The sequence below is a fragment of the Meriones unguiculatus genome, chromosome 20 (genome assembly GCF_030254825.1).
Source record: "Meriones unguiculatus strain TT.TT164.6M chromosome 20, Bangor_MerUng_6.1, whole genome shotgun sequence".
Classification (NCBI taxonomy): domain Eukaryota; kingdom Metazoa; phylum Chordata; class Mammalia; order Rodentia; family Muridae; genus Meriones; species Meriones unguiculatus.
Window position 1 is genome coordinate 57,378,750 of NC_083367.1, and position 288,358 is coordinate 57,667,107.

At 44.6% G+C, this 288,358-nt stretch overlaps 3 protein-coding genes, 2 long non-coding RNA genes and 1 other non-coding gene across 32 annotated transcripts; 2 read left to right on the forward strand and 4 right to left on the reverse strand.

The window, feature by feature from the left end:
* Positions 1 to 213: 213 nt before the first annotated feature.
* Frmd1 (FERM domain containing 1) lies at positions 214 to 19,653 on the forward strand. 2 transcript variants are annotated; one of them, XM_060373302.1, is made up of 13 exons: positions 214 to 486; positions 1,516 to 1,606; positions 6,516 to 6,595; positions 7,029 to 7,105; positions 8,203 to 8,389; positions 9,201 to 9,356; positions 9,914 to 9,979; positions 10,062 to 10,130; positions 10,760 to 10,934; positions 11,766 to 12,071; positions 12,901 to 13,008; positions 13,091 to 13,169; positions 14,529 to 19,653. In XM_060373302.1, exons 1-12 carry the CDS (start codon positions 418 to 420, stop codon positions 13,129 to 13,131), a joined length of 1,425 nt encoding a protein of 474 aa, XP_060229285.1. In that variant the 5' UTR covers positions 214 to 417; the 3' UTR covers positions 13,132 to 13,169; positions 14,529 to 19,653. The 2 variants fall into 2 exon arrangements, with proteins under 2 accessions (XP_060229285.1, XP_060229286.1); XM_060373303.1 differs by having other exon boundaries at positions 13,094 to 13,169.
* A 1,909-nt stretch (positions 19,654 to 21,562) lies between these two features.
* On the reverse strand, positions 21,563 to 49,134 carry Kif25 (kinesin family member 25). 8 transcript variants are annotated; one of them, XM_021644018.2, is made up of 11 exons: positions 48,922 to 49,134; positions 46,006 to 46,094; positions 44,167 to 44,203; positions 34,071 to 34,138; positions 33,242 to 33,316; positions 29,351 to 29,500; positions 25,980 to 26,156; positions 24,105 to 24,256; positions 22,764 to 22,868; positions 22,290 to 22,445; positions 21,563 to 21,810 (listed from the first exon to the last, which is right to left on the reverse strand). In XM_021644018.2, exons 4-11 carry the CDS (start codon positions 34,085 to 34,087, stop codon positions 21,635 to 21,637), a joined length of 1,008 nt encoding a protein of 335 aa, XP_021499693.2. In that variant the 5' UTR covers positions 34,088 to 34,138; positions 44,167 to 44,203; positions 46,006 to 46,094; positions 48,922 to 49,134; the 3' UTR covers positions 21,563 to 21,634. The 8 variants fall into 8 exon arrangements, with proteins under 8 accessions (XP_021499693.2, XP_060229323.1, XP_060229324.1 ...); XM_060373340.1 differs by lacking the exon at positions 48,922 to 49,134 and having other exon boundaries at positions 46,006 to 46,168; XM_060373341.1 differs by lacking the exons at positions 46,006 to 46,094; positions 48,922 to 49,134 and adding an exon at positions 45,763 to 45,936.
* Positions 49,135 to 58,501: 9,367 nt separating this feature from the next.
* Afdn (afadin, adherens junction formation factor) lies at positions 58,502 to 179,232 on the reverse strand. 18 transcript variants are annotated; one of them, XM_060373329.1, is made up of 35 exons: positions 178,956 to 179,231; positions 146,753 to 146,948; positions 143,764 to 143,876; positions 141,897 to 142,060; positions 140,483 to 140,643; positions 134,639 to 134,796; positions 130,639 to 130,750; positions 129,060 to 129,227; positions 126,544 to 126,588; positions 123,449 to 123,543; positions 122,059 to 122,321; positions 119,538 to 119,607; positions 116,465 to 116,583; positions 111,871 to 111,932; positions 111,562 to 111,767; positions 109,807 to 109,827; positions 108,928 to 109,073; positions 108,548 to 108,642; positions 107,246 to 107,511; positions 105,758 to 105,901; positions 103,090 to 103,288; positions 99,295 to 99,398; positions 96,874 to 96,960; positions 82,657 to 82,722; positions 82,434 to 82,507; positions 81,866 to 81,984; positions 80,134 to 80,328; positions 79,559 to 79,650; positions 79,010 to 79,195; positions 76,200 to 77,195; positions 74,179 to 74,214; positions 68,262 to 68,396; positions 65,170 to 65,455; positions 61,746 to 61,830; positions 58,502 to 60,507 (listed from the first exon to the last, which is right to left on the reverse strand). In XM_060373329.1, the coding sequence occupies exons 1-35, from the start codon at positions 179,058 to 179,060 to the stop codon at positions 60,354 to 60,356; spliced, it is 5,523 nt and encodes a 1,840-aa protein (XP_060229312.1). In that variant the 5' UTR covers positions 179,061 to 179,231; the 3' UTR covers positions 58,502 to 60,353. The 18 variants fall into 18 exon arrangements, 16 of the variants coding, with proteins under 16 accessions (XP_060229312.1, XP_060229314.1, XP_060229315.1 ...); XM_060373331.1 differs by having other exon boundaries at positions 74,179 to 74,211; positions 143,764 to 143,879; XM_060373332.1 differs by having other exon boundaries at positions 141,897 to 142,057; positions 178,956 to 179,230.
* A 114-nt stretch (positions 179,233 to 179,346) lies between these two features.
* On the forward strand, positions 179,347 to 187,320 carry LOC110552571 (uncharacterized). The gene is made up of 3 exons (XR_002476653.2): positions 179,347 to 179,861; positions 185,237 to 185,330; positions 186,308 to 187,320. It is a non-coding gene; the product is annotated as an uncharacterized LOC110552571 (long non-coding RNA).
* A 73,483-nt stretch (positions 187,321 to 260,803) lies between these two features.
* LOC132649636 (U6 spliceosomal RNA) lies at positions 260,804 to 260,910 on the reverse strand. Its single transcript, XR_009588119.1, has one exon. It is a non-coding gene; the product is annotated as a U6 spliceosomal RNA (small nuclear RNA).
* Positions 260,911 to 261,038: 128 nt separating this feature from the next.
* LOC132649524 (uncharacterized) lies at positions 261,039 to 264,098 on the reverse strand. 2 transcript variants are annotated; one of them, XR_009588002.1, is made up of 3 exons: positions 263,383 to 264,098; positions 262,398 to 263,008; positions 261,039 to 262,279 (listed from the first exon to the last, which is right to left on the reverse strand). It is a non-coding gene; the product is annotated as an uncharacterized LOC132649524 (long non-coding RNA). The 2 variants fall into 2 exon arrangements; XR_009588001.1 differs by having other exon boundaries at positions 261,039 to 263,008.
* Positions 264,099 to 288,358: the final 24,260 nt, after the last annotated feature.

Below are 288,358 nucleotides of genomic sequence, written 5' to 3' on the forward strand. Positions count from 1 at the left end.
GGACCCCTCCACCCACCCTCTGAGGGACTGAAGGAGCATCTCAATGGGGGCAGGGTCCCACCCCCTCCGGCCTTGCATCCTGCTTGCCTGCATTCCAGCAGTCTCCCTCCACACACCCAGCACTTCAGCCCTGACCCTTGTTCCCTGCTCAGCCACTAAGTTCCAGGTCTTTTCCAGATGCTGTCTGGACAGGGCCAGCACAGACAGTGCAGCTGCCTACGGGAGGTGACAACACTCCCCTGTGCTGCTGGCCGGAGAGGACATGGGAGAACTGGGATTCTGGTGCCGTCCGAGTGGGAGGCTCGGGGCTTTCCAGTCCTTAATTCACTGTTTTCTGTAGGAAGCAGTAGATAAAGACTGGTTCTGAGAGAGCCCTTGTGTGCTGTCTCAACGGAAACCAACACCCAGGACCCTGAGATGAGCTCAGAGCTCAGGGACATCCTAGTCCTGCTGCCCACCTGGGAACAGCTGCGGCTGTCGGTGGAGGTAAGCAGACATCCAGAGGGACAGGGAGGACAAGGAGGGGAGCCATGGGTCCACAGGGACCCAGCTACAGAGGTTTTGCAACCCAAGGAGTGGGAGACAGCAGGAGACGTGTCCAGTGGGCTGGGGTGGACCGTGGAGGCTGTGTCGACAGCAGGGATTGTGTGGAGGAGGCTCCGGGTATGGTGGGGGATGGGACCGTGGCTTCACCGTGAGGTGTACACTGCAGAGTTAGTAAACGTCGACCTTACTGGTCACTAGCAAGCACCTTAGCTTGCCTGGTCCCCACAGGGCTCCCCCCCCCCTCAGTCACGGGCTGCCCTGTTCCTCATGGAGCTTCTGTGGATTGAGTTTGTTATGTGGGACCTTTCCGGATCTCTAAGAAGTACCATATGTTATCTTTAGGTATTTCCTCTGTGGTCCAGACCATTCCTTTGCCCACATACAGTGAGCATGGGATTGTGCTACCCTCAGACACACTTAGGCCGCCTCAGCCCCAGGGACAGGGCCTTGCTAGCTGCAGGAAGGACTTGACTCCACCTGTAAGCCAGCAAATGCCATGGCGAGGTCACTAGTGTTGTGGGGTCCCCTCCGATATCAGGTAGCAGCATTGAGCAGGTACTGATGGTACCTGACATCCCAGAAGGTGACCATAAATTACCAAGATGCTAGCTGCCACCCTCTGCCAACAACTAGGGCCTCTACAGAACCCTTCCAATGTGGATTTTTAAAAACCAAGTTCAGCTGTGCGGGCACATTCTAACAGCTGCAGAGGACCCCAAAGGAAAGAGGGCATCTCCTGCCTGGATTGGAACACATCCCCTCCACTCCCAAGGCTGGTCTTTTTTTTAGGGGGGGGGGCAATGTTTAAATTTGTGCTTTGGAAACAAGTGGGTTGCCCAGGCCCTGGTCCCTGGCTCCAGCCTCTACCTGAGCAGGTGCCATAGCTCCCTTCCTGATCCTTGTCCCTGCCAGTCTGAGGGTCTTATGGGGGGATCTCTGCCTACGGCTAACGCCCTTCCTCTACTCCAGGCCACAGCCACAGGACAAGAGCTCTTCCAGCAAGTGTGTGATATGGCACACATCCGAGACACCCATGTTTTTTGCCTCAGCGTGATCAGAAGTAAGCATCACTTGGCATCCAGAGCACGGGCTGCTCTGAGGCAAGGAATAGGAGTCCCCGGAAACGTATCTCACCATAGACCCTGCCCACAGCTGAACCAGGAAGACTAGCAGGCAGCTGGGTCAGCATGCCTAGAGTCTGCACGCTCCTACGCACACACGCTTGTACACGCGCACCACAAAATGTCCATACTGCTCACTCCGACACAGAGCACAGGTACACACACACACATACATACTCACACACCACAAACATGTTCACGTAAATAGAGACCACACACAGTTATGCGGACCAAATGCAAGACCCACACAGTTAAACCATGCACTCCCTCACAGGCTCACTCACATGCAGCTACCACACACATTCAAACACACGTCCATATTTGCATGTTACACACACGTGTATAACCATACACGTGGCTCATGTCCACACACAGGCACACTCACTTGAAAGCCATGGGTGAAGGAGCCTTCTGGGATCCTGTGCTGCCAAGCTATAGGCAACTGGTATCTAGTGTGCGAGGCCAAAGGTTGTGGTATGACTGAGACCAGGCCAAGTGTTCTCTGACCTTTGACTTCTTAGCCGAGGCTCAATGTCCACGCATGAGGACTTTGACAGCTGGGCAGCCACACCTAGGAAGTGGACTTGGGTAGTCAGGGAGGAGTCACGGGAGGCCACGGGGAGCAAGGCCTGTTCTAGGTCTATTCTAGTTGAGGGGCCTGTAAGGGCCTGCGAGGCAGAGAGGCCTGGGGAGCTGAGCAGCCGCAGCTGGGTACCAGCTGAGGAAGCCAGACAGCACAAAGCAGGCCTGGGAGTAAATGTTTACCCAGTGCCTTCTCCCAGTGTGGGGACATTCCTCATGGGGAAGACTCGGTTCCTGCCAACCAGCCTTACCACCCAAGCCAGATGTCTTACCAAGTCAGGGAGCAAGTGGTCAGGACAGGAGCGAAGAAAGACTCAGCCTTCCCCTCCTCCAAACTGAGCTAAGGGCTGACGGGCTCAGAGCGCACCTGGGGGGCCTGAAGGGAGAAGAAGGCTGCCAGCTGGGCCAATCATGCCAGTGCTTCCAGGTGGGCTCCGAACTGATGTGTACCCTTCCAGTATGTGCCCAGAGCGCTTTAGTGGAGATCTGGACTCTTAATAGTTTTAGTTGTTTCGTGGTCTATAATTTCACACCTTTGAGACTGAGGTACACAGTGAACAGTGAGGCGTGACTAGGCATGGTTGTGCAGGCGTGTGGTCCTGGGACCTGAGAAGATAAAGTGGAAGGGTCATGAGATTGAAGGAATCCTGGAACCCGTGGTGAGTTGCAGACCACCCTGAGCTGTGATGCTCTGCCTCAAAAACAAAAACAAGCAAGGTAAGGAAGGGCCTGCCCTCTGCTTGCAAGGAGTCGAAATAGAGTAACCAGGAGCGAGGCAGAGAGCTGGTGCTGTCCTGCCTGGCCCTGGTTGGTAGCACTTGGAACTTCCGGGGTCAGCCTTACGTCTGCCTCTCCATGTCTTTGGAGCTGGCCTTGAGCTGGCCTTCCCTTCACACTAGGTATGGAAGCCACAGGAGAACAGAGGAGACCTGGGCACTTTACCCAGTCGATAGGCTGTGTGCCAAAGTAACCTTGCCTAGGGCTAAGAGGGTGATTCTAGCCGTGAACTTGGTCAGGCTTCAGAGGTGGGCAGTACCTCCTATTAGGATTGGGAAGCCAGCTAATACGGCCCTCCTAAGGCTAAGCCTGTGCTTTCACAGGGCTCTGCAGAGATGGAGTCAGGAAAAATAGTTCCTTATATGTAGGTGAGGAAGATCAGAGGGAAGTGATGGTGAGAAGGGAGGGTAGGGAGCTCAGGAAACCCAGGCCAGCAAGTCTGGAACCTACAGGCAGGACACCAACGCTGTAGCTAGGGCCTAAAAGTTGTGGGTGGCAGCTGTCCACCCTTCCGTACCCACCTGGGCCCTCTAAGTCTTCAGGAGCCTGGATGAAGCCCATCCGACTAGGGAGGACTATCAGACAGGTAGCCGAAGCACACAGGCACAGCCATGCTCAGGCACACTAACTAACATTCAGACGTGCAGCGGAGTTCAATGTCAGTGTTGATCCTGAGACAATGTGCCGGTCTCAGGAGGCTTTGTTTCCACCATTGTTGCCACAAGGGTTTCTCTTAAGAGTACCTGAGGCTAATCTTGGAGCATTTTCTCAGGATAAGAATTCCATAGGTCCATGGCCAGGCAACCTTGTTGCCTGAATGAGGTCTTTATCTGTCTACTCTGGTATCATCCTCTCACTCATCTCCTCTTATCTTGCTAACTGGATTCTTTCTCTTTCTCAACCTGCCCATCCCAGGCTATTCATTTCTGTACAGGGCAAGGAGTTAAAGTGGCCTCCTGAGGTGCTTTGGAGGCCCCACAATGCCGCTACCCAGAAGGCAGCTGTCAAGGCTGATGGCACAAGGCTAGAGAGATGGCTCAGTGGTTAAGAGCATTGTCTGTTCTTCCAGAGGACCTGGGTTCAATTCCCAGCACCCATATGGCAGCTCACAACTGTCTGTAACTCCAGTTCCAGGGAATCTGACAACCTCACACCTATAAAATAAAATAATAATAATAATAATAATAATAATAATAATAATAATAAAAATAATAAAGGCTGACGGCACTTCCCAGTTTAATGTCTTGGCTGTGAAGTGATGCCAACTTCAGGGTCAGCCCTTGCCTTAGAGGAGCTTCTGGCTACAGAACAAGCTCTATCACCCCCAAGTAACAGCAAGCAACCATCTAGGAATTTTATTAAAGCTGGAATGTAGCCACATTCCTGAGTCAGGCTAGATACAGTGTGCTCGGCCTGCACAGGGCCTGCAAGAGAAACAGTTCTCCCACAGGGATACAGCCATGGCGGGTAGCAGCCCCTGCTTGCGTGGGCTGTGTAGAACCCCTGCTGGTTCTACACAGGGGAGGTCCAGGCCTCCCCTGATGCTGGAATGCAGGGAGTGGGAGAGAAGCAGCAGGCTCCTCCTTTACTGAATCACGCATGGACCTCTGGGCAAGATCCCTTTGAGAACTGCTGTCCACACTGCTTGGTCACATGGAGGCAGACAACATTGTTCTGTGGCAGTACTGGGGATTGAACCTACGGCCTTATGCAAGTGAAGCAAGCACTCTGCCACCGAGCTACAGCCCCAGCCTTAGGGCTCCACATTTTAGAAAAGCTTTAGTATCATAGCAAAACTGAACAGAAAGTATAACATTTTCCATGTAGCAAGAGTCTTTCCACCTACTCCAGTCACATCCTCTAGAAGACAGGAGACTTTTCACAATCCGTGAGTTCACGGGGACCCATCCGTGTCATCTAGCCCATGGTTGACGTGAAGCTCTCTCCTGGGTTTGTCAGGCAGCGTCACTGTGCAAGCGCCTGTGTTCCGTATCCTCATCCCTCTCCCCACCCTGGAAACTCTGACCCATTTTCAGTCTCTACATTCTTATGGTTTTCAGGCTGGCGGTGCACGCCACACATTGTACAACCTTAACAGCCTGTCTCCTAGGGACATTCAGTGTATTTTCCTGACTGGTTAGATCCAGTCTTTTCGACACTCAGTCATCTTCCATTGCATCCTCCTGCAAACTCCTGAGGAGTTTGATTCTGGAGTCCAGACCTAACAATTCCTGAGAGGCCCTAGGCATTGGGTGGCTAACATTCTGATTGGGCCACTGAGTACATTTGTGACCCAAAGTCTTGGGAGCTGGATGTCTCAGTCAAGGTGCTAACAACTGAATCTTCCATGGTCTCTCTGTGGCCTGTGGACAAGCCTCCTTCCTGTGTCTTCTCATTGTCCCTCTCTGTCTGACTTTCCACATCTAAGTCCAAGTTAGGATGGTGCTTATCCTTTGGATTGTCCTGATGAGCTCACTACAGCTTGATTGCTTCATGAAGCTTCATGTCCAACCATACCCTCTGAGGCCCAGGCGGGGAGGGCCAGGGACAGTGCTGACAGGGACAGGTGAGTCTGAGGATCGTCTCAGCACTCTGCCTTTCTGGGTATAGGAAAGGTTGGCTGGGAAGAAACAGGAAGTCTGCCTGTTCTAAGAGATAACCATGCAGGGTGGGCCCCTTCCATTTCCTTAAGCCTGTAGTTGTCTCCTGTGCATTTTCTAAACACCCCCCGCCCAGCCTCCTGTCTATGTGGGTAGCTACTGCCTCAGGATCCAGGACTGTGGGTTGGGTTGTCCTGCTGGTCTTCAGTGTCTGCTGGGCACCAGCTGGGCTGGGAAGTGGTAGCACACCCACCAAATGTGGCTGACCTGATAAGAACAAACTGTGACGCTGGGTCTGGCCACGCAGCTCTAACCAGACTCATGATGCTGAGGCACCTGCTTCTCTGTGCTTCCCAGATGGTCACTTCTCTATGGACAGTCACCTCAGTCCTGGGTATCAAGCCTACGAGCCTCGGGGCTCTTCAGTCTTCTCTGGGGCAGGTGTTTATGCCATTCTAGCATAGACAGGAAAGGCACAGTGGTCCACTCCAGAAGCACAGGAAAGCTTGCTTCAGCATGGAGTGTCTCTGGGAAGCCCTGCTCAGGGCACCCCTGCCAGCAAGCCCTGCCACACTTGTCAGTTTGGTGACAGGTTAGTCTGGGGCTCAAACCTGCAGGTTAGGTGCTCCACAGTGAGAACCAGCCCATGGTGACTCTGCCCCGGGAAGGCGATTGCCACAGTCTGAGATGACCGTGTCTTAACCTGCAGCGTCTGTATGGACTGTGCTTACCGAGGTGCTCAGCCTCTGAGGAGACAGCTGTGTCATGCCAGCTGGCTGCAAAGCTCTGAGTGAAGGGACAGACTTGCTCCTGCTGGGCTGGGCTCTTGTCTGGTGGGATTCCTGGAACAATGAGAGTGCCTTCTCTGATATGGATTTCCCTTCTCTAGACAATGAGTATGTGTTCATGGATCTGAGGCAAAAGCTCAGCAAATACTTCTCGAAGGACTGGAAGACAGAAATGCACAAAGTAAGTGTGGGACAGAGGGAAAAGCTAGGTGCATCCCTGAAGCCAGAGACTATGAAGGGTTCCCTTGACTTGGGATGGGCAGGTTCTAGGTGACATTCACCCTTTGTTACTGCCACGGTCACCAGTCTGTCAAGAGTTGTCCTCTGGCATACTTGCACCAGCACCCAAGGCCTGCCCCTTACATTCTAAGAATTGATGGTGGGTGGATCACCAGCTCCATGTCCCCCTATTTGATGCTTTCAACTGCCTTTGCCAACATTCCACTTGGGTTTTTCCCCTTTAAAAGAAAAATAAGGTAAGCTAGTATAATTAACTATCACAGTCACTGAGGCCTGAATGTAGGCTGTCCCCTGTGGAAGCTGCCCAGCTGTGCATGCCTCACTGGGGTTCATTTCTAGGCTCCTGCCTTTTTCTTCACTCTTCTACCTGACAGAGAGATAAAAGACCCGGGGCCCCCTTTATCGTCTTCTTCAGAGTGCAGTTCTACGTGGAAAACGGGAGGGCAATAAGGTAACTACCCTGAAATCAAAGACACTGCCTGGAAAGTGAAACACATGTCCTAATAGGCAAGTGCCTTCCAAGGTGCCTGGGGGGTGGGGAGAAGGGGGAGAGAGGGGAAGAGTCCAAATATAAAGAGACTCCTGATGTCCGTGGCAGATGTCTCCATCTGGCAGCTGTGGGTGAGTCTCCAATTCAGCTTTAAATGGGAACTGTGCTTCCTGCTGGGCATGTCAAGTTTTAAGTTTACGCGAGCAGGAAGGGTCCTGAGAAGGGTGAGTAGAGAACCAGTAGGTTGCTTTCCAAGAGGTAGATCTGCTGCCCTCACTGGGCTGCCTTAGTGTCTGACAGGAAGTGGTGAGCTCTTTAGAGACCATCCAAGAACCAGATGCTCTCCAAGCAGAACTCTGGGGAGGTGTCAGTGCGGCTCCTGTGTCCTTAGGATGGCCTTTGGCAAGTGCAAGTCTGTTGCTGCTGTCCAGAAAGGGTGAATGGGGATGTGGAAGATTCTTGAGTCAGAGGCAGATGACTATAGAAGGCTCTAGAGAATGAGGTAACACGGGATTAACTGAAGAAGGTTCTGGAGAGTGGGGAAGTGTAGCTATGTGGAAAGCTCTTGAGACATCTTAGCAGGGACAACCAGATGGAGGCTGATGACACAGTTCCCTGTACCAGTGGCCAGCCGGGTTGCTATATTAAAAGATGTAGGAGAGGTTCTCAGAGGTGAAGCCCTGCTTTTGGCCAGATGATGACATTGGATAGGTAGACTGGCTGCCTGGGAGGCAAGTCTGTGGTGTGGGTTTTTGCCTCTGTGCCAGGACTCCAAGCACCCTTATTCTGGAGCTCTCTCAAATGACACCCGTTGTCCCTGGGAACTCAGCTGCTAGAGTGCGTCACCTGTAAAGACAGACCTCATCTTGCTTAAAGCCCCTGACTTCATCCGTGTCTCACTAAGGACCCCGAAACAGGAGACACCCATGTGTATGAACAGATGAGGAAATGACCACCAAGAGTGCTCAGATGCCTGTGGACCAGGAAGGGCAGGGATGCAGGGAGGGCTGCAACGGGAGGACTCGTTCTTCCTCATCCCCCGCCCTGCTGCTTTCCAGTGACAAGACGGCCCGGCGCCTGTACTACTGCCACCTGAAGGAGCAGGTCCTGAGGTCCAAGTGCATGCACAGAGAGGAGACCTACTTCCTGCTGGCCGCCTGTGGGCTACAGGCTGACCTGGGCAACCACCAGGAGTCGGTTCATGTGGGCAGGTACTTCGAGCCACACGCCTACTTCCCACAGTGGGTAAGGCTATGTGGTACCCTCCTTGTGTGTGTGTGGGGGGGGGGTTCTGATGTCTGCTCACCAAGAGCCAACTCTGGAATCCATGAATAAGGGGAAAATGAGGGGATAAAGAAGGATAAGGGCATGGTGACAGAGGGACCTAAGTCCCAGGGTGCTCACCTACCCCCAACACCAACACTGCAAAGGCTAGCAGTGTGGGATAGAAGCGATGGCCAAAGTTGGCCATGCCTTCAGCTCCTGCATAAGCCCAGAAAGCTAAACATCTCTGAGCTACGGTGGCCTGCCCAGCTGCAGAGCGCTAGCCAGCCAGGCTCTGTAAAAGCCAACAATCCCAGGTACCATAGTGCCTCTGTGACTCAGTTTCCTCACCTATATACTGGAAGCAGAGGGGGCAACAGGTGGTTCTCCTTGGTATGCACAGTCCTCGCTTGACTGCCACGCTGAGCAAATGGTTCTGCAGATGGCTCATTGGAGCCTCAGCCCTTTGATTTCAGCCATGGCCTCCTCACTGAGGAGTTTTCCCAAGAGCAGTGGCTGTGGGAGTGAAATGAGCTCCGTGGATCTCTAAAGAGGGCTATTTCTATGGTCCTTGTGGGCACCTGAGTGACACAAGAGAGCAGGCAGGACCAAAGATTTAGGGGCATCACATCCTCACCTTTGGGTCTGAGGCTAACGCAGAAGGCCCAAGGCAGTCCACTGGACATATGCTCTAGTATGATGTTGGCTCTGGCTCCAAAGGTGGGGAGAGGTTGGCACAGAGAAAAGGCGGGGTGGGGGTGGGGGATCTGAGCTAGCTGGTGGCTGTCCTCAGATTATCAACAAGAGAGGAGCTGACTACATCCTCAGGCATGTGCCCGCCATGCACCGTGAACAGCAGGGCCTGAGTCCTAAGGAGGCTGTGCTACGCTTCATCAGAGATGCCTGCCGACTCGAGGATGTCCCTGTCCACTTCTTCAGGCTGCACAAGGTCGGCCCCATGGTGTCACAGGTGGGGAGGGGGGAACCCCGCGAACAGCAAGGGTGGGTAGATTCCCCATGGCTGACAATGTGACCGGGGCTCCAGGGTAGGGTCCGTGGGGCTGTCCTTAGGGCGTGATTGGCACGTGATGAGTTGAAGGGTTACTTGGCAGCTATCCTGGAGGTGGCATGCTGACTTTCTCTGGTGTTTGAGCTCTGTTAAGCCTTCGCGCTGCCTCCGCTCTAACTGGTTTGGTGTAGCACTGATTGGACTGTTATGCCTGGCCCCTCTGGCTGCCCTCCTTCATGGCCGGAGCACAGCATGACCTCTGTTCTCTGGGGACAGCCTCCCACAGCAGGCACTAAAGATGGAACTTTTGTCTACGAGGCTCACGGGGTTCGAATACCTATGGGAATATAGCACACCTGTATCCTGGACAGGTGGCAGGGTGGTCTGGGCATATGTAGGGCAATGAGACGGGCCTAAGCAGAGCTCCCAGTTGGTGGGGCCTCCAGCCTGTTGGACCAACCTCCTTCCACCTGCCCCAGTTATCTGCGTCCTTTTAGGACAAGAAGGAAGACCACCCTACTGTTCTCCTGGGACTCACTCTGAAAGGAGTGCACATCTATCAGGTGAGGACCCCTCCCTTCTCTCTGCCCTCCCCCATCGCCTGCTGTCCTGGCCTCTGGTTTCCACAATACCACTGTCTTTCAGGAGACCGACCACGCTCCACAGCTGCTCTGGAACCTCCCCTGGTCACATATTTCGAAGGTGACATTTCTGGTGGGTGTCTGAAGGGGATGGCATCCACAACACTTGGGAGCCCTAAGGGCCCAGGAACCTGCAACTTTATCCTCAGGATGGATCGGGAGCTCCCTATGGCCTCTCTGCATCCCAGGCATCTCCCAGTCCTGTTGGTCCTCACAGCCATTCCTGGTGGCATAGCCATAGTGGTATCGAGCTCTCTGAGAGATGTATCGCTGTGGCTACCACCAATTTCTGAGCTCCCACTCAGCAACAAAGAGAAAAGACATGGTACCTTAGGGTCATGGTACCTTGCAGCCTCTGTTCGCCTTATTCTGGACCCACAGCCATGACACTGAGGGTCGCTGGACAGCTGGCTGGCCCCAGACAGTGACCAGAGTTCACTGCATATGCTTTATGAAAGACTTGTGTATAGCCTCAAGCAGGGAAGTCCTCCATAGGAGGTTCCTTATACCTCCTCATGACTGCAGACAGATGGGACTGAGTCAGTGACCGCAGACCTGCTTCTACAGGGACACCAATTCTCTAAACTGGAAGCGTGGGCCGGAGTCCAGTTGGGGCTAATGGCTGACATTAAGGTATTTCTCTCCTGCTGCCGGGACAGTTTTCTGGACTGTAAAATCACATTGGCCTCCTCGTCTATCCAGGGGAAGAAGCTTGAAATCCAGCCAGAAGGGCTGTTGGCAACACGGAAGCTGCTGTTCCACACGGGCTATGCCTGGCGCTCCCGTTACCTGCTGCAGCTGCTTCGCACCACGCACCGGGCCCACCTCAGCTTGCGGCCTGTCCTGCAGTGTCTACAGCAGCTGGAGGAGGCGGAAGGTGGGTATGAGATCTACCTAGCTGATGGCCACACACCCTAGAGAGGGCGTGAGGATATGGTGACTCAGCCCTTGAGACCCACTCCCGAGGCCGGCTGGCTCAGGATCCTCATCCAGGCCACATGGTCTGTTGCGCCCATCGCTGCTGGTGGTGAGCCCACCCCACGGGGATTAGGATGGAAAGTGGGTGGCTCTGTCCTTCACTCCGAGATGCACATGATTCTACAGTGTCTTATTCCTCACATCCTTGTCCCTACAAAGAGCCAAAGATGCAACTTGTATGGGGGGGTCAGCCCCAAAAGCCACTGTTCTCTCTTTCCAAGTCCACTGAGAGCCTGACTTCTTCACACTGAAGCCATATTGCACAGGCAGAGGGAGGGGGGGGAGTGTGCCTGAACATATTTGTGAGGCATGAGTGAGTGGACCTCTGTGCCCGTGTTATGTGGCAGGGCCCTGAGGTCGCCGGGTACACATCCCACATCCATGCCTCCTCAGAAGCAGCCAATGGACTCTGTTCTCATCTGGTCCTGTCCTGGGCACCAAGGGTACCAGGGCTGCTCAGGATGGGTCTGTGGCTATGAGACAAAGTGTCACAGCCTGAAGAACCATCACAAAGGGATGCTAGGAGGCTGCTGGGGACAAGTTCCATTCATGGTTGTCTAGATGTCACCATGGGAATGCAGGGCTCATTCTCCAAGGGTGATGCTTTGCTTCACATACCTGGGCTCTGATGCGTCTCAGGCTGGCAGAACTCTGACCACCACTGGCCCTAGGAATGCAGGTGGTACTTCATCTCCCTCCAACACTGGCTCTTGTGTTGTTTCCTACACAGAGAAGAAGCGCTACCGGGAATCCTATATTCATGACCCACTGGACCTGGACCTGGACCCATGTAGGAGGGGCTCCCCAAGCAATGAAGACAATAGGAGCAGTAGCCAGCATCCCCTCCACCACCTCTCACACCACTCCAAAAGCCAGGGCAGCTGCCACACGGCAGGCATCAAGCCTAGCTCCCAGCACGGAGAGTGTGAGATGTCTGTTGATGAGCCCACAGTGACTGAGAGGCTTTGCGGAAGGACGTCATCCAGTAGTTCCTGGGGCAGCTGCAGTAGCCAGGGCATATGGACCAACAGCAGAGGTGAGCTATAGGACCAGGCAGCAAAGAGCCTGACCTGGCTAATGCTAATCTGACTCCCTGGGTACAGGCTGGAATGGCCACTCCGGGCTGTACATTATAGTATCTTACACAAAGCCACTCAGGGTCAAGCAGATATGTCACTAGCACTGTCTGAGGCCACATTCTTAGAGCCCTGCCCAGGTAAGGAGCAGATGGCCTTGACCTCTGAAGCCGAGTCCAAACTCTATGGGCTACAATGCAGCAGCTGGAGGAGGCAGCTGGAGGAGGCAGAAGGTGGGTATGAGATCTACCTAGCTGATGGCCACACACCCTCTCTAGGGTGTGAGGATATAGTGACTCAGCCTTTGAGACCCACTCACAAGGCCAGCTGGCTGTTCAGGATCCTCATCCAGGCCACATGGTCTGTTGTGCCCATGATTGCCTCCTCAGAAGCAGCCAATGGACTCTGTTCTCACCTGGTCCTGTCCTAGGCACCAAGGGCACCAGGGCTTCTCAGGATGGGTCTGTGGTTATGAGACAAAGTGTCACAGCCTGAAGAACCATCACAAGGGGATGCTAGGAGGCTGCTGGGGACAAGTTCCATTCCAACAGTGGAGCCACTATTCCCTGGCCCCAATATAGACGGGCACTGAGAAGGTGCAGACCATTCCCAGGTCTGCAGCAGAGGGCTGGGGGGACAGCTTCCATGAGCAGTGGCCTCTGCTTCTCCTATCCCTGAGCGGAGCCACTCCGGGGAGGAGATGATGTCACATGTCAGATGAGCTCATCTGGGATTCTGCGCTCCTGTGCATGTGATATCACAGACAGCTCCTATCTTTCTTGCTGACAGTTCAGACATGCAGCTGGCCTCATCTCAGACAGTCCTATGAGGAGGGCTATTTGGTTCCTACGGCAGAGTTATGGCAGGAAAGAGCCCAGGGCAGGAAGAGCCACAACAGTGAGTATGGGCGCTGCTCCTGTCTTGGCCCCACTTACTCTTCTCCTCTTCATCTGCTTCTTCTTCCTTCATCTCTTTCCAGCAGCTCCCCAGGGCCCTTTGCAGAAGTATGGGTCATGCTAATCAGGACACGGGGCCAGCGAACTGAGGCCACGCCCCAGGTAAGGTCTCCATATGGCCCTCATGGCTCCTGCACCCTGCCCACCTAGATTTCCAATTTGGGTCCTTGAGGCCCTGGAGGTACGACCAGGCTCTTGGGAACAGTGGGCTTGGCAGCGGCTCTCTGCTTCGGTCTCAGCACCTAAGTGAGCAGGCTTCCTGAGTGGTACACTAGGTCCAGGGCAATGTGGAATCCTCAAGTGGTGTACATGCAGTATATTATTTTTACCTTCCGTCTACCGCTACCATGTGGGTTCTTAAGGGGCTGTTATCAGATCCCCCAGGGACCTTGACTTCCCACCCTCATATGGCACTAGAGAGACTAAGCCAAAAGCCCTGTGAAAGCTAGTCAGAGAACAATGTAGGCTCCATGTTCCTGGACTGGCTCTGGACTTGCATGAAAACTCCTGTTGGACATCTCCTGGAGAAAGGAGGAAATCAGAATATGGTTGACCAGCAGGTATGATGCTGGACTAACAGAGGTTTAAAAAAAAGAAGATAGCAGTAGAGAGCCCAAGAGACTCTCACAGCAGAGTCTAGGCCTGGAGTAGAGCCAGCTCATTTAGTAGAGGAGTTTATGCCCTCCCAAAGGCTCTTAGCTAGAGGAGTTACTCTGAAGAACTGACCAAAAAGAAAAAAATGTGAGAGTCAGCCAACAACATGCCCTGAGCATAGCTCTCCTGCCTCCAGTATGTCAGGATCCTCCAGGCAGCTCCAAAGGTCCGTCATGGCTGAAAAGCCTAAGCTTGGGCCCCACTGCAAAATGGAGGCTGCTCTCAGCTCATGACACTCACACAGTCTGTGGATGAGTGTGCTTGAGGTGAAAGGTGGCTTTCCTTGGAATCTCAGGGGCCTCCATGGCTGGTGTGTGGTGACTACATCCAGAGCCATTCCTGAAAGACACTAAGTAGTGAGGGAGGTTTCATGTTCAGAAAGGCAACAATCGGGGAGAGAACCCTGGGCTGGTCACCAACCCTCAGGCCAGTGTGGATTCCAAAAGGGTCCTACACCATGGCATGGAGGCTCCCGAGAATTCTCTTAGAATGCATCAGAGCAGCACGAGGGCCCCCAGCCCAGCCTAGGGGACCACTAAAGCATCTGAGAGTATCAGGGAAACTAAGGCAGGGCAGGATATGGAGCGGTTGCATGCTGGATGGTCAGAGGAAACAGGATGAGGCAGCCTAAAAGGAAGAACTGCATGAATGCTAGGACCGAGCATACGAACAGGATGGCCTATCAGGACAGATTGCCTCAGCTGGAGTCAGAATGGTCTGGCTGCAGCTGGAGTCATGGAGCTACAACAGCACAGAAGGCACCAGTCACCAGGGTAAGAAGTACCACATCGTTGCTTCTCTCTGTAGGTTGGGGAGTCAGAGGCCGACCCCAGGAGTGACCCAGTACACCCCCAGCCTGGACGTGGGTTTGTTTGTGTCAGTTTTCCCAACACCTCGTGACTACCTCACCCAGCGACACCTGGGGCTGCACACTGGTGAAACTGCTAGTTCCTCAAGAGGCCAGCGCTCTTCTCGATGGCAAGAAGTTCATAAACTACCTCTCCCTGAACTGGCCTGGTGAAGACCCATCCCTGAAGGACTTTGTGGTATGGGCAAGAGCCACTCAGCAGCCTTGAAGGTGGCTTGGTAGCATCCAGCACCACCAGCCTTTGGCCAGCTCTGAGCCTACCATATCAACCGACTCTTCTTTGCCAGCCCACCTGTAAGGCACAGGGGAACCAGCTCCAGCATTAGCCTAGGGGTGGGCTTGGGCTCTATTCTTCCTGTCTCTGGCTCTAAACTCCCAGGATTCTCAGGGGCATTCCTGTGTGAGAGAACCAGGAGACCAGAGACTCACCCCAGCCCTGAAGCAGCTAGGCTCTTGTCTTAGCTGTGAGGGAAGGTGTCATGGTGAGAGCTAGACATTAGAGGGAGCCCTATGACTGCAAAGCCAGCCTAGGCTCTGAAGACTCATAACTGGCTGCTTCAGGGTCTCTTAGATCACAACTCTATTTCTTTGTCCCATGGCTTGCTTGTAAGTGCTGTACCCAACTCAGAGGCCTCCCTTGCAATATGTGGCTCAGTTCCACCCAGAAACCCCACCACTGTCTATGCAAACAAGACACCATTGGATGCAATGGATTATTGTCCTTGAAGCACACCCTTCCCACACACCTTAGGCTGTGGAGGCTCCCTCCACCTGGCCATGACAGTATTGCCCAGGCAGTGGTGTAGGGCTCTTCGGGGTCTCCTCTCCTTACCACAGCCAAGGAGGTCCAGGAGCCATTGAGCAGGTGAAGTTCCTGGGCTCTGGGAAGACCCTGGAGGATGGTAGGCTGTCTACCCGGGGGGCCCTCAGGACTCTTCCTGTCTAGGGTACAAAGAAGCACTTGATGTCCCTTTACTTGAGCAAGTGGAGACTTGTATGTCCGTGCTGGCCACAGGTTCTTGAGGGCCACATCTGGGTCCCCTTCTAACATTTGTCAGAGTAGAGCTTAAGTCTAGCTGGCTGGGGAGGGCAACACTCCATCGTCCAGGCCTACTCCTGTGCATCTGGAGCCCAAGCAGAATGTGTGAAATTGGCCAGGCAGGATGGCGGCTGAGGCATAACTCACACAGGGGAGCTGGCTGGGCTGAGGGCTCCATTTCCTGGACAGTGTGCTACAGAACAGACTGGGAACTGTGGATGGAGGAGGGCATCCAGGCTGCCCCAAGCTGCTTCCCCCCAAAGATCAGTGTTGCCCATTGGTACAAAGTGGGGTTAACCAGCCCCGACTGAGAGGTAAACTATCTCCCATTAGAACACCTCTGGGAACAAAAACCCTAGTGTCAATGGAGGTCTGTGCCAGGTGTGGGTGCCAGGCATGGGGCAGGACTATGTGAGGACATGCCCCCTACCCCTGACTCAGGCACACAAGCACACAAACCCACCACATTCAGGGACATGAATGCAGACGGATAGTGATTATCATGACATAAAGCTATCTCAGGGAGCCAGGAATGTATCCACCCTGCCCTGCCTCAGGTCCCCCTCACCACATATGCCCCTGAAGAGTATGAGGCAGGGTAGTCCCTCCCATCAGTGGCATCTCTACCCCTCAGGCTTCCGTGAGGTCACACTGCTCCTCCACGTCCTTGCCTGACCTCAAGCATGTCACCTGGTCCTGGGGTTCGCAAGTGCCCCCAAGGAAGGAAATAGCCCATGTCTCCGTTTTTACATGGAGCTGGCTCCCACCAGAAGTCAAATGTGGACAGGTACTTGGCAGGGCCTAGGTCCCTGGCTTTCTCAGTGTTTTCATCACCATGGGGTTCCTGTGGAACCAAGGCACTACAGACAGAGTGGTATGTGCTGTGTAGCATGGCGTAGCATGCCTACGGAGAGCAGACAAACCCAGCTCTGTTGTGGTATGTCCTCCCCTAGGCCTGGATGTCCCTGCCTGCCCTTCCCAGCAGTGCATGGGCCATTGTTACAGCTGCTTTCCATTATTTTTGGGAGCAGAGCAGTGAGAGTCCAACAGGGTCCTCCAGTCCTCAGGGAGCTGGCTAGGGCCTTGTGCTCAGTTGTCCCCCGCAAGTCCCCTTGGCCCAGGGACTGTGGTTTTCAATGCTCCCAAGAGGAGCGGAGGCCAGTCCAACTCCCCCTTAGTGTGTGCTCAGCAGCTCAGGATACGTGGAGGTCAGGACCTGTGCCCTGTGTCTTCACAGACTAGAAGGAGCCAAGACCATTGGCCGACCCTGAGAAACCACTTGGGTCCCATAAGGATTCCTATTTCTGTCCTTCCTCTGGGCCTGTGGACAGGCATGGGGAACTTTGCCAAGTTCCTCCGGCTGCCAGGCTGCCCAGAGCTGCAGACTGTGGTCGTGATCCTTAAGGAATGGAGAGGACAATTAGAGGCCAGGCTCTCCCCATGCCTCTGCCTAAGAGGGTGCAATGGGGGCAACATAGGGGCATAAGAAGGGGCTGAGGCAAAGTCCAAGAGTCTCCTTCCTATATTCATCTATGGGACTAGAAAAAAGAAAGCCACCAGTCCCTGTGGTCCCTGAGCAGGGGCTGGAACTCATTATCAGTTCTCTCCTGCAGAACGGACTGCCATCGTGGCTGGTTCCATGGCAGGGCCAGGCTGAAGGTACAGCTAGGTGTCCAGATCTCGGAGTCATGCTCAGCCAGCTACAGCCACCCACCAGGAGTGTTTCTGCAGCACTCGCTGCAGCTAGAGCCCACGAGCCTACTGTTAAGCCCTTGGTACCTAGTGTGGAAAGCGGATGAGGAACTCTGGGTGGCTGTTTGTGGTGCATGGCCAACAGAGAAGAGAAGAGCCTACACCAAAGCTCTCACTCCCCTCCTCAGCAGGTGGAAGCCAGAGCCCTGTTCCACATCCCTCTTCTGGTGGGAGTGCCTTCACCTTATGAGTGTCTCTGACATGGGGTCTCATGGAGGTTATTGCCCAAAAGCCATACAGCAGGGGACAGGCAGGCCAACTATCCCAGCACCAATGGCAACGAAGCTTCAGGCCTTCCACAGTAGAGCGGCATGGTTGTAGTTTTGAAAATGCACAGATGAAGACATCAGCTGCATGTCGCTGGGATCTTATCCTTTCCCACTTCTTATCATCAACCTTCTGGAGATTAGTGGTTCCAAGGGACCATGGCAGGTGGGATCTATCCCAGGGCTTCAAATGGAGATGTCCTAACTCGGGGATATGAGAGATGGCCACCAGCTGGATGTGTTATGGCCCACTGTAGGGCAGCAGGCTTCCTGCAACTTGGAAGTCTGGCTCACTCTATTCTGGAATGCATGACAGAGTGAAGACATCATGTCATGATGCCAGCGTGAGCCAGAACATATGGTATTGGGGCCACATGGGGTCTAAACACAAAGGAACCAGCCTCTAAATCCTAATGCTCCAGTTTCTGAATCTGAAAGGTTCTTCAGCCCTCTAGTAACAAGCTGTGGGGGAGGGGAAGAAGCCCTTGAAATCCTAGAAACAAAATGCATCTGCCACACCAGGAAGAGGACAGGCATTCCAGTCATATGAGGGGGTGATGGTCTAGGGCCCAGCAGACAACATTAAGCCATTGCTTGGTAGCCGCCGGCAGTCTAAAGGGTGTTGTCAGGCTTGAGGAGCAGCTGAGTGGCAGGTATAAGGGTGTTGTCGGGCTTGGGGAGCAGCTGAGAGGCAGTCTCAAGCGTGTTATCAGTGGGGAGTAGCTGAGTGGCAGCATTTGCTCAGGACATGTATGAGTCTGCATCTGGTCCCCAGCGCTGCAAAACAAAAGACACTGCCCTCTGGATTTGGTGTTTATTTGCCGACATTTTAGAGGTTGGGGCTTAGTGGTGTTTAATCTTTCCTTCACTTATCTTCAAGAACATGTCAGAATTTGTCATGTTAATTCTTTATTTCTAAAAAAGCACTACCCTGGGACCATCTGTCAAGGTTTTAGGCCTCAACATCAGGTTGGAGATGGGACACTAATCTTGTTGTCTCAGGAGCCATACAGAGCAGCTGGCTTTCAGGGACATATGACCATGTCCTCTGCACTTGACCCAAGCAGCGTGTAGAGGAGTCTGGCTACCAGGAACAGAGCTATGGGCTGGTGGCTGTCTTCACTCCTGCTCGCCCTCCCTGTGGCCCCTCCGATGCTGCTGGCCTTGGCTCCAAGTCTCTGCCCTGAACTGATCCTGGTGTCTACACTGTGTGAAACTCCAAAATCTTGTGCAAAGCTGGGCATAGCTGCACCCCATTGTTCACCTTGCTGTAATCACCAGAAAATACACTGGGCAGAGAAGGCCAATGGTTCAGGCCTTGAAGCAGAAACAAGAAGTCAGGGATGTAAAGTGTCTAAGGCCTGCTGACAGCACCTTGGTCCAGTGTAATTCCCCAATGCTGGGCCCTTTGTCCTCCAGCCCTCTGGACTTCTGACACTTGGTCTGTGGACAAGGCCTGGGGCAGTAACACTAAGGTGGAAAGGAAAAGGCTCCCACAGAGCAGGATGTGAGTGTCAGTGGGCATAGTGGGGCCAGCTGCTCACTAGCAAAACCTCTGCCTTTTATGAGAGCATCCAGAATTGGGGCATGAATCCTCTAGCATGGCTGGGCCTTAGGAAAGGCCAGGAAAAGATGTGGGGAGGAGGTGGGAGGTCAGGAGCAGTGTCCAGGATTAAGAACGCTCAGCCTTGGATGGAAGTCTAAGGCTTGGGGCATGCTGGCTCATTATGGTGACAGCCCAGGAGGTTAGGGAGGCATTTGAGGGTTTCAGAGCAGCAGGTCTACGCACCCTGATTCTCCTCTCCTTCTACTTGTACTGTTGAGCGCTTGTCCTGTGGACTGTGAGGGCTGTGGGTATGAGAGCACACTGATATGGAAGACTTCACGCAAAAGGGGCATGAAGTATCTAACTGCTCTGTATTGCTTATATATTGACTGCCTGTTGAAACTATATTTTGATACATGGGGTTAGATCAGGTCCACTTACTGATCAGCCTACTGACTGTGTGTCTAGCTATAATTTATGTATTACTGACTGGTGGGTCTGTCTTCTATTATCTTTCCATGATCTAGCTCTTTATTTATCACTCACTTACTGATTGGTTCGTTATCTCTGTATCTCTATTATCTGCCACTTTCACCCCAGGCTCCTGCAGGTACCAGGAGGGGGACAGAAATCCCATGTCGCATACCTCCCCTGATCTACCCATGGAACGCAGGTCTGCATTAATCTCTAGAACATACATCTCCTCTCTCTGGAATAGGATGGGAAGCCAGAACCCTTGTCCTGTAATTCAAACCACATGTTTCCTGAAGCCATCAGCTGTGACTCATCTCAGAAAACTGCTTCTCTGTCTCATTTTTGTTGTTTGTTTTTGAGACAGAGCTTCCCTATGTAGTCCTGGCTGTCCTGGGCTCACCTTGTAGACCGGGCTGGCCTCGAACTCACACTGATCCTAAGGAGTCACCATGCCTGTTTACTCCCACTCTCCACACACACTCTTCTTTCTGTGCCTGAAGCCCTCATTTCCCTTCTCCTGTGACCTAATTCCAAGGTACACGGAAGGCTCACCAATGTAAGCAAGGAGCTCCCAGGGGGCCCCGCTCCACCAGAGCACACTGTGAACCAGCATCACCTTGCATAGCCATGCATGCTGAATCCATGATAGGCTTGATGTTGGGTTTGTGCGCTGTCTGGCCACATGGAGGATTAGAGCACACAGGGCTAGTTGCTGGTCATCTAAGATCCTGCCTCCTAGCCAAGCATTGTCGTTGGAACACAGGGACATGTACCATTGCACAGCTGTGTCCCCCCACGTTTCCAGAAAGGCAAGAAGCGTTCAAGATATGTTCTTCATAAAGCATGAGCCCCTGCTCTTCTTTAACAACCCTCCTATAGCCCCTGCTATAGCATGTTCTTCCTGCCCAAGTCCCTCCTAGCTGACCCGATGGAGGAAGCCAGGGACTTCCTAGGTGCTGTGGCAGCTCTGTTAGACTTTCACTCGGGCAGCCCCATTCCAGATTCCCCTCTCATCTCCAGCTCAGTGCCACTGGCTTCCATTCTGTAAAGATTAACCTGAGCAATGGGGGACGGGGGACAGGTCAAACCCTCATCTGACTATCTAAGTAGCCAGGTCCAGTGACCCCAGGGTACTATGTGTTGTGAATCTGGGCTTCTGTGACAGCCTGGTAAAGCCGAGGCACAGCCCAAACCATCTGAGAACCAAAAAACAGAATTATGGAGCTAAAACTGTGGCCTCTTCAGCTACCATAATGCCAACAGCAGGTAAATCTACTGTCAGGCACATCACTGAGGCCAGCCTGTGCTGTCCCTGGCATCCGTGTTGGAAATGGACTGCACCTGAGGCAGGTGGAGCGCAGACTGTATTCTTTTTTGTTGTCTAAGTTCCCAGAGATGTAACAGCTACGCACCGCTCTACAGAGAAGAGTCTGAGGGTTTGCCACCCTTTCCCTCAAACGGGAGGCTCCTGTCACTCATGCCCAGCCTGGGACTTCACTTCCCTAAGGAGGACAAGGATGATGAACAAACATGTTTTTGGTGCCTGTGGCCCTGGAACCATGCTGACTCTTACAAGCCTCCCATGGCCTGTGTTGGCCCTCTCTGGTCTCCACCTCCATCACAGCTGGAAGGATGGGAATGGGGCTTTAAACTGTCTAGGACAGAGCCGGGAGCAGAAAGAGCCCATGTATGTCTCTGGACCTCACTACATCTCCTGAGGTAACAGGCATCCCTCTCTAGCTGTGCGGCATATGGCCCAGCTCCTTTTCCACTGTGGGCCCAGCCACGCTCCTACTCTATCATTCTAGGTTCAGAGGATCTGGGGCAAGGCTGTGCTGTGGCCTCATCCACACGTCCCACCAGGCCTAGGGAGCAAACAGCCTCTTTGGGACCAAGAGAAACCTGTTTATTTCTGAAGCACTCACACCCCAAAGCAATGACAAGAAGCACATCTCAGGGAAGAGCCAGTTACCATACCAGGCCCATCCCTGGCTTCCGCATCTGGGAGCTGGGTGGTCTCCTTCTGGATGGTCTTCGCTCAACCTGCCGAGCTCGGGCCCCAAATTTTAGGCCTTGTAGAGTCTCTGCCATGTGCTTCTGCCCAGGGGATACACACAGAATCATCAGTAACTTTGCATCACCACCTTTAAAAAAAGAATTAAAGATGCCAGGTGTGAAGCATGAAAATGGCATCAGTAAGCACCAGACCGCTATTTTCATGGAGAGCTTCTGCCCACACTCCAAGCAGGGATTGCATGTGTGGAGAGAGTCTGCCCATACTAGAAGCCATTGAAGGCCACTCATCCCTCAGTGCGGTCCTATCTGCAGAGCTTAGGCATCCATGGACTCTGCCTGCCACCCTGAGGAGCTCTGTAGCGTGCTGGAAAGGCAAGGGGAGAGCCTGTTACCTAGGCCAACCTACAGCACAGTTAGTGTAAGCTGCAGTGACTGAAAGTCCTGAACACACCAAGGACAGAACATGGCAGGGGCCTGGCAGAGCCGTGACTTTGCCAAAGGCTGTACAAATGTGAGGCTCCCTTAGGAAAAGAAACAAGCATGGCTGGGCTAGTCCCCAAAGCTGGGCTAATCCCTTCTGCTTTGGGGGTCTCTTAGGAAGACAAACCAATTGAGTCCTGAAGCAGGTGAGTGAGTTTGCTGTTCCGATACGGGATGTGGTCACAGTGCTCTGACAAGGCTCCGAGGACATCTGCGAGGGCAGCCAGACTCCGGTTGATGAAGGAGGTCTCCTTCAGTGCCAAGCCAGTCACCCCAGACACAGCTGGAGGGTTTGGAGAGCAGCCAGCCGTGAGCATGTTGGCGGGACAGGAACCAGGCAAACAGGGGCGGCTCTTAGGAATTATCATGTGGCCCACCCCGCCATTAAGATGAGTCCTCCAGTGGGTTACCAAGGTCCCTTTAACTGCTGATAACAGTTCCTCTAGGCACAGACCACCAGCAGAAAGAGCTGAGCTTCTGGCCGTCAGAAGGTAACAGGGATCTAACATGGCCTTCTGGGCTAACTCATACCCTACCTCCACTCGGTTGCCCTTTGCTGACATGACATTCATCTGGGACATATCTTCTAGTCCCTGCTCACCTGCGCACTCACTGCCGGCCAAGTCCACAAGCTGCAGCCTGGCCAGCAGCTGGCCAGCACGGTCTGCAGAATCCACTGGAGCAGAGGATTGGCTGGACTGTAGGGCTGGGGCAAGGAGAGCGACGAAAGGAAAAGCCAGAAAGGACTGCTCAGCCTCACGTCAATCAATGTGAGAGCTGAAAGTCCACCCTTAGGACCCTGCTTCTCATTTCACTCGTAAATACAGATAGTGAAGGAGTATTTAAGGAGTAGAGTAACAGTCTTTGCCTCTCTGGGGGAAAACAAAGCATGTTGTGCTAAAGATGGTTCAGCCAATGCCTGATCTGTTCCCCCAAAACTAAATAATGTTGCTGGAAACTGCCAGGGATAGTGTGAACTAAAACCTCACACAGAACAGTTATCTGCCTTCCTGAGAGCAGATCCACTGTCCTTGCTCAAAGAGCTCTCGAAACCTCTGCAAAGGGCTTTTTCATCTTGGGGCATTCATCCATCTTGCTGTGTGTCATGTTCTCAAGTAAACCTCTTAGAGATACTTTTTAAAGCTTAATCAATCTATCCTTGTTATGCAAAACAGAAAACACTCTTCTGTCGAAAAAGAAAACAGAACCCACAGGCAGTTTCACTACATAAAAGGCAGCCTTTCATGCTTCCTGTCCAGAAATCCCTTGGCAGGCAGGTGGGCTCCCTAAGCACCCAGATGCAGGCACTACCAACATGGAGCTTGCTGTGGCCAGCTAGTCTCTTCCCTTGCAGAAGCCAAGTGTCATTGTGACAAGATGAAGAATGTCCATCTACACTGGCCATCCATGTGACTGAGAACCAGCCTTGAGTACGACCTGCCATGCCCAGAGCTCTGCACTCGTGCAGTACCCTGTAAAGATCCAGAGTAGCAGCTGTCCAGCACAGCATGCGGGCCGTGAACTTGCAGCATTTAACTGCTGGGGTGAGTCTCATATGATCAAGCTCTGCATGACTCAGTGGCTGACATCTAAGCTGCTGCCCTCGGCATCGCCAGCTTTTTCCAACATAGCCCTTGTCCTCCTATGTGCGTGGGGCTGTGTTATATACTGATACCCTAGAGCTTGCATTTCATTTAGGATGGATGTGTGTCTTTCCAAGGTATAAGTGCACCCTCCTTTCCAACTTGGGTGCTTCCTTCCCTCTCCTTCCCACCTCTGAAGGGCCCTGTGTCCCAAGGGCCCTCTTGATATGGGCTGTAGACCACCAATGATCACGGCCATGCTCACTTAAGTCCTGAGAGATACCAAGAGAGAGGCCACGCTGGTTCTATGGGGATGGGCTTCTCTACCTTGAACTGACCCAGCACAAGTGTCCACTTACCAGTGCTGTCCAAGGAGGAAGCTGTGGTCAGAGTTGCCGTGACAACTAAGTGAGATCTGGAAGAGTTCTTGTGCACCAGGGTGGGGTGCTGCACTCTGAGATGCACAGCTCTGTGGATGAGCCCCACAAACTCCACGGCACTCGTGACAGCCCTGGCAAAGGACGAGATAGGCCAGAGGAAACCCCCAAGCTGATACAGCAGGGGACAGCTGCTCCACGCTCAGGTTAACCTAAACTCACTCCACTGACAGACAACTCTCATGTGAGCTAAGTGTGCCCAGTTCAAGAAAGTACAGTGGCCAGTCCTAGAGAGAGAGAGGCCTGTAATCCCAGAACTCAAGAAGTACAGGAGGGGAATCACAAGTTCAAGGCTGGCCTGGTCTACCGAGTTCAAGGCCAGCTCAGACAACTGAGTAACACCCTTTATCTAAAAAGGGAGAAGGGCTGAGGATATTAGTTCAATGGTAAAGTGCTTGTGTAGAAATCAAACTGATGAGTTTTGAGGCCCTGCCAACCTTTCACACCTCTTTGTTCACTCTGAAATACTCAACGATTTTAGAGCAGAGTCAAAAGGCCCTGACCTAGCGACTACTACTCTCTTCAGTTGCTACATCCTTAAGGCTCCAAGTTTTAAAAATATTTTGTGCAGCCAATCAAATCTATGAAACAAAACTTAAGCTCCACTCTCATCTTTGTCCGTGTGGCAGGCGGCTGATGAACGCTTGCCTCATCAGGGCCCGCCAGTGAAAAGCTGGCTTCTAGTACTTTCTGCGAGCACATCATAGCTAGCTGTGTGCCTTCCTGTAGGCTTTTCCAGCACTGTGCTTAGCTATGGACCCTACAGTGGGCAGCCTGACTCACATCCTCACAATGGAGCAAGAATCCCCTCGTCAGCTCTAGGCTGGCCAGGCAGGAGCATCTTACATGCTGAGCAAGCCTGGCATAGCGGCATGCACCTTGAGGAATGCCTAATGGTGAGGATATTTAATGAATAAGATGGTTCCCACCTTTCCAAAAGGATTCATTATAGCATCCTATAAAATACTGATATTTCCACATGTGAATAGTTATACTCATCCTTCACTGAGTGTGTTTATGTGTGTGTATTGGGGTGGGCAGTGTGTTTCAATTCTCTAAGCCTCTTCTTCAAGGCTGGGTGGTGTCCACCAACTCTCATGAAGATTTTCTTTAAATTAGAAGTTATTTATATAGGGTGTCTGTCGTGTGTGTGTGTGTGTGTGTGTGTGTGTGTGTGTGTGTGTGTGTGACTAGATGGAGAACTCAGGGTCAGTACATGCCACCACTGAGCTCCCCTACCTCTTTTATCTTTATTTTTAAAATAGTTTTATTAAGTTATCTTTGACATTGGGGGCTGGGCATGGTGTGCTCGCCTTTAATCCCAGCACTCGGGAGACAGAGGCAGGAGGATTTTTGTGAGTTTGAGGCCAGCCTGGTCTACAGAGTGAGTTCCAGGACAGCCAAGGTGACACAGAGAAATCCCATCTCAGAAAGCGATAGATAGATAGATAGATAGATAGATAGATAGATAGATAGATAGATAAGTAGGTAGGTAGGTAGGTAGGTAGGTAGGTAGGTAGGTAGGATATCTTTGACATTTAAAGCCTATATATCTTGGAGGTGAGACCCTGATGTTCTGATTGGCATATGTGCTGTGAGATACTCACAGTATCCCATCTGGCTAAGATCCCTGTTGTCTCTGCAGTTAGCCTTGTTATGCTGGACCCATATGCACACACTAAGCACACTCCATGAGATGCTTCATTGGTTGACAGCACTGGTTCCCTTCCAGGCACAGCTGGGAGTGGGCTGCTGTAAGTACCTGTGTTCAGGGCACTGGGCTCCATGGCAACTCACCTGCAGGTCAGCTTGGCTGCCTCTGAACGTCCCTCTTGGGTTGTCACCGCCTGGCACTTAACCCCAGACATCACTGCAGAACTGTCTTTGGCCAGAAGGTCAAAGATGTTGTTGTTGTAAATTTCTACTATGGAGACATCAACCTTTGGGCTTCTTGAAGGGTTTTCTGAAATGAGCCTGGGAGAAACACAAAAATTCAGGCATCAGGGAAGTTCAGTGGCCCATCACAGAAAGCATCATAAGAATGCCTCTTGAGGGCAGATGGCTGCAGTCGCAGGAAACACAAGTCACACGACCTATGAAGTGGAGTGACTCCACTAGAAGCATGGTCACTGGGGAGAAGAAACCTGGAACCCTGTGGGTGAAAGCTGTCTTGAGAACGAGGCTACCTCCTAGGAGCTGTCTGTCACCAGCTACCATGACAACAGGTGCCCTTGGTACTAGGCACCTACTGCGTGAAGAGTTATGAAGAGTACAGCATAGACACAGAAGCCTACACCTGTTCTTTGTCCCTCACAGATACCCCCAGTGGTGCAGGAAAATGGGCTTCTAAACAGTTTTCCTACCAAGGTTAGTTTACTGAGAGGCCTATTTGGTGAGGGGAATACTGGGGCCAGAGATCCTTCTCTTCTCCCATTCCCTTTCAGAGGCTACCTAAGAACCACCTCAGGCTCACAGACAGAAATTTTGTGTCTTACTTAGAGGGAAAACAACAAAACCCCATATGGCAAAAATGGCCACCAACATTTGTCTTTTGTCTTCCTTCCCCTATGTCTCCTGGCTCCCAGTCCAGGCTGAGATGGAATCTCAGGAGCAGAGATGAAACACAGCTGTTCTTGGTCTTTGGGGGGGGGGGGGGGGAATCCTAGCTGCCACTACACTTGAACAGTAAAGCCAGCTGGCCTTGAAAACTGCATCTTCTCAGGAAGCTGTTCTGGAGGATGGGGCTGAAGTCCCACACAGATTCTACTAGGCCACACTGGCCTGTCCATTCTGATTTGGGGTTGATGGTGCAAAGCTTTACCACAAACATCTATGTATTTCTGTGTTTCTGATCAATGCCTGGCACGCTGGAAAATACAGTATGTTTTGGTTAATAGAGATGACAAGGAAATTTAACCCTGAAGCATCAGTGTCAACATCCAGGGTTAGAAGGGATAAAGGAGGACATAGAATAGAATGACCCCATCCCCCACACTCGCCACGGTTGTCTTGTTTCACTTAAATTGGTGGGTGCTTTCCTTTGGTGACACAATCAGGGACACTTTTTAGGATAATGGTTCAGAAAGGCATTCCCTGACATTCAGGCCTGATGCTACAGTTCTGTATGTTGAGAACTGATAGCTTCCTACACTGCACTTTGGAAGTCACCCACACGCCCTGAACCTGTTACTCTCAAAGTCTGGTCTACAGTGAGTAGGAAATAAAGAGTAAAACATCCTCCGTATTTTGACTGTGATTCTCCTGGAAGGAAATGGGCATGGGGGAAGCTGGGGTCTGGCCCATCTCCCAACTGGAAGAGGAAACTCCAACTCTGTCGGTTCATCCTGACCCAGCATGTCACCGTGGCCCACGGGAAACTTCAGACAGGGCCGGGTGAGAGTTCACATTGGGCTAGAATGTCCCCCATAGGCTCATGAGCTTGAGGAGTTGTTTCTCAGCAGATGGAGATTATGGCCTGGTTGGCAGATGTAGGCTAACAGGGTGGGCCTTGAGAATTGTACTCCAGCCCCTCTCTGGCCTGAGGTCCCTGCTTCCTGACGGGTGCTGTGTGACCAAGTCACATCATCCATCTTCCTGTTGTCCACAAAGCTTTCCCCACCCTGATGGACTAAACCCTCTGGACCATGACCATGATTTTGCATGGACTTCACATGCAAGTTAAGGCTGAGTAACTGACTCTTTAAATACGTTCATGGGTCATGGAGAACTATTTAGGATGTTATGAAGACAGGTTTCTCCATCTATGAAGATTTATTTTCACTATTGCCAGAAGAAAAGCAAGCCAGCAGTGGCAGGGCCTACCCTCCGGGGAGCCTCACTGCTGGCTGTGTAGACAGGGGAGCCTCTAGGAGCCAAGAGCATATATAGGCCCAGGGTCAGTAATGGCAGAGCCAGGGTCCCTCGACCCTCAGTCACTAAGGTCAGTCTTCTGAGTCAGCTTGAGCCCTTCTCACTCGAGCTGCTGTTGTGCCATCTCTAGCTTGCCGGACTGGGAAGAGGAAGGTCAAGGCAAGAGGTCACACAAAGCAATCCATGTGTACTGTTTCCACACGTGGGGAAGCATCTGGCTGTCACAATGCTTAGAAAAGGGCGCCCTCAAACTCTGGTTAAAGACATGGCTCCCTGTGGTCCTGTGAATGTGGGCACATGTCCCGAAGGGCCACCCTCAAAGCTGCTTGTCTCTTGTGCCTGTCTCTAAAGCACAGTGACCCAAGCTGGCAAGTCTTCTGGAAATAACAGCCACGGGCGGTGGAAAATTAGCAAGGGTTTTGCAACTTTTTTTTTTTTTTTCCAGAAGCAGTTAGTACATGCAGATAGAAAAACACATCTGTTCATTTGCACAAATACTTAATGAACAGTGGTTTGAAGAGGCTGAGGTGGGAGTGCTTACATCACTGTCTGGCTCTGGGGGTTAGGATAGGAAAGGTCAACACAACAGGAGGAATCCCAAAAAAACAAAACCGCTCTCAGGGGAGGTAGGCTAGGGGCACTGACCTCACTGCTCTGTGGAGCTGCTGCCTGCTGGGTGTGACCCCAAGAGCCAGCACTTCCACTAGAGATGTGCAATGTCCAGCTTCAGGTACATGTAGACAGAGAGGTGGGAAGCCAGGAAAGTGACCTCCCGAAGGGGCTGTTCCAGTGACAGCCACAGGAACGAGTCACAAGAACCACAGTATCCAGGCCGTGCCACCGAGGCAGTCTACTCAAGACCACCTTTGCTGTCTTCCTCCTGGGATGACTTTTGTTGGTAAGGTGATTAGCAGTAGCAGCAGGCATCCTCTGGGGACATGCTAACGAAACAGGGACCCTTGATGGGCCAAATACACGGCGACCTCTGTGATAGCTGAAGCACAGGCACCCAAGGAGCATTAGGAACAGAGGTGTGTCTGCTCTGCCCTCCCTCTCCAAACACAACCCTAGCCAAACCCTCTACTTCGCGTAGGCTTCTGTGGAGTTCTCGGGAACGCGCATCCTAAGAATAGATGTGCCATATGTTTACAGTCAAGAACACCCAGATACAAGGGGCTGCTGCTAGGATTGGTTGAAGGACCCCTGACAGGGGCACCGGCTCTGTCCATCTCCCAGCCCAGGCTTGTTCTGTCAGGGCTCACGCTGCCTGCCCTGAGTCCTCACCCTCAGGGGCATACCTGAAGAGTTCCTCGGCTGCTCTGGGTATGATCCCCGAGTCTTCATCAGCACCTGAGGGCAGCCCAGATCTCTCTTCAGAGCGAGGACCCAACATGGTGTAGCTTTTCCCACTTCCAGTCTGTCCATATGCCATAATGCATACGTTGTACCTGGAATTCAAAACCTATTTAGTACAGCAAAACCTAAGTGGAGTCTGGAGCACTTGACTCTGGAGGTTTTTACCTGGACACAAAATGTCAGTGTTCTCCTGTATCTCTGTTCCTTGTAAAGCAGGCTTTCATTCACCTATCCTGTCATCCATCCACTGCATAGCAGCCTTGTGCACCCTCTCACTAAGCTAAGCTCACCCAACACACCGCTTGACAGGTTCCCATCTTGGCCCCAGCCTTCTCCAGGAGCCGCTGCTTAGTCCCTCTGCTGGCCTGTGGGTCGCTGTCAGCTCCCACCTTGTTGGCCCTCACTGTGGTTGTGGAGCCCCCCTGTCTGAATTCATTTTCCTAGCTAACGCTTGTAAGATCTGACTGATGGAAAGCTTGCACAGTTTCCTTTGAAGTACGCACGACAGGTCCAGCATGGGCCTATGGTTATACCCATAACAGCCACTTTTTCAATATTTTCCTTCTTCACCTCTATTTTATTCATTCACTTTGTGTTCTGGGAGGGGTTGTTTCATGGCTTGTGTGTCACGGCATACATGCGGAGGTCAGAGGGCACCTTACCGAAGTTGGTTCTCTCCTTCCACCGTGTGGGTTCCAGGGATCACAGTTTACGTTCCCAGAATTATCAGCCAGCATCTTTAGCTACTGGGTCATCTCACCAACCCAACAGTCATTTTTTTAAATATAATTTTTTATCCAAATGTCTGTGGCTTCTTATTCCCTGTGGACACATGGGGACCAAGGCCCACTCTGATAGTCAAGTGTGTGCTCCCTCACAGTCCTACCATTTACTGTTTCATGACAACAGTTTACTTTACATAAGCCCAGAGTTATTGATAGATTCCTATTTTTTTTTCTAGCCATTTTATTTTAAACCAAAACATCAGTGAGAGGCCTGGAAACACCTAAAGGAGTATTTACAATTGTTTATGAATCATAGTTATATTTAAGTTTTAGGAGTTTCTTGGCTGTAAAGAAGCAGGCCTCCTGGCCCTACCACCCAGTACACACCGAAGACTTCCTCATGACCTCTTGGAATCACCTGGTGATGTTCAACAGCCACGTACGCCTCACTTGAGAAATTCTGACTTAGTTACCTCAATCCAGACTTATCCATTTAGCCTTGCAAGTTAAGCAAGTAAGTGTCACTCTTTGATAAGTGGCACTGTGCAAGTGTTCCTATGGGTAGACATCTGTGTCACGTCTGGAGCCACAAGAGGGAAAGCAGAAGCCCTGGGTCCAAGGCTTATCACTCCATTCTGCCGGGGCTCTGAGACCCTGAGGAGAATGGAGCAGGTCTGTCACCCGAGGTGCTTCCCTTCTAGAGCTACAAAGACTCGGTGTGGCCCTCGCTCCACACCTCTGCCACCTTCCTGACGCCCGAGTGTGCACCTGTCCCAAGTGTGGCGCCTTTGATTGCGACCAACAGACAGGCAACTCTCGGGGCTAAGCCACTAGACATGTGGAGCTGGAGGAGGCGCGGCACTTGAAATGATGCCGTGGCTGGGCTTCAGACGGAAAAGCAAGTCCGGTAGGTGGTCTAACCACGATGCCCACTTCACTTGGTTAACGGATGAATGCTGACCAGACAGACCTTCCCTTGTCATTTCTGGTGGAGGGTCTATTTCGGACAGATGCAAAAACAGAACTGAAGCCCTAAATGCATCCCAGATGAAGGGAGGATTGGCCCATAGACAAATGGCAGTGGGGAAGATGTGGGTGTCCCAAAGTGGACCTTCCTCTGCAGATTGCAGGGCTCTGGCCATGCAGCACACTGGCTAAAAACAACAGTGTGGTGACAAAGGTTCAACTTTGCTAGGAAAGCCTTCTTCAGAAAGTTTTAGGAGACTTTCTTTAAAACTGAGCTTCTCAAAATGCCCTCAAGTTCAAAGTCTTGGCTTGGAGTACTGCAATTCAGTCTCTGCCCTACAGCTCTGGCCCTTGCCTATAACTTTCCAAGATTAGAAGTATGGTTCTCAAAGAAGACAACTCCCTATCAGGCACTGTTGTTCTCAATGGTTTTTAAAGTGGTTAAGAATTCAAAAAGAACCTGGGTGGACTATTCTGCCAGGGCCTCTCAGTTTCATCTGTGATGTCATTTAATTGTAATTTTTTTTTGTCCTGCTTTTTCTGTGTTGTGGTTAATCTGAAGCTCTACGATTAACAGCGTTTGTCTGAAGTATTTGTATGAAGCTGGGAATACCCAAGTTTGTTTGTTTTGTATGTCCTCTTAGTGGGCTGTTTTCTTGATCAGAACGCAGCAACCTTTATTTCTTCTGATTGGTTTTTGTTTCTGATATGTCAGGTATTAGAACAGCAGCACTTACTTGTTTCCTGGGTCCATGTGTTTGGAACACTTTTTTCCACCCCTTTACTCTAAACTACTGTCTGTCCTTGAAGGTGAGGTTTACTTCCTGTAAGCAGCAACATCAAAATAAAAACAAACAAACAAAACCGGCTCCTGTTTTCTAACACAATAGGCTAGTCTGAATGCTTTTTTGGATGAGGAATTGAGATCATTACTATTCGAGGCAATTATTAAAAGATGTGTGTTAATTACTGCCCTTTTATTGATTTGTGGTGTTTGTTTTTTTAGGCCTACTTTGCCCAAGAACTATCCAAGCACTGTTTATTGTTCGCATGGGTGTGTCTGTCCTTCTGTTTGGTATGCGGTATTCTTTCCAGGATTCTCTGTGGGATTGGCACGGTGGTCATAAATTCCTTTAGCCTGCTTTTTTATTGTGGAATGTTTTTCTTTCTCCTTCAATTATGACAGGTAGTTTTGCGGGGCATAGTAAGTAGTCTGGGTTGGCATCCATGGGCCCTCAGAACTAGAAGTTCACTGTTTCAAGGCCTTAGGGCTTTTACAGTCTCTATTGAGAAATCAGCTGTAACATTCAGACTTAAACAGGACATTTATACTTTTACCCCCTCTAAGTCTCATGGAGTATCCTGGGAGAGAAGATAGAATGAAAGAATTGAGGATGGGGAGAGCTGGGAACTATCTTCTAAGCATGATGCAGGCATTGCAATCATGAGTTCACAGAAGCTGCAGCTGCCTACAGCGGTCCTACACAAGACTGTGCCTTTTAACCACCCCCAGATAAGGGGGCTGGGTGGACTCACTGGGCCTCATCCTGTCTGCGGAACTGTTGGCTACTAATGGATTCACGAGAGGTCTTCAGTTGCAGGCCCAATGCTGAGCCCACTAGCTCCACTGGCTCATTCCAAACCCACTGTCATATAGATGGTCCTGGTTAAACTTAGCAGGTCACAAACAAAACAAAAGGACATAAACATTAGAGAGAGGAGGGAAGGAGGAGCTGACAGAAGTAGAAGGAAAGTAGGAGACATTGGGGTTCAATATTAATCAGGATGCCCTGTGTGTGTGTGTGTGTGTGTGTGTGTGTGTGTGTGTGTGTGTGTGTGTCACTGTCAAAGAACACCTTTAATTAGTAAAAACAAGATAAGAAAAATCTGAACAATTCTAAGGAGACTCTTGTGGTAGAAAAAGCATCTCCACAGGCTGACAGTGAACATGGTAGCATGCTCACAGCTTGCATCTGATGCTAGTTCTCACACACTCCGCTCTGCTCCAGGAGAAAGTTTCCACCTTCTGCTCTCCTGTCACTCACAGCCCCTGAAGTTCCAGCCATCCTATGACTGGAATAAGGGGCTCTTATATATAAATGTAACGATGGCACTGACCTTGAAAAAAAAAACGGAACTCACCCATCCAAGAGAGATATGAGGAGGGGCCGCACATCTTCAAATACCACTGCCTGGGACTCTGCTGGGCCGTACACTCTGGGCGTCAAGGAGAGGGGTCACATTCATGTAGGAGGCAAAGAACTACTGCTGTATAAATACAGAAACTAGGGATAATACACCCTACAGCTTCCCATACAGAATCCTCACAGACAAGAGTCATACGAGAGCTTTACTGCCTATTGTTGTCCAAGCTGGCAGGGCATGGGAGAGCAGAGACAAGCTGTTAGAGAATGTAAGGAGAGCACAGATGTGGGGAGGAGGGCAGACGCTTGGAAAGAGGGTACCAGAGAGCAGAGATAAGCTCTCACATTTAAGGAGCACAGGGGTGTGGGAGGGGGAGCAGACGCTTGGAAACAGGTGGATCTTCACTGACTTGGACTCTTCTATACTGTGCCCCTGCCTGCTAACTAGAAGGGCTGCCAGGTCCATGGCAGCTCTCTGGTCCTGTTCTCTGGTCGTTAGTGGCAGGCTGGAAGAGCCTCCACATCTCCAGCTAAGGTCCACAAAGCCTCAACTATGGGGAAGGAAGAGTCCTGAGTAGGGCAGTAAGCAGAGCGCAGGCACTCGGGTCCCCTCTCTCATGCTGGGCATTACTGTTGTCCTGACAAGATACTTGCTATGAAAGTTACATGACTAAGCATGAGACTTGTACCTGGAGCATTGGCATGAAGCTCACCTGTGACCACAGCCATGGGAACTGCTGAATGAACCCCACATCTGCCTAAGCCCTACTGAGTTGGTGTCCCTGCCACTGAACCCAGCTCTATGCTTCCCTTTGAGACCTTCTCACCTTTCAAAATTGTACATCTTGTCAGCCGGCGGGCGGCCAGGAAGAGCCCACCTCACCAGGACTGTTTCCTAATAGGAGACAAAACAGAGCAGGCAGATTCAGGCAGGGTTCCATTAACCAAACAGGGTCAAGGCTGGTGAGTGGTGGCCCCAGGCAGCTCCAGCTGCTGCTTGTCTTTGATGGCAACTTCTCCTGGAACACACAGAATGCTCTGATGACAGGTGGGACTTGGCTGCTCAGGGACTCTGCTATGTAATAAAGACAGCAGCCAGATGGCCCTCAGGAAGTGACATTTAATACTTGTCCCTTCAAAGATAGGGTCAGCTGTTCCCTGACTCGAGGGCAAAGCTGCACTTGTGGGGTCCTTAGGAGCCCATCATGATGAGGCACAGGTCCCTTTGAGGCCAGGCAGTCGAATTATATAACCACACCCAGGAGAGGTGAACTGCCTAGTCTTAAGATGTGACAACTTTAGATCCTTTTGAGTGGATGGTTTTTAAGAGAGGGCCTATGTAGCCCAAGCTAGCCCGAAACTTCTGTCAGGCAATCTTCCTGCCTTTGCCTCTTCAAGTTTAGGTCTCACTTAACAGCCTATGAAGAGAAGCAAAGGCATTCTTGTGGGAAAGTGCCAATGGCTTCCTCCATCAAAATGAAAACAAGCCTTGGTTGTTTCCAGCTCTAAAACAAAATGCAAATTCACAAACAGATGGGGGATGGGGAAAAATACACAACAGCGACAGTGTGGTAACCTGTGGACATCTGGGTCCCTGTCTGAACATCAAGAGCCTGGTGGGGAAAATGGATAGAGAAGAATGTATGGTGTGTGATGATAAGAACGCTCTGTGGGGAAAGGGCTGTCGCACAAGACTGGGTCTGAGCTCAATCCCTGGGGCCCACGTGAAGGTGGAAAAGAGAAAACGGACCGAGCCCAGTTGTGTGCACATGCATACTACCCACAAGAAATAAAGTCTTCGAGAAGAAAAGATATAGAGTATCTATGGAGATGTGTGTGTACACCTATGTGAAAAGTGGTGCCTGTTTTGGGAGCAGAGCTACAAACTCCAGGACCAGCGGCTCTTTGCTCCGGGTGTGGTCGTTTGTCTTTATCTACTGCTGAAGACTCAGTAAAGGCAATTGCAGTACAATGTGCACCATGCAGGCTCCCCGGCAACCCCCGCACACTGACATCAGCAGGCACTCAGCGCAGCTTCAACTATTTGTGCAGCCGGGGCAACCCCACAGGCATCCCAGCCAGGTAAGCAGGTGCGGCCGGTTACAAAAGGCTGCCGAACAATGGCCTTTGGCAACTCCTCTGATCGTAGACTAAGCTTCGATTCAGCCTGCAGAGCGCCCGGACTTTGTCTTTCCTAACTGTTGCTGCTCCTCTTCAATGTGGCCAGGTCTCACACTCCCCTGGCTCTCCTCACACCTGATTTGGCACATCACCAGTTAAAGAGGGGGGCATGTAGAGCTACTGATCCCTGAAGGGATGACACAGAGAGCTGCTTCCTAACAAATTACCGAGGCCTTGCTTTGAGTGCTCAGCTGGAGAACCTAGCTCAGGCAGCGACTGCAGCCAAGATTCAGGAGCACAGACGGGGTGGGCCAGGCCTCAGGGCAATAGGCTGTGAGGGAGAGGCAGGACTAGGGTGACAGTCTGTCCTATCACTAAATGCCACAGCAGCCTGCGGAGTCATGTGCAGGCACCATCAGGGAGCGAGCATACTGAGGGTGCCATTTCTGCGAGCCCCTCTCCTCTGCACACTGTCTGGCCACCACTGCCTTGCATCTGTGTCCCTACCTACTGTGCCCTGTCCCTGGGTGGCCCTTTTATTCTCTTCACATTTACTGAAACATCAACAGGAGCAAAAACCCAGATGGACAAGGACGGTGGCATTTCTAAGAGTGGCCACTGATAGCTTCCTGGCAGGCTCTCACTGGCCTTCTGGCCTTGGCCTCACTGTGGTGGGATATTTTTACTGTCAGCCACAAGTGACTCCAGGGCCCCAGCTATCTTCAAATACTTGAGCTTTAACCCTTAAAAGTAAAAAAGTGAAATGCTAAGGTTTACAGTGTCTCACCGAAGCCCCACGGGAAACTACCTAAGGAACACAAAAGCCGTAAAAGCTCACCAGTGCTCCAGGCTCTGAGCATGAGGAATGCTATTCACAAAACTATCCCAAGAACAATGCTTAACCTTTCCCAACACAGTCTACCTGCCTGTGCTCCCAGGCAGCCCCTTATTTCCCGGAGCCGGTCGCTTCTCTTTAGTCCCAGGGTTCATACCCTCCTTTCTCACAGCTCAGTGTTTGTCCAGATGGGAGTTGCACAGTGGGTTCCTTTTACCAACTGGCTCATGGTAGTCTCTGGGAGCACCTGCAGGGACACACACACTCACACACACATGCTTATCATCTATTTCTCTTTTTTCGTCTGTTTTTGTTTGTTTGAGACAGTGTTTCTCTGTGTAGCCCTGGCTCTCCTGGAACTCTCTATAGAGAACAGGCTGGCCCTGAACCTACAGAGATCTGCCTGCCCCTTCCTCCTAGTACTAGGAGTAAAGGCATGCACGTGACCACCTGGCTTATCATGTATTTCTAAGGCATGTTTTGTGGTCTGGGAATCGAGCCCAGGAACTCACAGGTGCTAAGCAAGTGCTCTACACATAACGTGCATTCTCCAATCTTTATGTTCTCATTTGTATCCAGTTCCTAGGATATCTTCAAAAGCATGTAGGGCAAGGAACTACCAGACAATCTCAGAGACGAAGGCACATTTTAATCTGAATCTCACATAGGAGTCCAGTAGGAGGTACATGAGTTTCAGTGCTGTTCAGCCCGAAACCCTCCGATGCATGCTCACCACTCTCACGGCCTCTACCTTAGCCTTGCTCTGGCTTAGATCAAGGTTCCTAGCTGGAGGGTACCCAGTCATCTCACAGAATGGAACGGAGGCTCCATGCTCCAATGGAACAACAGATCTGAGGTGGCGCTGCACTCACAGTGAATACCAGGACCTTCCCCCTACAGCCGGGATGTGGTCCTCTATTCAAGTTAGGGGAGCAATATCGAGATAGTCCCTGAAGGGGGCAGAATCCCCTCATTTTGGCAGACATCCTACATGACACAAGGAATGCTAGGTTCATATGAAATCTCAGGACCTTGCTTCCTTCTGGGGCAGAGACACTTTGCTTGAGAACTTTGGCCAAGGAGTTAACAGCCAGAGATATTGAGGAAAAGACAACCTTGGTGAGGTCTGTGTGGGACCTGTATTGGCCTCCGAGTAGCTATTTATGTTCATCAACAAATTTCAGCAAAATTACAGAGTGTGAAAGAAAAGTCCCCGAGAAGCTCAGCTAAAGCTAACCAAGGTAGAAAAATTATATTATGTGAGTACTGACAACTAAAGCAAGATGTGGTCAGTAAAGTGATAACCTTTTATTAAGGCCCTCAAAATCTGGACACAGAGGTATTTTCTAAGACTGATACTCCAACCAAGGACCATTCATGGAGATAACCTAGAACCCTTGCTCAGTGTAGCCCATGGCAGCTCAGTCGTCAAATGAGTTCCCTAGTAAGGGGAACAGGGACTGTCTCTGACACGAACTCAGTGGCCTGCTCTTTGATCACCTCCCCCTGAGGGGGGTGCAGCCTCACCAGGCCACAGAGGAGGACAATGCAGCCAGTACTAAGTTAGATGGGAGGGGAGGAGGACCTCTACTATCAGTAGACTTGGAGAGGGGCTTGGGAAGAGATGAAGGAGGGAGGGTAGGATTGGGAGGAAATGAGGGAGGGGGCTACAGCTGGGATACAAACTGAATAAACTGTAATAATAATAAAAAAAGACCAACAAAGCAACACAGCACAACTTCCTCACCAGCTGGCAGAAACCTGCCTGAGGATGTATTTTCTCAGAGGACAGTTCCTGAGTGTTGACCAGAAAGACGTTGGCAGGCTGGAAAGACTAGAGTTGGTGCTGTTCAGTCACTGGTACTCTGAGAGCTTACCTGAGGAATGGGAGCTACCTGAGTGGGATATCTTTGTGTGCGTGGAGAGGGGTGTTGTTGATTTGGGGAAGTTGTTGTTACTTTCGGGTTTTGTTCTGTTTTGTTTTTGAGACAGTGTTTCACCATGTAGCTCTGGCTGTTCTGAAACCCACCACGTGGACCATGGCGGTCTGGAATGCACAGGGATCTCCCTCTGTGAGACTAATGGTGTGCACCACTACAACCAGCTGTGAGATGTCTTTAAAGCCCCAATCCTGAAGATTCTGTAAGTCTCCTTTGGCTTGCTTTAGCAATGGTAGTGCCTGAGGAAATACAGAACAAACTATACCTTTGAGGCCTGGTGAGACACATTAGAGGTTAGACACATTAGAGACATTTGACACATTACAGGAGGTCGCAACCTGAGTTCTAGTCCTGGAACCCATGTCAAGGTGGAAGGAGAGAAACAGCTCCTGTAAGATATTGGATCCACTGACATCTGCAAACCTAACATACACAGCATATAACGATAATAAAAATGGCTTTAAAGAAAAAAAAAAAAAATCAAAGCTCTTAAGTGTTTATTTCCAGAGAGGCTCTGTTAATTTTTGAAAACTATAGTCATTTTTTACTCTTTGTAAAAAAGAGTAAGGCCATCAAATCACTGATCAAAACTATTTTCAGTGTTGTTATGATACACAGTCATAAGACTGATTCCCAGGAAACAGGCTTGTGTAGCAGACAGTAATTAACAGCAGCACATCAAAAACCTTCAGATCAGGAGCTAAAGAGATGGTTTGGGGGGTTAAGCACACTGGCTGCCCTTGCAGAGGACCTGAGTCCTTAGGTCTTGAGGACTGAGTCCTCAAGGCTTGAGTCCTCAGACCCATACTGCATCTCTCAGCTGTCTGGAACTCCAGTTCTGGGGTGTCTGACACCCTTCTGACCTTTGCAGGCACGGAGTAATGACTGTGCACATGTACATTGCATAATACACACTGTGCGTATAATATACACTAGGCACATACGCACCGCAAAATACACTCTGTGCACACACACACACACACGCAGATACCCATATACATGAAATAAAAATAAATAAACCTAAAAGCACAGCCAAACAAGACTCATGCCTCCTGAGCGGAAACACGGACTCTTGTTATTACCAGACAGAACGGTCAAACTAACACTTATGACCTGAGAGAGCTGCCACACTGGCCCATATGACTTGAGAGAAGAGCCAGACTGGTTCTTATAACTTGGGAGAGTGGCTGTATTAACTCTCATGACCAGAGAAGAGTAGACATACTACTTCTCATGACCGTATATCCTGAGATTTCGAGTTGAATTCAAAACTGCCAATATTAGCAGTCAGTAGCTTTCTAAATTCATTCTGTGATGCCTGCAGTAAGTCAGAACAAAATATAAACCAGCCCAACCCAACATAGCTTCGTTTTTGGAGACTTGCTAACATGCATACCGACACAGAAGTGAGAGTGCTAGTTCTGTAACCCTGCATCAAACACCCTGTTCAATTTTTTTTATATTTTTTCCCATCATTTTAAAAATTGTTTTTATTTCTTACAATTTATTCACTTTGCATCCCAGTTATAGCCTCTCCCTTGCCCCCTCCCAATCCCACCCTGCCTCAAGTCTACTGATAGGGGAGGGCCTCCTCCCCTTTCATCTGACCCTAGCCTATCAGGTCTCATCAGGACTGGCTGCATTGTCCTCCTCTGGGTAAGGCTGCTCCCCCATCAGGGGGAGATGATCAAAGAGCCAGACACTGAGTTCCTGTCAGAGACAGCCCCTGTTCCCCTTTCTAGGGAACCCACTTGGACACTGAGCTATCTGGGCCACATCTGTGCAGGGGTTCTAGGTTATCTGTATGCATGGCCCTTGAGTGGAGTATCAGTCTCAGAAAACACCCCTGTGCCCAGATTTTTTGGTTCTATTGTTCTCTTTGTGGAGCTCCTGTCCCCTCCAGGTCTTTCTATCTCCCCTTTCTTTCATAAGATTCCCTGCACTCTGCCCAAAGTTTGGCTATGAGTCTCAGCATCTGCTCCAATACCCTACTGGGTAGTCTTTCAGAGGCCCTCTGTGGTAAGCTTCTGTCCTATTCCCTGTTTTCTCCCTCTTCTGATGTCTATCCCATTTATTTGCCTTTCTGAATAAGGATTAAGCATGTTACCAGGGTCCTCCTTGCTTAGCTTCTTTAGGTGTACAGATTTTAGTATGTTTATCCTATATTATATCTCTAATATCCACTTATAAGTGAGAATATATCATGTGTGTCTTTCTGCTTCTGGGATACCTCAGTCAGGATGATCTTTTCTAGTTCCCACCATCTGCCTGCAAATTTCATGATTTCCTTGTTTTTAATTGCTGAGCAGTGTTCCATTGTGTAAATGTTCCACAATATCCTCAGTTGAGGGACATCTGGGTTGTTTCCAGATTCTGGGTATTATGAATAAAGCTGCTATGAACATGGTTGAGCAAGTGTACAACATGTTGTGTACTTGAGCATCATATTTTGGATACATGCCTAGGAATGGTATAGCTCAATCTTGAGGAATCACTATTCCTATTTGTCCTATTGAAAGCGCCAGATTGATTTCCAAAGTGGTTGTATAAGTTTACATTCCCACCAGCAATGGAGGAGGGTTCCGCTTTCTCCACATCCTCTCTAGCATGTGTTGTCACTTGAGTTTTTGATCTTAGCCATTCTGATGGGTGTAAGGTGAAATCCCAGGGTCATTTTGATTTGCATTTTTCCCTGATGACTAAGGACATTGAGCATTTCTTTAAGTGTTTCTCTGTCATTCAGTAGTCCTCAATTGAGAATTCTCTGTTTAGCCCTCTCTGCACACCATTTTTTTAATTAGATTACTCGATGGAATTGAGTAGAAGATCCAAAAAATAAACCCACATACCTATGGATACCTGATTCTTGACAAAGATGCCAAAACCATACAGTGGAAAAAAAAAGATAGCGTCTTCAACAAATAATGCTGGTTTAACTGTAGAAAAATGCAAATAGACCCATACCTATCACCCTGCACAAAACTGAAGTCCAAGTGGATCAAAGACCTTAACATAAAACCAGACACACTAAACCTATTAAAAGAAATAATGGGGAAGAGCCTTGAACTCACTGGCACAGGAGACAACTTCCTGAACAGAACACCAACAAACATAGGCTCTAAGATCAACAATCAATAAATGGGACCTCATGAAACTGAAAATCTTCTATAAAGCAAAGGACACTGTCATCAGAACAAAATGAAAGGCTGTAGGCTGGGAAAGGATTTTCACCAACCCTATATCTGACAGAGGGCTAATATCCAGAATATATAAAGAACTCAAGAAATTAAACAGCTCCCCTGTTCAATTTTTACAGATATTCTTGCATAAATCCAGTTTTCCCTTTTGGCACATTCAAAACTGAAAACTAAAACCATTTCAATCTACCTGCAAAGCCACAGTCTACGCCTTCAACTGACAAGGACTCCTAAAACACAATCAAGATAACATGAATCACACCTTGTGAAATAGGTGTAACTTTAAGAGTGGGTGAGCAAGCCTGCTTTCTGTTGGTAGAACAAAATAACTGAAGCTGAGTAATGCATGGAGAGGTTTGTCTGAGTCAGTTTTGTCATTGGCAATGGGGTGACCTCAATGGCTTAACCTTTGTTATAGTCCTATGTCACATCTTGGTTGGATTGTGCACCTCTAAGAAAGGTCACAGGATAAGAAGTGAGAGCAGATTTGTCTCCTTTCACAGCCTTCAGTTCTTGCTACATGGGCTCCCTCTAGACATGACCTAATTGACTTGCAGTAGGCACCATCATTAGTGTGTGTGTGTGTGTGTGTGTGTGTTGCATGAGTGTATGAGCATAAAGAGACCAAATGAAAACCTTTTTCACCACTCTCCCTTACTACCCTGAGATAGCTCTCTCACTGACACACAAGTATATCATTTCAGCTAGGCTGTGCTGGCCAGTGAGCTCCAAGAATGTGCTTGTGTCCCACTGTCCCCCAATGCTGGGCCTACAAGCATACACAGTCACACATGGTTGGTGCCAAGGTCCTCAGGCCTGCACAGCAAGAGCTCTTAGCCATCTCCCTTGCTCCAGGTCCTATCTCCTAGAGACTCTATTCATTCCCAGTACATCTACCTGACTGGGACAAACTCCCAGTACAAGGCCCTTTGGGGAGGTCCATATTCAAATCATGACAGTGACAAAACTTGCCACCCCAAGCAAGCCAATTTGACAGAAGGATCAGTCCTTGTTAAAGGCACTTGACAGCAGGTACAAGGACACCTGACCTCTCTTCCCAAAATCTGAAGAAGATAAGGGGGGTCTTCTCACTGAGGAGAGGTCAGCCTTGGGTACGCAGCTTTCTTCTATCCTACTGTTCCTCTTGGCTCATGTCATATGAAAGCATTTGGGTTTTCCAAGTAGCCAGGTGCCCCCAACACCCTTCCCAGTTGTGTCTGACAAAGCCACATGAAAACCACTATGTAACTAGAGTCCTACTGAATGGCATGTCCCTCCTCTACTCTCTCTCTCTCTCTCTCTCTCTCTTTCTTTTAATAATCAGATTTGTTAGGGAAATCATATTCTTTGTCTAGTGACACATCCTATACTGTTCAGATGTGGCTGGCTGCTTCTTCCTCCACATGCTCACCTGGAGAATGGCTGGGAGCAGGTACATTGGTAGCAACGTGGATGCATCGCTGGTCACAGGACATAAGCCATTGTATCTCTAGCTCAGTGCATTGCACACCTTTACAAAGAAGGTTCTGTCAGCCCCAAGGGCAGCATATCTATAGGGGACTAATGAGAAGGCCCAAATGGCTACTGGTGATATTCCAGTTTCACCTTTTGTTCTGAGCATTTTAGATGGGATCGTCCATAAAGAAAAACTTCCCAAGGTTGGAGAGATGGCTCAGTGGTTAGGAGCACTGGCTGTTCTTCCAGAAGACCCAGGTTCAATTCCCAGTACCCACAAAGCAGCTCACAGCTGTCTGTAACTCCAGTTCTATGGGATCCAATACCCTCACACAGACATGCAGGCAGGTAAAAACACCAACACACATGAAATAAAATAATTATTACTTTTTGTTTGTTTTTTTCAAGACAGGGTTTCTTTGTGTAGCTTTTCGCTGTTCTAGAACTAGCTCTATAGACCAGGATGGACTTGAACTCACAGAGATCCACCTGCCTCTGCCTCCTGAGTGCTGGGATTAAAGGCATACACCACCAACACTTGGCTAAAATAAATAAAAAAATTTAAAGTTGAATAAAAGAAAAGACTGATATTTAAAAAAGAAAACCTTTCGTCAAAAAACATGTATTTGTCCTGAATTCTATTTCTTATGGGAAGGGGACCATAGATGTATAATTCTTTCCCTCCACACCTCCTAGTATGTACTGAGGCTCCAGTAGCTTTAGAGGTAATCAGTGAAACAGTAGGGGACTTAGGATTTTTAGCATCATCTTGCATTTCAATTGTCTAAAGTCCCTGAGCTCTGAGTTTGTGGATGAGCATCTCTTGCAGTGGGCTCTACATCCTGAGTCAGGATCATTGTCTACAGAACTTCTTTTACTGTGGATACAAGGGGCCCAGAACAATCATCTAGGATTTCCCCTGCCCATGAGCATGATATACACCCAACCACAGTTGGCCCCACTGCTACCACTGGGCCTGTCTGTAGACAGTACTAAGATATCTGAGGAGCTTAAGCAACAGTCAGGCTTATTTCAAAACCAGAATAACAAAGTCCATTTTTCACATAACTGCTTTCATATTTTCTCAATGGTTGAAATCTTAGAACTTCCTAGATGGGATCTTTTGAGCAAGAAAGCGAATCCTGTGAAGCAACTTCTTCACAAAGACATGTTTTCTTGCTATTCTTGTTCACTGTCTGTGGCTCCAGCAGAAGTGGGAAACATTTTATATCCTTATTCAGTGTGAACAAGGCATGAAGAAAGAAGGCAACGTGTGCCTTTTCTACTCCCGAGTGCTTCTCAGTGTAGGGGTCCCCGGCACACTGGGATGTGGCAGAGAAAGGGTCTTTGATGTAACTCACCAGGGACTACTTACATCATCAACGGCTCGGACCACTTCTCCAGGGATGGCACTGCAGAGATAAGGCAGTTGTTAAAACTAAAAGCACCACTGCATGTTACTTCTTTCTGATACTCAAAGGCACTGGCAATCCCTGTATGCCTGCTACTCCGAATTCTTTCCTCCTCTATGCTGTTCCCAAAACTCTGCCACGCACCCTGCTTTCTCCATCTTTACTTTTTGTTTCATAGTCCCACCTCCTGCACATGTTCTGAGAGTGGGTCAGCTGTGGGATCCATGCAACATGTGACTCTCCCCTACACGTATGCCCGTGTTAGGACGAGAGTCATAGAAAAGCAATGGCAGATGTGTGCCTGCAGGAATTAGAAACCTGAAAAAGAGCAAAATAAAAATAAAAATTAAAATAAACTTCAAAATAAAAATTAAAGGAGAAGAAGCAACAAGAGTGTCGATGAAGGTTCTGCCACCTCAGAGGAGCCTTTGAGGGAGATGAGCAGTTTAGTGAATGAATATCCCATCAAACTGGAACTGTCCGCATCTGAACTATTTGGCACCCCACCCAGAATGTGGAATGCTGGGGGAGGGGGTAACTGAGAATCCATTTCTGATGGCCTCTGTTTTCACTCATTTAGCCCAAGTATGGGGGTGTATGACCACTATACCTTACAGATGGGAATAGATTAACAGTGTAAGAGAAGCAAGCCAAGGATCCGAAAGGAATGCTCATTGCTCTTCAGAACAACTAAGTCTCACAGGATACTGTGAGACTGTTCTCCAGTCGTAGCTTTGCACAAATGACCATGGCTGCTGGTGTGAAAACATCTTATGTACTATGGCCAGCAGAACGGAACACTTAAAGATTTGAAAAGAAAATATCTCTGCCACTACCAGAAACATAGGCAATATTTGGGGCGTGGCAATATGGCCCAGTAGTTAAGAGTGCTTCAAGATTTGAGTCTGGGTTGTAGCACTCATAACAAGGCAGACATGGTCTTACACATACTTATAACATGTGTTGAGGTGGAGCTAGAAAGATTAGTAGAGTTCACAGGCAGCTAATCTAGATGAAAAATTCAAGCTCCAGGTTCAGGGAGAAACACTGCCTCAGTAGAATTAGGTAAAGAATGATAGAAAAGGGTAATCAGCACCTTCCTCTAGCCTGCGTGTGTGTGTGTGTGTGTGTGTGTGTGTGTGTGTGTGTGCACCTATAAACAAACATGTACACATGTACCACATACACATACCAAACTCATGTAAACACAAGATGGACAGAGATGGTACATGTCATACTAGGAATGTATAACATAAGGAGAAAATCTCGGGGGTTGGGGGGCTGTTCTGGGATAGAACCGAAAGCATGGAGCGGGCCAAGGAGTCAATACCCACTGCAAATCCCAAGGACACCAGCCTAGACTAGTGGAGGGGAGGTAGAGATGAGAGGATAGGGGCAGACATGAAAGGAAGGAGGCAGAGGCGGGGGGTCAGTGTCTCCTTAGGAGCATGGGACATGTCCTGCTGACATTCCTTAGCCTTGATGAGAGGTCTCGGGAGGAAGAAATGCCCCTTTGCTATGACCTGAAGGGGAAGGCTGGGTGAGACCCTGCTACTTACCCAGGACACAGGCTCAGCCCCACGGACGTGCTTTCGCAGGTACTCTGGCTACCTTCCAGCCTGATCCCAGTGGCCTTGCCCTACGTCCTAAAGGAGCACCACTCAAGAGACAGCTGAGGCACCAGGAGCTAGTCCAGGGTCCAGGGCTGGGAACACTGCAATTCCTGCCACTACCTTAAGGCTTTCTTTTCAAAAATGACCCCACCCCAAGATGTACACAGTCAGAATGTGAAAGTAAATTACCAGCTCTGCGGAGACGAACGATCCAACTCTCTATCAAACGACAAAGGGGGACGAATGCGACAGTGGACTCGAATGCTCCCTTTCAGCTCCTACAACAATAAAGAGCTTTCAACCACTGATAACACAGGAGCCAGCTCGGCAGCAGACCTGCCCTGACCTCTGAAATTTCCCCACAGGGCAGCCAGCTCAGGGCGTCTCTGGTTTTTTATCCAACTTTTAACAGATTTTGTTCACTAAGTGGCAACAACCAAACAACAACAAAAAAAATCCATTTCCTGGTATCCTGAGCTAAATCTCTCAGGCATTTCAGAAGGAATTTCAATAATTTGGCTTATGGCTTGTTATCCTGACCCTTCCTGGGGTCATCTAGATGATGTCATGGTGACTAACTGCCTAGAGGAGAACAAAGAATGAAAGTGAGTCGTGCACACAGAGAGGGCAAGTCTCCTCCAGGGTAGGAGCAGATGAATGGAGGATCCATCTTGTTTTGTGGATACTGTCAGCACAGGATTTATGCTGCTCGGTCCACACCTGTGTCCCAGACCTGGGTGACAAACCCTGTTGAAGAAGCCCATCCATCTTCTACCAGGGTGCCTGAAAGCATCTTGATCTCACCTATGACACCACCGCACACTCCCTCGGCTCAGCCCCACCGCTGTCCGGAGATGGCTGAAGCCTGCTATGGTCTGGTTTCTTCTCTAACCCAGCAAGCCTCCATGCCACACGGCCTGTGGAGCCCTCTCTGGCATACAGCTCTGACACACAGCGGACCTTGGCTCAAGACAATCAGTCAGGCCCCAAATATCTGGTAACCGGGTATCCTGGCCCCAGATGCCCCTGGATGCCTCCCCCTGACAGCCTTGGTCTTAGGAAAGCGTGAGGACTGGTAGCACACTAGCGAACGTGCAGGCGAACTGTGGGAGGGAAGGCTCACATGGGAAAGCAGCCCTGGAATGCCTTCACAAGAGCGGACCGGGATGGGGGCTAGTGAGAAAAACGGGAGGAAGGAGGTGGGACACAACAGGCCCACCTGTGTGCACAGCATTGGTGCTGGCCTTAGAGACAGGCCCTTTGCCACTCCTGTGGATGAGATCTTTGCCATCCTTCAAAGGGGGTAGGGAAGATGGGGATGTCGGCATTTAGGCAGATGAGTCCAGCAGCCAAGATGCTACAACCAAGGCTGAGACTGTTGCCTGCAATTGTCTGGAAACCATCCAGGTGGCCTAGTAATACCAATAGCTATTCAAACGCGGACACTGCTTTCAGGACCTGTCTGGGCTCAGGGTACATCATTGGTGTGGGGACCCTACATTCTTCAGCATCTATCACCCACAACTTTCTGGCTTTATTATTATTATTATTATTATTATTATTATTATTATTATTATTATTTTATCTAAAGCAGGCTCAGCCTTTCAACACTACCTGTTAAAACTCTTGGCCATTGATCCTTTTCCATTTTCTATTGGCTTCAGCTGTGGTAAGATCACCTTTAACATACAAAAGGCACCCAGACAAAGTCACGGTAGAGCCTAGTGGCTGTTGTAAATACCGGGAAGAGAACTCCATGTGCGGCCAGGCTCCTGAAGGCAGAGTTCTCATCTCCTCCCATGAGCCTCCGGATGCTAAGGAGAGCAGCGGGTACACCCAGCCCACCAGCAGTCAGCACATTTGGAACCTGTCTGTTGTTTGTATGGCATGCAATACTTTCTCCAGTGCCTGCAGTTGGGCACCGTGTATATGTCTGCTGCTTTAACACCTGCAAAGACGTGGGCGCGCTTTACTCTCATGAACTCTTAGTGGGTTCTCCAGGGACCGACACTTTCTGCCTTAAGAACCAACTATGCCGTGAAGATTAAGATGTTTTTGTGGCTTTTGTTTTGTTTCTGTTTTTGTTGTTGTTGTTTTGAGACAGGGTTTCTCTGTGTAGCCCTTGCTGTCCTGGAACTCATTCTGTAGTCTAGGCTGGCCTCAAACCCAGAGACCCACCTGCCTGTGCCTCTCAAGGGCTGGGATTAAAGGATGTGCCAACACTGCTGAAAACATTTTTCTCAAAAAAAAAAAAAAAAAAAGGAGGGGGAGGGAATTCCCTGAAATGCTTTAGTAGGTGCTTGTTACACTATAAGCATTCAGAAACTATCTCTAAGGTCAGTTCTGAGCACTGAAACAAGAAATCAGATGTGCTAAAGAGCAGGTGCTTCTCACTGTTGCTAAAGTCTAGTGGAGCTGTGCGCCCACAGACAGACACACAGGCTTTTGGAAATTAGCAACCACGGTTCCAAGATACTAGGCAAAACACACCGATGGAAGCCATGTCTTTGAGAAGTGGGTTGGCCAAATGCGCTGTAGGCCTTGGCGGCTCATGTTTGTGTGTGGAGGTCTGGCCTTCCAGGGAACTTAGGTCTTGCCTTTTGGAAAGGCAAGAGATCCTTGGAGCCTTCTCTATGTTTGAAAAAGTGGTACAAGGCCTTGAGGGAGGAAGCTGCTCACAGGCTTCAGGGACCCCAAGGCTCTGTGTCAGGGAAACTTCTGGGCTTCTTATAGCCTAAAAAAATTCACCCCCTGCTCACCTGTCCCACATTCACATCATCTTAACCACCAGTCTTTGAGGTCTTGATGTGATCACAGTACCTAGAGTGACCAAAGTTACCCCAATACTGTGGTGGACCTCTTCCTCTCCATTACTGTCTCCTGTATGAGTGGCCAGTGGCTTCTGGAGGCTTGATCCTGACAGTCTGTGGCTCGACTCTGACGTTCTCTGCCCTACCTAGGCTTACTCCTGCCACCCCATCCCACCTCCAGCATTTCTATAGGAGTCTAGCCCTTTTCATCGGTTCTCACTGGGCCGTGACCCCACAGTCATCCCTGGCATGTCCTGAGCTGCCGGAGCACCATGCAGGCGATGCAAGCACTCACCACCAGGCTGTTATGGAGGGCTCTTCTCCTCTGCTGCTCCAGGTGGTAGCGAGAAGCCAGTTCCCGCAAGCACTGCTGTAGACGGTCAGCCTCTGCCTGGCAAGCTGCAGGGACAATTCACCCCAGGTCACCTTCCAGTCCTCACGAGGAGACCCTGCGGTTCCCTATGCAAGCAGGACCTAAGTCACGTGGAGGCTGTGGGCCACGGTGGGCTCACCAACTGAGGTGCCAGGTGCTCCGTGCTTGTGGTAACTAATGATTAAAGCCTGCTGAGAGTCAGCACCATCCCCACCCCAAACACAAACCCTCACATCAGAAACAACCTAGCACGCCCTCCTGGCGGTCTTCCCTTGTCACATCATGAACAGCACCGCTGTGGACAGTGAGTCACGGCAGCAGGGTTAGCACATACATCAGCACTTCCTAGGGAAGTGCCACAGCTGCTCTACTGTCCATCCCCCTCTCAGTTTGTTATGATTTGTCCCTGCTCCTCCTGGGAAAGATGACTGACGCTCTTCTCATACAACCTGTACGTGAAGACCATACACACAGGGCACGACTATACACATAGCACACACCACACTATACACACACCACACGCACTACCCCTGCACACAGACCACATGTTCTACATGTACTCATCACACAGAGCAGACACACGTACCACACACATGAGCCTTTGTACAAGTGTACATGTATCACATATAACATCATGTACACAACTACATACACATGAATACGCTATAAACCCAATGCACACACATAATATATGCATGCATACACCACACACGTGCACATGTATACACAACATACAAACATACATGCACATGCTCACACCTACAAAAACCTCAGGAACCCCCAGGAAGTTAGTAAACTGAACTGACCTGTACTATGGGGATGACAGTGAAATCCCAGGTCAACTGTTCTCTAAAATAAATTACTGACCTAACTCCAAAGCAGTAAAAGGCTGTAAGTTTTGATGCACCTTCTTTAAAATACCAGCACGATGACCAGCTTCCCTTAAGGACTTAGGTATGGGTGGCCTGACACTGGAGAATAAATGGGACTTGCACGCATGGTATTGTTGGAGTGGGAGGAGCAGGAGCACCCATCACAGGCGTAAGCCCCGTTTAATCTAACAAGTTCACTCATGTTACACAGCAGGCCAGCTACTAGCAGATTCCTGGGAATGCCGGAACTGAACTGGTAGAACAGAACACTTCACTTCCGGTTTTGGAGGAGATCTGAACCAGAAAGCTCGTGGCTCTGAATGTCAACATCAAGAACACGTTCCATAGGTGTCAGAGGGGAATAGGAGGCCATTCTGCATATGCCAGGAGTAGGAAGCAGCAAGGCTGGAATCCCAGGCTGGCCACTGTTCACAGAGGGTCTCACAAGCCTGTACGAGTGCATGCTCTCACCTTGCAGAGCCTCGCTGCTCAGCTGTGCCCTCTGCACAACAGCCATTATGTCAGAAAGGCAGTTCTGGTACTCCTCCTGACAGCTGCGCAAGAGCACCAGAGAGGAATTGCGAAACTCCTCGACATCCTGTCGAAGTTTCTGTGTGACGAGAACACAGTCAACACAACTGATCATGCCACTATCGGCAGTCACTACAGTGCAACTGTACAAAGAATCACAAAAGCCCCGCTGAGTAAGAAGGTGGCCTACAGTCAGCAATCCTGCATCAACTTGTTATGAATTCAAGGCATTGGAAGCAGTAGTTCTTTGCCAAACGTGCAAGGTGAGTGCTTCCCATGCATGAGCCCAGGTTCCCTTCAGAAATCCTAAATCAACAGTTAGGGTGATTTGAGGGCAGCTCATGATTTCATATACTCCGTATTTTAACATTCTTAGGGAAGCCAGGCTCTACAGCCAGTTTCTGTAGTGTGGACATGGACAGTTTTCTGATTCATGTACCATCCTGGTGATGGTGGCGGTACACTAGGGCTGGGTTAAGTGGCGCAAAACTCTGATAGGCTTTCCAGACCAACTCCTGGAGGCTTCATTACGGTGAACTTATGCCAGTAAGAAGTCATCGCCATGTCCAAGTGCATGACAGAGTTCCAGGAACAGTCGGCATAGCAGTTTTCAGGAACTTTGGGAACAATGCAGCTGATATCCTTTGCGTCAAATATTCTCCCTGTCCAACCCCAGCAATTATTTCAAGGACTTTCAGCTTAATGATCTGACAATGAATAGATGAAAGGATGTGCCATGGTTTAACATTTACTATCAATAACACATCATAACATGTTAGTTGAGCTTTAACATAAGGTTTTTGTCTCTTTAGTTATAAATAATGGAGATTCTTTCACGCTTGAGAAACATGTTAATAAAATGGCAAAGCTAAGCTGAATCAAGCTTTTACTATATAGAACATAGATAGTTACATAGCTTATTCAAAGATAGGCTGATCTTCCTACGGTGGAAGAGAATTTAAAATAAATCTGTTCTGAATGAACATAGTTTAAGCCTTCACATCTGACCATGGAAGGTTAATCCTGTTGGCAGATGGTGCTTACATTGTTATAAGAAGTTTGTTTTTCCTATTTCCCATCCTGGTCACATTGTTTTTAACACAAGGTAAAGCAATATTTTTAATCAATGGTATAAAAACATACACCACAATCTCAGGTGGGAGACTTGCCAAACACACTAAGTGAAATAGCTGTTTTCCTGGCTTTTTCTCTAGAAGACACTGACAGTCTAAGGACTGCTCGAATATGATGCCGGGACATAGGATGCCTACTTCAGCTGACATGTACAAACACTTTCTACCTTTAAACTTTAAAATAACAGCTGTGGGAGCTGGAGAGATGGCTCAGCAGTGAAGAGAGGAAGTCTGGGTTCAATTCAACACTCGTATGGAAGGAAGTTCATAACGGTCTGCAACTCCAGCCCCAGGAGATAGGATGCCCTCTCTGAACTGAAGGCAACTGCACACATATGGTGCATAGACATATGAGCAGGCAAGACACCACACACATGAAAATAGAAACTGTGACTTAAGAGACTACGTTTCTACTGCTGTTATCTCAAGCCATTTCTCTATTGGCCCAAAACTACTGTATCTCATTTTTGGTCATTGCCAATATGTGCTCAGGGACTTTCTTTTATCTAGTGAGCACTGGAAACTAAACCTCTCTTAGTGCCCTGAGACAGATGTCCTCTGGCAGAGCAGGGCGCTCCTAAGCCCTGCACCACTCCACATTCCGCTCATGGATACTGATTGTGGCAGTGCCAGGATCACTTCTACCCTTGTCGTAGCCATGCTGGAGGGAGGTAGGGGGAATGCTTCCCTGATGACACTGCCTTATCCTGGGCAGAGCATCGTGCCAGGCCTCACGGCTGCTCCTCTTCATCCTTTCCTGGTACTGTATAGAAAGAAAGAAAGTATAAAGCTTTGAAACCTTGAAAACCCAGCAGGTACCTGCCCTCCCACCCCCCAAGTAAAGGAGGCTACTGATGGCCCATGATACATACTACCCAGGAAGTGAGATGCCAATGGAGGTTGAATTATAGCGGGGAGAGTCAGGTAAGGAATCCTAGGAGTATGGACAGTTCGAGGTTAGGGGTCTTAGGGCTAGGCCTGAAGGCTAGGTAGAAGGGACAGACAAGGTCTAAGCCAAGGCCAAGGCTATGAATGACAGACCTCAGAAGGAAAGTGACAGGAAAGAAGTACAAAAACTGCAAGGAGGTCAAGGGCCTGAGCATTCCCTGAAGGGCAGTGCCAAGCCTCAGAAGGGCCTTCAAGCTTTTCAACAGACACACATTTTAAGAAGGTCTTTCTGGATCTTTGTTAAGCATGTGGGAGGTAACAGGCAGCACTCCCTGCAGAATGCTAGGGGGAACCATCTGGGACTCAAGGAGGACAGAGAAAACACCCAGGCTCCAGGGCAAGACACGGTGTTGACAGGACAGCAGAGATGCCAGCAGGTCCTGGCCAGAGTTCTGCACTGGTTTCTGTAGGTGTCGGTGCAAAGGCTCTAAGTGGACAAGGTGATGACTGTGGGTTTTGCCTCACTTTGTTGTTTTCCTGTGGTTGGGGTCTATCCTTATTCCACCTTTACAGACAGCGGATGCTGGCAGGCCCAGCCTCTCAGACACCAGCTACACACCTCACAGTGAACCACACTTGTGCCCACCCTAGCCCAGAGCTCACATCACACGGTGCTGAAGAGCTCATAATCATGTGCAATAGCAGATCAGTGCCCAGCTCTCAAGCAGATGTGCTCACTTTCAAGGACAAAGAAGGACACAGGGCCCTGGTCTCTGATGTGCTCTTATGAGAGAACCTGCCCAACACAGGCTTTGAGTTTCTCGCTTAGTCCCTGCTTGACCCTGGGAGCAGATAGAATCCCTCCCAAAGGGCGGGATCGGGCAGAGGCTGCCTGCCCTGAGGATAGCCAGCAGGCTGTTGTAGACAGATGAATGTGATGCAGAGGTAACCACGTGGAAGGGCTGTCTGGGCCAGACTGTCTGCCAGCTCAGTATGGAACTGCTCACAAGCAAAAAGGCTCAAAGGAAAACTGTATTCAGGAGGACCTGGGAATAAGCTTCCCCAGCTTGGTTAGGACTGCTGAACAGTACAGTGCCCCCCCCTGGGTTCATGCGGACAAACAATGCCCACTGTGGTGCTTCTAAGATACAAGTCTCCGAGGACTCTATCCTCATGGAGAGGACATGACTAGAGAACTATTTGCTCATCCACTCCACTGCATGAGGCTATCTAGATGTTACCAATTAGAGAAAAGAGCTGGCCATAGATACCAACCCTGCAGTGCCTTGGTCTCAGGTTCCAAAACTGAAAGAAACAAATGCTTTTTGTAAATTTTAGGGTCTCGGGTATTTCATTATAGCAACGCAAGGAGAGTGTGGCAGCTGTGTATCTCAGATTTACTAAACAGACTGTACAACTTAATATGGATGAATGAGGCATAAAGCATACAACACAGCTGATAAGGAACAGCTGTTGGGTGTATCACGACTGGATTATTCCTTAAACACTTGAGGGCACAAAGATGAATGATTTAGGATTTGTCCCTGTTCCAGTCTAAGATGACATGCAAAGTGTGAACTGTGGAGTCCCTTCCACCTCACTGGACAGGACAAAAGATTCCAGCAAAATCACTGTTCCTTTGCATCGTTTGCAAGTGCAGTAGCTAACTCAAAACAACCATGCACACAAAACATTACCTCTGCCAATTTCAGGTACAGAAGAGCATTTTCTGTTTCCAGTTCAACTATCCTTTCTTCTTTAACCTATAACCAAGGACCCAAAAGGAAAATCCATCAACACAGCACTTATGTGGGCATACTGAAATACTGTGAATGAACACAGAGTACAAGAATGGATAGGAACAGTCTCAGCAATGAGGCGGTCAACTGTCAGTTGCTCAGACGCGTTCACATACTGCAGAGACAACACAAGCCCAACTTAGCAAGGCCTGGCCTGCTAACCCAACCACACCCATGGCTCTGAGCCCTTCCTACCAAGGCCAATACTGATCCTCAGTAGCCACAAAGACTAACTAGGGATGCAAGATTCAGATTTCAGACTCTCTATCCTTTGGTCAGTAAGTGCCAGAGAGCCTTGCTAGAAAGTGAAGAGTTTACAGAAAGTGAAGAAATAGTCCTGCTTAAAAAAAAAAAAAAAAAAAAAAAAGCAGAGCCCCAACTCTGTGTGTGTAGATCCACGAGATGTTGGTAGTTGTGGAAGGTCAAGGAGAGAAAGGATCTTATGTGAGAATGGGAAGGTCTGGAATAGAGGTTGGACTCTAGAAGGGAACTAGAGCATGGACTGCTGGGACTCCACAAGCCAGAAAAGTGAAATGCATGTTTACTCTCACAGACAACTGTCCAGGAGCTGTCTTCCTGCTGAAGGCTCAGTGTAGCCGTGGATTCATTGTTCCTGGAAATCCAGCCCATCGTGCTGAAAATATAGTCTCTCAGACTAAAGATCCAGTTAACAAGAGAATTGGACAACTTGCTGGTTGATGGTGCTCCAGTCCCTTCAGAGATGAAATTACGTCCCTCCTTCTAGGGATCTCATCACTTCTGCAAGGGAGTCAGTCTCTGCTGCAAGTGACGTTTATAGTCTATAGTCATTCTTGCTGGAGATTCAGTCTCTTTTGAAGGAAATTTAGTCTCCCATTAGGGATGCAGTCCCTCCTGTTAGGAACTCACTCTCCAAATCTGCTCATAAAACATCTGTAAGCATCCAGAAATAATATTTTCTGTAATTCTAAATTCTAATTGGTTGTGTAGATCTGATACCTAGGAGTCATATGGCATTAACTGCTAAACTTCTTCAGTTCAGTATGAAAATCTCTGGAATATTTTGATAAAATTTAATTCCCAGATTTCAGACTATAATAGCAGCTGCAGTCATAAGTCTGGTATGTGTTTGGTTAAATTTATTTCAAAATATTTTTAATGGTACTCTACATGGAGTTTTTTTCCTACTTTTACTTTTGTTCATTTCTAAAACACAGAAATGCCATTTATTTCTGTAGCTGGATCCTATAGATGAAACAATCCCTCCCCCAATTTACATAGTAAAGTATCACATCCGGATATTTCAGCAGGTGACATTAGTAGACAGTATCTTCAATGTGGTTGATTCAAGGAAGCCTCGAGGCTGAATTCCTTTGTAATTTCCTTGGTGTTGTTTTGAAAGGAACCCTGGAGATACAGATACTTTAAGGGTACAAAGAGGGAAGACCAGAGTATCATGGAGAAACAGCCACCTGTAAATCAAAGACTTGGGGCCAACCTTCTGGCCCAAGACTTCCAGCCTCAAGCACACAGAGCCCTCTGTCCAGGTCTGGACTTAGGCCTCAAAGATTAAAGTGTACATTCTTGCGGTGCTCTTGAGCCTAGAACTCACTGCTGCAAGCCCAGCTCTATCTTGGGGTGGTGGGGCTGGGGGAGAGGTACTAAGATCTGTCTCTCCTGGTGAGATAAAGTGGTCCTGAGTTAGGTGCTGAGGCACACAGCTCCAGGGTGAAGATTCTGTAGAGCCGAGCTGGGGCTTGGAAACAGACAGAAACATGCTGTCCTCAAGAAATTTAATACTTGTTACCTGAACAAATGTGTTTTTTGTTGTTGTTGTTGTTTGTTTTCCTTCAAAGTGCACTCTAATGCAAACTTGTGGAGATCTGAAATGCTGCCTGTGGTTCTCAGCAGTTTTCCTTGTCTTCTACCCTGGAAGGCAAGCCTTGTCTTACAAGAGGCTGCTCATGCAGTCATCCAGTCTCTCTGGCCAGAAACCTGCTACAAACTCACTTTTAAAAGGGAGATATGAGCACGTCTTACCTCCAGTATGATTACTTTCGGAATGTCTCCAGGTCTGGTAGAGCAAAGTCTTTAGGTGTCCACCATGAGCCTGTGTGGCCTAAGCTCCCATTCCTTCAGACCCAGTTGCTTCCAGCATACCACCAAGCCCTGGCTGGTCACATTGCACTCTCTACAGAGGTCTTTTAAGCCCTCAGGCTCCACTGTGCAACAGGAATTTCCAGTGCCTACAGACCAGTCAGGGGCCTGATTTTAGTTCTAAGGTTCATGATTTCTGCTTGACAGCCATTGCCACACATGGTATTTACATTTTTGTTTACTTTATTATATATTCATTGTTTGTTAACCATTGTACTCCCCAAACTTGCTCAGAACAAAGATGTTCAGTAGAGCTGAGGAAGGTACAAGGAGACCCCAGAAATGTGCTGCTGGGGCAGGTAAGTGGTCAAGGATGCCCCAAGTGGAAGTTGGAGGAAGGAGCCTTAAGGGCAGTACTACTCTTAGATCCTGGGTGCCGAAAACAAAGCAGATTGAGTTGCTCTCCTTTCTGAGGAAGCCCAAGGTGAGATTCACAGCACCGTGTGATTCCCAAGCCAAGCCCAGTTCTCCCAGGTTCCCCAGTCATGAGAGGGGTGGTTTCAAAAACCCCAGACTCCCTTCACACTCACCCGCATTTGATGCTGAAGCTGCCACAACCTCTGTTCTGAGAAGCCCCGCACTGCCCAAAGATTACCTGGCATTTCCCTGCCTCCTCACAGAGAGTGAAGGGCGTGGCTAAGCCGTGGGAGTCACCTCGGCTGACCGCTCCCACGCATGCGCTGTGCTTCCGGCTCTTAGAACTTCAGACGCTGCTCTAGAAATCCCCTTATCATGGCCTTGAAAACCTGTCTCTCCTGCATCTATTCCCATCTTCCCATCCTGCTTCCTGAGCCTCCCTGTGGTGCATCTTCCTTTTTCCCTCTACCGTCTCTAGAGAGCATACCATGTCTTGAAGGATCCCTCAGTAAGCCCTCACAAGTCCTGTGTTCATTTCTTGCACTGTTAACAGTTACGCATACCGTCTGCTTCGGTCTTCTCATCCTCCACCTTCGCTGCACGGGCAGATTGCCTGGGATCCCAACCTGAGAAAGAGCTGGTACTGGCTGTATACTGCTTAACAAGGCACTCTCAAGCCTGGCACTTAGGCTCCCAGTTCTCTGAGTAAAAGGGTTGAAATAACTATAGGAATAAAATCACCTGTCACTTTTGGGGTATAACATTTCTTCTGCCAAGCCAACCAAACTACATTCTGCTTAATCATATCATAAATACATCTGCATCTGAAATCGCCTTATTACCTGGGAGAGCACAGAGAAAGTTTTCTCTAGGGTATGGCAGGTGTTTTTATGAAGTGGCACAGACAACAGGGGACACGGTAGGCCAGAGCCACCACCTGCCTAGCAGGCAAGTGTGCACAGGAGGTTCTGGGAGCAGCACCGATTCTCAGTTTCTAAGTGCTGTCTCTACAGAAGCTAAAAACCACAGCAAATTAAAATGTAATAAACACAAACACTATAACTCAATATATAAATTGATTCTTCCAAGAAAAAGTTCCCTGCAGGTTCCTTCAACCCTCAAGCATACCTTCCGTTCCTTAAAGCTCTTTTGCATTTTGACAGTACACTGCTGATTATACCATCTAGCAGTACCGCTATTCTCCTTCACCTGGAACTTTATATCCTCTGACTAGCAACTCTCCATTCTCTCTCATCCTACTTCACCAAAACCCGGAAATGCGGATGCTGCCCTGCCCCACCGCTAAAACCATAAAGGGCAAACTAGGCACAGAGGATAGGGGAGACACCACTCAGACAGCACTGACGTGAGGGTGGGTGGCCTGACCCTCCCAACCTGCTGGAGTTAGCCAGTGTACCTTGTACTATGACAATGAAGCATACCTTCATCCCAGCAATCTTGAGTGGGTTCTAATGCTCGAAACCTATCACCAGGATACCTTTTATGCAATGTGCTTATCACTGAGTATGTTCAGGGAGTCGAGTGACCAAGATGCGACAGTACAAGGTATGGTCCCGGTGGCCATTTGGGATTGCTGAATGCACAAGCACCAGCCACGAAGACATAGGAAACTGAACCCTCACATAGGACTTTGATGAAAATATCACCCTAGCTTTTAGCTGGTTGCATCATCAGTCACAGGGCACTTCACCAGACAAAAAAAAAACAAAAAAAAACAAAACCAAACAAAAAAAAAAAAAAACAAAAACAACTGAAGGACAAGGAATGACACTCAGCATTGTTTAATGAAGGAGTGACAGATGGAAATAGGGAAGAGGAAGGCTGGCATTACAAATATAAACTTTGTCAGCACTTTGAAAACAATAGCAAATACTTAAATAGATACAAAGTTTATTAAAAATAGGCTGCAACCGAAATACAGTAGAAATGGAAAACAGCAGTTTGGGTGTTTCCCCACAGTAACGCACGCTTTGCAACGTGCTCTTAAACACATATTCACATTCGACCTCACGTCCAGGGATGGCCAAGTCTACTTCACTATGGGTTTCACAAATACACATGCAGAGTTTTCAGATGTTTGCAAGTTCTTGTGTGCATCTGTCTTCCCATGTACAAGCCATAGCAGGTACCTGCTCTTTTCTGGGAGGTATAGATGTGCCACCCAAAGGCTGCCAGTGTGCTCCAGACACAAAGATATTGCACTTCTAGGCAAGGCAAGCGTGCAAATCCTTCATTAACTCTCAGGGCCATTCTATTCTCTTACAGAGGAAACAGCAAAGGCACACTTTCAAATAAGAAGCTTGATAGACATAAAAAATATTTACACTTGTATTTCAACAATTTATCATACAGTTCTTTCTTATTAAAAGTGGTTTTTAGGGTTGCAAATGCCTCTGTTCTTTTGAAAGTACGCTTATTTTCCTGACACACAGATTTGTAAGAGAATAGTATGGTACAGAAAGATCATCTGGACACAAATTCAGGGCTTTGTCAAATAGGAAGTATGCTTGAAATCATAGAGTCAACTTTCACACAAAATAAGCAAACTGAGGTCTGTCTCCCACAACTCAGCTGGAGGAATGACAGCGCAAAATGCACAAATTAAAATAAGATAACTACTATGCTGAGAAAGAGATGTAGACTGAATTTTGCCACAAATTATTACAGTATTTAAGTTACAGGTGGTACAGCAATGGATTCCTTTTCCGACAGTGCATCTAAATATTTTTCTCTACTAAAATTTAAATTTCTGAGATGGTATGTTTGACTGCCACCTATGAGCTCCATTCTTCTCAGACATCTTTCCTCCTACCTATATATATATATATGTTGTTTGGTTAGAGAGCTCTAGATCCTTTGGAATATCTGAAATATTAGGCAACTTCATCATCTTCAATTTCCACCAATGATTAGTCTAATGATAATTTGGTATTTATAAAAATAGAATCTCCTAGGACTAAATCCAGAAAATTTTCTTGAGAATTTTCAAAAATGAATTATTATTAGATATTTAATCTCAAATGTTTAGAATTGATCAGGAGGCTCATGTTAAATGATGCACTGTGCACCTTACTTACAAAAAACTCCATCTAGCCACTTTGTGCATATTATAGAAGGTACATCAGGGCCTTTGCCCTGGGGCTTGGAGGAGGTGGCTCCAGGTGGAGAGTCCAGTCTTCTGCAGGCAGGATCCACTAGAACCCAATAATGGTCTGGGTTGTTCAGCTGTCACATCTGGTAGCCAAATGGAGTTTTGAGAAAGAACAGAAAGATAATTTCTTGGCCTACTGTCCTTGGAATGACGATGGGAGAAGACAGGGTAGAGGATATACCCTGTGACCTTTACAGCCCTTCATTCTGCCTGTGAGTCCAAGACTCCCGAAAGAAGCCAACCAAAAAATTAACTTCATGTGAGTCAGATCACGAAGGACTAGGCAGGATTCTTGGTAAAGTAGAACAAGATTCTTAGAATTGGAACATTTCTAAATTGCAACCATTGAGAAACAGAAATTAGAAGTCACTTAGAAGTAGAACTGCTCCCTCCTCTTCAGGCTCACCCCCACAGAACCACGGCCAAGGGCAGACTTGCGCGAGTACAAGGTGCCCCCTCTCTCTTCTCACTTCGTGTTCAGTTCATTCTCAAGTTCTGTTAATTTACGAGAAGCTTTTACTTTGTCAGACACATCTTGACCTTGTGAAAAGAGGCGCTGACGCTCTTTAAATGTCAGGTTTTCAGGTGCTCCAGAACTGCCAGGTAAGTCTGCATCTTGGCTGAACAAGAAGAAAACAGAAAAGATTATGCATCAAAATCCAAGTAACTAACTGTTAAGTAAGTTTTTGTAAGAATCATAATGTTCTAGTGACAACTGCCCTTTGTTGCACGTCACTGTAATTATATGTATTGCGGCTGAGACAAACTACGTCTTCACTATGAACAGAACGTTAGAAGTCAATACATGCTCAGACAATTAAATTTAGGTCTATGAAGAGGGCAGGGACAGTGGCAGAGCCCTATAATCAACCTGGGCCAAACAGTTAGATTACAACTTCAAAAAATTCCAAAACCAATAATAACCAAGCAAACAATCCCACGTAGAAAAGGGGCAAAATATTCTCTTAACATAGTAACTTTCAAAAACAAGAGGACCAGAGATGGCTCACTGGTGACCAGAAGTCACATAAACACTAGAAGACATGGCAACCAACCTAGCCAATGGGAGACCTTCTCTCAATGTGTAAGGTGAAAGAATAATTTGAGAATAATTTCTGTCAACCTCAGGCCTCCCATGCACCTACATACACAAATGTGTTTGCATGCCTGATGCCACCCATCCACACTAAAAAATGGAAAAAGAAAATAAACCCAATGAGTTCAATTTCAGCATAAACAAGTTTAATTAATGGGCATACAGTTTAAAAATACAGCATTTCCACAAACCTTCCATATACTTGAAAGGCATTAACAGACCTACTCAAGCTAATAATAAGAGACAGAATAGCACCGATTACTCTAACTCAATGTTATTAGATCAGGGAACATCTAGGATGGCCAAATGTCTAGCTAAGCCCAGAGGTCAGTCTGTTGTAACAAGGAACCTACACTGGCAGGCCTGGCCTTTATGCCTCTAGTACTTTAGTCTTATAGCAGGTCTGGTATCACTATCTAAAACAGAGCCATGTTAATAATATCAACTGTAGAAAAGCCTATGTGTACAACTGTGGTAGCTCATACCCATACTCAAAGAACTAGAGAGACGGAGGCTTGGGGACCACAATAATTTGAGACAGCTTGGCTACAAAGTAAGTTCTAGACCTAGAGAGAGGTACAGACAGACAGACAGACAGACACACACACACACACACACACACAAAACGCCTACATCCTCATATGGTTTCATACAGGAAAAAACACCCGAATGCCTGATAAAATCTGACATAATTCAGCAATGACATGAAAGTGAGACTAAGACAGCACAGATTAGACTCAGTTCAGCCCGGCCCTTAAGTACCTTCTAGTGCGCTTCTCTCTTGGGTCTCTAGAAGGGTCATGGGCTCCAGCAGCTGCCCCAGCAGATCCCGTGTAAGAGTGTGGTCCTTTTCCACAAGGGGAAAAAAAAGTCCAAATTAAAGTATTTAATTACCTCTAAAATTCTACTCATGTTAGAATGCAGGAAAAGAAGATTACTTTAATTACTGAAAAAAATGAGAACTCAAAGGCTCTTCATATGCTCAAAGATTCATCAATTTAAAATTCACTATACTTAGTGGCTTAGGTAATCCAATCATTACATTCAATAACCGACATTGGGCCTTTTGTTCTTAGAATGGAAAAACTATAACACATTCTTTAAAAATACAGTCAAAACAAAACAATAAAACACCTGAATTCAGACACAAGGCACAACAACCACAAATATAGAAGACAAACCCACGTAAGACTTACTTAAATGGGAGAGTAAGCAAAAATGTTTAGGCATACTCCTGACAAACTGTAGGAATGTTCTTACCCAATCATTGAGAACAAATATAACCCCCAAATTTAAGAGGTAACCCTATATCTGTAATTAAAATTCCTGTGGGTAAGATAACTACAATATTTCTTTTTCAAGATAATGTAATTATTAAAAGCAAAATAAAGCCTTTGAAACAAATGACCTACCCAAACGAAACTAAAATAAAATTCCTAGAATCCCACATTAGCTCTGCTGATAAAAGATTCCCAGAAAAAACAAAGAGTGAGGGCAGAGTTAAGTTGGCCCTGAGCATACCAGGTCTGTCTTGGCCAAGAAACCACAGCTGAGCTTGACATCCCCCAGATGGTCAATATTTGCCAAGACTTCAGGAGGCAGCAAGAGATGATACAATAAATCTTTACCATGGAGCAGTCTATGATAATGCAGCAATAAATAATATCTCAATACTATTACAGTAACCACTTGTAACATTACAAAAGAAAGTAGGGGTATGTGTGGAAAGGGAGCTCAGAAGCTGAGAGGACATGCTGCACTTGCAGAAGACCAGGGTTCGGGTCTCAGCACCCGTGTGGAAGCTCACAACCATCTCAAGTTCCTAATAACACAGTCACACATGCATATACACAAAAAACTCATAAAATAAAATCAGATTCATATCTGAAAAAACATAACAGAATCGAGTACAAGAGACTCAGAATATCTGGCAAACATAGACAGATTGGACTAAATAGGCCACAAAATTATCACCATGTTTTTATATTAAATCACTCTAGTTTAGATAAGAGACAGAAGAATGAACTTTCTTTCATATAAAGAGCCTGTGGGTAGAATTTTTCGGACTTATCTAGACAGAGCCTAGAGGCCATCAAACTGTAACCTCAAACACTGGAGGTTTAGGCTTCCCAAGTCACCTCAGAGAGTGTCATCTTCAGCAAAGACTCAAAAAATGCAGCAAAAAACAATCTACAGTGAGCCCTTACATGATAATTTGCATAGTTGGTTTGAATTCCCAACTTTATATTTAGTCTGTGAGAACACTGCTTTTTACTCTTGCACTTTGCTGAGAGTGACACTGGCTTCTTCCACCGGGGGAAAAAAATCAGTTCTTCAAAGTTTCCAGGGTATTTAGTTTGCCATAATGTTAAAACTTTGAAATGACTATAGATACATATATATATGTATATGTATATTTATAATTAAAAATCATAATTTCCAAAAAGCTTTAGTAAAACAAAAACATCCCTTTAAAGATACACTATCATTGAAATTCAGTCCAAATCATCCCATAAGCTCTGTGTCCATGTGACCCCTTGGAAGAGGCCAAGCCCCAGCTGCAGAAGCATGCTTCACCAGACAAAGGGCTACACACAGCACAAGCAGGAGACGAGGAAGACAAGGCCAGAGTGCTGCTGCCATGTGCTGCACATGGCTCCAGAGTGGTGCTTTAGGTGTGACATGAAGCGAGGGTTAGTGCTGTAACTAAGGGCCAAAATCTACAGATATGATTCTTAACTATGATGAGACTATCAAATTTGTCCAGACATTTATAAAATATGTGTAATCCTGCTATAAATTCTGATATACAATCAACAGCAATTTGCTTTAAAATTTACTGGCTATTTCATAAATGCCTTGAAAGAGCACCAAATTCTCAACATTTATAACAGAAATTTTACAAAAAGATTGGATCTTGGCTTTTCAGAACGATTGAAGATACTCCTACATACTAATTCTCCAAAATAGATTAAAAGAGTATGATATAGGCAGGAAAAGACATTATTCTAGCAAAACTCCTCTGTCACGTGAGTAAGAAACAAACTCCAAATATGAAGGTTCTTCACGTTTGTGTAAAAATCATATACAATTTTGAAGCCACTAATTAAAACTCAATAAAATTATATTGCTGGATGCTTGACGGCAGAACTGCATTTCATTTATGGCCAGGACCGTTTGAAGCCTCAGTATGAAGTGAACTGAGCTACACCTTCTGCTTCCTACGTCTCTGCGGGCAATGGCCTCTGTGCTGTCATCAGGGGAACCACTGCGCACAGCAGTCAGTCAGAGGGTTCAACTAACAGAAACTACAGGTTGACAAAGGTCTGAGTCCTAGTGTATGAGGTGCAGGAGAGCAGGATAATGAAAGACAACAGGTGAGAGAGACAAAGGAATAACTGCAAGATGAGGGCCTGTGGGCAAGGGCTTGCCTGTGTCAGGCAGTAAGGCCATACTGTTACCTACTGCAGTGGATGTCCCAATACCCAACAAAGCTTCTACAAAGGATATGAGTCACTGCATAGGCCTCAGGAGCAGAACCAAATGTTCTACTCACATTAAACAATGTAAACTTAAACTGCAGCAGATACTCTGGCACTCTGCCTTTAGAGACTCGTGTCTGAGAAGGCACTTGTTTAACCAAATTACTCTTAGAGATACAGAAAAAAAAAAAGCCAAGACCAACAGTACTTCAAATAATTTGGTTACAGTGGAGGACTGACTGTTGTCAGTGGATTAAAGATTAGATGGACTGGAGCACCAAGGCTAAATTATCAGAGGATTAGCACAAACACCACCATCAGAGGTAGAAGGAGATCACAAGCTCAGAGTGATTAGGTAAAACCCAGAGCCAAGGCAGGCATGGTCTCCGTGTACCATACCAAATGGCAGGGTACAGAGATCCAGGCTCAATCATCAAGAAGAAAGAGGTCTGATTTGCCATTCCCTCTTTTACCTCTATCTTTCCAGTGGCCAGGATGGTACAAGCTTGGTTTGCCTGGAGGGGGTGGGGGCTGGCCTGCTTTATAAGCAGTACTGTTGGCTTTAGCCAAGGGTAGCTGGAATGAGTTGGAGAGAAAGATGCCATCCGAGGCTGGGCGTGGCTGGCAGGGGGGCTGCTGCAGCTTAAGGGTGGCAAGAGGAAGGTGCCCATAAGACTTCCTTGTGCTGGGGTACTTATCCTGACCTGCTGGGCCGCAGTCCTCCTCCTCCTCATCATCATACGCAACAAACTTGGCAGTGAACAGCGAGTCTGGGGAGAGGACCTGTGTTTTGAGGTAGGAGGCGTTTCGCTGAGGTGGGGGAGGAGGGGCACTGGATGCTGGGGATGGGGACGGGGGCTCGTAGTCCCGTGGAAGTGGAGGTCGGCTCAGCCCGGGCTCTTCGGGCTCCAGCAGCCTGCGTGCTGCCTCGTCGTGCTGTCTGCGCCTCTCAGCTTCTAGGCGGCTGTAATACCCTTCTTCCTGTCGCCTCTGCAGGCCGGAATAAACAAGAGTGCAAAGGTCAAGGGTCAGGAGGGACCAGTGGACCCTGTGTGCTTTCACAGGGAATGACAGGTACACTGATCATCACTGTCCATCACCACACTGACATGTCCACATGACACACATTTCAGTGCCACAATTACTGTACAGAAGAAGCAGGCCAATTCTGAGCTTGTCCTGTCTCAAGTACACCCACGCTGGCCCACACGAATAGCAACTCCTCAGAAGCATAGGATAAGTCAAATCTTAGGACCTTTCATTTACACTACATTCTTTATTTGTATCTACATTCTTTATTCCTCCTTTTTCCCTGAAACTTTTTCTCTCCTATTTGGACAGGATATTAACTTACCTGCTTCTGCTGTGTTTCAATAGGAAACCATAAACAGTAAGAAATATCACTCATTTTCCCAAAGCCACAATCTAACAAGTATGCTTTCCACAGTTAATGTATGTTTCAAATCTTAAACTCTCTGAAGAACAGAAAATGAGAGCCAAGCATTAATAGTAATAGCAGATATATTCTGACACACACTGTACATTTTTATCCAGGCAAACTACAGTTGACAGTTTTGAAATTCTTTTAACATTTAAAAAGGCAACAACACAGTTTTGTTAAGGATTGACAAGAGTTTTAGAGCACAAGAAGAAAGTAAATATGAAAAGGGATGAAGAGCAAACAAAATCATCTGCCTTGACTTAAGCAAACGTTCGATACTACGAAACGAAGTGCAGCCAGGCTTAAAGTCATTCAGCCATAGAGAACTAACATTAGGGACCATGCTGGTGTGATGTTTTGTGGTCCCTACTATGCTGCATTCTTTCTCTGGTCCCTCTAGAGCTACACACAAACACACACAGTGAACATACAATGCTCCCTGCTTCATAGTCTGAGGGAAAAAAAAAAAAAAAAAAAAGACTTAAGGCCAGCCTCACTCATTATCCTGGCCCTAATTTACAGCCTTATTTCTTGTTCTATGTTGTAAAATCCTAAAAGGAAAGAATCTTTATCTTCTTGACTATACAAAATCAGTACTATCTTAGGTTGGGTAATTAAACTACAATGACTTCCGTGGCTTTTAAGTAGCACTGTCAAGAATGTTAAAATTACATGAAGAACAGTTGTTTGATAACACTGTAGGGAGAGACCAAATAAACCTTTTTCAGTTATATCAAGTGCAGATACAATTAAGTGACCATGGTGACTTTATCCAGAAAATGAATGCACATGTTCCATAATAAATCAAACCCATTAATTGTGGACATTCTGTAGTAAAAATAGTATTTCAGTTTCTTTTTACATTGACTACTCAAATATAGAAACAGTTACTAAAACACAAGTATATTTGACATAATTATGAGTTACGAGAACACACGTTGGAAAAATTAAATAACCAAGTTTCTCAACACAGAAAGCCTGCTTCTCTCTGAGCATACAACTCTGACGCAACAGACCAGGCTGCTTCATACAGGCTCAGGCAAGGCCAAGACTGTTCTAATTATAATTAGGCAGCTGGCCAGTACTGACCTAGGAAATTAGCTCTCTCTGTAGCCTCAAGGCTCTCAGGGCATACATGGCAAATCGAGACCACCACTATAACTGAGAAACCACATGGCTCCAGTGCTGGACACTTCCCGATTCCTGCAGAAATCGTCACCTTCAACTTACATTACACACGTTAAAGACTCCAGGTAAGCTGACCCAAAAAGCTCAGTCTTCCAGAACAGCTCTGCTGTATGATACCAAAGACACTGCTTTAGATGTAAGCCTGTGGTCTCACATCATCCACTCAATTTTCATTTAAATGAGCCAAGATATGTCTATCAATCTTACTCTTAAGATTGTCTTGTGACTAATTCATTGCTTCATTAAAAAGAACTTCCTTAAAATTTCATGTTTTTTTCTTTCAACTTCTTTTGGGGGAAGGGTGTTCCTATTTACATAGTTCACTGGGACTATCAAAGAAATAACTATTAATAAAAACTAAACATTTCTCCATCAGAAGTAGTGACACTCAGAGCTTCTACCTTCACGGAAGGGAAGTAATCGAGAAAAATAGCTTCTCTCAAACCACACAGCAACATGCAATCCCTGGGACAGGGCAGAGCTGACCTGGGCTCAGGGTAGTAGTCTTCTCACCCAAGAGACCCTCAGCCTCAGACACAGATGCAGAGAGATCTGAGAACTAAATCTTAAGCTCCTGCTTTGCAGAATGTCAAAATCGGCTATTATTTTAGAATCCAACTATGGAAATTATCTGAGTTAAAACCCACATAAAGAAATAACCAGAATATTTGTTGGGTTGCATATTAATTTTCCTTGTATGTTTTTTACAAACCACCTACCCTCTTTACCATCAACTAGAATTAAGTCATTTTAGTCTATATGGTTAATGAGAACCGACTGCCTTCTATGCTTTTGTTGCCTCCCATAGAGTTCACGCTCAATTCTCACAATAACTGAACAAGTAACACCTTCATACAAGCCACCTGAACCCTCTCTGGGAAGACCAGAGCACTATCATGCCGCAGACCAACTTTCTCAAGGACATGGTGCCCAAGAGTTTGAGGGAGACCAGCTTAGAAGGCAAGGGAGCCTGAAGACAGTCCAGAAGAGAGGTAGGCAGGCCAGATGGGGCTAGAGTTTTTGGTCCAATAGCAAAAGCTGGAAGATCCGGCCCTGTTCTGTCTTATGCATCCTAGATACACATAATTTCTAGCCCCCTTTGCCCTAGCCAATCATTTGTGTTCAGGTTAATTCGGTAAAAACTAGCTGCCTTTAGAGGACCATAACCTTTTCTTCAGCATCTCTCTTTACTCGCTCCTCCTCCTGATGGCGTCGATCTTCCTCTTGTCTCACCCGATCTTCTGCTTCTCGCTTGCGCATCTCTTCCAGCTGCTGCTGGCGTCTGCGTTCCTCATCCTGCAACTAATAATAAACTGAATTTAACTTTCACTCTGTAAAGCCCACTAGCAGACATTAAAAAGCACATCCTGAGACCAGCAGACACACACAGACAGACAGATAGACACATACACACACCGAGAAAGTCAAGTATAAACCAGGCTAGATCACTGTTGGAGGGTGGTAAAGCTTGTGTATTAACTAGCTCTTACCATTTTAAAGTAAGTTTGTCTAAGAGCTTTGTCTCCACAGTCCCCGTTAGTCATGACTCAAAGAAACACATTATTTCATACATTCATGCATTAATCAAGCAGGATTCTTTTGTTATAATAAATTTGTTAGCCGCCCTCTACAAATCACCAACAGGCTACACTTCAAGAATCACCCCAAATGTTGAGAAATTCCTCTTTCTCCTGGGAAGTGGATAGGACATGCATAGCAGCACAAGGCTGCCTATCCCAAATCCAGCTTCAGGTGGGAGCTGTCAAGAACAGCCAACCTTAACTTGAGAGTGGGGTGAAAGTCTAGGGCTCTTCCTCCTCTAGTAATTCAGCTCCCTTCATATGTCAGCCTGGACTCTAGGAGTCCATTCCTTGCCTGACATGACCTCAGACTTGAAGTTAAGAGTTGGAACCTGGGGCTTGGAATAACCTTATTCTGGTTTGTTTCTGTTTATGCACTCATACGGGAACCACAGCTAACTCCTTAATAGAGGACACTGTGCCTTAAGTAACAGCTAGTTTAAAAGCTCTTATGTTGATTTCTAGTGTTTCTCTACTTTTGGTCATTCAAATTCTACCTTTCTGAAATGACAGAAGATGCAATACCTTCCCTTCCCAGTATCAAACACTCCTGGCCATCTTAAAATGCTTGTGACATGCTTCTCCTTGCTTCTTGTGGCGCCTTCATCCTTTTGACCATATTTCTCTATGCATTACAAGCTCTAAGGCAGGACAGAGACTCCCTTTTATTCATTCTGCTCTACAGCTATGTCTGTAGTTTTGTCACAGGCAGTGGTAATACTGAAGTGGCTGCACACATGTGTGCTATGCAGACACCTAAAGCAGCACTGGCACATCATGAAGATGACTGATTAAAATTCTCCATAACTTAAAAGAATCCCAAAATTATTCTGCTCCTCTCTAGCTACTGCAGAAACTCCTCACATGAGATTCCTGTGAGATGCAGTTCAATTTCCATAAAATCACCAGTTTTCCTATACATTGTTTATAGAAAAACTATTTGAACTTCTGGATTTAGATCGAAAGTGGAGGCTTTCAAAATAAATCTAACAAATTTTATTCTTTATTTTCAAATGGAATAAAATACTGCATCTAGGGCTGAACAGATGTGTCAACAGTTAAGACTGCTGCTCTTTTAAAGGGTCCAAGTTCGATCCCCAGCAAACTCTCAGCCCTCTGTAACTCTACTCCCAGGGGATACACTGCCCACTTCTGGCCTACCAGGGCACTAGGCACATACTCATATGCTCATACACATAAGACTCATACTCATAAATAAAAGTGTTAAAAACACCATTATATCTAGTAAAAAAAAATTAGTCTGTGCTGCTGGGGTTACTGATGTCAGTAATAATAACTCCCCACCCCCAAACTATCTTAAAAAGACAAATGAACTTCATTTTTTTTCTTTTTTAAACATAAGGTAGGTGAAAGTCCAAACAGAGGTTGGGATTTAGGGGGTTAATTTTATAGCAGGCATAGATACTGTTGATGAAGAACCAAATACAAAGAGATTAGGAAGCAAAGGTCTTCCCTGGTCACTACAAAGAGGGACCTACAGCCAATTGTGTACATCCCAGAACAAGAGTCATAGCCAATGTCAAAATAAAAGAGCATGGGCCACTAGCACAAACCAGGAGAAGCCATACCCCACAGAAACAGCACATGGACCAGTAAATGTTCAGAGGAAGAAACGTAAGAGCAAATACGAAGCTGTCCTTCCATTTCTGCAGAACTAAGCTATTCCTGTTGCTGGGGTTGGGGAAACCTTGCAATTGTTTATTTAATTAGTTTAAGCACAATGCTCATAACTGTACATAAATTGCAGTTTCACAAATGTGGCAAGAGACATTTTTCTCTGAAAAACATGGTTCTGCATTCTCCTAGCTAGTAAGGTGGTCAGCAAGGGGTCTTCTCTGTGTATTCAGCTCACAGCTTACTGTTCTTTTTAAAAAGACAAATTAACTAGTGCTATTTTAACTAAAATATTTCTTTTTATTGTTTACTAAACTGTGTCTTTCTTACTTTGAAATGTTTTGTTCCTTAAAATATTTCACCTCACTTTCTCCTTCCCCTCTCCATAAGCACTAGTTGGGGAGGAAGGGGGGGGGGGTCTCTTAATTTCTTCAAAAGTACAATTCCAAACAGGACACTGAACTGTAAGGCTTACAAACATCCAAAAGCAAAGAAAGGGCATCTTCAACATCAGCCTAATTGCTCTATAGCACAGTGACAAGCTGCTTAAGACAGCGAAACTGAGCATCCAGGCATCTCTGGTCCAAACAAGGCAGTCTGGATCAGTGCTAATCTAAACCTCACATGCTGGAATTCAAGGCCATCGGGAAAGCCTGGCAAGCTCTACACCAGTCTGTATTTCTGAAAGGTACTTCCAGGGCAAACAAATAGTGCAGGCTGAGATTTATGTGTTTTTAACTTCATAAAACATACTAACATTATTGTCATTAAAATATCAAACATGTTTAATTATCTTGATCATGATATCCTTTACTTTTGACATCTCAGGTCTAACAGAGCCTTTAAAGGATTTTTAAAAGTCCGTTTCCTGTACAGCTAATTTTTTTTTTTTCTAAAATGCAACCCCAATTTTAAGACAAAAGTATAAAGAAAAACTTTGAAGAGCCAGACTATTACTAGTGATGTCTTTTAACTGTTCATTAACATAGGCAAGCCTGTAGTCAGTCCTCTGGCACTCTAGGACCTGGATTGAGAGACTAGTTCTTCAAAACAAAACAAAACAAAACAAAACAAAAAACTTTGTTAGCGTCAGAGTTGATTAGAAAACAATGTCCCCTCGAGAGGACCATCTACCACAACATATAGTTCACACTGTTTTCTTAAAGAAATATAAATTATTTAAGCTCCAATTCTAAAAGATAGTGGCCTGATGCAGGGCAGAAAGTCTCAGAAGTTCTGTATACATCTGAATGCTTTCTTTAAAGGTTACTACTCTAATCAGGCTTGAAGTACTTAAGACAGCTCTTGATTCAACCCATTAACACCTGTAAGTCTTGTGACTGAGCACTTTCTGTACAAAGGCCAAGACAGCAGTGCAGCCCAAGAGGGGAGGCCTAATAGTGTTTTGACTAATTAGAAGAGGCACTGAAATCTCTGAAACCAACTTTTCACTTGCATCACTCTATGTAGAAGCTCATTCCCATGAGAACTTTTCTTATCTAGGGTATATGACCATTAATATGTGGTGATGGGACAAAGCTGAGACAAACCACTACAGGAGGAACAGGCCCAGTGAGTACATAGCTGATAGTCCAGAATGTCACTTAATGAAAAGGAAGTGCTTTTGATGAAGCAGAAAATACACATAATGTGACAGGAAAATGCTGGCCACAGTGCAAACTCATACTGGCTCTAGGAGACAGAGGAAGGGTTATAGCTCACATGGAAGACTTGTGTCACACAGCTACCACTAGGTGTTCAAGGACTATCCTTTAGAGAGCAATTCGAGAATCCAGCAGAAAATGACAGTGAAGCAGCTAGGGCAAGAAGGTGGACAGGGGCAACAGTTTCTGAACAGAGTGAAATGAGGTCGTGTAAGGCTGTAAAGTGCAAAGAGCAAATAAGTAACAAATATATCTTGCAATGGGGAGGTAGAGGCAGAGTGGGCTGCAGGACGTGGGGCACAGAAGGAAGGATTTAGTTTTACAAAGGCTGAATTTGAAAAGTTGCATCTTGTCACCTGAAGAAGATAAGATATAGGAATGTTGGTAATCAATCTTATTGTACAAAAGGGCTACACTAGAGCCACAAATGCGATGTCACTGGCATAATTATGGTCTTAAAGTTATGGCTCTAGAATGAACAGGGAAAGGCAGGAGGAGGAAGGCTATGGGCCGACAGTGGCATCAGGCCACCCTACCCTACCAAAGGAATCAGTTTAGGCGGTCCTCCAACCTTATGGTTGCTCCTAAGAAACTAAAACCTGCCTCATTTATCCCATGAGTCACCCCAAATCTGTCCTGTGATAATGCTAACAACATGTCTTAAGAGTGCAGGGCAGACTGCCACCAGAGACACATGCTTGCCACTACCCACTCATTCTTTGGAAACGGTTCCCAAGGCAATCTATCAATTCTGACATGTTAAGAGTTCTATGAATAATGCATTGTTGTTGATAATATTAACACTTACTAGGGAACTGGGATAAGAAGTGCTTAGAAACAGACTGGTTAATACCAATATTAATTATCAAAATATTTATCCCTTTAAAATAAGAAAAACTGAGGATTGTTGATTAGAAACAAGAATTTTAGTGCAACCATTATTTATTACGGACAACTCCACAGCAGAAAGCTCTTCTTGGGCCACGAGTTGGCTAACCCTCTGGCTAGTAAGGGATTCTGCTCTGTAAGGGATTCTGATTAGCACTTGCTAAACAGCTGCCCAATACAAGAGTAACTCTAAACTGGCACTATGGGGCACACCTGTAAGCCTGGGAAGACCAGGAGTTTGGGGACATCCTGACTCAGGCAATGACATCCTTTCTCAAAACAAGCAAAATAACAGAACAGCAATTCTGACTAACCTATGTACAACTTAAAGTTTGTGTGGAGGTGAGTGTTTACTATTGTTTCCTATAAAGAAAGGAGATATGAAGTCAGCAAATATTATATTGCTCTGTTCCCCAAGGAGGAGAGATGTTTGTTTAAAAAAAAAAAAAGTTTTTCTGAGTGAGTAACCCATCCTCTAGCTAAACAGAAAAGAGGGTCTAGTATTTGATGAGGTGGCCACTGGAGTTAAACTTTTAATTCAAGGAGTTTTTAAAGAACTGTTGCTTTTGTGTTTTGTTTTGCTTTTTATCATTTAGAAGTTAACCTAAAATAAATTCTGAGTTAAGCGTTTACATATGCCAGAATATAACTGTCTATCAGATAACATAAACATATTACAACATAAAGAACATTAAACGGGCAACCAAATTTCTCTGATACTGACATTAAGCATGTTGAGTAACAGCAAAATATAACTACAAGTGTTTGACGGCACACTATAACACTATAAATGTGTTAACTGAACTAAAATCCACATGGCATTAAGAAAAACAGGATGCAGGGTCTCAGGAAAAGTCTTAATATTACCATAAAGAGTGACACGTTGGCTACATTTTAAATCTGGAATAGTGGCAATGTCCTTTCAACAGAATTTACAGTGGACTTACTTAAAATCTATTTCTAATGCAACATGAATGAAACAATTACCCAATGCAAAACTTATTTCATTTGTTCACATACTTGAGACTAGGTAAGAATACACAGAATCAAATTATGACTAAAACTGTGGGAAAGTCAAACCCATAAACAAACAGTGACATTTAAAGTTAAGGAGGAAGTAGAGTAACTAGTCTAGAAACATTCAGAGGCATGCTTCTAATCACAGAGCTAGTCTCCTGACCCAGGAGGCTCTAGGGAGAACTGACTACTGAGAACACAAAACAGCCATCACCAAAAGAGAAAAGAAAATCAAGACAGAAAAAAAAAAAATTAAAATTAAAAAAAAAAGGTACCAAAGGGAAAGAAACAAGAACATACCAAATCTAGAACAGAGATTGCTGGGAGAGCAGTCTGCTGCAGGTGATAGAGAAGGGAAAAAAAAAGATGAAGTGTGAAAAAAAAGTTAGGGTTAGACCTGTATTCCGCCACCGGCATCTTTGTTGCTGTCATGCTTCATCTGTTTTGGACAACTTGATGAGAAAACTACAGAACCACAGACTAACTTCTAGCATTCAGAAATAGTAAACGTCCACATGGTATTAATATTTTGATCATTTTATCATTTGATCGTTTTATCATTAAGAGACATAAATTAAAAAAAATTTCCCTTAGTGTTTTTATTTGGAGAGCAAGATATTAAACTAAATATAATTATTAAAATAAAATTATTTTACTAAATTATTATCAAAAAATTTCAAGCATCATAATCTAAACTAAAAGGCCTTAAAGGATTCAAAGTAGTAGTAATCTTACAAAATTATCACAAATCTTCAATAAGAATTTCATCCTCACAGAAAAGATTACTGAGCTGTTAGAATGCAGTAGCTAACTGTTCATTATCGCTAGGATCAGCTGTCAAGCGAAACACTGCTGCTGCTGTGTGATGGCGGGCCATCAATACCAGCTGGACATCAGGGTACGAGCTGTAATGCAGGGAAGGTGAAGTCATCTTCTTTGTGCATATTGGGGTGAGGGCAATACAAAGCCACAAATCACTGTATTTATCCCTGGCCAGTAAGGGTAGAGAGGGACATACCCATGTCTGAGAGTTCTGACCACGAGCACAATGAAAACTACTCAGTGTATCCTTATCATGGAAGTCACAGTCATCGGTTGCTCTTTCAGAAAAAGCTGAGTGGCAGATATAGTTATTTTTAAGAACATTTACTAAGGATACTAGAAAAATACTAGCAAAATAATGCAATTGTTAAAAATTACATTCTGGTCTCATTTAAGAAAGCAAGTATCTAAAAGGGACTTAAATTGATCAGAGCAATTTATATACGGAAGTATGTATGTATGAAGAAGTATATGTGTGATAGTCTTCAGGAAAAATTCACGGAGCAAGCTGAAAAAGGAATGATGATACTACTGGACTCTTAGAATATCAACAAGATTAAATTTCATCATGCCCTTGGCATGATTAAATCTCAAGGTTAAATTTCATCATGTCTGACTAGCAGCTACTGTTTTAACAAGCCCTTTTATGCAAAGCATTAAAAAAAGAAAAAGAAATCAGAAAAAAAATTGTATAGATAAAAAGTATCAATAAAACTCACTAACATCATGGACAACAGCACTCTCCACAAGTTAATAAAAAGTGGCCAAATTAGCAATAAATGCCTCTGAATAACTATGCCTGGTAAGTAGCAAGAATCCAGTTTTCACCCAAAATTTGGATATAGCATTTTAAGAACTTATTTGCATTGGGCTAATTTAAATTTGTATTTGTTTATAATATGGAGAGATATAAATTATATCAAAAGTTGTCAGCATCTTTTTGTTACAACTACAATTATTAACTTAACGAACATTTGATATATCAACAGTAAAATGATTACCCAGATCCTCCTCCTGGTATTGACACTGAACTTTAAGACTGGTGCCCTGAAGTCCCCCACTGAATCAGTGTCAGGGCCAGAAGCTTTCTATGTGACTTCCTTGGCACATTAGCAAGGCTCAGTGTTTGTAGGATTACTGTGGCTGTCACAGAAGAGCCAAGGGGCATTGCACTTTACACAGCTCACCAAATCTCAGGCATTTACCATCTTGCCCTGTAAGTGAAATGCTGCCAAGCCCTGATGACAACTGTGAATGGTCATTACCAAGCACTTGTTTTCTCAAATGAAGTCTAGTGAGGAAAACTATGGGGCTGCTAATTAAAACAACAAAGCCCCAGAGGCATAGCTTATTCCTGCAAGGTGTCAGCCAAGAGTGACAGCAAAAACAGGGGCCTTGTAATTCTTCCTTACGATTGTGAAAATAGCTGTTTCCACAGAAACACCCAGAAAATAGCATAGGGAGCACAGATACGCACAACCAAGGCCTTTCCCCTTTACCCTGGCTCTCCGCTCAGCCTCCAGGCGCTGCATGATCAGCATGGTGTCCACATCATCATCTTCCTCTTCCTCGTCATCCTCATCCTTCTGCTTGGACTCCTGTAGTCTCTTCTGGAACTGCCACTCCAGCATGAGCTTCCGCAGGCGGTCACTCTCCTCTGCAGTGCGATCCACCTTGTTTTGCAGGTCGTGGATCTCCTTACTCAGCATGTCCACAATGTGCATCTGCTGTTGCTTCTCCAGCTTCTCCCTGGCATCTCGTTTCCAGGGGTCTGGAGACAGACTGTCACCAGAGGACAGCTCTTCTTTACTGATGGTGATGTACTGCAGGTCCCTGCGCTCAATCGTGCGGGGCTGCTGCTGGGGCTGCAGCTCCCGAATGACTGTTTCTTGGGGCCTCTGCAGTGTGGAAGGCTTTTCCGGCTTGGCCTGTGTGGCCAAGGGAGAAAAGGAAGCCGTGTTCAGGGACTGTGTTCGCATCTGCCCCAACTTCCGCTCCTGTTCCCTGCGCTTCCTCTCTCGTTCCTCCTCCAAGCGAGCCTTCTCTTTCTCATACCACCGCTGATGCTCCTCTCTCTTTTTCCGCTCTGCAGCAGCCACCTGAGCAGACTGGGGTCCTGCCTGGTTGGCAGGAGGAGGTGGGAGGGGCAAATCCATTGGAATGCCATCAAACTCACTGGTGTAGTGAACAGGAGGTGGAGGGGGTGGTGGAGGTAGGTCTGTTCGAATGGGCTGGGAGACAGCCACAGGGGTAGGCAGTACTGCCGCTGGGGTTTTCCAACGGCCAGGACCGCTTTTGGTCAGAGTGGAAGCAGGAGTGACCGACTTGGAGGACTGGTTCAGGTGCTCCTGGCTGGACGTGCTGGATTCCACTGAGGAGCTCTGATTGATCCACATATCGCTGTCACACTTGCGATCCATGCCAGCCTCTACTCGATGACGCTCAAGTTGGTAAACCTTCTCTTCCCGAAGCTCTTCCTGGGAACGGGTAACACGCTAAGAAAGGAAAAAAATGGAACTATCATACTTCAGACACCCCAGAGAAATTACCAAATTTTACATTTAACCTTCATTGAGAAAAAAGACTAAAAAAAAAAACAACTGTGAAATAGACGTATAACCAGAAGCTGACACTACTTTACGGCTCACTGGCCAAATGAAATGGCTAGAATTTGTCTACAAAAAGAATAAAAAGATTTTCTGTCTAGCCAATGATGTGTGCTATTTCTAGCACTGTCACTCTGTCACTGTGCTGGCAGGTGAGGGCATCTACTCAGGCTTCAGGGAGACTAGCCACACCTGACTTTCATAGATGAGTAAGTGGAATATAATCCAAAAAGAACAACAAAAACTTCTGTCATATAATTCTAATTATTACAAAGTACTCATGGCTCAATTCTGAGTGAACTATGAAGTTCAGGAGGACTACCTTCACTCTTTCTTTAAATTAAGCCAAGCATGCAAGGCAAGTTCCATTCATCTAAGATGGTTCAATTCCAATGTTACCAATGAAGAAAGGCAATAGCTTACTTTGATGGGCATAAGTCTTTTGAGTGTATGAGAAAAGAATGAAAGCGAGTATTCTTTTCCCCCACTAGGCTGTTAGGAAGTCTGCAGAGGGGCATGTATAAGAGAGTATATCCTAATAAAAATGACCACTATGATATGTGGATCAAATCCTTATCCCGCCTTGATAGTGAAAAGAAATTGAAGACATAAACCTGAAAAACTATTTCTTTTACCTTTAAGAAATATGAATTATCACTTAAAAAAATAGCAATAACAGACAAAGTTTAACATTAGCTCTTAACACTTAGTACAGCTTAACTCTGAGCAGGTTTCTCATCACAGTGACACACAAGCTACAAATCACACAGAACATCATGAAGTTACATGCTATCTGTGGAACAGAGACCTGGCCCTGCCACACATCAACTCTGTGCCTTAGGGATGGTGTATCCCTGGTTTGCTAAAGAGACATGGCATGAGCAGACCAAAAGGACAACCAACACTCAGAGAACCCAGCTGCTAAGTCATGATTGCAATCCAGGAAAACGCAGACTGGGCCCAGGGAATACACCAGAGGATTACTTCTTTTGCCTAAAGGAAGTTTCCTCTTACCCTGGTACACAGTCTCTTGTGAGAACAACCCTTTCTGCTCTCTGCCTGTTTTCCTCAGTCCTAATCCTGTATCTGCTTAACAAAAAGTCCTTTGTGACCACTCTAATGAGGAATGAGCATTTTTGGAGTTTCTGTATCATTTACTTTCCAGGACACAAATTTGTTTCCTGTGTCCTAGACTTTTTCTTTTTGAAGCACACTACTGGTTTCTTCTCCTGATCATATCTGATAGTGTTTCCCAACTTAATTCCCCAGACTGACATCTCTAGCTTTACTGATTGGGACAAAAATCCAAACTCCTTAGCTAACACCCACAACTCTTCTAATGAGCCCTGCTTGTCTTCAGACTGCAGTGCTGCCTTCTGATGTCAGAACTGCTATTCCACACAGGCACTAGGGATGGAATCTGCAGAGGTTACATTCTTTCCAAGCTGATGGTTCACCAGGGTAAGGTGCTTGCTGTTAAAGCCTGATGATCTGAGTTTGATCCCTAGAACCCACATGATTGAGGGAGAAAACTGACACCTGAAAGTGTCCTATGACCTCTGTCCGTGTGCCCCATACACTCACACACAAAATTAATATTTTTAAAGACAAAGACAGGCAGCCACAACTGTCTTTATCCTGCAAACTAGTTTACAATATTCCTTTGAAGGATGAGAAAAATCTGTAAATTCCTTATTTCTAACCTGGATTGCAATACTGGAGTGATTACTTTCTGTGTGCATATGTGGTTTTTCCTCATAATTTGGCCACTGGTTCTGAGGAGGAGCCATCCGATCCTGGGATTTTGAAGCTGGAAAGGTAAAATACTCTCTGGTGTATGTCTGCGTAGGGATAGGATAGGCTTCGGGTCTAGGTGGAGGGGTCTGCTCCTGTAAGATGTAAAGAAAAGGAAAGAGCTGCTTAAAAGTACATAAAAGGCTAACTTAACACCCAGGGATCTGCTTTATAATCCTTTTAAGAAGCACCTAGATTAAGCGCTGTGTTAAAAATTGAAAGTTTGACCCTATACTGTGAATGAGAAACATTTTAATTTGTCCAGATTTACTCATTTAGACCAATTCTCCTTTTCCCCAGATTCATTAATTTAAAACTAATTTATCTGACTAGTATATTAAAAATAAAAAGGATTAAAGAGCAAAAGTGCAGGAGTTATAGTCAATGTAATTTGAGAACTATAACAGACAACTCAGATATTCCACAAGTGAGAAAGTTTTTCAGCTCATCTCTCAGACCTCAGTGCAGAGGTTTCCAGTAGAGACAGATGTTATCTTAGCTGCTGTTCCAGAGGCATACGGACTCTTCCCTCCAGGGCTAGGAGGCTGATCTGTTGAAAACAGTCAAGAAATCCCAAGTTTCACATTAGATAACAAGTAAGATAAACATAACAGCCTTCCTTTGAATGCAGCAGCATGTCCTATGTATCAGCACACTGCTAGCATGATGTCTAGACAGAGCCAGAGACAAAGCACACAAGAAGCTAGCTCCCCACACCCCACAAGTCTCTGCCACCACAGTCCTGAAAAGGACTTTCTCCAGGACCTTGTTGACATCTTTGGTAAAGAGACAGAAAAAACTCAGCTTAAGCTGGCAACCTGGCACTCTTTTCCAGAGAGATTAACAATGTATTTTGGTCTACAATGTCCACTGAATCAAGGGTTTTCCAAATAAAATCCAAATTTTATTTCTACCAACAAATGACAGCTCTATGAAAACTCTACTCCTTAGAGAACAGGTACAAACAATGACTAGCAAAGGGCAATGTGCTCCTCACTTCCGGCAGCGACAATTAGAAAATGATTCCTCTTACTTGCCACATTGGGGCTGGACCGGTGATCAGCTCTATTTTTCATCAGCCTATCGTCACCAGGCAGTTTCTTTGGCTCACTGTACTCTGTCCAAGGCATCTGAGGACTCTCTGGGGAACCGTTTTGAGCTGAATTATTATAGAGCTCAAAACCTTCACTCTTTGGTCTAGGTTTACCTGAGCCACGACGATCTGAAACTGAAATCAAAGTAGAGTCATTCATTCTCCATTCCTTTCATTGGTTCTAAGAGTCCACTTTGAATGTTCTGAAAAGCTTCAAAGGATGCATCTAAAGTACTTATGCTTATAATTGCTCTCTCAGTATAATATGGTGATTTCCATATATATTCTTTATGTAGCTTAAAAAAGCAAAAACAGAAACAAGGAAGCAAAAACAACAAAACCAAACCCAAGGTCTCACTGGTTAGCTGTGGCTGGCCTGTAATTCAGTATGTAGACCAGGCTAGTCCCAAACTCAAAGAAATCTGCATTCTTCTGCCTCATAAGTGATAGGATTAAAGATGTATGCCATTACCAACAGCTTTACATAAAAAATTTCAAAAGCTTTTAAATATATTCTGACTAGAAAATATTTCATTTAATTGGTATGCATCTGTGTCAGAAATTGATGTTATGTTCTCAACAAATGAACCATAACTTGTAAATAACAAAGTAACTATTTTTTGTGGGGTTTTTTTGTTTGTTTGTTTTTTTGGTAGGGTTTTGTGTTTGTTTGTTTTCCCCCAAAAAGAATTTCTCTGTGTAACCTTGACTGTCCTGGACTTACTTTGTAGACCAGGCTGGCCTTGAACTTACAGTGATCCATCTGTCTCTGCCTCCCTAAGTGATGGAATTAAAAGTGTGCATCACTACGCCCAGCTTTTAGTATAATTTTAAAAAAGCCCTCAAAGGTAAATACACTCCTCTCACTTGATAACACACATATTACTATCCATCAGTGTGATGGCATCACAGGCAACTGTCACCTGTGATGTGATTGCCACCCCTTGCCACAGTTCAGTCTTCTCATCTGCTCACCTGGGACTCATTCCTTATCCACTTCCCTCTCTGCGTTTCTAACTGACCTCTGCTTTGAAATGCCAACATGTGGTCTTGTCAGGATGCCTTGCTGTTTCTCTGCTTTAGTAAACAAGGGATTCTAGGATGTCAAACACCTTTACTGTTGTTGTTGATACTATAGCTACAAAGGTCAAGTGCTGGCTGTGTGGGTTCCAAAGCTGACTCAGGGGAAAAGAAGAGGGCTAACAAGACCACGCTTAGCAGACTGTGCATACATTTAGCAAACTGCATTGTTAATGCTGATCTGAATCCTGACCTAGTAATATTTTCAGCATCTTGCACTCATTCTCAACTTCTTACTTTAAGAACTGGGCAATAAGAATACCAGTAGCTACTACAAGGGACTTTTGATAAGTCCCTTTTTTAAAAAGAATTTATTTTATGTGTGAGTGTTTGCCTGCATGTGTACACTGTTTGCATTTAACTGGTGTAAAAAGAGGTCAGATGAGGGCATCGGATCCCCTGAAATTGCAATTGCAGATAGTTGTGATGCGAGTGACAGGAATTGAACTCAGGTCCTCTGGAAGAGCAGTGGATGCTCTTAAGTACTGAGTCATCCTTCCAGCCCCAGCTTTTGGTAAATCTTAGGAGGACTCATTTCCAAGTGCAGGATCAGTACAGGACAGCTAGCCTGGCTTGAGTCAGTACTTCTTACTTCTCTGCATCATGGGGGATGGCTGGTTAAGGAGGGTGGCCAGGCCGTGATAGATTGCGCCTTGCTTTGCAACTTCAAGTGTAACCACAGAACTGGTTCTTGTCATGAGTTCTGCTGCCCTAGGAAGAAAAATACAGAGTACAAGAAAAATGAGTGCTCACTGTCACAGCAGAGCCTGTGTCCAGAACACATATACTTAGGTTCCTCAGCATGACTGTTGTTTGGAGAAATAAGCCTGGCTCTCAGAAAGAGTACCTCCTATCCTCATCCTTTAAAAACATGTAGATATACCCTATGTTATCAGAGTGATACTAAGATATATTTAGAGATTTTACAAGTTCTAAGTATATATGCATCTCTGTGTGTTAGTATATTCACTTAAAGAAATATTCTAGACTAAAATATGCATTTATGAATGAATAGAAAAATGAGATTCATGTACTGTAAAAATTTTAGAATTAAAAATGTAAGGGTGACTGAGGGCACAGAGCTATTTCAGCACTAGTTTTTGAATCCCAGTTTCAAAATTAAATGCAGAATATCACTTCAATACACTAATTCACCTTACCTTTCCTGAGAAAGTCCAACCAGACTTCGTCCATCTACACTGAGGAGCTGGTCACCAGCAGCTAGACGTCCATCCTGAGCCGCCAGAAGGATGCATGCACAGGGAGAAGGAAAGGCAGTGTCAGTGCTCAGCAGCCTTCTCCACACCACACAGTAGCCACAGATAAACACGTATGCACAGCATTCACAATGCCTTCACGGTTTCCTTTAATAACAATACTGACCACATCTGCAGCACCTCCTTTGACAACAGACTTAACGTAGATTCCCAGTTTATCCTGGCCAGCACCCTATGCAAAACAAGGCCAGAACAACAAAATGAAATCACACAGCAAAAAAATGCACAACAGCCTTCCCATATACATTAATCACATGACAAATTCCCAGACCCCATTTTACACAAAAACTAGAATTATAAAAACTGTCTTGATAAGTGGGGCATGGTGTCACACACCTGTAATCCCAGCACTTAAGGAGGCAGAGGCAAAAGCAGAGGCAGGTGGATCTCTGTGAGTTCGAGGCCAGCCTGGTCTACAAAGTGAGTCCAGGACAGCCAGAGCCACACAGAGAAACCCTGTCTCAAAATAATATGATAATAATAATAATAATAATAATAATAATAACAACAACAATCAACTAACTGACCAACCAACCAAATAAACAAAAAAACTGTATTGGTAGAACACACTTTTTGAGCAAAACTAAAGAAACTAGTTAGGAAAGGTTCTATTTTATGGTTCCAAGTTTAGAAGAAAAATATTCCTGTAAAATAGGACAATTTGATGAGAAAATGCCCAGAGACTTAGAATGTTCAAAATGATTATTTATAAAGTCTAAACAACTACAAACCTAAGTGAATGGGAAACTCTTCAAGTGACTGACCCTTAACCAGGTCAGAAGAAAAAGTTGCTGTGGTACTTTTATATTCCAGTATCTACCTTGTAGGACAGGAAAAAGATGAAAGAGCTGGAGGATGGATATATATATATATATATACATATATATATATGTAAAACAAAAAGATGTATTACATATATGCTTTATATAAATAGATAATTTTTTTAGTTAGAACAAAAAAGTACACAGACACACAGTAGGTACTCAATAATGTCAAATTTTTGAACTTTGACAAGTAACTTGGCAAAAGAGAAATAAATATGCCTTTTACCTGATTTCATCTAAGACAATACCAGTTTCCTTGAGTTAAAAAAAAAAAAAAAGTAACACACATGACAGGAAATGACCTTAAAATCACAGTTCCCCTCAGCAACCATGTGCTAGATTGGGAATTTTTAGTTCTAATTAATCAAGTTGGCACACATTTCCTAACTTAATATATCCTATTAGATAGATTTATTTCTTATAGCTCCATTTAGTTCCATAACTCAGTTTTTAAATGATGATTCAATTCTCCTAGTGAACATCCACGATGCCCCATGCTGCCCTAATCTCTTCGGACATGTGCTCTGGTGAGAATTTGCTTGCGAAAGCCTAACAGCTGCATCCTGCCTTGTTTCCTTCTGAAGAGCTGCAAGACTGATGCCCTTCTGGCTGGGATTCTAGGCTACACTAATACCACCCCCCCCCCACTCACTCATTTCCTGCCCCCAAGTTCAAAAGCTACTTTAGTTTTGTCTGCTTCTTACCTGACTGATCGGAAAGCAGTGCTTGCTGGGTATCAGTGTACTGCTGGTGGTATGAACAGCAGCCTGATTATATTCCCGCATGGCAGTTTTTGGTAATGCAATACAGACCTTACAATTTACTCAACTTTTTATTTTTAATTACATGCATGTGTATATTTTTAGGGTATAAGCTTTATGCACACAATGTAGCACCCATAAAGACCAGGGATCCCTAGAGTTAAGAGTTACAGGCAGGGCTGGAGAGATGGCTCAGAGGTTAAGGTCTGCTCTAACAGAGGTCCTGAGTCCAATTCCCAGCAACAACATGGTAGCTCACAACCATCTATATTGAGATCTGATGCCCTCTTCTGGCATGCAAGTGTACATGCAGAGGAGCACTCATATACGTAAAACAAATAAAACATATATATATATATTAAAAAAAAAAAAGAGTTACAGGTGGCTGTGAGTTTTCCTGTGTGGTGCTGGGAACTGAACTCAGGGCCTCTGCTTCATAACTGCTGAGTCACTATTCCAGGCCCTGACTTTACAATTTAAATGGTTAAGTTTATCCTTTTAATAATAACCAACTACTGTCATCTCTAGCAAGGAAAGCATTTGACAATAACAAGTAATATATTTTAGAAGCACTTCTATAAGCAACATCAAGTATATATACTAGAACAATAAATCAATCATGTGTCATTGCCAGTACATTTTGGAATATTATTAGTAAACCCCCAAACAATCTATCTCTTACTTGAACAATCTATAGTGAAAACACTTCTTAAAATTATGGAACGGACTGGTATGAAATGAAAGCATGTGGTCTCCCTCCCCCTCCCCCCCACGCACACACGCTGCTTCTGTGTGCAGGAGGCTATCAGCGCACAGTCCGCCACCTGGAGGTCACTATCTGGAAGCACTATGGTTGCTTCCTGCAACCATAAGAAATGTCCTAATCACTTAATCACTTCTTTAGTAGTCACACTCCTGAAGTAACTGTTAGGCTTCCTAATTCATACTCTACATTCTAGACACCTGCTACATTAGCTTATGTTGATGACTCAATATGAACTGCAAGCAGTTATTTAAATAATTTCAAATCCTGGCTATTTCAAGTTAGGTGATTTACCACAGATGTGTATATACAATGTGAAATTTTAATAAGCATAAATTTAAATATTCAAGCAAAACTGATGGTATGGTAACTAAGCATTTAATGATACTGTTATGAATCTTAAACTAGTATGAAACACATCTTCAGTTTCAGAAACATTCTGGCAAAATGAGGAAATGATGGTTAGCTGATCTGCTCATATCCACATCCCACCTCTTGAAAAGCATATGTGAATACACCACTACCATACCAGATATCTGTCTGCTGTCTACAAAGCATACATTTTCTCCTTCCTGAGTGCATGCTCAGTATTAACTTCTCAACACACCCTTCTCAACTGCACTTGGGGCTCTGCCACAGGCCTCCATCACTCAGTCTCTAGACTTATCAACCACTATCTGTCCTCTGGTCTCCCTGAAGAGATGCCATCTTTCTTCACTTGTGTTCATACGGTATTCTTCATTTGCTTAAGGAACAGTTATAGTACCCTGCCTTACAGCTTTTGTGTGAGATGGCTCCTCCTTCCAACTACAGGACATGAGGAGTTATCCACCTTTTCCTAGAAAAACTGTCATCTGTTGCACCACAAAATTTCCATACCATTTTGGGAGCTTTCATTCCTTCATCTGACTATAAACAGCAACACATTAATTAGTCTAGGACTTAAAGAAAAACTATATATAATTAAATTCTAGGGACTGGAGAAATGGCTCAGCAGTTAAGAACACTGATTGCTCTTACGGAGAAACCTGGTTTGGTTTCCAGCATCTACATGGTGGCTTACAATAGTCTGTAACTCAAGTCCCAAAGGATGTGATGCCTTCTTCTGACCTCTTTGAGTACACATGTGAAACACATACATACATGTAGAAAAACACTCACACAAATACAATAACTGAAACTTATTTTATGGTAGTTCTACTCGTTTCCTAATTAAGAAAGAAAAACAGAGTCTAGAAGTTATCTCTCTCTCTCTCTCTCTCTCTCTCTCTCTCTTGCTTTTTGAGACAGGGTTTTCCTGTGTAGTCTTGGCTATCCTGAACTCTGTAGACCAGGCTGGCCTTGAATACACATAGATCCGCCTGCCTCTGTCTCCCTGAATATTGTGATTAAAGGCATGTGCCACCATGCCTGCTTTAGAAGTTCTCTCTTAATTGATGCTGCACATCAGTGTATGAAATTATCAGTCCCTGAAGTTTGCAAACACGGCCAATTTAAACACTAACCAGAAGCCAAGAGCAGAGGGCACTGCTGAAATGGTGCTGGAGCACTTACAGCCCTGCTGTCCAACGCACAATCACTACTACACAGCACTCAAAATGAAACAGCTTAACCTCAAAGGCACAGTCCGGAAACAATGAAAAACACCTCCTCAATGTTTTCATGCTAAGTATGTATTGAGGTAACATTTTGAAACTATTAAGTTTACTTTTAAAAAAATATAGCTGGGAGAAATTTTAAGTTACCTGTGTTACAATATCTTTACTAAACAGCGCTGCCTTAAGAATGAAGGAATTTTGTGGTGTGTTTTGTAGTTTATTAGTCACCACCATTAACAATACATTCATAACTATTCACAAAACTGTCAAAATAACATCTTACAGTAACACATATTATATATTCTGATTCCAACTATGAGAAACACAATGAGATATTAAGATAAATTCATAGGGCTAAATAATTTTTTTAAAAACATTTGTCTAAAGGTACCTAAAATGTTGTTTGTTCTACTTAGTTGTGAAATTAAAAAAAAAAATTAAACATAACTAAGAACTGATTTCTCATTTAATAAGTCAATTCCTTAAATGTAAGGGAAAAGATCTTTTAGAAAATAGTATACATTCCCAAGAACACCAGGCAGAGTACCAATTTTGCTAAATATAATTTTGAAATTTGTTTAAGCAAACTTAAAGGCATAAAACACATTTTTTCCATTTTTTCCCTCCTGGAAACACCTGAGATCCATATCCATCGTCAAGATGGGTCAGTTCAGCCTGCGCTCTTCTTAGAGACCACCCAGAAAGCAAGCAGGCAGGTGATGCCCAGTGAAGGCAGGGGTCTGGACACCTAGCTATACCTGCATTCGAATCTTGAAACCAGATCCTACAGGTAGATAGATACTTTTCTTCTGTTTAAGAGGAAAAGTAGGGTAAGGGGAGCTGGGACTAGGAAGGGAAGAAAGAGGATAACTATTTCAACTTTACCTGTAGAAAGTTAGGAAAGAAAAACACAAACAATATCAGAAAACAGAAGGGCACTGCCCCACAAGGTGAAGGAGGGAGGGATGGACAGACAGACAAACCTATTAGCTGCCTCAGCCTCTGGAGAAGTGAAGGTCCAGAAAGAAGGCTGCCTCTGTTCTCTTCTTGGAAGCTGGAAAGGTGCTGGCCAGCTCCCTCTTCAGTAGGGAGGCACTACCACAAAAAGCCTGAGCTCCAGTCAGCTTGGCTGCAAACCGAGTGTGTAGGAGTATGCCTCAGTAACAGCATGAAAAACAACATTAAACACAACCCAAATGGGGTGGGGGGGAGACAGAGGAAGAGGTGTCTGCCAAGCAACATGGGGCTCAGCCCATTGTTCTGGGGTGGAGGCCCAGCCTGGACTCCACAGCTGCAGAACAAAACAATTGTGGGCTGGATGACCTAAGAGCAGGAACAGCCCAAACGAAACTGAGACAGAAAGTCTGTTTGCTCCTTAGCCCTTCCTTTCCTCTCACCTTCAGTTGCTTTTTCAGTGCAACAAACTATCAAAGCCCAAAGATGGGTTTAAAAAATGTTCTAAATATCTTTAACTACCAACTACTTTAATTTTAAAATTGGATCTAAAATGCTTTCTTCACATAAAATTTCACCTGCAGCAAATCTCAAAATAAATAAATAATTGCAACACATGGAGTGGTAAGGTAACTGAGCTTGCTCTTCATAAGCTGAATTCTAACCTCCGCTGTGTTCCTTTACCTTTTATATCAACACAAAACAATAACAACAACAACAACAAAAATACACCAGCCATCTTTTCTGTCTCTCTGAAAGAAATGATAGGGCCAGCTAGGAGATTCTGAATCGAGATCTGCAGAGGAGGACATAGTTGGCTCATAAACCTCTGAAAATGGTATCCAATGTGGGAGGGTTATTTCAACAGAAAGAATTGTCAGAGCATCCTCAGAATCTCAAAGTTGAGAGCCCGGAATCCGCTTAAGGTGTGACTATAGAGTATGCACACACCTGGATCCCTAGGTCTTAAATGAGCTGAGGTATGGGTGGGCCTTGTTTTGTTTCTACATAACCACAGAGCAAAAAATGGTTCTTCAGAGGACTAAATTTATGTTATTAAAACTCCAATGGAATTCAGTATTTCAGTCAATCCCAGCAATAAGTACTTAAGTAATAATAATACTGTGAAAAATTACTCTTTCATGCAATTCACTATTTTGCTTTTAGCAAAAACATACATACTACTGTTCCAAACCAAACCACAGCCACAAGGATACAGTATCATTCCACAGAACTCAAGAAAAAGACACTTTTGGCATCTCTGTGGAAGACACTTTCCAGCCACAAAAGGTACTTTTGAACAAAAAATGTTTTAAATATTTTCATTGTTATTAATGTACACGTTAAGCTATACGTGTGTCTGTGTGAATGTATGCTATATGCATGCCCATGAAATCCTGAAGATAATATAGGGTCTCCTAAACCTTCATTAGAAGCAGCTGTGAGTTGTCTGACCTGGACAGTGGGAGCAGCCTGGGTCCTCTGGGATAGTATCTGTGCTCTTAATCTTAAGCCAGCTTTCCAGCCAGATTTTAAAAGAAACTGAAAATATTGAGTTCACTTTAACCAGGTCTTTCCCACAAAGGGTTATAGGACCATTAAAGAACATAGTAGGAAGGTCTCAGATGCTTCAAAGGCCTAAATTATAGTCTATGTAAGGAACCTGCTCTTCAAGAGAGAAGACAGCATATTAACACACAGTTTGCTCTCACTTTTTAAAAGTACAGGAATCTTATGGTTTAAGCTAAGATTTAAAAACACAAAACTCAGTATTTTAGTAAAAGAATAAAGTATAACATTTTTAAGGTAGAAATTAGCCATTTATTTCTAGATAAAATATTGTAATATGTAGGAAATACTATAAATTAACATTTTTATATTTTAATAAACAACCACAACAAAAGGCTGTGGAGAAAATCTACTCTGAAACTATCAAATATAGCCAGAAGTAACTTTTATGAATATCTATGTGCTCTTGCAAATTATACAGCAGTTATAAAGCCATTTCTACCATATTATAACCAGTAGTGTTAAATCTGGGGGTTTTTTGAATAAAGAAATCTTAAGGACTACACATTTTTTATGAATCTTAAGTATTTGCAACACAAACAGAGAAAAACAACTATATGGGTGTGTAATTACTAGCTACATTACATGGTTCATTCTTCATGAGCAAGTTAATTATGAACAGGTTTAAACAAGTTCGGGTGGAAGACGAAACATTCTTTAAAGATCAGTTTGCGCAAGAACATTAAGGACAACATCCCAAAGAAACTCACCACCGACTCTGTCCTTCCAACAACAGAGACCCACATTCTTAGCTCTAGGACAACAGTCTTGAGCTGGAGAGCAGTTGCTACTTCTCTCAGTTTCAACAGCAACCAACACAGCTGGCTTTTCGAGAGTGGATTGCCACAGTGCTGAGCTGGATGCTGTGACACTGTATGGAATGTATCAACATGCACTGGAACCAATGCAACACTCAGATTCTTATGCAACCAGGCCACTCTGATTTTTATTCCCTTTGTCCTTTACTAAACTTTAAAGGATTATAAAAATGAAAGCGAATTGTTTGTATTTCAAAAATCCAAATTAAACAGGAAGCGTCGGTTTCATGTTGTCCCACAGACGAGTAAGAAGTAGCAATGTTTAAAAAAGTAAACTGCAAACCCACACTGCTTCCAAATCATCTGGATTTCATAATGTTTAACCACCATGTGGAGGGCAAGGAGAAGAACTTAATATCAAAACATGGTTCAGGGTTACAGCAGAGGAGCCAGACACCAATTAAAAAAGGAAAAAGGCCTGTGTTAAACACACAGACTTTCAGCAAAAACAGCAGCACAGACACAGGAAGGCATTCAGGATGGCAGGAAAAAAGAGAAAAGCTGAGTGGAAGAGCTACATGGCCATAAACAGCCACTGCCAGTGTTTTTCATGGCTTCGTACCTCAATCACGAGGGAACATTGTGGAGGTAAGTTACCCCAATGTCACATAATCATCTGTAGCCTTAAAGGTACAGAACAGCCCTGCAGAAGTAGAAAGACCTGCCTCTAGTGACACAGACGGCATGAGTGGGGCAGTACTGCCTGTAGAGCCCACACACCAAGGGCAGCCTGCAAGTGACTCAGCAGGAAGCAGGGCCATCCTAACTTGTAACACAAGTCTGAATACCGCTCTACCTTACATTCAAAATGTATTCTGAAATATTTATGGAAAGCTGACTCCCCACTGTATCTATACAAATATTTATGGAAAGCTGACTTCCCCACTGTATCTATACAAATATTTATGGAAAGCTGACTTCCCCACTGTATCTATACAAATATTTATGGAAAGCTGACTTCCCCACTGTATCTATACAAATATTTATGGAAAGCTGACTTCCCCACTGTATCTGTACAAATATTTATGGAAAGCTGACTTCCCCACTGTATCTATACAAATATTTATGGAAAGCTGACTTCCCCACTGTATCTATACAAATATTTATGGAAAGCTGACTTCCCCACTGTATCTGTACAAATATTTATGGAAAGCTGACTTCCCCACTGTATCTGTACAAATATTTATGGAAAGCTGACTCCCCACTGTATCTATACAAATATTTATGGAAAGCTGACTTCCCCACTGTATCTGTACAAATATTTATGGAAAGCTGACTTCCCCACTGTATCTATACAAATATTTATGGAAAGCTGACTTCCCCACTGTATCTGTACAAATATTTATGGAAAGCTGACTCCCCACTGTATCTATACAAATATTTATGGAAAGCTGACTTCCCCACTGTATCTGTACAAATATTTATGGAAAGCTGACTTCCCCACTGTATCTGTACAAATATTTATGGAAAGCTGACTCCCCACTGTATCTATACAAATATTTATGGAGAGCTGACTCCCCACTGTATCTATACAAATATTTATGGAGAGCTGACTCCCCACTGTATCTATACAAATATTTATGGAGAGCTGACTTCCCACTGTATCTGTACAAATATTTATGGAAAGCTGACTCCCCACTGTATCTATACAAATATTTATGGAGAGCTGACTCCCCACTGTATCTGTACAAATATTTATGGAAAGCTGACTTTCCCACTGTATCTATACAAATATTTATGGAGAGCTGACTCCCCACTGTATCTATACAAATATTTATGGAGAGCTGACTCCCCACTGTATCTGTACAAATATTTATGGAAAGCTGACTTCCCCACTGTATCTATACAAATATTTATGGAGAGCTGACTCCCCACTGTATCTATACAAATATTTATGGAAAGCTGACTTCCCCACTGTATCTATACAAATATTTATGGAGAGCTGACTCCCCACTGTATCTATACAAATATTTATGGAGAGCTGACTTCCCCACTGTATCTATACAAATATTTATGGAGAGCTGACTCCCCACTGTATCTGTACAAATATTTATGGAAAGCTGACTCCCCACTGTATCTATACAAATATTTATGGAGAGCTGACTCCCCACTGTATCTATACAAATATTTATGGAGAGCTGACTCCCCACTGTATCTGTACAAATATTTATGGAAAGCTGACTTCCCCACTGTATCTATACAAATATTTATGGAGAGCTGACTCCCCACTGTATCTATACAAATATTTATGGAGAGCTGACTCCCCACTGTATCTGTACAAATATTTATGGAAAGCTGACTTCCCCACTGTATCTATACAAATATTTATGGAAAGCTGACTCCCCACTGTATCTATACAAATATTTATGGAAAGCTGACTTCCCCACTGTATCTATACAAATATTTATGGAAAGCTGACTCCCCACTGTATCTATACAAATATTTATGGAGAGCTGACTCCCCACTGTATCTGTACAAATATTTATGGAAAGCTGACTTCCCCACTGTATCTGTACAAATATTTATGGAAAGCTGACTCCCCACTGTATCTGTACAAATCTACACACTTCTCATCTGTCTAGTACTGTCCCAGCAGCTTGTGCACCCAAGGTAATGTGTTTTCTTTTGCTGAGCCTTCCTTTCCATGCTATAAACATGACAGACACAATGTGAAGATGGGCACGGTGAACAGATAGTCATCTGTCTCATTCAAAAAATAAGTATTAATATATTATTTATATATTAAAATGGCACACTGTCCAGTTGACAAAGCTCATTATTTCTTTCAGAGCGCCCATATATCAATTCCTAAATTGCATCTCTGTCTCTAGCTTTCTGAGCTCCATTACCAATCCCCTGCTAGAAAACGCATTAGTTTATCTGACTAGGCTCTCAAAATTTCAAGTGTGACCTGTCCAATCCTGCACTCACAATTTCCTTTTCACCAACTTCTGCCTCCTGCAGGTTCTTTTCCTTGACAGGCCTGCCTTCAGGACCCAGTGGCTCAAGTAAGAACCAGCATTCTTTTCTGTATCCCCCACTTTGTCCTATTATACTTAACTCATGCTATCTGAACACTGTCATCCAACAACTATATATCAGCACTGACCATGACCAGAAACCTCCAAGAAGGCAGGAGAGAAAACAAGTTCCCTCACTGGGGTCTGGTCTCAGTACACTTGTATTTCTGTTATTATCTTTTATCATTCCAACTACTAGGACCCTTCAATGGAAAATGAGTACAGAAAACCTGTGAATTAGCTATTTTTCTTCTGCTATAAAAAGAAAAAAGACCTGATAAAAGCACTGTGAAGATTTTTTTTTCTTTGTCTGTATCTCATGGTTCGAGAGGATTAAGCCCATCATGGTTGAGAGGGTATGGCAGTGGAGCATGAGGCGGATGGCCACACTTCAGCCACAGCTGAGAAGTAAATGGAGACAAATGCTGGTGCTCAACTCATTTCTTTTTCCTTTTCCGCTCAGTTTAGAAACCCAGTTAATAGGATGACACAGCCATAAGGTCTTCCTTTCTCAGTTAAATCTCTTTGGATACATCTTCACAGACAACACAAGGGTATCTAGGTGTCTCCTGGTGATTTTAAATCCAGTCATGATGACAGTAAAGACTAACAGTAAAGCCTACAGTCTCCACTCCACACAGCGCGTTATACCTTTAGTCAAACCTCTCAAATACTTCTGTTTAACTTTTAATAAAAAGTACAGTTTTACCAATACCCACCTTCACAAGATTGGATCTCAGGGCTAACTAGTAAGGCAGGACCTATTCTTGTAAATTAAGTTTAAGGAACAAAGGTTTCACTACGACTTTCAGCTTGGTTTGATGTCCTAATTCTACACATGATCCCTGGCAGAGGGTACAAGAGTGGGCAAGGATGCAAGATGGAGCCCAAAACTACAATCACATCATGTTAGGTCCTTTGCATCAGGACACCACAGCAGGGAAATTAAACCCTAAGTCAGAGTAGAGTCTAGAGAAAGCCAGCCATTCTGCACTGCAAAACCCTCTCAACAGGGAAGAGCAGCAACCCTGATAATGGTCACTTTCCAGCAAGACCAGAACCAGGGAAAAAGATTATTTCCACAACAGGAAGTACAGCATGCAAGGCTTCTTAGCTTTGTTTTCCTTTGCAGTGCCCAGTAACCAACCCAGAGCTTCATAAGTGCTAAATAGATACTTCAGCACTGAGCTATACTCCATCCCAGAAGTTAGGTCTTCACTGTGATTCTGAGTGTGGGAGACTGATCTCTGAACTTGTTTCCCTCTACAGATGGGCAGTAATTCAACTGTAACCAAGAAGGATAAGAGGTCCAAATGTTCTGAGCGCGGGTCAAGCATATCACAGCAATCTAGAAGTATATTGTGTGATTTGGGCCACATAGGGTGAACAGGAGTTCTGAACTATGAAGTGGGGTCAGAGACTCAGAATCTTCACTCTGTCCGTCACAGCTATTCTACAGGACTCGAGCTTGAGAGACAACCAGCCCCAGGCCATCTGCTCAGTCATGCCCACCAAGTTGCAGCATCCCTACCTTTTCCTCCTTCTTGCTGCTAAAAAGGCAATACGACTCCTCTACCTGTCAGCCCACAACTGTGTAGCACAGCTCTACCCACGACCTCTAGTCTCCTCACAGATGCAGGCTGCTCAAACATGCTACACACAACACTGGTCTGTTCTTCCCCGCTGCATCTGCACTTTTGCCCATAACACACCTCTCCTGGGTCGATTTTCTAATTTCTTAGTTCCAAGGAGCAGCTGAAATCCCACAAGGCTTGGGTGCCTTCTTTCATGCTCATTAATCTATTTATTTCTTAACTGATAAAAGCTCAAATACAGTTTCACAGTATCCACACTGAATCTTTTATGTTTAACACTATGCATAACAAGCTTTCCTCACAGTAAATTCAGCTAACACTATTCTAGTACAGTTGACAACTTAGTATATTGATAAATTAATTGAGTTAATTACAATCAAATAAATGAAAGGCTCATATACTGGTAAGTTTGTATCAACTTGACACAAACTAAAGTCACTTGGGAAGAGAAAACTTTAATTTAGGAATCGTCTCTGTGAAACTGGCCTGTAGATATGTCTCGACTGATAAGAGGCCACAGACCACTGTGGAGTATTACCACCCCAGGCAGGTGGTCCTAGGTGTCATAAGAAAACAAACTGAGCAAGCACTGAAAAGAAGCCAATAAGCAGCATTCCTCCAATTTCTGGCTCAGTTCCTGCCTTCGAATTCCTGCCAACTCTGCAGGCTAGCATTGGTCAAGGCATTTATCACACAACAGAAAGGAAATTAGGACACTCATACCTTAAAACTAAAAAAGTTCTTATTTTTGTAAGAAACATGTTCTTATTTAAGTATTTTTGTCGATCAGAACCCAGGAGCTGACTTTGGAAATAACAGCACTCGAGAGAAAAATGTTAGTTGTTAACAGACACAATGGAAGCCAACTACTAAGGATGGAATTCCAGTTCTGTGAAGTTCTAGGAAAGAAATCACAGAAGAATCTACCTGTGCTCTTGGACAAGCTCAAAACAGGTGAGGTGGTAGGAAAATGCTGGCAAGGTAAGACATAAACTATGTGTTTTAGGTTTTTTGCTTTTGTTGGTTTGTTTGTTTGTTTTTGATACAGGATTTCACTATATAACCCAGGCTAGTCTAGAACTCTCCATCTTCCTGTCTCTGCCTGCTAAATGCTTGGATTACAGACATGTACCACGTCTAGTTTTGAAAATAAGCATGAAGGGCAAAGAACAAAAGAACACACACACAGGAGTCCCACATTATGAAGGCCCATGTGCTTATAATCTGTTCTCAGTCAAGAGCCATGACTTTGGCAAGTTGCTTATTCTTTTGCATGGTGCAAAGCTGACCTCATGGTCTGCCCCAATACTTCATGCCATGTGTACCATATGTAAATCACAGTAGGCAAGAGTAAGAGACTTAATGTAAACTCTGAAACTACACAGTGGGAATGATGTGGTTTCAAATATCAATTTCCAATTAATATTCAGCACCACAGAATTCTCATGTACAAAACCGGCTATTACCAATTTTAAAACATTTCTCAGAATATACTGGCATCATACAATTTGGAATGCTCTTCTTTCATAATTTTGTGTAGCGTTTGCAAGCTTTTCAAATATTCTATTGATACAGGATAAAGGTAACAATTTCAGCTGATAAAGTAATATTTTAGGGATATTACCAAAGCTCAAGAATGTATCATTAAATATGAACTAAAATTCATATTTGGAAAAGAAGATAGTAACATGAGATATGAAAGCAGAGGAGAGAATATTTGAGGAAGAGAACCAATCAGAGTGGGGTGAAGACACACAAAAAAGTATTAATGTGGGAGGGGAATGACTTAGAACCATGTGCTAACTTAAAATTTTCATTACAAAAATTGTTTGCTCTACTGAAAATACATGACTATGATTGTGGAACCTTTTTTTTTTTCTTTTTTTAAATAATAGCTTCTAGTAGTACTTTTAATTTCTTTTATCTGAAAGAAACAAAACCTTCCTTTAACAGACTAATAGGTGAAAGGATTTAGATACCAAGAGAACAGGGAGGGTGAAGAGTTATCAGCACCTGAGATGGATACACAGCTATATGCTAAGCTCCAATCCATACTCCGGTAGAGAATGTCTAGAAATTAGTTGTGGTATTAGGTCCCCATGACTGTTGACAGGTTAAAAAGACCTGGTATCTGTTATAACAAAGTAACAGATACACCTGTTTCTCTTGTGCCCATATTTGCTTTTTCCACTGTCTTGACCATGCCTTTAAACTGCTTCTCTGAGACTGTCTATTCTATCTCAAGGTACCATTCACTCTACCCACATTCTCAAAGAGCTCATCCTTTAGTGAACAGCTAGGAGAACAGTGTCTGCCTTCAGGCAGCATGTTCCTTTCTTCCAGAAGTGGAGGTGAACAAGGTCCATGCTGACTCATGGTCATGGATGGAAGAAGATGATCCAAGGGCTCCCTCAGTCATACCTTTGCTGCAACAATGCTGAGGCCCATTCCATTCTGCTTTTTTAGGGTCACAGTGATTATCTCAGGTTCTTTCCTCAGAGGCTGGGCCTAAAGATGAGAAAAGAGGCTCATTTTATGACTAAAACAGAAGTGCTTTCACATGGTTAGAAAGCTAGTTAATCAAGGCTACACAGTGAAACCCTGTCAAGGAAGGACAAGGATGGAAGGAAGGAGCGAGCGAGCTAGTTAATCTAGTTAATTTGTTATAAACAGAGAACAAAGAGGGTATAAAGGGTCCACCAGCTCAGGTACTTTTCATTTGCTAAACAAAATATTGAATCATTTGACTAGAGTCTAGAAAATGAATTTGGTTAGAAATGCCATTTTTTACCTTTATGATCTTTTAAAATAAACTGTTAGGCTTTTGTTTTGTTCTCCAAAGAAAAAGTTTAGAATTATTTCACACAGAGCAGCAAATGGCTGTAACAAACATGAGCTAATATCTTTGTCTCTTGGGAAATAGCATGTCATTTTATTTAAAATGATGACCAAAACTTGTCATTCTAAATTCAGTCAGTCCTGAAACTGCAGGGTGCATTGGAACTATTCCCAGCACTCTGTCGAGAAATACATCCAGAGCTGGGCCATCAATGCAAAGGGACTGAGCACAATTTAGTAAAGGAGGCATCCAGAGCTTGGACAGAGTCAAAGTGTGTGTGTGTGTGTTTGTTTTAAAGGAAAGCATTATTTAAGTCACATGTTACACTCATACCCAACTTCAAACCAAAGTGTAAACAGGATTAAAAAACAAAACGAAAATTAAATACATACTGAGAGAAAACTTAACTACTAAGACACACATTGCAAAAAGGCAATTAAAATTGCAAACAGGCAAGTAAAAATAAAGCCTAAAGAAAGACTACTTTGGAGAAAATAAAATTATGTGACAGTAAAACTTCTGTTTTATATAAATCAACACCTGAAATCTACCTCCTGAAAAATCTGAGAATAAATCTGAAAGGTAACCAATCAACGAATCTAAGAAGTGCTTGTTTTCCTACAAAACCTGGCCATCAGCTGTTGCTGCTGTTACTCTGATTTTGACCAAAAACAAAAGAAGTCAATAAAAAGGAATGGTCACTCTTAGCATATAGGCAGCCTGCCTCTAGGTTGCTTAGCAACTTGTGAAGTCATCAGCTGTTGCATGCCAGGGGCACAGCAGAAAAGACAGTCCCCAACAGTCCTCTCTTCTCTCTAACTTCCTTGCCCTCTCTGCTTCCGTTTCTCTCCCCTCCTCTCTCTGATTTTCTCAGGGGGGGAGGGGTCTGTCTCTCTGCTCACTCCCCATCCCACACATTAAATCTCTTCATTCCAGATCTGTTGTGCGTGACATTTTTATCTTTTTTTTTTTTTTAATTATAGGAAAGGGAGGAATGTTAGCATATAAGCAACCTGCTTCTGGGTTGCCTAGCAACCTATGATGTCACCACATGCTGCTGCCAGGTGCTAGCGGTGTGGCAGATTTTAGCTGTGCATCACACATAAAAGGACCAACCTGCCACCTCTTCTCTCTCTTGCACTTTCTGCCTGCTTAGGTTTCTTTCCCCTTCCCTCCTCTTGGACTTTCTCTGGGTGGAGGGAGTGGGCTGGGAGGATGGAAGGAGATGCAGTTAAGAGGGAGGGACTGAGGAGCCACCGTGCTCTTCTTTCTCTTCTCCTAAACTCTCCACTGTCTCTCTTTGTCTATTTCTCTCTTTACCCTCATGGCCCACTCAGGCCCTAACTCCTGTCTCCTTCCTTTCCCCAAATAAGTTTTTTGATATCCAAATCTGTTGGGTGCATGGCATTTTAAAAAAATATATCCTAACAGTCACTGTTAGTAATGAGTCCATATATTTGGTATAATGACAACTATCAAATAATTTCAGGAGACAACCTGAACACATATTTAAAATCTAACATATTCCATGAAGCCAAAATAATTACTCTGAATTAAATATATATATAAAAATATTCATTTTGAAACTCTGTATTTAAAACAAAGTATAACTTTTCTCAAAATGGATGAAACTCTTTACTTTCTCAAAATAGTTATTTAAGATACATTTAAGACAATGAGTAGAAAACAATAAAACATTTTTGCCACTGAAAAATATTTTTCTAGTAATATCTTTGCAAGTTACTATACTAATATGTTTCAAAAATATATATGCAGGCTGCCATAATTGTGAGCATAAATATTCTTTGTTTCTAAAGAACCATTTATTACTGCATATAGCTCAGGGAGGAAACATGCATTTTTACAAATCAAGGTTTCAAAATGTTTGAATCAAACCGTTATTACATAACATTCAGAGCAAGCAAAGAATTAATTATAGCACATCTCTAAGACGTTAGAAACATTGTCTCATATTCTAATCCATTAAAACTTCAAATACTTGCCAGTTCTGTGTTCTCACGCATAAGGTGACTTTCATAATCTGCACCTTCAAAATATATCGTCCAAGTACCTGGTGAACGTGTGTGAGGAACCAACCTGCAAAATCCTAAGAAGAAAATAGTAATGACAAAACAGATAAGAGATAACTAATTCTGCATTATTTTCAAAAAGTAAAACAAGACAGATTATATTTGGGACTGGAGTGGGTTATTCTGTGACAAGGTCTCATGCATCCAAGGCTTGTCTGGTACTATGATCCTGCCTCAGCTCCTCAACCTCTGAGCTTACAGGTCAACACCATGCCCATCCGAAGGCTTAACATCTTAATGAACACTTTTACCTTTCTACACCTTTATTCCCTCTAAAAACTGAACAAATGATTAAAAATCACGTGTCTGTTTTAATCCATCAGGATTTAGGCAACAATAACAACAAAAAGTAAAATTAGGTTTCTCCTCCTGTACACCCAATAACTATTTTTCTTTTTTTTTCGAAAATTAGTGAATTGCTTTGTAAATACACTCTTGCAGAATTTATGTTCCTCCTGAAAGGAAAACCATCAATAACAAACACATTTGTTTAGCAAAAGAAAGGCCCGAAGAACCAGAGAACAAAACAGACATAGGCTACGAGTCTACTACACCATTAAATGTATTAAATGTTTCACACTACAGACCATTTAACTTGCACATCCTGGGGTTTGTAGGTTCTTTCTCACAACACTTTGTCCAAATTTTGCATTTAAGTCACTAACAAATAGTTAAGTTTCAAAAAATTGTTCGTTTTGTTGTTTTCTGAGACAGGGACTTCGAACTTACTTTGTATTCTAGACTGTCTGCAAAGTCAAGATGCTCCTGCCTTAGTTTTCCGTTATAGCTAAGTGCAGAACACTTTACCTAGGATGTGCAAGGCCTTTAGCTGGATTCCTGATACTCCCACCAAAGTATTTCTGATGCCCTAATTAAGAACAGAGAACATATTTTAAAACACCAAGACTTTTACCCAAAGCTATATAATCTTCATTTAGTCAAATTTTATGTTCCTCAGTTCTTTCTGACAAAATCACATTACAAAGGATTTCCATAACTCTGGAGTTTGCTCCAAGTCTACTGTCATCTTCTTGTCGTGAACAGCCCATGCTGCTCAAGATCTCACTACATGTGGTGGGAGCATGTCAGTCTAGCTGCCCTAGTCAGAGTCTTCCCTAGTCTGTCTCACCAATGGGTATAATTCGGATTCCTGTAATCAGACATGTATTTGTGGGACAGAAAAGGGGAAATATAAGGAATACCAGTAACAATAAGAAAATATATAATTTTACTTTAAAAAAAGTTTCAATCTAGTTTCACTGATTATGTAACCAGAATTTGCTTCTTCTTTTTTTGGAGAATTATAATTCCATTAAAATTTTTTGAAATTTCAACAATTATAAACAAAGTTTTATGCTTTTAAATGTCAGATTTCTACAAGAAGCTCTACACTATACTGTTTATGGAAACTGATTTGTCATACCTTGAGGTACTCATCACAACTCAGGCACTAGTCTGGGCTGGTTTTACAGTCTTTCACAAAACTACTTTGTATTGGGGGCAGGGGGGTGATTGAGAGTACACAGTAGTTCTTTAATCAGCTTACAAAGAATAGAGTGCGAACAATTAAGAAACACTGATGTCATAACACTCAACACATTTTATACCTTTAAAGTCATCTGTATGCTAGGCTGCATGAACTATAAACATCCAACATGTATGAAATAATGTATAGATGCCAAGAACAGAATGAAATACCACATGGTCTAAAACTATCCAAGAGAGCCTACGGGAATATGTGAAGGAAAATCTTCATCAAGTTAAGACTTCACTGTCTCCATACTGGCAATATCTATGGCACACATAACAAAACTGGCACACTATAAATTATGTCCATTTGCAAAGTCATAGCAGATTAGTCTCCTGGCTTACTTACTTATAAGACATTAATTAAAATGTTTCTGAGTGCTCAGCATGAAGCATGCCCAGGTGAGTACAGACAGGAGTGAGGAAGCACAGCCAAACCTAAGCTACAGTAACCCAGCACTATGAAGACAGGGTACTCACTCTCACTGTGAAGAGCACACACTCAGACCACCCCTGGGAGAACACTTAGACCCTCCCTGAAAGGTAGTGTATTCACTTTCACTGAGAAGATAACACATACAACACGCACACATGTGGGTGTGACCATGCACACCCCTTCACTGGGAAGGCCAATGCTCAAACCCCTTTATAATGAGCTAGCATCCTAGTCGGTGGCTCTGCTTATAGCCTTGATGGAAAACCCTCTGCAAGTATCTCTAGATATGTGGCCTCTCTCAAGAGCAGCTTGACAGTGTCAACAGAAGTCAGTAATACGTAAAACTCACTCCTGGGGACACTGTGCCTACTGCTTGAAGGCTACCATTTCAACCTGATCTGCTGAGAGGTGAAAAGAGAAAAAGACAGCTTTACGTGGCTCTATAACAAACAGTCAAGTAGCTCTACTGTGTTCCTCATGCTGGGACCAGGGGCAGTGTTTCCACAGGCTGAAGTTCTGCCACTAGAGAGGGATGCTTACAGTGTTCCAAACTACTGCAGCCCAGCTATCTGCACTGTCTGGCCACAGGTTTCCCTGTACCATGAATGAAGGCTCTTCACATCCAAGTCTGTTCACTCTCATTCAAACTTCCCACACAGTTTTCTTAAATGACCTCACCTGTACTTCCCCACTTTGAACTTTGTGTCTCTGAAAAATGTGGGCCTGCAAAGAAAACTAAAGCACAAACTGCTATGCCAACAACAGTTCATGAGAAGAAGGCTTTCAATGTAATGGTCTTTTTTCCCCCACTATACTTTTGAAGATCTAAAACATATTTATTGTGGTGAAGAAGTCACGGAAGGGAAACTATATCTATCTATCTATCTATCTATCTATCTATCTATCTATCTATCTATCTATCTATCTATCATCTATCTATCTATCTATATCTATCTATATATAGTCTATATATATATAGATATATCTATATATATCTATATATATATAGTCTATATATCTATATATCTATATATAGACTAGATAGATAGTCACAGGACCTTTACTCATTTTACTGTTTGTTATTTAATTGAGCTCCTATACGTTTCCTATTCATCTGTTATTCTCCACATCATAAAAAAAAATATAGCAAAATAGAATAAAATTTTGGTTTGTTTTAAAAGCCCAAACTTAAAGAAAAAGCAGTATTATCTTTTAAAATTAATATTCACAAGTAAAACAGTACATCAAAGGTTATAGAAGTAGTCCGGGAAAAGATGGTGCACTGGCCCCAGAATCTAGAGCAGGACACTGGGCACTCACAGAGCTCTCCCAATATAGGCAACCTATACAATCCTCATGCCTCTTGGCCCACTTATAAGGAAAGAACTGAGGCAAGGAGTGACCTGCCCAAGGCAAAACAGCTGTCTGGCAGTGAGCTAGGCTCACTCAGAACCCAGAAAGCCTATGCTGGAGCCACTGCCAGGGGAAAGGTGTAGTCAAAGGTTCTTTGTTATGGCACCATGTGGGAAGACAGCAAGTCTCAGTCAAGGGACACAACACACCCACACAGAGTTTTGTCTGGGCATGTAAGATTTTTCATCTCAGTGAAACTATTCCTGAGTCATAGGAACACAGCCTTCTCAAGAGACCTGGCACAACTCCACAGCCTGATATTCAGAGAGCCAGTTCTAAGCACACTTGAACCCAGCCACAGTTCCAACTGAGGTATGACAAGTGCTATTTACCTCTCTGGCACAGAGGGTCTAAAAATTCTTGCAAACCGTTTGGAATGTTTCTGACGACATCACAAGAATAGCCATCTTCTGGCAAAAGAAAAGGCAGTTGTAGGTCAGGGTCCTCCTCCAGCTGCACATCTCTGCCATCACTGCGGGCAAGCTCATCAGCTGTGTTCTCGGCAACAGCCACGACATTTTCTATGAGATCCTGCAGAAAACAAATGCTGGCTCATCAAGAGATGCTCACTGATAGGAAGTACTTTGTTACCGCATAGACATGACTTTAGGGTAGAGCAACAACAGGGTATATGGAGCCTGCCAACCAGACACATAATACTAAAGGCAGAACAAGAGGTTGATTAACTCCCAACAACTTATAACTTTAAAACATTATTTTACGACAAGATGTTCCTTTTTCCAAAGCAGTTGGTTTATTTGTACAACTCTTTAACACATTGCTATTGTTATGAATAATCATTTTTATAGAACATCTAATACCATAGAGAAAATCTCAAAAAATGAATATGAGAAAAATCACAAAAACAAGCACAAAACACACTGTAAAATATATATGCTTGGAAGTCTATCAATTAGAACTGCTGAACTGGGGTCTATGTATGATTTATATTACAAGATACATTACTAAAACACACACACACACACACACACACACACACACATCAAGGGGTGGGAGTTGTTGAAGAAGAAAACCAAACTGTGTGGCTCACATCTTAATTCTATGATTCATTAAAATGAAGATCCTACGACTTCCATTTTGGAAGAGAGCAGGCCCTCAATGGCAACACTGGGCTCTACCACCAGTTGTTCCACAAAGGGAACAACTCTCTAGGCTCATAATGTCTACTCTTGAAATACTGCACATATTTTGCATATGGTTTCTTTTATAACAATTGTATCACAATATTCACCCACAGTGTCATGGCAACCACAATTCCTTCACTGTAGGAAAGCACTCCTTCACAACACTGTAACATGATTTTTCTGGTGCACTGTACTGCTGAGTGGGTGATTTCCAGTGTTTGGCTGTCTGCCTGTCTTTTGTTGATATAAATTCAATGTGAGCGTCATTTGTCCATTCACTAGCATAGTCTTCTCAACACAGCCGGCTGGGATGGTAGATTAATGGCTTGGCTCTGAAGCACCCTTCTAAAGACTTGTGTGCTGATATAAAGGCTTGCTATCCTATGTTTACAGGTGAGACTTTAAGGAAATGATTAGCCAAAAGGACTCTCATCTTCTTCAATGGATTCATAGTTGGTGAATTCAAAATGTGAATAGGTTATATCATGACGTGGTGGAACTAGAGAAAATTGGGTCTGATTGAAAAGAGGTCACCGGGCAATCTACCTTAAAGATTTTATTTTGCCATGACCCCTCTCCTATCTTTGAATGATTTTTTTTTTCCCACCCTAAGGAGTCCACATACACTCACACCACGGAGCGGATAAAGAACAAAGAAATGATTCCACCCAAGTCTAGCATAGTAAACATTTAAGTGGGATTACTTATCGGAGCACAGGCAACTTAGAAACAGCTATACCACCAAAGAAGAGTTTTTCCAGGCCCCATATTCTCTGATGTTACATTCTTCAGGAGGACAAGAGGTCCTGTGAGTCCTCCCTATATCTCACACAGAATGTTAGTGGGCTCAATCTTGTGTCTTGAAGGACAAGGGTGTTATCAATTGCTCTGATTTTTAAGATGAGCAACACTATGTCATGACCAAAGGACAGAGTGCCCCAATTTCTGTTTCCTGGCTGCAGGAAGGAAACAGCTCTCCTCCGTAGCATTGTTTTTTGCAATGTTGTCAGCCTTTACAGCCCACAATCACGAAACCAGTTGATCGTGGACTGAAACTCAGAAACCCTGAGTCCAAATCTTTCTTCTCCCACACTGTGTCTCAGGTATTGACTTAGGATGAGAGCAGAATAGTGCTCTCTCTATGCATATATATAGATACAATATGTATGTGTGTATGTACATATATACATACATATATATATACACACACATATATATACACACACATATATAAAAACATTATTTTACCATATATATATATATATATATATATATATATATCACATATACATACACACATATATATGTATGTGTGTATAAATACACATACAATGTAGGTGTGTCAATGGGGTACATGATATGGATGGGTCCTTATTACAGAGGGAGATCAGTATTCCCGCAATTTTGGACTCTCTTCTGAATGAGGCTCTGGTTGTTACCAACCAGACACTGATATACAAAATCAAGAAGGCTGCTACATAGTGAAGACTCATGCTCTTGCATGGCAGAGGTGTATGTGGAGTATTAAAAGTATCCTTGTAGCTTCAGTAGCAGCTCTAGTTCTCTGGTATTCAGGCATGGTGGTACGAACTTCAAGTCAACTTCCTTTTTTCTAGTCCTCTCAAAGATTCCCCCCAAGAAGCAGTGCCCTGAATTAAATCATTTCTTGCTTAAAATGCTTATACAGTATCTATTCTTTGTAAGGCTTCAGAGTAAAATGACTTCATATGATAATTTTAGGTAAGTTAACTTACTGCCACATTACTGAAACTTCTTCCCAATTTCCTTTTCTTCATCCCAATTTTCCTGTGCAGACATGCCCACACTTTGTAGTAACGTGAAAATATTCACTTACCGTAGGAATAAAAGGCTCATCAGGTGCACAGTGGTAATTTTGTAATAAGGCTTGAAGTTGCAGAGAATTTAACTTAAAGCATGTGCTATTTATATTTGGAATGTCATCAGGTACATACTTGTCCATGGTAAGCAAAGTAGTAGCCTATTTAAAAGAACAAATATTATGAAGAAAGATAGTAAAAATATTTTTCTTTGAGAAATATCCTTTGAAAAGCTGAGAGTGAATGAAGCTTAGTAGAAGAACTCACACTCAACATCATATATGGAGCCCTGGATTCAAATCCCCAGCACCACAAAACAAAACAAACAAACAAACAAAAAAATCCCTTTGTAACAATTGTAATGCTATTGTAAATCCCTTTGTAACAATAACTTGCTATTTTGGTTTTGAAATACAGGACGCTTTTAAAAAGGCATTAACATTTAGCTACACAAAGTAAACTACAAACATACTTTCGTAGTTCTTAAAAAGCCTCTTGGGTTTACTTTAGTTTCTATGTTTTAATTTGATTCCATTATCAATGTTTATAATGTAATTTTAAAAGTTTCTTTCAAAGTTCGAATTTATACAGCAATCCAGACGACTAATTATAGAAATATGATAGTTTTGCTGATATTTTGATAAAAGTTGAGAACTAACCAGTTTCCTGGGATACTAAATATCTTTAGAGGAGATGAAAGCATAAAACAAAATTTAATATATATATTTTAAAAGTTTTTAATTTCTAAGTTTTGGGGCTGCATGTAACTCATTTCCTTAATTATAAATACTACTTCCTAGACTCTGGTATCTATCTAAAGCTTTCCCTGAGAGCTGTTTAAATAGCAGGCTATGACTTTAGCATCGATAGAGTTAATTACTGCCCATTTTAAAATAATCATTTATCCTTCATTATACGATTTTCTAAAATATATCTTGATGACCTCACGAAAAAGAACACTTCAGTGACATTTCTATCCTACTGTTTATACACCTTGTTGTAGGGTAAACAGTGTCCTTGAGATTCTGATGTTGGAGGCCTGAATACTACAGAGAAGGACCCTGTTCATATACAGTTGGTTAAAAGGAGGCCAGTTTTACTGGTGTACTCGTACAAACCGGACACTTGGACAGGCGCATACCCAAGAATGCCAGGTGAAGACTGTGGCAAAGACCGGCCAAGGAGTGCCTAAGTTGGATGTAAACCCCCAGAGGCTGGAAGAACCGATTTATGCTCTAGTCCCTCAAAAGGCAGTCACCTCAGCCAGCACTTTGATTTCAACCTCCGGTTCCCAGAAGTGGGAGACAGTGACCTTGTGCTAAGACATTTCGTTTCAGCTGCTTTGTCACAGCAGCCCAAAGCATTGCTTGATGGCATGCAAATAAGGAAAATACTGACTTTATCAACCCAAATTCTTTCCCATCATAGAAATCTAGAATTCACCACGAAATAATTAACAGGGAAGAGGAAAAACAAGAAGATTGGGCACAACCAACTGTACACACCTGCACAATCCTGCTTAAGTGACAATCTGCTGCCAGCTCTAGCCCTTGCTTCTCTGCCCAGGCTTCAATATGCCCTAACTGCTGGCGGATAATTGCTCCCCAGTAATGGGAACACAGGCCTGAATCTGGGTCAGTCACCAATCTGTTGAACAGCCACATATTGATAAAATGGAAAAGCTGAGAGAAGAGCTGGATGGTCAAGGCAGCATTGACTCTGCAGCGCCGCAGCAAGGACATGGCTCCTGTGAGTGTATGCAGCACATCATCTGTTCAGGACATGGAATAAAAAGTCAGGGACCAAATTGTAATTGCAGAAACTTCTGAGTTATACCAACTTTAAACAAACGTAGCCACTGCAACTAACAAGGGCTGTCAAACCAGTTATAAATGCCAAATTCAAACAGGAAGCAGTTATGTGGTCTTAAACTGTACAGTTACTAAGTAACCACAATTCACACATAAATTTACCTAAAAGACTTTTACAGAATTATAACCAACATAGCAAAGCAAATGTGAAAATTATTCATAAATCTATAAGACAGTTCCTTAGAAGTTATTTCAAAGACTGCCAAATCCAGTAAGACATTCATTTAAGAAAAAGCCTTGCTGCTCTTCCAGAAGACCCAAGTTCGTTTCCTGGCTGCAAGTATTCCAACTCTAGGTGCTCTGATGCCCTCTTCTGGCCTCTTTGGGTACTGACACCCACAGCATATACTCACACGAACACGTAACATAAAAATAAAAAAACTCTTAAAAAGAGAAACCCACTCGGTACAATATATTCAACATTAAGATAAACTTAAGGGCTGGAAGAGGGGGCTTGCAAAACACCGAGGTTCAGTTCTCAGCACCCTACATGGAGTAAGAGGTATCTATAAGTAGCTCTAGGGAATCCATGACCTCTTGAGTCCTCTGTGGGTACTAGACACACACATACATGTAGCCAAATACATAATAAAATAAAATAAAATAAAACATAGGCCCTTAATAGAGTGGCACAGCAGAAGCTTGCTGGCTTATAACGCAGAGGCTAGTGACAGCAAGTTCAACTCCCAGCACACACATGGCAGCTGACTGACTACAGTCTGTAATTACAGTCCCAAGGATCTGAGACCTTTTTCTGGTCTCTGTGGATCACATATGGTTACACAGACATATATGAAGGCAAAAGAAACACATTAAAAATGAAGGAAGGAAGGAAAGAAGGAAGGAAGGAAGGAAGGAAGGAAGGAAGGAAGGAAGGAAGGAAGGAAGGAAGGAAGACCAAGTGAAATGTTTGGGGAAGACACAGAAGACCCTAACCTATTTTTGGTCTTTGCAGACTGTTCTCCTCAGGATCATCCAGAAAGGCTGGCATGTAGTTATTAAGTTCTGACTGAAGACAGTGAACCAAGTACCTGAAAATACATAAACAATTTTAATAACTTTAGCAAGATGCACAAGTAGTGTTAACACTTGTTACCATGAGACAGTCTGTTTTCTTTAAGAATACTTAACACTAAAAGTAACAAAAATTGTACTCTAGAACACTTGAAACAGTTCCAGAATACAATGCTCTCAAGTCAACACACTCTCCTGTGCTTCACGGTAAACATCTTCAATTAAGTTGAGTAAAAATCTTTAATATTAATTTTGAAAACAGAACATGCAACACATAATTCTTTCTAGAATGTGCCTCTTACTTAAATGCCATCTGAACCAAGTGTGCTAACACATCCTGGGCATCTAGTGTGATCCGACTAAGGTCTCGGTCCTGCTTGATGAAGTTGAGGAGTTCAGATGCATTTGCCATCCAGAAAGCAAGCGCTCCTGCAATGTTCTTTTGTTTCTGTGGACAGAAAACATTTCCATAAACAATGCAAGACATTAGAAAAATTAGAAATAAACAGGAATGCTCCTGAAAAGCTGAAGATAGACCAGTACCTTCCCATCTTCACCAGATATTTACCACAGATACCAGATACTTGCAAAGAAATTTAGGTACATGAGGAGCAATGGGAAACAAATAACCATTGCAATATCTCAGGATTTATGTACATGGACAAATTGGGCTAATTATATATAATTTGCAGACTGAGTAGAGAATGGAGAGGTTGTGTATTCCCAAACCAAATTGTAGATTATGCATTATCTGGTAATCTGTGTAGCAGACACATATGTATCCATGGTTACCCACAGCCACCCTGATACTTGTAGTCACTGGCATCAACACCATGCAACTCAGTATCAAGTACTGATCTATCACGTCCTCTCCCGACCACATTTGCAGGCCAGGCAACCTTAGATGAGATCCAAAGAATAGGAACCAAGGATAAATAATAGAGAAGAAACAGAACTTTTGTCATTTCATATCCACACTGAAGTGCATTAAGCAGAAATTATGAAATGCTGATAAAAGTTGCACAGTTGAAAAGGATTTTAGTACTGCATGTTTCAGTTGCTGAATGAGGGTTATGAACTGCTCAGTCCAGTTTTTGTAGGATTGTATTTGTAATGGAAGCAGCATGAGAAACTCAGCTAAGCCAACACAGCTAGGATCAGCTCCCAGCAGTATGTCCTACCTGATCAACCTGGTCTACTTCCTGGAGAAAAACAGACGAGGGGAAATCAAGCAGAACGAGAGAAAGAAACTTGTAAACAATCATGATAGTTTAAAAAAATCAAAACACTAACATGAAGGTACGACATGAGGTACAACACTTAGTTACTCCCAAATTATTTGACATAAAGGGTTAGTTTCATGTTCTTACCATTGACACAATAACTGATTTTTATAGTTTATAAAGAAGATGCCATAATAAAACACAAATGAATAAAATGATCTCTTTAAAAGATAGGCAAAGGAAGGACTTCTACATACTTTAAAATGACATTGTGAGCTAAGTAAAGGAGTCCATTCCCCTGAATTAATTATGAGAATGAGAGTGAAAAGACCAATAGAAACAATCAAAATAAAAGCCAAAATTTTAAAAATGTATAAAGAATTCATGTCACACCTATACTAAAGGGAATAATGTTTTCGGCAGTAGAATCTAAATTACTACTTATTGTGGTAATTCTTTTCTACCACCAATGAGTTTACACTGAACCTACTCTGAAGTTTAAAGGCAGTAGTCAAAGTCCTCATTAGCAGACAACAATGAGGACAAGTTCTCAAAGGCAGTTTGGTGGTACAAATATCAGTCTAAAACAGGCATCCAAATCCACACATGGCAAGAGACAGACAATGACTTTGAATGACAACTGAAAGGAACACGTATGTTTGTTTATATATAAAGTGATGATACCAGAATAACAAAGTATCCAGATGAAATGGCCTTCCTTTTAATCTATTCTTTAGCTTGAATAAGCCCATCAAACTCCTACTGTACTAATCACTCAAATGTGAAAGAAATACGTGTGGAAAACTTTTGGCTTTTAAAAAAACTCTGAAAGTATTAAGACCATCTCAGTTTCCCTCACACTATACTGCCAGAATTTATTTTTAAATCACCAAACCATTTAACCAAAGTATTTAACACTGTACTTTCAGTTTCTTAGTTCAACAGAGGCACTGGTAAGTTAGCAAAACTTTTTAAAATCTGTAAATTTACTTATAACCTTTACAATTAAATCCTCAAATTACCTGCAAATATAGAAAAATTAGTTGTGCCAATTTTATCAACTGTAGATTGTGAGTAGATAAGAGAAACAAACAATCAGAGATTTCTTACCAGGGCATGAGAGAATTCCACCTTAAGTGAGAGGTTTATCCTCAAGCCCATCAATCTACAGATATACTATCAAAAAGACATACATACACAACCGCTCCCACCCAGCACCTCAGCAGGCTCATTAGAAAGCAAGTGCCTGGCACAACCATTAAAAACCTAAGGAAGTCGACACCAGAGCCTGTGGAAAGAGAAGACGGCTATCCTCTTTGCACTGGAGAAACATTCTCGGGTTGAGATATCCATACACACCATAGTGCAAGAGACTACACACTGTGTGTTTCATTTCAATAATTAAAAAAATATATATATATAAAATGACCATCACCTCAGCACCTTTTCAGATTTACTATGTGAAAAAAGTATAATTTTAAGGGTATTTCTCATGATTACTGTTACAACATATGCAGTATCTTCATTTACTGTACAATTTACAGAAAAAAATTTATGTTCTTAATTTCTTTCAACTTTAAAAACTATACATTTTATTTTAAAAAAGAATCCCAGGCTATAGAGGTGGCAAACTTGTAACCAGACCAGAAATGTCACAGAAACTAACAAGATTGGCCACAACCCTCCCAACAGGCTTGCTAGACTGACACTCACCTGAATGACCCCTTCCATCATGCTCACCATCTTGTTGACAACCGCTATGGCCTTGTGTGTACGCTCTGTAGGACTGATGTCGGGCCTGTGCTGGCTGGACAATACATACCGGCATGCCATGTACAATACATATGTAGGTGACAACTTAAAATGAACTGTAGAGCTATTGGTATAGTTTATAATGGCAGATAAAAAAGAATCTTCAGCTGCAAAAAGATTTGAGAAAAGAAAAAAATGAACAAAAAGTATGAGCCATCTGGAGGAAAACAGAACAAGAACTCACTATCAGCAGCATCTAAAGTCACTTACAGCTTTCCCTGAATTCAATGCTGGCAGGCAGTGTCAGCTCAGGCCCAACAGCATCCTGAGTCCTACGAGAAAAAAAGCTGACATCATTTACATGGCCTTAAAATACAGTCAGTAGCTAACAATTCCACCATGCACACCGTGCACATCTCTAAAACTGGTTTGTGTCCACACTGAGTTTTGAAGTGTAGCAGAGCAAACAGCAGTCTCTAAGCCTCTTCTGCTACCTGTTCAAACATTCAGATGAATGGACACAGGGCTGATTCCTTGAAGTACAGACTTCTTTCGTGAGGGCATTATGACACACAATCTGGATTATTAATGAACACTGCATGCTGAAGACAGCTCAGGTAACAGTGAAAAGATACTGCTGGGAGATACCCAAGAGTCCAATCCACAGTGATCTAGAAACTAAGAAAGCATTTCCTAAGAGGTAGACAGCATTTCATCATTCTCTACAGAGAGTTAAACAACTGGTAGGAAGTGAAGGTAGGGTCCTCTGCAAGAAAGACAGGTAGTCTTAGCCAATTAGCATGTCTCTAGCCCCTCAAGTTTTGTTTTAAATCATGTAGTAGTTCCTTTTCCAAAGCTCAAAATAAAGCATGCCTTAAAAAAAAAAAAAAAAAAAAAAAGTCATTCTGTCTACTCATTTTCCCTTACGGTTACATTAATTCCAAGTACTTTCTATTACTTTACCTAAAATCACACAAATAAGAAACTATCAAAAAATTAAACTAAATAATTGGAAATATTATTTAAATTAAGAGCTAGCTAAGTACAGTACCGTGCTAGTGTTTATATATTCCAGGTATTCAGGAGCAAATAAATTAGAAGGCTAAGGACATTTCTATTTCTTTGACAACATTCTTGAAAAGACAGTTCACTACCCAGTGGTGAGGGAAGAAAGCCAAACACTGTTTTGCCAAATTCTTCCTCAGCTGTAAACCTGTACATATGTCTGTGTATCTCCAACAGGCAGCATATACCTCATGCTGTGACTATGACCATGAAACACTTGAAAGTTACCATAAAATACTTAATAAAACTGTTAAATATTTATAAATCCATTGTAGCTCTCCTTATCTTATGGCTAATATCAAGGTCAAATACCCTTGATATATGATTAGGAACATATTATTCTAAGGTAGTTTGTTACTAAATAAAAATATAACCTTCCTTAATATTTCAACATCTTTATCATTTTAGCTCAACTTTAACAGAGATGATTGGGAGTAATTCTTAAAGCTAGAAAACTTGACAATGCCCTCCACACATACACACACACAAGCCTAGGAACTTGTGTTCTCCCTTTCTGCAAACGTCACTGTGAATCACAGTGATTTACAATAGGTTAGAAACATTAAGTCACATACGGACTTAAGCTGAGATGGAACATCACCAACACAGGCCAATATTTCCAAAGCATAATTACTTGTTAATGGCTTTAAAATGAGACTCACTGTCTTTAAAAATATCTCATTCCACTAAGGACAGGCAGATGGTATTAAACTGCCAGGACACAAGATTACTGGACCACTCATTAGTAAGTTAATACAAATAACCAAATAAATTTTGTTTGGAAGGCTAAGAGGATAATTTAGAATAGATTTCTAAAATTTACAGACCAACTAACTGAAATAATTCTTTTCCAACAGCAAAAAGGTTCCTTCTCCTCATTCTCACCTTTGCCAAGCATGAAAAGATGAATAATAAAAAATACTAAGGGACTGGAAAATTAACAGTCCAGAGAGATCACTGCGCAGCCCTGAGGACCAGAGTTGGATCCCAATACCCACATAACACACATATGTATATACATACACACACATACACAAATAAACCTAACAAAAAAGAACAATGTAAATTAACATTAACAAACTACTATCATTTTAAAAGAGAAATTATTTCAATTAAATTATATTCAATTAAATTATAGTCAAAGTATACTCTACTCTATAATTTAACCATGAGTTTAACTTAAGAATTCAGGAAAATACTATCATTTAAACTCACAATTATTTTTATATGGCTCTTATACTAAGTGTATTTATTTATTTATTTATTTATTTTTGAGGCGGAGTCTCACCATAAAGTTCTGGCTGGCCCTGGAAGTGACCTTGTAGACCAGGCTGTCCTCACACTCAAACTCATAGAGATCTGCCTACATCCAGGACTAAAGGTATACACTATCCTGGCCTGGCTGGCAGCCTCATTTTTTTTTTTTTTCCTTTGTTTGGTTTTTCAAAACAAGGTTTTTCTGTGTAGCCCTGGCTATCCTCAAACTCCCAGAGATCTGCCTGCTTCTGCCTCCCAAGTGCTGGGATTAAAAGTGTGCCCCCACCTCCTGGGTACCTTCAAAGATAAACTGTAAATTATTCATTTCACTGTTAAAACAAATTTAGTAGTGAGTTTATTTTAATTGAAAAACATTGTTGGTGATGATTAAAAAATTACTCGAAAAGATGTTTATACTTGCCTAAAATTTTAATTTTAAGCCTAATTATTAAAATGACTCAGATTTTACACTATACCAATTAAATTAAGCACTGCTAATTTCAGCACTGTCACTCTGAAAACTATAGCAGGAATTAGAAGGTTTATGTTTCCATCCTGTCTTAATAGCAACAAACAACATTACTTAGTGTAATTAAAATGTTTAGTATTTGCAAAACACATTAGACCTACCTTACAAAAATTTTTTCTTAAAGGAAATATTTTTTTTTCTTTTTGTTTTTTTAAGACAGGGTTTCTCTGTGCAGCCTTGGCTGTCCTCAATTCACTTTGTAGACCAGGCTGGCCTTGAACTCACAGAGACCCACCTGCCTCTGCCTCCCAGAGTGCTGGGATAACACATGTATGCTACAGCACCAGCCCAGGAAATAATTTTTAATTATCTAAAAATTTTGAAATAGCCACATCTATATTGATATAACAAGAACATATACTTGTTCATATGTTCTTCCTCTCTTCTTCCCACTGAGACTCAGTCACACTTCTCCATCACTATATAGATACACAGCTGTGTCATTACAGTACCAGCTCTTGTCGGATGTGGACACACATGCCTTTAACCTCAGGACTTGGGAGACAGAGGCAGAGGCAGGAGAATCTCTGTACCAGTTTGGCTCACATACTGAGGTCCAAGGCCAGACAAGGTTATATAAGTGAGGCCATTCTCAAACAAACAAATCAAAAAGAAAACCAATACCAATTCAACCACTTCACCATGACAGATACCATAATCTATTACTCTACACCACCAAAACAAGTGCAAACATAGAAAGAGAACTAACTAAATTTTATGACATCTAATAATCACACAACCAAAAAATAGAAAAGAAAAAAAATCTTACATGAACAGTAAAAAACCAAAATTTAAAAAAACCCTGATATTTGCTGGTAACTACATATTTCATTATTGGACTGAAGTTATTAATAATCTTGCTATACACAGTGCCCTCTGCTGGAGGATGGTAAAGTAATAAATGACTTCTTTTTTTATTTTTACTTTTTAAAAACTTATTTATTAAAGTTTATTCACTTTGTATCCCAGCTGTAGCCCTCTCCCTCACCTCCTCGTAATCCTGCCCTCCCTCTTCTCTTCTCCTGCACCTCCCACAGACCACTAATAGGGGAGGTTCTCCTCCCCTTCCATCTGACCCTAGCCTATCATGTCTCATCAGGATTGGCTGCATTGTCTTCCTCTGCAGCCTGGTCAGGCTGCTCCCTTCCCCTCAAGGGGAGGTGATCAAAGAGCCAGCCACTGAGTTCATGTCAGAGACAGCCCCTGTTCTCCTTACTAGGGAACAATAAATGACTTCTTACGGCCTGACTGAGTTGATAATCAACTGTAACCCTAGGCAAGACATCCATTTCTGCCAACCATCAGTTCTGGAGCTCTGTTAAGAACAGAAAAAAAAATGCCTTCTTTAAAAACAGGTCAATACTCTACGCTACCCGCAAACTGTGCAGTTCACTCAGCATTTTCACTGACCCACTGCAGCCTCCAGGGTTCTAAGAACTACAGTGTCACTTAAGAGTAAGCAAATAGGACACAGTCTGCTATAGCACTTAAAACAGTAAATCAGAAACCATAAGATAAGAGATCCTGATTTATTAAGGAAACATATTAAAAAACATAAAAGAAAACAGAAAGCAGAGAAGCTCCATGTCATAAGAAATGAAGCAACAATATATGTAAACTAATTCACCCTCTATTTGCCTCAACAGGGAAACAAACCACATCAGTGAGGGACAGGGAATGTCCTATGTCTTCACTCACACATTTCAGCTCTTATTAGGATTTTGTCTGTTTACGGAAAAAATATGTGAAGACATTTTTGTCTTTACTTCTGGAAATGAATGCAATAGCTCATGTCCTCTACAAAAGGATCGCATATAAAATGTCGTAAGAACTCCCTTTCTCTATATACTGCATAACCTATCCAACTTAAAAGAGCAAGTGAAACTCAGTAGGCCTGTATCAGCATGGCAACACTGTGACAAGTAAGAAATGGAACCACTAAGCATTCTTTCCTTCTGTGAAAGTTTCTCTGCAGAAGTCTCCCTTCCCTCACAGTTAGTCCAAGCGAGGTACCTGCTTTCTCTTCGGCGGTAATCCTGCTCCTGGTCCAGGCGGATCATTGGCTTTACCATCCCTCTCTCAGCTGTGCTGGAGGCAGAGGGCACCCTGTCACTGTCCAGTCGAGTAGTGCTCTGCATCGAGGGAAGCCACAGTGTTAGAATGCCTCACACAGCAGCCAACCCAGCTTTACACTTAGCACTGCAGCAGAAATCTGATGTGGGGCTGCTATGCAGGGAAGGTGAGGAGGAAACAAACCAGGTGATAATTCAGAAAGACTCAGGATATTGCGCCTAGTGTCTTGCCCAGGAGTTCACAGCAGTGAATGCAACAGCGTGAAAACACAACCATTTTGATTTTCAAAGTGCAAGAAATAAACTTTAGCAACAAAATATAAAAACAAAATGATTTTGAAAGACTAGTCACTTTACTTCCCAAAGTTACTATTCACAAAATAGAAGTGGCCAACAAGATGGCACTATTTTAGAATTTAAAACTTTTTTTAAAAATAACCTTATAAACAAACAGTGAGCAATGGCAATGGAAAATAAATTAGGTTTATTTACTTATATTCTAAAAATTCTTTATGTGCTTATATTCTAAAAAACTGCTTCCAAAGTAACAGTATAATGTAGTACGCAAAGGTATGTAAACAGACAAAAGCCTAATAGAGTTGAAACGTGAGTGAAGACAAAGGCACACATACCTCCCTATGACATAAGTACTCTGGAAAGGGTCCAACAATTTTTAATAAGGCTAATCTACAGACTATGAATAATAGATTTTCATTTTCCTTCAATTTACCAAGCCTTCTGTGTTAAGTATACATTGTTATGAGAAAAGTTCTGCTTCACCTCTGAAGTACTTATTCATTTGTATGTGCCAAAATTCTGTTGCAGGGTGGCACTATTCAAAGCACTAGAGGCACAAGAATAATTCATGAAGCAGGATCCCTGAGCTCACAGGCCACATCATCAATTAGCAAGCACAGACACTAGGTAGAAATTACAGTTACACAAAAGCCTCACGCAGAGTAATATGACTGGATGCTGCTCAAGAATGACCTCATCAGAAGGGTGGGCTAAGACAAAAAGGGCCAATTATGTGAAAACAAAGATTAAGACCAAGTACAAGGTGAAAAGAACCTCAGATGAGAGAAGTGGGGCATATAAGAACAGAGTATAAAGGAGGGGCAGACACTACTTACAACACTCTTGGAGGGTGGGAGGGCGGTCATATTGTCAGGAGTTGTATAGGGTTGAAAAGGTAAGAGAGACTCTGGCAGCAGAGCACCAACAGAATCAACTGCATGTTTCTAAATTTCGAGAGCAATAGCAACCAGCAAGGGCTGACCAGAAGCATCCGAGAGAAGCTATTGCTCACATAAAAAGCTAATGAGTCTGAGGCATCTAGAAACTTCACAGCCAGAGAAACAGGACATGAAAGCCTTCATGTAGGAGTTGTGCAAAGGAAAGAAATCAAAGGTAACTTCAGTTGGGCAGCCATGATTGGTGGTATAACTTACTAAAATAAAAATGAAGAGAAAGAATTAAATTTAAGAAAAGAAAAAATAAAAGCCAGGTTTAATTCACCATGTTAAAAGTGAAGTACCTGTCAGTCACCAAACAGAAATCAGTCAAGCCTGAGGATTTCAGCTTGGGAGACCAGGATTAAAGGCACATGTTAAAAGACTGTGAACAATAACAAGTGGTGTAATCCAAGGAAACATGACAAAGTCATCATGGGAACATGCATAAATACAAAAGACAGGGCCCTTGAGCTGACAGCTTAGCTCTCCAATTCTCAGAAGTTAAGTATATATGAGAAAGCGTACCAACAATCCACCTAAAAAGAGGCACCAAGCCACAACTCAGGAAAAAGACAGGGCTGCCCTGGAAGCAGAAGGGTATGTGTCAAGCAGTGGTCACTTTTGTGACAAGAATACAGAAAACACCTTAGAGCACATGAACAGCCACCTCAGATCATGTCTTCAAGAAACTAAGCGAAGTAGCAGAATGGGGTCACAACTGGAGAAATACAGTAAGCTCAATCAGGAGATCCTAGCCGGGCACAGTGGCACATGTATTTAATCCCAGCACTCTGGAAGGCAGAGGCAGGTGGATCTCTGTGAGCTGGAGGCCAGCCTGGTCTACAAAGCAAGCCCAGGACAGCCAAGACTACACAGAGAAACCCTATCTCAAGAAAAGAAAAAAAAAAAATTCTGTGTCATATTTTGATACTGATGAGAATGTTCCAAACTTAGTTACATCATGGTCTCAAAAAAAACAAAACACAAAACTAACAAAAAACACATACGAAGAAGACCTCTTCACTTTAAATCTGGCTCTGACTTGCTTCAATCAATAAAAGGCGGGGAGGGGGAGTGCTACACCAGCCCTGAGCCTAACTCATAAATTACCTTCAAGTTCAAGGTCAATAGAATACTACTTGACTACAAGTTGTGGCTCCTCTCATTTAAGAGTCCTCTGGAAAGAAACTGAAATAGCACAGAGAGGCAGGGCGAATGGTCCCAGGAGTGTGCCCACTGATTCACCTACTAACTGACTACATTCACTTGAGGGACCAGCAGCAAGACCAATAAACCAACTGCCCTAGTAAACTCAAACCAGTTGGCACAATTATCAACAAATGAAGGAGCTGCTGTTTTAGCTCACCAAGGTTTGCAGTGATTGAAATCCAGGAGTAGATCAAAGAGAGAGAAATGACTTGTCTATCAGGAACAAAGTATGACTGATAGAGAAGGCAACAATGGATATCTAGTACTTGTATCAAGGGAGTAAGAAGCAAAAGTACATCATCTCCAGCATGATCTGGCCAATGAGGTTAGTTACACACAGAGCAGCACAGGTAACACACGTATTCTATTTGAAAGAGAAAGTACTACATTCTGACCTCAGAACAAAAGGAGCAGCTAGCTACCTTTCATAATGTACCACTGCATGAACAGATATAGCAGGGCAAACAGAGGATATTGGCCAAGCTGTCTTTACAAAGCAGCTTCTGTTGTTGGGTCTCCTATTACATCGAACCCACAAGATGATCAGGTCATGAATCCAGAACTACCTACCCTGCTTGCTGGCAATGCTGTCCCACTGTGAATATCTCCTCCTAAATCAAAGGTTGTCTCCTGAACGGCTCTATTGAGATGAAAAAGAAACATAAAAATTAAATTTCAATTGATACGGTAGTACTCTTAACACAGCAAGAACAGATGAGTACTCCAATGTTCAAAGATCATTAATAAATTAATTTACTTTGGCACACAGACTTTTAAAAAAATGACAGTAGATATGTGAACTTTTTTATTAGGAGGTATATCAAACACTCTCATGGTCCTGTTTTTAAAACAGTATATTAATAACAAGCAACTGGGGCTGGAGAGATGGCTCTATGATTAACAGTACCAGCTGTTCTGGCAGAGGACCTGAGTTTAGTTCTCAGCACCCACATGGTAGCTCACAACCAGCTATAACTCCAGTTTCAGGAAATCTAACACTCTCTTCTGGCCTCTGTAAGTACCAGGCACACACATGATGCACACACATACATGAAGGCAAAACACACACGTAACTAAAAAAATTTTTTTAAATAATACAAACAAAAATCACATTTTCAACAGAAACAAAGCTAAGACAAACAAAACTATATTCTTTGGCACAAATATAGTAAATACAACACACTGGTCCTAACCTAAGGGAAAAAGGAGCCTAAAGACACCTGTAAGTCAACAAGAATAAGGCAATGGCTATTTCTGGATTGTTCTAACATCTGAGAACTACACGATTTAATTCCAAAGCTTTCTCTATAGACTGAAACAAGGAAGTAATGTATAAACTCAAGCAACTTTTCTATTAGAAATCCCTCTGTATAATTCTCAAAGAAAATAAAATATCTTGCAATGTAAAGCAATACCATGCTCTGAATAACTTCTAAGAAGTTAATGCTTTTTTAATAAAGGCTAAATAATCATTGACTTTCTACATGTACCTGTCTACAAGACATCAATTTGGGGATTAGTAGTGTGATGATACACTACTAGTGAATTATTTACATATCTAGCCATTATCCATTGAGCACCTTATGTTATTATTGTGCTCAGAATACTGAGAAAGGTATGATTCTTACAGCCAAAGGTTATAACATGATGGCATCTAAGTCAGTATAAAGTCACTTTGTACTTGGGCTAGATTCCTACCCACATGTGGTACCCACATCCAAATACACAAATTAAAAAAATATATATATTTTAGCATATCAAGGTGAGATGCTGGAAACACTTCCTCCACGCCACATGAAACTGCAAATGAGGATGTATAGCTATGTGCTCACACTGGAGAGAAAATGGCAACTCTGAAGGATAGCCCCTGGTCCAAAGTGTCAGTTCTGTGAGGGTGACTAAATAGTGCTACGTTATATAGGCCGACCTTTGAACCTGAGACCAGCCTGGGCTACACCGTTTAGTTCCAGGCCAGGTGGGGCTACATGACAAAATCCTGTCTTGAAAAACAAAACAATAACAACAAAACAAACAAGAAAAACCAAAACAGAAGGGCAGTACAGAGAGTAGCCCAACACACTGGTTTATAGATTGGCTTATTTTTATATACTTTGGACAGAAGGTTACACTTTTAAATAGCATAGAGTTATAGCATCTATTTTTTTCCAAAATCAATACCATATCAAGCTGTAAAATAGATAACAAATTAGCTAAACAGTGTATGTTTTGAAAATTATTAGCAAAAGGAAATTTACTCAAAAAAAAAAAAAGAAAAAAGTTTCACATTAAGAGACCACATTGCAAGATCTCAAGAAAGCACTAGGTGGAGCTAAAATGTTCTGAAATCTTAGCTTCCTCCTTGCGTTACTAGAGTTTTTTCAAAGGGAGATTAAAGAAGAATTACTTCAAGGAAAGATTTTTAAATATTATTAGTTATATAAAGTGATGGTCCACAAAAGGACAGATCAACTTTAAAAGTAACTTTAATACTAGTTAGAATTCCCAATTTCAAAATTAAGTCAGAATCTTTCTACCTTTTTCCTCTAACACAAATCCAAATTTACAATAAACTCCTAATTCATAATCTTTGCTTTGATCTTTAAAAAAAATTATTTTACATGGGTGAGTACTTTGCCTGCATGCATATACATGCAACATGTGTGTAGTGCCAACATCAGAACCCCTAGAACTGGCTTTAAAGACAGAAAACTGGCTAACTCAGGTGCTGGATACAAAAGTGGGGTCCTCTGCAAGAACAGCAGTTGTTCTTAAGCATTAAGCCGTATCTCCAGACTTTGATGTTTTAAAATTGAAAATAAAATGTGGAGAACAGCAGTGAGTGAAAATGCTTGCTTGTTGCCAGCCTGATGACCTGAGCTTTATCCACAGGACCCACAGGTAGGAGAGAACCCACTCCTGAGAGACGTCCTCTCACCTCCAGAAAAAGAACAGGCACACACAAATGTATGCACGCACACAAAGAGAGAAAAATTTTAAAAAGAAATAAACTGAAAAAAAGATATTTACATCTATTGAAATTACTTTATAGCCAAAACACTCTAAAATCCTTAAGCTGATCTATCAAATTCACCCAGGTTTATGTCTTGGGCCCTTGACCATCAGGCCTCCATCCATAGATCTCTTCGAAAGAGCGTGGTCCTGGATAGGGTCCACAAACTTAAACACATGTGAGGTGCCAAACTGCACTTTCATGCCACTCTGCAGCATGGTGGTTTCAGAGATGCGCTGGCCATCCACGTAGGTCTCTGCATCCATACTTCTGGGTGTCACAGTGACCACTCCATCCATATTAGTGAGATCACAATGGTGGGGCTGAATTCCTGGACCAAACAACTAAAAAAAGAAGAAGAAGAAGAAAAAAAAAAAAAAAAAACAACCAAAAAACAGTTCCATCATGAAGTACAAATATTTAAAAACTGTAAGTTCTACTATGATACAGTCTAAAAAGCCCTAGATTTTTAGTTTTCTTAAGTGTATTTCTAATAATGTAAAACAATGTCAAAATAGTTGGACAATTTTAACATCTAAGAACCTGTTTTCAAGTATATTATGCTCTGCTTTTTGAATCAAATGATGGGCTGCGGAAGAAGTGCAGTAATTTGTATAAAGCCATCGATTCCAACCCCAAGACTCCCACTTCCTCTGCTCCCTCCCCCCCCACGCATACTCACAAAAAGTATATGATCTTAAATATTACCCAGGTAATGAATAGTTGAATCTACATAGAAAATAATTTTTTTTAAGATTTATTTATTATTTATACAACATTCTGCCTGCACACCAGATCTTACTGTGGGTAGTTATGAGCCACCATGTGGTTGCTGGGAATTGAACTCAGGACCTTTGGAAGAACAGTGAGTGTTCTTAACCTCTGAGCCATCTCTCCAGCCCAGAAAATAATTTTTAAATCGAACTTGTATTTAACTACTGTGCTAAGAACTAATGAATCAGAACCAAAAACTTAAGCATTTTACTTCTATACAGAAACAAGAAGTAAAGGGCAAAGGTAATTTGGCCAAGTTTGATGTGAAATTCTGACTTTCCTTCTTCAGTTTGTCTTTTTTTTTTTTTTTTTTTTTTGGTCACACTTTGTTGTATGTTCTTAAGAAAGGTGCGAGCTAGGCACAGTGGTAGGACCTTTCCCATTTTATCTCCATCAACCTAAAACAGACATATAAAACTCTTGTCAGCACCTTGACTTTCTAAGCAGAAGTAAACAGTCAGGGAAGAATGTTACAAGCAGTCCACCTTTCTGTGGGTACATTTTTGACACAAACACATCATGTTCCCTCCACACTAACGCAGAGAAAAGTGATTCAGAAAAGATGAATGACTTATAGTTAAACACAAGATCTACCGTGTTCATTCATTTATTTGTGGCTGCTTCCTTGGTAGTTGCTTATTAAATACTGAAAAGAGGAACTACATAAAAGGCTTAGACAGCAGACATGATCAAGTACCTGGATAGAATTGTCCTCGAACTTCTCTGTCCCAACTTCAGTCACACTTAATTGCAGGCGGTATAACTTGGGCTTGTCTCTGGAGTCAGAGCCATCTATGAGAAGGAAAGAAGCACAGAGCTCCACTGTTAAGTCTAAGGTTATGTTTACCTTACTGAGCAGAGTACAGCTTTACATGTCAGGATTTCTTTCCAAGGGGTCTCCACATCATACAACTTAAATAGATACAGAAGCCAACCAGCTTCTGTTGAGTGTCATTAACTCCAATGCCTTCTAATTACTCGTTTTTCCCAGCACACTCCCCTAGGTCTCCCCCAGTGACTCTGAGGATGAAGTTGTGTTGAGTAAGACCACTTAAGCTACTACTGCAGCCCAGTGACTCTGTAGGACAAACGCACCATGTCCCCTTACAGTTCACAGCACAACAAAGCTGGAGGGCATAGCCGTGCTTTGACAGAGCAACCCTCCAGTCGACCCAGACCTCCTGAAGCAGTCCAAAGAGTGAGTCTCGAATGATTCCAATGTCTACCACTGATAAGAAAGGCCAATGAAGTGCTTAACTCCCATGGAAACAAACAGGGTGAAAGACAGAAAGAAAAAATGTTTTTTTTCTTTTTAATTTTTTAATTAGTTCTTTGAGAATGTCATACATGTTTTGATCATATTCACATCATTCCTCTAATTCCTCTAGATCTACCCTGCTTTTGTTCCTACCCAACTTTGTGTCCTTTAAAAAAAATTTGTGGAGTGTAACTGCCAGAAGCCTGACTCTGACGGGTAAGGGGCAGGAGGAGGAAGCAGCACTGTTCACCCACTCTATCCATCCCATCAGTAGAAACAGTGCTCACTGAAGACCCTGTTTTCAAAGCTAACATATGACAAAAGTGACCCTCACAGAAGTGTGTGCAATCCCGGGCTTCTACCACAGCTACAACACTCAGTGCAAGTTGCAAAGGTTTCCTTAAAAAAGTAACAGAGGGGCTGGAGAGATGGCTCAGAGGTTAAGAGCACTGGCTGTTCTTCCCAAGGTCCTGAGTTCAATTCCTAGCAACCACATGGTGCTCATAACCATCTGTAGTGATATCTGGTGTGCTCTTCTGGGGTGCAGGTGTACACTCTGACAGAACATTGTCTGCATAGTCAATAATAATTTTTAAAAAGTGAGCGAGTCTCCACAGTGTTTCATGACTGGGCAAGTGATTTTCAGCCACTGGAATCAGATGTTAGCTATGAGAGGTTCAGAAGTTTGGAGGGCTGCGATGTGTACACAAAGAAGTCTCTCAGCTTTGATGTAGTCTGAACTCTTACAAACAAGAGACACCATGATACCTAAGTTCTCTACAACTGACTTTAGTTTTAGAGTATAAAAAATAACAACCTGATATTTTCTATTTCTGAAATATTATCAAAATCTATAACATCTAGGTGAAGATGAGACCAGGCCATGTCTGAGACATATGCCTAATATGGATCTCCCCAAAATGGACTGTCTGTGCTGTTTCCTTTTACACTGGAATAGCTGTCATCTCTAATTGTTCTCATAAACTCTGAGTGTGAATGAGACATCAAAATCACAAAAGCTAAACATTGTGGTGTATGATTAATATCAGCATTTTTGAGGCTAAGTCTGAAGGAAACAAGCTTAAAGCCAGCTATACATTAAGACCTTGTCTCAAAAACAAAACCAAAGCTTTGTGGACTTTTCCTGGACATAGACTCCTCCCCTCCTGGAATGTTTACTATTGTGTTTCCTTGATTGTCATGGGCAAGTAAAAAACTGCCTTTCCTACCTTTAAATCTTATATTAGAAAGATTCTCACTAAACAGGCCCCCATCAGTTCCAAGCTCCTTGGTAGGTAGGCCACACTGGCCTTCTTTAATAATTAATGTTCTAGAGCAAACAGCTATACTAAGAGTGAAAGGGTAATGCAATACAGTCACACAAACTATACAAATGAATTACAAAGAACACAATAAGTAACCATGTGAGTTAAAGCCACAAGAACATGAAAGACACGTCTACTAGGAGCAGTATTTACATCAGCATTCTTCTGCAGCAAACAAATGGACACTATACATTTTGACACCAACAGATTCAGGGCTTCTTTCCCAGTCTCTCCTTTCTTAATACTTCACTGTAACAGAAAACCAGAGACAAACTTGTGTAGAGAACAGAGAACCTAATGGCTACAGGACCAGTGGGTGACAGAGCATCTAGTCCAAGCAGAGGGAGTCTGGCAAGTGAGGATGGCTGGAAGAGCTTGTTGCCTCCGACCTCTCTTCCCATGGCTGCCCACCTCCAGCTCTGGCCTGGAAGCTGATGATCACAAGCAGGAATATTATGAGTGTTCCCTCAACCTCCATTCCAAATGTCCTCCAACTCCAAGGAGCAGTCTATACAGTCCAATTGTCCACAGCACCTGAATGCCTCTCTAGTGGAAAGTTAGGAGCACTACAGGCCAGCTGCAAGCAGACCCATGGCAGACACAACATGCTACTTAACTCCTAGCCAAGTTTCAGATTGAAATTTTCCCCAGATTCTGTGATATTAACATAAATTTAATATACTGTGTATCATGGGGATGGAACCTACGTTTAAATACGAATTCCATGACCATCTAACACGCAGCTAAACACACATATTGGGGTACCTGGGTAATAACAACATCAATTATGAGACCGCCCATTACAAAGCCCACTTTCTCTTCTGGCTTCATATCAGCACTTAAGTGAGGGATGCTTAGCCTGTTCTCTAAGCATGAAAGGGACACTGCCAAGACACAATCCAAAAGCACTTTAAGGCCCTTTACTTGCAGTCCACAATTCTGTACTCAATCTTCTGTCTATATTCACTTCCCAGAGGGAACTTGGGAAACAAAAGTAGAAAACAAAACTAAACAGTGAAACAAAAAAACAAAACAGACCAAGCTTCCAGTAAACTGTCTGGGATCTGGACATGGAACTCCGAGTAGGTATGACTAGAAAGACTGCATGTTAACACTTCTTACACATACAGCGTCTGCTCAGTAACCAGTGTTCATTCAAGAGGTTCTGTTAGTGCCCCAATTACAAAAGTAGTATTAACATTGCATTACCTTCGTAAGTGTGATAGCTGTAGTAGGCAAAGTGATTCCTTCTCCCTGGGATTAAGAGACATGCCAGGACCCAGGTGAAGGCAGCATCAGCAGGACAGAGACCATGCAGAACAGGTGGGAGAAGAAAGGAGGAGAAGAGACGCAAGGGTGAGGTCAGTGAGATGTTTCAAAGGAAGAAATGGCATATTTTACCCACTAGCATTTCAAAGCTGTGCAGAAAAGACTAGAGTAGACCCCAGTCAGTGTTTTAGAAACCAGTGCAGACTGTTAAGGAAAACAGCAGGACAATAGGTGAGTCACCAAGCAGCAGGACAGCTTGTGTTAACAGTGAGTTAACCTGACAGAAGGCTACCACCCCACTTGGCTGGCTCCTTCTGTTTAAAGGACACATTCAAGTCCAATACACGTGAAAATCAGCACCCTGGCTTCCATTCTTCTCTAATACTGTAAACATACCTGCACCTCGAAGAACTCCTGCCAATACCTACAGCTCCTCCACACTGAGAGCAGATATTTGACTGACAATGTGCCTAGTGGAAATATAGTCCTTATCCACCCATAACATATCAATATGCATCAATAATTCTTATAATGGAAAATACCCACTCGGCATACTCATCTAAAAGGTATCATAACATACTCTGATGCAAGAAAGACCTTATTATAGCACTCAGGCCTGCCACCAAACCCAGTACCTTTATGACAAAAGTAATGTTTCCTCATCTTGGATATAAATGAAGGCAGCTCTTACCAGCAGCCCAGAGAACTTGGAAGGGAGTATAGACATGGAGAGTCACTGAAACTGAACTGTGTTCATCACAGCATTAGGGACAGTCTTATTCATCTTCATAAGATTTGTCTATAAAAGTTCAATAAATGTTGTGCTAAGAAACACACAAGTAAATATGTAATTATGTTGTTGCTAGTATCTGATGAAAAGGAGTACAGAACTGCTCTTTATTCAGGGGCTATCATCTTTTAAAAACAAAACAAAATATTCCATGCATTGATTATCTGAGTGACAAGTAAAAGCTAAGCAAAATGGAAGCACTCATTAGAATCCAAGGTTTGGGTTTAATCTGTGCTGTTGCCACCCTGTCTCTAAGACCTGGAATAATGTCTGATATATCCTCTCTGTTACCAAAATCGAAAGTAGTAAAAAATATACTCTACATTTAAAACTTACTGTCAACTGCCAACAACTAAAACTCTTTATAGGTTCTACAACTGACATAACATTTTAAGGACAGACCCATACTCGAAAAAGAGCCTAACATTTTTCAGTTAAAAAAACAAATGGCATTTTCACTGTTGCATTGCTCTTCTTTCCTTCAGATAAACAAGCACTCCTTACATTACAGACAGTAACACAAGGATGTCTCCAATTTGCAGTGAAAACACAAACTTCAAATGGGCTTTTCCTGGTCAAAGAACTGAGGTCAAAGCAGCACTACTAAACGCTTCACAAGATGCTTAGCAATGAACACAGGTCCTCACGCATATCTAAACATGCACTACTACCCTAGAACAACACTGTCTACTCTGCATCGATGTAACTCAGCGATCTCCTAAGACTGTTGAATCACAAAGCCAGCTGGGAGAAACTGAAGCAACCTTAGAAATGAAAGTGAACATTGGAAACCAAAGGAAGGAGGAAAAAAAATCTGCCCAAAGAACCACATAGTATATATGAATTCTATTTTATGCCGTTTTTCTGTGACTAACTGGCTTTTACTTTAGTTCCTAACTAGAAAGAAGCCGGTGAAATATCTTCATAGTATTTACTAATACAGGTAACATAATGCCATTTTAACTAAGTTAGAATTATGTCATTTTGGCTAACTGCTAAATATAACACATAGAGCACATATATGTAAATACATTCTACATGGGGATGTGTGTATATATGAAACACTTAAAGAATATCAGAGTATCTGTCTACCTGATGACTAACTTACAACAACTTTAGCTTGCAAGAATTCTATAAGTGATGTAATTAGAAGATTAATATGAAAATAAACTTATGATGTTATTTTAAAACAGCTTTCTAGGTACTAAGATAGATTTCAAAGACATTCTGTTAAATCTAATGACATTCCTTTTGAACACCGTGTGTGCGTAAACTAACAACAGTACAATCTCTCCTTCTCTCTCACATATATATACAGATTGACTCCAGGAAGAGTAAATTTCAATTTCTTTCTAGTACATTTATTAAAGTTACTTTGGAAAAGTTTCCTTAAAAGGAACTATCTAAAACTTTTAAATGCTACTTATTACTTTAAAGCTTGTGTTATATTTATTTTTGTTCATGTGGACTTTATTTTTGTGCATGAAGTAATGTATTCTATAGCCTCAGGTTTTGGGTTTGTTTGGTTTTTTTTTTTTTTAGCTTTATGGAAAAAAATGTCATTTTATGACTGTTATCGACTTCTTAAGTAAATGGTCACTTAGTAGACTAAAAGGTAGAGATATTTAAGCTAAAACACATTTCCTGACATGGCCAGCTTTCTCACCTGGGCTCAGCTCTACTAAGTAGGGCAGTTTCTCAGGAGGAAGAGCAGAGCCATAGGCAGACCCATCAACTCTATCCTTCCCCTTCAGCGGCTTTCCTTCCACATGTTTCTTCATCTTCTTCGGGATATAATCTGGTGGTCTCCTCTTCAATTGAAAGACTAAAATCCCTAGAACAGTTACAATGGCAATTATCAACCAAGCCAATGGGGAGCAGGATCACTGACTGACAACCACTGGCCCACACATTACCAAGACATATTTTAACATCTGTCAAGGAGCAGCAGGGCAAAGCTCACCCAATTGACATCTTACTCAGTGAAGGATGAGCTAATCTATTCTCTTGGTGTGCCCTGAAAAACTCCAAACAAGCAATGTGCAGACATTATTTTGAACTGACAGCTAGCTGCCAAAGGACACATATGCTAGTAAAGAGCACAGGTTTAAAAATAAATGAACTTGTACTTGTAGATAGCCCTGTCAACAAACATTCACATATAAATATACATATACAAGTATCTCAGCTGACCTTATTTTTATTTAATTCAAATAAACTCAAAATTCAAAACAAATTTCAATCTAAGGCTTAACTTCTATAACTTTCTAGAATATTGCAAAATAAGTATTGTAATGGGGCTAGAGACACACTTATTCTTAGGGTTTTTTATTTTTAAACCATCAGTCTATGTGCAATATTGATATAAGGAAGGATTTTTATGTCTTCATTAGCATAAAGTCACTCACTTAGAAAGCTATGTCAATCTTAATGTTAGAAATTATACTTCATTAAAAACACAGCTTTAAACATTGCTGCTCTGAAGTAGAAGAAAATATCTGAATAGCGACAAATATGCACAAATTACAAGCTAAACATCCCTAAACCAAACACCTGAAATCCAAATGCTACAATTTCCAACATGACACAAATGAAACCAAACCTCATGGCAGGTAGAACACCAACACATTAAAAATTATGTGCCAACTTATATTCAGGCTGTGTGTATAAGGTAATTATCACACATAAAAGGCCAAGCTTAGACCTGCATCCATCTTCAAAGTACCTCATTACGAATCTAAATGCAGTCAGGTCTGAAAAGTTCTGAAATACCAAACACTTCTGGGTTCTCAAGACTCTGGGGAAGGACTAATCAACTTGTCCTTAGAGTTGTAGGTTACTTTCCCTGTCCTAAAGAAAAAAAAAAAAATGCTCTAATACCACGTAGCTTGTGTGGCCAGTATGGATACTGATTCACACCCTATCTTTAATGATGGTCTTCCACTGCTAATCGTTTGGCATTTCACCTGCCATGCCATCTGCACAGAACACTCCAAAGAGCTGAGTGTGAGCCCACAGGCAAAGGTACCACTGAGGAGCTGTTCAGCAAGTTTATGAAAGAAAAAAAACAAAACAAACAAACAAACAAAAAAACAAACAAAAAAACAATAAAACCCTGGGAAACTGCAGCCAAAAGGTATCACATACACTCACACAGATATTCACACACCTGTGATGAACAAGAGATAGCAGAAATCTGACTGGCTAACTACAGAGGAAATCCCCTAACAAAGTTTAGTCTCTACCTTTGTCACTTGGCCATTCCCTGAAGATCTGTAAAGGACACTCATCATCATCAAGAATAATTTCCTTAGCACCTCTTTCATCAGAATGCTGGGCTCCAGGAGGAAGCATGACCTAATGAAAAAATAATTCACAATGAATACAACTAAAAAGCAAACTAGCAAGTACTCAAAAAAAGTGTTAAGATAACAGTCCTACTCTTCAGCCTAGGCTGGTCTCCAACTCATGGCCTTCCTGCCCTGAGTACTGGCACAGTCCTATCCACCTTGAAAGTACTGTTCTGAAAGAGCTAAAAAAAAAACACCAAACCTATGAAGCACTATAAATAATTTTCACTGGTAACTGAAAAAGAGATTAACAAATGCATAGGAAATTGTTTCAAACAAAAAGTTTACTTGGACAGCCAATTTGGCAATTTTTATTCATCTGGCTCTTAAGATGAACTGGACTAAGTATTTGCATTTATTATAAATTTTCACATGGAAAAACCACATAGAATAGTTAACCTTCAAGTACTTTCCTAAGGAAAATAACTCCTCTGCTGTAATCCTCTGCAGCCCGTATTCTATCTTTCACATTTAAGCAAATATTTATAAAGTAAATGAATATAATCTGAAATCTGCAATGTACAACTTAAAAACAGTTTTTGTTGAAGATAACTGTGTGGTTTAATTTTAAGTAGACTGTTTAGGTATTATTATATAATCATTTCATTATTTTCAGGCAAATGTTTGATGATATTGTGTTCAGTGCGCTCTTAACAATGCTCTTATTCTGCATCTTTACTGTAGCCAACTTCTCGTTCACTCAAGACTGCATGGCAGGAGAACATGATTGCGGCCTCTAACAGACATCCTGCAGTTTACACTCTGATTCAGTGCAAAGAAACATGAGAAGCCAATTCACTGTTTTCAATTTCTTAATGAAAACATCTTATTACAAACCTATCATAGTGCTTACACACCAAACAGATTAAATAGTTCTGTAAAACCTATTATTCTTTTCTATAAGGCTTCAAATTAGCTTTAAAGGAAAATAAATAATAACCTCATCTTTTTATTAGCATTTTTATTAAAATCAATATCCTACCATTTCAAGACTTGACCTTCAATTATCTCTTTTAGTCTCTCTTTGAGTCACTCATTTTTAGGCCACAGGTACATGGGTATACTAAGAGCTCACAGATCAGGCCACATGCTTCATACATCACAGACCACTCTCTAGTCTGAAAAACCTATTTCTGTTCTATTTCTTGACCTTTCAGTCCTCAATAATATAAGCTCTGTTAGGAACATCTCTTAACTTTGTATTCTAGCAGAATAGCTAATAGAAAAGAAAACCTTAAATACTCAACAAATAATTATTTGAATAGATAAAATGAATGAAGACTATGAAACAGCTATAGTTTACTATGACAAGCTAAGAATATAATGTATTTCTAATTCAGGTAAAAGATTAACCAGGCTGCCTAAGCTTGCAGAAAGCTGGTCTGACTGAACAAAAGGCTAAAAGTAAGAGTTCCTACAGAGAAAGTAAATAAGCTCAAAAGGACTGTCAATAAAGCTCATGGACTGCTTCTACAACTTTAGATCATGATAAAATGGTTGCTTTACTTTCTAGTTTTAACAGTAAACACAAGCCACTTAGTTTTAAAAGATGGAGATATTATGTTTATTATCAAAGACCAAATCATACAGTATCAAATAGATTTATATAAAAACATCCCCGTCAAATAATTAAGCAATGCCACCTGTCAGACAAGATGCTAAACATTTACAGTATAGGCAAGAGATAAACAGATCAACAAAGAGCAGAATACACAAACTGACTCATACATACATGAAACAAATGACTAAACAAAGCACTCAAAGGGCTAAGGTTAGGGGAGAGAAAAGAAAGCCTTTCTGCAATGCTGCTGGATCAAGTGAGCATCTCAAAGAAAAGAAAGAAAAAGCAACATTAACTTCAAATGAACATACTAATTTATATAGAAGCTAAAATAAAAACTAAGAGGAATGGGCCAGCAAGATGGTTCAGCGGGTAAAGGTGCTTAAAGAAATGTCTTCTGACCAGTACAGGGCCACAGCATTCATGAACTCACCAGGAGCTGTTGTTGCCTACGTAAGATCAGGCCAATTGCCATCCCATCATTGAGTCTGGCTCCCAAGCCCCACCCTTGGCTAAGGAACTACAGACAACTGATGACTTCTGGAGGAAGGAGAGTCAGTTTTCTTTATGAAACTGGTCCTTGGTGGACTGACCACTGCTTAGCTGATGACTCCACACCCATGGCTAAATGGGTCTAAAGCACAAATTGAACTTGGTGGGTTATTTAAAAAAGAAGGAACACAAAGTTGACAGGGGTTGGGATGACCTGGGAGGAGTGAGACAGAAGAGTGGACATGGGGAGATATGATCAAAATACATTGTGTACACATATGAAGTGCTCAAAGAATAAAAATGTTAAAAACAAAACAACCAAAATATAAACAAACAGGCACAGTAGCACATGTCATAACGTCAGTGCTAGGGGCAGAGGAAACAGGAGGATCCTGAAGCCCACAGGCCAGCAACCTAGCCAAGACAATGTGCTCCAGGTTCAGGGAGAGCGAACCTGCTCAAAAAAATAAGAGTGGAAAGTGACAAAGGCATCAATGTCAACACACACACAAACCACGCACGCTCACTCACACACCCCACACATGGATACTCGCTCACACTTACACACACACACACACACACACAAACCACGCACGCTCACTCACACTCACCCCACACTTGGACGCTTGCTCACACTCACACACACACACACACAAACCACGCACGCTCACTCAACACACTCACCCCACACATGGACGTTCGCTCACACTTACACACACACACACACACAGATGAAATATTTTCTTTTTAAATCACTTGCTGTAATAAAATACACCAGCTATCTTTGTTTTAAAATCTGTTAGGATTATTTCTTTGTTTCTTGACTATTGGGTCACATTCCAGCTGCCTACCACAATGGACTGTACCCTTAAACCATGAGCCAAAATAAACCCTTCCTTCCAAAGCAAAGAATATAACCAGACAAATACTGAAGTAAATATACAACTATAGCTGACTCAGAGCCTAAGAATCTCTAACTGGTTTATGGCTAAACAGAAAATCTGCTGTTTTACCTAATGTCACAGAATCGATTCTAGGACATAAACAATCACTACATTTCTTGATAACTAGAGTAACTCTGAGAAGCTGCAGGTGATTATTAAAGCAGATTTTAATATAAATACAATTATGTTACCTGCGATGGCTGATCCTGAATGTCGGCTACACTGGATCGAGTGTGTCTGTCAAGCACACTGCTGAGTGTCTGGCCTATCAACTGATTAGCCCTGAATGTGTACCAAAAGGAAGGAGGAGGCAGGGGGCAGCCCCCACATGCAAGACCTGTTCTTCCTGAGCATGTGAGGTCACTGCTAGGACATCACACTCTAAGTCTTTCAATGGAAGACCCCAAGGGTGGCTCTCGGTGAGCTGTGAGGTCTTCAGCTCCACACCGGACTGCATAGCCGGGCCCTCTCCAGGTGCAGATCCCTACATCTTGGACTGAACAGCCACCAGGTTCCCTCAATCTCCAACGTGCAGCACCATGAGACTATTTTATTTATGTATTATAAATCACACACACATAAATTGGTTATAGTCCTCTTGACTCATATACATCCAAAATAAAAACTGGAAGAATGTCTATCAACACTTTAATAATGAGGTTATCTTGGTACAACAACTTTGGGCTATGTTTTATTTAATTTATCTTATTTTTCTAAGAACATAAATTATTTTTTATTATATTTGTTTATTATTCCTGTGTGTGTAAGCGGAAAGGGGTCATGTACATGAGTAAACACACACACACACCAAAATTAAAAAAAAAAAAAATCTTTCCTTTAAATGGCAAGTCTTAGCATGACCAGTCCTGGAGAGAAGTACTAATTTGTAGTTACACACCCGGGCAATGCAGTAGTCCTTGGGATTCTCTTTCTCCAAACCATACTTTTCCAGAGATTCCGCTACAGCAAAATCTGCGGGATCTGTAGTAGACAGCAGGATTGTCTTGTATGGAATATTTGGTTTTAAACTGTCTGCATATATTCTCAATGTTCCACCTGAAAAAAAAATTTACATCTGAGTATATCTTCATTTTAGATTAATGATAGAGGCTGCTAACATTTACAGTCACTTATGAGAAGAGTACTGGAGCACCAACTACAGTGCTACAAATGCATTCTGTATCAACCTGGGCTGGCTCCTACTACAGGGAAACGGGAAAGAGGGACTCCAGACTGTGTCTGTGGTGTAGTTCTCTTCTGCTACCCCAGCATCCCTATTCCCAACATCCTCAACCACCACATACCACAACGTCTATTTCCTCCACTTCTGCTTGTTAAACTTTCATCCGAAGCAAATCAGAACCCAAATACATATTAGCCACATATTAGTTCCACTAAACAAACCAGTATTTTAAAAGTGAGCTAGGAAACAGAAGACCTCAAGTACTCAAGTCCAAAGACTTTCATGAGGGATTTGCCACTACTGGGGGGGGGGGGGCATTTTAATCTTAGGTAGTAAAAACTAAATGTTACATGCAAGTATAAAGTCATTTAAGTAAGGAGTAAGTCTGGAGGTAGGAAAGGCAATTTACATTGCCTCAAGTGTTCTGTTGTTTGTATGCTTACTTCTTAGTGGAAATACACATATGTCACATTATTGTCAATTTGACTCTTTTAACCTCTTTTCTACTTATAACTTAAGATTAAGAAGCCCTGAAACAAATCAGGAATAATGAATGATACAAGTCTTTAATCCCAGCACTTGGGCATAGGCAGTTGGATCTCGTGAGTTCAAGGTCAGCTTGTTCTATATAGTGAGTTCTAGGACAGCCAGGGCTACAAAGTCAGACTCTCTCGAGAGAAAAAGAAAAGAAAGAAAAGAAAAGAAAGAGAAGAGAGAAGAGAAGAGAAGAGAGGGGAGGGGAGGGGAGGGGAGGGGAGGGGAGGGGAGGGGAGGGGAAGGGGAAGGGGAAGGGGAAGGGGAAGGGGAAGGGGAAGGGGAAGGGGAAGGGGAAGGGGAAGGGGAAGGGGAAGGGGAAGGGGAAGGGGAAGGGGAAGGGGAAGGGGAAGGGGAAGGGGAAGGGGAAGGGGAAGGGGAAGGGGAAGGGGAAGGGGAAGGGGAAGGGGAAGGGGAAGGGGAAGGGGAAGGGGAAGGGGAAGGGGAAGGGGAAGGGGAAGGGGAAGGGGAAGGGGAAGGGGAAGGGGAAGGGGAAGGGGAAGGGGAAGGGGAAGGGGAAGGGGAAGGGGAAGGGGAAGGGGAAGAAGGGAAGGAGAAGGGGAAGGGGAAGGGGAAGGGGAAGGGGAAGGGGAAGGGGAAGAAGGGAAGGAGAAGGGGAAGAAGGGAAGGGGAAGGGGAAGGGGAAGAAGGGAAGGGGAAGGGGAAGGGGAAGAAGGGGAAGGGGAAGGGGAAGGGGAAGAAGGGGAAGGGGAAGGGGAAGGGGAAGAAGGGGAAGGGGAAGGGGAAGGGGAAGGGGAAGAAGGGGAAGGGGAAGGGGAAGGGGAAGGGGAAGGGGAAGGGGAAGGGGAAGGGAAGGAAACCCTAGAAGAAGCCCTGAAGCAACCCAAGGCAATGTCTGTGCAAACTGCAGAACAGAAACACAAGTGTAGAAAAGTAGAGCAATACAATGCCCACAAAAGACTGTAACTCCTCAATTCCTAAATCTGAAGATAATAAAATGATTGAAAATCTTGCAAAAATTATCAATGATTTCAAAAGGAAACAAGCAAGCAGATGAATGAATGAAGGAAATCAATTCAGGCTGTAGAGCTGGGCTGATGAGATGGCTCACTGGTAGAGCCACTTGCAAACAAACCTAATTCAAGTTTAATCTTGAACCTAGTTCAAGTTCAATCCCCAGACTCTACAAGGTGGCAGGAATGAACTCCTCAGAGTTCACACATGTTCTTAGATGTGTGTGCACCTGCAGTCACATGTGCATTCACAAAATCAAGTAAGTCAAATTTGAAAACAAGGAAGAGTCAGCAAAGCAAGAGAAATTCAGCAAGGAAATTACAATTTTAAAAGTCAACTGAATTAACTGAAATATATTAGGCGCTTTTTAGATCAGCTATTCTTTGAAAATATCACAGAGTGAATTTAAAAAAAAAAAAAAACACTTTACAAGTCCAGAAGCAAAGCCTGTATTGAGTCTGGATGCCAAAATATCAGCTTCCAAAACACCACTAGAGATATGAAAATTGCATCATTAAAACTTTAGGAGTGAGTCCTAGGAAAACTACAGCCTCCATTGACATGCTCAGGTAATTGGTGGTACCCTGCATGCTCTGTTCCCAGTCTCTTTCAAAGAACCAACCAAAGCATTAGCACACAGTCATACATTTTTCTCCAGGATTTATTAAAACAGACAAAACCAGAGCAGGGGAGATAGCTCAGTGATTAAGAGCCCTTGCTGCTGTTTAAGAGGACTCAAATTCATTCCCAGCATCACACATATGGGGCAGCTCATGACTCTCTCTTTTTCTGACCCTCTTTCTTATTTGTTTATCTCGTCCTCTTTCTTATTTATTTACTTGGTTGGTTGGTTAGCTGGCTTTTTTCAAGACAGGTTTTCTCTGGATAGCCCTGGCTGTCCTGGAACTCGCCCTGTTATTTACTAATTTATTTATTTGGTTGGTTGGTTTTTCAAGACAAGTTTTCCCTGTATAGCCCTGGCTGTTCTGGAACTTGCTCTGTTGTTTGTTTGATTGATTGGTTAGATGCTTGCTTGATTGCTTTTTTCAAGACAGGTTTCCTCTGTATTATTTATTTGGTTGGTTTGTTGGTTGGGATTTTTCAAGACAGGTTTTCTCTGTATATCCCTGGTTGTCCTAGAACTCGCTCTGCAGACCAAGCTGGCTCAAACTCAGAGATCTGCCTGCCTCTGCCTCCTGACTGATGGGATTAAAAATGTGCAATCACCACCCAGCAGGCTAAATCTTTCTTCTTTTTCTATACATAAATTATGGTACATGAAAAAAGATAGTATAGATTTAAACAAAATCCTTTGTACCTCAAAAGTACTTTAAATAATTATGAAACCAACAAGGCCCTCACTCACTCTCTCAATTTTGTGTGTTTGTTCCTGAGCAGATCTTAATATGTGGCCCTTAAGACCTAAAACTGTCTCAGCCTGTACTGTGATTTCAAAGTGAAGTGCCCCAGATGTTTGGACACTTTGGTCACCAGACAGCTAACAAACAGTGTTGCGTGGCAATGTTGCCAAACCTTTAGGAAAGTGGATTCTCACTGGAAGACATTGGTAGCTGAGGAAGCTCTGAGCTTTATAGGCCCAGGCCCACTTTCTATTCATTTGCTGCTTCCCAAGTACAGATGCAACAAAACCAGTCAGGCTCCTGCTCCTGTCATCCTGACTGGGCCATGGGTTCCTCCTCACCATGATACACTGTAAGTTAAATCGTTTTTCCTTTAAGTTGCTTCTGTCAAGGTATTTTATCAAAGCAATGAGGAAGCAACTAAGATAGTGCTAGGCTTATAGGTATGCACTCCTATACCTGCCTTGTAGATTTGGGTTTTTTCTTAAAAAGTCTCCAATTAAAGCTCAGTTTCAACCAGGCATGGGAGCACACATCTTTAATCCCAGTACTCAGGGAGACAGAGGCAGACAGATCTCTGTGAGTTCAAGGCCAGCCTGGTCTACAAAGAGACAGCCAAAGCTACACAGAGAAACTCTGTTTCAAAAAAAAGAAGGAAGGGAGAGAGGGAGGGAGGGAGAGGAAGGGAGGGAAGAAGGAAGGAAGGAAGGAAGGAAGGAAGGAAGGAAGGAAGGAAGGAAGGAAGGAAGGAAGGAAGGAAGGAAGGAAGGAGAAGGAAGGAAGCAACAAGAGAGCTAGCTATAGGGCTTACTCCCTACCACAGCTCTGGGCTACTGAAACCTTCCAATCAAACACAGGGCAGAAGCAGGTAGGTGACCTTCCATTGTAGGACATAGTACCTAGAGCACATACATCCTCTGAATGAGACTGCTGAGAAAACAGAAAACAATACTGTCTATGAGCACAGGCATGGAAACAGGGCCCTCTGAACACAGGCACTGCTACTGCATATACAGCGATGACTCTGTAACAGCAACCTGGGTAGGTGGTAAAATCCTTTCACTCAGACTTAGATTTGAGAGAAAAGATACAAAACAAAGTGAGTTTTCTCAACATGAGCTATTATTTTAAAAGTCTGTAAAGAAATTCTGCACATCCTAACATCAGACTTTTCCTACTATCAAGTAAGTTTGCTTCTCAGTATACTGAAGATGGTATTATAGTGCCCCAATGCCAAGCACCTGAACATAATGTTACAAGAAAAATACAAGTGATGACATTAGAGTAAACTTTTGGGAGCTAAAGTGAGATTAACAATATAGATCTCTAATACAATTTTTCTCTCTGAAATTCAAAATGAAACTACTTCATAATAAATCCCTACTTTATAACAACTGTGTTCTTTGCTGGATACAGTTTCCAGTTAGTTATAATTCAAAATTTTATTCAGACAGTTAAAAATACACAGAACCAAAATGTAATTCAAACAGTAATGCCAACTATTTCAGCTCTCTTTATCATATCTACTTCCCTGTGCTGTGTGTGGCCTGCATTGCCATGCACAGCAACAGAAGCCGCATGCCTCTAAATGTATTTCACTTGTAAAGTGGCAAAAAACAAACCTAAGTAGAAATCAACATAGAATGTTGCCATATAAATAGGAATTAACTATGTGTTAAAACAACAATTCTGCCTTATAAAAGTAAGCACACACACACAATTTCACAAAACTCTTTAAACGTTTTCAGGATATTGCAAATCCTTAGAAAAGGGGGGTGGGGGCTTACTACATAGCCTAACTTGCTGAGAACTTGCTTTGCAGACCAAGCTGGCCTTGAATTCATAGAGATTCACATGCCTCTGCTGGGATCAAAAGAAGGGGCCACCACACCTAAATGCTAAACTTATTTTTATTTGGACACTTATTATTTATTAAGATCCTTAGAAAGTAAGAACATAATGTTTGCAGAAAACATTCGGGTAATCTAAAATCCCAAGTGTTTAAAGGAAGGACTACTTGAAAAGTATCTCCCAGGCAAAGGAGTAGTTATCTCCCCTTTTTCCCATGAAAGAAAGCCAGCTGAGACACAGAGACACGAACTAGATTCAGATATGAATATCACAAAAAGAAATGAAACAGCTCCAGTGGACTGAAAATTACTGGGGAGTCTTAAACCCAGGAGTTCAATAAAAACTTTTAATAATCACTGATCAACTACCATAAATATTCTTGCCACATCAATAGCTTCATCTGCACCTGTATCGATATCCTAATCAAGGAAACAGAAAATAGAAGGGAAAATAGTAATGAGCAAAGGATGTCACCAAAATCTGTCAGACAAATAATCTAGTATCTTTTGTTACGGTTTCTATTGTTAAAATGGAGAGCATAAGCAAAAGCAGCTTGGGGAGGAAAGGAATTTATGTCAGCTTACGGTGTCCATCAACTACTGTAAACATTTAACATGTTCTGGGTTGAAGGCAATGGGGGAGAAGAACCACGCTGGTCAGTATATGTGACTAATGCTATCTCTAAGTGAAAAGAATTCTACGTAAGACATACAAGGGACAGACTTGCTATTAAAAGGATACTTCACCCACTTTCTTAGTTTAAGAAATACATACATATAGAAAGTATAACTGAATAAATAATCTTACAATGAATATGAAGAAAACCAGCTCTCTGTACCTGAGTCAGGCCGCCCATCTGAGCTCCGGAATTCTTGCATTCTCTTTTCCAACTTTTGCTGCCGCCGCCGTTTCATAACTACTTCAGGATTAGAAATTGTTCGAGTGAAGCTGGTTTCAGGCATGTCTTTGTAAACTTCAGCAGCCAGTCGAGAATTCTCACTGTTTGAAAAAAGATCACCAACAATATTTTACATGTTTTTCCTGTTAAAAATGCAAATATCATGTGTCTACATCTGCCCCGTAACAGGTCTGTGATATACTAGTTACATGCTAATTACCATGAGATTAAAAATACAGTTTCTCTCAAATACAGATGAATAGACTAGGAAATCTTAACTAAATTTTGTAAGTTTACACAATTCGACTGTCATCTACTCAAGAACAAAGCAAAAGGAAAGATGTACAGATTATGCATTTCAGTTCCTAGCAGTTTTATGCTAAAACACAGCAAATGATATTATGACACAACCTTCCAAATACAAGATGCATATATTGAAGAACCTTAGTTAAAATCACAACAAATCTTGAAGAATCTAAATTAAATAGCATGAGTGTTTTTAACACCCAAAAGATTCACCAATCCTTATCTTCCTCAAGTTACACTTTCATAGGAATACTGCTGCAACAGTTTCTGCAAAGGCATCAACTGTATAAAGTGATGGGCAGAAAACTGCATGTATGAGAGAAAAGAATCTAAATACTTGAATAAATTTTAATGCTATCAGCATGTAATTGTAATTGTAATTTATTTAAAAATAAGTTGCACTTCAAGCTATCAGGTTAGTCATCTGAAGTAGTTCATTTTCTAAACCAAATAAAGTAACTCTCATAAAGGAAAGAATAAGCCACAAGGTGTTCGTTTAAACTCTCCTGTTCTAGGATGCTTTTCACTGTATAACTATATGAAATAAACCTACTTATTACTGTTCACAAGCATCACCTCCTAGGAGACTACACTCACAACCAGGATATTGCAACAGAACATAAATGTTCAAGGTGCATCTGAATTTGAAAAGAAAAATCTGCTTTGCTCTTAACACTGCCAACTGCGAACAGTTTGAGCTAAATATGGAACCACAATTGACTCTGAAACCAATACCTCAGAAGTGAGTTTCAAAGGACTAGCTGAAGACATAGAGACAAATGAATTTTGTAGCCTGCTCAGGAAAAAAACAGTGTTAACTAGTGTTTGCCTAAAGGGAACAGTGTTTTCTCTACTTGATAAAGGCATCTGCAACATACCTTGTTTAAATAAGACCCTCTAGTTCCCCTCAACATGGAAGAACTTCAGGTTTTTGCAATAAGCCTGACAGTCTTTCTCACTCACTCTGCCTTCATTTATCCATAACGAAGTTATACACATCTGGTTTGTAGCTCTCACAGTGACAGATAAATTTCCAGAAAAGACCTACCTGTCATCCCCTTGAGAAGGCCTTTCTTCCTTATCAGAGGCTTGTCTCAATGCCTCCTTTTCTCTCTTCTTTTTTTCCTTCTTCTCTTTCTTTGAGAGAGTTCTCTTGAAGTTCTGAATAACACCTTCTTTCTCCTGCTTTTCAGGTCCATTACTCTGAGCCTTCTGGTAAAAACAATATTATTACCACACCAGGGTCCTTAAGCTTCGCTGATGCCTTCACCTCACAAGCCATTGCCAAACAAATAGGCAAACTGAAACAGTGAGAGACCCAGGTGGGGACACCCTCTATTCCTTCACTAAGCTGACAGTAACACTATACTACCTGTCACAACCAAGTGAACTCTACACACAACATGCATGCATTTCACCATGTGTAAATCTCACCTCAATTTATCTGAAAGCCCAAATCTAGCATAGAAAATAGGGTACAATTTTTTAAAAAGGAAAAAAGGGGTACAAATAAGGAAATCTGATTTTCAGTAAGTAAAACTCAAAAAAGTTACCATCACAGAACTAAGAGAAGTAAATCTAATGAAAATAGGAAGGCAAGAGTCTACTGAATAAATATGAATTTTTCTAAAATTACAAAACAAGTGTTAGTCATGACTATAAGCTGGTTTTCATGAACCAAAGTTATAACTATTTTTGCAAAGACATCTGATTTATTTTCCAGATCTTGTTTATTAGTTGCTTATCTTAGTTTGAATTTGAACCTAGAAAGTTGGCCTTTAACACATAAAGCTTTACTGTTTCTAAGTAGCTTAATAGGTAAAGAAGAAAAATAATAATTATGGCATAAAGGAGGCAGGAAAACTTTGTTATATAGTGAATGAAAAAAAGATTATTATTATTATTCCATTTGTTTTCTTTCATGGATAGTTATGACGCTGTATTGGTCCTAAGAAGAGTTCATACATGACAGAAAGGGTTAGCAGCCAACAGCTCAGTGAACGGGGGAGTAGCAACAGGTGAAATCCGGATATAAACCATGGAGAGCAAAGCCATTCTACTTTACACACATCTGCCACAAATGCAGCTAGCTGCCAGAACCCAGTGCCATGAAAGGCCAAGAGCACATCTGTGTAGCTATATAGGAGAGCAAACAACATGGACACAAGATAGCAGGAAAGTCCCTGCTGCTATGTAGTAGCATTTTCCCAAGGGGAAAATTTAGAAGATATTTTCAACCTCTGTATTTGCTGCCACCTGCTAATACCAAAATATTGCATACGATGCCGCTCAACTTAGCACAGAATTACATTATTTTCAAGTCACATCAATGAAATATGATCAGCCGTCTCCTGCCTAAAGGACTTCTCCATCAAAGTGTAGGCTGAAATAAATCCTTTCTCTTTTAAGTTGCTTCTCTCATTTTATCTTATCACAGCAACAGAAAAGTAACTAAGACACCTTCTATTATGCCATCTAAAGATACAAGGAAGTCTCCCAATTCCTAACCTTGAACATATCATATGAAAATGCTTTAAATGTGCCTTAGGAAGTTGTACATGACACTAGGTACCAAATATTTCCTTTGTCCCTTTTGCTTCCTATAAGAACAAATTTGACTGTATAATTTGGAAAAAAAGATGAAAATGACAAGTTTATCATCAGCTCTGTCTCAAAAGCATGTAACTATTCTTTGAAAAACAAGAGGAACAAATGACTGGGTGACAGGTGAACCAAAGGATGAAGCAGGTAGAACAGGCTGCTTTTCAAGTATGCTCTAGGGGGAGGTAAAGGACTACAGGAAGAGGTAAAGAGCAAAGATGAGAAGCAAAACCTATGACAGAACATAACCTTTGTCCACTCCACTGACCCAACTCTGAACTGCAGCTGGCATCAGACATAGGGACTACTCCCACCTTGGCAGGAATGGCGTCATTCTCATTCTTGAGGACGAATCTACCCTCCCGATCATCTTTATTCCAATTCAACTGTACAACTAGAGGTTTCTCATCAATGTCCAATCTTCTTTCTTCTTCAAAACATGAAATGGAAAAAAAGAATAAGCCAAGGTTATTTCCTGGCATGAAAACATATCTGCCATAAGAGATATAGTTAATTTTATGCAAATAAAGTACTTTAGCTTCTCGATATCTGCTGACAGGCTGATGTATCATTTATAATTTTTTAAACTAGTTTTGTTTAGTTTAGCACCTTAGAGCTACTGTTCTACCATGCTAGACACTGACCAGATGAAATGTATTTCTAAGAGTGTTAAATCAGTTTTGATTAGTTGGACATTTTGTTGCTAGTGAGTGTGTTTGTCACCATAGATCCAGTGAAACACTGCTCAGGAAAGAGTATTTCCTTTATTCCGGTCTGAGAAAACAAAAGAGATAGATGTACACTTCCATATGCAACTAAAAAATGAGGAAATCATGTTAATAGTAAAGTCCCAATGATTAATCAAATTTTCCTTATCAAGAAAGAACAACAGGCCATCACCTGTCTTAAGTGATGGATGCACTAGCCTACTCTTAAGTGAAATTATCCTCTCTGACCTCAACATGTACATACCATAGCATGCGACCCTTACCCCAATGATAGATAGATAGATAGATAGATAGATAGATAGATAGATAGATAGATAGCTAGATAGATAGATGGTCAATCAATCAATCAAGTTTCCCTGATGATTGAAGCAAGGGTTGGACCTGGGATTTAGCCCATGAGAGCAAACCAGGCATGAGGGGCGCCCAGTAACAAAAGTCACAAGTGAGGCCTGATATGTCCAGTATCATTAGTGCCAGACAGGAAAGAACCACAAGCTCCAGGTGGGCTCCTGGCCTAGAACCCTCTGCTGCAACCCTCTGTCACTGTAATGTGCATGAAAAAGAGAGTCCTGTGTCAAAGAAGCTCACCAGGTTCAGGAGGCACAGTCCTCAGTAGTATCAGTTGTGATCAAGAATGAAATAAGATTTAGCTTTCCTTTTATTTATAGGTACAATTAAAAAAAAAAAAAAACTAACCAAGCCTTTGTTAAATACTTACCAGCCTCTGAATCTATATAATAAATGGAAGTGCTATGTATTTCTTTTGGTCTAGTTATGGGCTGGAGACGTAGATTGGTGGTAGGCAGCTTGCCTAATATGCATGAGACCCTGGCATTGAGCCATACCATGAGACAAAACGAAGAACAAAGAAAACAAAGAGAAAGACGATAAGGAAGAACACATGAAGGGAGAGAAGAGAGCTTTGAAAAAAATCAAATCATGTAATTTTTAGAATTGAAATTCTAATCTTTCATATTCTTCCCAAGTCCTTATTGGTGGTACTGGACTAACCAAATAGCACAAACAGCAGTTTCTTTCTTTATAGGCTAGTTGCAGAGATTTGCAGGTGAAGAAAAAATTCATCTCCAAGAAAAATCACCCCAAACCAAGAATACCTTCTACAGAGCTGACTTTAGTCTGGATATCATTTTAGCAGGAATATGCTCATAGCCATAAAGTAATAAATACAGATCATTTTATACATTCCAAAAAAGTGATTATAATACCTGAAAATCCCACACATCTAAAACATTTCACTCTTATTTCAAATGTATAAAGAAAGCTGTGCACATAAAAATAAAGAAAACCTATTTTGTTTTTAAAACTTCACAGCTAATATTTAAGAGGTATTTAAATTGGGGCTGAATCCTTCTTAGCTGTATTTGTTGTATGGCACACTTTTTAATGTTACTAAACATTTCCAAAATACCTACAAAATATTTATATTTCTGAATTTCTAGTCAGCTCAACTTGTAGTATCAAGCTGCAAGACACTTTTTATTAACTGCTGCTATAGAGCAATTTCCTAAGAGAGAAAACTTTTCCTCCATCTTGAAGGAAGGAACATTTAGGACATAGGATCTGTTTAGGGAAGTCAAATATTCCATCCTATGGGGAACTTCTTAAGCTCAGGAAGTAAACAACTTAACAGCTCTAGGAAGTACCTAAAACTGATCAGATTCTCTAGGCTCCCTACCTGCCCAAGCGTATACAAGCATTAAGGATGCTGAAGACACTCTCAGACAAAGTGAGGCTCTGACCAGCTGAGCTACCTGGAAGAAGCAGAGATCAGCCAAGCTGACCAGGAAGGACAACCTCTAATCTGCTGAGATGTGTGGTGTGCTTCAAGAGCTGCCACCCGTTCTGGAATAGGCTTTTTGTGATATAGCTGTCTTTGAGTCATTTCTGCTTCCATAAGTAACCCCTCACTCGTGTCCCTCTAACTAACCCCAATCAAACTCACTGGCTCACCAATTTAGACTTTAGTGGTGTCTGTACTTTGGTCTGTTATTGATTATCTGGGGTGAATAAATATTTGTTCATGTCTCCCCAGTAAAAATCTCAAATAACAACTGCTAATGTTAAAACAACTAGAAATTATAAAATCTATAAGGAGATTTTCATCACAGTGTCCTATGTTCTCAAAGAATAATAAAAATGTGCTGTTAACAATGCAAAAATAGGGCAAGATCACTGGCTTGATCTACCCAATATGCGAGTTATAAATAATCATGACATTATTACCTATACCTGAGATTTCCTCCAAGAGCATATAGCACACAATACTACTGATACACAAAACACTCAGATATGTTGGGTGATTGTTTTTTAATGAAACGTTAATGACACTTATTTTGAAGAAATAATCATATGTAAAATACATTCACCATAGCTTCTAATAAATGTTATGTGCAGGACTTGAATACTTCCCAAGACTTAAAAAAGTCTGGCATCCTGTAATATCTCTGTTGGGTTGGGGAAAAAAACAAAAGGAGATGAACAGTAAACCTGGGACCTGATTATCACACTCCTGGCCAAGCTGTTGACCCCAGCACAGAACACAGGCTCCACTGACCTCCACTGACATGCACTTCATAGAGGGAATACTTGGGAGAGGAGAGCATGCGCATGTCAGGGCGAAACTTCTCCGCCAGTGTTTCAATCACATCTTGAGTAGTTGCTGTGCTAGAGACCCGAATACATTTTGTGGCAAAGTTTCCAGCAGCTTTATCTTGAAAATAAAATCTCATGACTCCATGAAACTCCAGATCCTGCAAGAGAACCAAATTATGTTATCAGACAAGTTGCTCTGAAATAGTCACCTTTTAGTAATAAATAAGAAGACTATCCACCAGAGTTTTTCAAATGTTCATCACAAACATCTTAGCAGCTAAGAAACGAGTTTTCAGTATTCAAGTATAATTATTTGATTTAGCACAATGTGTCCAAAGTTTCTCTCTGCCTTACCGCTCACATATAAAACAACGGTATGGAAGCAGTTGGTATCAACAGCAGCTGCCATTTACTATGTTTTCAGCCAGTGCCAGGCGTGGTATGGTACGTTTGATTATGTCTTTACAACATAATAAAGTTGTTCAACATTTAGTATTACTAAACCACTTCAGATCTCACCACTGAACCTGTAATCCTAGTACTTGGGAGGGGGGTGCAGGAAGATCAGAAGTTCAAGGCTAGCCTGTATTAAAGCCTATCTCAAAGAAGAGGGAAATGGCAGTAAACAGGATCCACTGGTCTAGAAAGCCCACACCTGTACTGCCAAAATCTACACAGCTCTGAGCTCTTAAAAATATCTGACATCTCTTTTAAGCATAACATTAGCTCCCAGTCCTGCCACAAATTTAAATAAATGACATTTTAAACTAATTTTCTATATGAATTATCACACTAAATAAATGATCACATTTCAGATCTATCTCAGAATCTTATGGTCAAAAGCCATGGTGGAATTCCAGCCCAAGGTGTTATTTCACGTGTTCCTCGTATCTCTAAGGCAGGCTAAATTGCATGCAACTGAGAGCTTCCTTGTATTTCTTAACAAACAATAATTTCTAACAAAATTCCAAAGGATATTTCTAAGTGTAGGTTACATCCATATCTCTAGGAGGAATAAAAACTTAGCTGTGCTACTAGCATCATAGATTCTTCTTTCTGTTCACCCTCTGCATCTAATTATTAAATAAAAAAGCAACTAGAGTGAAACCAAAGTCTTTCCCATTTGTTGTGTTTTTTTGTTTTCGTTTTTATTGAAAGGGGTGGTACACACACACCACAGTGCTCCATTTGAGATCAGAGGACAACTTGTGATGTGGTAATCAGCTCTCTCCTCCTAGCATGCTCCAGGTATGGAGTGATGTCACCAGGTTTAGTATCAAATGCCCTTCCTTACATGCTGACCTTTATTTTCTGTAGGAACTTGCCCTTCTCTCAGAAGTCAAATTCTCAGTGACTAATAGCCTCTCCAGTTTTCCCCAACCTACAATCTTTTCTATAGATACTAACAAATTTTAAAAAAAGATGCACATTTAAAGAACAAAAAGAAAAATGTGAATGGAGTTAGCAAGTGGAGTTAACAAGTACATGGACACAGTAATTGAAGGAAAAAAAAGTGAAGTAGTTAAGTATACTTCTAGCCTAGCGTTTTCCTGAGCTTGTTGAGATTTATCCTATCAAGTATCCTTTCTAGGTGTCAGTAGAAGACCATTGCTACTAAGGGCAAGAAGACCACCAGCGTGGGATGAGAAATGATGAAGCATCAGGAATTAGCAAGTATAAGTAGCACTTTGTTAGCTGGAACCTTGCTCTGGGTCTTCCAGAAATTACAGCAACTGACTCCTTGGTTTAGATAAAATAACAACATAGCTGATATGCCTTTTAAATATTGCTGTGTTAGTATGTTACCCCAGGATTCTGTCAGGACACATGTGGAATAAGTTCCTGAATCAGAACCTGAGAATGACCATTTGTAACGGCAACAATTTATACATGCCTGCCTTTGTACTAAGTATTCATTCATATATGCTATCTTCTCAGCTCCCTTTTATCCCTTTTCTGATTCAGAACCCCTCCCACTGTTTAGTACACTAGACTCAAAATTTAAGTATCATCCGCTTCAGATTCCGGCCCCTTCTCTACAGGTTTCTAAGACGACAAAGGGGGGGAAAAGTCATAATAAAATTAAGTTACATAAATTTAAGTTTCTAAATGGGAGTCATATTTTTAGCCTCACGTTTGTAAGATTTTCAATATTGTCAGCCTCATAATATATTTATATTACACAACACTCTCAAACGTCCTAAGCACTGGCACAACTGTCCTGCATTCCGAAAAGCTCTGACAGGTGTCACACCAAAGAAGCAATTAAATCTCCATAGTACTTAACTATTTTTCTACAAAGCAGTTTTGTACTATTTTTGTAATAAAAGGTCAGATATACCTATGTCAAGGAGGCATCGGTTTCTCTGAGAATTGTCAACAAGTAATCCAAACCAACAGGTATTAACGAACCAAAAGCAAAAACCACCCAGACACACAGAGCCTGTTACTACCAGCAGGCAGGGAAGGCATGCTTTCTAACACCCGGGAAGAATCAAGTGTTTAGATGGAGATGCAGACGACCAGAGGCAAATGACTACACTGTCCTCGCAGCAGCTGGTTATGCGCTATACCACCCTTTACAGAGAAAAGAAACTCAAGTATAAATCTCACTTACTGACGTGGCTCAGCTGGCAGCATTCCACAAAGCTGTAATAAAAAGGGGGGAAAAGCAAACCCTAGGGGACCAAGGAGACACTGGTGTCTTTACTCCAGAGCCACACTTCTGGTACTCCTGTTGATGTTTGTGATGAAAATATTCTCCAGGTCTTGTTAAGCTGACATAAAATAGGCTATAAAAAGCTTTGACATGACTTCAATTAACACTACAAGAATGTTAATAGATAATTTAGTTTCATGTTCCACAAGAATAGCCAGGTATACTTATAAACAGAGCAGTCCCTTAATAATTAAGATTAACATTCTGTTCAGTTACTCAGCCGAGCTGAAATCTGGCTGGTGTGAATAAGTCTACCAAGTTTTATCGGACCTGAGTGTCATAAAAATCAATTCTTAAGCCTAAAAATTGGGTTTATAGTGAGCCAGTGGACAAGCTATATGTAATTAACATGAACGGCTTACTAAATGTTAGCTATTAAGAATTTCACATTTAATTACTAATCTGAGAGTTGAGTTCTGTCATCATCAGCATTAAGTGTGGGAAAACGGCGGGCTGAGGTACACTGGTCACAAAAGCACAGTTTCTGCCCTGCTTCCAAAGGCACTATGACATCTAAAGGGAATTATGCTACTCATTTTTTTCTTTGGTCTTACATTAGATACAAGAAAAAGTGTAAGAAGAAACAAATGAATGGGGAAAAAAAGACACCCGGATCCCAGAAACTATATACTCCAGTTTCTTTAATGAGCTTGAAAAAAGAAAAAAAAAAAAAAATCCCAGTGTGTACAAGATCCTATTTCAATCCCTAATACTGTGAAAAAAATTATATATATAGTATTAGTGCACGTCTCTAATCTATGCACTTGAAAGGCTGAGGCAGAAAAGGATTGCTGCTTGAGTTGAGCTTGGGCTACCCAGTTAGTTCTAGGCCAGCCTGTACCAAATACCAAGACTACCAAAAACAACCACTACCACTACTGCATAAACTTGCAAGGGGCGTGCATATGTGTGTGCGCCACGCATGTCTGTGGGAGGACAGAGGCTGGGATGATTTCACACACAGCTCTCCACTCGGGGAGGCTGCAGTTAGTGGTTAAGTTGCTATTGTCTGGGCTTCTATCATTTTATATAATAAGAAAAAGATTTTCCAATGTTCATTATTTAGCACTTCTGAAAGGTGACAACTTCAGCTCACTTCAACAAGTCTCTGCCTGTGACAGTTATATAGCAATTTGGGAAGATCTAGAGTCACCTAGGAGACGGGCCTCTGGGCACACCTTCTGAGGTTCTCTTCATCTCATTAACTGAGGTGGGAAGAAACTGTGCAAGAAGAAAACACAGGGAATTCCATCACAACCTAAGAACAGGGATAAAGTTCTCAATGACTCAAAACCCTAAAGCAACTGAAGGGATGCTGAAAAATACATAAAACTTCATGGCCAGGCAGGTGTGGTGGCTCAGATCCACAAGCACATATAAATGGAAATAATTAAAATAGCTGATTTAGCCAGATATGTTGTTCTATGAATGTGAGCCCCTGCACTCAGATGACCCAGACTGGAGGAGCAGGAGTTCAAGGACAACCAGAGCCACACAAGTGCAACTCTATCTATTACCTGTCTCTTGAAATTGTCAGCTGGAAGTTTCAGTGACCTCAGTGAGTGCACACATGGCTCTTGTGAGACCCATGAGTGTTCTGTGTTCCCTCAGCTGTAAAGGACACTGCTGCACACATCTCTCACAACTGAGGCACTTGCTATTGTTGTCTTAAGTGAACAAATAGTTGGAAAGGGTGTTATGTATATGTAAATCCTATTTGTAACAAAATAAAGTAAAAATACAGTATTCATGTAAAGTCTACATGTAAAAAAATATGGAAATTTAAGTTCACAAAAACCAAATGGCACTGTATACCCTCACAGTCCTATCTCTACAGATTCAAATCATTCCCAACAATTTAACTGATTCCACCTACATTAACATATATAAAACTATGAACTGCCTTCCTGTTCTAATGCCCATCTGCCTGAACTCAGCTTCTGCTTTCTAATACACAAAAGAAAACCCAAGTAGAGAAAACATTAAAAACTTACAACCTTCTTTGTGTACATAATATGTAAGTAGAAAGTCTCTAAATCTCAGTAAGGGTAATTAATGCCCCATACAGATTATATGAACTAAGGTGGGTAAGCTTTGTACTAATTTTTCCATCAATGCAAAATAACTTTTTAAACTATGGAAAGTTACTCAAAGAATTCTCTATAATCAAATGTTCCCACCTACACTGAAATCATAGCACTCAATTTATTTCAATCTTTAAAAATCTTCAAGCCACCGATCTGAATTAACAATATCTTCAACAGTCTTCCCTTTTTACTATTACTAATCAGTAATTATTTTTAATATTTACTTTCTTTTATTGGAAATAACTTTTCATACAATATTCTCGTCAGTTTTTAAATCTGAGCAGTTTCTTCAGTATTATGTTAATGTCTTTCACAACTGGCCCAATACAGACACATGTGGTTGAGAATTGGGAAAGAAGTAGAAAAAGCAAACAATAGACAATAATTTGTGGGACATAAATGTTACTGCTTTCTGGTGGGGAATTTTATAAGCAACAACAGAAAGCCTCACTGCTTTGATCAAGTCCTTAAGCACTCTCCGTATTAGCAGTGATCCTAACCTACAGTTGGTACCTGGTACTACCAAGCACCTCCTGGCTATCCTGTTCTCTGTTTGCATCACCAAATGACCACAGCAGACTGGAATGTCACTTGGTACCAGGCATGGGGAAAACAAAAGAGGTAAGCTCCATAAATCAGCTTAGCCATATTAGGAAGGTCTCATTCAGGAGAGTTTTCTAACTGTGATTATTTAGAAAAAGAGCAGAGCTAAGTGAAAACAAAGCTATAACTCACTTTTCAAATGAGTTTTTTTGACATGACTCACAAAACCACAACTCCTGTGAACTCAACCAGGCACTAAAGTGGACTCTCAGTCAGTGACAGGGAACCACTGTCAAGAGCAGCTGGCTCAGCCAGACTTCCACCAGCCAACTGACACACCAAGCTAGTGCACACAGGCACAAACCAAGGGAAAGGAAATGTGGACATTGGAACACAGTTATTAGTAATGGCACTTATTACCAGGATGCACTCAAGACAAGGTCACAGACATACAGCATATGATGTCATTACACAAAAAACCCACAACTACTGATTCTGTAAACATAGAGTTATACTAGTTACAATATCTAGTTTAAGGATATATTTTTTAAAAATGTATCATGTTTTAGTGTGTGTGAAAGAGTGCTTGATGTGTTGTGAGTGTGTGTGTGCCCTCCTGCATATATATGTGCATGCCAGTGCTCATGTGGAGGTCAGAGGACAGCTTGCAGGATTCAGTTCTCTCCTCCCATGTGAATCTCAAGGACTGCACTCAAGTTGTCAGGTTCACAGCAAGCACCTTTTCCCTCTCAGCAGTGTGTCAGCCCGTAAGGATACTTTTGAAAAAGATAATACAATTTCTAGATAACAATATCAAAACAAGAAAATAAGCTTTCTTCATTTTAAGTTATGGAATGCAAAGCCAACCTAAAACATACACCACCAAGCCCTAGTACCTTACTGAAACTGGCCCTCCCTGACAAACAACACTGAATTATACAGTTAAACATACAGTTGTGAATTTCCATACTAAGAAAAGCAAAAGGTTCTGCTACAAAAAAGCAAGCAAAGGAGGACAACAAAAAGAAACGCAGAAAATACTACAATGCAAATGTTAATGCAACCCAGTGACCACTAGGTGCCTACCTTGTACCAAATGGTATATTAAAGGGTTTTATATATCTACTTCAAATTTTAAAACCCTATGAGGTGGTACTATCCCTACTGCTGTCTGTTCCACGGAGAAACTTATCTACACTATCTGTACTTTAGGTTTCAAATGAGTGAGTTAATGATGCAGCATGAGTTTATTATGTATGTAGCAAGCAAAAGTAAAGGGACAAGTAGCAAACAGCAGATAGAGCCAGCTAAGAGGTGTCAAAACATCAAATCAGGTGCTTACAACGTCCAGCAGAGACAACTTAGAATAGCCTGACTCAGAGAACATCATCTGCTCAGACAGAATAGCCAGCATATTTATCCAGCATAAACTGACTGGGTAGCCCCTCTGAGGCAGCCAGCTGGCGCTCCTGACTAAGAGTACCATGCAGCGTGGAATGGCCTCTTCATGAATGAGCTTCCTGTTTCTCTTTCCCACTGTAGGCATTTTTTAGACTATGGATAAACAGTAGCCTTGGTTGGAAATGGTTTAACTTGTAGGTGTTCTCAATGTTCTTTATCTACTTGCTGTTCTCCTGCTATAAAGGCAAGCAGCGGTCTGCCTCAAAGAACACATGACATAAACATGCTTGAGTCTGAAGCAAGGGACCCATCTCTTTTGAGAGTCAGCATTAAACAAACACAAAAATATGTGACAATTTACTAATACAATTTATATTACAACGTCTCATGGGGAAAAACAAAACAAGCAATCTTGGCTTACAAAGATAAAGGAGCTTGGCCATGGTCACACAGTTTGGGCCAGAACTCATTTGAGCAATTCTGAAACAAGAAGCCACCCTGGAAAATCACCCTCCTTACACTGCCTCTTATCCTGCTATACAAAAGTAAGGTTGTAAACATAGCCAGTTCTGCAATAAGAAAAAGTAAACATTCAGGAACCACTCTATTATCCAATAGTTAACAGACAAAATAAACATGTGTTCACTACAAATCTGAGTTTGTGAAAATAAACAAGAACCCCATGCAAGGGAAATAAAGAATAGAAAATTATGTGTGTGATTTTTCAGTAACTGGCATGAGGCAAGAAACACAACTGCAGAAAAAGAGTTTCCCTCTACATAAAGAGTCCAGACCAATTAGTTACCTAAATGTGAAAAGTTAAACTGTAAAATTTTTAGAATGAAATAGGGTACCTTCAAGCAAGAGGATAAAGCATATAAACATCAAAGACTGACAAATCTTTTTCTTTCTTTTTTTTTTTTTTGATTTTGGTTTTTTGTTTGTTTTTGTTTTGTGTTTGTTTGTTTGTTTGGAGACAGGGTATCTTCGTATAGGCTGTCCTGGAAATGACTCTGTAAACCAGGCTAACCTCAAACCCACAGAGATCCACCTGCCTCCTGAGTGCTGGGATTAAAACTGCACTACCACTGTTGGCTCAAATCTAAAAATTTATAAAGCTACATTTAAAGTTTTAAATGTAGAAAATAATATATTTGCAGAATAGCTTACATACAAAAGATTGGTATTCAACTATATAAAGAATTCCTACAAACCAATTATAAATCAAATTTAGAATTTAGACAAACAGCTTATTGGAAAAATAAGGATAAAATATAGGTAATTCAAGGAAAATACCAGAATGAACACAAACAGAGGAAAGCTGGAACTCTGCTGACATCCAGACATATAAATTTAAAACATAACTGATTTCAAGTTTCAGACTATTAAAATCTTTGAAAAGGCTGACTATTCTAGTAACCCCCTCAAGAATGAGCCTATTTGCCCAGTGGCCAGAAAACAAGAATAGAGAAATCCTACCCCTACTTGTTCACTATTAAATAAATCTTAGCTGGGTGTAGTGATCCCAGCACAGAGGAGGCAGAGGTAGGTGGATCTCTGTGCGTTTGATGCCAGCCTGGTCTACAAAGTGAGTCCAGGATAGCCATGGCTACATTAAAAAAAAAAAAAAAAAAATTCCTGTCTCAAAAAAGAAGAAAGAAAATTTACCAGTATAGATGTTTTAACTGTGGAAAAAACTTAAGATTTTATTCTTAGATAGAAATACAAATAATAACCATGTTTTATTTGGACATTTATAATAGAATTCTGTAAAATAATTAAAACTAACATACTGTGTCCAGATTAGTAATTTTTTCCTGAGGAGACAGAGAAAACCAAAGGTGGAGAATCCCAAAGGTTGTCTTTAAATCCTGAAGCTTATGAACCTTATTCAATTGAAATAAATGTACACAATAATAATGACGAATCCCTTATTGATCTGGGAATCACACGGAAAAACAGGCTGATGGTAATACTTAAACTACATGTGTAATGCATTATCCAAAATAAGTGATGATGACAGTTACTACGGATTCAATGAAATGGAGCTTTTAGCAGAGGCAGACATTCCCAATACAGGAACTCTCAAGAAGAACCATGGGTCTAGGCGGAGAGCTCAAAGATACTTAAGACTAGGGCTCTCTAAATATTCCCTGTATTAAGTATCTAAGAATAAAAAGTAAAGAGATGGAAGATATCTTTAAGAGAAGAAACAGAAAGCAAAAGCAACAGAACTCTTGAAGCTGGGGCAAATTCATTTCATTTATTCTTTGACAATTTCATACATGTATAAACGCTGATCTACTCCCAACTCCCGGTTCTACTCTTCACACACACACCTCAACACAACCCCTCCTACCATCAGGCCCTCTTTATTTTATTTTAAAATTTTGATAGTCCACTGAGTCCAATTAATGGTGTCTGTTGGAATAGTAGCTGCTAGTGTTGGCTTGATTATATGCAGGACTTGTGCAGGTAACCATAGCTGCAGTGAATTAATAAGTACGATGGTCTTGCCATGTCCTGGAGCCAGTATCTCTAAGCACTTCTCTCATTCTCTGGCTCTTAAATGCTCCATCTTTTTATGTTTCCTAAGCTGTGGAGACATTGATATAAATGTCCCATTTAGAGATGAACACTCAACAGTGTTCATCAGTATTTGATCAGTTGCTGCCCAGTGCAGAAGAAACATCTCTGGTTGGGGAGGAGGGGTTTGCAATGTTAATTTATGAGCATAAACAAATATTTAGAAGGCAGTTTGACAGGCGAGTGGAGGGCAGAAACAGGTGGATCTTTGAGTTCAAGGCCAGCCTGATCTACAGAGCAAATTCCAGGACAGCCAAGGCTACACGGAGAAACTCTATCTCAAGAAAGAGAGGGAGGGAGGGAGGGGAGAGAGAGAAGGAAATAAGGAAGGAAGAAAGGAGGGAGGGAGGGAAAGAAAGAAGAAAAGAAAATGGTAGTTCCCCATGTGGTAATGATATTTTTAAAACACTCTGCAAGTTAGTCTCTGAAGAGTACTCAAAAGAGACACTAAGCCTGAAGACAGAATACTTTTATTCAACACATGCTCCCCTGACCTCTAGGCACTGAAAACAGAAAAGCAAACAAAATAAATCCACCCTCATGTAGTTGAGGAGTCAGCAGGAAACACAATGCCCAGTACGGATAGACTGAAGTGCAGAGGGCAGTGAGAGAAGAGGTGTAGTGTCATACAAGGAAGCTGAAGACCTGTCTAAGGAGACACTTCAGCACAGCCTTGCTATAGGGAAAGATCACTCTAAGCCAGGGAAGCAGTGCAGACATACAGAAAAAACCCAGCTGGCATGTTTAAGACGCATCAAGGAAAACTGTACGTAGAACAGAATAAGAAAGGGGAGATACCCTACAATTTACTGAGAGTCAGAACTTACAAGCTTTACAAGCTAAGGTACTCTATGAGGAATATAAAAGTCATTAAAATTTGGCAGAAAAGGTACATTATTTAAGGTTTAAAATACCTATCTTTATGGAAAAAAAGAGTAACACACCAGAAAAACACAATACAATAGCACACCATATAAAATAAAACAGCCAAAGTGACAGATAAAGACAAGGTGGACTAGGATGGATCAACAGTAAGAAGAAGCGGTATGAAGTGGTTTTAAAAAGAAAAGGCAGTGGTGGCAGAACTTGCGTGAGGTATAAGGCAAGGTTAGGTATCAGGGATACATGTCAGGCACCGTGTGAGGAGAAGAGCATGACTACTGGATCAGTTAGGCTAATCTACAATTCCTGAACTACACCCAGGGACATCACTATTAAGGGGATGAAGTTCAAGCTCAGAAATATAAATTCAGAACAAATTAGCTCAAAAGCCAGAAAAATGAAAGATTTCCCCTAAGGAGCAAATGTGAAGGAAAAGATAGGCCAACACCAGGTATTTTCCCTATTTGCCCAGAGCAAGAAACCAGCCATGGGTGCCATCTTAGTTAGGGTTTTTATTACCTTGATGAAACACCATGACCAAAGCAAGTTAGGGAGAATAGGGTTTATTTTGATTATGCTTCCACATCACTGTTTATCACTGACGGAAATGAGGACAGGAACTCAGAGCAGGAACCTGGAGGCAGGAGCTGATGCAGAGGCCAGGGAGGGGCGCTGCTTACTGTCTTGCTCAGCTTGCTTTCCCAGGTATGGCACTACCCACAATGTGCTGGGCCCACTCCCATGAACACTAATTGAGAAAATGCCTTACAGTTCGATGAAGGCATTTTCTCATGAAGGCATTTTTTCAGTTGAGGCTTCTTCCTCTCTAATTACTCTAGCTTGTGTCAAGTTGACATAAAACCACCCAGTATAGGTGCCAAGAGAAGAAAGTGCCATGGAAGATAGCCAAACTGCTCAGGAATAAAATAACAAACAGAACAAGACAAAAATGATCCCTTGGGAATATGAGGCACTGATGACATGGGCCAGGGTGGGCTTGCACCAAAATGTTAAAAAAATTATCATTTATCCTGAAAAATGAACCAATTTAAACTGAGAGCAGAATGCAGATAATACTTCATCATCTTCTTTTATATATGAAAGGTTCACAGGAAATAGGTAATATAATAATAGAATCACTGACCATCTTCACAAATTCCAACTGTTTGACAGAATATGTTAAACAATGTCAGATTTATACTGAGTTTTAAGAATTCTATGATGCATAACTCCTCTGAAAATGGCACTTTACTAGACAACCAATATTTGGCCACTCCCCCACTCTCATAGAGGATTCTGCAAGTACACTAGAAAACAGAATGTATACTTATTTTTTAATGTGAGGTACCTTTTATCAGCCTAATAATTTATACATTTTGCTGGTGGGAAGCACAGAGGGTTTTGCACTCACAGATAAGCTGGGAAGACAAAGAATGTTAAACATGCCGGGCTGCCTCTTCAGCAAGCGATGTTTAACCTGTTTTCTGCCCAGAAGGCTGGGAGTGGTTGTAGTGGATAGCCTAATTGACCCCTGCACTGCCTGTAGGGCCAGGCCACACCTGGTTCCCTCAGGCTCCCCCAGACTCTTACTAACAGGACCTGAAGTAGTTAACAGCCTAGTGACTTTGTGCTACAGTATGACAGAGACTGCACCAGATCCTCCTCCAGGCTCCTAAAATGACACATGTAGTCTATCTATAGAATCCATCTTCACGGAAGAGGTAGCATGTACTCAGATAAGAGTATCTATGTAATTATGCCTTAAGCTTTACTGTGCACACAAGGTTGTGTTGCACCAGGAAGCTTTTCCCAAACTTGACTGTACTTAAATATATCTCAAATAAACTGGCCAGTGTCAGACTCTTTTTTTTTTTTTCTGACCCAACACTGGTTACTAAGTTGTAGTACACCAGACTTTCGTCTTGCTTCACAAGGATCAACACTTGACCATCATGTTTGCGGAAATAAACTTTTTTTAAAAGGCTAGTTTATCCCTAGATATACACATATATCTACAACAACAAATAAAACTAACAGTTTTAAGAAATCAGGTAAGCATATACATATATAACATTTAACATACATGACATATAGCCTTCAGGTGTGGTAGGCTGTACTACAGGTATAAGTTTGTAATAGTATCAAGTCACAATGTTCACAAGACAAATTCTAACAACATACTTCTTAAAACCCAGACATTCACGACAATATCTGCAATCACCAATAATTTCTAATCATTAAGTGATTAATTACCAAACTTCTGTACTGTCTGTCACTGCTTACTTTGAAACCTTTGGTTCTAGAGGAGATTTTAGGTTCACTTATTACATACACACACACACACACACACACACACACACACGAGGTGTATGTGTACGTGTCTGCGTGTGTACATATTATATTAGCTCATTTTAAGAAGCTACTGTACAGGAAGGAACAAATCATTGAAGTATAAATAACGTTGGTAATATTTTTTTGTAGTTATATAGAAAACAGGGACTTAAAATCAATGGCATCAAAATCAGTCAACATTTAAGAATCCCAACAAAACCAATGTTCTTCTAATGTTAACATCACAGTGGTGTGGTGTCTTGGTGAGGGTTTCCATTGCTGTGATAAAACAGCATGACCAAAATCAACTTGGGAAAAAAGGGTTTATTCCAGCTTTCAGTTCCACATCCCAGTCCATTATCAAAAGAAGTCGGAGCACTCAAAGCCATGAAGGGGTGCTGCATAATGGCGTGCTTTCAGGGCGCAGGAAGCCTGCCTTCTTCTTGTAGTACCTAGGCCCACCTGCACTGTGCAAGGGAACTTGGCCTGCCCACATCAATCGTCAAGAAAATGCCCCACAAGCTTGCCCACAGACCATCTGGTACAGGCATTTTCTCAATGGAGCTTCCCACTTCAAAAATGACTTTAACTTGTGTCAAGTTGACATAAAATGAGATAGCACATACAGTTGGACAGACGAGAGCCTGACTTAAGAAAAGGAGGGCTGGTGAAATGGCCCAGCAAGTAAAGGCGCTTGCTACCAAGCCTGACCACCTAACTGTGATCCTTGCAATTCATATGGTAAGAAAAAGCCAACTTGTATGTTTTCCCTTGCTGTAGCACACACACAAAAAATAACATTTTTATTGCAATTAAAAAGAAGGGAGAGGCTACCTATGCCCAAGTTCTGATAAATGTGGTACTTACTAGAACTTTTTAAAGGTACAAGCTATCAATATCAAAGATGATATTTTTGACATTAATTGTTCCCTCAGTCTTTCCAGTACCATTTCAAGGACCCTAAAAATAAGGGAAAATATTTCACTAAGTGGCAAACACCAAAACTGGTAATCACTAAGAAGAAGGAAAAGGTATTTGTAAATACAGAGTAAGAAATCAGTGTTTCGAGACAGGTACACAGGTGCACAGCTTTAATCTCAGTACTCAAGAGGCAGAGGCAGGCCAATCTCTTAAGTTTGAGGGCAGCCTAGTCTACGTAGAGAGTTCTAGGACAGCCAGAGCCATATAGTAAGACCCTGTCTTAGACAGACACAGAGAGAGAGAATAGTGAGACCCTGTCTCAGACAGAGAGACAGAGACAAGAGATAGGGAGAAGAGGAAGAGAGGGATGAGACAGAGAAAGACAAAGATACAGATAAAATTAGATCAATGTTTTTCTTAAAAAAAGGATTTTCAGGGGGGCTGGAGAGACGGCTCAGAGGTTAAGAGCACTGCTTGCTCTTCCAGAGGCCACAAGTTCAATTCCCAGCAACCACACGGTGGCTCATAACCATCTATAACAAAAACAGAGATACAAGCATCTCACTTAGAAGGGCGATAGAGATGGCAAGAACTACTCATGAAGAGATGTTCAACCTCAACAATGAGCAAGAAACTAAAATTCTGAAAACTACCCGTTCTGCCTGGCAAGCAGAAATGGTTAGCTCACACTGTCCAGTGATAGATAAGGGGCATGCCCACAGTGGGGATGTGGAGTGGAGCAAATATCTGGTAATCCAACCAACCTTCAATAAAGGTAATTGCTGAACTCAGAATCTACTTGTGGGAACCTACTTTATGGAAATACAAGTAGAGAAAGGAATGCACTGCTTTACCAGTGGCAACTTTAGGACAGCTGGGCTGGGAAAGGGAGACTTTTAATTTCACTCTAAGGACTTGTCTAAGAAATAATAAACTGTCGGGTAGTAGGGGTGCAGGCCTGTAAACCCAGCACTCAGGAGACAAAAGCAGGAGGATCTCTACAAGTTCAAGGCCAACTTGGTCCACAGAGCAAGCTCCAGGACAATCAGGGCTGTTACACAGAGAAACCCTGTCTCAAAAAAACAAAACAACACAACAACAAAAACTAATCTTAATTCACAAAATTCATTAAATACAAGTTTTTCATGCCACTTGTTACTAGACTTAAGTTTGCCCCTTCTCAGAAAAACAGGTCATTTATCATTTACTCCTTCCTGGAAAAGGCCTATATAATCTTTCAGTAGCCACTATTGCAAAGTTTTTCTCAAGTTAGTCAGACAGTGAATCTTAACAGATCAGGAAAAGTGAGAAAGTACCACCAGAGCAAATCTTTATTTTTTCATGACATACTACCAAGTCACTAATTTTTGGAAAAAAAAAAAAGTAAAAAGAAAAACTATATGCATTTCATAAATTTTGGCTATAATAAAAATTACCCAGTGTCTATGGAAATCTTTATAAAAGTCAAATAACTAGGGTCTGACTTCTTACTGCAATTTGTGTATGATCCAATTTCTTAAAGCATATGTTCTTTAGTTATAGAAGATGTATGTTCTATTTTGTTTTCTGTTACCGTGGTAAAACACTGATCAAAAGTAACTTGGGAAAGAAAGGGTTTATTTCACCTAACACTGCCACGTCACAGTTCATCACTGAGGAAAGTCAAGGCAGAAACTGAAGCAGATTCCAAGAAATTCTGCTTACTTGCTTCTTTGGCTTGCTCAACCTGCTTTCTTATGTAATCCCAAACCACCTACCCAGAAGCAGCACTACCCACAGTAAGCTGACCCCTCACCCACTGCTCGTTAATCAAGAAAATATCCCCACAGACACGCCTAGAGGTCAGTGTCTTAGTTGAGGCTCCTTCTTCCCAGAAGACTCCAAGCTTTAAGTTGACAAAAAACTGTCATAGTGTACATAATGTCCTTGCTCTCAAGACTCAGAAATGTGCAGTGCAGGAATCTGTCTTCACACACACCCATGGATGTGTGACATGTTTGGATACTAATGCTCCATTCCTCAATCTTTAGAATAAAATAGCTGTCTTACATTTTGTACCTAATGTAAGCAATACTGCCATGCATGACTTACTAGATTCCCCAGCACTTCTGTTATGCAGGGAGAATGTGAGAGATTGCTAAAAGGAGAATCTGGGGTACTCGGGCAGGGGGAGTGTAGAGTCTAGAGTCCATGGTACATGTGAGTATAATGGTTAGGAGCAAAAGGGCTTATCAAGTTTATGATAAGGGTGCCAAGTATTTTCACACTGGCCAATGTATACTGACTACAGTAGTACTGGAATGCTAACACTCTCAACTCTAGCCTAGAGGGCCATGTACACTTAATTCCAACTGGGCCCCAGGATTTAGCTCATTTCTTTCTCCTCTGCATTACTATAGCATGCGAAATTCTTCAAGACTGTCCACCAAAATCAAACATAGTTTTGACTTAGTTTTGTTTACTGATTATTGTTTGTCATTAGTAACAGATGACAAAAAAATCTCACATGAGAATTTTACCAGACAGTGCTGAACAAAATCATTCCCCAAGAATATTCTCAACAGGTATTAGCTTAAAACTAAAATTTGGCACTGGATCTTGGCATAGGCGAGCCATCACCTAGCCACTTGGTCTAGAGAAATTTAATCCAGACTCTGTGGTAATCACAATGAGACATAACAGTGAAATAAGGCCAAGTCTCTGAAATTCAGCAAGGACACTGTAAAGCAGACAGATAGCACTGCATAAAAGGAGCTACTAGACATCAGGCTCCGGTCCCGGCAGATCCTGGGACGGCAACAGAATTCTAAGTTCTCAGGTAAGCATGTACATGAACACCTATAAACACCAAATGTGCATCAGATACCATCAGCATCAGTTACCTATTCCATCTCAGAATAATAGTTTTTTTTTTTTTAATTGAAAGAATGAACAATGGGTAATAATCCAGGACTAGAACACATTGCCAGGAAAAAAGAAAGCCCACTAAGGGCACAAAAAACAATCTCTAGAAAGAGATGTGTCATCAAGGAAAAATAAAATAAAAAAGAAAGAAGGAAGGAATGAGGAAGGAAGGGGAAAGGAGAAAATAGGACAGTAATCAGTCTTCTGTGGGCACTGCAATGAACAACTGGTTTTGGCAATGGGAAAGTGGAGGCTCTCAAGAAAGGCAACATGAACTCAGCAGCAGTGGCGCACACTTTTAATCCCAGCAGAGGATCTCTGTGAGTTTGAGGCCAGTGCCAGTCTGAGCCAGTTCCAGGACAGCCAGGACTACACAAAGAATTCCTGTTTTGGGATAAAAAGGAAGAGGAGGAGGAGAAGTAGGAAGAGGAAGAGGAAAGAGGAAGAAAGGAGGAGAAAGAGAAGGAGAAGAGGAGGAGAAAAAAGGGAAAGAAAGGTAATAGTGAGGGAATTTGGAAGCAAGTAAGGCAACGGTCAAATGAGTCAGAAACACAAAGAAAAGGGAGACTTCTTCAAATGTCAGAGTAGAAATAAAGAATTGTAGTAGTTAGATTTGGGGGGGGGCAGATAACAAAACAAAGGCAAGTAAGGTGATAGTATATGCCTGTATTGCTACAACTCCAGAGGCAGAGACAAGGAGATCAGGAATTTCAGGACAGCCTTGCCTAAATAAGAGAACCTATCTCAAAAAAAATATAAAGTGGGGAAAAAAAAAAAAAGGCCAAAAAAACCTGATCCCTGATATAAGTTTCCATTTGTTATTTTGAGACAAGGTCTAAAGTAGTCCAGATGGGTCTCTAGCTGGCTAAAGCCTCACATGAGGTCCTGCCCCTCAAGTGTCCACTTCTGGAATGGTGGGAAATTATACACCTATGTGCCAACACAACCTCGATTTATAGGCAACGTTCACAATTGAACCCAGAGCTGCTAAAAGAAACAAACCTTCCCTGACTACCTCCCAACAGAACAGAACAGAACAGAACAGAGCAAAACAGAACAGAACGAGAGAGAGAGGAAGGAAGGAAGGAAGGAAGGAAGGAAGGAAGGAAGGAAGGAAGGAAGGAAGGAAGGAAGGAAGGAGATATGAAGGACAGCAGCAAATTCCCACAAGGGAAGCACCTCAAAAGCAAAAAGCCAGCCTGGAGTGGTAGCACATACCTGTAATACCAGTACTCAGGAGACTGAAGCAGGAGGATTGCAATACTGAGGCCAATCTGAAGCCAAGCTCACTATACAATGGATCCTGATTCAATATACAGGCATTAGCGAAAATGCTCCTGAAGTAATAAAACAGATCATTGTAAGTGTTTCCTTCAGACAACAAAAGAATACTAGAAATGTATACACCACAGTTCTTGAGAGGAGCTGAATCAATAAAAGTAATACATATTAGAAGAGAATTTATGAGATTGATCTACACGATACAGTCCAGGTAATCCAACAATGGCTCAATCACACCATGGTAGCCAAAATCCTGGTAGTTCAATCCACCAGGCTTAATGCCTCAGGAGTACCAAGCTGAAAGCAGTAAAGGCCTGGTATATTCCTGGAGAGTTGCCAGTTTTCAGTCTACACTGGAAACCCAAAGAGGCTGAGCTATGATTATCAGCAACGGAATACAGAAGCAGCAGCAACAACAACATAGTAGATGAATTTACCAGCCAAAATAAAGGAAAACAAGTAAAAAAAAAAAAACTTTCTTCCATCTATTATTTGAGCTACCACTGGATGATACTGCCCACATTTAGTGTAGATTTTCTACCTCAAATAACCTATCAAAAATTCCCTGACAGGAGTGCCCACCAGCAGCTTGTCTTTTAGTTGATTCCAGATCCAGTCAGGTTGAAAACTAAGACTAACCACCACAGACAACCTCACTGAAACATGACAAACGCTGTAGGGCACACAGATGATAATAAGCAGCATCACTAGGGTGCTAGAAAGCAAGGGCTCCAGGGAGTATTACAGAAACTTGGAACAAGACCAGACAGTACATAAAACCAACTTGACAAAACTTTTTAGCATGAAGTAGGAAAACTCAAGAGCTATGCCTGCTTTGAAGAAACAGCCTGCTTCTCTAACCTGAACTTCTGTGACCACTCCCTCTCAGGATATTTAAGCAGTTTTCTCTCTCTCCCTTTCAGCAAACCCAACATTTGATGTTCCAGAGATTTCTGTCCTAGGTTTCTTGTCTCTCAGGCACTATTTTCCCCCTCAACTATACCTTGGCTATATCCCCCTGATACAATCATCCTGACCTCCTGACCCCCATTACACTTAACTGAGTATGAAGTTGCTGGAAAATCCATAAGCACTCAAATTAGATAAATGTTGAAAAGAACTTATTACTTCCCCACTCTAATTCAAACTTCCCATGTATACTTTTTACTCTGGTTTGTGGTGCCATTGCATATCCCAGTAACCAAGTAAACACTGGGATTTCCATAAACTCCTTTCTCTCAAACATTCTCATTACTCTCATAGAGTCTGAGTCTACTTCCTCATAATCCCTGTCTTCTCCTTCCATGGGACTGTAATACCTTAATTCACTCAGGCCACTGCCTCATACAGGCAGGCACAATATGGTCCAGGCCTCCTGCCTCCACGCTCAAGAGCTCCTGCCAGCACTCACTGAGATGATGCTTAACTCGGCTTACACTCCAGTGTCTTAGCTGGCACCAGTCTCGTCAGCCCGAACTAGACTAGTACAGCCATTGTGACATGCATAAATACACAGTATTTCATCTCTAACTTACACTGTGAAACAAATGGCCCAAAACAATAACAGCTCTCATAGTTGTGGTTTTTTGTTTGATTTTCTTTCTTGAAACTGGGTTTCCCTGGTTGTCCCAGAACTCATTCTGTAGACTAGGCTGGCCTCAAACTCAGAGATCCATCTACATCTGCTTCCAAGTGCTGGGTTAAAAGTGTGCACCATCACCGACCAGCTGTGTTTCTTTCTTACAACAGTGTCTCACTCTATGGAAGCTGGGGCCAAGGCTGAGAGAATGAGCCCTACCTGGAACATACTAATCCTTGCAAGAATGGAAGTAATGCATGAGGCCTAAAACCTCTGCTCAGGAACAGCATCTCTCGCCGTTTAAATAAAGGAAGTCATATTGTAAAGCCAGATACCCACGAGAAACACAATACTTTTACAGGGAGGAGAGCAAGTCGCTGTAACAATCACAGACCTTTATGAACTCAACAACTTTGAATACTCCTCTATCACACAGTTCCCCAATCCCCCTCTGCCCAAAAACTTGACTGGGCTCCCACCACACCCAGTTCCTCTTGCTTACCTTAGCCCACAGTGCTGAACCAACATGCACACTGCAGCTAAATCATATATCGGGTAAGTGCCTTCTGCCTAATCCCCATAGCTATCCCAATCTCATCCAGACACAGTATATGAATGCACCCCACACCCCACTTTCTACACAAAGGCACTTTTTGTAGTTAGCCATTTTTATTATGATTTATCTAACACACTAGCATTTAAGCCACACAAGAAAAGGACCATGTGTCAAGTGACCACTAAATGAGTGAACATGAAAATGCAGACTACGAAGAGTGTGTGTAGGGCAGTACCCAGACCTGTCCTGCTAGTACTGTTCTTCTTCTTACGGGCTGATCGCAGGCTATTTCATCCCCTCATCCTTGTAAACAAAGCCTATCAAAGAACAGTTCTCAATCAGTCCTAGTCTGAATAAATATTGCTTTCACTTAAGGTAAATCCCCAGGATCCAAAGGTATCCTTTAAATGCTCAAAGTTTTAGCAGGGCTGAGCCATTACAAAACAAACCAAAGAAAAAGCAGCAAACACTTTCTCATTCTAGGAACTCAGTCTATGATCTAGGAGCTAACGACTTCTAAAATTTCTGTTCCTTACACACATCAGCTCATGATGTAAATAGTAAGTACTGTAAAATACAACCTGTAATACTTCTCAAAAACTGAGCTGGTAATACCAACCACCTACATTAGTAATCATATATTAACAATGAACGTCTGAAAAGCCACCAAACTCAAGTTAACACAGCCAACGCATCAGAAGCTGTTCTGTGTAAACACCAGTGCTGGTTGTTTAGAGGACATATTTAAAAAAAAAAAATAAATAAAAGTTGTAAATTAAAATAGTACTTTATTCAAGAATACAGACAAGAATATAGAGCCAAATGCAATATTAAATAGAAATAAAATTAAACTGCTTATCTAAGAACATAATATAATTATAAGGTCATTTAGTGATAATTATAAGATTTATTTAGTGATATTTGGTCTCACAATAAAAATTAAGTATGCAAACGTGATTCTTAAAATACGTAAGAGAAAGCCTCTTATTCATAGAAGAAAAGCACTGTAGAATGCCCATTGTAGCTGCAATTTAAATTTCTACCACTTCAGTGACCTTTGTAAACTGCAGTCCAAATTACTACAGACGTAAACAGTTCTAAGGTTTTGTTTTGCGTGTGTATAGGTGCGTGTGTAATATGTATTAAGGTTTATATCTGTGTGTGCATGTATGGTGCGTGCCTGTGTGTAGGCCAGAAGGCCAGTGTTTTCCTCAATCCTTCTCCACATTTTGGGGGTTGGGGTTCAAGACAGAGTTTCTCTGGCTGTCCTAGAACTCGCTCTGTAGGGTCAGGCTGACCTCCAACTCTGAGATCCATCTACCTCTGCCCCTGTCCTTACTGGGATTAAAGGTGTACACCACCACTGCCCACCTGTCTCGACTCCATTTTGAGACACAGTCTAGGACTGATTCCAAAGTTCACAACCCAGCTTTCACTGGCTGGCCAATGAACTTGCATCTAATCCATGCTCCCAGAGGCACTGGCATAGTCTCTGCTCCGGTGCCTAAGAAACTACTAATGATGGCTGGTGTTGATGACTGCTACACATCAGCCAGGGACTGCACTGCCACCCTTGGCAAGTTTGCCAAGGCCACCTTTGATGCCATCTTCAAGACCTACAGCTACCTGACCCCAACCTCTAGAAATAAACTGTGTTCACCAAATCTCCTTGTTAGGAATTTACTGATCAGCTTATGAAAACCCACACCAGAGTCTCTGTTCCGGCTCCAGCTGTGGCTACCAGGTAAGGGTTTTTATACAAGAAAAATAAAGTGAATTAAGTATGTTAAAAAAAAAATAAGAATTCTGACTACTTTGTAGGAGACAAAGTAACTCCACATTCTACCTGTAGTTAGTAAAAATAGTCAGACAGAGTAATCTATCTCAGGGAAAACACAAAACTGTAACAGACTGTAACAGAGCTTTCAAAGTCAAAATAAAAATCATCAGCCTGATCATCTGAGTTCAATTCCTGGAATCCGTATAGTCAAAGAAGAACTGCGTCCTGCAAGCTATCCTCTAACTCCAACGTGTGCCATGGTGTGCACTTCCATGCATGTGACTGCACACACAGTACATTTTTTAATGTAACTTTAAAAATCGATACGCTCAGTTGGGTGTGGTTTATAAACAGAGTAGTAAACAGCTGGATGTGCTGGATGTCATCAGACTACCTGCGTACAAATCATTGTCTGACCGGCCATATCCCCTTGCACAAGTTACTTCCTCTTACTCTACTTTCTCATCCATTCGCAAATGGAAACAGCAAAAGCCCCCACTTCCCAGGACTGAAAACTGAAAGAGGGAACATACAGGAAGCACTCACACAAACACCAGACACACAGTGGGCCTCAGGAAGTGTGGCGTATCCTTACCAGAATAACCTGGGTCCGTTTTAATAACTAAATCCTTGGCAGAGATGTGGCTAAGAAATATGATTCATTACTGGCTAAATGAAAATGATTAACCTGATACAACATATACTCTCCCACCCCTAAGTAAAATAAAACCCTGCAAAAAAATCAGAAAGGCAAAAAGAATTTCTTCAGACAACATACCACTGGATAATTTGTTACCTTTGTTTCCAAATATCTAAAACATGTATTTTATACTATAAAGAAAACAAGCACCTTTAAAATACATAATTTACTACAACTAACCCCTTCACCTATAACAGTATTCAAGAAAAAAAAAATCATACATATTTTCAATGTTCTTCCTGCTTACTACTCTTCAACTTCTCCATCCCTGATACTCTCCAAAACAATTTCATGGATGTAATGTTTAAAAAGTTAAGCAGTAATCAGAAAATTTTACATAAAAATCACATTAACTGTACCATGAACTCAATGAGGTCATGTTTGCCAAACTTGAAATAAAACATTTTTAAACACTGGAAGTCTTACACAGTAGAAGCAGTAAAATCACTGTCCATGGTACTCACGGCAGGCTGCTCCTCTTACATAAATGGGGGCTTAGCTGATCTACAGAGGTATTATTACAAATTCATGTACTCATGAATTAGAATCCCTTTTCTGAATTGCTTTATTCTTATAAATAATATTTAATAAACATATTTTACTAAATGGTTAAACAGTTCAGTACTGCTGTCTATAATAGTAGATATAACAGGTACCCAAACAGTCAAAAAAACTTATACACACCCAGGAATTAACAGTATGATATATTGTTGGGAAACAAGTTGACACTAAATAAAAATAAGGGAATTTTAAATGCTGTCAGTCAAAATATCAAAATATTAAAATTCCAAATGTGCAAGATAGGTTTTGGCATATAAAAGCTGTCTGTGTTTGTATGTCTGTCTTTCTCTCAAGATTTACTCAAAGAGAGGAAAAAGGACATGTCTAGAGCTAGCCAAGAGTGGGCATAACTCAGATTCTCTATTTAGGAGAGGATAATAAAAGGTCTGTTTCGTCCTAGTCTCATTCTCTCTGTCTCTGTCTCTGTCTGTCTGTCTGTCTCTGTGTGTGTGTGTGTGTGTGTGTTTAGTTGCCTGTTTTTTAATGAGAGAGGGAGGGCAGGTGTGGACTTAGGTGGGTGGGGAGGTAGGAAGGCATAAAAAATATTTTCAAAAAAAAAAAGTCACAAGTTGACATAAGACAAAGAAACTGTCATCTTATTCACACTATACTGACCACTGCCGCTCTCTATTCCCTATGCACTTTTGAAAACAGGACTACAACTAACCAGAACACATATCTTCAAGTAGGTTAGAATAATAAAACTTGATGGTTACTACTATGCTAGGTGTGGCCAGTATTACTGAATAACAAGAATGTAAAAAAAAACAAAAAACCAAAAACCATACTTACATCACTAGTAACTAAAAATTAAAATGGAGTATTTTAAAACACTAAAAATGAGAAAACTTGCCTAAAATTAATGTTGAAATCCACTCTACCATAAGTATTATGTTCATTTAAAATATTATACAAGATGCTACAGGCCTGCTTGAAAACGTCCTGCATACAAATCAAACTTTAAACCACCGATTAGCCCCCCACCACCTTCATCACTATAGTGCTAGGCTTAGCTAAGTGCTAAGACTTCGTATGCCAGGCAAGGACTTTATCACTGAGTACATGTCTAGCCCCAAGACAAAAATTTTAAAGCCATCTGTAAATATTTTAGAGCACAGCTTATAAATTGTAGTCCCCCAAACACCTTGAAGTATTATGTGGCTCTTTCAGGTTATCTGAATTAGTTATTTTTGTAACAATAGTTAGACAATATTAGCCTCTCCCATGTTGTTGGCATTTGTACAAGTGACCAAAAATTAAAATGAGTAAAAGTAACAATATCTTGGATTTCACACTCAGCATGTTTGTAAAAGGTAATGTAATTTCAAAATAAAATGGACTTTAAATATGTGAAGATTTCCTATAGCAGCCACATTGCTGTGTTCCCTCCACTAATCGCATTGTAGAAACCAGACAAAAAGCAAGGAGCTCAGGCCTTTGTACAGAATGATGCTATCATTTAACACTAAGATACCAGGGTTGAAAGGATTTTTAAATAGAACACCAATGGTACAGGAAATAACCCCAAGTAACTACATAAAGTTTCTATACAACAAAGGAAACAACAAGCAAAGTTGACAGCCCACAGAATGGGGGGAAAATCTTAACCAGCTACACTTCGGAAAAAGGACTAATATCCAGAATTTACAAAGAATTGTAGAAATTAAATACCAAAGGAAAAAACCTCCAATCAACAAATGAGCAAATGATGAATAGATGGTTTAAAAAAAAAAAATACTAATGGTCAGTAACTGTTTTCAGTGGTGTCCAAAGTCCTTAGTCATCAGAGAAATGCAATTAAAACTACTGATACCCTTCTTCCAGTCAGAAAGGGGCATGTATACAAGAGAGCCCCCTTAGTCACTGCTGGTAAGGGTACAAAGTAATACAGCCACTGGGGAAATCAGTCTGGAAATTACTCAAAAAGTAGAAATAGAACTACTTTATGGCCCAGCTATTTCACTCCTAGGCATGTACCCAGAAGTTCACACCCTACCATCATATTGGTACCCTGTTTTTTCCACTGCCCTTTTTCACTACAAGGAACTGGAACCAACATAGCTGTCCCATCAACAAATGAGTGGATACTAAAAATCTGGAATACATGAAAAACAAAATGCTTCTCAGCTCTAGAGAAAATTAAGTTTAAAATTTTGTAGAAAATTGATGAAATTAGATTAAATGAGGTCAAATACTCTCAGAAGAAATAATACACATATTCTCTCTCAAATGTGAAATCTAGACAAGAATATTTATACATACATAAACAAATGTATCTGTAGTACAGCACAGCATGAAGGAAAGAGAACAAGGGGCTAAATATGGGGATGAGGAAGAACTGACTGCATGTAATGGACACAAGTTATGAAAGAAGACATAAAGTTTATTGTTTTTCTAGTTCTAATTCTGTTATGGGCCTTCCAGGTCTGTTACATAAAATACATTCAACACTGAAAGTGTGAAATGTAATGTGGAGCTCTGGAAACAACTTGTGGCACATCCCTCATCACAGAACTGGGCTCCATTAGAGCATGTTCAGAGTCTCATTTCACCTTACCAAAATGTAACCTGGTTTTAAAGACACACAAAGAAGTGAGTAGTCTGAAAAAGGTCTGGGCCTGCCTGTCCAGGGTCAGTTAGCAAACTCCAGCAAGTTCAAAAAGTGAAGGCAGTGTTACCCAGTCCATTCTGACTACCTACAGGCTAAGAGAAACAACGCCAGTGCATGCCTGCAGGCCTCTTCTAATTAGCAGCATCCAACTTAATCCACAGTGTTCAGAATGGTCGCCAGTCTGCCATTCAGTGACATTTACAAGGTAAAGCATATTATATACAGTCAAAGTAAAAACATAACGGTATAATCAATCAATTCCCGAGTCTCTATTCAGTTTCATCCCTGACACATACCTGTAAACTTGAATTATGCAATCTCACATTCCTCAACTTTTAGGCTCAGCTTGCATTAGGAAATCCCTCTCAAGAATTGTAAGTAAGCCTTTATCTCTGTGCTTATTCTCACCTTATTAAGATTATTCACTCTCTAAATTATGTGATGTGGGTCATTCACATATGCAAAACTGAGAGTGAATTTTTGTTGTCATTTTTGCTAGAACAAAATCCAAGCCAGGGGTAGAGGAAAGAAAGCTAAGCCAGATAACTTGAGATCAGCAAACAGTCAACTGCCCTTGCTAGCTCTTAAAACTATGTTCAGAGCTCACATCTTCCTGGGTTTTATAGTAAGTGCATGTATATAATAAGGTGTCTCGGGACTAAGGCATGAATTTAAACATTAAATGTATTTAATTTATGTTACACCTTATAAAGAGCCTACATGTAATTCTACACAGTATTTTCATTGTCCCTGGATTCTTGGTACTACCTGTCATATGAGGTCAGATGTTGATTTTTCCACTTGTGATGGCATATTAACATTCAGACTGTTTTGAATTCTGCAGCATTTTGGACTTTAGATTTCAAGTTAAACAGAGATGTTAAGAAAAATGTGCTCATGAATAAGAAAAGCCAGGCTGATAACACACACATGTGCCATCAACTCACAGGTCCAGAGACACCGGCAGGCAGCCTAGACAAGAATTTCCAGGCATAATCGGAATGTCAGGCCTAACAAACACTTAATCTATCCATAACTGATTAAACAATCAATGGAACATATGTAACACACGTCTAAGAACCTGTCTTACAGGTATAAATGCAAGCCAAGCACATGCACTGTTCCTTGACCTCGGCATCTTCTAGGCAGATGAGCTGAGTTGCATATAATCTCTGCCAGGGACTAACAGAAACCACAAACTTCTTCCTGATGTGGACATAGCTTTCAAATATTAAGCTACTGTAGCTTTTAGCACTATATTTCCATTTTACTTATAATTAAAAAAAAGTACATTTATATCTAAATAGCTGTTGTATTATTTTCTGATGTTACCCCAACACTCAAGTCTGGCAAATTGTTTAAAAACAAGTTGACCTATACTACCAGAATAATAAACAATGCCTAGCAACAATGCTTTTGCAGACTGCAATTATTCAATTCATACATAACAAAACAATAAACTTGTTTCTTAAGCTTCCATCAACCTGGTACCATATCCTAATATGGTTCCCTTTTGTTTTTCAATAATAAAGCCACTTCTATGGATATTCTACTGTTGTCATTTAATTACCATTAAAATTCCATAAAAATCTACAATTACAAAATTTATATTCAACATCGGGCAGTGGTGGCACATGCCTTCAATCCCAGCACTGGGGAGGCAGAGGCAGCCTGATCTCTGTGAGTTCAAGACCAACCTGGTCTACAGAGTGAGTTCCAGGACAGCCAGGGCTACATTGACAACCCATATCTCGAAACAAAACAAAACAAAAAAAACAGCAACAAAATTTATATTCCACTGGGCCAACAAATTGCATGAAGTTATTTTCACCAGCATAGGTCTAAATAAAGCAGTCATCACTAATATCAGTGCTGTATCTAGGCTGCTAAGCACTAGCTTATGAGGGTTAAGTGAAGTCTCTCCTCCATGACTGCTACAGAGCAGACTGCACCAAAACTCACCAATGACAAAGCACCCAGAAAACAAGGAGCTACAGAAACCATTCACAAAACAGTTCACTGTCCACGCTGAAGTGAAGAAATGTTGTCACTGCAGGCCTAGTACTGTAGCCTAGGAAATTAGACACTACCAGATGTCAGCTTTTAATTATCAAACTCCCCTTCTAGCATCTGGTATGGAAACTAGCTCAGGACAGATCTGTTCTTCCAGAGAGCAGATCTTGGGGATGTTTGCAGGAGGCAAGTGACACCTACCTGGTTGGTATACAGGAGGATAGCAACCTAACTGTTTCCTATGGTAATTGTGCAACAATTATAGCAAAAGTTAGGCAGCTAGCATGTTGCAGGAGTACAGAATTTTAAAACGGCTATCATGGGAAACATTTCCCTGCCAAAATAATTTTTCTCTTCTTTCTATTATCAGTTGTTCTGATTTTTGGCCCCATGGAGTCAAAAAGTACCTGAGTATATGTTTGATAGTGGGAAAATGGGGAACATAAATCAGGAGTTGGCAGCTCTCCTACTTCCACTTGTGTGTGAATTCCAAACAGAAATGCGGGGTATAAAGTACAAGTCAAATACTCAAAAGAGCAGTTTCAGCAGCTCAACCATCTAACAATTACAAATTAATGTGTCAAAAAATGTCTGGGCAATGCCATCATCTGAAGTTGTTGTAAGTAAATTTCTTATTGATAAGGGAGGTAAAGTATCCAAACATTAGACAAGAGCTATATAAACACATGATTTAAGCAGTTACTCCGAAACACAAATACTTTAAAGACTTATCCAGTCACTGAAGATCTCTAAGTTGAGAAGGAGAAGAAGCCAAGTACACACACCAATCACCTTAGCACTAAGGCTGGGGCAGGAGAATCCCTAGCTCCAAGCTAGTCTGGACTACTCATGGAGACTGTCTCAAACAAGAACAATAAAAAACAATAGTCACTGGGCCTGGTGGCACAGTCCTTTAATCCCAGCACTTGGGAGGCAGAGGCAGGCAGATCTCTGTGAGTTTGTGGCCAGCCTGGTCTACAAAGTGAGTTCTAGGACAACCAGAGCTGTTACAGAGAAATCTTGTCTCAAAATAAAAAAGGGGGGGGGGAAAGCAAGATGTCTATGAATACTAAATCCCACCAATAACAACCATCTGTTTCATTTACAGTCACAGGGAAAAGATTTTCACCAGTATCAATACTTAAACTACAACTGTTACCTTCAAAAACTTCAGATATAATTAGGTTACATGACAAAGCATCATTACATCCTCAGTGTCAGTCTAGAATACAGATGTAGCTATAATAAGGTGTGCACTTGCCACCTCTTCACCTGAACACCTCCTAGTCTACCTCTGATGGCAATCTCCAAGTTATTTTTTGCACATGACTTCTCAGGATTAGTCAACGATCTAGAATGAAACATGCTCGCCTATAATAAAGAATACGTGGGTATACACACAAATTCTGGGGCTATTTTTCCCCCAGAGGCAAAAAGGCAACAATGAACTAAATAAATAATAAACAAATGACCGAAAAATATCTCACAAAGCTAAAAAGTCAATAACTTAGCAAAGTTTATCAGTGTAACCTTTATGCAAAAGTAAGAATAAAACAAATCTTTATTATGTGAACAAATTTCAGTGAACTTTTACATTTACCACGTGTTTTGCCAGGAATAAAGGCATACATAAAGTAAACCATAGTCAATATTTATTTTTTTATGTTTACTAATTACTAATTGTGACAGATAACAATTTTGCAAGAATAAATCTTTAAATTCTTGCCTTTGTGTAATGAGAAGGAGAAAAGCCAGTAACTCTGATAAGGCTTAGTAAGATCTGCAGGTGACCAAGGCAGTCCTCTTCTAAAAAGGTTCTGGGAAATTAAAAGGATTTGAAAGGGTACTCTGCCATTATAAATTATTAGAAATTCCTAAAGAAATAAAGTGCTAATTTTAAAAGGAGCGTCCCAAAATGCTTGAGAAACATATTTATCAGTGTCTATAGTGGTCAAAGTATCAATTCAGCTTAATGTCACTCTCCCAGTCATAAAATGTTCACTTTCTGTTTAGATAGTTAACTCTTATTTTCACAAAGTACACAAGAATCTAGGACCCAAGTAAGGGAATGATTGGAAAATACAATCAACGTGCTGATCCCTTGAAAGTGTTCCCTTTAAACAAAAATGTAAACATGAAGGAAAATCCAAACTTAACCAGGATGATGCCAAAACATATTCTAATTTTCCTTAAAAGTAAATATAATCAAGTTTATCATCTTGCTAAATATAGAGAGCAAAGAATTATCAGTGGTTATAAAAAATGCCAGATACCACCAAGCCACAGATGACTAAGAGTTTAAAATGTGGTAACAGACACTGAACATTGCACCAAAAACAAACAAACAAAAGAAAAAAAACTCATTATACTCTTACAAACATATCAAAAAAATCGCCCAATTAAACAAATATGAGGCTTAAATCTTCCACTTCAGCAGTGAAGTCTTTTCAGTGTTCATTGAACATCTAATAGGGGTTGATATAATTCTTATCCTCTTGCACAAAACTGCTTGGTTTGTAACAGCCAAATGGAATAAAAGCAAACATTAGATGGTAAAATTATTTTCAGATGCAGCTTAGACAAAGCAGGCTAAAACCACTGGCTCTAGACTGCTGCTTTAGAGAACTGAGTTTACTTTCATGATATAGTATGCTAAACATAAAGCTTGGCTTCAAACTCAAGAGCAGAATAATTTCAATAGTATCCAAACGTTCTCCAAAAAACAAAATCGAAAATGTGAGCTAGACAATACATAACAATAAAGATAAGACAAATAAACTAGACACTTTTGGAAAAAATATTTTCATTATGAAAGGCTTTCAATTACAAGTCCTTTCTAGAAATAAAAATGTTCAGATGTGAGTGAGGATAATGTAGTGTGAAAAAAATAACCTCAGTTTTAAGCCCTTTAATTTTTTCATTATCTACACATCTTCTCACCTGCAGGATAACTGGGGGAGGGGAGGAGCTTCCCCCAAAAGATGCTAACTTCAATAACTGTTCATATTTCCAAGAGGACAGATAAAAGTTTCAACTGAATGCTGGTAAAAGAGAATCCAATTAAAGAAAATACATTTAATTTGAAATGTTTTAAAGTCAATGCCTCAATTTAAGACTAAAACACTAAGCTGAATGTTACTTCTCAACTGAAAACACTTCTTTTCTTAGCCAGACTTACCTGAAAAAACAAGGCAAGAAAATTCACATGACTAAAAATACTTTACCTCCAAATTTTATCCTAGCATTAAAAAAAAAATCAAGCTAATTACACTGAAAGACAAGATAATGCTGAAACTCAGCAGCTTGATGGTTCATTTCTAAAGAATCACTAGTACGGCTATGAATGAACACTAACTACACAGTAAATGTGCTTACTAAAACTCAACTCGTAAAATCATTACAGAAGATGAATTATGAATCAGGAGTAACTTAACATCGGTGTTCAAGTTGGCAACCTGAACCTAATAATTTACCTTAGCTTGTCAAGTAGGGCTCCAGAGAAAGGGCTTTAACTAGGTCAAGTGTGCTCACAAGAAGGTGAGACAGAAGAAAGGGGAAGCCTGCCTGCCTTGCTCCACAGGCAAAATTAAGTCAAAAAGGTGAAAGCCAAGAATGAAAGGGATTCAATGTGAAGAAGCTGTTCAAATCTACCAAGTAGGTTTTCGCAGCTAAGCGCTGCTGTATTTTAGCAAGCACCTCTTCCAAGAAATCAAAACTAGAGCTATTTCCTGACTTGGCACCAACCCTAAGTAAAGTGTGGGGTCGCGCAGGAGAAGTCCACCCAGCTTACAACTTAACCCAAGGCCCAGTCGACTCGCTGTCACCGGAGGCTTCCCGCCGGGCGCAACTGCTCTCCGGTACTCAGCGGCTGGATACCTGCCCTCACCCCACCCCCGGAACTCTCCCCGCAGCTCTGTTACGAACGGCCACTGCACCGGGCTGGAGCGGCGCTTATCTGTCTGCCCCATGTCTGCCCCCGTGCCCCGCCAGGCCCGTATGCGCTCGCCCAGTGGGCGCCCGGGGCTCAGACCGCCGCGAGCACCGGCCGGTCACGTGCCTCGGAGGGGGCCAAGATCCGCGTCCCGACACTTGGGAAGACGCCATCAAAGAAACTGGCGGCGACGAGGACACGTCCTCCCCGGGGCCCTGCGGACCCCGAGGGGGAGGCCCACGGCCAGGAGTGGGCCGCGTGGGGGAGAGGGGGCGGAGCGCCGCCAGGTGGGGGCCGGGTGGCACAGGTGGGCCGTGCGGGCACAGGTGGGCGGCCAGGTGCAGTCCCGCGGGCGCTAGTGCGATCTGAGGACTCACGTACGGGGCTAGAGAGGGTCCCGGTGACCCGGGTGGGGGTCTCGGGACACACGTGGGTGGCCAGGCGGGGCCCGAGGGACACAAGTACACATCCAGGTGCGCCCCGGGGCGCAGGTGGCCGGCCCGGCCGCCGCGCAAGCCACCAAGCCGCCTCGGACCCCGCCCGGGCGGCGGGGCGCGGCAAGAGGCGACAAGGACGACCTCCCCGAGGGACCCTGCCGGCCAGCGCGGTGGGCGGAGGCCGAGGGGACAGGGCCGCAGGCGAGGGCGGGTCCGCGGTCTGGCGGGCGGGCCGGCGGGGGAGGGGCGGCCGCGGGACCCCACCGCGCTCTGCCTCCCGCGGCCTCGGCGTCGCCGGCCTGCGCGCGCCCCCTCCCCTCCCGTCCCCGCGGCGGCGCTCACCTCGGTCGGCTGGCTGATCTCGAACAGGTCCAGCCGGTTGGCGTTCCAGTGGTGAATGATGTCGGCCAGCTTCCGCCGCTCTTCGTCGCGGCCGCCCGCCGACATGATCGCGGCCGCTCCTCCCCACGGTCGGCCGGGCCCAGACACCGCAGGCCGCCTCGCCGCCGCCGCCTCCGCCGTCGCCTCCGCCGCCGCCGCCGCGCGTCCTCCGCCGGGCTCGGCCCGCGTCCGGCCCGCGCCGCCTCAGCCCGCCTCAGCCGCGGCCGGTGCGCCGAGCGCCGCCCCCCGCCCGCCGCCGTGCGCGCCCGCCGTGCGCGTCCCCGGGCGCGCGCGCGCCGCGCACCTCCGCGCCGCTCCGCTAGGTGCTGCTGCTCGGCGGCGCGCTCCGGGCGCGCGCCGGCTGTCCGCGGGCCGCCCTCGGTGCAGCCGTCCTGGGTCCCGACGCGGGCGGTGGGGTCCTCGCGCCCGCGCGGCCTCTGACCGGAGCTGCCGGGTCGCACGGCCGCGCCGGGTCCGCCCTGGGCAGGCTGAGGTGTGCCGGGCGGCGCGGCGTCCTGACGGGCGGGGCGGCCCGGAGCTGCCGAGCCGGGTGGACAGGTGGGCGTGGACAGCGCGACCGGCGGAGCTGGCCCGCCATCCTGCCGCGGCCCTGACCCCCGGGGTGCGCTGGCTGCTGGGGTCAAATCCGAGCTGACCTTTCTCCGGGGGAAAGATAAATTATTATGGTTGTGTGTGAGCGTCAGTGCAAATGTTTTCCGAGTCCTCCTCCGGCTCCGGGTGCTGTTTGAATCCCCCGCATTCCTCAGCCCTGGGCAGGGAGCGGCCGCGGCCTTTGTGTCTCCGGGGAGCGCACGCCACCTCGGAAGCGACAGCGAACCAGAGTTAAAGAACAGGAGAGACATTAGCGTGAGTTGTTTTTTTGTGGGTTTTTTTTTTTTTTTTATCCTTTGAAGCGTCTCGTTGACGCTAAAAACGTAAAAATCAACTTCAACAGTAAATACGGGTTTTAGAGAGGTTGTTTCTTTGTCCTTTTCTCTGCCTCTTCCTTGCCAGAAGTATTTGTTAGCTGGAGAATAAACCATACCCCCATTCATCCAGGTAAAACTGGTGTCTGGCATTATCTACGGCATGCCCTAAGGTTTAAAGACATCACCGAAGCTAAGAGAATAGTAAAACGCTGTCTTTGACACGCCCTCTTTATTTCTGCTATCACCCTTTTCCACTGTGAAGACATGGTTTCTCTGTACCCGTTGGATTTCCTCCTTTTGTAGCAAAGAAGAGCATCTGTCCGCCAGCCTGGGCTTTGTCTTCCCTTGCTCTGCGACTGCACCAGCACAGAAACGCTACATAAGGAGGCTTTTCAGCAGCGGAGCCTGGCGTTGAACTCGTGCCATGGGGAATGAATTCTTCCATAGACCCCTCATCCTCTTCTGGAAGTTAAAGAGGGGCGATTTGCAAAAAAGCATATGTGTGTGAATGCATCTTCCTGTCCTAGCATTCTGTTCCTTTGTGCCTTTAAGTTCCCGTGCTTCAGTGTGGACTCGTCTTTTTACTGTGATGAGATCCCCAGTGGCAGTGCAGCTCAGGACCCTCACTAGCCTCCACACGCATAGTTCCCACTGATAGTGGCAGTGTAAACTGATTTTGACAGTACAAGCTTTATTCCTGCTGAAAAATACTGGCTCTTACAGAATTCATTTGCAAAGCTAGCAATTAGACAACCAATGCTCATGGCACTGTTGCTAAAGGGAAAATTCAGTATTGCTAGACATCAAATATGGGCTCTGCAATGTTTTTATGGGGAAAAGATATGTATGTAGAGAGGCCACTGCACAATGCAGGGCTTAGAGATGGCTCTGAAGCACTGTCAGTTATCATCGGTTTCTGTTTGACTTAAAAGCTCCTCTGTATCATCGTCGGCAGTGAATCAGTTCCCAAACTGTAATTCATAGTAAGTCATTAGTTTATTGATAAAGGCTTAAAAGCAACTTGAAATCTGCAGAATACCTGTGATTCTCTCACAGTCACAAATACGCTAAGAACTATTATGTGTTTAGCCAAGAAAAGCTTTGGGCTAACCCATTCTTCCACTAGTTGTCATTGCTGGAGACACAAAGATAAGTGGGGAGTGAGAGACCAGCCTGTGTTCCAAGAATAGGGAGGCAAGGGCGGGAAGATCAGGAGTTCAAGGTCATCCTTCCTAGTAAAATGGAAGTTCAAGAAAAAGAAAGGGGCACCAAAATAATGTTTGACTCATGTGCTGTGATATTCTATATAAGAACAAAAAGACAAAGGCAATCATGGTAGTATAATCGATAGCCTGAACATAAGGGGGAGGGACAGGGAATACCTTATAACCTGAGTATGAAGGAGGCAGGTGCTTAGGCTGGAGATTGCAAACTCAAGGCCAAGTGCTCACTGCAGTTTGCTGGTACAAAGGTTCCTAAATGTATGAGGCCCTGGGTTCTGTCACCAATGTCATAAAAAGAATTATGTGTAGAGATATTCAAATGCTGTGTAAAAATAAAACCCTGATCCTTTCTGGTTCGTAAGTATAGTGACTGGTCATGCATGACAGCATGATGTAGAAAAGGAAGAAAAACCTAAAAACCTATGAGGTTTGTTAACCACATCAATACAGGAACGGATTCGATGAAAGCGTGTATGCAAAGCTCAACAAAGCTGCACTAGATGAGGCTGGCTGTAATCTGTTAGTTTTGAACACCTTAAGTTTCCACTTTATACTTAACTCTTGATTTTCCCTTTGAAAGCTGTTAAAATATTTTAGTATTTTAGTTACGTACTAAACAATAAGAATCACCAGTACCGAGCTGCGCAGTGGTGGTGCACACCTTTAATCCCAGCCCTCGGAAGGCAGAAGAGGTGAATCTGAGTAGGAGGCCAGCTTGGTCTTGAGAGTGAATTCCAGGACAGCCAAGGCTACACAAAGAAACCCTGTCTCAAAAAAACAAACAAAAACCATCAGTACTAATATAATGGGGAAAATATATGAGAACAAGTAACTGAACTTGTGGCTAGACTCTAGGTTTCCCTTTTTCCTTTCTCTGGTGTGTGTGTGTGTGTGTGTGTGTGTGTGTGTGTTTTCAGTCTCATGTATCTCCGGCTGGCCTTGTATTTGTTCTGTGGCCAGTGGTGACCTTGAACGTCTGACCCTCCGCCCTGTGTACCTCCAGAGTAAGAGGACTGTGGGCATGTGCCACCACTTCCCGCTCATGCAGCACTAGGGGTTTGAACACTTGGCTTCCTGTATGCTAGGCAAGTACTCTACCAACTGAACTATCTCCCCTTTGAAATTCATTTTTAGTGAGGTATTTTTAAAAACAAATTCTACAACCAACTATATGTAATAAACCTTTTTATGCCTCAGTTTGCACAAGCCCCCCAGAAGTACCAGAAAAAAAAAAATCTAAGAAAAACAAATGACACAAATTTCAGCAACTGTATTTACTTGACTACCAATAGCTTTCATACTTAGACAAGTTAGTAGAATGTTGAAACATTTCGGTTTCCTGACTGCACAAGCTGGTTTACAAATCATTTTAGTAGATACAGCAATTTGAAGGATGGGTTTTAAACAAAATGTGACTTATAAGGATGTAACAGTATAGGCAGAGGTAGCACACTTTAGATAGTCTTCCGAAAGCATCTACATAGGAAAGCTGCTCTAGCTTGTTAACCTTAAAAACCAAACAGCTGACTTCCTTCAGAACCCACAGGCTAGAAAGGTCAATGTTGATTAGTTTCTTGAAGCAAGAAACAAGGAAGGGAAGGAAGAAAGGAAAGGTGGAGGAAGGGAGGAATTCCAGATTAGGTTTCCAAAGGTATGTACTTGACTTAATAAAGATATTTTTCTACTCCATTATATTTGTATGTGCCTGTTATTTAGCCTGTTATTTTAGATGAGCTAGTAAATTTTCCAGAAAGCCATTTTTACAGAGAATTGTGATAGAAAAGGATTGTAGAAGCTGGGAGGGGTGATGCAGGCCCTTCTTTAATCCTAGCAGGCAGATCTCTGTGACTCAGGCCAATCTGCTCTACATAGTGAACTCCAGGCCAGCCGGGACTATGTAGTACGTACGACCCAGCCTCAAGAAAAAGGGAGGTGGAAGGTGGGACTTGATAATAAAAAGCTTGACTCATTATATAATGTTAATACAACTTCACCCTCTATGTGGTATGGATAGACAAAACAAGCTGCCAGGGCATATAGCTCAGTGGTCGAGTGTATCTACTTGTGTTCAACCCCAATACTGAAAGCAAAAACGCTGCCAAGATAAGCCACATGACAAACTTTATTCCCACACCAAATCTTTACAAAGCCTGTAATAGCATATTGTGAATATAATGCATATTATAAGAACAAACAACTCAAATTCATCTTCTTGTTTTGTATATTTTAATGCTCCTAATTAAAAATTATACACATGCATAATAGTTAATATGAGCTATATAGAATATATATATATATATATAATTTTGCTGGAAAAATGATGCAAATTTTCATTAAATCTTTTTCTCTTAAACAAGGTCTCAGTATGAGCAAGCACTAAGCCCAGGGTGGTCTGGAACTCACCTCCGACTCTTAGGTACCCGACTCTGAGGTACCCACTTCTGCCTCTTGATTGTGGAAATTAAAAGTACACAACACACCTGGTTTTAAAAGGTGTAGTCCAGACTGGCCTTCACCTTCTCAGCATGTTCTGCAAGCACGGGCCACCATAACCAACAAGTTTTATTTTAGAAGTAAAAAGCACATATCAACTGAAAAGAAAATTACATTTTAGAATTCCTCACCAACAATAGAAATAAGAGAAACAAAAAAGAGTATTGAGAAGTGCCTTGTTAGTGAAGCTCTGAAAGTATGTCTAAGTACACTCCCTGAGGAAAAATCTTTATCCACTAGCATGTCTTCAAGTAAAAAAAAAAAAAAATGAAATGAAGAGTTTTACTTGCTTTTAAAAATGCAATGCCACTTAAACATTTTAAAATTGTTGACATTTTCAGTTAATGCCATGAGAAGTGAAAACTTGACTCTAGCCTTTTGTTAAGATTGTGTTAATGAATATATGCCCTGAAGCACTCTGCCACACACCTGCCCTAAATATACATGAAGAATAAAGAGAAGATGTGGATTTCCAGTAATGGACGCATCTGGGATGTGACAGAGCACCCTCGTCAGAAAGGACATACACAGTGGCGAGAAGGAGCTGACAGGGGAGTCCTGCTGGCCATTGGTCTGGGTTCTTGTTGGGTGAGGAAGGATGGCTGAAAGTGCTGTGGAGAGGAGAAAGCTACTGCCAAGGTAGCATGCAGGTGTGATCTACATAAATGTGCAGCAGAAGAGAAGCCACTGATGCCGACTTCTAACCAGTAACCATGTTAGCCCATCCAGTGAGTGAATCTGATTCCTCCGTCCCATTGGTGACAGCAGGATGCTCCCTTAGTCAAAGCCCTCCTTAGCAAGAAAAAAGACAAAGGGACGACTATGTGTAGCATAAGCTAACAAACCAGAATTTTTTTAAGTGTGTGAAGAGACTAAATGCCAAGAGACCATCACAATCTGCAATCTAGAGAGATTCACTCCAGAGGGATAAAAATAATATTCTGAAAATAGTTTAAAAATAAAAGTGGCAACCAGGCACTGTGGCCCACGTCTGTAATCCCAGCACTTGGGGAGGCAGAGGCAGGCTGATCTCTATGAGTTTGAAGGCAGCCAACTCTTCAAAGCCAGTCCAAGACAGCCAAGGCTACGCAGAGAAACTTGTCTAGAAAAACAAACAAACAAATGTGAAAATGCATGAAAGGATAACTTGGAGAAGACTGAGAAATTATGAGGTAAAGAAGGAAAGCTGGGAATAGGGGAGCACCCTAAGGATCAAGGCCAGCCCAGACTACACAGAGAGACCTTGTCTCAAAAAGCAAATTAGGGCAGTGGTAATAAATCCCTTTCATCTCAGCACTAAAGAGGCACAGGCTGGTAGATCTCTTTGAGTTCAAAGCAAGGCTGAGCTACACAGTTTCAGGACAGTGAAGGCTATATAGAGAAAACACTGTCTTGAAAAAAAAAGGCAAATTACATATATGTATATAATTTCAAATGGCTTACATCCAGCAAATATGCCTTCACAAAGCAATACAGCAAGTCAGAGTGTTGCTACATCTCCCTCACTACGTCCGATATACTAGGTTGGGATTGAGACTCATTGGCTGAAATATGTCTTCAGGTTCCATTTGACCTGTGACTGTGTCTCTTTTCTAAGGTTACCCTTCCGCTCAGATGAGCCTGTCTCCACTCCAACACTGACCATGCATGTTGTAAGAGGAACAACACTGGCCAACAGCCACAATTCTCAGGTTTGTGATCCACCTCTGACCCTCCCTAGGACTGTGAACAGGTCCTTGTAGCTATCTGGGCCTCGGTCTCCTCATGTGGGAAATAAAAAAGGATGATAACATACATTAACTGCCCTTCCTGAGCTGCTATGACAGCCAAATCCAATGAAGGCTTGCAAATTGCTTTCCAAGTATCTGAAATAAGATACTAACACATATCTGCTCTAGATATAAACATGGACAGCTTCAGGGAAATTCTGAATAACTCTGCATAGATGTGTGAGGGAAACTGCACCACATAGGAGAAAAATCATTAAATTTTAACTTACGCATCCCTTCATTTTAATTATTAAAAGGCTCTGCGTTAGAACTTCCATTTGTTCAGAAGATTTCAGTAAAGTTCTGAAGTCTGCAGGACTTTAAGCTTTAGAAGGCTGTAATACCTTGCTGTGTTTTTCTGTTTTGAAAGGAGGGGGCTGTATTACCTTAATTGTTTTCTTTCCAGTAAGTTTAAGGAATCTGGCACAGTATATATGGTACCATTTAAAACTGTATATTCTCTGTAGAGGAAAACCAGTTCTCACCTATGCTTACCCAGAGTCCCCAGCGCCCGACCAGTCTCCAACTCTGAGCCAAGCTGGGATCGCAGCCAAGCCAGCCTTTCCTCTGCTGTCACTTGTCTACTGACTTTTCTGTGAATGCTTGATTTAAGAGGCTCATCTCTTTGACCCTGGTACTGCCCCAACACTCCCTTCTTGCTCATAGTCCATCCCCTTTGTCTAATGCCAGCACTTCTTTCTGTCACGCCATCCTTTAGTTTGCAGCCTCTCCTCATCAGAAACCAAGCCTCCGCAGACACTGCTCTGATAGTGTCCCATTTGTGTTCACCCCAGTAAAACCCTAGCCTCAAGACTAACCATCCACCTATTTTTGCAGCTTTATTTCCCTACTACTTGTATGTGAATTCTAAGCAGAGTATCTGTCTCACCGTCTTACAGGCATATGTTTACTCCTGCACTTCTCCAGCTTCATGCCTCCACAGTCATCGGGTGAAATGCTGACCTCCTCTGTTGTTCACAGCTTCAACTTTGCACTGCTGAGCTCAGAGAACTTCACTTTCCACCCTGTAAAATACGCAGAGCCACATGACTTGTTCTGGTCAATGAGCCATGAAGAACCAGTGTGTCACTTCTGGTGTCCTGCCCTTTCTAACCTTGCCACAGTGACTGGAAAAAGAGGCAAGAAGGATTGGAGATGTCACAACGCCCGGGAATGAGGGCTCTGCCACAGCCAAAGTACAATGGCTCTGGAGGGCCAATGAGTCCCTACGGTGATATTTACAGAAAATGATTTTGTGTTTGTAATAAGCCCAGAAAGAGATTTGGGGTTCCTTCTTGAAGATAATGTGGCCCATCTAGACCCAAAGATCTCCATAGACCCAGCGGAAGTGCCCTCTGCCACTCAGGAGCTCCCACCAGCCCCTCCTACAGAAACCCAGAGCTTTTTGTCTCTCTTTTTTTTTTTTTAGAAATTGTATCTCGGTGCAACCTCTCAGACAGAGAAGCATTAATGCCTTCTTGTGTTTCTCTGCATGTTCCGTCAATAGTCAAAGAAGCATGGAAACTTGACAGGACAATTGGTCTTAGACATTAATTTTGCTCACCCTGTGTAAGTTGCAAACATCATTGTATCCTGCAACTACAACTGCATTGATCCTAGCAATAGCCATTGTATTCTGTTTCTAATAAAGGTTTAAAAAATCTCAAAAAAAAAAAAAAAAAAAGAAAAGAAATTGTATCTCGGAATGATGGAACCAATATGGCCTTTGAGTCATACAATCCTCAGTTCATCTATCTGCCACTGGCTATTCAGTGCCCAGCTGTCTTTCTGAAAGTCGGTTCTCTTACCTGAATAATTGATTTTACCTTAGTAAAATCAGTGTGCAGTACTCACTGTTATTTAAGTTTTCAACACTGATGTGTTTTCTCTCCTTGGTATTAAAAAAAAAGTATGAAACATAAGGACATGCTCAAAGAATAGTATTTTATTTGTGACTTACACTTACAAGACTGCACAGACAAATCTCCCCACTCGATATGCTCACCCACATTTGCTTTCTCAAGATGTAGATGCCCTCTATGATGGTTGACATGGCAGAACACAACTGCATAGTTCATTAAATCAGCAAGGATGGGCTACTATAGAATCAAGATTTTTCCACCTCAAATTTGCCTTCTCCCAAGCAGCTGGTCGTACAGACTGTAGGTTAACATGTAAGCAATCATGAACGTTGCAAATAGGAGTATACAGACCTATGGGCTGGGTATGGCCCACTTCTGAGCTTTTATATGTTTAGAGTGGGTGGTTGGGTCATTGGTTTATTTTTTTTCTCTTTTCTTCCTTTCTTCTTTCCTTCCTTCCTTTCGTCCATATATTTTTAAGACAGGCTGACTTTGAACTCTTGAAACCCTTACCTTTGCTTCCCAAAGGCTAGGAGTATTGGCATGCATCCCCATATACAATTACCTTTTCAAGTGGTTAAAAAAGGTCAAAATGGGCTGAAGAGATGGCGCAGTGGTTAAGACCACTGGCTGCTCTTCTAGATGGACCTGGGTTCAATTTCTAGCACCCACATGGCAGCTCACAACTGTCTGTAACTCTAGTTCCAAAGGATATGACACCCTCACACAGACATACATTTTGGCAAAACACCAATGTACATGAAACAAAAATAAATTTTAAAAAGAAAAAAATCAGAATGAGTCACAAAAAATGTAAATGTATAAGATAAAGGCTATTAGATACTGAGTTGTAGAAGACACGAGAGAAGGAAAGTATCTAGTTCTTGAAAATCTTTATCATTGTGGACTTGCTTTGGCAGGAAAATAAAACAGGTAAATTTTAAATACTTCTTAGAGAGCAGTGGCAATCCCAAAGAAAAATACCAGGATCCAAATGACACTGACATTTTAAGTCAGAAAGGTCATCAGCCTTTACCTACATGGAATTGCTCTAAAATCACTTGGAGAGTTCACAGACAGGCCTCTGGGGAAAAACTTGAATCCCTAATTAGATTGTCTGAGGAAGCAGCTCTTTGCAATTATATTTTCTTAGCTGCAGATAGACAATAATTATGAATGCACATCTATCTGTTTTTGCAAAAGCACACAGATTAATTAATGAGCACTGTCAGCTGACCCAGGCAGAGGGCGTAGGGCAGACCCGGAATGCTGCCGTGCATATGCTGTGTAAGTGAGCACGGGGGCAGACTCAGCTGTACATGAGAAGGTAGTGAGGGCATTGTGAAAGTAGGCAAAAGCTTTCTCTAGTCCGACTGGCTGTACATGGCATCTTCTGTCGCTGGGATCTCCCTTTAGAAACCTCATATCAGCTTTTCTCATTTAACCATTGCGCGTCTCCTGTATTTATTCATTCCCGAGAAGCCATCCAGCTTATTATTGCCCACTGTAGTGAGTCATATTCTGTCCTCTGCACTCTTGCAATGTTGCTTTCTACATCACTCACTTCCCCTTTAACACTGCATTCCTGCAAGGACTGAACTGAGGTACATTTTCATGTGGATCGCATATAGGAAAGATTACACCCCACAACTGTACAGCTTAATTAACTTTCAAAGCAACTGAAAGAACACCATTCCCACCCCAGAGGCCTTGCTCTCATCTCTCCCAGAACTTAGTCCTCATCTTCTGGCAAAGTTAAGCACTACCCTGACTTCTGACATCATAGGTTAAGCCCTCTTACTTTTAACGTTCTCGAAGACAGAATCAAGTGAGCTCTGCCTGGGATGCATGCATGGCTTCTGTTGCTCAAATCGTGTATGAGAGACATGTAGTCTTTCTACATGAGTTACCATGCAGCATCCTGGCAGTGACTGCTGCTGTCCCATGGTTGATGAATTCATTCCAGCTTCTCACTCTTTAAGGGAAGCACTGGACTGAATAGCTCAAGGTGTGCTCCTGTGCAGTCTGTGTACACACATCATTTGCATTTGAATGTTTGCAGAGGTTTCCTAGCCCCAGTCTGTTTAAGTTTCTCTTAGCAGCTTCACAGGCCTACTGTGAATAATGTCAGTCTTTAGCCATTCTGGTGGGTGTACGCTGAGATTTTTTGTGTCTTAATTCACATTTTCCTCCTTTTTAATGAAAATCTTTTCTCACATAGAAATTGCTTGGATGATGCCTTTTATTATGTCTTAAAGCCTGTTGCTTAGTGTGTGGGTGTGCACACACATACATGTGTGTATGGACATGAGTGCGCATACACATGAAGGTCAGAAGTCAACTTTGGTGTGATTTTTCAAGTGCTGCCACCTTTTTTTTTTTTTTTTTTTCTCACTGGCTTGGGGTTTGCCAAGCTCCGGGGATCCTACTGCTTCTGCCTGGGCTATAAGGAGGCACTAATATGTCCAGCTTTACTTGGCTCTGAGCACCAAAGTCAGGTCCTCTGCTTACACAGTAAGCACTCTTTGGGCTGAGCCATCTCCGCTGGGTCACCTGTCTTAATTTTCTGGAGGAGATACTGATATATCCTGAACATGAAGTCTTTGACTCTGCAATATCTGGCCCGTCCCTCAGCGTCTTTTCTCTGCACCCTTGTAGCATTGTCCTCTGTTCCTAGATTTAAAATCTCATTTCTCAGTCTTTTCCATTGTGATTAGGCTTCTTTTATACACTATTTGAAAAACTTTCTCCATTTCAGAATCCTAAAAGTCTTATTTCAATTCCTCGAGTCTTTTTGTTAGAGCCTTCACACTTAGACAGTACACTAAATGTTGGGGTTCAGTTCGGTTTGTGCCTTTCTAAGCAGCATTTGTGAAGAAAAGCAATCCCAGGGCTATGCAACGTGGCTGTCCTTGTCTTGAGTGTCTTCAAGTCTTGCGTTAATTCCCCTTCCTTCCGCCTATTTGCTGTATGTCTAAGGAATCACTGTCTTTGTCACTCAAGTCTTAAGCTGGTAGAGTGAATTTCTTTATACAGAGATACCCTGTCTCAAAAAAAAAAAATTAAAAAGAAAGGAAAGGAAAGGAAGGGAAGGGAAGGGAAGGGAAGGGGAGGGAAGGGAAGGGAAGGGAAGGGAAGGGAAGGGAAGGGAAGGGAAGGGAAGGGAAGGGAAGGGAAAAGAAAAGAAAAAGGAAAAGAAAAGTCCAGGACAAATAGCTGAGGTGCCTACTAACATATCATAAGTGATAGCGGCCAGCTCTGCAATCCTTGGGCACCTGTGGCTCCTCCCAACATTTCTCAACCTGATCCCTACCCTCACCTCTCCCTCCCAGGGGCTGGGCTTCCACTTCTCTGTACAACTCAGCTATTTCCGTTAGGTGTCCCCTCGGTCTCCCATCTTACTTCTGGTCTCTCATCTGAGTTCCTGTCTTCCCCTCTCACTCTCCCTGCCCTCTCTCTTTTCTCATAGCCTGCTCAGGCTGGACCCTTCCAGAGGCCTCTAGCTGTTTTCTCCCTCATATCTACAATAAACCTTGCCCTCCAACATACTAAGGAGGGGCATGTCCTCATTTCATCGTTTCATTCAGTTAACTTCAAATAATGGTCCCTTGGTTAACCTCGGCCATTATTGCCCTGGTTGGGATTCAAAATAGAAAGGCTTCAACATCTCACTATTAATTTTTTTTTCAAATATCTATTTATATAAAAAAAAACATTCTCTATCATGACGGTGAAGCACCTATTCCCAGCTTACTAAGAGTGTTTCGAATTGCATGTAGACTTGAATTATTTTAATTCTTTCTCTTTATTAATTACATGGTTATAACATTATTTCCTTCTTTTTATAATGTTATTTTGCTACTCCCAGGAATGATGTTGCCATTTTTTACACATTGTTATTATTGATTTTCTGATGTATATAGTTTGTATCCATATGCACAGGAAGATTGGATTACTTTTTGTCTCTCTTACAATATCCTTAATAGATTTTGGTACCAAGGTTGTGCTAGCTTCACAGAAAGGGTTAGGATGTATCTCCTCTTTTTATTCTTTGACCTTCCCACTCGCCTTGGACTTTTATAGACAAGCAGGGAAGAGTAGCTTTCCATATAGATATAATTCCTGAAATAGTTACCAATCTATTGAAATCCCTTATTTTTTCTGGTATCCATACTGGTACTTTTCATTTTTCTGAAATTATGTCTCCAATTTTTCTTAAAATTTCAAATCTATCAACGTTAAGATATAATACAGTTTTGCAGTAATTTTAGTGTGCGGAGACCACCGTGATGTCGCTCACCTCACTCTTAACATTTGCCATTTTGAGGCTGGTGATTTTTAAAGAGCCATCTCTTACTGGACCTGATGGCCTAAGACCAGAACTTGGGAGGTGGAATAGAAGAATGGAGGGTTTAGGCCGGTCAGGGCAACAAGAAATGAGTTACTGTTTCAAAAACAAACGGACAAAAAAATGAGTAAAACGTCCTCACTTTTCTACATGAATTAGTAATATAACACTTCCCCGTCAATCTGAGAAGCTTTAATTTGGACATTTTTTTAATGCCTGAATTTTGTGACTTATCAAGATTCTGTGTCTGTCAGAAGAAAATATTTTCATGATCAAAGGGAGGGGAGAAAGGGGTGCTCTAGAACCTTGTGAAGTGCTGGCTGGGTGGTCTTGATGTCTTCAATGGTACACTCACAGGTTAAAAGACAGGGACCATGCATAGAGAGGACCCAGGCCCCCTGCTCAGATGTAGGTGATGGGCAACTCAGTCTCCGTGTGGCTGGCCTAATAAGGGGACCAGGGGCTATCTCTGATATGAACTCTGTTGCTTGCTCTTCAATCACTTCCCCTGGGCAAGGCAGCCTTATGAGGCCATAGAGGAAGAGGATGCAGGCAGTCCTGAAGAGACTTGATAGTCTGGGGTCAGATGGTAGAGGAGGAGGGCTTCCTCTTTTTTCGGACTAAGGGACTGGGACAGAAATAGGGAGGAAAAGGGAGGGGGTGTTTGGCTAGGAGAAGATGAGGAAGGGGAATATAATCGGGATGTAAAATGAATAAATTAATTAAAAAATTAGAAAAAAAAACAACAACAAAACCCAGCACAGTGAATATGATGAAGAAGTTGAGGTAGGACATGGGGTAGCCATTGAACCTCTTTCTCTTCGCAATATGACCACATAAATAAAATGGCTTATACTTTTCAAACACCACCCTGTACTCTCTAAATGAGCAATTTTATTTAGACAGAAAAATTTGGACCAGTGAAATAGTCCAGCAGGTAAAAACACTTACCATCCCAGCCTGATGGCCTTAGTTCAATCTCTACAGCTGACACTGGAAGAGAGAACTGGCTCTCTGTGGCTTTCCTCTGGTGCTTATGGTGGTAACCCCATACTGACACACAAACATTGTGTGCACAGTAAGTGTTTTTCTAAAAGGAAAAAAGGTGAAATATGTAGACCAAGCTGCCTTGAATTATCAGTGTCCTGAGTGCTGGATTGCAGGCTTGTACAACCACGCTTGTCTCAAAACAACATCTCAGTAAGGCTGGAAGGAAAGATCCACCCTCTGTGCAATGGATGCTGTGAAAGTCATTGTTTGACCAAAGTAGCTTCCGGCTGTGGTTTTCACTTCTTGAAGTGGTTAGATTTAAGCAAAAAAAAAAAAAAAAAAAAAAAAAAAAAAAAAATGAGGTTGCTCTTTTTTTTTTTTCCTGGTTCTTTTCAGACATTGAACTTGGATGTTCTGCCCCTCCCCCCTTGAAAACAAGCCTAGATGGTATACATGTAAGCAGGTAAGCAACATTGACAACAAAGCCTATGTGGGGGCTTGTTTGTTTGTTTGTCCTTTTAGTTTTTCAAGTCAGGATTTCTCTGTGTAACCCTAGGTGCCCTGGAACTCCCTGTGTAGACCAGGCTGCCCTAGAACTCACAGAGATCTGCCTGCCTCTGCCTCCCAAGTGCTGCGAACTAAAAATGTGAGCCTTTCCTTTTTAAAGATACTTACTGTTACGTGTATATATATGAATGTGAGATTGTGCCTCCCTCAGAGGCCAAAAGCCCTGCATTCCTCACAGGCAGCCGTCAGTTGCCTTTGTAAGTGCTGGGAGCAAAATTGGGGTCCTCTGGAAGAGCAATGAACACTCTCAACCACTGAGCATCCCTCTGGCCCCCTGACTTGCTTTCTCATTCTGGTCAAGGAAGGTGAAGCATAATAATACCAGCTGGTGAAGCACAGGCAAACAAGTTGATAGGAAGAGGCCTGCAGCTGAAGACGTCTCTATCTTCAGGGTGTTGGAAGGGCAAGTTCAGGAGTGTGATAGAGTGGGTCTTTCATGTGCTGATGGATTGATTGGTCGTATCTGGTGCTGCTCTGTTGTATGGTTCAGAGGGTTGAGTTCCAGAGTTAGACCTCCTTAAAGGTGAGCTCGGATTCTTCGTTTCAGTGTTTCAGTAATTGTGCTGACCTTTAGCAGGCTGATTACCATTTGAACTCTCTACTTTGCTAATCTATACTAATCGAAATTATACTGGTCCCTGTTGGGAGAGAATTCTCCCATGCACTGATAGCTTTGATCACAGAATACCTTTCTAACACTTGGTGTGGGGTGAACAGTCTCGAGATGGAAAAGGACTTGCAGAGAGGCACAGGCAGACGTGCTTACAGTGTATCATGAAAGGTAGTGGTGCCCTGAGTTTGGACCCAGCTGTAACACAAACTCACCACGTCTGCCACAGACGTGGTATTTTGTGTCACCCCCGGGGGACTTGTCCAGTAAAGGGAGCCAGTACAAACATGACGTGCAAACTGCAGACCATGGTGGGGGCAAGGGAGTCTTTGCTTCTGAGTCAGGAAGCTCAAGTCCTTTGCCAAAAGCATGGCACCAGGGCAGAGTGCCAGCTTTCAGGATGACTGTGAGAATGGCTCTTGACAAATGTCAGCCTAAGTTTCCTTAGCTGACACCAAGATCTGAAGAAGAAAACAAACAAACAAACAAACAAAAAAACCAAATTAACTTGTGAGTGCTTGTCCATGTTTCACTGGCTTTTCCCCTCCAGGTTTCAGTTAGGATGTATAATTATTAACAGATCCAAATCCCTTACTGTGGGGAAGCCGAGCGACACACTGAGAGGCAGAGGTGGGTGCACTTTTTCACCTTTTCCGTACCCTTCCAAACAATGGACTTGAGCTTCAGGTGATTAACTAAAATGTTATCAATCCCATACACCTCTGGTACGGTACAGCATGTCTTCCTGTGTTTTTATAGGGGATAGGAAAGTGGATTATGAAGACATGTGAAAAAAAACGAGCTACCATTCTTACTGAAAGAAGTCAGCTGCAGACTGGTGACCCACAGAGCTGCGGGTCTGTGCTGATGGTCGTGCATACTTTTCCAACAGTAAATTCTGCTTAAGGATCTCACAGCGCTATGGTGCTGAAGAAAACTGCCCCTACTCTGCCCCCTTCCTCACCTCCTGGGCATCCTCCGACGTGTGTACCGTCTGCCAACACGGCAGTGGTCATCCATACCAAATCATCCCAGAAGCTGCATCTTTGTCTGAGACCCTTGGTTTTCAGGAGGCAGCTTTGAACTTCTCTTTTAATTTATATTACACGTCCCCAGCTGTACCACTTGGCCCCATGCATTCTGACGTTTCTGATGTTACGTTTGGGATGTTTGTGTTACTATTGAACACGTAACTAGCAGGAATGGCAGGCTTAAAGCACACACCACACATGACAGAAAGCAGTCCCTCGGCCGTACCACACAAGTGCATGACCAGCAGCTGCAAGGAGGTGTGAATGACACTCTCTGATGACTTCAGCTTCCCGGTGCAGTGGGCTGGAAAAGCAGCCGGTCCTGCTGCTGGCACATTCCTTTGGTGTGACTGTTTCCCAACACCGAGGCCATATCTTCATCTGTGAACAGAGGCCATAACACCTACTTCTGGCACTGTGAGAACCACACCACCTCATAGAGGCGGCCCCGGCTTGTGGGAGGCTCCTTCCTCACCTCTTGTCTTCACACACCTTCACCTCCATGATGTGACAAGGGCAGCTAGGGGATGCAAGGTCGGTGTTGGTGGTAAGCTTCCACTTGGGGCAGCACTTGTAATTGCCTTGCACCGTTCAGATGATACCAGTAGAGCAGAAGAGAAACAGCAGGCCCTCAATGCATGCTGCCACCCTCCCCCCACAGCCCCACCTGCCCCATCCCCTTTCCTTCTCACTCCGCTGGGTGATAAGCACCATTGGCAACATTGATTTTCTTACTAACAAGATACAAGGCTAGTCACTGAGGAGCAGCAAAGGTCAAAGAGGTACGCAAGAGGCAAGCAGGTGCCTGTAGCTCTGGATCCCCGGGGAACTTGAGTCTAGGGACACTCTTGACAAGCTGGACGCAGGGTTTTACAGTGCAAGAGCTGAGGATGAATAAGGCTGGGGTAAGTTCTGAGGACAAAGGAAGGAGGGAGGCGACTGCATATTCCAGTAATTCCAGCAAGGCTTGCAGGTTGTTCTCTGTCCTGCCCTGCCTGCCCTGTACCCAGAAGGCTGGTCACTGTTCTGTTGGGTCTGAGCAGCAGGAAGTCCAGGCTAGGGATGAAAGGCAGCATGGAAAAGCCAAGGCCTTCCTCCTGCTCGCTACTCACTGCCAGGCAGTAGCTGTGTTCCTTCCTGGTTCCAGCCTTGTTAGGTGACCCTCAGAGCCAACCGGACTCTAGGTTCCATACCTCTAGCTCCTCCCTGATCCTGGCAAACTCACAAGTGGTAAAGCCTCCAGCTTGCCATGCTAGCTAATTCTAGCTGAGCATTCTCTTCCCCTCCCCCAACCCTGCCATGGCTTGGAAGTGCCAGTATTTGCATTACTGGCATTAATTCACAAAGCCTAATAGTTCGTGGTTTCTGGAACACAAGGAGCTGAATACTGGTCACTGTGATCAGTTTTAGAACATGTTAATCTCAGAAAGAGATTAACTGACGCCCACTCACAGTCCTTCCCCACCTCCCCTAGTACCTTCCACGTAGGGGAATCACCAACCTAACTTCAGTGCCTGTAGAGCTGCCTGCTGCTGAGATCTCAAGAAGGGGTCAGATGACATTCTTCACCCTTCTGAGGTCCTTTAATCTTGCCCACACCTGTGTAAACAATCCCTCCACAGAACACCCTTCAGTTAACCCTTTAATGGGCACTTTGTCTTCCTGGGACCCTTAGCTTAGACATGCTTAGCAGTAAGAGATGGAGAAAGCAGCAGGGAACAAAGAGCAGGGAAGGCACTCCCAGCTGTGCCTAGCGGTCATAAATAGTGCAAAAGACGTGATAAGAAACAGAATTTGGGCTTCATGAAAGCTGAGGGGACCACAGCTGCCCTTTGGGGTGTTGGGTTAACTTGCTTACAGGGCTCTGGGGAGAATATCCAGCAGGCATTGGGGTATAGAGGACTGTAGCCCCAACAACATGGTATACTCAAGGTTAGGGTTCCCCTCTGTGCTTTAGTCTTAGAACCACGTACCAGATAAAGACCCCACAAGTACCCCAGTCTTTTCTGTGTACTCTTGCTTTTAAACAAAATGCGGACATAAGTATTCTCATTAGCCTTCTAGAGGACTTTGCATCCCTGCCTGGTTTGACCCCCTCCCCACAGGCTACCTTATTGGTATCTTCAGAACATTCCAGAAGCTTTATTCTTCCCATTTCCTTCTGTTCGTCTAATCCTGTCAACCACCATGTCCAATGATGGGAAGCTATCTTTAATGGTCAGCAAGGAAGTAAATTAGAGATGACAGGTCAGGCAAATGGTCCCAGGACTTCCTCAAGGGCCAGGTGTGTATACATACCATTCTCTGCCATGCATGCCACTAACGGAAGGCTGCAGGTGACCTTGAGGAAGTGCCAGCATGTGAGGGGCAGGTGGGAGAAGAGAGACTCAAACAAGTCACAGAAATTTAACAGGAAGTATAGAAAGGACAGTTTCTGGAACTTGAGAGGAAGGAGATTTCCAGGTGTAGAGATTTTGGAAGATACAGACATTGGTGTGTTCTCTGGGGTCATCCATTGTGAGGGTACAAGGAACTTCAACAAGGGTTTGTCTCCTGATGTTGGTCTCTACAGTGACCTGGCTGGGGATGGGGTAAGGTGGGGGTGGGGATGTCACACTTCAGCCTTAATTAAAGCAGGACTAGGAAGTGGGTAAGGAGGAAAGGAACTGTGACTTCTCCACGGAGAAGTGTAATAGTGAAGGAAGCCAGAGGAGGGGTGTGGAATGGAGAAAACAGAGGTCAAGAATGTTAATGGTGACACTGTAAGGGACATGGGGGATGATGAGGGCACCAGTTGGAGGAGAAGAAAGGGCTGGGAACAGGGCCAGCAGAACCTTTAACTTAGTTTGACTTATTACTAAATAATATAGTTGTTTTATACCCAGTCTTAATGGGTTTGCCTTTGGTTTTCCTCTGTGCACTGGTAGGCCCAGGGAGAAATAAGATAGCACAGAACCCTAGGTCAGCATACTGGGCATAGCCTTCCTCCCTCTGAAATGTTTTCAGATTGCCCCAGTCTGCTTTCTGTGGGTTGGACTTCACTCCCTGTGCTTTCTGGCGAATGCACTTCCTGTTTGAGATGTAAGTATTCCAAGGGAGGCATCTACCTCCTTCCTCTTGCTTCCTCCACTATGCTCAGCATGAGCCTGAAGCTGGTGTTCTTGTAGAACAGGAACTGGGAAACCAGGAAAGCTTGCCTGTTGTCAGCTGCTGCATCCTGAGTCACCACGAAGAGTAGGACCTGATGGAATTTATTCCAAACATTTAAAAAAAAAAAGCCTCATTACTACTTGAGCCGCACCCCTTATAAACAGGTTTACACGCTGCCCATTTATATAAGTGAAGGGCAAGCATTAAATAATTGCAGGTCACAGCATACACAGCCAGTAAAACAGTGTGTCACAGAGGGCGGTTTTCACAGCCATAAGTACTAGGTTGGGTTTCTGATTGTTTTATTTTGCGATAAATATGGGTTTTTAGAAAAAAAAAAATCACAGCCTGTGGAAATTTCATTTGCTGTCAGAAACCTGTCTGTCTTTCTTAATTTGAACTGATATTTTTTTTCTCATTCCAAACCATGTTCTCTCGTCGCTCTCTGTTGAAAGGAGGTCTCACTTCACATCTCACAAAGTCTACACGGTGTGTATTTGTGTTTCCATCCTCCCGTATCATAACGCTTAGATATCTTTGGTGAAGGACCATTGCTTTTCTACCACACAACTGAAGTCAGTCACGAAGCGCTTGAGTGCCCAGCTCAAGCCTGCAAGCACACAGCTGGCACAGCAGGGCTAGGCCCACCCCACCCACCTCTGAAACTCAAGCCTCCCACGAGCAGATTAGGAACAGGACCTAGAGACAACACTCAAAGAGGGGCTGCTTCCACTGCACAGGTCTCCTGTTGGAAACTTGTCATCTAGAAAAATCCTGGGAGCTTTTTCCCTAAGTTCAGTGTCACAGAACAGGACAGCTCAGAAGCCACTGAAGCCAGTCCCAAGCCTCTTATTTCACAATCAAGTGACACTAACAATAACAATGGATATAATTCCATTAAAACATTTATAAGCTTCTGAAAGGGTGTTTTTATTTTAATAAGATACTAAGTAAATAGCCAGACTGAGGATTGGGGTGTGGTGGCGCACATCTTAATCCCAGCACTCGGGAAGTAGAGGCAGATGGATCTCTGCGTTTGAGGCTAGCCTGATGTATAGTTTCAGGACAGCGAAGACTACGCAGAGAAACTCTGTCTTGAAAAGAAACAAAACACAGCCGATTGAAACACATCAGATATTTTGAAGTGGTAAAAACGAGCATTGTCCAACAGAAATATAGCATAACCACTTATGTGGTTTAAACCTTCCTTTAGCTACCTTATAGCAAGCAGTAAAATGAAACACAAAAATTGTTTTAATTATATACTACATTTTGCCACATATGTACAAAATAGTATGGTCTGGCATCTGTTTAATGCAAAAATTACCAGTAAAGTAACAAAGGCTTTGAGGTTGGGTTTGTGTTTCAATCCCACTACGTGTCTCAGCTCATACTAACCCAGGTGCCTGACCAGTCTCTGTCTTCATATCACCGTAACTTTTTGGAGGACTGACATATCCAAAACCATGTCAGAGTGGCATGTTATTCTCTGGGAGGTCTGGATTGTCTGCTTCATAATCATGGATTGCCACTATACTACACTCACTTGAGCAAGGAGGAGCTACCTAGTGTTAGTGAGGGCTGATACTCTTCAGTGATTTCTGGAAATTTCCAGAATACCTTAATTAAAAGTTTCCACTTTCAGTTGGACGACAAGAGTCACATTTGCTCATGCAGCACAGTGCAGGATACCGTTATAGACCGTAGCCTATTTCTGTCCCCTGAACAACAAGGAAATAGGCCAGATGAAGTAGCACATGCCAGTAATCCCAGCATTTGTTAGTCTGAGGCAGGAGAGTCACAGGTTTGAGTCTATTCTGAGATACATAAGGAGGCTATCGCAACAATCATAGAAATAATAAGGAGATGTGTGTTAGGGTGAAACGTGTGTGCCCCGTACAGCATTATCTTTGTGGATCCACAGGTGAGGATGCCTCCTCTTGAACATGTGCCCACAGACGCCAATTCGTCCTGACACCAAGGTCATTTCTCCAGCTGCTGCCAGGACCAAAAATTTTCACACCCGGATGCCTTAACTCCCTGTCTCTCATGCGTCTTTGTTGTGCTGGTTTCTTAGGTAACGGCGTCCAAGCATCGGAAAGGGTCAGCAGGAAAGATATTTAAGGAATTACAGATCTGAAACACGATCCATCTTTAGCCATGTCACTGGGCAGGACAGGCAGCCCGAGACCACGGGTCCCACGTGGACGGGAGCATCCAGAGCAGAGTAAGCACAAGGCCGGTATCTCGCAGCGGTTCACCTGGCGGCAGCTCTAGCAATCGCTCTGCACCACCTGTGAAAATCAGTAAGCAGCAGGCACTCAGTGGGCGTTGCCACGCTCCTCCATCTCCACCCCTCCCAGCCCCTACCCTTCTCACCCTCCTGGATGATAAGCACTATTGTGACACTGATTTGCTTACTAACAAGGCACAAGTTTTTGAAGATCCTTCAGAAATGTGGTTCCTTGAGTTGAAGCTAATGGTAAAATAGAAGTCCAGCAGGAGGGGCGGTACCGCGGCTCCAGCTTTGGTGCTGCCAGCCAGTTTCAGCCCTCCAACACCACCCCACCTCCACCCTCAGCCTGCTCAGAGTAGCATGTCGCCTGATGAAGGAAGGGGACCGCTAAGAAGGAAATGGCAATACAGGATGCTGATTTGCCTGGTTCTCTTTTTGGGCAATTTCCTACCTCATATATAAAAACAACAATCATTGCATCTTCATACGTTAATAAAACAGAACGTTAATAAAACAGAACAGCCTTTGTAGCACGTGGGGACTCCCCCAGGAGCAGTCTATCATTGCTGCTGAGTCCTAGGCAGAAAGCTGGATAGTGAGGCCTCACCTCTGCGGGTGAGGTGACTCAGTAAGGTGGTGACAGGAAAGTCCAAGAGCCTCCCATGCCTGTTTTCTAGGCTCACTGCTGCTCAGCTTAGAATTGCCCGGTTGTTGTGAAAATGCACGGGCTGAGACTCCCTGCGGTGGTTATCAATGCCTGGAAATGTACTGCATCCTCTCATTGTATGGGGGGAGAGGCGGGCCAGAGTTGGTGAGGGGACAGCTGCCAGCATCCAGATGTGACTCAGCTGAGCTCTGAGAAGGGGCAGAAGCCAGCTTACACCTGGAGCAGCTCAGTCCTGTATGGCAGATCATGGCCCTGAGAGTCAGGGACTCTAGACACTGCAAGAAACATGTATGCCCCTGACAAACAAGCACACACCGAGGCACTGTGCAGGCTGCTGCTCTCTGTGGGCTTCTTGGCTGCTCTCTCTGTTCAGTTCTTTCCAGCCTGGGGGGAGCCTTCTGCTCAGCATGGAGAGATGGAAACTCAGTTTCTATGTAACTCATCTGCAAGAGCCTGTCATAGCTGTGACAGTTCTCAGCTCTCGCTCTCTCTTTCCAAAGCACTGGCTAGTCTTAATTCCAACATCTTCTGACCCATAGTTTCCACACTCTTAGGAAAAACTTTATCACTTATGACATGTAATATTAATATGTGTCATGGGACAATAAAGATGTAGTGGCCAAGAATGACAGAATGTTCACCTATTGCAATCAAGAGAGGATTTTGGTGAATGTGGAAATATGAGAGTTATCAGAAACAAGATAGTTTTTTTTTTAATTTAATGTCTATGTCTGTATATCTGTATGTCAGTCTTTGTGGAGTCAGTTCTCTCCTTCTGCTTTTATTTGGGTCCCAGGGATTGAACTTAGGCTGCCAGGCTTACGTGGCAAGCACCTTTACCTGCTGAGTGATCTCATCAGCCCAGAAATTAGAGAGGTTTAAAAATACATGACAGAATTGATCTTGGAGAAGGCTAAGCATTTCCAGAGTTTTAGGTCCCATGCCTACCAGGGATGCAGACCGCTTAATGTGGAGACCTGATTCATGAACTGTTCTAGTATCATAGCTGAGCTCCAGGTCCCTGGCATGCTCTGTCCTGCTGTTTGTGAAGATCCGTGTCAGAGGCCTGAAGAGCTTGCAGTGAGGCTGAGTGGACCTGATGCTATAGACAGGGCATGGACCTGACACTTCCAGGAGATAAGGGAGAGGAATGTGTAACAAGGCTAGATCATACGCTATCTTTTAGGGGGATGCTAGATCCAAACCACAAAGATATTTGACAAATATGCCATACATAAAAGAAGTCAGCTCTAAAACTGTAAAAGTGTCTGTTTCTCATTGCTATAGCACAGTGTCATGCTGAAACCATAGTTTATTCTGAAAACACATCTACCCCTCATGGTACTGTAGGCTGGTGAGTCTGATATTAAGGAACCCGCATCTGAACTGGTGCTGTATAAAAGTGTGACAGGAGGAAAGATGGAGCTCTTGCCAGCTCTAGTCTCTCTCTGCATCTTTTTATAAAGCAATGGATATGAGGTGAGGGCTCTACCACACCCTCAGTAACCCTAATTGCTTCATGAAGCTCTGACCTCAAAATGCCATCAACCTGTGAATTTGGGACTTATGTTTCAAACACATGAATTTCGGAGGGACTTCATGTAAACCATAGCAACAAGAGAGGGACATTAAAAAAAACCGAAATGCAACAACTCTCTGCTTTTTGGGAGCTGTGTTTTAAAAAAATATCCCAGCCAATAAGAAAAAAATCTTGATAACCTTACATGAAATTCTGACCTATGTAGATCCCCAAATGTCCACTTCAGCACCTCCTTATTGTTCCGCACAGCCTTTCCCCACATTCATAATCCAGCATTGCACAGCGTCATATGTGTCGAGCTACCATGTCTCTTGTTAAGCACTTGCAGCTCCCAAGGCTATGGCAAAAATCGCTGAGGCCTGGTTGCTAAGATACCCTGTTAGTTTAAAGCACAGTTTTCAAGGGGTTAACAAGAAATCAATCATTCACGGTGTGCACAACTGTCCTCTTGCTTGTGACAGGAGGAAGACTTTGAAAGGCAGGTCTGTGCTTAGCACCTCATGCCTTCCCCCACAAGCCCTTGCCCGTGAGCGGTCCTTGAGCGCCCACCAGATCTGTGGCCAGCTCCAAGAGCACAGGGTGAAGGAGAACGTGGTCCTTTCCTCGGGAACACGCAGATGAATGTTGTCCCCTCCCCCAACATGGCTCAGTCAAAGGTATGCAGGGCCACGTAGTATGCCTAATCCAAGCCGGGCTGCATGGAGTTCCTCCCACAGTTTTTACTGAATTGTTAAGAAAGAAAGAGAGTTGCATTTCTCTAAAAATTCTATGAGTCTCATTTTTGATGAATTTGATGGAGCTTATTCCCATTACTATACACTCTAAAGCTTGATTGTAATTTGTTTTCATTGTGTATGAAAGTAGAAGATAGAAAAAAAATAGGCATGCCAAATCAAGACATTGTTATAATTATGATAATTGTGAGAAATCTCTTATTTTGTAAATGTGGACAAGGAGTATAAGAAAGAGTTTAGAAATGTGCTGAGAGCCCACTCAGTATTTAGTATCCCTCCGTGGTCAGCGTAAGACTCCATTGCTAGTAAGAATGGGACTATGGGACTAGCCGCAAACTGGGCCTGCTGATGCCTCTCCTGTTCTCCTGTTTCGTGTTCCCAAGGCTCTTTTTTTTTTTTTTTTTACCTCCTTACAAATCAGACCAGGCTCCCTGGTCCTTGCCACTGAGCCTGACAGAATGAGAGCTACTGTCTTTGTCCTGGCTGGGTGCGCACTGGCATGGTTTTTACCTGTGGAAGCACACAAGGACAGGGGGTTGGCTTTGCTTGAATGATGACAGCTTTGCACACTGGTCCCCAGTAGCTGGGCTAGAGGTGACCCAAGCACTCTCACTTGGTACTTTGTAGTGGATGGGCACTCTGAAACAAGGCGTGTGGATTTCTTGCAGGAGAGTGAAATATGATATGGTCACAAGGATACAAGAATGCTGCCATCTTTGCTCGATCAGACTGGCATATCACCCCTACAAAACATTCCATTTCTTTAAGTGTGCTGATTATCTAATCAAAAGGGAAAGATTAAAAAAAAATCTAAAGACAAAAGATGTCAAGAAATAAAATCAACTCCACAGCTGTCATCTCTGATGCTGCCCAGTGCCAGCCTTCTTAAAGTGCCAACCGTGCATTCTGGTCAGCCCTGCCTGTAGCCCTGTTTCACCCAAAGGGAACCTGAAGGTCAATTGCAAAACTGGTGACAAAGGTCCTAGTTGGCAGCTCTTCTTGGTTTACTTGGATTTCCTCATTCCTAGCATGTTCTTTTTGGAGCCTTACATGCAATATGGGTCTAAAAAGATAAAAATTACATTTCCATTTGAGGAGAAAAATATGTAATAGAATTTTAAGTTCTGCCTTAGTGACCCTTTGCATTAGAGGTCGGGAATTGATTCCAAGGGAAAATGAATCGGCCTGAGGGAGATCCTGGAAACAAGATCCTTTCAGGAGCAAAGGCCAGGAACTAATAGTCTTTAACTATAGATACGTTAGGTACTTTTACTCTTTCACTAGTGAGGAAAACTGAAGTTGCTGAAGGTATGTAAAACTTTCCCAGACTGCACAGTCAGGAACAGGGCAAATGCTATCGGATGGGTGTGGGTGACCTTAAAGTTTAGTTTAATGTGGTGTGCTCAGTAGAAGGTCAAGTTACAGTAGGAAAGGTGATGAAGAGACAGGACAACACACAGCCAAGCACAGATAGCTGAGGACTGGAATGCACCATCCAGCCATTCTCAAAGTGTTCATGTAGTTTGGAGATCCCTAAGGTCCTGTCTGGGGTCTGAGATCAAAATGGTTTCATTGTTAACACCCCCATGATTACTGAGCTGAATAGAACGCTATTAATAATGATGAAAGTGTTCTTCCCCCGCTCTGTGTGAGGTAACTGCTGGACTGTCATCGGCTCTGCAATGCTGCATTCTTCACCAGGAAGCACCAAAGTGGAAAATGCCAGTTCCACTTAAAGAATGGGAAGCCGTGCCAACCACCAACCCCAGCAGGTTTCTACTCTCGACTACACATCATTTTTACTTTTCTGTGGCACAAAGCAGAAAGTGTGAGCGGAGCTCTCCCATGCAGCCTTGAAGCGTGGTGGGTTTTACTTTGTGGATATGCTGGTTGCTTTCTCCCTGGCCATCCGGGTTTTGGTGCTCGGATGGGCATTTTCTAAAAAAGAAACTCTCTCCTAAAATAAACAAACAAACAAATAAATAACTGACAGTATGGCTTGGTAATGACACTTGAGATTTTGTGTGAAAATCAGAATTTTGAAAAACATGTGTTGACCAGCATGAGCTTGTCAGTTTCACAGAATTTGGAGACTGTCTGATGAGATCAGTGACAGTATTACTAAATGTGACGTTTTAATATTGAGGGAAACATGCCCTATCTGGAAGATCTACAAGATTCAGGGAATCCAAACATCCAAGGATGAGCCTAGCGGAGTGCAAGCTCAGCCTATAGATCCTAATGAGGAGTGTGAAGAATTCTGATTTCAGATTCTAAGGTGCAGTTAGCCTTTAAGGAATTACCTCCTGTCTGGCTTCAGAATAGTTTCAAAGGACAGCCACAGTGTTCAGAAAAGGTACTGAAGCAGCTCTTGCTTCTGTGTTTAATTACAGCAGTCTATCACAAAGTGCTGAACACAGAAGCAGATCTGAGGATGACTTCGAACACATTAAAGCCACACGTTAAAAACATTACCAAAAGTGTGCTGCCTCTTTTACTGTGTGAATCAATTGTTTTGTTTGAAAAGATGACTACTTTTCATAAAAAATGATCCATGTTAATATGTGATAGGTTCATTTTTGAGTGAATGGACATCGTGGGAAATTCTCAGTTTTTATTCCTAATAAAGGAAACTTTGATATAAATTACCTACATAACCAAAACCTCTGATATGTTTAGAGAGTAGGAATGTTCCTGAGACAAGAAGGTTTTGAGAACTTTGGTGTAGAGGCTGTGTGTTCCTGAGGGCATGGGTGACAGTAGGTCTGTCCTGGGTCCATGTGGCAGATGAACTGTACAAACAAGACAAAAGGTAGAGAAAAACAGGGGGCTGTGATAAAGCTGAATGGTGATGAGTAAGGTGGCCTTCAGGTATACTGAGAATGGGCCGTGTGTGAAACTGGCTTCCAGGACAGAGAGGATGACTTCCCCTGCCAGGCTGGGTACTGATCACTATTTGGGGCGGGGCGTGGTGGGCCTCACCTCATCGATTGATGCAGGCTTTCCACGTCTGCATACTCGCCCCAGGGGTGGGACTGTGGGGACTACCAGCACAGGTTCTTCTCTATCGCTCCAGAGACACAGGAAGGATAGGCCAGGTGACTTCTACGCTCCCCTGGAAAAACGTACTGTACCTAAGCGATTAAAAGTGCATTTGGTAGGTGGTGAGAAGGCAGGTCAAGTTTCCTACCTCTTGTTTATTTGAAAGCATTAGAGGGCTTTTATTTGAGCTCTCCAAACACTTTTCACCATTTCCCTTTTTATAGGAAACAGATGAGACCTGAAAAGGCCATTGTCCACCTTCCTACGCTGCCTTTTGAGCACTCTGATGTGGAGTTAGCTTGTTCTGTAAGGTCAAGGTGAAGTCTGGAGGACTCAGAGGACAGAGGGACCGGCAGACCGAGGGCAGGGAGCACTTTAATTTTTAGGGTGCTGGAGGTTGAATTCAGGGGCTTGCGCACGTTCGGCAAGTACTGCCTCGTTGTCTTAAATACTTCCTGCATGTCCTGCAAAGTTATAGCTGGTCCAGGAACTGGAAGAAGGGGAAGGTAGAGAGACTTCGAATTGGGTTGTTTGAGATTCTGAAGAGTCCTGCGTTTCTGAGTGAAGACAGCTGGCTGGAGTCCTGTTCTGGTCTCACTGTAGTCTAGTGATCCTGAGTAAAAGTCCTGATGGTTTATGAGGTGGAGCTGAGGTACCCTTGAGTGGGTACCCTTGAGTGGGGTGTAACAGCAACAGCTTGCTGTTCCCAGAGACCTTCCTCCAGAAGCAAGATTTGCCCTGAGCCGAGGGATCATGCTGGAGCTACAACACAGAGGTAGAAAAAAAAACGCAGAGGAGGCTCAGAAGAAGCCAGAAAAGAGAGGGTGGATCAGGCACACAGGCGTCCTCAGGGCTAGACAAGAAGCAGGCATTCTACTGTGGTCAGTAATTACTAGCCTTCTATGCTCCTGAGCAAAGCAGAAACCACGGAGGTATCATCTGGGACAGAGTCTGGACAGGAAGGTAGAAGGCAAAAGACACTGGGGCAGGTGGGCAGCCTGTGAGAACACCAGGAAAAGATGAAGAGTGGGAGCTAATAGTTCAGAGAAGACTCAGGGAGTAGGGACTGTGGGGATGGTACCCACAGAGATCAGGCAGCAAATCCCAGGGCTTTGGGGTCATTGTAGTCCTTGTGTGGGAGGGAGGAGTCGCAATGGAGGGGATGCCCCAAAGACTGTGCCAAAATCATACCAAAGAATGGCTCGATTCTGTGCCCGGGTGGCTGAGCATAGCAGGAGAGCATGACACCAGAGGCCTGTGGTTCGAACCTAGGTGGTGATGACATATAAGAGACTCCTGTTTCCTCATCTAGGGATAATGACCCAGGACAGAAGCATTAATTAATAATTGTACAGGATTCCTGGCCAGAGACGAGAGAGCATTTGGAAAAGGCTTCCAGTCCTCTGTGTAAGATAAGCAGACATGAAGGGCTCCATTCAGACACAGCTTTGCAAGGCCTGGACTCAATTACATGGAGATATAAATAGTAATAGTCACAGAAGCCTGACATGACCAAGCAGAAGATGAGAGATTTTGGTTTTCCAAGACAGGGGTTTCTCTGTGTAGTCCTGACTGTCCTGGAACTCACTCTGGTCTTGAACTCAGGGATCCATCTGCCTCTGCCTCCTAAGTGCTGGGATTAAAGGTGTGTACATACCACCATCTCTTAGCTGATAATTTTCAGTAAGAGATATGTAGCAAGAACCATCCAATTCCTCAGTGCTTTCCAATCCAGTGAATGGATTAGCATACAGATGTCTTCTAGAACTTCTAGTACAAGATAACATGGGTCTGACCCTGTTGGGTGGGTCATTATAATCTATATTTTTTTATTTTACTTTGTTAATTCAATGTACGCATTTGTTAAAACTTTGTTAAAAAAAAAAGACCTGAAAATCAAGGTAATTAGATTTCAGACATTATCAATCCAGTTTAATTTCATTCTTTCTCATAAGATAATGTAATAATTGATTCGAAAAGCAAAATTGAGGACTCTGAAGACAGTTTAATGGGTCTTGTGGGCTGTGTGGCTGTGGCAGGCATAATTTGAGTGACTGAGAAAGATACTTTCTGTTCTTTCACAGTGCAGCAATGGAACCTAGTACCTCATGCATGACAAACAAGCACTCTAGCCTTGAGCCACTCCCCCAGGCTGGGAAAATTGGTTCAAATGGGAATTTTTCCTATATTGACACACATTTAATATACACAATGTTAGTATGTCTATAGAGAAAGCATGTTCTTTGTGCCATTAAGAAGTTTCTAGGTGTTTTGATTGAGATGGGTTTAAATGATCATAATTAATTATGTCTTGATATAACAAAATACAATAAATGTAAGAATAGGTGTGTGTAATAAAATCTGTCAGTCAGTCACTTTGTAGTGATATGCATCAGAGGATCAGGAGAGAGAGTGAAGTGCTATGAAAAGTGAAAATTGGTAGCATGTTCAGACTAGAGGGCTGCTCCTCCCTCAACCGAGGGAAGGTTTTATCGGGTACATAGGGATCTGCAAGTACACTCTATATGCCACGGGAGGGATTGGCCAGCAGAGAACTCACTGTAATAAACACTATTCTCCACCCCAGAGGAGGAGAATTTCTCTAGAGCAGAAGGAAAGATGCAATCTTGCTAGGAGAAGGAGGACGGACTCTGCCTGATATTCCCAGGCCTGGACCAGTCCTTTGTCAGCAGCATTTATTGCCTTTAAGCCATTACACAGCGTCCTTTCTGCTGCTGTTGTTCTCTTTCCTTTCCATTGCAAGCCCATAAAGAGCAGAGATGTTTGTTGTTGCTGATTTTGATCCCTGATAGAAAAGGCAGGTGCCTTGCTCAGGGGTAGATACTTAATATTTCTGAGTCAACAGAGTCATATAGAATAAGTAGATGGAGTAATGAAGGCAAACTAGAACACAATATTTACACAAGATGAAAGCTGCAAAATTTGAAACAAAAACATAAAGTAGCCACTTGTAGAGGGGAAATCATCAATTTGTCCATTGAATTATACGAAAGTGGTCTTGTGGTTTGGTAGAAAAAGTAAAGAAATAAATCAAAATACAAAAATCGTTGAATCCTGAAATTAGATCAAGGGGCATAGACCTCTGTAGATAAAGTTCAGCCAAATAATTAAATGTGACTTCTTAATAAACAGTTCTATGATTTGGCTTAATGGCAAAGAATATGTCTGAAACTGGAACACCCTCCCTTAACTTGTGCTCAAGATGGAAATGGTTTCTGCACTGTCAAGGATATCAGTGACAATACCTGACGTTCTCTCTTGAGCCTGATGTCACATGACAATCATGTGATAAAGTGAGCATGTGCAGAAGACATCGTTGGGATAGCTCACGTTAAACCATAGCTCATTCAACGACATCTCAGTAAGCCAAGCAGAAGTCAGGAACGTTTTAGGAACTGGAAAGCTGAGATGATCCCCAGTTGTTCCTGTGTTGAAGTTCAGCCTGCAGTGCAGTGGTGAGGGGGTAGCAGGATGCTTATGAAGGGAGTGGGCCTAATGGGAGACACTGGGTGTTATGAAGTGTAAACTGCAGTGACTCGTGGAACCATGGCAGGCCCATGCCAAGGTATGGCCCGAGGAACTATGCCATGTAACAGATCTGGAATACGGGAGTTTATTGGGGAAAGGGAGAGGAGAAAGGGCCTGGAGAAGGGGGAGAGGCTGAGGGGTAGACATGTAGGCAGGCCAACAGGGACAGAAAGGAAGAGAGAGAGAAGCTGGGAACAGAGAGGGAGGGACACACACACGCACACACACAGAGCTGAGGTGGGAGTCCTTTATTGGGCTGAACATACTTGATGCACCTGGTGGCAGTAGGTGAGGCTATAAGCAATTGCTGGGCCCCTCAGGGCAAGCCAGCAGACTCACCTGCGCATGAAGGTTGGATCCTGTGGGCTTGGTACCGTTCTTAGGAGTTGACTGATTCTGTTCTCCTAGGATAAACACGGGTGAATGATTCCAATGTTATAAAACGAGCGAGTGTGGCCTCCTCAGCCTCTGGCTTCCTATCTTGCTGTGTGATCTATTTGACTTACAATCCTGCCTCTATGATATCATCTGCCAGGAGGCCCTCGCCACAGCTAGCAGATGCCTACACCATGACCTGAAATCTCTAGAACCAACCACAGGATAAATAAACCTCTTCTTAAAATAAAGTACCCAGCTCCAGGTATTCTGTTATAGCAACACCAAATGGTTAAGACAGCTGGGCCGGAGGCAAAAAGCTGAGCCTGCGTTGGAGGTGCTGATGACAGAAAAAAGAAGGGCTTCCAGCACAGAGATCTTCTAGGCACTCAGGAAAAGGGATATGTGAAGAAGGAATGGTCTTCAGAATGCCTTTCAGAATGAAAACTGAGGCTGAAAGGAAGGGGTAGGCAACCGGGGCCCACACAGCATCCAGACTGGTGCCATGATAAGAGCAGAAGAGATGTATGCGGCGATGTGCTTGAGCCTGAACTCCGTAGGTCCTGGGGAATGCTTGAGCCTAGGGCAGGGCTCTGATTTCTGCCTGGAGGAAGAGCTAAGTTGAGAAAAATAGACTACAAAGTGGAGTCTTTAAAGCTCTGTGCTTTGGCTCAAGCTCCATCAGAGCTAAAGCCAAGTGTTGGAAAGTTTCTGCAAGCTGAGGAAAGCAGGGCATCAAGGCCTGCTCTGCGAGGCCAGGGAGCATCCCTCAGCTGTGGATGTGAATGTGTGTACTCAGTTCCCCCAACAGGGAAAATGAGTCATGGTCTAGGGGTGCCATCAGAGGAAAGCTGGTGCCTCACACTGTAGCATCACAGTCACAGGGTGGAATAGACTTGGGAAGGGGGAACCCAGCTGATGAGCCAGTACTGCTTGCCCTGTGGGCCCTGCCATCTCTTTGGCCCCTTCTTTTACAGCAGGTTGCTGTTGTTTTCCTGGCTGCCGATGTGTTGTTAGCTGTGTCTGCCTTGGTTATGGCCCATGCGGCATCTCTGTGTCCACAGCTGAGCCTGATCCCCCCCTTGGTTCTCTCTTCATTGCCTCTCTTCAGTGTTGTCCATCATTCCACGTTACTCTTGGTGAAGCATTATTTGAAGCCCATGAAATATATGTAGGTCTCCTACATGATTATCAGCTGAATACGATCAATGTGTTTTAGGGTGTTTTACGTATAAGATGTTCCAATAGGATGGAGAGAATAAGTCTCCATCAAGGTAAGGAGCAACTCTAGAAACGAATGCCTGAGAAACAGCTTTCTTTGTTACAATTCTATGTTTGTTAAAAAATGAGCCAAATCCTGTATTTTTCTAGTCTGGGTTTGGTCATTCATTCTGTTTATTCAGCCAAAGTTTGGTCCCCGCACAGAACTAAATAAAACCTTGGCACATTACACTGATTATCACTGAGGGAGACTGAGTGGCGAGAGACTCTGTCTCTTGAAAAATAGGGCCATTTCGCAGAAAATGAGAGCAATAAAACTCCCCTGAGGATTGTCTCCCATACATCCATGCTCTAATTAGAGAGCCGGAATTTAACCCGGAGAAGAAAAGAAATGAAACTAGGAAAATAATGTGTGCATTTTAAGATCATGTTAATGGAACAGAGAGGAAATACCCAGCCATGGAAGAGAAGGTGTTCCAAACCCCGGGTATGGAATTACAGTAAGGAAGCCAACATCTATCATGTGAGGGGGCTGTTCTTCCCCGTGATGCATCACATGTGAGGCCGTGACCTTCCTCGTGGACCCATCCCATCAGACACGTGTGGTCTGCGAATGCTCTAGGGGCCTTCATATGCGGCCTCTGTAACTGCTCTGGCAGGATCTCTGAGGACGATTCCTTTCTCCTTTTTGCATTAATGATGCTGTCCCTGCTGACTCAACTGTGAGTGCACAGGTCAGAAGCAATGAGGGAGGAAAGCCATCAACAGACTCATTTGTGCCTTCCTCACCAGTGTGACAGGAAGTGATTTTAGGAAGGTGTGAGAGCAGGAATGTGCTGTAACTGCTCACAAGCCAATCAGGGAGCAGAGAGAGGAGTGCTGGAGCTCTGCTCCACTCCTTCGTTTCTTTGAACGTGGTCATAGTGGAACTTGTTATGTAGAACAGGCTGGCCTCAAACTCACAGAAACCCCTGTACCTCTGCCTCCTGAGTGCTAGGATTAAAGATGTATGCCATCATGCTCACCCATGCTTTCACTTTTTTGTTTCTCTGGAGCTCTAGCCCATGGAATAATACCACCTCTTTTCAGGTAAGGGTGGGCCTTCTGTTGCCAGTTACTATGCTCAAAGATGGCATAGGGTTGTGTTTTCACTGGGCTTCTAAGTCTATCAAGTTGACAATGAAGACTAGTCATCACAAAATCTATTTTTTTGCTGGAGAAGATGGATGCCCAGTCCACTGGAAACAGTGGCCCACAGGTTGATAGGAGCTGTGCATTTCGCTCCTTGAGGCTTGCGATCCAGCCTTTCTAGGAAGTCTCTGTCACAGAAGAGAATTCCTGTCCCCTGTAGGTTCCCACCCCCCAACCTCATCACAGGTCCCAGGATCAGAAGCAACCTAGGTAGGTAGCCTTATAACAGCCATAAACACTAACAGGTACAAGATCACCAAGTACCAAATGGAGAACCACATAGACCAACTAGCCAGGAATTCGTAATAGCAATTAAAGTGAGGAAAGGGTGCCACGTGCCACCTTATACTTCACCCACACAACCACACCACCAAGAATGTTCTCACTGCTTTGGGTTTTTGGAGGAGAACTGATGTCACCAGCTGCTAAAGCAACATACGCAGAAGCATGCCTGGCCTCAGGGAGCTGAAGGCCAGGCTGATGAGCTAGCTATGGTCTTCCTGCTTCTTCCTGACAGGCACCTGATGGAAGTCCCTCCAGCCTCTTTAGGAGAAAACTTATGTGTTGAGTTGTGTCAAAATGCATCTTGAAGCACTCCGAAGCAGCATACAGTAGGGCGATCAAACAGCAACAACAGCAAAAACCCCAAACCAAACCAGAAAAGCTTTCCCCAGCAGACTTCAGTTTGTGGAATTGGTAGATCCATTCTCTACCATAAAACTGCCCCCAAGGCACCAGATGAAAAAGTTAAATCTCATCACCAGTGGGGCAGACATGTGAGGGCTCTGCCTTACTCAATGAGTTGAATAAAGTACATCAAGGATCAAAGGTTCGAAATCTTCCAGATGTGTCCCCAGATGTCCAGCAGCATCCTTCTGGTTGTGCCCGGCTCCAGCTGACCTCAGAAGCTATTGCTCTGAGATCATCTATTGCATGATGCCAATGCTATGCTCTAGGCTTTGAGGAGAAAGCATAGAAAGATACAAAACCTGGGACACCCAGCATTGAAGAATTCTGCTTTAATCGACCCAGGTCAGAATGGAAGCAAAGCACACATTATGAAGATCTGTGCCCAGCCCCAGCTTTTACTCTTGGAGTTTACATTCACGCCCAAAGAGCCCTTGTTAGAGAGATGAACATGGAAAATCCTGATTCATTTCAGCTCAGTTTTTGTGTGCATCTTTCTTGTGGATGCCGTGTGTGCTTTTACACCTAGGTTTCATTCCTGAGTGTTGAGCTGTGCTTTAAAGCCTAGGCTGGAGGGAAGAATCCAGGGTGTGTAGCCTTATGATTAATTCAAATATCCTCGGCCAGCAAACGCCTTTGAAGATGATTGTCCTTGAGGTAAGTAATTCAGGAGTGAGAATCCACAGGGACTGAGAAAAGGCCCGCCAGGAGCACTGCCATCAAAGCGTATCAGATTGGAAGTCTGCTTTCCTGGTGACACCCTGCTGTCTACTCTCCGTGGGACCCCTGGAAGAGGCATACCAGAATCTACACGGACAAGCCATCTTGTGTTTGCTAACTGTGTCCAGATGTGACCTCTTCTAGGACAGCTGTCCGCTGTCTCAGGCCTGTCCCTTGGCATCCACAGCTCTCTTTCTCATTCACAGAGGGCTAGACTCTGTGAACACTTCCTGGCCAGGAGCATGCCAGCGTCCACCCTTCGCTCATCTTGAACACAAGAACAATAGACCTGCGCTCTTCCCAGATCCTTTACACTTTCAGCCTTTCAAGAACAAATGATGCTGGGTGTTAGTGGCATACACCTTTAATCTCAACAGAGGCAGGTGGATCTCTCTCAGTCTGAGGCCAGCCTAGTCTAAAGAGTGAGTTCTGGGACAACTAGGGCTATGTATAGACGCGCTGTATCCAAAAACCAAACCAAACAAACAAACAAAAAGAACAAGAAGAATAACAGAGATATGAGATCTCTTGGCCAAATTGATGCAGTTAGGATGAGAGAGTACGGACCAAAACTCAGTGTAGGCTGAGCCCATGGCATGGGAGGGTTTCAACATTTTCAAAGCCCGAGGACTGTGTCTTCAGATCTGACTGTAAGCAAAAGTGCTTTCTCTGGGCCCAGGAAGCAAAAAGCACACTGTCAAGTGGAGCAGGTCCTAGGCATGTCTAATGTGGTGCTCTAGAGAATGCAATTTGAACCCTGGACTCTCCTAAAGCTGACAGGGTTTTTTTTTTGTTTGTTTGTTTTTTGTTTTTGTTTTTTAATGACAGGGATGTGCTGTTTCCTGCTCATAGCAACTAGTAGCTTAGGCTGATCCCATGGAATCCAGGCTCTGGGAAGCCCAGGACATAGTCAGGAACTCCATGGGGTTCTTGCACTGTTTTAAACTTTCCAGAGATGAGTGAGTGTGCTTTGCCTATCCGGTTTACCATTGCCTATCCAATGACCATTTACATACCATGGTCATTGGACGTATGACCATATTTTCCAATGCACACTAGTTTCTAGGAGCAGGAAAATGGCTTTGCCACCTCGGTGCACAATTAGGAATATAAAACAACACCATAGCATCAGTATTGAATGTCCCTCAAAGATCCATGTGTTAGAGTCTTGCTCACTATAATAACAACAGCAACAAAAATAATGCCCCGTTTTCAAAGCTAGTAAGAGTCATCTTAGGGCCCATTCATTACAGATAAACAGAAACACTGGACTCAAGCAACCTCCCAAACTATGCCAGCCTAGTCACCACCCCCAACCCAAACTAATAAATCAGAGTTAAAACAAAACAAAACAAAAAACAAACAGCCAAGCTTCCCTCTAATGCCTGCATGCACCTGATAAACTTTAAAGTAAACAGGATGCAAACTGCAGGGATGAACCCACACACAGGGTCATTGTTAAGGAACAGACAAACACTAGGGGGAGAGGGAAAGATAAGACCCAGATAACACATAAGATCGTATCCTCCTGATGACTCAGTCAATGAAGAAAGGGAAAAAAGAATCCCCATTAGGGCTATAAAAACTGCATTCTGTGTTCAGTCAGTGTGCCCCTCACTCTAAGCTGAAATGTTGCATTGCAAAGCCATGAAACGAACTGCCTCCCTCTGCCCACTGTGAGTCTCCAGGGCTTTTATTATGTGTTAAGAGTCCACATTTCTCACAGTCTCCAGCCACTGGCACTACTGAACATAACAGATCCTTCGAGAGGTGGAACCTAGTAGGAGAAATTGCTGTACCATCTGCTCTGGGGGTGGGGGGGTAATGAATGCAGGAGCATGAGGCGGCATCACACTGAATTTCCAGTCAGGGATCAGAGAGAGAGATGGATTCTGGTGCTCCCTTTCAATTCTGCCTATGGTGCCATCCTCATTATTGAACCTAGTCTAGAAGTTTCCTCACAGGCATGATAGGAATTTTGTCTCCTACATTTTCAATCTTGCCAAATTGACAACATCACACCACTCATGAGTTCGTGAGGGAGGTGACCTTCAAGATACTAGGACTCATCTCTTCCTTTGTGTCTTCTGGCTGCTGTGACATGAGTAGTTTCCTCTGCCCCATGCTCTTGCTAGGCTGTGGCATCTCTCTGCCTCCCAAAACATTGGAGCCGACTAACTGTGGACTGAAACCTCCCACACAGAGCCAAAGTTGCTTTTTCCTCATTGAGTCTCTTACTGCAAGTATTTTTCTGTAGTGCTATAAAGTTGATGGACACATGTTCATGGACCCCTGCTCTAGTTCCTGACACTTTATTTTTTGCCTTGGTATCTGATCTGTCAAGTGGGAGTAACCTCGGTGGTTGTTCTGAGCATAGAAAAGAGTTCCTTTCCAATTGCTGAAGAGTGTAGGATCACTCAGTACATTGTGGGTGTCCAGAGAAGGCTTGGGTGCCTGATATTGCAGAGCCCAACAGAGGCCTACTCACTTATCCCCTGCTTGTTCTGCATGCCGTCTGGGGTGATCATGAGTTCTATGGTTTCCTTGGCTCTCATTCTGGGACCAGGACAGGTAAAGCAGATCACTATAGGAGGGCACAAATACAGAAGGGTCTCACCCCTGCATGTGATATTCTGCACAGCTGTTGCTGACATTCCAAGCCCAGACCTTGCCATGTGGGGACTCCCATAACAAAGAGCCAGAAAGCCAACGCTTCATGAGCTGCAAAGAAGCTACAATGGATATCAGTGGGCAGCTTTAACTACTGCCATGGCTCACCAAAACTACTTACTGTTTTTGTCCCAGAGAACATCTGGTCAACCAAGCCTGTCCTGGAGGGAAGAAGGGACTCCTATGCATTCAACATAGGTGCTACAAACAGTAGCTAGGCTTCAAACTGTGAAGGAAAATGAAGCTTGCTTCTTATTTCTTTCACCCTGATTTCTGAGCCTTCAACTCTGCTTTTGCAGGCAGCAGCTCTATAGAGGCTTGGATAGATCAAATGCAGTGAGCAGAAATGCCGAGCAAGCGTGGCTTTGCACAGCCAATCTTAGGGCTGTGCACAGTGGCTGTTTTGGAAAGCCCCAACTACTGTGCATATTATTTATTGATCAAAGCTGCTCTCCTTTCTTCTGCCCCAGATGGGAACACAAAGACTTCATTATGTAGTCAGTCGCATGGTCTCCTGGCAGTGGCTTGTGTGCTGACAGTTGATTTTATGCTGGTGAAAACAAGATCAAGAAAGAGCTCCGAGTTGCAAATTCACAACAGAGGCTGTCTCAGAAGCAGGCATCACCTGTCATATAGTGTGTGGATAGCTAAGCTTGTGGAAGATGGGATGTGTTTGGTTATAATTCCACTAATCAGTGTGATCAAGGCCGCATGTCATTCTTGTCCAGGTAATTTGTCACAGAAAGCCCAATTGCTTTTCTTCCATAAATCAAGTTTGTGCTTTGGAAAGGGTGCAGTCTTCTCTAGAACTAACTAAGGTGACGTACGGGGAAAGGGTGACTAGGAGGAGAGAGCTTTCCGAGATAGTGCCAGGGTGGCTTGAAATGTGGAGCAGGGAGGCAAGACGACTGTTGGGATGATGTCAGAAAAGTAGAAGGAGAGAAGGCAGCAGCGAAGCCATCTAGCCATCTTCTGCACGCCACAGAAGACCCAGCCAATCTCAGACAGCTGGTTCCTTCTTCCTCCACATGTCTGTCTAATCTACATGACAGCCTAGCCAGTACCCTGAATCCCCATCTCTTCCTTCCCTTTGCTGGTGCCTTCTTTGGACGGTTGCCCAGTCAGTAGCAACACATGAGATTCATTAGTGCTGGGAAAACATGCGTCGATGGTGAGTGGGTTGGTGGGTGTGTGGAGGGAGGGAAAGAGGGAGAGGGAGAAGGGAGGCTGTACAGTGAATGGCTCTAAGGTGGTTTGCTGGTTCAAGGCAGCGAGGACAGCACAGGAAGGACAAGCAGCTCTGTGAAACTACCCTGACCCTAGTTCCCAGTTAAGTCCTAGTTCCCAGCACACTCGGCATGTGGCCCTGAGGGGCCTGGACCTTCCCTGGTGTTCCCAACTGAACAGTGAATAAAGGCAGGCTGTGGGGAAGGATTCAAGACACTAACAGCAGAGGAATGCTTAGAAGAGTGTCTGCCTGGCATCTGTGATCATGGTCACTGTCATTGACTACATGGTAAGCCCTCCCAGCCCCTTGGCTTCTAGGGCAGGAGAAAACTCCTGTGTGCTTCAGGGATCACAGAGGACATGGACACGGGGCTAGGAAGCCAGAGACGTAGCCAACATTTTTCATAGTTTCAAAGAACTTCCTCACCTTTGACCCCAGCATGTGAAGGCTGGCAGGAAACCTGGTGGAGCACTGTGGTCTTGGCTGAGGGTGAGTGAATTTTTTAAGAAATGCTCTAGCTGCTTTCCCTTCTGGGATGACTTTGGCTCACGGGTACACATGTCCAAAGTCCTCGGACTGCAAAGCCAACACTGCCCCACACAGCTGCCTCTGTGTTCATTCATTTATCCACTCAGAAAATAATTGCTTAAGCACCTACTGTTTGCAAAGGTATGGTTCTGGTTCATCTTCTTGCTTTCCTCCCGAGAAAGCCTTCTCTAAAACGATCGGCTTTCTCTTCTGCATTCAGATTTGGATTTGGCGAATATAAGATGGGATGCTTCCAGAACAGTGCTGGAGGCAGCCGTGGGTGTTTAACATAGCTCTTCCCCTTCCTTCTCTTTTTCTCTCTCTCAGACCTAACTCCCATGTATTTCCTTAATTCCAGACCTGGTGAGCTTTCCTGTGGAAGGTTCCAGAAGCCAAACTTGAACATTCCATTGAGATCAAGCGGGCAGCCTGGCTGTGGTCAGAAAGAGTGGCTGCCCTCTTGGGTAAAGGGAGGATTGGAGGCAATAGGGCCATGACAAACTGCTGTAGCACACAGCTCTTCTACCAGGCATCACCGAGGGCTGGGACAGACCACTTGGGTTTGATATGAACTGATCTGAACCAGGGGCATAATTAACCCTCAACATGGGAGGTCTCCCTACTTTATGGCCTTTATTTCTTAGGCTGTGCCCTGAAATAAAGTACTTTCTGTCTCTAGAGCAGAATTGAAGGATCAGAGGTACCCAAGCCAGCAGAAGAGCTCGTTTACACATGGCACAGGGGCAGGGGCAGCCTGGAAATGGCTCCAAGGGCCTGGAGGTGGGGAAACCCTACCGTACTTGGAAATGAAAAGGAACCATGAAATTGCCACAAGCCATCAGATCCGTGCCAGGAAATCCACAGTAAGTAGCGGCAGTCTCCTCCATCAGCCCACAGCCAGCTGTGCTTGCCCTACTCTTCACACCACACATGCTCCCATCCTTGTCATCTGGGATCCTACAAAGCATGGTCTCTGAAATACCTGCAGATCACTGGTCTGTGCCCAGGAAGGTTGGAAGAGGGTGGCCTTTTTCATGGACCCACCTGTACTGTGGAGATCCCTATCTTGAACCTGTCATTGGCCGACCCTGCTGGGATTCTGCTCCACTGTCTCTTGGGCCCGTCATCTGTGTGCTCATTCACCATCTCAGACAGGACCACAGAACCCTGCCTTCTCTGTCCCTCCTTGCTAGCTCTTTCTAACTCATGTAGAGAAGTGCTATGATTTCTTACACATAGATGATGAGCTCATTGAGGCCTTATTTCATCTGCCATCAATAGTCTGAGGGCGATGGTGACCTCTCCCTCCTTAGGACATCTCTCATTCACTCTGGATCCTGGTTGTCATATTTCTTGTTGGGTGGCTGCATCTCCATCTCCTCTTCTGGTTCCTCCCCCTAGCCCTCAGCAGGCCACCTGTGGGCTTTGTTCTAGATCAGAACTCCTCTCTACCTTTCTCCTCCAGGTTAGTGGTTTTGAGCTCATCTCTGGGCTGCCCCTCAACCTAAGCTCCAGCCCCACCTCTCTCTTCCCAGACCCACAGGAATGTTTGCCGGGCACTGTGCCGAGATGCCTATGGACCCTTCTAAATCACCAGGTCCCTGTAACAGAACCCCTTCTCTGCAGAACCAGCTCCTCCTCACTCTTCCCTCTTCAGATGAAGCCTACTCTTTGTCCCAGGTATGCCAGCTATATCTCCCACGACTCTAAAACCCATGTTTTTCACCTCCACATCTGGTTCATCAGCAGTTGTGGCTCTAACTCCAGAAGATGCTTAGAACAGCATCATGAGTAGTCTCTCTGTGTTTATTGATTTCCCTAGCCACAAAATCCTAATTGTATAGATACAGAAGAGACTAGCAGACCCAGAAATGGCTGGAGTCTGTGCTCACTGTGCTACAATGTCACACGAATGGGCCAAACCCAAGACCTCACTGGTCCTGGCCTCCTCATTGCCTGGGACAGACAGTAAGGCAAATGGAAGAACTATTGCCACATAAAATCTCAAGCTGCTGTGTGAGCAGGGATGAGAAGCAAGAGGCCATTTCCTTGTAGTGACCCTGTCCTCATCTTCCACTCCCCTTCCTGGACTATGTGATTCTGCTGGGCCCAGCCCCCCAGCTATCCAAATGAAAGGCTGTATTTTCAAGAGAGTTTCCTTCCTATGTTCCAGTCCAGGATGCATTTTATAGTTCTAGAGAAGCATCCAGAAAAGATACTGGCAGGCCAAGGCAATGACAGGGGATACTATGGGTCCTTCTCTGGGACTCATGTCTGGGTCTATAAGAACATAAATCACTGAAGGCCTTGCTATCACTCTGCCCTCACTGATCTACACAAACGGCAAGAGCAGATTGTAGCTGTGGAGCACAAAGGAGCCAGGACTCACCCAGGTCATACCTTCCCTGCATGGTCACCTCAAGATGTTCTAGAATTCCCAGGCAAAGTTTGAAGGAGTCTGTGTCTAACTTGCCTCAAAGGTGCATGCCCTGGGCCTTGCCTCTAGGGAGGGTCCCACTTACCCCTCCTCAATTCTCTGACAAGGATCTATTATTTCCAACTCTGGGCACCTGATGTCTACCCCTAGGCCTAGCTTCAGGCTTCTTCTGAAGTTAGTGAGTGGAAGGCAAGATTTCAGATCCCACAGTGGTGGGTAAATGAGTCTTTTTGAGCCAGTTCACTCAGAGCCTTGCCTGGGGGTCTCAGCACAGAGAGGCCCTATTAGAGAGAAGTGAGATCCACGATCCAGGCTGCATTCAAGGGACCCAGAGCATGCATCACATACCATTGTCACCCTTGGGGCCTGAGTTTGCTGTTTCTGAAAGACTCAAAACCTTCTCCATGTCACTACACTACCTATCAAATGTGTTCCCAACTCCCTATGACGCACAGTAGGGCCGCTCCATCCAAAGTTCAACTGTCCGCAGAAAGGAAAAAACGCAGCTAGAGAGCCGTGTCTCATGATTGGTGTCATCACATTCTCTATAATTGATGGCGGTTGTTTATGTGGACATAGAACCGGTAGCCTGACAGCCACCCTCTCCAGGCATGTGTTTAAATGGCTTTTCTTCACTCCAGTAAGAAACTCACAGGAACACTCTCCTGGCAGACAGGCACACACAGGGGAGGTAGAAGGCATCTGCTGAGCTGCTCCGGAAGCAACTGCTTTCACAGCTGCTGGCAGATGTACGAGGTGATGCAACACCTCAGGAGGACAGGCGGTGTGGTGTACCGTAGTCACTGATACACACCTCGCAGCAGCCCCAGGCCTTTAATGTGACAACCGTGCATCTGTAGAATGACACGTACACAGGAGCACTCACGATGGCATCGCTCGTGAGCACAGGAGATTGAGGATGACTCAGACGGAGCCCTTCCACGTCTGTTTGGAGAACAGGAAGCTGTCAGAAGAGAATTAAGGGAGATTGTCTGCAAACATCTAGGGGGAAAGCCCCGGGGCTCAAAGGGAAGAAAAAAAGGGCAGAGCTACATAGAAAGGGAGGGATAGTCACATCTGCTTTTATGTGAAGACATAGGAAGACAGGCATTGAGGACCAAGAGTGATGAAGGAGGTGGGGGAGTCGCACAGATCGGGGCGGGGGTCCTTGGGAGTGAGGCTTCTCACTGCATGTATCTTTCAACTTCCTAGTAGAATTTGAACACTGTGAAGTATCACCTAGCTCAGCAGAAAGCTAAAGGTTAAGCAGCCCCTAAGGTCATTGCCGTGTGTCCTCCGCTGAGGATCCCTGAGGGCTTGCTCCCGCGCTGGCTCGGCCAGAAGTTTCCAGTCTGAGGGTGCTGTGGCCCCAGCCTCCAATGCCGTGCCTGCACAGCACCTACAGCGTCTGTCTCCTGCGGCTTCCATAACAGTCATTAACCTGCTTCTTTCCCCTCAGTGACACCGTGCTCCAGGGGAAGGCTTCCAGGTGACTCACTGAGTAACTCAAGTCACATCTGTTGAAAGAATGAATAATTTAGGGGATCCTGAGAAGGCCAGGCCTCCATTAGGATGCTTGGCAGCTAGGTTAGTGACTGAGATTGTCTAGGAGGAACTGAGACCTACAGGAGCAAAGGCCGTCTCTGCATTGATTAAAACGTGTCGTGTTCACCCAGGCATCCTCCACTGTGACGTCTATCCTGTGTTGGTCCCAGGGAACAGCAATCCTGGTGTCCTGATGTAGGGTCAGTGACCTCCTACATTGTGCTTCCCCATCTTGTCCACAGAAGGCCATGTAGATGGAGGATTTCATTGACTTAAATGGTGTCTGTAATGGTGGCAATAATCATGGAGCTTTAATTAATGCCTTTTCATTCTCAGTGTCAGAGATACTGGGTGAAATAAGCACATGAGCGGAGCTGAGACACAGGTAAGGATCTTCACCCCAGACAGATGAGGACTGGGAGGCTCTGCGGTTAACTGGGGCTCCTGGGGCTGAGGTTTATGATCTTCAGGGACATCACTCAGCGTTCCAACAGCGCTGCTCATGCTGGACCTCAAAAGCAGGAAGCAGACAGGTGGCGGGCATCGAGTCCCATTTCAGCTTCCATCCACTCGAACTGAACCCTTAAGGAATTGGGCTACAGCCCCATAAACTCACAATCTCTTCTACATAAAGTGGAAGGAAGGATGAACATAGCTTCTTTACTCTCAGTGACTCGATGGACACTAGTCATTTGAGATCCAGGGGGAATTTAAGGTGGCAGCAGGGACCTTCACCCCAGTGCCCATCTTTAAACTTGCCACACTTCCCAAGATATAATCCAGTTCCTGCTCACCCAAGCCTGTGACTGAGCCATGCTGATGGTGCCTGATGTGTTTGTACGCATGTCTCCTTCCCATACCCTGGAAAAGAAGGGGAAGGAGGAGGTGGCAGCAATAACCTGACCAAAGGACGTTCACAGAGGGTTTCTATATCATGTGCTTAGCGTGGAGTAAGGATTATTGCGTGTACTAGTGAGTTTAGTTTTCCCAGAAGTTCTGTAGGCAGGCTCCGCTGTGCTCGGCATTTCATAGGAGCATTAAAGAAACACAGAACAATTAGGTCACTCGGCTCAGAACTACACAGCCAATGAGCAGAAAGTATTACACATGTCCCAGACCAAAAAAAGTTGCATCTATCTGTGGTATCCTTATCTTTTTGAAAGAGAAAATGACTTCTGAACACACACCTGAGTTTTGCTTTAAATTTGAAAAACAAACAATTACCAAACAAAACCCATTAGTCATTAAAATACTGAACAGAGTTTTGAGGAGTTGTCACTCGGGACTGTGGTGACAGGAGGTCTGGTTCCTGGGGTGGCTCTGGAGGCATTCTCATTTCCTCCTGTGTAAGGCATGAGCCAGGCTGATGAGGCACCCTGGGCCCTCCCAGCATGACTCCTGCTGTGGCAGCTTTTGAGAGTGGGCAGGAATGCAGACCCCAGGCCCACCCTGCTCTGCTGACGTAGGACCTGCCCTGAGCCACATGCCCACTTCAGGACACTGCCTCTGAGTTGCTCTAAGCCCCAGTCCGGTGATTCATAGTCTTTGAGCTTGTGGCTATGATGTAACAGGTGCTGTGGTTAGCTGAGCACAATCACTGATGGCAGGATGGTCTCCTTGGCACTGGTGCCAATGCCCAGCCCAGCGCACCAGCCAACAGCCACTTGGCCTTCTCCTTTGTTGATTCTTGAATGGGGTTTAGATCTTGCCTGCTTTTCTTAATCGCTGCTTAGAGGGGAAGGATTGGTTATTTACTCATGGGGCAGGAGAACTAAAACTGGGTGTTTTCCCCAAGTACCTGGAACAAGCAGTGGGAGAGCATGATGAAGATTCGGCAGAACATGGGTTCTGGGTTCACTGAAGCATGGGGCGTAGGCTGTACCTGGGCATCTGCATTTTACAAAGCTGCTGGGCTGAAAGGCACAGTCAGCAGAAAAGGAAACTAGCTAGCAATACAGCAGACAACAGATGTTCCAGGAAAGAAGGTCAAGGGTGGTCACTGCAGGACCCAAGGCAGGTTACCTCTGCTGACACACAGGCAGAGGGAACCCTGGACAGACTAGAGTATCAGTCTCTGGGCACGTGCCCAGCTATGTCATGCTTTGCATCAACCCTCTGCACCCTCATTTTGGAGAAAGGGATCCACAAACCCTTCTTGAAGCCACACTGTCAGGGCTACGATCCCCGCATGATTCCAGATGAGCGCAGATGACATGCCAAACAGCAAGTCAGGTCTATTATGTAACTTACTATTGAAATCACAAACAAGCGTCCCAGGGCCAGGCTGTAAGCAGACCAACAGGTTCCGCCAGGGGCCTGGCCCTGGGATCTGGTATGGGTGACCGAATGCACTTTCAGAGAGTAGTGAAGCCCTGAGCTGTCTCCCAAGAAGAAGGTCCAGGACCCCTAAGCTTTTCTGTGGAGGCAGGATCTTCCCTTGGTATACAGGCCCTCTCGGCATTAGGCTGGCTGTTCCCCCTGGGGCGGGGGTGCCTCTGGGCCAGTGTCAGTGAAGAACCCAGAGCAGAGTCTGTGGTTGGTTTTGAGCACCAGGCTAGGCTACTTCAGGGAGCACAAGATTTGAGTCTTACAGCAGATGGAAGGATTAGGAGGAGTTCCTGAGATTTTGGAGTCTTTTGATTCCTGGAGAAAAAGTAGAAAATCATTCATATTCATGAAGGAAAATAATAACTGCCTGATTATCCTTTGTGACCTCTGTAAGGCTCCCACCCCAGGCACCCAGACATTTCTCCCTGAGTGGATAGCAGCAGTTTGCCTTATACCTAAGGAAGCATGTCCACCAAGGAGAAGTAACTGTCCCAGGGCCTCCAGGCCACTTGTTGTGGAATATTATGCACTCCAAATACCAAAGGGACTAAGACTGACTTGACCAGTATCAACAGAGGACGTTGCCTTCAATGCAGTGAAACCATTTTTGCAGAGATATGTAGGAATCTGAAAACTGGGTAAGAGAATGAAGACTCTCAATAGAAGGGAAGACACGGAGTGTTCCTAGAACTTGGTACGCCCCGGGAAGACGAGGTTCAACACCAAACATTTCCGTTTAAAATACATTGCAGTGTGAGCTCTTTCTCTTGGTTATAATCTGAAGCAGATTTTAAAATAAATGCTCCTCACATCTTCTATCCTTAGGGAAGAGTGGTGAAGACCCTCCCTTACACCAAGCTTTCTCCATCTTCAAAACCCAAGTCTCTCTCTCTTCAGAATGTTCCCTGTTGCATTGGATATAAGGTCTTCCTCCATGTAGGGTCTTTATCCCTTTCCAGGATAAAGAATTCTAAAAACCAGGAAAGTTTCAAACTTCTTCCCCAGAATCACGTGCCCACAAACAGTTTATTTGTTCGTTTGTAGGCGAGGTCTCTTTTAGTCCAGGCTGGTCTCACACTTAGTATGTAGCTGAGAATTCCTCCTACCTCCTCCTGCTGAGTGCTGAGATTCCAGACAGGGTGCCGCTCTGGCTGCTACACTGTGCTGAGCACTGAGCCCAGAGCTTTGTGCAAGTTAGGCAAGCAAGCACCAACTGAGTGACAGACCCAGGCCACAGGAATTTCAGCTTCACTGGTGCCCTGACCTTGAACCCTATGCAGGAGTCCCCCTGTTCACAGCCCTCCCTCCATGTGTGGCCTAGCTGATATCCCTATGACTTCTCCTTGGCCATGCCTCCCTTGCTAAAGGCAGTGGCTTGCAAATGTTAACCAAGTGGCCAGCATTTTGTAATCAGCCAGGCCTTGCTGCCAGTGTTTTCAAGCAGTCAAATCAAACTAAAGTGTGTTCTTTCCCACAGCACTGGAATCGATTTGATTCTCCAAGGGGTGGGGCCCTCTCCTAGGTGACTAAGGCATTGGGAGACCATGGCAGCCCCTGACATGGTATATAGAGGCCTAGTGCCTAGGCTGCAGGTTCCATGACCCTGTCTGTACCTGTATCATTTAGGTGACTGTCAATCCATGGGTTACAAGTTGATGCCCTCTCCTTGGGGGGGGGGGGAGAAGGGAGGTAGCAGAGGGGACAGATTGCTAGGGACACTCCGGACTCCGTAGCTTGGGCTTGAATGAATTCTTGCTACAGAAAGCTTTGTGCCTCGGGGACAGGGCTATTCATTAGGGGACCTTGCACAGGGAAGTTCTGGGGGTACCCCATCTGCACTAGAACCTCAGCTTCAGAGATAGGCCAGAACCAGTTGGCCTCTTCCAGTGTAAGGGTGTTGAGGTGTCCCTATGTCAGGCATTGATGGATTCTCCAGCCAAGAGCACAGGATCCCTTCTGGCCTTCTGAGTAACAGGGTCCATTAGGGCATGGGTGTGTGCCGTTTTTCCACCAGCCTTGTGGTGGCTTTTTTCATAGCTCACCCCCCTTCTCTCCCAATATATATGTGCACAGACACAAGCAACACTAACCACAGGTCTGATACAGGTATTAAATAAACATGATTTCATACCCCACCCCTGCAAAGGACACTAAACATAAAATAATAACAATGCAAGAAGAAATGTTTGAAAGTAAGAATTTGCTCTCTGTACCTAAACACATCATTCATTTAAACTAAGCATTTTCACACCATTCACCACTTAAACCACTCAAACTAGTAAATAGGCACAGGATGGAACTGCTGTAAATACATTATTTATTTTGTTTAAAAATTTATAGTATGCTCATCAATAATGTAACTCACAGGAGAATGCAAACTCACTCCAGGGCACCCCTCACCTGAGGGTTTTCCCCTTCTTACCTTCTGTAACTACTCCTGGCCAGTGAGAGAGACTGGCAGCCAGGTGGTCAGAGGAGGGGGGATATTCCACACTCACCCACCCACAGAGGTTGTGTGGCAGCCCAGGGCCTCTCTCACGTCACTGCTGTTGGCTTGTGGCAAACCCCAAACCTAAAGGCTTCGCTAGTCTGTTGAAGTCTGAAGTTTGCAAAACCAGCTCCTGAGGGATTAGGGCCTATGGGCCTGTTACAGGGTCACCTGCTCTCAGGAATGTGCACTGACTATGGAAGAAGGGGGTTGGGAGGGCGGGGAAATGAGGAGTATAGAGTGTTCACCTTCCAGTAAGGAACACCTCAAATTTGGTTTGAAGTCATTCTTTGCGAAATCCCCGGAGCACAAGTCTTGTAAGTCTAATCATTAACACTCCCTGCATGAACTGACCCAGGTGTCAATAAGATCCTGTGGGGCACAAACAGCTCTTTGTCACCCTCTAGCTCAGTGGTTCTCAACCTTCCTAACGCTTTGACCCCTTAACACAGTTCTTCGTGTTGTGGTGACCCCCAACCATAAAATTCTTCTCATTGCTACACCATAACTGTAGTTTCTCTACTGTTATGAATCATAATGTAAATATCTGTGTTTTCCAATGGTCTTAGGTGAGCCCTGTGAAAGGGGGTCAGTGACCCCAAAGAGGTCACGACCCTCAGGTTGAGAACCACTGCTCTAGACTGAGCCAGTGTTCAGGCAGCCAGTGGAGTTGGTCTTTATTCAGACAGAGTTGAGGCCTGGCTGGCGGTGCTGCCTGTGGACTCAGCCAACACTCAAGAGACACAGGGCTCATTCCACAGTCTACCCCTGCTTGTGCCCCCCCAAATCTAAGGAGGAGGTGAGCAAGCAGAGGAGACTCTTCAGCGCTGGCCCTCCTGGCTGGTGTGGGCCCCTGAATCCCCTGCATTCCTTTCCTGGTTTAGCAGCCAGTGGCTGTCAGTCTCTGTGGAAAAGGCACAGGCTTCCCCCGCATCTCCTTTCCACTTCCCATGACATAGGGGCATCTTCTTCAGCCAGGCCAATATGGCAGGGGCCAGTGCCAGGCTAGTCTACAGGCAAGGCATGAAAGCCAGCTCTGCTGGGTCAGAAATGCTTCCAGGCCTGGGCTAAACTGTGAACCCAGGAGGAACTAACAGGGCAGCATCTCAGGAGGCAGAGCAGAAAAGCAGGGTCTGGGCTGCTTTAAAAAGCAAAAACAAAAAACAAACAACAACAACAAACTTAAGTTGGCAATCTGGATTTATTTCATTATTTTACTCTTTTGTATTTGTGCACCATATGTATTGATCACTCGCAGCCCCCACCTCCCTACCAACTCCTGTCCATACCCTTCACCACAAATCTCTTACTTTCATGTCTATTGGTTCTGCCATATAACCAGTGACCAAGGGTTTGGTGCTCTGGTGGGCTCAGCAGTGGCAACAACTAAAGCCAGTAGTAAACCAGGACCTTCCTTCGTTCCTTCGTTCCTTCGTTCCTTCGTTCCTTTGTTCCTTCATTCCTTCCTTCCTTTCCTCCTTTCCTCCTTTCCTTCTTTTGTTTTAAATGTAATTTTTTTTTCCAAGACAGGGTTTCTCTGTGTAGCGTTGGCTGTCCTGGAACTCACTCCTTAAACCAGACTGGCCTCAAACTCATAGAGATTCATCTGCTTCTGCCTCCCAAATGCTGGGATCAAAGGCGTGCATTACAACCACCCAGCTACCATCTTTCTTTTTGACACAGTGTTTCTCTGTGTAGATGGAGCTGTCCCAGAACTCTGTAGACCAGGCTGACTTTGAATTCAAAGATTTGCTTGCCTCTGCCTCCTGAGTGCTGGGATTAAAGGCCTGTACTACCACACCTGGATGAGTAATCTGAAATTTTAAATGAAATTTTGTACAGTAAGAGCTCATGGGGGTGGGGTTGGGTGCTGGAGAGATGGCTCTTGGAGATTAAGAGCACTGACTGCTCTTCCAGAGGTCTTGAGTTCAATTCCCAGCAACCAAATGATGGCTCACAACCATCTATAATGGGATCTGATGCCCTTTTCTGGCGTGCAGGTATACATGCTAACAGAACACTGTAAACAAACATAAATCTTAAACAAACAAACTAACAAAACCTCACCAGCAGTCCCTTGGGATATAATTTCTAGCTTCTGTCCTGAACACAGCCCCCTGTTTGACAGAGAGGAACCTATGCCAATAGCAATCACCCCAACATTTAGAGAGAAACTGGGTCTAGAATTCACACTCACCGTGCTTTGTGACAATTGCATGAGAATTTGCTCCAAGGTTTGAGAAGAGGGTAGTGTTTAAAGTGCTACTCTTGACTCTAATGTGACAATGGTGCTCAGAATCCATTGTTCCTTGGTAGAGGAGGGTGCTGTGCACAGAGCCGTGTCAGCACCAGAACCAACCACACTTACCCAGGGAAAGCATGCCGCATGAATTCTGAAGTCCTCCCATCCCCACCCAGACCCAGGCCTTGCTTATCTGTGGTGAATCAGAAACATCATGGGACTCTCCCAGCAGGATACAGAAAGGAGACTTCCATCACTGTGCTTAGACAGGGTAAGCCAGCTGGCCTTCCAGAACAGGCTTAGTCGAAGACTCACAAAATGCTTGGAATTTAACACATCCAAGTGTGATCTGCAAGAACTTCCTGTCCCAAAGCTGGGGAGCAAGAACACTGAGGCTACTCAGTGTGTGTGTGTGTGTGTGTGTGTGTGTGTTGTGTGTGTGTGTCAGAGAGTACCAGATGAAGGGGTACCACTCCTCCCATTTCATCAGGGTTGAATTTCCACAACGAGACATTTGTACTTTTATCTCTTGGGTCCAAAGTCTGTAATCTCTGGAATCCAAGAGCTGGTCTCAGATCTCAGGTCCAGGGCCTGCCCTCTGCCCTCTGCCCTCTGTCCCTGGCAGGTTGTTTAACACTTCTGTGTTTTTGGCTTTCTTATCTTGGAGGCAAGCCTGTTAAGAGATAAGCCAACATTCCTAAGATAGACACTTCCCCCTACCACCACCAAAAGTGTCTCCATTAGCCTGGTGACGGCCTTAGACAAAAATGGATCACCAAGAAGCTAACCTGGTAGCTGGGTTACAAACAATTTTGAAATTACTCAGTGACTGAGATTCTAAACAACTTGATTCTGGAGTGGGAGCTACGGGCTAGGCTGGAGGGTGGAGAGTTTGTGGGTAGGAGTTGAATGGCTCAGGCTTCTTTAAATAAGCAAAGATGGTTCTTAAAGCTCCACCCCTGGAGCGGGGAGGCACCAGAGGAACGTCATTAAGAACCGAGTTGAAAATGCCAGCTCACAGCGAAGCATGATGGCACATGTCACTAATCTCAGCACTTGGGATGCAGAGGTCGGTGGATCTGCTGAGTTTGAGGCCAGCTTGGTCTACATAGTTTGTTCCAAGACAGCCAGAGCTACCTAGAGAGATTCGCCCTTCTTTCTTTCTTTCTCTCTCTCTCTCTTTCTCTCTCTCTCTCTCTCTCTCTCTCTCTCTCTCTCTCTCTCTCTCTCTCACACACACACACACACACACACACACACAAAGCCAACCAACCTGCCTAAGGCGTGCAAACCCAGAACTTTTACTGCTGTTGAGAATTCATGCCTGGGTAGTCTTAGCTTTGGACATCTCTTTCTGGATGCAGCCTCAGGATGGTTCATAGCTGAGGCTGTGGGAAGTAAGGTCATGCAGAAGCTATGATAGCTGTAGCAAACTCCCATGAAGACAGAGATCTAATTGTTGGTGATAGAGGGAACCAGCGGGGGGTGTTTTGTTATTTCTCACGGGCCTTTGGAGATCTCAATCTGAGGAGCTCTTGCCCCCAGAGGCAATTTTGACCATGGTACTGTAACATCCACAATAATGTTCCCACCCTGGGAGGTTCTTTCTTTTTCAGTTCTGGGAGCCGAAGCTCAAGTTCAGGTCCGTGTGACTCCATGTTGTTGACCCACACACACTCAGTAACAGGGCAGCTGAGCCATGACTGAACCGCCTCTGCTGCCAGTTGCCTCACTGTGAACCCTTTCCGCTCACAGATGATTTTGCGGCCGTGAAAAGGGATCAGATGCCGTTCTTTCCCCTTCATCCTCAGCTTTTAGTCATTCAGTCATAGTTCCCCTACATTTCTGGAAACAAAATCTTGTAAGTGAACAGAGATGATACAATTCAGCACAAGCGATCAGCTCACATGGCTTTTGGGGGGTGGGCAATTCTACAGGGCTGGCTACCAGAAACAATAGGCTGGACCACTTAGCCCTCACAGCCTGCCCTTGACAGGTCAACACCAACAGCAAAGTCATTCTCCTTCCCGAGATGGTACTGGCATGGTACAACCACACAGCTAACCATTTCTTCTAGAAGCACACCGGACTTTGGCTGGAAGTCACCCTTCTCTTTAACACCTGTGTTTCACAAACTGATGTGCTTGCTCACTATTAATTCCTCTCAGGACAGATGAAGAAAGAAGATAAGAATGATGTGGATACAAACATTCAGAACAAAATCAGAAAGAAGTCTTCCCTTCTTCTCCCTCCCCCCCCCCGGAATAATACAGTCCCCTCACACCTACAACTTGTCTTGGGATTCAAACCAGTGTTTATAGATGCTGATGTGCCTGACTTATGCTGCCTTTACTTTCGAACAGTCAAGTGAAAGTGAAAGTTGTTAGGTACCAAAGAAACCTGGGACAAATGGCTGCCTGAGGTGCCTATTAACAGATCACAGATGACACAGAGGGGTGGGCCAGGCTCTTTTGACCTCTCAAGTTCCCCTCACTACTTCTTTCCCTGCCTTCTACCCTAAACCTCTGGATCCACTGAGCTTCACTCCCCTGGATGCCACCAGCTTCTGATTCCTGTGTAATCCAGCTGTTTTGGTCACATGTTCTCTTGGTTCTCTCTCGGACTCTTGCTGCTCATTCTATTGGTTCTTCTCCCTCTCCTGGTCCCCTCTCTTGTCCCTCTCTCTTCTCTTCCTCTTTCACCTCCCTCCCCCTCCTTTCATGGCCTCTTTTATTCTGCCGGCCATGTTCGGTCTGCACTGTCCAGATACCTCTGGTATCACTCCCTCATGTCTCTGGTTAAAACAAACAAACAAACAAACAAACAAACAACAACAACAACAAAAAACCCTCAGCCATGCCCTGGAGCTTTCATGTCCTCATTTTCATTCAAAAGTCGGTGGAAACTGTACTTCCAGGCTTAGGATCTTTTCGAAGGCTGGAGGTCATTGCTATGGTATCCTCCCGCCATGCTTGGCCGTGCAGGGGCCTGCCACTCAGGGCTAAGAAGGAGGCGTCAGCACGCTGTTGCTAAGCCTGATGCTCAGTCTGTTAGCTGTGCTCTTATTTCATTGTGATTGAGACCAAGTTTTATGAGTGAGACACGGGAGCATTTGCGCCCCAGCCCCACGTCAGAAGTTAACGAAGTGCAGTAAGTTCACATGCTCTGTTGGTTTCTGGGGTTGTAATTTTTAAGTAGCCCCAGTTTCCCTTGATATCCAGTCTTGACAGTTCAAGTGGACCATGTGAAGTATGGGAACCATGCCTGAGCAGACACGCACTGGGTTAGCGGGGAATGTCACCGTCTGTGTTGAGTCCTTTTCCTTCGCTGGATCCAGGTGAGGGTGTCACACAGCATTGTTTGTTGGTTTGATGTGTTTGATAATTTCTTGGGCCTAGCCCTTCTGATTTTAATGTGTCATGTGTTCATATGTTTCCAGGCTGGCTGTGATAAATTCCTAGGATGGTACCCTTTTTAATTACAGGGATACTGTTTCTTAGTCTGTGTTTCACGGTTGGTGCTGGGACAGGCGGTGCCAGCTAAGTGCACAGTGAGATGCAGAGTTATGTCTGCATTAGCACTCAAAATGGAGGCAAATTCTGCTACATAAAATGGAGTCAGTCACCTAGCACAAACACAGCCTGAAAGCCATTGTTTCACGCTACACATGTGAACTAATTTAGAGCGGAGCACAGCCTGATCACATACACACGCTCACTAAAGGAGCTAAGGCTGGCGTTAAACTCATGGTCCTCCTGCCTTAGCTTCCCTAGATCTGCAATACAGACATGAATCTTCCCATCCAGCTTTGTGAATTATTCATTATTAGTTACTTATTTTGATGTTGATATTGAATACAGGCAACTACCCTACCGCTGAGATGAATACATATTTTACTTCTGATATTTTCAATTTATGATAAATTTGTTGAGATGACACCCTCTTCTTGATGTAAGTTTTTCCCTTGTCTACTGTGTTGGTTCTGTGCCCTCACTAGGCATCTCTCTTGGCTGTCTGTTAAATTTCTAAAGGGGCTGGGCCATTGCCCACACCATTTGAATTCAAGTCTAGTTTTCTAGTAATCTTTAACTCAGGACTTGGTAGTGGCAAGGGAGCTGCTGCATTCCAGGCTCACTCTTCCTGGCCATGCTGAAGAAGCACCCCAACTTTCCCTGGGACCATGTGCATCATCCTGCAGCCAGCACAGGCCCCCCATTCTTTGCCTGTTGACTCTGACGCATGAGGACCCCTGAGTGGCCAGCTGACATCTTAGCCTTTAGCTTAATGAAATCATTGTTGTCATTGTTCCCTGGTGGAAGCATTCCTCCCCATGGACCCAAGGCCTCTGGCCCAATGGAGCCAAGGTCATGAAGCTGGGAAGCAAATATTTTGTTAGTGGCTCCCTAGGGGCAGTGGGGAGCAAGCCAACTCTTCTTTCACTCTTGCAGTGAGGCAAGGAAGCGGGCCTGTTTTCTTGCTATGAATGAAGATAAGCACATTTGACCTTTTCTTTTCATAAAGAAACAAATGGACCAACAACAATAACAGAAATGTGGGCATTGCAACCCAGGAGGTGACCAGAGCCTCTGGCCGGCAGTTCTTCTCCTGCATTATCTGCAACAGTGGCTTTTCTGCTGCATGCAGCAGTGCGCTCATGGGACTGGAATCTATTCTTTCACATACCCGTGTCCCGGCTGGATAATTCGCATTTTACCCACATACTGTTTCATTCCTTTAGTTCCTAAGTCATCCACACATCCCACCATTCACTCACTCACCCTTCCATTAGTTCATTTACTTACTCCTTTAACAAGTGCTTATTTATTTATTTATTTATTTATTTTTGGCTTTTCAAGACAGGGTTTCTCTGTGTAGCCTTGGCTGCCCTGGTTTCTCTCTGTAGACCAGGCTGGTCTTTGCACTCATAGAGATCTGCCTGCCTCTGCCTCCTGAGTTCTGGGATCAAAGGCGAGCACCATCACTGCCTGGCACAAGTGTTTATTGAAAACAACAACAATAACCAACAAAAAAAACAAAACAAAAACAACAAACAAACAAAAACCATGCAATTTTCTGAGAACTGTCCTAGGTATAGCGAATTATCCTGGTGAACCAGGCATATGAATGTCTCTGGTGTTATTCACCCTGACACTGAGTGCATTTCAGAGAGCATTCGATATCATGTTCCTGACCAGAAAGTGGTGGGATCACAGCCTTTTTTCCTCACCCTTCCTTACCACTGCTTGAAATACTTGTATTTGAATGCGTGTGCAGTTGCCAATGAATAAAAGTGACAGTATCATTTCCAGGATGCCTAGCCTCCTCTCTCCTTAGAAAACTTGTTTCAAACTAGAACCTAAGGTTATGCTGGGCGGTGGTGGCACACACCTTCAATCCTAGCACACGGGAGGCAGAGGCAGGTGGATCTCTGAGTGGGAAGCCAGCTTGGTCTACAGAGAGATAGCTCCAAAACAGCCAGGGCTACACAGAGAAACTCTGTCTTAGAAGAAGGAGGAGTTATAAATGGTTGTGGGCTGCCTCAAGAACAAGTGCTCTTTACTCCTGAGCTATCTCTTCAGCCCCAGCAAAATCTTTTAGAGTAGATGTATTTGAGGGGCTGGAAAGATAGTTAAGGGTGCACACTGCTCTTTTAGAGGTTCCCAGTTTCTGAAACTGCAAGACTTGGATCCAACCAACAGTCATGCCTCAAGACAAACAAGCCGTGGACACCACATAGATACCAAGGGGGTGAAAGGTGCTTAGTTGACATCCTGGGTCAACACAGAGGTACCAATTAAAGCCTTGGTGAACATCATTAGATTAATAGCCGCATTGATGAGAGTGCTATGTGGAGCAGCCATTTAGGAAAACTCTGCAGCTTCTTCTTGAGGCAAACATACATCTCTGTAGTGCACATTCTTAGCGTGAGCAAGCCATCAGATTCAACCCCTGGGGGACCAGAAGTCCCCCAAACCTAACATACATCTTCCCTAGGATCTAACAATTCCACTCTCACCCAAAAGAACTCTATCCACTCAAAGGCTTGTTCTGGAATTTACACAGCAGACCAAACTGGAAGCAATCCCAAATGGGAAACACAGTGTCCAGTAATCAGGAAGTGAGTTACCAATGGCATGGTGTTCAAACAGTAGGACACCATTTAGTAAAAAAGTGACAGATGGCAGATAAAAACAACATCGTCACTGGGCACCAGAGAAGCCCAGCAGGGAGGACTGGACTGTGTGGGGCATCTGCCTGGAGGCCTAAGCTCTGTGGGGACAGAGCTGAGGAGGCTTTCACTGGAAAGGCATGACAGAAGAAAATTCAGAGTACAGCTGATGTATGGAAGAGTGAAAACCCACTGAACACATAGGAACTCTGTGTTTATTTTGTGCTGATCATATGTAAATCAAAGAGAGGACACGCAGGAGTGCCTGGCTCCCTTTATTTCTTCCTTGAGTTCAGCCTGAGCCACTTTTCTCCTGTGGAGAGTAGGAGCACCTTCAGCTGTGGACAGGCCACCCACCATGGGCCGCCAGCCTCTTGTGAGCTGGAGGTTTTGCCCTCTCTGACAAAGAGCAAGTGCTTTCAAGTTTCCCCACATGTGGTCTGGGAAAAAGCCTGCTCTGCATGATTCACAAGCAGGCTTTAGTAGAAGGAGTTCAGCAAGGTCCACGAACTGTGACGTAGGTCAGGCCCTGCACGTAGCCGATACAAGGCCGCAGCTCACACCTGAAGGAGCCTGGTGAGGATGGGTCAGCAAATGGGTCAATAGGCTCAGCCTCTCCCATCATGCACTCATTGTCCTCATTCTACCAGGGTACAAATTTATTGCAGAAAAAAAAAATGTCTAATGTTCACGAAAGTGTATGAGAAAATTATCCAACGTGACTTTGCTGTCATCCTCAGGTTCCTCCCCCTTTACTATATAATTTCTTCAAAATTGTTGTTATAGTGTATGTTCCGTGTCAATATATTTGTAATCAATAAACACCAAAAAAGAGCTCTGCAACTAAGTATTATTTTGCAATGCAAGGCTTAATTACTACATGACATTTCATCATGTGAAGGTACTGTAATTTACCAAATTGGGTTAGTGTTGTTGAAATATCTCTCCAGACTGTAAGATCTTGAGCACTTGTGCTTATAGGTGTTTTCCCAACATTTTCCAACTGTATGCTCCGGTGAGGGTTCCTTTCAGGGTGTCCTGAGAGAGTTGGCTCACAGGACCATCCTGCCACAGGTGGCTGGCTATGAGAGCCCAAGGATAGTGCTGAGACCTGGGAAACAAATACCTCAGTGCAGCCAGCACCAGGTCAACGTGGACCGCTCAAACATGGGAAGACAGTGGCTAAGCCACAGACTTTCTTGGCAGGACATTTTATTTTGAAAAGTCTATTCAACAATTGTCCTTTTAGGGGCTGGGGCTATGGCTCAGTCAGTAAAGTACTGTGCCAGCATGAAGCCCTGGGTTTAGATTCCATGTAAAAGCCACAGATGGGTTTCTGTGTGTATGGGGAATAGAGACAGCTACAGCTCTCTGGTTAGCCATCCTAGTCAAATTGGTAAGATCCAAGTTCAGTGAGACCCTATCTTAAAAAAAAAAAAAAAGGCTCTAGAGTGAGGGAAGAAGACGCTCCGAATTGACCTCTGGCCTACACACACACACACATATATGTGCATGCATACACACACGAGCAGGCAGGCAGGCACATACAAGCAGGCATGCAAACACACAGGAGCATATATGTTCACCACCTCCACACACACAAACATGCTTATACCTATGTGGGATGACAAGCAGCTGCTGTTTAATAATGCAAACTGTAGTGTCCTTGCTCTGATTTAATGAAGTCTGCTGTCCTCGTGAGCATGATGGGACGTGGTGTTCTGCCAGCCAGAGGTGCTGGAAACACATTGAGAAACGTGCTCCAGGAACCTCTTTCTGTCATTGTTCACACCCACCAAGTCAGACAGGCTTGCTGGCACGGTGTGTCCCAGCAGGAGGTGGGGTGCTCTTTCATCTTTGCAGTGTATCCATCTCACGGCGGGTGAGTATCTGTCCAAGGCAGTGTGGATATCACGGGACTCAGTGGTGCTGCATCCCTCTTTGTCCATTTTACTGACACAGAATTCCGGGAAAACTGTAGGGTCCATTTAACACCTTTAGTATCAGTGCAGGCAAGACCCATGGTTTCTCGTTCTCTTTTTAATATACCACACAAGTCACAAAGTTCCTTTCTCAGAGCAGGTCGGGGGCTTTTGCGTCTTTGCATCCACAGACTCTGCTGGCACCAATTGCTCTTTGGTTGGAGTGGTGGTTTTGGGTCACCCACGATGCTAGATCCCCAGTGAAGTGACAGGGCTTCTTCAAGTCACGGATCTTTTCAGAGGATAAGTAAGAGAAGAATATTTGCTCCTTAGCACAGTTGCCAGCTCGGCTCTGACCACCTGTCTGCGTCTGGTGCCCAGCACAGAAGCAATGCCATGCTGCTTTTCTCCCCAGTGAGGCCCCAGGGTGGGGTTCAAGGAGCTCACTTCCCTTTGTCTCCTGTGCACTTGGTGTTTTGGACTTTTTCCGGGATGGGTTCTTTCAGCCAAGAAGCTTGGGCTTCCTACCAGCTATCTCAGTGGGCAGACATGGAAGAAGGCGCATACACACATAACATCAGAGATGAGTAGCTGAAAGATACCTTGAACAGGAGAAAACCTGTCTGGCGTACTGTATGCTGGCCTTTGCAGTTGCTTTGCAGGCAGTTTCAGGGTTCTGTAGGCCTGAGAGCAGGGTCTCAGGAGGAGGGCCTCACATGCACAGAGCATGAGGTCAGAGCAGTCAGGGGTCAGCAGGAGGGCCCTGAGGAGTTTTCCACATACTTTATTGTCCCTTCAGACCCTGACAGCATGGCTGGGCTGAATGCCAACAGAAGGTGTGAACTCTTGTCTCATTGTTTCTTTGGAGTCCTGGGGAATTCACAGAAACTCCCTGGGAATGAGAACGGCATGTTCACTGGCTTCAGAGGTCTATGGTTTGGACAGAGGACCCCGGAGGGGTCTCTAGAGGCTGCATTTCTGCATGCTGACTATGTCCTGAGGGGAGTCGAATAGCTCCAGACACCTAAAGAGCTCTGTGTAGCTCAGGCCTCAGACACCCTTGGATCTTCCACGGATCTTGCAGTGTTGGACTCTATCAAGGCTGCCTCTAGGTCTGAGGTCTCCAGGCCCTGGGTCACACCCTTGGCATCAACTCAGCTTTCATTCATGTGGATCTGAGCTGCAGCTGTGTTCCACAGGAGAAGGCAGGAGGCAGGGAGGCTCTGAATTCTGCAGGCTCTGAATTCTGCAGGCTCACTGGGGAGCAGCTTTGAAAGCACTGTAATTTAACCCAGATCACAAGGGGCATTGCAAGTTCAGGGCACCATCCTGGGCACTGAAAGGCCTGTTCTTGTTGTGGCTAATGGGTATGGTTGTGAGTAGGGACTTAAATAGCTTTCTCCCTCCAGGATAATGGCCAGACACTGTCAGGAAGTTGCACAATGTCAAATCTAAGTCCAGGACACAGTAGCGTTCAAAAAGATAGAGCGGAGTAGGTTGAATGCCAGTCTCTTTGGGATGAATTTAGGCCTTTGTTTACAATGAGCTGTTTGGCCAGAAAACCCACACTTGTGCAAACACTGAGAGAGGTCAAATCCACTGTGGAGTGTGGAAGTCAGAGGGCTGGCCACTTTAGGAGGGCTCTCATATCAGTTCCTAGTTACGTTCTTTGAAAAATGCCCTACCTCAGAGGAAGACCATCAAACAGTGGAGCAGGATATAGGTCAAAGGTTTAAGGAAGGCTTGTGTGTCCACACAGGGCTTCCTTCCTCTCTGAGGGAGGGCAACTGGAATCTCACCCCCCTCCCCCAACAGTGTTCCCTCAGCAGCCTGGGGATGGTTTCCAAGCTGGAGTTCCCCACACAGGTGGACAATGTGGGGGAAGCTGCTAGAATAGATGGCTCAATCACAAGGGTGAGGCAGAATGACGACGGGACCAGGCAGAGGGACTGTGGAATTCGGGGGAGGACCGCAGCAGGGCGGAGGGGCTGACGGGCAAGTGAATGAGGAATAAAGGCAGGCTCTTGAGTGTGCGTGTTGGAATGCAACAACCGGCAAGCTGTTTCTTTCAGCTGACAAGGAGAGCTGTGTCTCTTGCCCCACCTCTCCTCCGCTTTTGGTTTGTCCCCCTGTTCTATGTGGCAGAGAGTCAATAGGGACAGAGATCCTCAGGGACAGCAGAGGGACAGAAAACTGCCTCCATGGTGTGTCTGCCTGTCAGAGTGATAGCAGGGAAGAAGAACCACAGGCCTCACGAGGATAGAGGACTTCTCCACATGGAGGAAGGGTGGACACACGGCTACACTCAGACCCTGGGTTTCCCAGTCTCTAATATACACAGGAATTTAATATTTAATTGAATAGTATTTGAGACACTATACTGTTGGTCCTGTAGCTGGCATAAAACATAGTCCCGAATAAATGACAGATATCATTAAGTATGTTTTAAAATTATACTTACTCATGTAATAAATTGCATTTACTCATGTATATGTGCCATGCTATGTGTATGGAGGCCAGAGGACAATCTGTGGGAGCCTATCCTCTCCTTTCACCAGGGAGTGAATTCAGGCTGGCAGCAAATGAGTATAGCCAATGAGCCATCCAGCCGTGCTATCATTTTTAAAATGACTTTATTCTCGTAGAGCAGTTTTAGTCTCACAGAATAACTGATATCTATGACCCGCAGTCACAGCCTTCTCTCTCCTAAATGTCCCAGGGTACATTTGCTGCACAAAGGAGCCCTCACCACCCATTGCCACCCCCAGTCCACACTTGGTTAGGGTGTACCCTTGGTGTCCCTCAAGAGTACAAAGGCACGCATGCAGGAGAATTTTCATCACCATAGAAATTCCTGGCTTCTGCTTGTCCTTCTCTGCGCTGTTAGCTTTCTTTCCATCAGCTTAATAAAATACCTGAAATTATCAACTTAGAAAGAAAAAAAAAAAAAAGGTTTACTTGGGCTCACAGGTTTAGAGATTGCAGTCCCCAACTGATTGGCCTGTGGGTTTCATGCCTGTCCTGGTGCAGCACTGTGAACAGGAACTCATGAAGAGAAGCTGTGTCTGCAGAGATGGATGGATGGATGAAAACTTCAGTACTGTGGGAGAACTGGCAATGTTGCAGGTCCAGAGTCCAATTATCTTATCTTGGGCTAGCTTTAGCCCTCTCAAACAGCCATTCATTGCCTACCTCTGTGTAGGAAATAACATCCTGTGTGACTAACAGATAAAAATCTTTTAGAATCTAGAATCTATTAACAGACTACTAGCTTCCACTAACCCAATTGCTAAGACTGTCATCAGATAGCATCATGGATCAATAGAGAAGCCCCCTTCAGCTCCCCCCACCATCTCGCTGAAACCACCTTTCTGATGTCTCCACCAATGTATTTTAGACCTGCCTTCATTTATGACTGTTTTTTTTTTATGATTTTTGTAAAACTATAAAACTTCATGAAACTGCTTCCATGTTGAAACTTGGAAGTTGAGGTAACCCAAATCTGTGTTCCTGAACCATCTCACTCAAAATACCTCCAGAACAAACTATCTCTTAGTTCCTCTAAGACAATAGTTGAGGCTCTTGCACTCAGAGCATCCTGTGGTGGGACCACAGAGCAAAGGAGGCTTGTTCACATCACATCCATCAGGAGCAAGGAGACAGACATAAAGAGCCCACAGTCCCTTTCATTCCACCCTAGGGAACTTCTAATTTTTCCCCACCAGCCTCACTTATTCCCAGTACCAACCTCAGCCCCATTCCTTCAACTCATAGGCTTTTGCAGAACATCCAAGATCCAAACTGCAGCCTTTTCTCCCATCTAATCCCCAGATAGCCACTGGCCTTCCTAAGGCCCAAATACTATATAGTTAAAGCTAAGATGGCTTCTTTCACTTATCAATGTGCGTGTAAGGTTTTTACTTCTTTTCATGGCTTGAGAGCATATTACTTTTTAGCGTTAAGTAATATTCCATCATTTGGTTGTACCACAGCTTTGCTTATTTGCCTAAAGGGCATTTGGGTTACTTTTCATTATGAATAAAACTGTGTGTGAGCATTCATGTGAAGCTTACTAAGTTCCAACACTTTTGGAGTTAGAGTTAATGGTTTTCTCAGCATTAAGTCTGCTGGCAGTTTTGGGTTCCTGGAGTAAAAACACTTTATCAAGTCAGGGGAGTTCCCTTCCATGCCTGACTCTCTGGGGGCGGGGAGCTGATATTTTCATAGCTGAGCAAAAAAGGGTTAAGGTGTGTTCACATTCAGAGCTGGCAAAGGTGCTCATCTCACACATGTTGCCAGCACTGTGAGCGACACTTCATGTGTCCTCGTGGAAAGAAACCTAGCCAAAGGCTATGAAGAACTGACTTAGGATTAGAACCCAGTACACCAAGAGGCCGTTATTTCCAAATTTCTTCAGGAGAATTTCCTCCATTGGGGCTGGGAGGAAAGTGTAGGGGTCCCCAGAGCAGGGCTGCTGTGGCCTCTAGGACACATGTACCTGACGCTGGTGGTTGACTGCCACGTACATCTGAGCTCAGCTTAGTTCTGGAGCTCACAGACCCTCAGGGAAAGCAGGTAATGATGCAGCTTATGAGAAATACTTTTTGTTTCTTTTCTTTGAGACAAGTCAAAGAGTGAGAGATGGGGCGGATAGAATCCCCTTCTTGATCCTTACTGTCCCCTCCTGCATGCTCAGGTGACCTGGTATGATCTCCCGTGACTGACTGGTGCCAGAAGAGTGAGGACATAGAAGTCTTGCTTCATGCTTGTCCTGCTCTGTCCCAGTCTAGTGATGACTGAGGGTTCATTACTGTTTTAAAATGACACCAAGGCAGTCACATTATACCCTACCTGACTCTGAAATCTAGGAGGAGAGTAGAGAGAGGCTCACTCTTATCCCTCCTACACAACTCTATGTCCCTCTTAACAGGGAAAGCCGGGAGTTTGATGTCACCCCAAACTAGGTCAGTAATGCCCCATCCTGTCCCAGTGGGCAGGAGCTGTCCTCTGTAGATCATGGCTCTTTATCCTGGATTTATTTTCTCCGCAACTGGGTAAATTGCTGCCAAGCTGACAGCTGGGAGCCAGCATCCTCTTCGTCGTCTTTAGGGATGGCATGGGCTTTGCTAGGCAAGGTTGCTGGCTCCCCGGCAGTGGCTCACAGCACGTTCTTATTAATATATTTGCAAATGAGAAGAGAATTGGAGAGTGGGGATCCAATTTGCTCTGTCAGTCACCCTGGATTTTCTCCCTGCATGGCCCACAGAGGCAGGCAGATTTACTACACTTGAGCAACTCTCCATGCTGGCTCAGGGGCCTGCAATGTCAACAGGAGCCACATGGTCCCACTCCTTCTGTGTGGATGGAGAGGGGAGCACAGAGCACACGCTACTAGAGTCCTATCCAGGAGCGGGTTCTCATATTTTCTGGCAGTGTCAGACAAGCCCCCTGTGGGATTAACACGGACTGGTACCAGGGGCTTGGATCACGAACTCCATGCTACAGTTCTTATACCTAAAGAGTAGCTGACATCACAGCACAGATCAACTTAGCAAAGCAGAGGTTTGCTGTGAGTTCTTCATTTACCGAAACAGTTCAGCCAAGCTGTGATGGAGGCCGGGAAAGCCAAAGCCATCATGAGCATGAGCTGGCCCAGATCCCGGGGATATCATATTTCATAAATGTCATAATGTTTTGATTTTGCTTGCTTTCCATATAACCCACGTTCTTGAACATGTCCCAAATTTGTAATTGTTCATGTCTTTCTGTCTCTTTAATCAATAATTTTGTTTCAACTTTCTTTTTATTCCCTACGTAACAAATACATTTTGAAGAAGCCTGAAAAGAATGAATGCTATTAGAGGCATCGAAAAATAACAGATTAAGCCATTCAGGAAAAGAAATGGTTTTTAAAGCAAAATCCACTCCCCACAAAAATAAAGACATGAAAGACAGGTATATCTGATGATAATTTTGATATTTAGATTTTTCTTAATAAAGTTTTGGCTGGGTATGATGGCAGACACCTTTAATCCCAGCTCCCATGGGTCACTGTAAGTTCAAGGCCATCCTACTCTACATAGTAAGTTCTAGGCCAGCTAGAGATACATAGTGAGAGCCTGTCTTAAAAAAAAAATTCTTCTTCTTCTCCTCCTCCACCTCCTCCTTCTTGTTCTTCTTCTGCCAAATCAGTAACTTGCTTTGACTAGCAGGTTGGTGTCCTTTATCCTGCAGGTGGGGCCAGCACCTGTCGGCAGGCGATCAGACTATTCTCTCACAGAAGCAAGCTGTGGGAAACCCTGAGCCACGCAGGATGAAGGCCTCGAGCTCCCAGCTGCAGGCAGGTGTGCCATCTTGCATTTTCCAGCAGAGGCTGAGCCTCCGCCTGGAATCTGCAGCTGAGGGAAGCCAAAGAAAACAACCCAGGACCCCGATGCTCTGTAATGCAACAAGACACAACCTCGGCTCCTTCTCCAAGGCGGTGTGGGTAGAACCACCTTTCTCCTGACCAAGCATAGCAATCGAGTGCAGAGTGCAAAGTCTCCACTTTTCTTTGTTGGTAGAGTGGACTCTCTCCAGATGACAAGAGGACCCCAGAGAGCCCACCCCTGGGCAATTTAGGGTAAGGCTGGTTTAGGCATAGATAAATGCAGGATAAGCCAGGCAGGTATACTTTACAACAAAACAAAACAAAACAGGCCATCGCTTTAAGTGCTTCTTCTATTCATTCTTATCTAGAGTTGAGCCACCTGTGTTTCTTGGAAGGCTCTGACAGCATCCATGGCATTGTACTGTCCTTATCTGTGTTTGTGGATTGCATTCTGTAAACACCGTCTTTGGATTGTCCTGTTACTGCCTTCCCAGGTGAGGCCTCTTGACTTGGAGATTGGCTGCAGGACAAGTGTAAGGGGCCTGGGTATGCCCCTCTGATCTGAACCTCTGGTTGCCTGTGCATCTAGACCACAGTGAGGATGTAAGCCTGCAGCACGGCACTGTGGGATGAGCCCCTGTGCAGGTGGAGTTGGCTGGTTGGAGCTGCCAGCGATCCTGGGGAAACCCACAGGGTGGGCCAGTCCAGCAACACACAGATTCCCTGCCGCAGGGGTGGTCAGTTCATCTTTGCCCGCTTCCTTGGGTTCAGAGGGAATTCTGCAGCATCACTGATGACCTCTTTTCTGATTTGTCAGTCTGCTTTAAGCCTGGGGAGAGCAGAGCCCAAGGGGCAGGCTCTAGGGACAGAAAGTCAATGTCAGTCATCAGGGAGGACATGGAGAAAGTCATCATTAGGTTTGGAATTTAGGGGAGAAATAGCTCCGGGAAGCAACAAAACCAGGTGTCCCATAGGAGGTGGCAACACTAGGCACGGGGGACAGAGGTTTTCTGAGCCATCACTTAAGGAGAACACTAGATGTGGCCACACAAGGACAAAGTGGCTTGTATTTTGGCATGTTCAGCACAGGGAACAAGCAGGAGGTTAGAGCAAGGTTGGGCCAAGCCAGGAACTACACGCTACAGGAGACAACGCTAGTCAGGATCGGGTCTTTTCAAGTGAAGATGAGGCTGAGCACCCAGGAGCCATGGGGCATTTTTACCCCTTTGCCTCTTGTCTGAATGAGAGATGTGTCTTACCCATGCCACTGCCATGCGCCTGCAAGAGAGACTGCAGGATTGCAGTTAGATGTTCAGAGGGATTGATGTCCGGCTGGTCCCTCTGAGGATGAGGCCCCAGTGTAGCTCCTATCCTCCTCAAAGAGGGCACAGGGAGGGTGAAGAGCCAAGTCAGCCTGGGGTCTGTTGACCTTCACTGCTGCCGAGAATCACGGAACACTGACTCCATTTTCTGGCTGCCCTGGAGGCAGCTGAGGCTGTTAGCCTATGCAATGCCAGAGTTGGGAGTTAACCAGCCTGTACCTACTTCAGATCTGATAGAAGAGAACAAAGCAGACTTTTTAACTTTTATGCCTTTTCAAGAAAATCACACCCAGTCCTGTTCTTCAGAGAAACTGGTGACCAAAGGGCTGTGCTTTTCCCGGAGTCCAATGACGAGGTAGGGTGGATCGCACTCCCAGGGACCGGTCATCAGTGGGTTCAGATCTCATCCTGATGGTTTCCTGGGGGTGAGGCTTTGGCCTGCGAACTCCCTTATTTTAGAGCAGATCTTGGGACTCAGTGTCCCTCTGAGCATGACGTTATAACCATGCACACAGAAAAGCGAGGGAGGGTTGTCGGACCCAAGACTCACCCCCTCCCTTTATATCCTGTCCAGGATTCATTGATGAATTGTGCTCTTTTCTGTGCCTGGGATTAGGATCCTGAGGTAAAGGGAGAGTAATCCATCATGCAGCTAGTCAGAAAACAGTAAATAACTCACGGAGCTTGTGGCTAAATTATTCACTACACACATACACTCTGGAAGGACCTAGAAAAAGGCAAATTAGCATCACATTTAAAAGCCAGCTCCTATGGGGCTCCAGCTGTCCCTCCAGGTTTGCAGAGCCCACATACCAGACATTTCTGAGGTATGAATCCTACATAGTAAAGTTGTTCTCTGCCTCAGGGCTCGGGTCCTCTCTGTCTTTCACCCCAGAGTCCCAAGCATACAGCTTCTGTCCCCTATACTTCCTCATTGCTGCTGCACCGTCATATCTACAGATCCTCTTCTCCCTTTAAACAGTTGTCCTGGGAGTCTCGCCCAGCAGCATCTCACAGCTCAGCTACCTCAAAAGGGACACAGGAAGCCAATTCACACAAGGGCACACTCTCCACTACACAGGACATTCATGACCAGCCAGCAACACAGGAATGGCTGTTAGCTGGGCAGACGTGAACATGTGACTGTGAGTGAGGTGTATAGTGTCTCATCTTTATGCCCTGTCCCCTTTCCCATGTCATCTTGGGCCACAGCCCCTCCCTGTGGATGGTTCCCACAGAGAAGCTTAGGCATCTGATTGGCTGGTCAATGACCTCATTTGCTGTTTGTCTACACTGCTAACTGCAGCACCTGGACTTAGAGAGGCTTCCACAGGTTTCAGAGATGAGGACATGAGAGTTATTATAACTGTGTGTGTGTGTGTGTGTGTGAGAGAGAGAGAGAGTGTGTACAAATGTGTGTGTGTGTGTGTATGTTATATAATAAAGTGAAGAATTGAAGGACTAGTATAGAGGCAGAAAGAATGAAGGATTAGGAAACCATGTGTTTCCTCACCTATGTAGGAATCTTCCCAAGCAAGTACCAGGAGAGATGAGGGCAGAAAGGGAGAAGACAGTTCGGGGATGGGAGGAATCATGGCTACATCACCCACATCCTTTTGTTTTTCTCTACACCCTGCAATTTAGCCAGATGAGCACTTTCCTGATTAAAGTCCATTGCTGTAATGACCAGCTTTTGCTTAAACCAGAGGGGCCTCCTGCCCCCATTTATTTTTGAGATAGTCTCACTATGTAGCTCTGGTTAGCCTAGGACTCACTGTACATGAGGCTGGCCTTGGTTACATAGCAATCCTCCTGCCTCTGCCACCTGGGTGTGTACCCTCGCGACCGGCCCCAAAGGGGAAAAAAATTTTTTTTTTTTTGAGGAAATCTCCTCTCATATTGCTTCAGTAAGTAAGGTCCCTGTCAAAGTATGGAGAGGGAGATGGAGGGCATGTTTTCCCTCAAGTGTGAACACAAACATGGAGAGAGGAGGGCTAGGTGAGCTGTTGTGTCTGGCTGTGATCCTGTCCTTCCCTCTCTCTATAAAGTCACCGATGTCTGATGAGAATACAGGAAGAGGGAGGAGACTGGAAAACAGTAAGACAGAACAACAATATGTCTCCACTCTGCTACCTGTGGTCTCCTGGTGGTTCAAGTTTGGGAAAGTTTACTTCCTAGACTTCTAGATGATGTCACCCAGATGAAATATATCCTTGACTAACTCATTTTCAAGCTAACAAAAGTCTATGAAGCAGATCTAAACCTAGAAACAGCCCAGAACCAAACCCAGAGCACTGAGAAGCCTAGACCCTAATCTAGGAGCAATGAAAAGCTCAGATCTGAACCAAAGAGCACGGATCCCAGACCCAAACCTGAGCCCTGCAGGAGCCCAAACTCAAACCTGGGACTATGGAGGAGCCCAGACCCACACCTGGGGCTAGAGAGGGGCCTAGACCCAAACCTGGAAACATGGAGGAGCCCAAACCCAAACCTGAGGCAACGGAGCCAAATGGCCCTGAAGGAACCCTGATCCCAGGATAGTCAGACAGACCCTGACAACAGGACTTTGAGACCCTATACTCACTACAGCAATCCACACCTTTTTTGTCGTATCACACTGCTTCCTCACACCAGTTCCTCACATTGGTCCACTCCTATCCCCACAACTGTCAGGCAGTCAGGCCTAACTGTGTTTTTGGATCCTTACTTGGATCCTCACAAGGAGGGTTCCCATGCCACAAGAACTTTCATTAAATAAACATATGGGCCGGCCTCTTTCTAAGCTGTTTATTGTAAAGAGTCTGAAGCATGAGCTACTTGAATGGTTCTACTGGGAGTTTCGGCCAGTCCCTCACACAGGGGCTGGTGCTGCCAATGAGGGCTGCTCAGAAAACAGATGAACTTGCTTGGAGCTCAGGAAGATAGGTGTGTCTGGAGCTACTGTCTCTCCTTGTAGGCCCCTCCTTGGGTAGGTGCAGGCCTCAGAGACCCAGGTCTGGTATGCAGTTTGGACAGGTAACCATGGTTTTGTTGTTTCTTTGTTTGTTTTCACCCACCCATTGGCCCCTTTAGTGTAAAGGACATATGCTCTTTGAAAAGAAAGTTGTATTTTTGGGTAAAATGGTAGTCATCGACTAATTCCATTCCAGCCTATTAGATCACTAGGTCATCAATCTGCCCTAGGAAAACGCCTTTAATCAGAACTAATGTCTAACGAATGTGGTACCTGTGGTTGCATTTTGTCATCTCCTGAGAACAGGCTACTTTCATCATCTCTTCACACTTGATTCACTTTTCTTGTTGGGTGGTTTTGAGGTGCCCATAGCCATGCCTACCACTTGTAATTTGGGAAGGAACAGGGCCAACTCAAGTCGCCTCCATCTTCCAAAGCCCCAAATGGGTCTCAGCTCTCATTCTGAAATTTCCCTTTAAAAAATTATCTTAGAGATATTTTAAGGAATATTTATTTATGTGGGGGGGGGGGCACGTTCAAAGGACAATTTATGGGAGTCAGTGAATGACGGATTTACTCCTGTTGACCCTCCCTTCCCAGTTGTGGCCCACAGATTGTGACTGGTGGACATTTGGAAGATTGCTGCATGTGCATGCAAGTGCCGCTGCCTGTCCCCATCTCATCTCCCTGAACTCAAGCCAGGGTGCAAGTGCTCTGCTCGTGGCAGACATCCTGCAGGGACGTGGAAGTCCCCATGGGAAGGAAGAAGACACGAAGGCCATTCAGACACCATGGGCAAGTGCCAAATGCTCTTTTACTTAATCCATTCTTGGACCTGGGCCAAGGAAAGGTTCAGACATTGTTGTCCCAGAAGGAAAGAAATATCAAGCCCACACACCACATTCTGCCTGAAGACAGCAGCTCCATAAGGCCCTGCTAGGACCAGGTGCTGGGGTTCCAGGAGCTTATTCGTGTAAGCTACAGCTTCAGAAGGGCCCATATCAACTACCTTAGCAGTGGCTTCCTGTAGGTTCAGACAGGGGTAGCCTGACCTCTGTTATACTTCATCACTGAGGACAGCGGGGAGCACTAGGGACATGAGCTCACTCTGCCTGCATCTTCTGGGTCATGCTGCAGACATTTAGGAGCCTGGTCCTCTTGAAAGATGACCTATGCAATCACATCCTGCTCTCTCATGCCTGAAGCCTTTGATGTCCCTTCCGTGGAAGGAATGCAGCAGATCCTGGACGGCTGCTGGCAGAACACGCTCACTGTGGTGTAAACTGCTTGCCCCATAATCTTTCTCCATGATATTGCAAAAGGCGAGTAGGGTGTGGTGGCACATGCCTTTGATCCCAGAGCTCATGAGGCAGAGGCAGGTGGATCTCTGCGAACTTGAGGCCAGCCTGGTCAACAAAGTGAGTTGCCAGGACAGCCAGGGCTACACAGAGAAACCCTGTTTTAAAAAACCAAAAAATTTAAAAACAAACAAAAAAAATGGCAAAAGGAGCTGCCAGGTAGCACTCTGGCTTCTCCAACTATACCTCCATTGGGGGACACGGCCATGGGACCCAGGCAGGGCAGGGAGGGGATTGCCTGGGGGCAGCATCTGTCTTGGTGACTCGGAGAGGAATGATGAGTTTCCAGGGTCACCCTCTTCTGTCTTCTCCTTGGCTTTGTTATCCACAGCTGGCCACCCGGCTGCTCTTATTGCCATGGAAACTGAGGCGTGTGGCTCCAGGTTGTCCCCCAACCATCTTTGTAATGCCACTGTAGCTTTGTGTGTCAGAGCGCTCTCTCCCTACTTCTGGGGTCTCAATGTCCCGATTTGCTTGCAGGAAGATGTGGGGTGTCTTTTCCAATTGAGGCCTAAGAGCACTTACACTCCTATACTTTTCCACAGGTTGGGTGCAGTCATGGAGCACAGCCAGTGGAGTACTACCCAGAGAATGCAGACAGAGCATTCCTCCAGAGTGCAGTGGTGGGGCATAGTGGTGAAACATGCCCACAGAGTGTGTCCTGTGGGAGCATAGCCACGGAGCGTGTCCAGACACCATGACACCATGGAGCTTGCCCACACCACATAGGCACCACGGAGCATATAGCCATGGAGCATGTCCACAGAGCATGTCCAAGTTACTCAGATGGAACAACAAATCAAACCTCAGTGGCATCATAGAACATGGGTTGGGTGTTCTCTGGTGGGTCTTTGATAAAGCCCTGGGAAGACTCCTACATCTATGCTAGCCAGCTCTGCTGAGCCTTGCCGAGCCCTCTTGGGCCTGTGGTTTGTCCCTGACATACAGAGGGCTCAGCAGGGCTCAGCCCCAGAAGTCTTATGCAAATAACATGGTCCCCGCTGGGTAGAGGGGAGTTTGACCTCATTCATGTCTCTGAACTTGAGCGCTCGGAATATCCCCAGCACTTATAGCAGGGGCTGTCCTCACCATTGAGTGGGGAGAGACTTAGGGGATTTGGTGATGTAGCCACTACCTGCTGGTGCAGATCTTACCAGTCACAAGTGCCGCTTACTTCTTCTTAGGCTCTGGCACATACTGGGCATATCCTGGCCTATGATAGACCTGGGAAAGGTGCCTGGTCCCTAAGAGGGTCGTTCAAGGAGAGGGGTGCTATTCACCTGAACAGTGTTGTCTTTGGACACCATAGTCTCATCATTAAGGGGCCTGGAATCCTGAGGCTGCCTTGAAGCCCCTTCCTTGGGGATTCACCTGGCCAGCTCCTGGTTACTCGTTGGGTCATGGCATCCTACTGTTTGAATCAGTTTAGGGCAAGCATTTGCTGCAGCTAGAGCAGGCTGCTGATTTTCAGCATGTGCCTGCTGGCTTTGAAGCCCTCCTCTGCCATTCATCTGTCCAGGGTCTTTCTCCCCTCATCGTGGGCCGGCCACTTGGAAAACTGAGTCCATAGCTCAGACCAGAAGGTGCACTCTGCCTCAGCCTGAGAGAGCGAACAGTGCTCACATCCCACAAGCTTACAATGGAATACTAGGGGAGCGTGCCAACAGCTGGTTTGATGGTTCCTGATCCACCCTGCCTCATGACTTTGAGGGCCCTGCTGGCACTATTCTAGGCTTCTGTGGTTTGACAAAAGAGGAAGAGAATTTCTGTAGAAGGGTGACTTAAAGAGGGCCCTAGGAGAAGACATGGGACCTATAATAGGGGGAGGGGAAGAGGCTAATGCTGTAGGCAGGGCCTTGACTGCCATTCTCTGTGGACAAGGTTGCTGCTGGGGACAGAGGTCAACTAATGAAGATCCTAGTTTGCTTTCTGTTACTGTGATGTACAAGACCAAAGCAATTTGGGGGACAAAAGGGTTTATTTCAGCTTACAGGTCATATTCTGTCATCAAGAGGAGCCAGGACAGGAGCTCAAGATAGGAACCTGGAGCCAGGAACTGGCTTGTTTCTAAACTGTATTTCTTGGGGTTGGGGATTTAGCTCAGTGGTAGAGTGCTTGCCTAGCAAGCACAAGGCCCTGGGTTCGGTCCTCAGCTCTGGAAAACAAAAACAAACAAACAAACAAAAAACCACCTGTATTTCTTACACAGACAGCCCAGGCCTACCTGCCTAGGGGTGATGCTGTGCACAGTGGGCTGGCCTCTCTCCTTTATCAAGTAGCAGTCAAGAAACTATCACACAGATATGCTCACAGGCCAATCTGATGGAGGCAACTCCTTGACTGATGTTCCCTGGTGTGTCTCCTTGACAGCTGAAGCTAATTATGACACTGAGCTTACTATTTTCTGTTTACTGAGATTTTGTATATATGTGCTCATGTGTGAGTTGAGGTCAGAGGTCCATGGTAGGTAGCATCAATTACTCCCTGCTTTACTTGTTTGTTTGTTTGTTTGTTTGTTTGTTTGTTTTAAGACGGGGTCTCAGTGTGTAGCTCTCACTATGTAGACCATACTGACTTCAAAGCCTGCCTCTGGTTCCTAAGTGCTGGGATCAAAGGTGTGTGCCATCACGCCTGGCTGCTCTGCCTTATTTTTCAGACAAAGTCTCTCATTGAAACTGAAGTTCAACGGTTTAGCTAGACTGGCTGGCCAAAGATCTCCAAGAATCTTCCTGTCTCTGCCTCCCCGGTACTGGGGTTCTAGGCGTGTGCTGCATGCCTACACCATGCTGGGGATCAAACTCACCTCATCAGGTCTGGGCTGCTGCTCAGTCAGCACGTTACTCACTGAGCCACCCACAAGCCCCTTGTTCCTGGTCTCTGCACCTTCTTTGTGTGTAATTAAGATTGAAAAACCATTCATGTTCTTTTTGATCTACCATGAATAGAAAGAAAACAAGTTACACCGACCAGATCGTTACAAAATCCATGATGTGCTTGGAAGTAACATCCAGAGGGGTATTTTCATATATGTATGAAAAATAACATATTGCAGACCCTTCAGAACTCTTTGTGCTTAAGATAAAGGGTACTTTCTCTGTGTGTGTGTGTGATATGTGTAAGTGCTTTGCTTTTCTGTTAAAAACGAGTCAACCTGAAGAAAAATATAAGAAAAGTAGTCCATATGTAGTAATAAAGAGAAAATTATGGTGATGGAAAAGAATTACTGAAGTTTGGGAGCTATAAAGCATGAATAATGAAACAATCTACTAACTGAAAGGCTTCTCCATGCCACACATCTTTTCCCTGGCTGTTCTTCATGGTGTCCTGTGACATCATCTGATTCTACAAATGTGCAGAGATGAACCTTTGCTGTTGTATCTCTGGTATATGACAAGATCACATCTTATTTTAAATGATATTACGGGGTACACTTAAGATTTTCAAAATAATTATTAACTCTTCTTTTTGAAATATGCGGCATGAACATATTTGTTTATTCTGTGTGTATGGGTGTTTTGCCTACATGCATGTCTGTGTATCTTAGGGTAGGGTACCTATAGTACGCTGAGAGGCCAGAAGAGGGTTTCCGGTCCCCTGGAAAGGAAGTTAGAGATGGTTGTGAGCTGCTGTGTGGGTGTTGGGGACTGAACCCCAATCCTCTGTAGGAGCAGCCAGTGCTCTTACCAGCAGAGCCATCTCTCTTCCGGTCTGGAATTTTGGAAGGAAGGCTTTGGCTGCGCACTCACTCCTGCTGCTTCTGCGCTGCTCTGTTAATGCTGAGTTTTGCTGCTCTGTTATATAATTCCTATTCCTGGGTGCCGGTGCCTTGCTCACTTTTTTATTTTGTTAAAATAAAACTTAGCATCACAATTAGACTCGGAAGCTCCTTCTTTCATATATTTTAAGGGGTCCAGTGGTCTTGGCCAGCACATCTCTTTCTTTGGACTTTTACACGCTACAGCAAACTTTTGCTTTTAATCTCAGTTTATAAATTTTTATAAGAAGTACATCCTTCATAAATTCTTCCATATTTAACAGGATTGCTCTGAATTAAGTTTTTCTTTGTTGACCAAAGGGTGAGAATATGACTTTAAATGCAGAAGCCTGTCTTTACTCACAAGATTTGACATTTGAAGATTGCAACTTTCATCTCCTTAAACCTAGTGCTGTGACCTCACGGCCAGCCTGAGTGGACAGGAATCAGAGACCATTCTGTGTGTGTGTGTGTGTGTGTTTTTCTTCTAAATGTTAAGTTTTGACTTTAGTATTTGGCCTATCTGGATAGACTAATTTGAAGAGTAGACAGGATGTGTTTTGACGTTTTCAACCTCCAAGTCTCAGCCTCCTAGGAAGGCAGATAATCACAGACTTAAAATGTAACAGGCCTAAACTACAGCATTTCTTTGCGCCAATGATCCGCAAGCAGAATATTCTAGTCAGAGCTTTAAGATGACCCCTGGCGCTCTGTCCCTTGAAGTTGTGGCTTTCTGGCCTAGCAAAGTTATTGGCCTCGGGCTTCATCTGGCTGCACCAGACTTGACTTTATGGCTCTGGTCTGAGCTGAATGGGAGGAAATAGGTGGTGCTCCCAGCCAGAGAGACAGAAACTCTGACTCAAGCAGGCTTTAACCTAAAGAGGAAATGGATCACCTCACACTCCAGGAAAAAGGAAGTACAGGGCAGGTGTGGCCTGCCAGTGGATGAATCAGACTTTTAACAAAGGCACGGGGTGTATAGGCTTTCTGTTCCTCCCCAGACTGCCCCAGTGGGAGCTTTAGCTCAAGTCTGCCTTTGAGTCTGGCAAGCACTGAGAGCAGAAACAGGGTGGGGTCCTTGCTTACTCGCTGAGATGGACCCAACCCCCAGCCATGGGATTTGACCCTCTGCAGGCAGAGGGATTGGTTTAAGCTCTTCCCCTCCCAGGGCAGAGGTCCTGAAAGGAGACAACTTGTAGGCAGTATAGATGCCAGCACCTAGCCAGGCCCCACCCTGGGGTGGGCTGGCCTGCTATAATTAACCAATCCTCTGGGTGTCTGGTGTCTGATGTTCATCAAGGTTGTGGTGAGGCCAATCAGATCCACCCCTGCAATCTTAGGAAGGAAATCCCAGCGGGGAACAGATAAAATTCTGAACAAAACTGGTTTTGTCAGTGGAGTGAGGTGGTCCCTGGTTAGCATTGGGGCAGATTCTCACTACTTCCCCTGTCTTCTAATTGGAGAAGAGAAAAAAAGAGCCACAAGGAGACCAAATGGAGGCTCTGCCAATGGGGGAAGTGCTCTCCAGTCTCTGAGGTTCAGGAAGGACGTAGGGCTGGGTTGTCTGTGGGAATGGAGGTGGCACACCACATTTTTTCAATGCTAGGACTCAGGGATGTTGGGGGAAAGAGCTAGTTCCACGAAGAGCCCAGTAGCTGTGTTTGGAACCCAATATCTCTCCAAGGACAGAGCATGGGCTGGGCTGTGATCCAAGGTAAGGTAGAGAGACCGGGAGGAGGGAGGATAATCTGGAAGCTGGGGAGGGTTCGTAGACTCTGCTGGGAGCCCTTGTAGCATGGGGCAGGAGCAGAAGGGCTTTTGTTCAGGCAACACACGTGCTCCTGCAGGCAGGGCCTGCAGCCTCCTGAATACGAGTGTGGCCATGTTAGGCCAGGTTCCCAGCAGGCTTTTCTTCTACCCTCACTGCAGCAGAGGCTCATGGTTGCTATGGGCGCTGAGTGTGGGGACTGTCTCAGCCACACAGACTGGGCTTCCCCAGAGGCGTGGTGAAGCTCTTGCTGGTCCTACGCCACCCTTTCTTAGCCAGACTTCTGCACTCACTCCCACACTTCCCTCTCAACTCTCACTTCTGCTCCACCCTTGAATTCATAAGTGTCTTCATTCCTCTGCCCCGTGGCTTCGCCTGGGGTCCTCCTTTCAGGTCCCCACCTGGAGGCACTGGAGACATTCCTGCTGGACTTCAGGGAGTATCTGGCTGGTGGCTCATCTGCCTCAGAATCTCCTGAGTCTGAAGGTGTGTTTTCAACTCCTCCTCCCCCAAGCCGGTGACCCATTCTCTGGAGTGGCTCAGGGACGACCGGGATGAACAGCTAGCTTAGCCACTCACCAGAGTGGACAGAGGGTGCAGATCTCAGCTAGCATATCTGGCCACGTGACCCAGGCAGCCTTGTCACACAGCCCACATCTCAAATCCCTTGTGGTTTTGTGGTCAGCCTCAGATTAAATCATGACTGCCTGGCAGCTGAGACTTGTAAGAGAGGTGCATTCTCCCACGATCACCTAAGATGGGCTAAAGTAGACCAAGAAGCCTGAGGAGGCTCTGCTTGTGGAGAGCAGGGGGCTTGACCACTGGCAGGGAGAGGAGAAACAGTCAGGCATTTTGGTTCAAACCTGTCTGTTCGTAGTGTATATGCACACACGTGGGTGCACACAGTATTCCTGTATGTCAGCCAGTGGACCACGCTTGTCTCTGCCTATCGCTCTCCGCCTTATTTTTAAAGTCAGTACTTTCATTGAGCCTTGGGCTCACCAATTAAGCTGCCAGACGGGCAGGACAGCAGGCTCTGGGAATCCTCCTATCTCTACCTTCCCAGAACCGGGTTTACAGACACGCACTGCAATACCCAGCTTTTCACATGGGTGCTGGGAATCTAAAGTCAGGCTTTCAAGCTTGTGAGGAAAGGACTTTACTGACTGAGCCATGTAAGCAGCTGGAGATGTAGCCCCAGTGCAGTTTCTAGCCACTCTGCCACCCTGTCAGGCAGTTCACCACTGCCTGTAACTCCAGCTCTAGGGAATCTGATGCCCTCTTCTGGACTCCAAGGGTACCTGCACTCGCTTGCAAAAACATCCAACCCCATATATATGAAATTAAAAATAAAATTGTTAAAAGAGAATTTTCTGTCTTCACTGGCTAGCTCATTTTTCAGGAAAGAAGAAAAGCAAAGGCTTTTTTTTTTTTTTTCTGCTACAAATAGAAAAGATGGAGCCTTCCTCTGATGGGTGAGGCTTTGGGGCTTCTGCCTGGAGCAGATGCTCCTCTCAAAGCAGATGGATTTGTGGAGAGGGGGATAAAGCCAGCCATTTGGGGACAGTTGCCAGCAACACTGCCGGCTGAGGCAAGGGCTGCCAGTGTTTGGAGACCCTCCCTCCATCCCAGGGATACGTCCGATGAGCTTTCTCATGATTTCAGTTAAGCACATGTCTTTCAAGGCCAGGGGCATTGTGAGCAGGTCACAAAGGTTGCAGAGAACTTGCTTAAATGATTTCATTAGTTTATTCGACCATAGTAAAAATGATTCATAGACAAGTGCTTTGGAGAGTGAAATCTGTGTTGGATTTTTCAGATACTGTTGTGTGAGTAGAATACTTCAAAAGGTTAACTCTGTCAAAATAAAAGGAATCCTTTGCCAAAATATCTTTCATAATTTATACTCTTGGAGGCTATGGTGGGGGAAGGAAAGAAGGGAAGAAGTGTGTTCTGAAGATGGAGGCTGAGCAGGTAAACAGGCCAGTATTGGAGAGGTATCTCATTACAAGGAACAATAGCAATTAAAAAAAAAAAACCTCATTTGGGGGTTGGGCGATGGCTCAGTGGTTAAGAGCACTGGCTGCTCTTCCCGAGGGCCTGGGTTCAATTTCCAATCCCCACATGGTAGCTCACAACTTCTGTACCTCCATTTCCAGGAGATCTGACACCTTCATGTAGACACACATGCAGGCAAAACACCAATGCAGATAAACCAACAAACAGAGACCTAACCAGCAGGGAAGTAGAAAAAAGAGTCGGAAAAGCTAGTAGCTTCCATAATTCCCACAGCCTGCCTGTGTTTGGTCCAGAGACCCCATCTGGCTAGGAGTGCCATTTGTGGTCCTCTGACTACGCGGATCATGGCAGCATGAGCTGAGTCACACCCCACATGTGCCTCTACTAATATTTTTTTAATGATGCTTTTTAGCTGTCTCACCACTTAGGACAAGTGTGAGTCTGTTTCACGCTTCTCTTTTTGCACATGTGTGTTCATGGGTGAGTTTGTGGGGGTGGTGTGTGTGTGTATATGTGTGTGTAAACGGTACATATGCGAGTACATACAGGCAGGCCACAAGAAGACGCGAGGCATCTTGCTCTATCACATTCTGTCTGATTCTTCTAAGTCAGGGTATCTCGTTGAACACAGGTAAGCGGCAACCAGCAAGCCCCAGAGATTCTTCTGCCTCTGCCTCCCCCAGGACTGTCATTACAGGTGCCTGTGTGGACATGCCTGGCTTTCTGCATGAGTTCTGATCCCAGAACTCATCTCAGGGAAGAAGGTGAGCCTGTGTACATGGAAAGGAAGCTAAAAGTAGAGGCAGCTTTGTGGGCTCTTCTCTCTCCACTGACACTCTCCTCGTGGCCTTTCTCTTGGGTTGAGGGAATGGTTCTGAGAGGCATGTGATTTCGGTTTATCTTTTTGTATGCTAACGGCTGTGGCTATAACCAAAGGACTGAAAGAGCAGCTAACTGAATGCCTGCGCCCCAGCGATCAGCCCAGGTCTGGGCTGTCCGGGCTTTCTGATCCACGAGAGCCACAGAGGTCTTTTCTCCAGTGGCTGGGGAGGACGGACACACCACCTCCACATGCTTTGTCTAACACAGTGTTCCCGTAGGCCACTGTAAGAATGTGGTCTGTGGTCACTCCTGGCAGCCGATGTTTGGGGAAAGCAGCCCTGAGTCTGCATTTGCCCTTTGCTCGCAACTCTCCACTCCTGCGAAGGGGCTAGTGGAAAAGGAGGGAGTCTCCGGTCTCTGAATAGATAACAAACAAGGCTTCCCATTCTGAACCTGGAAATTTACGAACTACCTCTGATCTAGTCCCTCCTTGAAGAACCCAGGCAATGAAGAATCCCGGGGACAGGGAAATGGAATTAGGAACACAGAAACACTATTTAGTGCCAAACTGCTGTACCACCCATTTTTGCCTTTTTCTCTATGGTGATGCCTCTCTTTGCAGGGTCCAAATATTGAACCACTATGTTGCCAGGACTCTTATTGTGAAGCGAAGGTCTTTGTTTCTCACAGTTCACACCCTTTGTTCCTCTCCCTTCCCAACCTTAGCATCACTTCTCCTCTCCTCCCCCTTCCCTCTCTTCCACCACCTCCCCTCCATCCCTCTCTTCTCTCTCAGTTTCTCTTCCATCCCCCTCCCGCTTTCTCTTCTCTCTCTTTTTCATGTGGACTTGAGTATTGAACCCAGGAACTCACAGTTAAGCACTTTTCCATGCAGCCACACCCAGGCTCTTTTTCCAGTTAAGACTAGGTGGTGTTTTTCTTGTTTCTTGTTGTGTTCTCACTCTCTTCTGTACCCCGACCCCACCCTGGCTAAGAAGGTTATTGGCAGCTTCAATGTAATGACTTCTATTTTGCTGGATGACATACAGATTATCACTTTAAACCATGGTCTGAAGCCTCAGTTTGTGACTTGTAAGCTGTGTTTGGAGTCACTCTTGGGACAGGCTGCATTAGGCTGGGAAGAGCAGCTCTGGGTCTCCCCAGGGCGACTGTGGTGGTTCTCTGTTACAGGACAGCCGCAGGTGCTCTTGGGTGTGAAGTCCCTCATCCTGGAGTCCAGGTCACCTGAGGCCTGACCCCGAGTTTTTTGCTGACGTATCATTACACGTTCTCTCTGCCTTCACACCTGTCTCTGCAAATAGACTCTGGAGTCATTCTTCCCGCAACTGCTTAGATTCAGTGTACTCCATATTTCAAAATTGATTTATCCGATTTGGGAAGCTGAAACAAGAGTATAGTCAAGTTCACAGCCAGCTTGGTTGATTTAGTAAAACCCTGTATCAGAATTAGAAGTTAAAGGTGTGTGTGTGTATGTGTGTGTGTGTGTGTGTGTGTGTGTGTGTGTGTTTCAGTGGTAGAGCACTTGCTTGGCATAGGTGAAACTCTGGTTCAGTCCCCAGCATCACAAATAAAGAAATATAAATAAATAGAGTTGTAGTCTATTTGGTGACTGGAGGTTGAGAGGCCATCCCAAAGATCAAAGGAAGCTTGAAAAACATAAGCAGAGCTATGGGTGAAGCAAAGAGTAGCGTGGTGGATAGGGGCTTCTGTCCTTGTAGCCAAGCTTTGCATCTGGAATGATGCAATGTTATTCTCCTTATAAAAAGCGCATAAATGAATCCTACAGGATGGCTGCAGACCAGCAAGTTGTGTTTAAGTCTGTGTTGAGCTGTGGGTGCTGGTGGGAAGTTCAGTGAGAGACTCTCCTATGGGATCTGGAACTTTAAATCTGTTCTCTGGCTCCTGCAGGTGGGATCCTGCAAAATCACGCTTTGCTCCTTCCACAGGCAGCAGCCACACTATCCTCCCCTGGTTGTCAGTGTGGAATGAAGTCGGAAGCACAGCTGGAAGGCTGACCCAAACCATTGTCACCTACACACGCAGGTGGGGAAGCGCAGGAGGTAGTGAGAGTACCCCCCCACCCCGCCCCCATCCTGTACACCACACAACTCTATTCTTTGCTGAGTGAGTTGTCAAAAAGCTCATTTAAACTTGGGGCAATGCTTCTCCAAAAATACAGAGAAAGCTGTTTCCTATTTAAAGTTGCTTATTCACAACTGACCCAGAAATCTGATGAGTGGTAAGCGGTGAATGAAAGAGAAGTTTGAAGAATTGTCCCTGTATGATGATGGCAGCAGGTGGCGGCCATACCAGAACTGTAAGTAGCCTACATCTCCAGGCCCGGGAAAAACTCTCCTGCCCACACTGATCCACAGGAGCCAGGCTTAAGCAATAGACAACAAAACCTAGGGGACTGTGGGTTTGTGTGCTGTGCTGGCATCCCTAGCCAGGACAGCCAGGACACCAGAAAGCACTGAGCCACACAAGGCTGCCCTGCCTTCAGCCCCTGTTTGTGGTGTCTCTCTTGTGAGAGTTTATTGCTCCCCGGAGAACTGGCCTTCGCTACTGTGGGATTTTGCATCTTCACATCTGGCCTTGCTGGCAAGTGGCAGCCCTATGGGTGTGGGCTGAGCACAGCACTGAGAATTTGGAGGAGAAGAGCAGAGACCTTACTCTGCACAGAGACCACTCCTCTCACTGGGAGAGTGGACACAGGTTGGGCTGGTCCCCCAGCTGAAGATGTCACATACTCTAAGAAAATGGCCCCTTTTCTGTTTCTGAGGCTTCCAGGACCTTTCCATGGCTGGGGGCAACTTGAGAAAAATGAGGTTTTCATGGGGCACGAGCAAAGATCTGGGCAAGTCTCTCTTTGAACCTGATTTCTAACCCTAGGTTCTAGTTCTGTTTGTTTGTTTGTTTGTTTATTTGTTTGTTTTTATGGAACCCTTCAGGAATTTGTGAGTCATCTCTGCACAGGGGCTGTGCTAATCTTCTCTGTATCATTCCAATTTTAGTCTCTGTGCTACCAAAGTGAACACCCCTGGACTCAGGTTAAGAGAAGGCTCAGAAGCAGGACTTAGATGGAGGGGAAGGGAGGTTTTCAGGGAAACGCTGTGTATTCATTTCTTTTCTCCTTGCTTTAACAAAACAAACTGAAAAAAGCAACTTAGCAAAGAAAGGTTTACTTTTGGCTCACGGTTAGAGGTAACACAGACCATCATGGTGGAAAAGGCAGGAGGTGGAGGCATCTGGTGACACGGTACTGAGGCAGCCAAGAATGAACAGGAAGCAGGCGGGGCTGTTAAATGTCAAGGCCCATGCCCAGTGGACCACTTTCTCCAGCAAGACTCCATTTCCCAGAGGTTCCACAGCCTTACCACATAGCACCATCAGCTGGGGACTAAGCCTCCAAATATGACCCCATGCGGAAAACTCCAGACTCAAACCACAGCTCTTGGCCAAATGTCTGGATTATTTTGTGGAGAGGAAACACAGTGGCCGCTGGGAGACAATCAGCCTGGAAGCTGCGAAGAGAGGGAGACTGGGAAGAGTAGGAAGGTGGAAGCCACAGGAACTTTCAAAAATCCCATTCACCGTGTGCCTACGTGACAGATGTATCCTAGCGCCGGGTAATGGGTGTCAAGGAGAAGCGGACAGACCTGCCTCCTTCCTCACTTCCTCTCCTCTTTAGGAACCATTGTTCTTCTGCTCATTCTTCTAGGTTACGTCATGTTGAGATGCAGATGTTGCTCTTCTCCTGACTCCTTCGTATGTATCACTGAGCCAAGCCACCAATGCAAGCGATACCTCAAGGTACTCAAAGAACCTGAGTTACCGCTCTTTATAGCTAAACTGTACAGGTTTACTCAGGAAGGGCAGTGGGATGCCCTGGCCAAGTGTCATCATCCCTACTACCCTGTGGAGGAAAGAAGGCTTCAATGAGCCAAGTGCCAGCTATGCAGAGAGGGCTTCCAATAGCCCTGACAGCTTCCAGTTTCCAGTGAGTGCCGCCCACTGCTGTTATCAAGGAGAGGAAGCCAGCACAGTCCTTCTCTCCACTGTAAATGAATGTGCAGGTCTATGGCCAACAGTGCGAAGGACTATGGGCCCACAGAGATGCCCTCCCTCAGAGGGGAAGATTTCTACCTCACATAGTTGCCATGTTGGGGAGAGACAGGTGCACAGTGCTTTCTTGGGAGGAAGAGCAGAGCGATGGGTTGCGGTGTCAGACACAATGAGGTACATGAGAGGCCGTGTTCAAGACCGTGGACTGTTTTCTTCTTCTGGAAACTCACAGCTGTGACCAAAGAATCCCTGCTGTATACACGACAGCAGTTTGTGCGAGTCTCCTTTGCTGTAGGAGGCAGCATCCACAACAACACAGCAATGGACCTTGTTTGGAGCAGACTGTATTTAAAAGCCAAAGATGAGCACAAGTAACAGGTGTTCAGTAAAGCCATGCAAACATGGGAACTTGAGTCCACCCCTCCCCCAAGAACCTCCCCCCTGGCATAGTGGCGCTCACATATAATCTCAGTCAGTGCTAGGAAGGCAAGAGACAGGAGGAGGATCTCTGGGCTTGTTGCTGGCTGGTTCAGACGTAACTCCGCAAACTTCAGGCCAACGAGACCCCTTGCCTCAAAAAGCAAGGTGGGAAGAATTCAAAGATCCACAGTGGAGGGTGACCTCTGGCCTCCTCGTGCACATCACATAGCTGCACATATATACACAAGTGTTTTAAAACGCTAAATGCAGGGGTACAGGGGAGAGCTACCCTTGGGGACTTTTGCTACACACGACAAGCATTTTTATTCGGAGCTTGTTTTCCTGACCTGATTTTCTGCAGTCTTCCAGATTCCTCCAGCAGCAAATAGTGATTACCTCGGGCACCATCTGTCGCTCTACCCTAATTCCTCTCTCTTCACCTCGAAACACTGCTCTCGTGGGAGCATGTGACCCCACTCCAGGAAGGGTCAGGATCCTCCTGCTTCAGGGTGAGTCCTCCAGCATGGGATCCCAAGACATCAGACACAGTTCCTCTGACACAGCTTTTAGGCCACTGCCATGCTGGGAGCCGTGTGACCCCCCAGTAGCTATCCAAGTGAATTCCACAGCTTCTTGGCATTGCTCTCACCCCTAGGAGAGAAATCCACTTCACACCTAATCATGAAGTCCACACCTCAAACCACTAAAAACAGCAGCATTCCAAAGCACAGGGCCGGAGGCAGGAGGACAGATGCTTTGTCTGGTTTCTTTTGCTTTGGTGGCCAGTAGGAGAAGAGCTAGAAAAGAGGCCATGGCCATTCCTCACCAGCACTGTGGGGCAAAGGGCAAGATGGCAGCTCCTCTAACTCCATGTACATCCTGACACACATTCACACACACACACACACACACACACACACACACACTCACTCTCTCATGCCCTCACACCCTCACATATGCATGGTGTGTGTGAGGCATGCCATGCTACACATCTGCAGGTCAGAAGGCAACATTCAGCCACATACTTTAACAGGTGCTCTGGCAGGCTCCCTCATCAGTGCCTGAGTCAGAGCCGGCAGGTGGCTCCGCTGCGGAACCTGTTCCTCAGGGCCTGGAGTCTGTGGTGAGGGGCAGCAGCCTCTCGCTGGTGGGCTGTGTGGTTCATGGGAGCCAGCGGGCCTCTCTGGGCTCCCATAGCACTCGGGACAGGCATCTCCCACGCACATTGGTGACAGGGGAAGGGCATCCACCCAAAGGAAAGCATTCACGGCAAAGTTGACCTGCATGGAGGAGTCACATGCAAACCGAGATGGACCTTGACCCCTCAAGCAAACAGGAAACAGAACTCTCTTGTCCTCCAGTGAGGCAATGACTATACAGACACAGCCGGTGGGGGTGGTGGGGGGAGCTACCTCCAGTCCTGGATTCCAGGGAGGGAAGGCGGGATCCTTCCCAGTTGTGGTGCTCGGAGTGGGACTAGCAGGCTTGAAGCTACATGCCCTTCTTCCGGGGCTGTGCAGACTCTGGCTGTTACCTAGACAAAAGTCCCAGAGTGTTGAACCCTTCCTGGCCATAGGTTCTTTTCTGCAGGACCTAAAGCTGCGTCTTCACTACATTTACGCTTTTGAAGTTAATTTAATAGAATGAAGTTATCAAGTACTTTCTTTGTTTTAAAAACATTATTTATTTATTATACGTGCATGTGTTTGTGTACACACCTGTGTGTGTCTGTGTGTGTGTGTGTGTTTGCCTGTGTGTGCATATGTGGGTGTGCACACTCTCGTACCTGAGGAGGCTGTAAGAGGAAGTCCACTCAACTTCTAGGGACAGGGTCTCTCCCTGAACCTGGAATTCGGCTGGTGGTCAGCTAGCCCCAAGCTCCTCCTGCCTCTGCCCCTCTGCTCCCAGTACAGGGGTTACAGGCAGTTTGTGGCCATACTTGGCTTTGTATGTGGGTACTGGGGATTTAAAACCCCGTGTCTTCACGCTCGTATAGCAAACACTGTTACTCACTATCTCTCTCTCTCCCTTAAGCAACTTCTGAGGGGCTGGACGGAGATTCCGTCTAAGTTTGTTACATCACCCCTGATCTGGAGACCACACGGAGGGTAGAGTCATCAAGAGTATTTGTCTACTGTCCACGGTACCACTCAACAGTGGATATTAGAGTCTGTTAGAGGACAGGACGGCCACACATCCAACCCAGCGGGTTGGGGGCTCTGGTAGGTATGGTTGGATGGGTGTCTGGTGGGCTGAATGGGAAATGATACAGCTCTCGGTGTCTGTACTCAACAGGGCAGCCCTAGGCTATTGACGTTTAGAAAAGCTCAGGGACAAGCCAGCCTGGGAGGGAATAAGACAGCATTTTCCCACTCAGCTGGGGCACACCTCACCTAAACACGGGTATCACTCACATACGTGATCCAGTTGTTGAACTGGCCATCTCCTAACAGGGTTTGCACCTAACTTGGATCAGTGCCTTCACAGCCCAGTCCTTCTTGCAAACTCATAGCCCTTCCCAAACTCCTGGATGTTTTCGTGTTATTGGATAGGTATCATGCTCTTGCAGAGGCTTCCTGTCCCCAGCACACTGCCTGTGTGGACTTCTGAATTCCCTCCCACCTGACTGTAGGGTCTACTTCTTCCTTCCTGAAGAGACCTGGTGAAGAGCTGCTGTAATTGGGCCCCTACCTCTGAGAGAAGGTATGAAGATAACACTAGGTAGGTTCAAACAGTGCAGCTTCGGACTGGAAACAATGGAAGTGGCTGCTTTCACCTCAATGTCCCCCATTTCTGACCCTTGCAGCTGGGTGGTTACCTTGGCCTTCCCCCCAGAGGCTGCGCCCCTCTTTCCACAGCTTCTCCCTCCCCTCTTCCGCTTCTGCTTTTAGTCCCCCTCCTTTTGGTGTAGTGTCAACTGGTGCAGGTCTCTTAACTGCCACACTGCCATCAAGTGGCTTCAGTGCCACTCCGGCTGCTATAACAAAAGCCACAGGCTGGGCAGCTTATAGACGAATAGATTTGTTTGTTTCAGGGCCAGACGCTGAAAGTTCAATGTCACCGTGTTGGCCCTGCCTGGTGTGTAGCTGTGTAGGGTGGGGGCTGGGTGTCTCTTCCTGGTTTGCCAAGGGTGCTTCCTCCCTGTGTCCTCATTTGGCTGGTGACTCCTGTCCTTTCCTATCAGGGCACCGGTCCCATCATAAGGGTGATGGGACTGTGGTGATCATGATCTGATCACTATCTAAGGCTCTGCCTTCTACATCACCAGCTTGAAATCAAGCCTTTGGCAGGTAAATTTTGGGGTGCAATTCAAACACAAAGCCACAGCACAAACTCATGCTGTTGTGACATCCAAAACTAAGCAGTTTTTAAGGCTAATGGGTCTTGGTACTCCTTCTCTTTCACAAGGCGGAGGCTGCTCTTCAAGCCCCAGGCAATTGTCCACCTACCTCCCTGTGCTCCTTATTTCCATGGCATCCAGACCCCAACACTCTCTTATTCCACCTCAGTAGTCAGTGTGGGATTTTGTTCCCTGAAGTCTAAAAAAGCCACCAATGCATACATCACACAGGTATTTATCAGTGCTCACGGGCAAGGAACAAGGAGGGAAGATTAACTACAGCCCTGCCCCCTCTGCCTTAGGACACAGGCCCACACGGACAATGCTGTGTCCATGTCCTCATTAGTTTTCATCCAAAACATTCAGTTTGGGTTCCCACCCATTAACCTGACTCCTGATTCTGACTGGGCACAACCTATCACGGAACAAGTGACAGTTGGACATCCTGCATCCCTCCCCAGAGCAGAAGGATGCAGATACACTCCTGAAGAGCTCTGACTGCGGTCCCGCCCTAGCACACATGTAGTCCAGTCTCATTTGCTGGAGCTGGCTGTGGGCATCCATTAATGCTGGCTCTGCTGTTAATGTATCAGTCGGAGCAGTGTGGGGGAGGGGTGGCCAGCTGGCTCTTCCTTGGCTTCCTCCCTCTGCTGAAGGGCCTAGAGAGCAGAAAGGGTCCCCTAGTTCATCTCTTGTTTAACCTTCCTGGAAGAAGGACTGAAGCTCCACAAAGCATCCTTTTCGGCTGCTAACACAGGGAGAGGGTTTACTGCCACTAGCATCCTGTATTGCTTCCCCGGTATCTCTAAGTACCTCCAGGAACTCTGGGAATAAAAGGCTTAGGGCTGGATGAGATGCCAGGGAAGCCATCAGCCGAAAAGCAAAGCCTGCGGACCAACCGAAGGCTCAGTTTACATTTTGCTCAGGGTTTCTAAAAGGTCCTTCTGGCTCATGGGAAGTACAAGAATGTCAAACAAGCCTAAGGCTTCATAGGTAAGAGTGCTCGCCGTGCAACACCCACACAAAAAGATGGCTATGGCTATCTGTGCCTGTCACCCCAGCTTTGGGAAATGGAGGTGGGTAGTTCCCTAGAGCTTGCTGGGCAGCTGGCCTCACCATCCCGGTAAGCTTCCAGTCCAATAGGAAACATATCTCATGGAAATAAGAAGGAGAAAGACAAAGGGAGATACCCGATGTCTTTCTCTGGTCTCTGTGGGAGCATGGACCTGCATAGTGATGTGTGTGCTTCACAAAACACACACACACACCATGCAAATTCACAAGGAATGCCCAATAGAGACTGTGGCCTTGCAGACCTCAGACAACAGAGCCTCTGGCTCTTCTCCATTTTTTTATAGGAAGACAGAGCCCGTGCCAGAGGGTTCGTGGATCTCAGAGCTGCAACGTAGCATCCTTTACATGTCTCCACTGGCTGATTCCTGCACATCGATCAATAGCGAAGGCCCGAGCCTGCTGCCAGCCTCTGATGCCATGCATTCTCAGGACACTGTCTGCATTTAGAACACGCCCAGCCACTTCCTTACATGGACCAGCGGCATCCATATTCACAGGCAGCACGGACAGAAAAGATCTTCCTTAATCTCCAGAATCACCATACGCAGTGTCAGGCTGAAGGAGAGAAAAAAAAATGTTTTAAGTAGAAAATGCGAAACAGGAGAAGCCTGTGCATTCATTAGAAGAATACCTCATGTCTCCCGACCCACATAAATCTCAAAATCCCTTCAATGGATTTTTTTTTTTTTTAGTTTAGAATTCAAATTCGAGGGTGTCAGCCAGCCAGCCAGCCAGCTGAATCCCTGCATTTCCCATTCTTTTTGATATTTCCTCAAAAAATATCTTTCTTACAACGTATAGATCCCAGGTGACCTGGAAGCATCTACAAAACCTTATTTGGCCCAGGGGAAGGTTATAGTCTCTGCAAGTAGGCATTCTGGACAGAGAGGCAGGGCACAAGGAAACTGAAGGTGCAACGGGCCAACCCTGGGCTCAGGGCTGGGAGTGGGGCGGAGACTGACGAGAGCAGAGCTGAGAAGGGCTTTAGCAAGCAATAAATACACTGCCTGGTGCCTTGATTCATATGCTAAGGAGCATCAAATTCGGCTTTAATTGGTGGGAGAGGGAAGCTCGCAGCTGCCTCGGGCCCACACTGTGCACTGTGGGATGCTCCGGTGAATAGTCTTTAAAAATAAGCCCCTCAGGGAAATGCGGTGCAAATGCCGGGTCTGCAAGGTTACCAGATTAAATCTGAATGGACCTCAGACCCCAGTGCTTACTTAGCTCTTAGGTTTCAACCTAGGGTCCCAGGAGCCTTGGGGATTTCTTCTGAGCCCTGGAAAGAAATACTGGCTTCACGCTTTTGTGAAAATGCTCAGCCTTTGGGGCTTGTTGCTGGTCCGCTGTGGACTCTTATGGAGAGGGGCCACAGGGGCTCTCCGGTGGGAACCAGGCTTGACTGCTCTGCATGAAAGCTTCTTCCAGGCCTGTTTCCCTTTCTCCAGCTCTGCTGAGCCCCACCTGGGCCCGAGGAAGGGACCCTCAGAGAGGGTAGAAAGCTTTGCACAAGGCTAACGTTTTCCCTACTGCAGCTACCGAAGCGGGAAAGGATGGCGCTTTATCAGGCCTGTCTCCCAGGCCAGCCCTGCTTGGGTGCTGGCCAAGCCGAGCCAAATTAATTCAGCCGCTCCTTAGCTGGAGTGCAGGATGACCACGTGCCCCTGGCCGAGAGGCTCCGAGACCAGGATCTGGGAGGAGTGGCTGCTCTGTGTGAGGGTGCGAGTCTAGGTTGTAGAAACCATTGCACACGTACAGGTCATATCATTTCATTTATAAACCAGGAAATGAAGAGGCTTTCTGACCTGAGTGTGAGTGTGTCTACATGTGCGTGACCTGCACATGTGTGTGGTGAGTATATGTGTGCATGTGTGTCTGACTGTGTATGAATGTGCTGTGTGATCATGTATGTGTGTGTGGTGTGTGTTTTTATATGTGTGTGGAAAGAGGGTGGGGGAAGAAGAAAAAGAGGGGAGATCTTTGCTGTGTAAAAAGTAGTGTATTCCACAGTGAATTCTGTGTGCTGGGGTTCAGGTGAGAGGGTAGGAAACCGAAGTGGGTGGTCTGTAGCCACCGTGTTCTTCTCAGGTAGCTGAAAGCAGGTAGGACATTTGTACTTCCCGCTCTGGGTGGCCATGAGGTCTGACTACAGCTGTGTTTCTAATAAATAGCTCTGCGGTTTGTAGACTTTGAAAGTGTCTCTCAGTTCCTTGAGCTGTGTCCCACTACTGTGACAAATGATGTCTAAATGCATTTTTAAAACACCAGCTCCCAGTTAAATGAGGTCTGTGCTCTCATTTCCTATTTCTACCATCATCAGCCCCAGACTTCCCTTTGTATTCCAGGGCAGGAGGAGTGTTTCTTATGCATGAAAATCAGGGCTGGTGTGAACCAGACCCCAGGTCCACGGGGGAGAGGGGAACTGCAGCAGAATGGCTCATAAAGGGATGATGCCCCTGGAGACTTGCGTGTGTGTGTGTTGAGGAGGACCCTCCAGGCTCTCAGTTTGTGTGCAGAGCTTTGGGCATGAATGTGCTAAAGCCCCAGGCCTCCAGCAGGACAGCACTGCAGTCTCTGCCTGTGGGTTCATCTGCGGCCATTCTGGCAGAGCTGATGCTTCTGTGACAGTCCCCGGAGACGGACCCAGCCTTTGTGTTTCCACCTTAGTGAACATGCTGGCTCTTTGTCCTGTGGCTGTTCCAGCAGTGACACAGGCTCGGGCTTTAATCCCACCAGCCTGTGGAGGACAGCACAGAATAACTACAGGGTGGGAGTGTAGTCTTGGTAGCTAGGACATGGAGCAGGGTCAGGATAGGGCGAAACCACAGGGAAAGGCCTTGTGTTCCACACCTGCCTGGACCCTCAGGAAAGAGAAGGATGACCAGAGGGCTCCTCTGAGCTTCGGGACATGAGGAATAATAGTCCTGGTGAAGGCCACGTCACTGTTTAAAATACTCCATGAATGTTCTCCAGAGAACTCAGAAAGGTTTGTTGGGAAGTTGTGAAAAGGTGGTGACTCTGCTCATAAAACAGTGGAATGAAAATTCAGAGCTAGGAGGGTCCTGAATGGTCCCCTCTTTAGAACACACTGTTTGCACATGACATCCCCAGTTCTTTACCATTCTGAGGGTCTTTACTAGAGCAGTGCTGGATTGGCTTCCGGGCCTCCTTGTTCCTCTAGTGCCCCAGTGTTTCCTTGGACAGAGTGAGGGCACAGTTCACACCACACACACAGCTGGAGCTAGAACAGCAGTGACAGTGTGCACATGGGCTGGGGTAGCAGAGGAACATGGGTTGGGAGACATAGGGCTCTGTCCACACCTGGCTTTCCTTTTCCTTCAAGAGAGGAGGCTGGGGACCTGGGAATCCCACATCTGCCCTCTCCTGTAGTTAGCTCTGAGGAGAGTGAGGAGCTGCAGATGCTCCTGGGATCGCTGGGGCTCTGTAGCCTGTGTGAGCAGAAACTCAGGGGAGGGATCTTTTACTGATGAAAGATGCACAGCTCTTGGGTGTGACCAAGTCTGAGGACTTTCACTCTAGAGAAATCTCAGGTGGAGCCTTTGTCTTGCCTATTTTTTACTGTCTACACTCTCCTATCATATATGTGAGGTGTGCCCTGATTTAATAATCCCTTTTCAGGGAAACAAAACCAAAATGCCTACCCACACTGTATGTGAGAGGTACCTTTTCCCCAGAAACGTTAAAATATGATGGAGAGTACTTAGAATCAATAAAGAGTAACAATGCATGGAGCTTGGGACACAGTTCAGTCTGAGAAGTGCTCACTGAGCACGTGTGAAGACCTGAGTTCCACCCCAGGTACCCACATAAAAAGCCGGGTAGGGTGCTATGTGCCTGTAATCCCAGCACTGTCAGGTAAAGACAGCCAGGCTAATCAGGAAACCCCAGGCCAATGAGAGATCAGGAAACAAAGTAGATGGTCCCTGAAGAATGACGTGTTAGGTTGACTTCTGGCCTCCACACATACACATGTGTGCACATATGCATGTATGCACATGTATGCACATATGTGCATGTATGCGCATGTATACATGCACATGTATGCACATATGCACACACAGTGAGCAATAATACACTAATCCGGTGCAAGTTTCTGCTCCTGCTAATGTGAGTGTGAGGCTCAGACCTTCTGCAGCCACCAAATGAGTTCCCAGCATTATTCAGGATGGTTAGCATTCTTCGTGAGCAGCTTATCTTAGAGGTTGTGGCCACCATTGTGTAAGGCTGCCTAGCACGGCATCCTTAGCCCAGTGCTCACATCTGACCTCTGGCTGGCCACCACCTTCCCAGCTCAGTGCGGGCCAAGTTCAGACCTTCTGCAACCGAGCTCAACTTTCCATAGGTCTGGCCAGGCTGTAGAGAAGTCTGACATCTCTTCAGGACAGGAGAAGGCGTTTGGATACGCTGATTGGAGAGGCGCATGGGAAACTGCAGACAAGCATCCACGGAGCTCCAGCATTGTGGGAAAGAGGAGCCGGTGTCTTCCGGGAGAGCCCAAGGAAAGACCTTGCAGTGACTGAGGACGAGTCCGGGGGAGGTCTGTGGAAAGGTGACGGTGTTCACAGTAAGGAGCAACGTTGCCAGCTGAAGAGCTTCTAAATATATAATCCTACTGGAGTGCTGGGATGCCCCCACCCTCATAAGACCTGAGCGTGGAGGGGCAGAACGAGGCAACGTTAAACAACCACTTGGCCACAGGATGGGAAACAGCAGCGGGGGGTGGGAGGGAGATAATCTCCTGCCACCTTCTCCAGCATCTTCCCTAGGGACCTGCCCCAGGATGCTTCCGCTCTGGGAACTTTTCGGCTATGATCAGCAAAGCACCCTGTACGTGAAAATGGGTGTAAGGTTTGCTGTAGATGGCCGGGTTGAGGTGAGAGCACCGTGGTTCAGCCGATAGGCGGATAGACCTGGGGTCTGTGTCAGCACTGTGCCTCTCACAGCCCTTGGCCCCTGCTTCACCAGCGGGGCTGTACAGCGCTTGCTGAGCTCGGATTAGCAGAAGTGCTCTAGAAGAACGCAGGGCAGGGCTGCAAGCAAAGCATAATGCTCTGTGCGCGTCAGCCCTCCGAGCCCTCAGACCAGCCTTCTGGAGCAAGCCCTTTGTCCCACGCACTTCCACTTTTTTCCTCGTGTGTACAAGGTGTTCCCAGAGGGCTCACGGATGCATGCTTAGCGGAAGGAAGACTGGCTAGAGGAAGAGGAGACAGGAGGCTATCTACTTTTCTCTTAGTTATTTTCTAGAATCGTAGTCTTCGAGAGTCTGATATATATATATTTTTTTTTCCCTCAAATCTTAAGCTTCATCTGGTTTTATTGTTCACTCCCTTCTCCTGGCCTGTAGTTTATTTAGCTTGCTGTAATGAAACTCCTTTCATGAGCATCTGCTCCCATCGTACTGAACATCGAATATGCGCACAGGAGCCTCAGGAAACCACTGAGCAGACACTGAATGCACAGGTCAATTCTCCCGGTGGCTTGAGCATGGTTAGTGAGTCCCCCTGGGCCGTGCTGGACACTGGCCTCCTGGCTCTGGACCACACCAGTACAACCTGTACAACCCTACAATGGTCCCACTTTCGTGACCAGCACTTTAAGTTCAGGCGGGGGGAGGGGGCATGCTCTACTGAGTCAAGAGAATTGTTTTTGTTCTGTTTCTGAACGAGACAACGTGTGGAACCTCACTCAGAACCGTGGTGGAGACAGACACAGCCGTGGTGACAGCACGCAGAGGACCGCCCTGCTGACCAGCTAGGTGTGGTGCCTGGGAGCTGAACCACTCAAGTCTCCTCACCAAGCAGAAGCAGACATAGAGGTGAAAGTGAAGGACAGCCCTGAGCTGCCTGGCCTTTGCTCCACCCCCAGGAAAAGATGTTCACAGAGCCTGATGTCCACACAGAGTCTCCGCCCACCTGAGCGGATCTTATTAGTATTTAATTCAGAACAGAACAGTAGCCTGGATGCCGCCTCTCCCTCACTCTCTAGACTAGACAGTGCAGCCACTTGTCATCAGCCTGACAAGGCAGCAGTGCTCTGCCTTGGGGAAGAGACCTGATGAACCTCCCTGGGAACTGGTGGGTGTCTGGTCCCTGTGGGGGACGCTGGAGGCCAAGTAGATAGCATGTCTCAACCGACTGCTAGGAAGAGGAAGTGTGAGAGACCTAGAGGTTTGGGTTACTTTATGGGGTTACTGTGTCCAGGATGACTGGGTCACCGTGACGCCTGCCTGGAATCATTCTCTGCCTTTCTACCCTTTGGTCACTTCCTGCAGGAGCCAGCCCTTCACTGAGAATGAGCAGCATGAGTTCCCAGGAGGCGGACCCCCGGGGCCTGAGTGCTCAGGTGATATTCCCAGAAGGTGGAGGGAGGCTACCTAACCCCTAGGCAGCCCGAGCAGCTGAAGCGAGCTGTGGGGCTGTGACCTCAGCCGTGGGGATATCCTCTGATGTTCACCATGCAAACAGAACTCTGTCAGCCTCTGGGCTGCCTAGCAACCTTTGCACACAAATGCTTCGCAAGACAGCTACAGGAACAGTGAGCTCTAGCCAAGAGGCCAGGGGCTCTGAGCAGTCCTGTCAGGCTCTTTAGAGTAGGATCGGCTAACAGCACACAGGAAAAGAAAGCAGGCAGGGACTCACAGTCTAGGCTTTCCAGGGGGTCTTATCCTGATGGCCTCTTTGCAAAGCTTTGTGAGTGCCTCCCAGGACTTCAGAGACACTCTCTGCCAAAAGGGGTGTCCTCTGGGATTGAAGAAGTGGAAGCGTGTCCTAATGGCCTGTGTATCTGTTGGGCTCAAGCTAGGGAGGTTTCTAGACTTACAGTATCCTGAGGGGAAAGAAGCTGAGGGTGAAAAATCCAGATCTAGCAAGCACACAGGTCACTGAGGCAAGTGATCACATATCCTCCCGAAGAATAGGTTCAAGGCTAGCGTCCTCAGCCTTTGGCCCAGGTTTACTCCATGCTCCCTAAAGTCTGAATGAAAGGCCACGGTCACATTCACAATCAGAACCAAAATCCGATTATATAGAACAAAGTTGAGAACAGCAGGATGTGCTTTGTGCATGGACAAAGCCCTTAGCCCTCAGGCTACCAGATCGGCCTGAAGGTAAACAGATATCTCTGCTTCCTCCTTGGCCATTGCAAGGCTGGTCCTTCCGGGGAGGGCGGAGGAGTTAGGCTTGGAGAATGAGCATCCCCAATGCCTCTGCCTCATCCCCTGTGCCCTTCACCCAATCCTTGCTAATATCAGGGCGCCGGCTGCACCAAGAAGGTACTGCTCCACAGGTCTCATGCTGCGTCTCCTTCCTGCCCGACCTCAGCTGCAGAGGCCTCTGGATCAGGGTCATCTGCCGGGGGAAATTATCAGCTGCTCCTGGGTGCCTGGTAGGTGGGGCCACTTAATTTTCCTGCTCAGGTATGAGCCTGTTCTTGACACATGTCTAGCCCGTACTCTTCCAGGCTGGCCTCTGTCATCTAGTACCCCCAACACATTGCTTTAAACATACTTTCTTAAAAACAAGCCACTTTTGGAAGACACGGCCCAGGATAGCAGTGTGCTTTGCCTCGACAGGCCTGTGGCCATTTGACCCATTGGCCATTTGATGGGAGTTTGGGATCGTGTGGGTGGGACTCTGCTATGACTGGACTCATCTGGGCTCTGCTGTGCTTGGGTCGGCTCCGGGGGAAGACTGCCATTGATATGTCCCCCTGGCGTTGTACCCGTCATAATACCCTGGAGTCCCGGAGCTGCGATCTCCAGTCGCCATTACTGGGGTGTGTGTGCTCCTGTCTACGGAACCCCTGAAGGCCAATGTTCACCTCTGTCACATACTCCGCATCTACAGTGCTGTCGTCATGTCAACATGAGAAATCATGCTGACCAGATTGGAAATCAAACTGGCTGAGTCCTTTCCCCAGTCAGACCTCTCAGTGGGAGGTGAAACCAAGGGAGAGGAGGCAGTACTGACAGAAGCCACAATGTTCTGGGGTCATCTGAGCCTCTGAAGTAGCGAGAAGTCCAGGAAAATGTGAAGAAAAATGAGCCTCCACAGAGCTGGCTGCTGCAGGTTGGCCGAGTCCTGCCACCTTCCCTTATCAGCTCTGAAGTGACAAAGTTGGCTTGACCCCGAAGCTCAGTGAAAGGAAAATGATGCCTGTTGCTTCCTGGCACATCTTGGGGCATGAAGACAGAGGTGGCTGGTTGTGGACAAAACAGTCTGAGGATGACAGGACATATGTCAGGCTCTATGGCTGGACTGAGCAGATGTCCTAACGTCAATCAAACCCTTGGGTGGAGACTCAAAGAGGCTTATGGGAAGGGGCAAGACACTATAAAAGCAGAATGATACCATTACTTCTTCCTGTGTCCCTTCTACCCTTCACATCACTGAGTCCCATGAGAGATTTCGTTTCATATGTATGCTGGGTAGTGTTTAAATCAAGGCAAATCTGTCTGTCTCCTCAAATCTGTTATGGTGACAAGATCCAGAATGCTTTGCAACACACTTCAGTTACCATCAGACATTTCACCAAGTGCCACAAGAACACTGCCATGGAGACGGGGTGGTCCCTGTATGCAGGATAAGAGGTCATTTTGAGGAATCCCAGAGGTCATCAGGACAAAGAGTGGAAGGAAGGGCCACTTCATACAGGATGCATGACTCCTGAGGCTTGTGGATGGGGCTGCCTGGAACATGGATAGGTTCTATGGACAGTCACCCCTGATGGCCTGGGGTCGTCAGGAGACCTGCATGGTGGTGCCTCAGAACCCAGTTTAGTCACACAGATGATGGGGGTGGGTACATTAGGATAAAATGCTATAATGCAGCATTTGAAATATGTGACCCTGTGGTAGGAAGCACGGTCGCTAGGCAGCCATCACCACTATCTGCCAATGTCTAGGGATTTTCTAATTCCCCAGAGTGAGAGTGTACCCACAAAATGGTGACTTCTCATACCCTGACTTAACCCACTTTCCACCCCTGGCACCCACCATCCACTTTCTTTTTCTGGAACCTCATATTGGAGAAGTCAGCAGACTTCATTACTGACCATCGCGCCTGCAGGGCCCCCTCCTGGAGTCATGCATTGGCACTTACTCTGTTCTTCAGGCCAAACAAAACTCCACTTGTATGGACACACAGGTGGAATGAGATTTTGATATCCCAACACCACCTCAACATTTTTTTTTTATCAGTTACATTTTCTTAACTCTGTATCCCAGCCGTGTCCCGATCCCTCATTCCCTCCCAGTCCCTCCCTCCCTCCCTTATCTCCACCATGCCCCTTTCCAAGTCCACTGATGGGGGGGGGGACCTCCTCCCCATTCATCTGATCCTGTTTTATCAGGTATCTTCAGGACTGGCTGCAAAGCCCTCCTTTGTGGCCTAACAGGACTGCTCCTCCCTTCGGGGGTGGGGAGACCAAAGAGCCAGTCATTGAGTTCCTGTTAGAAATAGTCCCTGTTCCCCTCACTTTGGGAAACCAATTGGTTACTGAGCTACCACAGGCTACATCTGAGTGGAGGTTCTAGGTTATATCCATACATGGTCCTTGGTGGAGTGTCAGTCTCAGAAAAGATCCTGTGTCCAGATATATTTGGTCCCACCTCAACATTTTTAAACATGTCTTGCCCATCTCTGTTTATTTTTTTTTTCAGCCATCTCAGTGATCTCAGTCTAGAGACAGCAAAGCATCATGAAAATGGCTGTCTGTACTTGAATGTGCCAGAGAGACACAGCAGGGAAGGTGGGACCGTTATCCTCTGAGGGGGTGTTCCCAAATGCTAGGGCATGCACACAACAGTGTTTTCACATTGAAGGGGAACGCCCTCCTGAATAAGGTCTGGAGTGGGCAGGCGGGAGAAAGCACTGTCTTTTACCCGTGGTCGGACTCTCCCGCAGACACCAGCTCAGCTGGTGTCTTTTAATTCATTTTTAACACTGTCTACCTGGAGGCAGCATCTGATGCCACAGGTCAAAGGTGCCAGCTCCCAGCTGTGACCTGTTCTGGCCAGTAATTCAGGGCCTCAACACCTCTTTGCTGGGTTCTGTTAATTTCTTGCGGCAGCCTATAGAGGACTCAGCAAGACACAGGCATTGCCAGATGATTCACACAGGTATGAAGAGGCACACTAAGCTGTCCAGGAAGAAGGGGTGGAGCTTTGACACAGGGGCGGGGCTTCGACAGGACACCCTCTCCCCTCCCACTGCCCTCCAATTCAGCTGCCTAAGCTCCCTGACCTCATTCTTATGGGGTGCTGCAGAGGATTCCCTATAGGAGACATGCTGTAATCTGTTCCCCCACCTTCCCTGTCCCACCCCTCTAACTCTGCCCCATCCGAAAGCCATCCCACCTGTATGCAAAAGATACAACCTCCACTTGGGAGATTCTAAGGCTCTTAGGAGCTGTAGGTCAGAAGCAAGGACAGACACACATTTTGGACAATGCAGGGTGCTGCATTGTTTCCGATTTGTGTCACCCTCAAAACAAAACAACCAAACCAAACCAAACAAGAAAATGGACACTATGCCATTGTTGTTTTCAACTGGTGGGACTGAAAAAAACAATACCCCCCAATACCCCCCAATACAGGATGTTTTCTCACTCTGAGTGACTCCATCAAGTTGAAGCAAACAACATGGATGGAAGCACAGAGTGAGATTTCTGGCTCACCTCCTTTTCCTGCCAGAGCTGGATCACATAGGCATCACTTCCGTGCCTTCTCTAACAAACATTGAGGTCCGTAACTAAACACCAACCACAGAAGAAGCTGGGCCTGCCAGACACCGTCCTTTCCTTCAGACCCACCTAGCCCTACGAGAGGGTTGTTTGCACTGCTGATATGGACTGTTGCTGGTCAGTGCAACAGACCTTGTCACAGAACTGGACGTTCTCTGGGCCCACCGCTAGTTCTCCAGACTCATGTTCTACTTCCCTGAGGGTTTCCTGAGCCCACAGAAAGAGGGCTCTGTCATCTCTGAATGGTGCCAGGCAGAGGGCAACTGTCCTAGTGCTTGAAGTGAGCCCACCCCTTTTCCTCCCAGCATGCCTTTCTCCATTTACTGTGATGAAGTTTGAATGATCCCTGGTTCCCTGCACACCTGCAGAGAGGCTTTCCAGCTCAATCACTTACACTACCAACGTCCCCAAGGGCAGTACGGGGGTGGGTGACAGCCAGAACTGGGACTGCCTCCCTCCAGGCCACAGAGAGAAGCCAGAAGCCAGTGAGAAGCAGGGAGCCGCGAAGGGGGAAATGGCTAGTCTCCTATCAGACTTGGTTCCCTGCTAAGATAATGCTTGCAGCACACACTGATTTGAGTTTGAGGAGGTCGCTGCCTGATTGCTGGGCTGATGAGGTGAGGTCACACTGACACATCTCAGAGCTGCAGCTCATCCAAAATTAGAGACCGAGATGCCCAAGGGGGATGCACGAACCAGGCAATGTGGCGCCTTGCTGGGCGAATAGGTGGAGCATCTCTGATGGTGCAGTGTGTGGGGCAGCGCTGGGGTGTGTGTCGTGTGTTGTGTCTGAGGTAACACTGTGGTGTGGTGTGTGTGAGGTAGTGTCGTGACAGCTGGACTTTCTTCTTCCCGCCATTGGCCCTTAGCGCTGTGGGACTTAGACACAACTAACTGGAGTCCACTGGTCCATTGACCTACTTAGGAAGACTGCAAGAAGGATTTGCCCTGCGGGGAGGGGCTTTGTAACCTGAAAATTTTCTCTTTTTCTTCTGTTGAACTGTATAAAATCATTCTATTATAGTATTATTTAATATATTGTTATATAATTACATTTGCATGATTTTACAAAAAAAAAAAAAAAAAAGACTGGACCCCATACAGGGCTGCCTCAAAGGATATACTGGGAGTGTCCTGCAGCTCCCCTGGAATTGCCCCCAGAGCTTTTTATTTGGGCTTTGTGATCTGGACAATACACATTGTCATAGAAACACCCTCTTCTGACTCCACATCGTCAGCTCCAGGCCCTGAAATGACTTCCTTCTGTACACAGGCACAGTTTGGAATCTGGAGGGTGAGCATGGTGAAAAATAATACTAGGTAATACAATTTTTTTTTTTTTTTTTTTTTTTTTTTTGCTGGAAACCCAGAAATAAAACTGGCTCTCAGGCAGCTCACAAACAGGCCCTGAGGGAGTCCACTGATGCTGAGCCACGGGCAGGCCCTGCTGTGAGGAATGGCTTCCTGTGGTGTCCACTTCAAAAGACAGCCTGGCTGCTCACATAGTGGCCGCTGATTAAAGAAATGCACGGTCCTTGCTAGAGCCTTTTTCTACACAGCCACGGGTCATCTAACATTCCCTTATTACTACACAGCCTGTGATCTGTCCAGCGAGGACCATCAAGGACAGCGAGACAGGTTTGTTTCTCTCTGGAAGATGTCCAAGGCCAGACAATGGCTCCTTCACCCCATCCTCGAAACTGGGCTTCAGTTACTCCCTGCCCTGGTACCAGGAAATTTATTTTTAGATCAGCAAGACAGTGTGGGGGAGGAGAGAGGGGGAGGGGTTAGGATCCTGCGAGCGCAAACATTTAACAACCGGCTCTCAGAGAAGAAAGACACGCATGCCTGTTTGTGTTTACTCAGAGTAAATCTTTCTGTCAGAAAGGGGCCAGGCGAACAATTGTCTTCAAGTGCTCTCTGTGCAGGTGGATTCGGGCTGAGACAAGCGGAGATGTCAGCCAAGCTTTTCTTCTTCGTAGGCAGCTCTGGGGTGCATCGTAGCTCCCTGTTCACCTGGAGCCTTTTCCCAACCTGCTTCTGCTCCCCTCCCCCCAGAGACTTGCTCATCAACCTGACGTCGTCTGCTTTGGAGTCTGTCACCTCTCACCATCTGTGCCGCCTAAGTTCTCTGTCAAATTGACACAAGCTAGGGTGATGGGGCAGGAGGGAGCCTCAGTGGAGAAAATGTCTCCATACTACCTGGCAGTAGGCGAGTCTGTAGGCCATTTCCTTAGTTATTGATGGAGAGGGACCAGACCATTGTGAGTGGGGTTACACTTCTGCTGGTTGGTCCTGGGTGCTATCAGAAAGCAGGCTGAGCAAAACATGAAGAGCAAGGGCCCCTCCATGGCCTCTGCATCAGCTCCTGCCTCCTGGTTCCTGCCCAGTTTGAGTTACTGCCTTGGCTTCCCTCAATAGACTATGACTCCAGATACATAAGCCAAATAAACCTTTTCCTCCCCAAGTTGCTTTGGGTCATGGAGTTTCATCACAGCAATAGTAACCCTAAGGTGCTATCACAACACCTGAAAGGAAACCCACCCCCACATTTGCTAGGTCTATGGAGTTTTACAACTGGGGTCATGTTAGGGGCTGTGACCCATAAATGGCTTATATTGTATGAAAAAAAAAATCTATTTTCAATTAAAAAGAAAAGAAAAATCCCCTCCATGTTAACAAACAGCTTTTGAGAGCTGGTGGGAATCAGCTGAGCATACATGGAATTGGAGTGAGGAGGTGGCGCAGGCTGTGGGATCTGTGACACATTTGTTTATTCGGGTCCCTCCAACCCCGACCCCACTCCCCCTGGGAAGAAAGACTTGGGATTTTCTGGGGTCATGTAAACTTGGTGTTTATGACACTGGGGCAGTGTGCCCCGGAATTAAAAAAACGATTAGATTTATTTATTTTATTACACATTTATGAGTGTTTTGCCTGCGTTTCTGTATGTGTGTGGTGGTCAGGAAAGAGCATTAGGTCCCCTGGAACTGAAGTTACAGACAGTTGTGAGCCACCAGGTGAGTGCTGGGCACGGAACCAGGTTCTCTGCAACCTGAGACATTGCTGCAGCCTCTAAGTCCTAATTATTGACTACGTAGCATCCCTGCAGTTCACAGACAGGGTGAGCTCATCTCGGGAAGCCTGTGGGTCCAAAGCACAAGTGTGTCATCTAGCTGCTCCTCTGAGGCTGAAGTCTCTGCTTCAGCTTCTTCGGGGCCTGGAAGAGTTCCACAGCCCCCGGAGAATGAGAAAGGGGCTCTGATGACCACACACACACACACACACACACACACACACACACACACACACACGGCACAGCTCATCTGGCTAGCAAGATGCTCTCCTCTTGTGGGAGCTTACCTGTGGCTATTTTAGGCTGACTTTTCCCTCTGTCAACAATTGTCTCAGTCCACATTCAGCACTTAACCATCTAGTCGTGGCCGGGGAGGCCTCGGTGCCAGTTGGCCTCCCTACTACCCAACCTGAAGTGAGTGTCATCCATCTGGAGCACGCAGGCATTTGCCACATTGCAACCTGGTAATAGTGGGAGCAAATATGTCTATAATATATGGTATACAAATATTAACTAGATATGTATGTATGTTTCCTCCAATCCCTTCCCCCCCCAGCCCAAGTCTGGACCTCCTATGACTTGGGAACAAGAGACTTCACCTTGTTCAGAGAAACTGGCTGAATTACACAGCCAAGTGGAAAGGTTTCTGAGGACAGAGATGTGCCCCATACACCCAGCTCTGTGGTCATGGGTCAGTTAGGACACACATACATACACACAGGGTTTTCTCTCCCTTGTCTCCATGGCTGTTCTTCTGGGGGGTCTCCTCTCCACACAGACCACGTTGGCTGTGGGTGCTATGCACTGCAGACTTCTCAGTCCTGCTGTCTGCAGGAACAGCACTTACGCATAGACCCACCCTTCCCTTGGAAGTGCCCAGGGTCACCTGTTCCTATGAGGAACTTTCACACTGTGAGCATTTTACAATCTCATTTTCTGAAAACTGCAGAAAGCCTCAGTGGTCTCTCCAAATGGCATTTAAAGCAGCAGTATGCCCTTCCCCTTCCTTCTCTTTCCTTCCCACCTTTTTTCTCCTTCTTCCCTTCCCATCTCTTCCCACTTCCCTTCTTTTGTTCCCTCCCTCCTTTCTTGCCTCTCTTCCCTCCTCTGTTTTCTGCTTTCCTTCCTCCTTTCTCCCCTTCTCTTATCTTCTTTTCTCCTTCCTAATTTTCCCTCCTATCTCCCACTTCCTTCCCTTTCATCACCTCCCTTACCCCTTTCCTCATTTCTTTCTTCCCCCACTTTTTCATCCCTCTTTCTTTTTTCACTCTTGCTTTTCTAGAACAGTGTAATTCACCTCCAGCAGCTCCTGTACCCTGTGGTGGGTGGGCAGATGGCTGTGTGTGTGTGTGTGTGTGTGTGTGTGTGTGTATGTGTGTTTCACAGCTCTGTGAACCTCTGAGCTCATGTCTTACCCCAGCTGTACAGGACCTGCTTGAGCAAAATTAATTCTATTGCTTCAGTGCCAATTAATTCTAGCGTGACTAACATATGCTGTACAGTACTCTCATTTCCTATGGAATATATAACTTGCTGCAGGACACCATGGGAAAAAGCATGGTTTAAAATATACAGGCAGCTTTGGTTCAGTACATTTGCTTAATTGGGTTACACTAGGCTTACCACAATTAGCTAAAATAATACAGAAGACAATAAAGAGAACAGATGAAAATTTCTTTGTAGAAGTAGAATGGTCTAATGGTCTTGATAATAGCTGTTAGCTTTAAAGTTGTATTACATTTGCTTAAAATAGATGATTTCATTCAATTTCTTCCAAGAGAGGAGGAGGAGGAAGGCAGTGGAGAGGCCACACTGAATGGCACCCGGCTGGTAATTGGAATACTCTCCTTGTCTCTCAGCTTGACCTCTGACCCTCTCTGTTCAGGCCTTCATTGGCTACTTAAAGTGACTTTGCCTGATGTTACCGTCAACATCTCACAAATAGTGATGGCAGTTGGTTTATAAAAGCAGAAGGTTTGTAGCAAATTTGCCTTCACACAAGAGTAACATAGCTACATACTTTTCGCAGGTCCAAGAAGAAATGAGAGTGGACTTTGCGTGTGTATGTTTGTGTACATATGCATGCATGCGTTTGCATGTTTGTGTGTGTAGGTATGTGTATACACACACTTGTCTATTTGTGTATTTGTGTGTGTAGGCTTCCATGTGTGTGCATGTTTGTGTGTGTTTATGTGTAGGTATGTGTGGGTAGGTATGTGTGTGTGTGGTTTTTCTACATGGAGTTTTCTCTTGCACTCAACATCCATCTTGCTTTTTGAAAGAGTCCCTCACTGGGACCTGAGATTATCAAGGAGGCTGAGCTGGCTGGCCAATGAGCCCAGGGATGTGTCTGTCTCCATCTCTCCATTGCTGGGATTATGAGCGTGTGCTGCCAGGTCTGGCTTTTTACGTGGCTCTGAGGATTGAACTCAGGTTCTCAGGCTTGCCTCAGCCTCACAAAGAAGGTTTTGCCGGTGCATTAACTTCCCAGAGGCCTCTCTCATGTCCACATGATTCTCTGGCTGGTGTGTGAGTTTGGTGTTCTACTTTTCTCTGTGTGTGTTCCATTTGAGCCTGGTTCTCTAAAGTGAACCCCGGTGTAGGTGTGGGTCAGAGTGTGGTGGCTTTCCTATGTAGTTTCATTAAGTGGGATACTGCAACCTCCAAGATATATCTGTCTGTCTGTCTGTTTGTATATTGATGTCTGTTCGAATGCCTAGCCTCCACCAACCCACACTATAACCAACGTGCCACGGGAAGGCAGAGAATCAGTAGACTCCACCCCTTTTCCTGCCTCACAGACTTTGAGTTTGATCGTGTGACTTGCTGTGGCCAATGGAGCATTTTGTAGCTGTTCACCAGTCCACACTCCTTTCATGGCCCCTGAGCAAAGCTCAGGAGGAAGAGAGGTAGCAGATGGCCCAGCATCCTAACACTCAGGCCATCTCAGCTCCCGGCCACCAGCCAAGCCCGGCTTGAGCAGATTAATTGGAGTTGAGTGTTAAGCAGTCATGGCAGTCATGAACCGCATCTGCCACAGTGACAGCTGAGAGGAGCTCTGACCAGCAAGGCTGTGGCCATAGAGGGCAGGAACAGATGTCGGTTTTAATGAGGTGGGTCTGAGCTGTTGTTACCTGGGGATTTCTTCTCCTGAGGACCGCTGCGCTCCAGTCACAGTCACATCTTCTGACTTGTGGGGACTCTGGCAGCACATACCTCGACTCTCAGGACCTTGCAGAAGTAGACTTCACAGGACCAGGGCCACAGGGCTACCTGGAAGTTGGACTTTGAGTTGTCCCAGCCTCTGAATTAGGAACCCTGCAGGCTCCTGGTCTCCTGCATATTGGGGTGAACCTTGTGTCTGAGTTTCCAGAGCAAGGAACACACACATACACACGTACACACATGTAAACACTTGTACACACAGAGACACCTATACAGACATAGGCGTGCACATACAGAGACACACATACACAGACACACAGAAACAGGCACACACATACATACAGAGACACACATATATAGACACAGATATACACAGACACACATATATAGACTCAGACACACATACACACAGACACACGCGCACACACAGCTCCTCCAAGGTCCCTCAGGGATTAGTTGTCTCAGCAGGACAGCAAAGACACTGGTTGTGTGATTTAAAAAAAAAAAAAGGAAGTACAGATCCTTTTTAGACTAAATCATTCAGATTTGAGGCAGTAGCTCAAAGGAGGGGCCGGCGGGGGCTCCTCCTCCCCAGGAGAACAGGGAGACCTGAAGCACACGAGGAAGGGTCAGGTTCAATTGGGAGTTACTCCAAAGTGGAGTCCCAAAAGGGAGGCTGTATGGCTGCTAGCCTCCAAGTGGGCAGAGAGAGGCCTGGGTGTCCTGTTCCTCCTTGGGGCCAGTTTTGGTAGGACAGCTCCGCAGGACGGAGAGCGTCCCCCTCCACCATGGAGGGTTACTCACATGAGTATGGGCACATTTGCGAGGTTCTAAGGCAGTTGGTGAACGTGGATGTTTCTGGATAGAGGAGGGGCTGGCGTGCAGGGAGTAGGTAGATACAGAAGTGGGAGGGCCCTGGGCCACAGGGACCTGACAGCCAGACGGTGGCCAAGACACAGATGAAAACTGCAGAGAGAGTTTTGTGGCTCCAGGCAACTATGATGCATTTTCTACTATTTAAGGCCATGACTGAAACCCATAAACAACCTGATACACAAAGCTAAGATCCATCTACCTTGTGCTCAGCCATGCACTGGCGAGGCTAAGAGCCCAGGCGTGGCCCTAGGGACTCTTAGCAGAAGAGACAGAGGCCTGGGGTGGGGACACTACTTCCTGTGTGGTCAGGGGTTGGGGCTGGGGTAGCCTGTCTGGTTCAGAGCAGGACCATGAATTCATGAAGAAAGAGCCCAGACCTAGCCTGGGGTTTTAGGGCCCTAGGCTCGCCCTACCTTCACACTAGAACCCGGCGGCCCAGCCATCCCTGCCGCGTCACCTAAGCCGTGAGAAGAGGGAGGACCCTCACAGGTGCACTCCCTGGGCTAGCCGGTCTATGAGAGCTGCCTGTTCCCAGTGACAGAACATGGCAGCTGTGGGATTCTCCTAGATAGAACCAACCAGCCTCCAGGAGCCGTCCAGAATAGGTCAAAGGCTGTTAGATCCCAACCTAAATTAGAAAAAAAAAAAGTCTATACAAAAAATTTTAAAAGTCTATACAAAGCCTAAGCATAGATGCATGTAATGTAGACTATGCCATCTAGTGTTTTATTGCTGTGAAGAGACACCGTGGCCACAACAACTTCTATAAAGTAAACATTTAATTGGAGCTGGCTTAGAGCTTCAGAGGTTTAGTCCATCATCATGGAGCATGAGGCCCCGCAGGCAGATGTGGTGCACAGGGAGACACAGTACTGGAGAAGTAGCTGGGAGTTATGCATCCAGGTGGCAGATAGCAAGAAGAGAGACACTGGGCCTGGCTTGAGCATCTGACACCCTAAAGTCCATCCCTCAGTGACACACACCCCCAACAGGGAGACACCTCCACCAACAAGGCCACATTTCCTAATTCTTCTCAAGTAGACCAGGCATCCAAATATCTGGAGCTTATGGAGGCCATTCTTACTCGCCAAATACCACCTTAATATGAACACAAACTCAGGCTTGGTGTATACCTGCATCTCCACATGTCACACACACATACACATACATACACACACGCACATACATACATGTACACACATACACATATATACATAGACATACATTCACATCCATGTGTATATATGCACTCACCTATTCAACACGCATGTACACATGATACATATACATATACACACATGTGCATACATACATTCACATACACATATAGACACACACAGACATGCATATGCATATACAGAGATACACACACATACATTCACATCCGCATGTACACATATAGACATACACACAAACACATGCGCGTACAAACTGTAATTTGCAGTGTCTGGTTCTGACCTTTAGCTTAGAGCTGCTAGGGAAAGGCCTCAGAGGGTCACTGGCTGATCAAACAAAGCGAATGGTTGTCTAATGTGTTGGCCTTTCCCCCTTCTTCTTCATGTTTTTATGATCCAGGAAATTTTCTGCAAGAGGACACAGCTCTGAGATCTGTGGTTTTCAGAGAAAGGGGCGAGATGCAGCCTTGGTTGGAGCAAGATCCGCACGGGTGTCCCTGCTGCTGTTTTGGAGTCTGGCTCAGAGCTCCCCTGAGGAGGGAAAGGTGCTGCGTGGTCCACCCTGGCGTCGCTCCTGAGGGAGGTAAGCGCCCACCATGCAACCGTGGGGGTCCAGGTTAGAGTTCTGCAGCATGCAGGTAGTCGGGGGTGCAGGCGTGTGTTTGTACCCCAAGAGCAGGAGCCCAGAGACAGGATCCCTGGGGCTTACTGCTAGTGGCCTAGCCTAATCACTGAGCCCTCCGAGTCCCAGGGAGAGAGCCTGTTCCAAAGAGCAAGTGAACAGTACCTGAAAAACAACAGCCAAGACTGACCTGTTGCTGGCTCTCATAAACACACTCCTTCCCCTCAAGAACATACTCCCTTTATACATACACACACACACACAGAGAGAGAGAGACAGAGAGAGAGAGACAGAGAGTCAGAGAGACAGAGAGACAGAGAGACAGAGAGACAGAGAGAGAAAGCAAACAAGAAAGCACACAAGCTGCACTGGATCTCACTATCTTTGAGAGAAAGGGACAAGAGGTCCCAGCCAGAAAGATAAAGAACTGTTCCAGTTATGTGTACCTATAAAACACAGAGGAATGGCCTCTCCTAACAATAATTGAGCATTCCCTGTGTTCTGGCTTCCATCTTATTCCAAAGCAGAATTTAATCTATGCAGATGGTACCACCCCATAGCTGAGCGTGAACCTAAGACTCACGTCGACACCCTCTGAATCAAAGTGTGGGCTGGAGCTGCTCTGATCCTCAGCTTTACCATGCTTAGCACACTGTCCAGGGCAGTCACAGCACACTTAAGTCCCTTTCATATTTATCGTCATATAAATTCCACCTGATTTAATTTGTGGTTGATATGGCCTTGTCCAGTGGTGGGTAGGACACATCCCTGGGGTGTCATCGTTTCAGTTTGGGGGACAACATTCATCAGTCAGGAAGAGTCGCAGCCCTTTCGGAACTGCCGGTTTGCTTGCTCCTCACTTGGCATCCAAGCCAGCGGTGGACCAGGGCCTCCAGCTTGTCTCTATTCACGTCGAAATGAACCAGCTGAAGCACCTGGCATGCAGGTGGCTGTGACAGAGTGAGCAGAAGGTGGTGGCCTTGGGTGACTCACACATGTTAGGCTAGAGGTAGACCCCTCTAGGAGCTTCCCAGAATCTGAATCCTACGTTGTGGAAGCACTCTGTTAGCCTCTCGGGATCGAGCACTTAGCCTACACCACAAACAGCCTTTAAAAAGAAAAGTGCTGGGAATCAAACCCGGGTCTTTTGCAAGAGCAACAAGTACTCAACTCCGGAGCCATCCCTCTAGTCCTCAAAGTCATGGTATCTTTAGGGGCCTGTGGTAGATCAGCCCAGTGGGGGCCCAGGGGGAAATTGAGTGCCACCGTGGGCACCGGCCCCCATGTGCACAGTGTCTGGAATTTTCCATTTTTCCAAGGCCAAGCAAGGTGAACGCACAAGGCAAGAACTAGCCAACTCCAAACGGCTAACAGTGAGGCAGGAAGATACAGTGGTTGCTTAGCTGATGCCAAATGAGTGGGCAGAGATGGTGTGTGGAGAAAACGCTTAACCAATGGATGTTAAGCGAGGCCCAGCGGGCACTCCTGCTGTGCATTGTCATCATCAGCCTAGGTAACTGATGGCTGTGGAGCTGCCTCTAAGGAGAACTGTCTCCTGGTAGGTGTCTAGCTATAGGCAGGCGGGTGTGAATTCGCATGCCTTTGTGAGCTTATGTACACGCACGGCGACCTAGAAACCATCATTTGGTGACAAGGGAAGGATGTTTTCCGCCAGCTGACAGGAATGACGATTATAAACTACCTTTTAAAATTCCAGCTTCATGCTGCTTGACTTCATAAATGGTTCAGCATTTCCGGTGCTGAGTGTGCAGTTTGGGGTGTTGCCGTATTGCCGGGACATTGGGGAAGAATAACTAATGGGGATGATTGCCCGTAATGATTCTCTCTGGCGGTGCCTGGCTGATTAAATGCTGAAGGAACAGTGCATAATCGTTGGAATTTCAATTAAACACTC

Bases quoted from the DNA above. Each gene is read 5' to 3' on its own strand.
- Frmd1 (XM_060373302.1), top strand. From the start codon at position 418: ATGAGCTCAGAGCTCAGGGACATCCTAGTCCTGCTGCCCACCTGGGAA. The intron at 7,106-8,202 runs GTAACTACCCTG...GCTGCTTTCCAG, and splicing joins GAAAACGGGAGGGCAATAAG to TGACAAGACGGCCCGGCGCC. The intron at 9,980-10,061 runs GTGAGGACCCCT...ACTGTCTTTCAG, and splicing joins AAGGAGTGCACATCTATCAG to GAGACCGACCACGCTCCACA.
- Kif25 (XM_021644018.2), bottom strand. The intron at 29,501-33,241 runs GTGAGTTCCGTT...TTTGAATTCCAG, and splicing joins CTCATATCTCTCTTGGATGG to GTACAACGTATGCATTATGG. The intron at 22,446-22,763 runs GTGAGCAGGGAC...CAAACCCTCCAG, and splicing joins GGCCGGCAGTGAGTGCGCAG to CTGTGTCTGGGGTGACTGGC.
- Afdn (XM_021644005.2), bottom strand. From the start codon at position 179,060: ATGTCGGCGGGCGGCCGCGACGAAGAGCGGCGGAAGCTGGCCGACATC. The intron at 79,651-80,133 runs GTAAGAGGAATC...TGTTTTCAACAG, and splicing joins GTCCAGCCCCAATGTGGCAA to ATCAGCCTCCTAGCCCTGGA. The intron at 61,831-65,169 runs GTCAGGATAAGT...CTTGTGGAAAAG, and splicing joins GGAGGACTGCGGCCCAGCAG to GACCACACTCTTACACGGGA.